Below are 250862 nucleotides of genomic sequence, written 5' to 3' on the forward strand. Positions count from 1 at the left end.
CTCTCGCCCTTCGCCTCTTTGTCTCTGTTCACCACAATCACACACATTTAATTGTGACACTAAGCCGTCTGAATACTTCATTTCATTCACATAATCCCCAAGTGTTGTTGAAACACACTCTTTCGCCCGCGTGCGTGTGTGTGTGTGTGTGTGTGTGTGAGACTGAGTGACATCATATCCATTGAGGGGCTGAGCCAGGCTAAATGAGTTCAGCCATTTTGGGTCTTTTTTCGGGAATCAGCTGGACTTTATTCTGGTTTCGTTTTGTTTATTTACTTTGTTTGAACTTCCTCTCCTTTTGGACTCCCTCCCTTCCTTCCTCACTTCTTTCCTCTCCCCCTTACTTTACATCTTGCTTGCTTTCTTCCTTCGTCCTCCCCGTCCTTTTGGCGTCTCTTCCTTAGTTTCTAATTCTATTACTCTTTTTCTGTTTTGTTTCTCCGCTCACAACCCTGTACCATTTCATCTTTTCTCTCTTCTGTCCTCCACTCATCCCTTATTTTCTTCCCTTTCTTCCCCCATTCTTCCCTCATTATGCTGTTCCTCTTTTTCTTCCATACTTCCATTGTCTTTTGGTCTTCCCTTACTTCTCTACCCTCCACTCCTTTCCTCATTCCTGTCTTCCTTTTAACTTTTTTTCCCCACTTCCCTAGAACTTCCATTTCCTTTTGGTCTCTCCTTCATTCTTTAGGCTCTTTCTTCCACCCTCCACTACCTCCTTTATTCATCTCTCCCGTCCTTTATTCCTTGTTCCATCTTCCTTCTGTTTTCTTTTTCTGTTTCCTTCCGACTTCCTGTCTTTGTGACTCACTCTGTTCTTCTTTTCCGGGCTTACTTCCTGTTTTCTTTTGGTCTCTCCTCACTTCAAGGTGCATTGATGCTTCCTTCTGTCCTCTACTGCTTCCTTCCCTTTTATCATTCTGCTCTATGCCTTGTTCCTTTATTTCGTGTCTTTTTACTCTTTCTGTCATTTCCACACTATTTCCTTACTTTCATTACTTCCTTTTCATCCTTCATTTATTCCATCCTGCCTAACTTCCTTCTTTCCTCATTTCCTTTTTTATCCCTCAGTGTTATTTCCTTATACCTTTTCACTCCATGCTTCCTTCCTTTCTTACTTTGTTCCTCTATTTCTTCCATCTGCTTCTGTTTCTTTGCTGCTGTCTTCTTCCCTACCTCCATCCTTCTTGTGTTTTCTTACTCCATTTCTCTTTTTCATCCTTACTTCCATTCTCATTTGGAGTAACTTTCCATTACTTTGTGTGCTCTTTCATCTTTCCTTCCTTCCATCCTCCAGTCCTCCCCACTTTCCTCTCTTCTTTCTTTTATTCCTTGTTCCCTCTTCTATAGTCTCTTTTTCACTTCCCCACTTCTTTTTTTCTCCACTCTGATCACCTTTTTCTTCCTAGCCTTGGTTTCCTTTTGGTTTCTCTTTACGTCCCTGTGCCCTTTCATCATTTCCACTCTTTCATTCATTTTCTTTCTTTCTCGTTCCCTTTATTCCTTCAGTTTCTTTTTGGTCTTTTTGCTTTTTCTTCCTAACTCACTCTATTGCTGTTTTCGTGATTGCTTATGTTCCCTTTGTATCTTTTCCTTCATCTTTCCATTCTATTCCTTCGTTCTCTTTCCGCAGCTGCCTCTTTTATCCTTCCTCAGCTCTGTTCTAAACCCCTCCTCTTCTCCTTTCTTATCTTCCCCTCCTTTCACAATCGTTCCTTCTCCTCTTCCCAGTTTTGATCCACATTTCCTCCTTTGTTCTTCTCTCTTACTCATCTAATTTCTTCCTCCATATCTTTGTCACCCTACACCTTTCCTTTTTCCATTTCCTCCCTCACGCTCTCTTTTATTCATATCTCCTCCTCTTCCTCATTCCTCCATTCCCTCCCTCTCTCGGTTGGACCGTTCATATCTGCTGTTTTTTTTTTTCATCTTCTCCTCTTTATCGCCACGCTCCATCAGCTTCTGTGAATGGATGCCTGAGAACAAGGAGATGAATGGACTTGCATTCATCCCTAGGTGTGTTTCATCACACTTGGACATGACTCCCCCTCCTCCCCCTGTGTCCCACCCACTCGTGCCACACACACACACACACACACACACACACACACACACACACACACATGCTCACACACTCTCCTTCAGCATATCTGATGCAGGACTTGGACCAGTGTCAACAGTGTGGAGGAGAAACGTAAATGGACCAGCGGCCTGCAGTGTCAGATCTGCAGAGATTGGTGTTGGGGTGGAGGAGGAAGGTGGAGAGGTAGAAGAAAGAAATTGAAGAGGAGGAAAGGGGAAAATGGATGGAAGAAAAGTGGAATTATGGAGCAATGGAAATGATAAAAGGAGTCAGATGGGGACAATGATGTAAGAAGGAAGGAAAGGAGGAGGGAAGAGAGATAAGATGGCAGAGGACTGGTAGAGGAGATGGTGGTGGAAAGGAGCCAGTGGTTGGTTACTGTGAGAGACAAGATGGTGCAGTGTCAAAGTTAATCGATGCATGCCGAGTTAACATATGCCATTTGGTGGACGCATTACAATGTCAGGGTGTGTGTGTGTGTGTGTGTGTTTGTGTTTCCAGCAGGCGTGGGCGCAAAAACAAAATGAAAAAGATGAGAAAACACACAAGAACAACCTTTTTATTTTACAATAATGGAGTAGACACAAGACTGACCTGAATCTTTACGACATAAATTTATGAGAGTGGATTAAAAAAGAGATTAATTAAATGTACTCTTTGGACCTCCATGTTATCACAAAGGAATGAATAATGGAATTAAAGCCGACGTGATTGATTTGATAAAGGCTGAACATGCCTGGATTAGATAAATGTGTTAAGAACTCTATGCCAATGTTTGTCATTGATCAGCATCAGCATTTCTCACCTAATGCCTCCCACGCATTGATTTGGTTATTTGCAAGTCAAAAGACATCTTGACATATGGGTTAAAATTTATAGACATCTATGGTTACATAATTGTTGTTTCAACAACATTTAAATGCAGTAAAGTTGCAAGCTGTAAAACCAAAACAATGAGCTAAAAGATGCTATAAAGCCACAAAGAGCTGATGGGAACTACAGGAAGATAGTTCTATGTGGCTTTATTACTATGAGCGACATCTTTCACATACATGTTGTTATTTGAGCCATTATTAATATAGAAATATTCATTATAGCAGCTTTAAGGTGTTAGAACTGACTCAGGTCAGTGAGAAACTGAGGTGTTCTGAGTTACCACTTACTAAAATAAAAAATATACTAGAAATCAGAATCACACAAATTTAATTTGTGTTTATTTTCCTCTTGAACACTAAAATGTGCATATACAAACATTTACTTGGCTTGTACTCCACAATTTTTCCATGTACTGCTTGAAAACTGCAGAAGTACCCCCTGGGGTAAGAGTACCCTCATTTTTGGGTATTTTCTCCTTTGTGGCTCATTTTAAGGTAAGAAAGAGAAAGCCAAGGATTAGGAGAAAGTGAAGTGGATGACATGCTGCAATATTTCTGGGCCAGATTTAAACCCCAGACATTACATTTACACGGTGCATTATGCGCCTCAACCAACAGACACAAACTGTTTTATTCACAAAAAATGGCGGGACAGTAATGATATTTCTGCATAATACTGAAAGCTATTTAGGGTGGTTGCTTGTCAGCAAACATAAATTCAGCTGCTGTTGTTCTTACTTTGTAACACAAGATATGATAACCGTAACAAAAAATATGTTCTCAGGGGAAAGGTGTCTGGTCTCAGGTCAATGCAGGGTGGAGCTGCTCTTTATCTTTGGTTTTTCTTACCATCTGGGTCAGGTGTCTCTAATCCATCGTTTGGGATTATCCAAGATGGCCCATCAGATAGTTGAAGAAAACGTGTCAGGGATCACGTAAAAAGGCAGCAGCAGCAGTAAGGAAGGCAACAGCTTGTGGAACATGAGAGAGGCAGCTTGAGAGGAGGAGGAGGAGGAGGAGGAGGAGGAGGAGGAGAAAGACGAGGGGGAAAAAACAAAAGGACATTCAGCAGAACATTCTGGAAGTGAACTGAACTAACCAGGGGCTCACCGGGCCGGCCTGTCGCTGTAAATCTACATCAGCGGATTAATGTGGCTGGAGTCCGTTGAGGAGGGAGGGAGGGATGGAGGAGGAGGGAGGTGAGGGATTTGTTCGGTGCACCTGTAACCCCACCTCTGATGTAGCACTCAGAGACAAGGGCACCAGGGAGCAACAGAGGGCGAGTGGTGAGAAAAAGAGAGGAAGAATACTGAGATAGAGGGGCAATCTGCACCTGTAGTGCCATCACCTGAGGATTATTTGTGGTCTCGCTTTTTTTCTCTCTTCCTCCTCTGTCTCCTTTTGGTCTATTTTCCCCCCTCCGTCTCCTTCTATATTTCCTTGCCCTTTACCTACTTTCTTCTCTCTTTCACTTCTCCCTTGGTTTCCATCCTTCTCTCCCTGCCTCCTTTCCTGTACAGCCATCCAGTCAGCTCAGCTCAGGCTCGGCTGCCTATTACCCTGCAGTCACTGTACATTTTTGACTTTGAAGGCTATTAGCCCGCAGCCAGCCTGAATACCCTTCTCTCCTAAAATCTGAGCTGAATATTGTTGGAGGAGCTTTGGAGAGGGAGGCAATTTTTGAGAAAATGCCTGTGTGACTCTTCCCACTGTCAGAGGCTCAGGGCTTGCTCTAGACTAGATCCTTGCCTCACGCTGCCTCTCAAGGTTGCAGTGACTACAGCGCAGTGAATGCAATGTAGTCAATTAGGCAGGGTTCGAATCCCTGCACAAGCCCGGTGGGGGAAAGTGAATGAGTAACACTTTCCCCTCGCTTAAAAACTACTGCCGAGGTGCAGGCACGCAAGAACTTAGCCTCCAGCTGCTCTGTGGCTAACGGAGGACAACTGTGGTTACACTGGGCCACAATGAGTGTACTTGAATTAATGTGAAGCGGGGTAGTTTTGGAAGTGCATGCAGCGGGATCTCTACATAACGATCCATGATGCAACACCTGACCATGTGATGCCAGATCTGCCCATATACAGATAGTGATTTTTCTGTGGAGAAAATGAATGGAGTGTATGTGTAAAAAGGCTTTTCAAAGTCAGACCTGTGTGTGCTCTTGCCTCTCTAATGGCACTTGGTGCATCGATTTCTGTATCTATTTTCAAGTCAAAGCAGTAATTTTGCCAATGGCAAGCTAAACACTTGTGTAATTTGTGTCACTGCCAGCAAGAGTCATCTCTTTCTCTCAACACAGACAAAGCAAAATAAGCCGCAGGCTTCCATAGCTTAATTCACAACATGATCAATAAAGCGATCTTGCGATTCACAAATGGTCATATGATATAAAAAAAGAAGAAACTGCTAACAATACACTAATTATATATCTATGTAACTGTACAACTTTCTGTTGGTAATATTACTGTTTTGACTGACAGAAATAGATGGACCCCGTGCTTTTAGAGTGATAGGGTGAAATCATAAAAAGGTTAAAAAGTCCATCCTGTGCTGAATGTAGATAGTTACAGACACAAATATGTAAAAAAAAAAAAAAAAATCCATTAATTTCACTCTTACAGAAATCGCTTTGGAGCCAGAACTCCATATTTGTGTCAAGCTAAAGTCAAATTTGATAATGACACAAGGGAATCATTTATTTTTTTCTGTGAGTGATGAGCTGAAAAATTATTAGATTTCCATGTTTTATTTTGCACATGTAATTTAATGCAGTTCAGGAATGAGCAGCAGCAGGAAAAACAATTCTGGTTAATTTACTGTCAGTGCTGCATTTGACATAATTTACCACAATATTCTCAATTGGATAACGTCTGGAGAAAAACATTAGTCAATCTTAATGGCTGTGTGTGTGAGAAATATAACCCTCCTTTGGTGTAACGCAAGGAAGCTGCCTTGGTCCCCTGCACTTCTCACTATATGCTTTGTGATACACTTTGAAACACTTTCGCTTGGCCCGTAAGACAACAGAGATGCACTACCCAAGGATTTGGGGTCTGTGGTTTGAACAAATCCAATACTACAAGCTTTTGTGTTTTCCTACACTCTTAAGATCACTGACCAAAACAGCTTTTTTTCATCTCAGAAAAATACATTAGCATGGTGGAGAAAAAGTAATTCATGCTTTTACCTCAAGCAGCTGAACTACTCTGGATCCTTTTATCCTTTTAGAAAATATTTTAAAATCTTTGTGATTGCATATAAATCTCGGATTTAGGACCAGCCAACATTGCAGACATCATGTTATCTTATGCGCCTTCACGTTCACTCAGATGCTCCACTGCAGGTCTTTGGTCTAAACCGCAGCCAAGGCTGAGATGCGGTTTTTCAGTGAGCAATGTCACATCTATTTCTCTTAGCGTTCTCACTAATGTCATAGCACAGCTAGTATTGGGAGAATGATTTATTGTTAATGTTACTGTGGTAATAAATCTAGGGGATTAATTACCACTAAACCTTTCAGCTGTATCAGCTACCAACAGGCCACAACATGAATTCCTTGAACAAGGAAAGGATGCAGGCCTCACCTGTAACCCTGGTTACAGGTCCACTCCAGCACGCTTCTTGCATTGCCAGTGGTGCACAGGACTTTAGCAAATTGACACACTGTCGCAATGTTTTTCTATCTCTGTAATTCTCTTTATTGTAATTTGCCCCCTATCTGCCCCTGCTATATTCTTTAAACGAATGGTGTTAATATAAAGAAAACTTGGACTACTAGAACAGCATGTAGTAGTAGTAGTAGTACTTGTAGTAAGTGACTTAGTTGTCTTTCATGCATACATCTCAAGAATTAAAGAAGGTTCAGTGTGAGTGGCCTTGGGTTTGAGTGCTTTTTTCTGCATCCATTCATCCAACCAATTCTCATGAAAGTGATATTTAAGGAGCGTGTTGGGTGAATTTATTCAAATATGACCACTTGGACTCAAAGATGAATTGTCGGTCAAAGGTCAAAGTAACTGTGACCTCAAAAACATGTTTTTGGCCATAATTCAAGAATTCAGATAATATTTTCTTAACCACACACGTCTAGGATAAAATGATAAAGTGATGACATGACATTTTTATATCACAAAGGTCAAGTTCTCTGCGACATAACAATCTGAATCTGTAGCTTCTTAGCAGCAATATCCATATTTGAACCATTGTAGTCCACCACTAGCTCATTCGTTTGGGAGATATTGATCTTCAGGTGATTGCCGTTGCACCGTGTGAAGATAGCACGTTTTTCACTGGAAATTATTCACTGGAAACATACATGTCAATATAGTATTGAAAAAATCCTTCAAAGTCGTCCCTACATATATTATATATGTCTATACAGACATGAATGTAAACTGCACCTTTACTGATTGGTGGAGGCATACAAACACAAGGCAGCAATTCTAGTTTAAGTAAGGATGTGTGCATGTTCAAGCTAAAGAATACATATAGAGTACATATGCAGGATATCGTGTAGATGTGTTGTAATACCAGAAGTCAGAAGCTTAATGATATACCATTTACAAGTTTTCATTGTGAGAGGGCATTACAACAGCGTCGTTATATATGCTGCGAGGAGTTGGATAGATACCCAGTTGGACTGATAGATTGATAATCCTGCCATAGTGCCACATGCAAATAATAACTCACATTAAAATCAGAAGTCCCTTTCACTGCCACACAGCCGGCTTGTGGCATTTGTGTCAGCAGAAGTGAAAAATTGCTTTGACATTTACAACACACAAAAAGCTTTTGTGCAACAGAGAACATCAACACACAGAAAAACAGCAGTACAACAGTATTGTACACACCACATATGCTCAAGTTCACAGTTGGCATACAGCAAGTCGATCATCAGCCTGCTGGAGAAACAGTGGTGGTGCAGCTGTGGGGAGATATTTCAATCACATCCTGTAGACATTGTTGGTTGTAACTGTAATTTAATTTCACCCGACCTCTTCCTCTGTTGCTTCACTGCCTTTTGCCCAAAGCAGTTTCTGCAGATGCCCCCTATCTGCCACCAGTCCAGCAGACTAATAGGATGATAAGCACCATTTGCTTGAGAAGATCTCTTTAGTTCTACCTAAATCCCTTCTAATTTGCTCATTTTGCCCACTTTAGTAACACCCTTTGTTCACTCTAGGCAGAGTTGAAAATGGTATTGCGTAATCAATCAGCTGTGTACAATTGATCATTACATTCAGGCAGAGACTTTCCTCTCGCTTAAACTCTTTCTGGCTGCATGGGGGAAAGGATAGTCAAGGTTAGGTTTTCTTTGCTTGCTGCTGACGTGACCTTTGCCCTGGTTTCTTGTAATATTAGTGAATTATGAGCTTAATATTCCAGCTGGCAGGTGTTTTGGATGAGAGTGTCGGCTAAATGCCTAAACCTTAAAGTGATGTTGCTGTCATTTTTGCTGCTTGTTCTGCTCGCGATAGAGGTATTAAAGTCGGCTGCTTCCTTTGTTTACACAGGGAAGATTTGCTGAACACGGAGGTTGTTTTGTTTTCCACTCAAGCCCTAAATCATACACAGTTGTCTGCGTGAAACATGTTGGTGTTTAGCGTGTTGCTTAAAAGCACCCTGGCAGCTGTTGCTGAGGAACAGGAAAGCTTCTTTAAATCGTGTATACCACGAATTAGAGCCCTTTCTGGACTGTTTTCTTAATCCATTTGCACATTATAATTTTGGGTCTTCTGTCCTGCATGTGAAAAGACATTATTTCACTCTGTAATAAGTAACAGTAACAACTGAGAAATGTCTCCAAATGCCAGACTTGCCTTGCTTTGCTTTAGTTAAAAACTGGCCTTAATCTTCCTCTTCGACTTTATTGGTTGACTGTCCATCCTTCTAGTGGGCACAAGCTAAATCTCAGGAACCCCAGTTTATTTTTTGACCAGCTGCTCCCACTCGCAGCAAAGTCAAAACTGCCTGCTCCCGCGGGACCCCCATGCAGTCCTCTATCGTACATTTGCCAGCTGATCAGCACCAGTGGAGCTTCCTCTGGATATGTAAAAGGAAACACACATCTGTAGCTTGTTACAAGTGTCAAAACACAGGCACTCATTGTTTTCAATGTAAGCCCCACACACAGGCGACATCTTGACATGTGTCACCTCACCAGGAAAGTAAGAATCATATCACACGTGCTTCCCAGCCACAACCTTGATACTGTACTGGGACTTCTTCTTCTGTTTGTAAGGCACAGCTGTTTGTTATAGGCGCTAAATGCTTAAGTGTGTCGAGTGTGGGTTAGAGTTAACTGGGTCCTGATCAGGTTTCCATCCAAATGTTGTACAAATTGAAATCCAATTTCCAGGAAAGTCAAAAGAAAATGTGAATGAATGTGCATTTGCATCCACTACCATATTGCAAAAAAAGATGGCACAACAAGACGACGTTACTAAAGGACATTACACTTGTTTTTTCAGGTCAGGTTTTGTAAGACACATCCATGACGTGTTCTGTGATGCTTTAGATGCCGTGGATGTTAATATTTATATTTGTGTGTCTTTGCCAAGCAGGAATTTAATGCACCATAACCACCTAACACACCATAGTGACTATGACAAATGATATAAATGTTATGTAGTCTGATCCAAGTATAACATAGACAATTTGGCCCAGAGCGAGGTTGATAATCCACTGTACCAGAGGCTTTAGCTGGGTTTTAATGTCCAATCAAAGACTCAACCCATTGATTATTGGCCCCTTAGATAGAGGGGAAGATCACCTTCGATAAAAACTGTTGGCTCTCTGTGGCATATAGCAGGCCTCACCATCTACACTGCGGCTGATGGGGGATTTAAGAGAAGCTTGGTGCACAGGTGACTGAATCAGGTGATGATCATGTTAGCTCAAAAGCTAGTGGGCAGGTGAGGAGAGCCAGGTCTTCAAAACTTGATTGATCAAACATGATAATGCATCAAGCATGAAAATTACTGTGGTGTTTTACCAGCAGACTGCAACAGCAATCATCCAGGTAATATATGCCACAGTACTGTATCCTCAAAAGGTGATGTTATTTTTATTCTAAGGGCAGGAAGACTACCAGAGGCATCCAAGCTGCCAAAAACGTTTGGAAGAAAATTCCTGTCTGCGATCCTCCTGAGTCTCCTATACGACTATGTATGACTACTATGTATAACTATGTAGCTTATATGGTCGAAAGTAGGGACATTTGTAAATATATAACTGTCCTTTTATTCCAAAAGTCGTAAAAAAAAAAAGCAAGAGAAGTTATATATAATAAAGCAGTGGAGGGCGAGAGTGGATGAACCCAGTTAAAGATTAACCGCCCGTACGGGACACTCTAAGAAGTGAAGCGAACACGCCTGCAACGAGGAAGGTGTCATTTCTTTGGTTAAAAAAAAATCCAAGAGTAGAGCAGAAATCCGAGAGCAGAAGTTCCGCGAGCGCACAGAAGCAGCCTGAGTGCGAGAAGAAGGGCGAAACGCAGAAAATGCGTGCATGCAACAATATATCTATGTGCACAAGCACGCAGTTTGAGCCCAAGCAGAGCAAATCTGAGTGCAAGAAAGGGGCTGTTTGAGTTCAAGGGGCAGAGTTTTGAGAGAAAACCTTAAAATCTAAACATGAAATCAATAGGTCATGGTTTCAAACTAAAAGACCACACTCTTGAATAAAGATAGGGAAAAACAAAAAGAGAAAACATACTGGGAACGCGGAAAAAGAAAACGAGGCATAAGAACAAGAAAGACAAAGATGGTGCATTCGTCACCATGACACAAAAATATTCTGCTACAGTAAATGTTAAAACACGTATCAAAGCTATTGTTTCCAACCTTCCATCCTCTCATAAGTCTTTCTCTGTAGTGTTTGCTTTCAAGGTTCCTCAGCCGACAGCTTCTATTTTCTAACCTCAGATAAAAATGACCTTGTGAGTTTGGGTGCATTCACGACGTGTCCTGCGTCCTGATTAACAAAGGATCCAGTATGATTATCTGCTGTGTGTGAGGTAAATAATTCACATTCTCAGACCGGTGGAGCAGCGTAGTGGCTGTAGGGCATCTCCCCAGTGAGAATATATTGCATGCAAGAAAATCTTTCGCAAGCTAGTGCTGTAAAATTATGCAACAATAATGTGCTGCTGTTATTGACCCCTGTAGAAATAATTTAAAATAAGTGTATAATTTAATAAAAAACTACACTGTACTGAACCTGTGGCATTTATACTTACTGTATGGTATCAAACCGCTTCAATGACTTTGAAATAAATAAATACTTTACATTAAATAATTGTAATGCTTTTACAACATTCACATTCATGCATTTAAGTTGTGCATTTAAGGTCTAATGCATTTTTGGATTGTTTATGAAGCCAAAAAAAAGACAAAAAGACAAAATTACTGTTTCAAAAGCACAATTAGTGATATAAAGATAGAGAAAAGAAAAAAGACTTATGGTGTATTTTTCTCACTTTATTTGACTACAGTTTGAACTAGGGTGGCAATGACTTAATCTGTATCCGATTCATTTTATCCACCAGAGAGTTCTAGTGTTTTATAAAACACCATTTGATTTACCAGTTTTGACTCGCAACTTTGAAATCCTTCTAGAGCAGTTATTCATTCTGTTGTCAGAAGTCATGGTCAGCTTCAGCAGAGCATCTCTGGAGCTGGACCTGTGAGACAAATTCTTTCCAAAATATTGCGAGTTGCTCTTTAGAATTACACACCCGGTGTGACAAATCAAATCCCTTTACTTCATGCAGCACGGAGAGGAGACATCAGCTTGGTTGTTCCCCACAGACCAGTCGTCTTGCTTCAGGACGTCTTCTTGCCAGACAAGTTTAAATCAAAATGTCCTCATGCCTAAATGATAAACTAATCCATCTGAGCATTCTCTAATCTGCCACCTAGAAGGAATGAGAACGATTTCTGCAATGGTTAGATTTACATTTTGACTTACATTTGAAGAACTAAGTGCTGGTAGATGATGGGATGCAAGCTGCAGTGTTCACCTTGGCCACCTTCTGTCCTCACAGAGTAACAGTGTTGCGCTGTTTCCGTCTTCCTGTCTGATTATTCACAGGACCAAAAGGAGCCAGAATGCGAATGAGAAAGAATGCACCTGAAGGACTGTCTTCATAGATAGATAGATAGATAGATAGATAGATACTTTATTTATCCCGAGGGGAATTTAAGATTTCTTAGTGCAACTAATGCCAATTATCGATTTTATCTTGGCAAATTTAATATTACTTAGTTTTAAGGGCAAATAATGTATAGGTGGTTTAAATCTCTCGAATTTAATCTTCACCTTTTCTTAATATTTTGTTGCTGACAGCTGATTTTGTCTCTGCATAAAGGTTGTGGATAAATGAAATTCTGAGGAGATTGTGTTCCCTTCACCACCAGTCATCAATCAGTTTAAACAAACATGGATGCCTAAAAGTCTTCCCTGCTGAAATGAAGATCAGAGAAAAGTCAACATACACCGGTGTATGCGCGTTAAAATTCAGTATCTGTGTTGCATGTGTGTCAGTATCATAGGCCTGTATTGTGTGTTTCCAGCAGTGGGTTTTACCAAATGCAGTTTTGAGCTCTATTTTTCGGAGACTTGTTTTTCAAAGCTGCACGTCAGCTTCTGTTATTGTCCCCCTCTTTTGCTCTTTATTCCCTCTCTTCTGACAGCAAGAGACACCGAATGACAACAACAGACTGCATGAAGGAGATCTCTGTCCCAAAATCACCCATGGCAAATCTTTCTCCATATTCTGCCTGTACCTGTCTTCTTGTCTTTTGACTTTGTGTCTTCCTCTTTCTACATGTCTTGAGTCTGCCTCCCTGTTTTTGTTTTTTTCACAGTCTGTCTTTCACCCTTTATTTATCCAAGGAAGGGTTTCGCTGAGCTTGCATGCTCTTTTTTTAAGTAACACCCTGTTTCACATTCACACAGTTGCATATTTCTGTGCGGTCTTTTGCATTTGGAGAGCACAGTTGGCCCGTGAGTCCTAGTTTTCTCTGTGGATTTTGTCATCCTGCAGAAGAAATCAAGTGGTTTCAGGTGATGTAATAAGACACCCTGTGGCAGCCGTAGTGAAAGTTATTGTACTGGAGGCAACAATGTCAAACAGCTAGCAGGGTTTTGACTGGATTATTTCACCACTGATCCAGCTTTTGTGTTTTTATTTCACTGTGGTAACCAGTTTTGCTTTCTGTACTTGTTTCGTAGGCTGCATAGCTCATCTGGTCGTCCCCTTTACCAACTATGTGCTGACAAGTTTGAGCTACCCAGGTTAACTTCTTGTCACTCTCTTTTTTGTAGCCTAAATGTATGCCATTACTGTAATTACATGTTTCGGCCACTATGTCAAATTGGCTTCAAAGTTTTGCACTCTTCCTGGGGTCAAATAGTTTAGCATTACCTAGCATGCAAACAAGTTTGAAAAAAGTAACAACACAGTAACATTCAGGGCCTATGTCCATATTTAAGTAGGGTATATGCTTGAGTATGCTATTAACAAGAGACCTAATTTCCTTCCTCTTCATCTTAGAGGAAAATATTGTACTTTTTATTATACGGCTCCACTTTTCAGATTAATTAGCAGTTTTTCTGGGATTCACATTTGAATAATATCACAACCTCATAACATATGATGCTGATGCTGATTCTAAACCCTTTAAGACAGTATAAGGCAATTGCTCCATCTGGACTGGCTTCAGTATTAAAACATAGCCTACGGGTTCAGACATGAATAATGTAACACTGTTTAATATTAACAATGAGTAGCCCTCATTTACTTTGAAAGCAAGCAGCAATTTATTCGTACAAACCTTTAGTTTGTAGTTAGTGTCACAGTGATCGTACTTTGGAGATATGCAAGGATTGAGAGTGTTTACTTTGAATAAAGATATGGATGAATGCATACTGGTATCACGGATCTCTTCTTTTAGGTTTCCTAGTGAATCAGGAGAGATCAGCTTGTGGATCCATAGTAGAATTAGATGAAATAAACCCATAAAAAGGTCAGTAACGTCACCTGCCAGCTTGGTCATCATTAGTGTTAATCTAACTGGCATCATGTACTGGCATGGAAAGTGGTGGGCAGCCTCACAAGCAACACACCACAGCTGCAGCTAATTGGCTCCAGTGTGTGTTTTTGGTAGTTTTTGCTTTATTGATCACATAAGTGAACCAGGAGTGAGATGAGTTTTGAATATTAAGTAGAGGGAAGCAATAAATGTTTAAAATGAGTGTGATCTCTTTAGCATGCCCCTGCATAAAGCTGCTTAGTACCCCTCTCACACTTCGAGTAGCTGTTGGATCCTCTTCCCGTAACACCTCCCCTCCTCTCTGTATTTTGGGGGGGTTTACTGTAACTCCTCAGTGTTTGGATCACCCTGACTTAAAAGAGTTTCACTTGGACTGAATTAACCATGAGCAACAGGTTGTAATTTCTGCCTAAATTAGGTCTATTTTCTCAGTGGGGTTTTTCCTTACTGTTACTTCTGACACTAATACTACCAATGTGATACTCTTGTTTTTAGTTTTAAAAATTTCCCCCTAGATCTGTTCATGCTTAAGTCAGGCTATAAACTCCTGTTATATTTTTCACAAGAATGTCTTACATAATATATTCTTATCATCCCTTCACTCCACCATTTTAATTATTTAATTTATTCCTTTGTAGTTTGTCTCTTTTTATCTTTTAACCCCCAACAATTAGACTGAAACCTGGCATTACATTCTTATTCCTTGGTGCCATAGAGATAACCTTGCATGGCAGCTGGATTAGCAAGATCACAAAATCACAAGATAGCGCGAGAATCCGTCTCGCCAGGCTTCAGTATATGCGTTTGTGGCCAAACTTTGTGGTACTGGACCAACCAGTGTCCCTTGAGGAAGTACTGGCAGCTACTGGGGTGGGCAAATAGAGGTTAGCCTCTGCTGCTAGCACCAGTTATATGAGAACTGGAGAGTATTTCTTTATTAAAGGAAGAACAAAGGGCTTTATCACTGAGCCACACTGTTGCACTGGGTGTAATCGTAAATATTTAATATATTTCCCATATTCCTGCCTGGAAGAATCATGAAATATGATTTCAGACACCCCTAAAGTGGACCATACCATTCCTTAACCTTCCTTAACCTTGAAGTTAGTGGAAGGTCTCCTCTGCCTGCCTCATTCCCATCATTGCAGTGGTTGGAGATGCTGGTTAATGTAGCAATCTAGCTATTTTAATTCACTTTACTTTCTTAACTTCATAGTTTCTGAATTAGATTGTGTGTGTGGTCCATGCCCCATGAGCTGCTGTAATGGTCTTATTCATCATCATCATCTACAGACTGCAGACATTATGTCAAACAAGCAAAATAGAGTAGATTGTTAGACTTCAGTTCACTGAACCCTGTACTGGGTTCCCTTTATGCTCTTGAGAAAAAGTTGACCCCCCGAATATCATTCTATAATTTGCACTCTGCCTGCAACCTGTGTCCCTGTCGTGATAAACCCATACCACCCGGTCCGCAATAATATTCTCATTATAAAATCTACAGTCCGAAAGGGTTGGGGGCTCGTATTTTAACATCTCACAAAATGCCTGTCCCTTTTCCTGCTTACTGGCAACATCCACCAGTCATTTACTCTCCGTAAAAGAGCCCAGTAAGTTCAAGCCACTTGTGCCCCTTGGTTCCAACAAACAAAGTTAAAATATTGCTTGTTTCATTAAAAAAAAAAAAAAAAAATAACTATGAAGGTGACTCAATGCTTCAGACCTGTCTGTTGCACGGAAATAATGGCTATAACTCAAAATGTCACCCCTCTATATCTCAATTCTCCACTGACTTCTCTGTATTCCTTATCTTGTCTCTGTGTCAGTTTGCAGTAAGATTTCTTCCTCACCTTTTCCTATCGTCGAAACTCCAACTTCCTGACTCCTGTTTAGTCCTCTGTCCGTTCTGCACCCCTTTCTACTTGCCTTGCAGGACATCATGTCTCTCTGTCTTCACCCTTTAAACTCCTTATTTCACCTCCAAATAAGCAAACGACTTCGCATCTGCTCCCCCCCCCCTTAAATTCTCCTCTCTAAGTTTTTTCTTAATTTCATCAGATCTTTTCCGTGGCCTCCTTCCTCCTGTCCTATATCTCCTCTTCCCTCAGAGACGCAGGATACATCTTACAACGTTCTCAAACATTCAAACCACTTGAGGGGTCCTTGACTTTATGCCTTGGGTTCTTTTTTTCATCTGTAGCATAAATAGAATCATTGCTCCTGAGATAATCAATACACCCCTGAAACCCATCTTCATGATGAAATCATCGGCCAAAAGACTCATGGAAAGTACTAAAGGAGGAGGCTCCCAGTGGACGGCAAAGCTAATCTCAGAAATTTGCACAGAAATGGAACAGGATTCAAACTTCGGTGTCTTGAGACTTGCTATATACAACAGTCTCCTACACAATATGGAAAACATGCAAAAGTTCTGAATGTCAAACAAGGGACGAGGACTTTTTAAGGCCGCTGGAGGTGAAAATTGTCCAGGATATCCTGCACACAGTCCCATCGGTTAGAACTGCAACACATTCATGTCCCCAAAGAAATACAGTTTCTAATTTTTTCCAGTATTGGACACATTCTTCATCTAGTGGACGTACTGTATGACCCCGGCAGCAGGTCCAACTGTGGATTGTGCATTTTAATATGACAAAAATACATGACTTTGAACAAGAAGGGAAAACCTTTTCTATGTATTGTCCTTCAGGAGATAGTTTCTACATATTAAAAGTTTCTTCGGACTTCCTGGACAAACAAACTTCCTGGATGAGTTAAACTTCATCAAGCAATCTACTAGTTTTGATCTGCCTCCTTCTAAAAGGCTGTCACATGTTGGACTGCATGCAAAAGGTTTAAGTTAAGCATCGCCGCTGAGTCTTAACCTCGAAAATAGTACTTTAACCACTTAGTCCACTGACTAGTCTTTTACAAAACTTTTAGCTGTATCACACTGTCTTTACCGTCAGTGGATGTATGTGATATGGTTAAAAGCTGTGTAAACTAGTATTTCCAAGGTCAAGAATGAATTTTGTTTACTTATAAGCAGAGAAGCCCTTAAAGCAGTTGGAAGAAACTAGAGCAGCTCTTGAGCTTGCATGTTTTGTAGTTTTGTCAAACTCTCGGGCGAATTTCCTTTTGACTTCAAAGTATTTTTGGCTTCGGGTTAAACCTAATTCTCAGATTTAATGAATGATAAATAAAAAGTGCAAACTACCTGCCAGGAAGGATGTTCATCCCACTTTCCGAGACGAGACGGGCACAATGAGCACAGCAGCAACTCATCCAAGTCAGCTTCAAACGTCGGCCGAGGTTGGCGGCGTTCAGCTGCAAGGTCACACTAAAAGACCACACTACTTGATTGCCAGAGACAGAGTAATTTGCTTGGCTCTTGTCCTTGCAGCCTGCCCAGACCTCTATGTTAACGTTGCCCAAGTGAAGTGAAAAATGACTTCTAGACGCTGATGTATGTAGCTGTATAACTGCAGAAAAATGATCATTCTCTTGCTCTGTAGTTTTTTTGCAGCAGTGGTGCTTGCAGGTATTTCCAGTATTTGTCCCATGTCTGCCCCTGTTTTGTTCCCAGTTGTGGTTCCAGTGCAGGTTGCAGTGCTAAAATTGTTTTTCCTTTTATGTTTTATCATAATGAAAGCATTAATTTCCAACATTAGGATTCAACCTCCTTTGGCTTTAGGGGGACATTAGGCCTAATTATACTGTTATACTGTTAATTTCACATAGTCTGCAGCAGTAGTGGAAAGGCTGTGGATATATTATGCTACATCTGTTCAACGAGTACAGAGGAAAGCTATTATTGTTTAAGAGATTTCTGTTTGGGTATGGCCAAGCTATACTATTGTTCAGCAAATGGTACGTTTGCTGACTCATGCTCGACTCAAGGACATAAGATTCAGATTTACATAAAGCAGTGTGTGCTGTGCTGTGGGCTTATAACCAAGGCAACATGCATGCAGGTTTTATCCATTTGTCTGAACTATGAATGAGCATGCGCCCTGCTTCTCCATGTTCATGTCTGCACAGCCCTCTCCTGTTGAGCTAAGAACAGCTCCACATGAGCAGCTGAGGGTGTACCGCATTGCTCAAGGGTACGTCAGTCCAGCAGTAGCTGACTGAAGAGGGTGCTACTCATGCCTTTCTCTGTTTCTCTGAGTCAAAGGCCCTGAAAACCTGTTTTTTGTCAATCAGCTTCCAACTATAGTGGTATAAGCAAGTACATGAGCATACTGTTATCTGCCATATGAGAGATTTCTGCTAACGTGTTAAAATACAGTTACACATTCAGTAGACATGGAGCCACATTAGCATTAATTCATTTGTAAATAATTCATGTTTCCGGCCACCCAACGAATGCCAAGGGTTAGGGTCCAAGTCCAACATTAACTCTTCTTTTAGCTCTGGTTTTGAATTCAACAACCCCTGAGGGAAATATATGTCTCTTTAGCTGCTAAATGCTCCGCTAGGTTCGCCAGGTAGTTGCTCATTTTGTGTTTGTGTGTTTTCTGGCGCGGGGCAGGTAGTGGGCAGTGGTTCTGCTGCTGCTGAAAATGGGGCAAGTGAGAGCAGTGAGAGTGAACCAAAGCCGTAAAATTGTGAGCTGTACAATCAAAGCAATGAGCTGGAAGAAACTAAGATAATAACCTCAATACGTCATTTGACCCATTTTTAACATTAATGCAGCTTTAACTGAAATCTTTGCTCATTTAGGCACAAATACAAAATGCTTATGAATGAAACTACGCTATAACAGCAGAGCACAGCGACTGTTTTAATAATATAGTAACATTCACCACTGATGCGTAGTGATCAAGCAATTTAACAGGTAGTGCACCAGCTTCCACCTTTCAAATTTTCATTTCACGGTAATGTTCATGCCAACAAGAGGCATAGTTTTAGCTGTATTTTGTCTATGGGCACAATAATACAAAACAGTTCTGATGAACCTGCAACATCCCCTCCCCTGTCTCTTCTTTTGCCTACAGTATGTGGTCTAATTTGCTTCAGACCTCTCCTTAGATCTGTTTTTGGGACTACTTTTGTGATCATTTTATGGCAGCAGGAATACTGTCATGTTCCTGTGGCTTTGACCTTTACCCACTCCTTTCGATGCTTGAAATGCTGGTGATGTAAGAATTGGACCTTGCACTGTAATACTCCGAACAAGAACGTGTAAGCCAAATACCTGACATGAAAAGTTAAAGCCCCGCAAGCCTTTGAGGACTAGCTCAGAAGAAATGGGAAGCAGGAAGGCATTGCCCCGAATGCTGTTGCTGTTTTGTCACCTTTGCATTAACAAAGCGCGCAGATAAGGTTTCAAATCCCATACCTTTGTTTTGTTACATTGCTAATTGCCTCGGCTCACGCACAAGTCCCCACCAGTGTTTGTGGTGTCTCTTCGTGAACGTCGGGCACAAATCATTCCAGATTCAGTGTGTTTTCCTAATTAGTGGAACGGTGCTGCAAATCAATGAATGGTTGTGTTGCAGGAAAGCAACTTCTCTTCAGGGGGCGATCAGGGGGGAATTAAACAACTGTTATTGAAAATGACTGGGCCAGTATTAGACAAAAGACAATTTGCACTTTGTTCCCCGTTGCTTACTCCACACTATTTGAGGTGTTTCAGAGTAAGGAGACCAATAACAATTGGATTGTTTGAGGTTTGTTTACCCGTTTCTTTGTTGCAGCTGATGAAGCTTCGGGCTTTTGTGCTTCCTTAACTTGCTCGGAAGGTGCAACATTGGTGGTACACTGACTCTACTATAGCTTTCATTAGCAATTTTGTTCTTTCTTTTTCTTTTTATTACGTTTATTATTATTTCGTTTTATCTTACTTTTATATGTCAGTCTGTGAATAGTATAAGAAATAGAAGTTGGTCGCCAAAAACAATCATCCCAAACAACTGAAATCATAATGAAAGTGTGTCATCTGGTTTTATAAGAATGGACAGTGCATGCAGTGGAGTTGTCTAAACTTCTTTAGAAAAATGACCAAATGAGAGCCAGTTTCAAACTGCAGCAGCGACCGGACAGAACAGTGCAGGGGAAGTTTAGGTCACAACACATCCAGGCTAGCAGCTGACTTCAAACAGCTTAGCTTTCACTGTGGATCCCCCCCATGGCTGCTCTGTAATATCAAAGCTGTTGACAGTTTTGGCTCTTGTTCAGACAAAGCTTTAAAGTTTAATGATACATGTTGCCTGCTTTGGTTTCAGAGCTTCTTTATAGCCTTCTTTTTGACATATCATTAGTTGTGCATTCATGTGCTGTTGTCTTTGCTGGATATGCAGCTCTCCTGCCTGAAACCGGCACCTGAATGCCTCTTAATAGGGATAACAAGGGCCAACTTGGCGGACAAGAACATTGTCCTGTAGTGTGACTTCTACATGTTGTTTGCTTCAGTCCAAGCTGCATAAGGAGAGTTGACTTTTATTTCTTTGTTCTAGCAGATCACAAGCAGACCAGGACCAGTTAACAGAAGTCACATTGACTCTCTTGTGGACACAGTTTGGTGACCTGTCGCCATGCCAGGTTGCAGAAAGCAGTCAGAGCAGATTTCTGCTTTAACTGACCACTTCTGGTGTTCATGTAAGTGAGGAAGGTGTAGAAATAACTCAATGTGAGCTTCAGTCCACACTGCTTTTTGACCTTTATTTTTTTTACTCAGCTTTCAAAAAAAAAGGTTTCCAAATGTTGTTATACTGGGGGTGTGCATCTCTCCCTTCTAATACAGTCTGTCAGGTATCTAGATACATGGGCTACAGTATGGAACAAACCAGTGTGATTTGATTCGATGCAGTCTAATAGTCCTTAACATTTGTTTAATGTAGACATTTAATCATCTTCCAAACTTTAGATTTTAGATTTGATGGTGCGCTGTAAATTACAAGAGAGGAAAACGCTGTTAGCAGCAACACTTCAAAATATAAATATCGGTTTGTTACTCAAACATTGGAGGTCCCACTATTGCACACAGAATCAATGAAAATATATGAACAGACAGTTCATGTAGACAGCATGAACTGAGGGCATTGTGAGTTCATCTTTTCAACTTGAAAAATGAAGACTTATCTGGAACTGTATAACTTCACTTGACAGGAGTTGTAGCACACACATTCAGAGGCACCCTCCACACTCACACACACACACATCAGTCAGAGCCAGGATGAACTACAGCTAACAGCTGTACTGTGTATTGGCTGTTTGTGGCTGAGTGCAAATACACTAGAGGTTAATATCCTGATAAACTGAGGCTAAAATCTAAATCTTTATGTAATCTTTATGTGGGACAGTTTATTATGTATACTGATTAGGGATTTAACGATACTCTCAACTCAATGATTCAATACATTTCATGATACTGGGTTGACGATACCATTTTCTCCTGATTTTTTTTAACAAAATGAGACTGAAGACAAATGAGATAAAAATCAATCAAAAGATTTGTTTTCTTTCTGAGGCAAATATTGGAATATTTCCTTTTGTGAAGTGAAACTGATGTCTTTGCTCCTTGATACCACAATTGATATCTCGATTCGTTTTTCATCTCACTGATTTGAACCCTCACAGATTTGTATCCTGATTTAACCGCTTGCGATGCATATTTAGATTCCTAACACTGATTATGTACAGTATTGATATTTGGCATCTATATGCTCCGACCTTGTCACCCCCTTCCAAGTAAACACCGTGCTTGGCTCAGCAGAGATTGAGGAGTGACAGTAATAACTTCTACTCTAGAAGTGGATGCTGGGGTGAAGTGGTGTGAAATGCATTAGCGACAGCACGCACAGCAGCAGTGTTTGCAGCAGTTACAGCTGAATTTCAAGGTGAGCAGTGCAGCAGCAGCCATAACAGAGCAATGACAGCTTAAATGCACTGCGGGGCTGCGTTAGATTGGATATATGTTGCAGCTAGTAGCAGCAACCACTCAACCTCTCCTAGATGAGGGGATTTTAGCGTTATATATTGGTGCTGTGTTGAGTTTTAATGAAGCTGTTTGCACCAAAATGATCCGCAGCACTTCAGAATCCACACGTGCTCAGTGTGTATGCCTGAGAGGAGCGACATACAAATAAAACCTGAGGTGTACACACGTGCACTGTATATCATTTCTGTTGTTATGGTTAATAACAGTGACACTAATCAACCAGGGCATAGTTGCCTCTATAATGACGAGTATCAGATCCACTTGTAATGCTGCTGCAATCTCCATTCAATAACCGCCCAGAGAAATTGAATCTTCACTGGGCTCAGCAGGAGCTCCACTATATTATCATACCAGCATCCAGCCCTTGTGTCAGCCCGTATATACGGCCGCCTATCTTTCTCAATATCAGTGCAATCAGCTGAGCCGCCTTGGCCGCTCTCAGTCAGCAGCGAGTGACGTGTCCAAGCCTCAGATTAACTCTGCAAACGCTCTGAAGTACCCCAAGCTGTTTTTCTGTGTTGTCTTATCCTTTCTTCATGTCCTTTGACAGGCTCGTAAATAATGCAGGAGGACTTTGCGACGATAACCGGCTTGGAGGCAAAGCACGCGCGCACACTTTTTCTGTTTTAAAAAAATATCTATCTCACTCCCTATATCGCTTTCTTATGCTCCAGGAGTTTGGCTCATTTCAGCTGTGTTTAAATTTACACTCTGACATTTACTTTCTTCCTCCTCCTCAGTCAGGTTGTCTTAATTACAGTTCACACCTTCCTCACTGCCCTGGTTATAGTTACCAAGATGTAAATGTAAAGGTGTACCAGACGTTACATCAATCACACCAGCAGGCACACGCACACACACACAAGCACACACACACACACAGACATGATGATGCTGTGGAGCTTCACAGTAGGACTCCATGTCCATGAATTAATGACAGATTTTTCTGAACTTTCTATTGGAGTTGATCCGGCTGTCCTCACCTAGAACGAATAACCTTGCTGCTTATTGATTTTTGCTAAGTCCTTTGCAAACACCTAGATAGGATCTCTTTGTAGTGACTGATATTATACAGAGGAAGTGGTCCATGAGAGGACCATCGGAAAGTTCCTCTGTAATAAAGGTTTGAAATCTGCTGTAAAGAAAGCTTGCAACCAGGGGTTGGAAATATAAATGTTTCAATGTCATGATATTCTCTGTTAAATTTGTAATGTTATTTTTAATTAAACAAAGTCTCTTTTATGTTAGTTTGTCATAATTTAAGTCAGAAATAAAAAGGAGGCTTTGGCCCGAAGTGCCGCTGAAAGCTAATAAATCCATGTGAAATCAAAAAACAAAGCCAGTGCTCAATGGCGCATGTAATTTATTTAAACTAGTTGTCAAATATTCAGGTGTGATTGCCACTGCGACCTCCCATCAGCAAGAGAAACTGACTTGTTTTTTTAATATAAATAGCAGGAAAAATATATTAAAGGAAACCCAAATGCACACGAGCCAGGTAATTTAGGGTCTTATAGTAAGCATCTAAAAGTATTAATCTTAATTTGTCATCTAAGTTTGTGTATACTTTGGTATTGGGTCCGCAAACCAATAAAAAATTCACGTCAGTTGTCCCACCAAACAAAACCTCTCTGCTCCTGCTCAGTCTGCCTTCATGAGTCTGATTTGGCAACTTTCTTTCTATTTAGCAACTTCTCAGACCATCTTAGGGACTTTATTTCTAAAAAGCGACTACTTTGTGGGGGTGTCTAAAACATGTTTTGCTGCTCCACAGCAGTATTTCTGTCCTGAGGGAGATACCAATCAAAACGTGATCTACCATGCCTACACAGTCTCGATAAATGGTCTAAATAGCCAAAGCAGTTTTTTTTAAACTAGGTGTTCTTATAGTAATAAACATTTATTTTCACTCACTCAAGGCTTGACATACTTCTGCAATAGTGGAAAACAAACGTTTGTGTGTAAAATATTCTTTAAAATCAGATCAAAGTGGACAATTATTATATAAAGATTATATTAAAATCTTATCCTGATGGTTTGTTATTGGTACTATCAAACGTCTGCTACAGTATTCACACATAGAGCAGAGAAAGTGTATTAATTTGGATAGATCAAGATTTCTCACAAAAGAAATACAGGGATCATTGTAAAACAAAAAAAGTTGTATAATCCCAGGGCTCTGGTTCAGCTGTCTCTCTTGTATCCTGCAGATACATGTGATAGTAGGCAGAGCATGTCTAAACAAGCTCTAATATAACAGGGTCACAGCGCAGTGGTATTATTCCATAGATGAAAAACTACGACATGAAACATGATAGTGGCTTCTGAACTTCCATGTTTCTGGCCAGAAAGACTGAAAGAGGTTTCTGATGTGAACCATCTTTTGACCCTGGAAAAATGAGACAAAAAAACACACCCATCTGGACACAAGGTAACAGAAAATGACTGTATCTGTAAGTTATATGGCACTCCTGACTATAATATTACCTTTAAATTGTCTACATGATGAGGATTTGGACCCAAACTCGCACCACCAGCATTAGAGGTGCATTTGTCAGCAGGTCCATCTGAACTAAGGGGGGGGCTCTCTTGAAACAGGCACTTTGAGAAGAAAATTTGGACAAGATGCCAAACATCTGTCAACCTGTTGCATGTTCTAATCAACTTGTTTGAAGTATTGACAGTCACTGAAGCTTGGGACAAACCTGAAGACTAGCTGGAACTTTCACTGACTGGACAAACCACACCATAGTTTTCCATCAATTTGTTTAGTCCTTAAATCTGGAAGGAAAATAGACTTTAGTAGGAGTTGTGGTAGATGACCCTGCAAATCATGCAAGAACTCCAATTGTCACGTGTTCTTCTACCCAAAAAAACATGGACGGCAACCAGCAGCTTGTACTGTTTATATGCTGTGACATTTGTGCTGATTTTGGGTGAGATCCTGGATGGAAAGGCATGAGCAACACTGATTGTATGGCCTACAGAGGGAATTGGTGATGGCTGGTGAAGATCTCCCTTGGGTGACACACCATTGGTCACCGATGTCAGTCGCAAATATCAAATGTTATGTTTAAAAAACAGTTTTCACAGCAGCGACTGGATGTGAAGATTTAAGATTAGGATCACAACATATCACACATTTTATCTGCCGACTGTCAACACCAACTGAACCATCCTGGCCAGACCCGATCCAACTTCAGTTGTCACACCTAAATCATACTCATAATACAGTCCTAATGTCTATCAGGTTGATTTGTTTTAAATCACCTCACTGTTTAGACTATTTCTTACACATATTTTAAGAAAATAAGAACTTTAGGACTCAAAGTACAGAATTAACTTGATAAAAATGGAGATTTTTGCAGTCTTGTTTTTCTTATTTTACCCTCTGACTTAATTATTAGAAGCGAACGAGTCGATGACGGATGGCGAAGTGTCGTAGCGGCCTGTAGATTAGCCGTATTTACCAGCAGAGCACAGCTGCAGAATATTTGGCTGCTCTCTGCTGTTCATTTTCCAGCCTGTCTGCTGAGGAGCACTGAGGCTGTATTGTACTTGTTTGTATGCAAATGTGACAAATTACTACATTTAGGTAGGTGTTACTTACAGTATTTGCCCGTGTGACCAAATTAAATTTCCCTCACCACAGGTGGACAGATGGGTCACATAGAGAATGAATATTATGTTGTTATGGGTAAAGCAGGTGTCACATACAGAACCAAACACAGAACACATTGTGAAAAAATGCCTTAATCCTCTTCCCACACACACACACAGGGAAACCCACACATAGCATAATCCCCTTTGGCACCTTTTGTCACCTTTACCATCTGGTTCAGCTGTGATGGCGAGCCAGCCGGCTGCCAACATGGCGGTTGGACAATCTTCAAGGATGTGGTTCATGGTTTTGTTGCAGCCTTCAGGGACTTATGAGGCTTTAACCCACAAGTCAGTGGAGGCTGTCAGGGCAGTTAATGCATCCAGCTCCACAGCTGCTCAAAAGGCACAAGTAAGGTATTTACTGCTAGGAATTACCATGTCCACAATTGCTGTTTTTATGGCAAAAAAAGTGAAGAGAATTTGAACTGTCAGCATATTTTGTTTTATACCTTTTAAAACACCACACTCCAGTTTTTTCACACTGGTGGCCCCAAATGGAGCGACAAGTAACTGCTCGATATCTGAATACTTAAAAACCCAGAAATGAGGGGACATAATGTCAGTAAATTAGTAGATCTGCTTTCTCTTTTTAGTGTTGGGTAAGAAATAGATTTGACAAAAATAGCTTTTCACTTTTGATAAAAACAGCACTAACATGACTTTGCTCACCACAGGGCGCACACTTTTCACTTCATTGAGTTCTAACTGGGATTTGTCACTTCCTGTGCACACCACTGCTTAAAACCAGAAACAGTTTGGGCAGATCTACGATGGGTTTTTGCACAGCTCTTGGATTACTTACTCATACATTACACAGTTAAATCTTTTGTTATACAACAATAGAAATGCTATGGTGAGGATTGTTATGTCTGTTTTTTGGAGGGATGAGGCAGCAGAAAGTGAGATTGAACTCCTCAGTGCAGTGCTGTGCATTGATGTGTCCTCCAGGAGTTCAACCTTGCGAGGCAGCTGGACTTGCAAGATCACAAAAACAAAAGATCACATGTTTGCGGGACCAATCAGCGCCCTTTGAGGAAGTACTGGTAGCTACAAGGGTGGGTGTTAGGTGTTACACAGCAAGAATGGTGGCTCCCATACAGGTTTGCGTAGAAGCTGCTAACATCAGTTATTCTTCATCGAAAGAAGAGCAAAGAACGGCACTGAAGGCTTTTTCGTAATGGAAAAGATGCCTTCGCTCTTCTCCCGGCTGACTTCGGTAAGAGTCTGACTACGTTAAATGTTCGTTGATCTGATTGGTTGAAGTTTGCTCGTGATAGACGGTGAAAGATGGCTCATCCAATTACCTGCCAAGTATTTTCTGCCTGAAAAAAGTGCCTGAGCTTTACCGAACGGCTTCCCAGATGGATCTGTGTAACAAACCATCTGGCACGGTCAGGTTAGTGTGAGTACACCGTGACATCACTGCTGGGTGTGGTTACAGGTGCCACAAACCACATTTATGACCACACTCACCATAATCGGTAATCTTGGGTGTGGTGAAACTAACATGAAACTTTCACTGCTTTCCATCCTGGTGTCAAGTTACTCTCTAAGCATCTACTTTGCTTCAGGGAAATCATTGAGGATTTTTGGTTTTGTATAATGAAACATAAATAGACACACAATCTCACATTATTCCAGGGACCTCCCAAATGCAACTACTTTGGTTTTCTGACTCCACTTTGGGGTTTGGTGGTTAAATGCCTGGCCTAAGGGCACCTTATCTGCATAGGCCAGATGAGAGGGCACATTCACAACGTTCAGTCCCCTTTGCTTATGTCTCAAAGCTTGCATGAATGGACAATGTTGCTTCTTTGCTTTCTTTGCCCAGATTCATCCGGGGATTCAACCCGAGAGCATTTCTGTCGCTCGTCCTCAAAGCCTGCAGATAACCACCAACTGCTCCTATTCAAACAATCAGCCTCAAGTCGTTCATCTGTGCCAGAGATTGGCAGCGTATGGCCTCTAATGGGCTTGTTCTCTGACACATGTGAACATAAGAGGGCTGGAGAGCGCTGAGCAGATGGCTTCCCTCCTCTGTTTGAACACTGCGCTTTAATCGAGGGCTGTAAATTGCTTATCGGAGCCACAGTTTGAACATTTGACTAAAGGCACTGATCGTAAATACGCCTCCCAGCCTCTCCTCCTCCAGCTCTTCCTAATTGTATACAACCATTTCTTTGGCGTTTAGCGATCCCGGTAGTCGATGGCGTCGATGATGTTCAGGTGATTTTTATTTTGAGTCTTGGAAAGGAAGAGGGGTGAGAACATCACTTTCTTTTGGCGGACACTCGCGTTTGACTCGACCTTCAGCAAAGCGTTACCACAGCTGTCTCATCACTCTTCCTCCCGCCGCTTCCCGGATCAACTGCCTGTTTCCTCAGACATGAAGAAGACTTGGGGGGGGGGTGTTATGGCAAGCCGGCTTCTTCTTTCTCTCCTCTACCGAGTGCCAGGTGGTTTATTGGCTGCCTGTTTTTTGACTGGCAGCCTTGCGGGCAAATCTGACAGCAGGACGATGAATAGTGTTGAATGATGAATCAGTCTGTTTCAAAAAGCTTCTTTTTTTCCCCCCTCAACCTGAAAGACGGACGAGCTGGTGGAAAAAACCTGCTGCACGTAGAGGACATGTGAGAGGAGAGAGGCAGCGACAGTGCCGACTGTATTACAAAAGCCAAAATAGCAAAGCTGTTGTTTTCCCCTCAGGATTATTTTTGTTTTTCCTCTTCATTCGTCTTCTCCATTACTCCCTGCACACCTCCTTACTTGCTTCCTTTTCCTCCTTCTTTCCTACACCTTTTTCTTTTTCCATATCGCCAGTGCCTCCTTTCCTTTTTTTATATTGTCTTTACTTTTTCTCACTCCATCACCTCTAAATATCCTCATCGTCATGCATTCTGCTTTCCTTTCCTCTTGTTGCTTCTCCTCCTTCTTTCCTTCCTTGCTTATTTCCTCACTCTTTCCTTCTATTCTCTTCTCTTTCTTCATACTTTCTTTCCTTCCCTTACTCTTCCCTGCTGTCCTGTCTTTCCCTCCTCCTCTCCTTTCCCAACTCCTCTCCTACAACATCCTTCTTTAACTTATTCTCCCCCCTATTCTTTACCTTCCATCGTTCACTCTCCCCCCTCCAGTCTTTTGTTTTCCTTGCCTTCCTTTCCTAATCTTGATCTCCTCTCTTTCCCTTCTTTCCTTCCAAAACTCTTCTCCTTGCTTTAATACATCCTTTAAAGCATGTAAACTCATTTATTTCCTTTTTCCTTCCCTCTCTCCTCCTCTCTATCATTTCTTACATCCTTGCTTCCCCTCCCACCCTTTCCTCTCCTCCCTCCTTCCTCCGCAGTGGATGACAGAGATTTACAAATTATTCCAGCCTCACGGTGTGTTTACAGCCCGGTCTGTATTGACCTGCCTCTTCCACTCAGCCCTCCTCGCTGCAGCACAAACATGCCCGGCTCTGCACACGTCGCTTCACTTCACCATCTTTAGTACGAGTTCAGCAACTATTTGCAATTCATACTTTTTGCCAGAACACACAAACACACTAACACGTCTATTTTTAAATGACAGAGGGGCAGACGACAGCGTTCTGAGGTGACGGTGTCGTGTTCGCCTCACACGTGGACGTTTTCGTTGTGATTCAACAAGTGTTTAATCTGCTCTGTGGAGAGAAGCGGTGTGATGGCTGTGAGGAGTGTTCCTGTGAATATTCCAGCAGGTCATGTCCTCTGTTTATTTATTTATTTGCTTCTAAATTTAAGGATTTTGAAGCCTATTAGTCCCAGTGGCAAGCCAGCATCCTGCTCACTGTTTAAGTGAGGGTTGCACACAAGTGATTGGTCTATCTCACCATCAATAAACACATCAATATCTCTGGTCCTCATGAACACAATGAACTTGATTGTAATCCCTCTCTGTTATAGCAATCCAAACACCATTTGAGTATCACATTTGCTTGTGTCCCTTCTCCCCAAAGTAATTAGGTGTGTTGCTCATTGGCCATTATGCTTTAGTGAACTATTTACTCTGTAGGTGTCGATGAAGGCAGATAGGTTAGTAACTTGGTTTGATTTGAGTAAACGTTAGTCTGGATTATTTATGAAGCTGTTGTGAATTTATAGTTGCTGTCAGTTTCACCACTCTCAGATTACACTTGTTAGTTGTGTTACTGTCCTGTAATGAGCTGTCACATTAACACCTTCACAATTTTAATCAAATTAATTTTGTAGCAAGTTTTTCAAGGCAAACCTGTGTATGTATAATTCATTAAAATCATGATGCTTGTAACTATTCATTCATTTTTAAACAGTCCTACTTATTCTGAAAAAGAATACATCAACATTTGAAGATAAAACCAGAGCTATACTCGTTAGCTATGCACAGCAGAAAAAGTCAGCGACTAGTCGGTGAACACAGTCAGAATCTGAACCTTGCTTACTTGCAAATTTCGTGTAGTATTTCATGACTATATTCACCTCTGAGAAATTTAAATGCAAAAACTCAACTCCACAAGTGCCTGCGAGGGGGGTAGCTAGCTAGCCAGCCGGCCAGTGGTGCTCATAGAACCTTGTTGCTCCACAGTCACACAGACCACTGCAACCAACACAGCAGACCACTTCAGCAGCAATGGCAGAAGAAAGCCGGGCCCACAGCTGTAATTTTATTCTGTCATTGCATAACATTTTTGTAAAGCGACATAACTTCGGCAAATCTCGTTCCTTTCAATCTTCAAATAAGGGTTGCCCAGCTTCCAGGCAGATGATAAAAACACAGCTTTATAACTGTATAAGCATGATGGGATGACCACCATATCTCTGGTTTGCCATTAGCAGTGCTATTGTTTACTTCTGCTTTCCAAAAAGTCGATTTAACATTTCAGTAGTAATTATTACACGGTTTTGAATGCAGCTCTGCTTTTATCACGTTCTCATATGATGAAGTTGTATAAATGAACAAACACAATAAAACCCTGCCCACAATAGTCACATATAAAGCAGCATAGTGCAGAAGCAGCAGCCTCAGTCCTCCATCAGTGTCTGTTTTGGTAGTGATCAGAGCCCAGCACACAATCACTCAAAGAAAATGGACTTCAAGCTTAAGAGTTTCAGGTCACACGCATGCAAAGCGCAAATGAAACGTGAAAGTCATTACACGGTCGGTGTGTGTGCTCATTAAAATAGAAGCACAGCAGTTTTGAAAAAGGGAGCTGAAGGTCCTGTGTAGACGGCGTGGAAGATTAGGCTGCTGGTTTCAAGTGCTAGTCAAAGCCGAGCCACATGCCACAGGACATCCCTCCATGCCTGGAGACCGTTAGCCTCTTCTCGACTGCCCAGTTCACCTGTGTCCATGACAGACTGACAACAACAGGGATGTGAGACAGAGATTATTAAAACACAGAGTGATGACTTCCAAAAAACTGGTAGTTCAAAGATGATGCAAGATCAGTTGTCACATAAATCTCTAAAACAAATCTTGTTCAGCTTGTTAAAACAAATATTTCTGAGGAATGTTTGATGATTTATTCAAGCTTGCATGCATGAAAAGCTAAATTTGGATCCAACTGGATAAACAGCCTTATTTTAATTACTTTGGGCTAAACGACATTGAGGAATACACAATATTTAGTCTGTAAAGCAACGTAAGTGGATGTCTGGTGCTTGGTGGGATACAGGGTAATACATTTAATTATTTGTTTTGTTATTTAATATATTTTTAAAAAACAGTTTCATATTGCAGCTTAAACGGCGGTGCAGTCACACTAATAAAAGATTGTAATTGTGAAATAATTAGGTGATAACTGTAGTTACTGTATAACGAATCCAGTAGAGTTCATTAACAGCCTGCCCTCCGGAGAAAGTGGACTGTCAAAGTAATTTAAGCCCCGGCTGCAAACACACACACACACACACACACACACACACAGTCACAGTGGGACCAATGCTCCCTGAGACCTATAATCTTGGCTCCCCTGAGGTTAAAGTTTAGCATCCTGAGCCGCATAAACATAGTCATTAAGAGAAAACAGACTGAGCCAAAGAGTGGCTGAAAGGCAGCACTCTCTTTCTTTCCCTCCCTCCCCCTCTCTCTCTGCCTCTGTCTTTTTATCCTAATGAAGCAGGGTATATTTACTCACCTTGACTTTCCTCTCATCCCCTCCCTGCCTCCGCCGCCTCACCCATCCACGGCATTGTCTTTTATACAATTAAGGTAATGACCATTGAAAATGGCACCTGTAAGGTCAATGACGAGACTTTTTTAATTACTTTGAAGACACTGCAGGAGACAGAAGTGCTCCGAGCGTACTCATTAATCTCATCTCACTCTGCTTGCGCACTTTGTTGGATTTGTATGCACGTCTTTGTTGTAACAAACCCAACTTTTTTCAGCTTGATTACGAGGCGGTTTAGCAGTTCGAGCAGTGGAGATTTGAAATGTGTCTGAGCAGAGGTCTGACTAAGTGAAAACGCTTGTGTGGGTGTGCACTCAGTATTAATTAGCAGCATGTGTTGGCTTTAAAAGAGCTCAGGCAATTGCTATTTTCATTTGAGAGTTTTAAGACAACACGAGGAACCCCCTGTGCAGAGATACAAAGAAGCCAGAAAAATAGGACACCTTTTTGGATTTTTGTTCTTGTACAAGAGAGATCTGACCAAAACACTGACAAATAGTTCATGAGTATGCACAAAAACAGTTTTAAAAAATCCCATAAAGCAGAAAGAGACAATACCAGAAAAATATGAAAGCAACATAACAACTCTTTTGACTCAAGATGAAGCTTCTTTTGAATGTAGAATGGCCAAATTTCAAGTCTGGCAGATTATTCAAAGACCAAAGTGCATGTATGAAATGACATATTTGCCAACAAAATAGAAACATATAATGGAAATGTATTTCCCAAAATGAGTTAACATAGTACTAGAATTTAAAGAATGAAGCTGTGTAGAGAGTGTGTGTGTCTTAAACAAATATCAGCTGATTAACATCGTCACCCACCTTAAAGAACAACACAACACCAGCAGAAAATCTTGTTTTGCACTGATGTATAAGTGGACTCCCAGGGTGTGTCGGCACACGCTGAGATCAATGATGTGGTTTACGGGTAGAATACACCTAACCACACCCAATAGTGTAGGTCCCAACGTAATTAAACACCCTGGAGTACACCTCTACATCAACACAGCATGGTGAGAAGTTAAACTGATGAGATATGTGTGTAAATGTGACAATATCTTATTTCCTTTCTATGCATTGCTTTGTATCATCTTCTTTTTTTTTTTTTTTTTTAGGTCATATACTTGCATATTTGTATTACACAGGAATGGAAATAAAGCACCAGTCACTGAATGGCAGCATACATTTGTATGTGTCTTTGTGTAGTGTTAGAAAATGATATGCATGTATGAGTCTCTCTTTTCTAGTAGATACACACTACACTGTGTTTGTTTAGGCTCGTCCTGTTTGGAGAGCTTAGTATGTGCACAACACTTATTTGTGTGTTTTCATGATTTGTATGTATGCATGTATGAGTGTGCATCCCCCTCCATTGCTTAGATCAATAGCTTCAATCAGCCAGGCAGCCTTGTTGTCTGCAAACCAGAGAAGAAAGAATTTCACCACCGACCCACACTGTGAGCCATAGATTCGGAGTTGGCCAATTACTTATCTCGATAGATACGTACATGCCACTCTCCGTGCGCACAGCAGTGGCTCCCCTCCACCAGTTCCTGTGCCAAAATTGCTTTCATGCAAATACGGTGAAAACACAGAAGAGGTGAATGAATCTATTTCAAAATAAATAGGAAAACCTGCGTTAGCTTTGGAGAAAAATCATCAGTGAAGGGAAAGCAGAATATGGAGGAAGCAGAAGTGTTTAAGTCACCGGGTGAGACATACCTGCAGGGATTTTCAGCCCATAAACTAATGATTGCCTGTCATCAAGATGAATTTGGGTGGCATTTACGCTTAAATGGCCTCTGCATTGCAGCCCAGTTGCTGGAGAGGATTAGAAATCCTTCAAACTCATGAATGAATTAAAGATATCGTTTGTTCACTCCTTGAGATTATACCAGATTTCCAACATGCTTTCCGTTGATTATGACTATTCAACTCCAGTCCTTCTCTCACTGTGTCCAGCGTCCATGTTTGTCAAGTTACATAGTGAGAATACAACAAAAGACATTTGGCTGTAAATCTGCAGCTGCTGGAAATGTATTTACACATGCAGGTGTTTCCTGCTACTACTAGTTTAGTTCAGTATTTAACTACAATACTAAACATCATGTTTTGTTATCCATCTGTCAGTGTAAAAGCACAATAGCATTTACCCATTTGCACCATTATTCAACATTCATACACGGAAAATGTAATCGTTGGCGAGGCTTTTTATACCTCCAGGAGCCGTACAGAAACCAGGATGCAATCGAAGCAACATACAACTCTCACTTCATCTTTACTGCAGATTACTTCTGGGTAATATGCAGCAATGAAAACTGCATGCAGTTCATAAAAGCTTTTCTAATCCAAACAAAAGCAGCAATAACACTTCAGCTATAGAAAATCGAAGAAAAACTTGCTGGTCTTGCTGACACTGTTTAACAGCTGATCAGTGCAGTGGAGAAAAAACATCAATGCACCAAAGATCGAGACCAAAAGAGAATTTTTAAAAAATCTAATAAAAAGCTAATCTTATGCTGGCACGAACATAAAACCTCAACCGCATCATTAAAACTCAGAGCTACAAAGTGAATAGATTTGTAAAACATGCAGTCAGTACAGGTGGTGAATGCTGCAGCTGTTGCTCACACCTACAACACAGTACCATAGGCACACTGTTAAATATTCACCAGATATTTAATAATGTTGGCAACTGTCTGCAACAGCAAATTAACTCATGTTTCATAATCAGTTTTATTTGCTACGACATGTTGTCCTTAGGCTACCTGTTTATTTGAAGACAGCAGGAATAAGTCGTTGGCCTCGGCTACTTACTGCATGAAAAACACTCTTATTAATAATAGTCACATACTACAATAACAGAACGGAAGTTTGGCCTAATTGTGTTTTATTTTTTAATTTGAAGAACACTGTCAGTAGCAGTAGAGGTAACACTGTGATAAAAACGGTTCATATTTAAACCGGAGAACTTCATGTGTAAAATTCATTGCTAATTTAGTTAAATCTCCATTTCTAAGCTGCACAAATCAATTCAGTTCTTCTTAGTATCTATTCTATTGTTCTGTGTCAGGCAGCAGGCAGCTATTAAGACGACAACAAATCAAAGTTGATGAAACTTCTCCTAACAGTCGTTCATGAGACATAATCTGTGAAAAAGATCTGGTTCCTCTGGCTCCTCGTAGTAATCCTAATGGCATTGGCAGGAATCCTCCGCACCTGAACGAAAACAACCGATGAGGGAAATAGAATATGCTTAAAGATTTGATGAAGATTGATTTTTAAAATATGACAAAAAGTTATTGTTATAAATATTACTTATACTTACGCTCTACATTATTTATATTTATATATTTATATTATGTTTTGTGTGTGTGTGTGTGTGTGTGTGTGTGTGTGTGTGCAAATTAGTATCAGTATATTAGTACAGTATACAGTAGCATATCAAAGAGTAGGCTATATAAAGAACATTTCTAGGAGACAAGGTTGTAACACCTGGGTTTGCATCCTGAGTCCTACATGCGATTTAGGTTCAGACATCAAACACACTTTGGTTAAGGTTAGCAAAAGATTGTGGTTTTGATTAAATGTTAATAAAAGTTTAATGTGTCATCATTTCACCTTCACCAAGGTCTGTGAATTCCTATACAGAAATATTAGGTCATGATTTAGTTGCCTACGAGTGGATTTATTCATTTACAAAGTTTCCTTATTATGTTGATAGAAAACAATATTGAGGCATAATTATATTTCTTGCTGTTCCAAATTAGTTGTGTATATAAAAAGCAAAAACAAATTTCTTGGGGACAGAGTTGGTTAGTTTGCCTGGGTCTAGACCTTTGAATCTGGCGACTCCATCAAACTGACTGGAGTGTAACGAGTTGACAGTTCTGCCCGATATCAGGCAGTTGGATATCAACAACACAATTGAAATGAATCCTGCATTTAAACTGTAGTTATGGTTATAGTTAAGTAATAACATGGCTATAACTGAGACTAATAACGTGCAGTTGAGCAGTCCGGTGAACCAACCAGCTAATAATGAGCTGTGGTCTTAGATGCTGAATGATGTCAAAATTAAGTCAATAGTCACTTTTGCTTTGATCTTTTCATCCATCTACATGACTTGGGAATTTTAATGTGACTGTTGCTGTTGTCGTTGCTTTTTAATATTTATTTGGAAGCTTGCGAGTATAGCCTTTACTTGCGATCCATTCAAACTTAGATAATAAGGCCCCTGTAAAATAAAAAATAGATGAAATTGAGCAAGAGTGTGAGCGCAAATGATGGAACAAAGAAACTATTTCAGGGAAAAAAAAAGTTGACCTCTTGGAATTAAACCACATAGGATCTTGTCTGAATGTTTAATTAAACAGCGTTGACTCCCTGAATATCTCATTAACATCCATCAGCTCTCTTCTGTCTGACAACATTTAAAATGGTTTCAGCATCAGTTTGAGTAATTGAAGATGTTGCAACAAAGTCAGGCTCGTTCCTGTCTTCATAGAGCTGTCAAACTGCTCTCCGTCTTCATGTTGCATTGTTTCCCCTCCGGACTGCTTTTGATGCGTTCAGTAACAGACCGGTCAGATGGGAAAAAGAGGCTCCGTGGGCAAATGAGTGCTACAGTTTCTAAACCGAGCCAGAGGAATGCAGGAGACAAATCACAGAAGCTCCATTTTCTCATGTTAAGAAGAAGTTTGTCACATTTTTAGTTAATTTGCATTTTCACTGTGATATATTTAAGTGGCTCCATGTGTAATCATTGTGGGCCTTTTTGTAAAAAAGGACTGTGATTTAGTACAACAGCGGCCATTGTAGTCCCATCATTCTCTTCTCTCTGCTCCGTGTACTTTCCATCTGTACTGCAGTGGCCACTGTGGCCTATTCCTTCTCTGATGCTGCAAAGTCAATTTAATAGTCATATTCTGACATAAAAATTGCATCTGAAGTGGCTGGTTGCCATGGCTTTTAAATTTTTTAACCTGCAGAGCACCTGCGTCTTTTATCCAGTAAAGCATGGGGTGGCAATACGCCTGTGTTATGTGCTATTTAGACAAACTTAAGATGAAATTACTTAATTACGTAATTTCCCTGCATATGAGATAATAAAATTGTTCTCTACTGGGAAAGAAAGACATAATAAGAGATGTGGCATTAGCGCCTGCTGTTACCAAGAAAGGTGTCTCAGACTGAGACAGCTGCAGAGCTGAGATGTTGAATTGTGATCTGTTTTTTATTTTTTGGAAGAAGATAAGGAAGGTTTCAGAGTAGCAGAGGTGATGCTGTAAAGAAGAGAAGTCTGTGTTAAAAGGCATGATGAGATCTGCTCGGAGCCAAAAGCACTTTGTGTCGACTGAACGAAAACTGCATATATCAGCAAAGCAACGCAGAGTCAGAGTGGACATTAATGAGGAGGTGATATGTATTTTAACTCTCCTGCACTGCTAAAAGCCTTTTTATGCCTTTTGGGCACTAAGCTCTTGGACTCAGTCAGCAGTTTGAACGTAAGCTTTGTGAAATAAAAGAAGGTTTGGGTTGGTTTAGATGAAAGACTGGTGGTTTAATATCTCTAGCTTTTGTGTAGAATAGTGCTGAATTATCCAGCTGTGCTTTTTTTACTCCTTCATTGGCACTTCTCTGTAATTTGTGACCGTTTTAGGAACATTTATGTTTTTTTTTGCAAGCATACTGTGGTTTTTTCATTCTCTTTGTAAATTAAAAACTTTTTTTGCCGTTTACCCACTGTACAGTAAGTGGCTAAGAAATAATTTCACCTCCATGGATGTGCAGATATACAGATGTACTCTGTATAATGTTAGCTAGGATTGTAAAACAACACTTTTAAATTGATTGGTCAAAGGGATCAACAAGCAGCGAACTAGAAAATTAGAATTAAGGGTCAATTCAACTTCTCTCCTAACTTGCAAGCCTTGTAAACAACTTTCTCAAAGAGGATTTGTGCACTGTCTGTGTGAGGCTGAGATTGGGCTGTCATTGTCAAGAGTAAATGCCAAAACCCAAATGAGTGCACTGCAGCAAATGTTTGACTTCAGCATGGCTGCTCCACTCAGAATTAAGGGTTCGGTATGCTTGAAAGGAACTAGTTTTTACAATGTGTTGTCCAACCACGTCTAGAGGCAAAATCATTAATACTTGTTCCAAATTGCCATGCTGGAATGTGGGACAAAAAGCCTGCCTCCTTCTGGTTGCATACCACTGATCTCGCTCCAAGAACTCTGTCTTTTTGTTATATTGTGCAGTCTTGATGCAATGAATCGTACACTTTGAGACACTTTCTGTCGCACTCAGTACACACAAAAAGCGACAGAAGAAGTTGTGTGAAGAATGAAAAAAGAGAGCTTGAGAGATAAGTCCAGACCCTGCCAAACCTGGCCAGATTACATTGTTTGGAAAGTTACAAAAAATGGTCCAATACAGCCTCCTCAGTTTTGACATCACTTCAAACTAACACTTAGTTTGAAGTATACTGAGGCCCTCAGACCTCCAACCTTGAAGATCCCTTCCAGACATGTATTGAGACTCAAGGACACAAAATGTCTCCTATTTCACAATAAAGTCCATTCTCAGTATATGTGTGCTGGTGGCTTTTCTACATTACACTTTTGCAAGTTTGTTGTTGTCTCAGCGAATCCAACCCCTTCTGGTTGCTCATGTCACCTGCACTGTGAGAGCTTTATCGGGGGATAGCATGCACCCTCATGAGTTACACCCTCCTGGTGAAAAGTCACAGGTGTCTCAAAGGTAGAATATTTCTGTGTGCAGCCTCCACAGGACAACATTAAAAATGACAAGGACTGAAATGTACAGGTAATTAGGCATTCCAAATTGGGAAACAACAATGAAAATCCTATGAATAAATAGAATAATAAAAAAAAATTAGCATGACAAGACTTAATGAGGGAACCTGATAGTGTCAACCTGTTGAGCAACATCACCAGCACATGAGATGACAACTGGAACTTAATCAGTTCAGTTTGCATAATGACTCAAGGGACCGATGTATCACAAATACAGTTTGTCGGCAGATCTGTTCATTTTAGTTGCTTGTGTTACAGATGCATTTCCAGCGATTGTTTATAAAAGCGCCTTCAATCCAATTTTGAAAAGATGGAAGATGTATGCATTTGAGACTAATCTGCATGATGATGTTTTTGCTGTCGGGTGAAATGTATTTACAGAGAAGTGGAAGACGTTCTCACCATATACAGTACCGTGTTAACATTGCTATCAAGCAGGAAAGCCTTGCAGGTTCCCACATTAATAGGAACCTGCATACGGAATATAATGAGAATAGATTCACCCAGTGATTCTTCACAGGAAGTTTCGACCCCCTGCCGGCGCTAAATGGTTTTGGGGGGTCCAAAGATTATTTAATGAATGTGAGAAATTACATTTCTAATATCTTTTTGTGAAAACCCCCGTTTGCTTCTCAAATAATGAGTATTTTCTGCCTCTAGGCCTACTCTGGTAATAAATCAAGTGGAGTTGCCTGAAAATGGGAAACAAATATTGGTGTTAGTGTCTTGTTCTGCGGTTTTGTCAGAGGGTTACATGCAGTCATCGGTTTGTTTTTAGCAGTTGGACTCCAAGCAGTTTCAGATCTGAGAAACCTGGTCAATATTCAAAATTGTATAGATTAAAACTACATTACAGAAATAAAAACATTTCTTTACTTCATAACTTTTGTCTGTGACATCAAATTCATCCTGTATAATTTATGTTTTTTAAAGTTATTTATGTGAAATCTTAATTATCTCCAGTATAGTAGCAAAGTATAGCCTCCAACTATTAAAAAAAGGGAATGAAATCTTTATTATTTATTATTAAAGTGTTGCAGTCTGATAAGTACAGCTCTAGGAGGTGATAATGATGTAACTTCAGCTGGAGAATAAAGGACAGAAGAAGCATGGGGTGTCATTTTTGAAGAAGTTTGGAACAGCAGCTGAATGTGAAAGTGACTTGAGGTGCAGAGATGCTCAAAGACGAGATGATTGGAGGCTGAATGTGATCAATATTCATGGCGATGGGGTCAAGAGGGCTTTACAAACAGTCATGCACAGCTTCCTGAAACTGTTCACTCTGTGATCCGTAGAGTAAGAAAAGAGAAACCTCTGACCTTTTCTCATGAACTCCAGTCGATGTTCACATACTGATTGATATTGAAGCGGGGGAAGTAAATCATGACAATTCAGTTTCCATCTCAGCTTACCGTCTGTACATTGTAATTAGCCTAAAAGGCACCGATCAGCAGTGTGCAGAGTTGCTCTGACAGCCTCATTAGCAGTTTCTTTAGGATACTTTGGCGTAGGAAGCAATCAAACACAGGATGCTTTGAGTGATTGAAGCGACAGAGCTGGTGTGTTAATTATCGCAGAATAAGGAAGAGATCTGTAACCAGTGCTTCACAGTGGTGCCAAGACATGTGTTGCTTGTGATATAAAGTAAGGAATGGACATTTTTTCTACTTTTACACAACCTAAGTGAAGGATTTTGTTTCCTTAATCAGTCCACCTGTTGTTATAAAATATGCAGTAGCTATTTCAATGAAACAGAAAACAAGTACTGCTCAGCACCTTTAAGTCAGTTAGTTAAATGACATTTGTGCTGCAGGCAACTGGTTGATTGAGTTTCCAATTCCCACATTGAGAGTCCTTATGAGTAAAACCCTAGTTTGGTTGTAACTTCCACCATGTTAACATGCTGATGTTTGAAAGGTATTTTGTTCACCATCTTCATCAGCTAATTAGCACCAAACACAAGCTGATGCTGAGACTGAAACCAAAGTTCTGGACAAATTCTAATGTTGACACCATGATGGTGCTAGATGAAAAGTCAGGCGGTCATCAAAGTAATACATCATGAGTGGGATGTGAATGTTTCCTGACAATCCATCCAATAATTGACAAGACATTTCACTCCAAACTACAAATGTAAGCCCCAAGGTGGAGCCAGAGGAAACATCAGGGGATCACCAAAGTCATTTAGGGTTCAGGAGGTAGACAGGGTCGTCCACTAATCATAAGGTTGTTGGTTCGATCCCCGGCTCCTGCGTGTCGAAGTGTCCTTGAACTAGATACTGAACCCTGAAATTGCTTCTGGTGCTGTGCATCGGTGTATGAATGGGTATGAAATTAGTTTCTGTTTGTGGTGGCCTCTGCCATTCGTGTATGAACGTGGCATGTAGTGTAAACCACTTTGAGTTGTCCAAAGACGAGAAGGGCGGCATATAAATACAGTCCATTTACATTTACATTGTCTGGAAACCATGTCTGTGCATAATTTCATGGCAATACATCCAACAGTTGCTGAAATATTTCAGCCTTGGCCAACCAGCAGACCATCAGTGCCATCCACTAGTGTGGGTGGATATATTAATCCCCAAAAAAAGAAAGATAAGGGACATGGTTTATTTATTTATTCTTTTTGTGAAGAGTCTTATTAGTTTGAATTATAGCCGTATCAGTTTCTGAATATATTACTGAACGGATTTGATATTAATGCAAAGTATTAAAGCATAGCTTCTCTCATTCGTTTCACATCTCTCTTTGGTATATTACAAATGCTTAAGCCATCATACTTTAGAGTCACATAAATCTAATGAATGCATTTTAATTGGATTTTTTTTAGGTCAATCTTAATTGCACACTTATTTGTAACAACATTGTTAAACTGTGCAACAATTATTTTCTTTCTTTCTTTCTTTCTTTCTTTCTTTCTTTCTTTGTTTATTTTAAAAAGCCATTGGTGTCTACATCCAAGTTGAAAATCCAGATAAATTGAGCAGTACCAAATTTATGCAGTACAAAGTATATTCTAGGGATTGGTTGAAGGAATCATTTTAAAAGTTTGACTCTGTCTTTGGTGTTTTTTTGTTAAATCTCAAATTTTGTTCAACATCTTTATTAACTTAACAATGAAACAGGCAATCACTAGAAGGATAAATATGCAGGCTTTTCAATAAAAAAAACTGCTGGTGGGCACAATTTTTTGGTTATAAAAATGAAAGCAAATGCTGTTTCCTCCTGTGCCCTTGAGCAAGGCACTAACCCCCCATATGCTGCAGTGTTCAGTGGCAGTTTATTGCTGAGATGGCATATTTGTTTTCTGTCGACATTGTTGGATAAATGAAGGTTTGAAAAAGTCTTTAATGGGTCAGAAATGTCATTATGTGTCTTATTGAAACCAGAGGAAGACTTCTTTAACTGCATGAAATTTCCATTTATGGTGGAGACGCGGGACCGTCAATGTCCGTGAAAAGCAGTTTACTGCGACAAAATTGAATTCCATCTGTCAGTGTGTGTGTGTAGGTGTGTGTGTATGTGTGAGTTAAAAACAGCGTGAGAGGCGGAGTGTGTAAGGCTGGATGTTTAAATCACTGTGTGACCTTCCATATGTGATATTATGTGCGATTGTACTTCTGGGGGAGGGGCCGGTTTGGAGTTTCCTTGGCACATTACAAAGAAGAAGAAGGAGGGACCGGAGGAGGCTGTTGGCGTTTGGTGGTCAAGGAACTAGATGATGGATTATGGCATGTTTTTCCTCTCAGCCAGCTCACAACAGTGATGGCTGTCCCTCTCTGCACTGTTACAGGCTATATGAGTGTATGTGAGTGTGTGTTAGTGTGTACTGACATTTCTTGAAGTATGTCTTGTCGTCAGTGTATGTTTCCTCATCACTCATTCATTATTGTAGTCTGAGGCTCTGTAAAGCTGCTGATCTGTAATATGATGATTGATTAAGATGATGCTGGTGAATGCTGGTGTTCTGGCTGTAAACGTCATAGAACGCGTCTCAAAATGTCGGCAAACCACAAAGCTAACTGTAATGGAAGTGGAGAGGAGTGATAGTTAACGGAAGGGAGTGTAACGCCAGACAGCGGGGCAGTGGCTGCTCCAACAGTCTCCTCTCCGGCGATGCCTCTCGGTAAAATCAGCTAAACCACTTTTGAACCAGACGGTGGTACATCCTCCTCCACTGCCGTCCACTGTGATTGACTCTTCAGCTGACAGCACTGTCAGCAGTAGCAGAGACGCTCCGTTGTGTGCTGGGATTTTATAACTGAACTATGAGCAGGACTGTGTGGAAATCTGATGCTTTCACATCACGCATGACAAAGAAAGGCATTAAAACGGCAGGTGGGCTAAAACATGAGACCACCACAGGAACTGCTCAAAAGGAACGAATAGTCCAATCCAATTGGAGTTGGCTACAGCTCTACATCAATGTAAGCTAGTGTAAGAATTTATTTGAATACTTTAGCAAATGATGACAACATTACCACACATAACCATGTCAAACAGTTTGTCAGAAAAACAAAATGGCCTCAGGCTTCCATCTTAATTTTGAGATGAGCAGGAAAGTTCACCATTGTACACGTAACAGTGCCTTACAAATAAATATCCAGGACCTATCCAGAGTTTATAATTGAAAGTCGTTGACAGGAGATGGAACATAAACCAAAAATGTACAATCAGATTATTATAGATTAACACCAACACAGAAAGACTTCTTTAAGTAGTCTAGTGTCCATTTATAAGTCTTGAGCTTAATTAATTATAGGGTAACAATTACACGTTTGGCCCTGTTAGTGGCAGTTGTTTGACATAAATCTGAGGTCCAATCACGTTTATAAAAAGAACAAATCTCCAATTTGTTTTTCTACTCAACTTGTTATATACAAGTAGTAAACAAATAACCAGAATCAGAAAGTCCAGACAATAAAGTCAATCTATTTGAGACTGATGGTTTCCAAAATGATTTTTTGTGTGGAACATCTCTTCTGGTTATATATGGACTGTGGAAGTCGACTCCGATCCTTGTCACAGTAGATTTTTTATGCCATGACACTGTACAAATGTCAAAATATAAGTAATGTTGATGTATATTTGTGGCAGTGTGCTCTGTACATCGAAACATTCCATTTCTCTAACAAGTAGTAGAGGACGTAGCCTAGTAACAGTTGAGACAAATAGCCTTGCAGGTATGAGTAGGCTTATTATTATTTAGTTTTATCCAAAAATAATAACCTTGCAGCCATTCACAAGTCAGTTCTTACAAGTCAGTATTCTCTGTAACCATGGTATCAAGAGAAGGCCTGTGACACTCTTTGCATTCCACATATGAGTCTTAAATGTACATGTTTGCATCTGTACATTCATGTTTTTGTAGACATGAACATGTGTGTGTATCTGTCTGTGTAATTTGTCTTTCACTCCCATCCGTGCCTGCCTGAGTGTATGCATTTCGTGTGTGTGTGTGTGTGTGTGTGTGTGTGTGTGTGTGTGTGTGTGTGTCAGCAGTCAGGCAGGCAGTGAGACAGGGCAGACAGCTCCTATTGCTCTTTTGGACGAAAGCAGAGCGTCTGCCAATGCGTCGACAGGCTCACTGGGAGAAATACTGGTTATAATCACAGCGTCTGGGTGCGTCAGTTCGGGCCTTGGTGTCATGTGTCTCTTGGTCTGTCTGTCTAACTGCCTGCAGTCAGGGCAGCAGGCATTAGACAGCAGTTTTGGTTGCTTAAGTATTTTATTTCTTGTTCTATTCTTCAACTATCTTTATCCTCTGGCCTTGGGGAGGAGATTGTGGCATCTGGGTTACTGTGAACACTAAAAGCTTAACACGTATTGTGCATTATGTGTGGCAGTCTGTGAATATGTTCTTGTGTTTGCATGTAAGAAATGTGCAGGAGTGTGTGTTCGTGTGTCTGCAGGGATTGTGTGTAGTGTAGCCCTCCTGACTGGTGCCTGTCTGGCAGTGATGTTGCTGCGAGCAGAGACAGAGATGGATAGCCATGCTGCAGTGGAGGGTCAAGGATACAGCTGGCTCAGCCCCAGCCCTATGTACCACCAGTACAAACACACCGACCCTGAAGGACAAGCATACACATTTAAAAAAAAAAAAAATCTGAGATGTAAATGGATGCTCAGATGAAAAAGTTTCTGTTTTGATAAGAGGTGATTATCTAAGAATTCAGTTCAATTTAGGACCATTTATGGACATGTGTTGTTATGGACATCATTGTAACAATTTAAGACTGTCCCTTCTAGAAAAGCGAGAGCATTAGTCATTTGTTTAAATGCTTAAAATGAATACAGTATGTTAGCATTTTCCTGTTAGATACCCTGTTGTGGACATGAAAATAATGACTGTTGTCTGTCAGAGAATTATCCGCTGAATCTGCTGCTCCCCTTGGCTTTACAGATCTTTCTGTAGTTTCAACTCATTGTTTCACTGTCCAGTCCACAAATGTGCTGTTTTGGTTCACTCTCAAAGCTCTCAAACCACAGCAGGCAGATGTTTTCAGTGAAAAAAGCTCTATAAACCCACTGTACATCAGCTGCCCAGCACCAAACAGCAGACAGACACAGTTAGAGACAGCTGGTGAACCTAGTGGAGCATTTAGCAGCTAAAGAGACAGATATTTCCTTCAGAAACTGGTGGAGACCAAAAACAGATATAAAAGAGAGTGAAAATTGGACTTATATTCATCAGGTGGCCAGAAACACAACTCCAAATATATGATAATGTTGCACCTTCACTTCTAGATAAGTAAATAAGCAACTGTTGGCTAACCAGTTTGCCATATCAACTTAAAAGGTGAAAAAATAACCAAGCATTCAGACAAAGCCCAAGTTCAGCATTAATACCAACAGTGCTTAGCTGGACATAAGTGAGCAAACCTGAGACGTGTATGGAGGGTCAAAGCTGAAGGAGGAAGAAAATTGTTCTGTAAAATCTAATTAATGTTTATGTTTACTGCGACAAGTAGATATATATATATATATATATATATAAAGACAGATTAATTTGGATCTTTACGCTAACATTGCAAGTACAACTTGTTCAGTGTCTCTGCATTTTTATCTCCATATCTTAGTTTGAGAAGGAGTAGTATGTCTCCAAAGATGAGTATGGAAGGACAGAGGAGGATGTTGAGTCAGTGTGAGATATCAGACCAGACAGCTGTTGGCTACCGATCAGATTTATCAGTGTTGAAATGCTCAGTTCCACTCAGCCATGTTTATTGATTTCTGTAAAGACAGCCAAGTTGTACATTTATAAAAAAAAAACAGATCAGCTCTTTTCTTATCTTCATTGCTGCCCAAGGGCTGAGGACATCCAACATGGCTGCCAGAGAGTTATTACCACACCTGAAAGCCCTTCTTTATCTAAAAGATAATACACAGCAGCAGTGATAGCTAATTATGTTGTCCATTGAAATAGAAGAACAGGACGGATTTAGAGTCATTAACGCTGTACTTGACTTTTTGCCAAATATGTCTTTTCGATCAGGTCACTAATGTGATGAGATAATTAGTCTAATTTCTGTAGTTTGCTCTAACAGTTTGCATTCAGCTGTCATGTTTAACAAGCTGTGATGTTGAACACCTTTTGGTTACAGAAAATTCCTAAATGTCTATCAGTAGCACCTATAGTGATCAATGTTTGAAACAACTCTGCTCTCAACTGGAACTCATATGATTTATGACCTGACTTTATATTGTGAGAACACGGCTTTGTGACTGACCAAAAAAAACAACAATAACAAAAAAACATTGCTTTGTTGTTTTTCTTAAAAACATAATTCTAGGAACAAGAAAGGTTACAAAAAAATGTATATAAAGAATTTAAAAAGTAACCTAAATGAGTTCTGAAAGTTTTAAACACATTGATTTGGAAAATAATCTATCAGAACATTTTCACTTCCGAAGTCGTAGATTGTTCAACTTGACTCCTCATGTGAACCTAAGAAAGTTCCATCCAGACATTGAGTTATCCATTTCATAAGATTGTGTAAAACACATTTTCAGCTGCATCTCTCAGTCTTCCCTAATATGGTATTTTACGTTGGCAAACTCCATCTACCAAAAAACCTACAAGCATGGATAGATGGCTTACGGGGCACCAAGCGCCAATCTCCATGGTTGAAAAATGAAAAAGTGCCAAAAGCTGCAGTTCCTCGAATGGCCACTTGGGACTGGCTCCAAAGCGAGTCAAACTCCATATGCCCCGATATTAAAATGCCCAAATTCATAGCCGAAATAAACATGTCTACAGCCAGGTACAAAAAGTGAGTTTGGTCTCTGTCGCTTAATTCCCCTTTCATGATATGGGTATGAGTGTGGGGGGTGGGGGGTTGAATTAAATTAAGGTTTAAATTTGAGCATAATTGAGCATGTGGCTGCTCTGAGTGACAGATCGGTGCCATCACAGGCGGGTGATTTCAGTAACCAGGCTTCATTTAGTCCACCTCAACTCAACCCAGGCTTCACTTCTCTGCCCATTTTTGGATTAGCTGGGATAAGAGTCAGGCACTTGCTCTTCAGGAACCAATGGATGACATCACGGAGACTGCGTCCATTTTTATATGTACAGTCTATGCCGGGCAGAGACCCTTGGGCCCACATGGGTCAGGGTGGCACCATGGCAGCTGGAGTCTCAATTTGAAGTCACTGTTATCAGCATTTCTTGTTGGAAAGTCAAAGGGTTCAGGCAAAAGTAGGGCTGTTTTGATGTTTTCTTTTCTTTATTCTTGACTTCTTAAGTTCTTTCGTAATGAGCATCTGGTATATGGAGATCTTTTACATGTCCGTACCCAGAGGCCCTTTGGGTCCTTGTCCGTCCATGACAGCAAGATGTGATCAAAAGCTTGTAAAAAAGCCAGGCAGAAAGTATCTGGATATTGTATCACATTGACCTCCTTTGCTTTGAGTGATTGGAATAACCAAATGACACCTACGAGGAGTGAAAAGGCCCACATATGAAAGGTGGAGCTTCGTATCACTGCAACAAAGGGGGATTCCCAAAATACTGCAGATGAAACAGTTACTGGTGTTGCAACTGGCAAATAATGAGCTGATTCGCAACGAACTGCAGGTGCTTTAAGGACAATGGATCAGCATTTAGGGAACAATTGAATATGTATGAGCTCTGATTAAAAAAAATATAATATGGAATTTACCCAAAGGAACAATACAATGTTTTTTTCTTTTAAAATCCATCTGAAGGATTCCAATCCTCATAGGTTTTGGGCTCTATTGGAAAGCCACATACTTAAAGAACAGACCAATAGGATCACTAAAGACATTAAACATACTAGTCAGATCTTTAGAGACAGAGCTATTGGATTTCTGGGCATTTCTCAGCCGATCCGGTCAGATTATCTCCCGGTGGGTTCAGTGAACTTTCTTCCTCCAGGTGCCTTGATCCCTTTGGCTGTAACAAAACTCAGTAAGTCTTGTGGATTTTTTCTAGTCAACTTCGCTCCAGGAACCAATCCAGCCATAAAAATAATGTGTCTCTCAGAGGATTTAATATTGAACTGTCACGCAAGATCAACTTCCCAAATAACAGCCGATCCCCTCTTCCCTTGCCAATAAACAAATGCAAAAAATGATGAATCTGTTATGGCCTGGAGGCTGGTTTCCAAGAGGTTTTTGGCTGCAAATGAGACTATCCAGGGAAGTGATTTGAATGAAAATAAGGAAAAATATTTTTTGATAACAAGAGCCAATGAGACAGTGAAGCTGTTTATGTAGTACACCAAGTATCAACAGATACTTTTGTTCTTCTTCATGTACTCTGTCGTCCTGTTCTCCACATGTTTGTGCTGTTTTATCAAACTGTCAATATGAATCAATTGCCAAAATGGAAATTGATTTTCCCACATCTCTTACAGGGTGTCCACATTTCTTTGAACCAGCACTCGCAAGGTAATAGGGGTCACGGGTGCAGGGAGTTATCGATTTATGTACGATCGCTGCAAACAGCAGACCCCTTCTCTCTGCCTGCCCTAGACATTTCCACACACGCACACTCTCTCTTGCACACATATTTTATTGTTTTGTCAATAGCATATAACCTCACTTATGGTTTCTCGCTGTCATAAATATCCACACACACACACACACATACATGCAGATACAGAAACAGCTGCCTCAGCGTATGGTATGGAAGGCCAGGCTGCTTGCTAAGCCATAATCCACTCTGCTGCTGAGGTGTGTGTTGGGTTTATAGCTGGGTAGTGGTTCTCATGGGAGTCTTGGACTGTTGCATTTGTGTGTTTGGTTTTGTGTATGAGAGTGTGTGTGAATCGTCTGGGAGACACTGGAGTAACTGTCAGAAGTGTGAACATGTGGGGTGGCTTGTTAAAGTGAAATTCACCTATGAGTCTGTTTGTGTACATGTTTGTGTGTGTGTGTGTGTGTGTGTGTGTGTGTGTGTGTGTTTAGTAATGTGAAGGGTTTCCTGCTTTCTGCTGGGGCATCTCGCAGGTGTTTGTGTGTTACACATGACTGTGCAGCAGTTTTGTTAACTTAGTTGTCGTAGCTGCCAAGCTGTTGAAGCTCATATGCAAACAACAGGCTGACACAGAGCAGATTAACTCAGGCCACACAACACTGATGAGCAAATCCGTGTAGCAATCAATATTTGGAGAGCAGCACGGCCTTGTGGTCACAGAGACGGTCCTGTAACCGGAACAGCATGAGTTTGATCCCCACAGCAGCTAGTGAAGCATGGAAAAACTTCTAAAGCATAAAACTTATTTTTATTATTGATAAATCTTCGCACATTCGCACATTTGACAAACTGAAACCCACAAATATTTAGAATTTTTCCATGATAAATGACTTAAAACATTATTCAACATTAATATAGGCAGAGATTATTTTCTGGCCATGAATAATCAATTGATGAATTGTATTAGCCCTACATAAAACTTATACCTGAGTCAAAGGTTGCTACAAAGTCACTGAAAGCTAAAATTCTTCAACACTTTGAACCTGATTGATGCAATCTGTGTCAAAGAATTAGTAGACATACTGCTGGAGTAAATGTGGCTTACCCCTGTAATGATATCAGTATATCCAATGGCCATTTCAACTAAATGTCCATAAATCTGCTTAGGAATCATATAAAACTGTAATGTGTTGAAGCATACAGCAAACCTACTGTTTCCAGCGGCAACATTATACTTTCTCTGGTGGGAAAACCTTATTCGTCTTATAAGAATACAAAAAACAAAGGGCAAACGAACAGATTAAAAAGCATGAACTCATCTGTCACTACTCACTACTACTGTAACACTGATACTGTTTTTGTGAAAGCCAGATCTTAAAAATATGCATCATCGCGACCTGCATGAGAATAAACTGCATGTCTAGGAAGCCCCAACCTATCCGCCAAGAAACAGCCGACTGAGCTATATACCTAAATAAGTAACACACACACACACACACACACACACTGTAATGTTATATGTTCTACCTGCTGTTTCCATTTAGCTGGCAGCAGTAAATAAACTGCTTTAGTTTGTTTAAATTCTGTTTGGAAATTCAATTGTGTGCCGGCTTACTTCTAAGCAAATAGTAATAGGAGTATATTAATAAATTCAGGAAGGGAAGCAGTAAAAAGACAGCAAAATCATTGTTTCCTTGACATTATATTTTTAATGCCAGCTAGGGCTAAAGTACTATTTTTCTATTTCAACGGATGACACTTCACTGAATGTGTGTGAGTGTGCAGTTTTACAGTGCAAATTAACTTTAGTTTATAATTCTACATAATTGGTTTAGACGATTTACCCTGAACCTGTTGAGACTCTCAGAGCAGCGCTGTGAATGAGCTGGACTGAGCGACAGTGTGTTTTCACATTCCAATAACTCAGCCTGATTGTTATAAAAGCATGGATTAGTCCTCTGGAGAGTAAAATGGCTTGAACTTTCAAACCTTTCCAAGGTAAAAGCAAGTAGCTGTATATCTAATGTGAGATTCTGCAATTGAAGGTCAGCAAAGTCAGGGCCAGAAGGGTGGCCGGGGCGGCAAAGTAATCTGACCAGTCACTATTTCGAATATTTAAAGTTGTTTATTTGGCATTCATTTATTAAACTGAATACATTTGGTAACTATTGATAATACAGTTTATTATAACCAAGAACCAGAGCTTTGAATGTAACACAGTTTTACTCATTTTCCAAACGTGCCCCAGTTTGTAAACCCACTCATGAAGGACAAATTTGAAACCCTCCCCCAGGTTGCACCAAATCAGAACTGGGAGCGTCCCAGTTCAGCCACAGTCATAAAATTCTGGTTAGAAGTTGAGTCTGATTTTTGGTGATTTTCTGGGACAGAAGGTTATATTTCCAGTTATTCCACCTGGTCTGGGATTTGAACCTGCAACCTTCCAAGTCACAGACCTGATTGCAATCACCAAAACCGACTGTAGCTTGAAATGTAATTAAAGCCTTTTCTGATAAAGTGTCAGATCACCAGCTGGTTTGCACACTGATGAGCTCTGGAGGGAACAGCTGATTATTGGCTACAGAATCTCAAGCTGCACATTTACAAGTGAACTGAACATACTGTGATCATTACTATTAACTGGGATTATTCATCTCAGTGAATTAGCCAACATTAATGTATTATACTAATACTGTATTAACATCTTGACTGTTTTCAACCAGAGCAGCTGTGAGTCAAGTGAAATTGCATTTAACATTTCTATGGGGCAGAATTTCGCAATTACCAATTATGCAAACTAAACTTACACTTTGCATTTTCACAAATCTATTGTGCAGCTCTGTGACAAATGGAATGTATAATGTTGGTATTCATCAAACCGAGAATGTATTCATAAACTCTGACCGCAGGCTGCCAGAGCCCGGAGCCAGACAGCTGGCAAGATATTGGCAAGATATCTCAGCTGTCACTAGCCGCCTGGCAGAGCAAAGGAGATGGTGAGCGTCATAACCTAAAGGGTAATTGTAATATCTGAAACTGTGGGTGCTGTGTGACTATTTATATCCTAATGACAATCCGTTTGCAGCCACTCAGAGTGGAAGGAGGAAGTTACGCCAATTTGGTTGATCCTGACGTCTGCAGAGGTAAATGTAAGCATTTTTAACCTATAAAGCAAGTATATGGATTTCATTTTTGGTTACAGTAACAACTAACTTTGCCCCAGGAATCCGATGTCAGAGCTGACTTATGAAAGGCTGCTTTGGAAATGGATCATGAAAAAATCAAAACTCTTACATCTCTTTAACTGAAAGGCTATTCTTAATAATTGTCCTTTGACTCCTTAATTGAGCCCTTCACTTTTTTATTGCTTGCTACACCGTTGTGCTTATGCCTGAGTCTGGCTCTCCAGTTTCAGTCCCTGAAATCCTGGGTGTCCACCCCATATTTTGATCCCTTAACCTGAAACCAGACATGCACATTCAGCTGATAAATTGCACAATTTGTATTATAATAAATTGTCGACAGCCACAAAATAAACAATGGGGCAAGCAAGCAGTGAGCAAAGCAGGATCAAAACTACAAATAACTGGCTTAACAGTTACAACTTCAAGTGAGAATATTGTGAAAAGAGATGCTGTAGGTTTTGAGTACAATGCTGCAGGGCATTCCTGTAGGCAACCATACATTCTCTTCACCAGGTGATGGTCAATGCTTGTTGAATCACAGACTTGCCTACAAATTAGTTTGCGGCTCGAGCAGCACTCATGGTCTGGCGTGGATATACAGTATAATATCTGCAGTATGTTCTGGGTCTTCCCTAGCGTCTACTCTTTTTAGAATGAGCCCAGAACGCCTTGACATATTGTAGAAGCGTCCAGACAGCATTGTGATCGACCTCCACTGGCTTTAGGTGCAGGGTTTTTCCTCAACATATCTTTAAGAGGATAGGGCCACCTTATCACGGCTGAGAGGTTTACATGCCTGTTTGACCCTGGAAGCTGGGTGGCCTTAAGCATTAGCTGCTCCCAGGATAAATTGTTCCTAGGAGAGGGGCTGACAAAGAGTGATTCAAAGACCCCTTGTGGATAGAGAGTCGTCTCGAGTTGAACTGGCAAATTCTAGCGAGCTGGTGAGGAGGGGCCTTGTGTGATGCTATTAGACAAAGGTGGACTCCTTGGCAGAGTGCTGGCAGTGCTTTGATGTAAACACATTTCAGATGAAGTGCAGCAGCATTATTCAAGGCAGGCAATTATAGCTGATGTAAGTTTTTATTCAACAACCAATAAAGATGTGAACATATACATGTCACACACTATTGCACATCATAAACTTGTACTTCAGCATTTCAGTATGACAAAGCCCTCGTGCACGAAGGCAGAAAAGGAAGAACTTGAAAGGCCTGCACTGAGCCCTGACCTCAACCACATCCAACAAATCTGCGATGAACTGGAACAATGACTGCAAGCCTAGACATTATCGACCAATATCAGTGGCTGGCTCAACTAATGCTGTTGTAGCTGAATTAAAGGAAATCCCTGCAGCCAGGTTTCCAGAAGAGTGGGGGCTGATAGAGCAGCATATTAATGCTCATGGTTTTGGAATGAGATTGTTCACGTATGAGTGTGATGTTTGGGTACTGTTCGGGTGTCTGTATATTGTACATATAATAGACTGCAGTATACCAGAGTTATGTTACAGGACAAGACTATTTTATGCTTGCTTCTCGTGCTTACTTACTTGTTGTTCTGCAGAGCCGCTTCCAGGCAAACAAGACACAAGTACCTCTAAATCCAGTTAAGGAGATTTGAGCCTGATTCAAATGTTATGATGGAGAATGAATGTTAAATATGTGGCTGCAGTCTTAGTGGTCATGGGTTAAGCAATGAATGAAGTTAATTATGTCCCTAACAAGTGCAATAATACAAATGTGGTGTGTGTTTGTGTGAATGTGTGTTTGCAGTACAACTCCTGACCTGCTCAGCAGCCCTGTGGGGCCAGCAGTCAGCTCCCTGATTACTGCAGCTCCTCGTTCCAGCCAAAACACAAGAAGCATTAGAGTCAGGAGCGCACATCATGCGCGCAGGATTCACTGCAGGCACAGATCTCAACTCTCAGCCTAATGCAGAAACTTCTCAGTCGCACACGCACACTTTTACAAACACCAGCCTAGGATGCACTTTCCCACAAACACACTCAGTTACAGTGTCTCATCATGCCAGCAAGTCAGGGGGAAACCTCACAGTAACCGCGCGATGGATAGCAGTTGACAGCCAGCAGGAGACGAGAAACTGTTGGCTGTTTTTATTTTAGGGTTTTTTTTATGGCGCACTACAGAGCGGCAGGGAAGGTAGAACGGTGGAGTGAATCAGCATGTGTGTGTAGGTTGGCAAATTGGAAATGAAGGTCATAGATCCACAGTTGATTTCAACCAGTGACATTGCTTTAAAGGACACATTAAATGCATTCCTGGGCCGTTGAAGTGTCTTGCGTTGGTACCCACTTTTCCTCAACTCTTCCTGTTACCTGAGATTGCTGTTTACTCCATTTAAATCCTTTTGAGTATCTTAAGAGAGTGTGGATCTGAAATGGTGGTTTCAGTTAGGCTTCTTCTTCATTTCTTCTTGGCCATTCCATGCTGGGAGCAACCTGTGATGCAAACCGTGTTTCTATCAGAAGTGGAAATTACAATTTCTCCCTCTAAATGTTTTGAATCAAACTTGGGGGAGTCATTTTGTTGATTGTAATTCATAGATTAGCAGGTATTGTAGATTGTTGAGCTGTTCCACTGGTGCTGCTTCTGACTGTCTCCAGTTCAGCTTTAGATTTGAAGTAAGTTTGCTGTTTTGAACTATTCTGCTTCATTGCAAAAGCAGGTCCACATGAGCACTATTTCTAAGGTTAAAAACCAAGTTAACACCATATTTCAGCCTTTCACTTTTTCAAAAAATGCTTTTTAAATCCAGAGAATCCTGCCTTCCAATTTATTTTCTCTGACTTCTGAATGACCGCCAGACAGTAGGCACTGCATGGATTTATACAGCCTTCGGCAGTCAGGACAAATTAAGGTGAACTCACCACATCATTGATAGTTGATTCCTGGTTTAATATGTCCTGATAGGATGGCGTGTTGTCCAGATGGGGGTGAATAGGACATGGGGCACAAGACAACGTCTTTATTTTCTTTGTTTTATGTCTAGTTGACAGGATTGCATTTTTTTCTGTTCTCTAAAAAAGGCAAAAACCTGACGTTACACTGGGACCAGAATCAGTTGATAGTAAAGTGAGCACATTTACCCAATTTTAGTGTTATAGATTTAGTATTAAGTTACTTTTTAATAGCTCAGCATCGCCTATGTGAGTTATTAAATCACTGTTTGTTTCTGGCTTTGTTTCTGGTTTTTCATAAGGCTTTTAACCAAGAAGTAACACTCTGTATATCACAGCTGAGCTGACAACAGGACTTTTAGTCACCAGCAAGTAGAACAAAAACCCACTGATTTGATCAGTGACGCTGATGACTCAGAACACTCGGTTCAGCAGTTGAGAGGATTTGGTATTAAAGATTTGCTTAATTGAACACATGCAGTTATAAATGCCATTGTGAAAGCTGTAATTGACTTTGATGAGAAGTTTGACATTTTCCCATAATGCAATATCTGCCTATAACTGTTACCTTGGCAGAACAATTCAACAAATATCAATAGACAACAGCCACTATGAGTAGATTACCACTGCATTACAGTGACTGATTGTTGTGCAGGAATAATTTAATTAAATCTTTCCTCTTACTTTGCTAAGTTAATCAAAAATACCTGCTATTCCAAATCTGCCAGGTATTATAGTCATGCCTCCCCAAAGATCACAATATTAAAACAGGATGAAGTGAGTTCTGACATTTGTTGTTTCTTGTGGGAGAAGTTCTGTCAGCTGGGACAACGAGACTCCCGAAAGATTGACAAAAACAAAATGAACAGACTTCATTGGAGCAGTCAATAGATAGAATAGATAAGACTTGATTACTATAATTTCAAAAATAATTCATCAATACAAAACATTTAATCTTTAACAGTCTGTGACAATCAATAAAATGGCGCTTTTTTTATGGGAATGGGGTCCATGTCATGTTTAATTCAGTGTTCTGTGTGATATCTCAGGTTCCCTGTGGAGAAGTAAAGCCTCCTCACTCAGCTTTGAAGGCAGCCACCAGAGAGCGACTTCATGTCATCTGTCAGGAGTCACCGAAGCCATATGGGTGGCTTGTGTTAGCCCAGTATCCTATTAAAACCCTTTATGTTTGGATTTTCAGCATTTTGGCAGGTACATCTATCATGCTTTCATCTGCCTCAGGGATGTTGCCGTATTGATTAGCTCTGACCTACTTCCTTTTTTTGAGCCAACAGGAAAACCCAGAAAACTTTAAAACAGCCACTGACATACTGGAGATGGATATCGATAAGATTAATGATGTTATAATAAAGCACAATAACTTTTCTGTCAATGAAGCATTTACTTACTCTAGAACCCTACGCCAACCTTCACTGACACAGACGCTGAATGTCACATTGGTGGCACAGATTTGGGTGAAAACACCCTTGCCTATTGTTTTCTGGGGTGCAAGTCCACACATGGGTGGTTGCTTGACGTGCGTCACCTTGTTGAGCAGTGATGAAGCCGACATAGACGATTGCCTAGGATGCTAGTAGGTGGGGGATGAATGGAGAAGGAGGAAAAAAACGCTTGACACTTCCCTTCCAGCCCTTGATCTCAGAGTAATAACTCAGTCAATACAAACACTCCTGGAATCACGATGGCTTACCGTTTACAGGGGGAAAAAATCTTATAACTTGGGCTTTTGTCTCCTAATCATCATATTTAGACATTTAGACACATTCTTTATGATTAAGCATAAGTCAGTTGTCTATGGTTGACTATTGCACCAAAATTATTATTGGTTGCTGATTTTAATGTGTTATTGCCCTTAGTGTTTTTTGTTATTTTGTTTTTTTCTTGGTTTCTGTAGCACTTTGAGATTCTTTTATGAAAAGTGCTTTACAAATAATTATTATTATTGTATTATTATTATTATTATTATTATTAAAACATCCAGGATTGCCACTGTTCAGCTTCAACACTTGTCAGCTCTCCAGAAAAAGCAGCAATTTGCAAATTTGGTCCGCAACCCGAGTACCATACCAATGTCTCCAAATGATGTGGTTAGCAACTGCTAAAGCCATCTAAATTTTTGTTTTTCTTAATTATTTTTGTAAATAATAATTAGAGCTCTGAAGATTTATATTTTTAATTCAATTTCAATTCAATTTCAATAATTGTATGATTATCCTTTATTTTATTATTGTTTACTATCTATACACTATATTGTTGTTGCAGAATTATCTTTGGGTATGAACCTGTATATAATAACCTGTATAGATAATTTCATTTGACCTTGGAAACTGTTTGACATAACTTCCAGTCGTATATAAATAAAAATGCATGACAGATTGTTGAAATAAGACTATAATAATGATGCAGATAAAAAACACCAGTTGGTTATGATTGCACCGGAGATAGTGACTGCATTATCAAATGGTTTCTCTAGTTAACTTTTAACATTATGTGAAGCATCAGTGCTGTTGCTATGGTTACCTACAGTTCAGTGATTTTGAATGTTTTTAAAAATGTCTGACATCTGGCGGCTGAAGAGAAACAAGTAGGCCTGTTCTCTGTGGCCATGGCATAAACCAAGATTACAAACATAGTCATGCCCCTTGTTTTTACGGGGGCTCTCAGAGATGTAGGGTCAACAGCATTACTGTGCAGTAAAAAAAAACCCACACAGTGAAATATTTACACCGCTGCACGAGATGTCTGCTGGCCCTCTGTGACTGCAGCGGGGATGGTGGGAACTGGTAGTCGAATATATTTTTGCAGAAATAGAAGTGAAAATAACTAAACATAGTAAAGGTCAGGTGCAACAGTTGAAGCCTGCATTGGCAATCCATTCATCATTGTGGTTCTGCCTAATTAACTCACTTTTGTAATGATGACCGATCGCACACAGTTGATGTCATGATGGGTATCTCATTTTGCTACAATTTGGTGTATAAGCATTTCCCATTGCAATACAGTGAGATCGTCCTTTGTGTATGTGCTCCAAACATAAAGGGAGGAGTGCTTGACTGTAAAATACTCATAAACATTAAGACGCAAATGATGTGAGAGGGAAAGAAAAGAGAGCAGGGGCATGGATATGCTGTCTTCCATAAGCTGATGTCTCCAAAGCTGTTTATATACTTATTTGCTGCCTAATGTACAATGAGACACACTATTCCTGCTGTATAGTCACAAGGCAACATGCTCACAATAAGAGATACTTCAACACTGTGGATGAAATGTTTTGTTTGAAAATTGCCTCTATTTAGTGAAATAGTCACTGTTTTTCCTGGGCAAGGAATGGCGTTTCCCCTCCTTTCACACGTACTCAAACACACATTCTCTCTTTTGCCATCACCTCCCATCATGGCCGACGGCTGTGTGAGCCCTTTAATATCTGCCTGAATAATGCAGTGGCGTTTCACAAACTAGGAGTCGTTCCTCAACTCATTCCAGGCCCTGCTACCTGGCACAGCCAGAGCAAAAGATATCAGGAATATATATATATTTTTTCCCCTTGCCTTAATATCTCTTTTCTCCCCTTTTCCTCTCTGCCCTCCATTTCCTGTATCTCACTCCTCTTCCCCTGCTGCTCCACTCATTATTCGGCACTCTTACTGTAGTTTATTACTACAATGTCTCTCTTTCTTTCTGGCTCTTGGGCTTACTCCTTCTCTACAAAAAGGCGTGAATAAAAATGTATTCATGTGCACATGCTCACCATCAGTCTGATTTCCTCCCTCAATCACCCTCTCCCTCTCAGGCGCAGGATATATTAACAATTTTTTGTTATATTTCCACCAAAGCTACAGACCATATTTCCTCATCTGTTGAGGTTAGCTCTCTTCATTCCCAAAATGAGCAGTTTTCATCATCTTAATCCCCCTGCCCCATCTGTTTCCTCACTCTTTAGACTCCTCACAGACTGAAAAAAAACAGGGATGGAGGGATGGGAAAATGAAATTAGAGAGAGAAAACAAGAGAAGGGAGGTTGAAGAGTCGGAAGGGAGAACGATGAGAGAGAGGGAGGGAGACAGAGCGAGCCTTACGTCAGAAAGCCTTCTAGTTCAAAGCAATGACATTGGTAAGTGATGTTTGGAAAACATCTGGAAAAAAAGTGACAGTTATGGATTGTGTGTGTGTTGGTGTGTGTGTGTGTGTGTGGAGAGAGAGAGAGAGTCTGCAAGCAGGGGGATGAGTGTTTCTCAGTTGTGAGTGAACTGTATATTTTGGACTGTACTGTGTCGGCTACAGAAACCCACACTTAAGAAAATTGCCCATGTTGTTAAACAGTTTTAAGGTATGCGTCTACCCATGCAATAAGATTATTTCAACTTCTTTATTGTCTACGTTTTAGATTCTAGTGCATCAATCTGTAATATTCTTGTTAAATACTGCATTGCAAAAATTCCCTTCTCCAAACAAACTACTAATAAATCTAGATATTGAAAGTCTTACACACCCATGTTACACCCCAACAGGTGATTTCAGTTATTTTGCATTAGAGCTCTTCTCAGTGCATCTCAATCACCTGGTTTTATGCACATTTTCAGACTGTACACCCAGGACTGCATTCCCTGAGAGCGATACCTCTGTTATAAAGTTTGCGGACGACACCACCATCACCGGCCAGATTTCAAACAAGGATGAGACCTCATATGGAAATCAACAATCTCGCAAAGTGGTGCACACAGAACAACCTACTGCTAAACGCATATCCAAGGAACTGATTGTTGATTTTCAGAAAATGGAGGAGCAGTGAACAGTTTTACGTTCCTTGAAATCAGCGTCACGGAGAACCTGCCATAAACATCTCACTTCTCCACCCTGTTTAAGAAATCTCAGGAACAAGAAACTTAAGAATGCAAATTTCCATGCCAGCTCTTGTCAATAGAATGATGAAGCATTAATGATCTAATGTTAGAGGTGCTTGACATTATTATTTGTCTTGGATGAAACCAAAATAAAATTTAAATCTTGCTAAAATAAGATACTACTTGGATTTTTTTTTTTACAGTGAGAGCGCTAAGAGATTTTGCAGTAAAGTGTGTGTATGTGTTTGTGTGTGTGTATGCCCAAGTGCTGTTTAGTAAGGAAAATGTGTGTTTTTCGGTGCCTTGGCATGCATTTGTGCAAGCCTGAGGGGAGAAGTAGGGAGGAGGGGGGGTTAATTAAAGAGAGTGAACGGAATGAGGGAGTGCGTAACGGAGGGTAGTGAAGGCGAGAGGAAGGAAAGATGGAGTGTGTGTGTGTGTGTCTGTGAGACATTTGGCGAGCACAGTGACTTGAGGATGATACATTGACTTGCGCTGTTTACATCTCCTTACGTTCCTGTGCACCCAGTGAGGGCCTCAGTTGGCTCACTTCCCATATTTCATTCACACACTGAGAGGGATGTACACACAAACACACAAACTGTCTTAAAACACAAGCACGTACCTAAATTCACAACATCCAAGTTACTTGTTAAGTGACAAGAGCATAGGTACTAAAATGATCTACTTGCAGATGGATGATTCCCTTCAGAGCCACACACTCAGCACACATAGTTTTGAGTTATGTTACCACTTCCATTACCCAGTGACAGATGACTGACCTTTAAGTGAAAAATGGTCAGTTTCACCATATGGCCTCTAGTTTAATAATAACAAAATTGTCAATGGTCCTTTTCTGTGGCAGACATTTTGACTTGCTACAGCAGGAAAAGCACAGGTGGAACTAATACAATTAAAGTGTTCCAGTAAGTCATGACGGTGAGTAAGCATGCACAAAATTAGGGCTGTTGCGCATCTGGAGCATCTTAATGCAATGTGGCCATGATTGATATCATTAATTACACTTGTGACATGTCAGAATGTCTACTTGTACCTTTTCATTCAGAATACCCATACTCGACTTCATACTAGCGGGTGTGTAACAGCAGCAGGCTAGGTAAGAGTGTAATGAGCTACCACTTTACTTAAAGGACCAGAATGTAGGAAGTGGTGAGGTTGCAAATTGCGATTCATTCTCTTCACCCTCCCTTATTGGTTTTTGGTTCGTCCATTCTGGTCTACTGGTCCATTTCTGCCAGTAGATCTTCCAAAATGCTCCTTTAAAGATCCAGTGTGTAAGACATAGTGACATCTAGTGGTAAGGTTGTAGATTGCAACCAACTGAATACCCCTCCCCTCACCCTTTCCTTCCAAGGGTGTAGAAACTACGGTGACCGTGAAACTCACAAAAAACTTCCTGAAAGGTCCTGAAAGGTAGAGCCAATGCTTGCTTTGGCCGTTGCAGTGCAACCATTAACAGTATCTATAATGGACAGAGGGTCTGTGAAATGAAGCCACCACACTGTGTCTTCAACATGCATTCTCTGTTAAGGCCAGCAGGAGGCAGCTCCACTGGCTGCAATAAAAACGGATACCATGCAGTCTTATGGAGAAATGACCCAACTTCTCACTTGATTTATTAGCTCAGTAAATGGTTCCCTAATGGGTTAATGGTCTAAATCGCTCTTCTTCCATACAGCATGATGTTCATTTAGCAAATTATGGTCCAATTTAGAGTAAATTAGACGATAAAGCAGAGTATGCTTTTGGGCGTGGCTACTTAGTGATTGACAAGTCATTCTCAGTGAGTCTGCCCACTGGAACTCATATCAAACTGTCAAACTAGGCAGTGCTGATCAAATACAAATACGAATCTGAAGATTCTGTTACTCGATTTGCCTATTTCTCACCTAAAATTGTTTCAGAAACATATTTTCTGACATATTTTACACTGTCTGCTGGGTCACAATCTAAAACTTCAACACGAGGGGGTGGTCGGAATGGTGAAAGAGCTACAGCAGTAAATTGTGTTGTCATGAAACAACACAGTAACAGTGAGAATTGTTAGGTCATACACGCTGTCTTGTACACCTGTATGAAAATGACTGAATGTCACTAGTCAGCTGCTAGTCGAGCAGCTGATGAATGAGACCTTGATAGTGAAAGAATGAAGCAGCTGATTTGTTAAAAGACACCCTTGATCCCTCTCTCACACGCACAACAGAGCGAACACACAGGGAAAAATCATTATTTGCAGAGTGTCTGTACAGCTAAGGGACCTTATGCCCCCCTGTGCTTGTTATAAAGCCAGGAGTCATTTGCCGCAAATGTACAGAACTGGACACACAGCAGGTTGCTGCCTGTAATGATGGTTGGCGGGGTGGATGCTGTGCACACAGCTGAGGGCTTTCTACATGTATCTGTGTGATGTGTGGGTGTAATTGCATGGTGTGTGTGTACTAGTGTGTGTCCAAGATCACACTCTGCTTCATGCACTATGTTCATTTATCCATGTCTTTGATATTGCGACCATCAGGCAGAAACGTCTTATGTCCAAACTGCTACTTTTGATGAAATGAAAAAAAAAATCTGTGTTTTTATAATATTGAACACAGTGTCGTTAAAGTTGGGATTATTGGTTTTAGTACTTTTCATTGGTTAAATATATGTAAAACATATGGGTGACAGAGATATGACGTTTCTGCCTGACAGTGTCAATATGCTATGTATGCATGCAGTGTATTTTTGTGGTATGGTATGTGCGTGTGTGTTTGTGTGCGTGTGTGCGTGAGAGAGAGTGCGGTAGCGTGTAGCCGCAGATTTATAGGCATGCCTCCATGCTCTCCAATGATGTGGGACTGAGCCATGAATCAGCTCAGCCTGTAATGAATTCTGATGGCCCACAGGAGAGGAAGAGGAGGAGAGGGAGGAAGATGGAGGAGGAGGAGGAGGAGGAGGAGGAGCAGGGACGGAGATGGAAGTGGAGGGGAGGCAGGAGCAGAGGAGAGGAGAGGAGAGGAGGAATAGGAAAGAAAAGAAAGAAGAGAGGTTTAAAAATCGAGGTTAGAAAGGGAAAGAGAGGAAAATGCGGGAAGGAAAAAATAGAAACAGAGAGATGAGAGGAGGAAGGAAGCACATTGTGGAGCGGTGGGTTCATTGATTGATCACGAAAAACACAATTTGGTCCTCACACTCTGGGTTCTATAAAGGGAAATACCATAAATTACACTCTCCCTTCCACGAATTGCACAAATTGACATTTTTGCTGATTATCCGAGAAACTGTCACCATGTAATGCCAATAACGCATTTAAGAGTGTGAATGAGAAGTCGTAACATGAATGAGAAGAAGTTCCCACCAGATTCCAATGAGCGTGCTCATTCAGAAAAACTCTCATTAAAAAAAGTGGGATGTTGCATGAAAGGGAAACAGAGAACATATTTTCTGTTTTCATTTATTACTGTACTATATCACAATGAATTGGCAGACGTGCTACAGAGTACTACAGTGTCATCTCTCACAGTGTTACGTCTTGTCAACGTTTGGCAGCAAATGACACCGATGTAATCTAAAGCATACAGGATTTCTAGTAAATGGGCTAAAATATTAAAGGTTACACCAGCATGTTAGAGTTATGAGAGCTGACTGTGCAAATACAATACAAATTCTTTTAAATGAACTGTTATTGTCCTGTATAGCGGTAGCATGCTACTGGCTGGCTGGTGTGTTGCCATCTAGCTCTGTGAGCAGTGACCATTGTATGTCATTATGTCACATGGTGAGCTTCTACCGCCTATTTTGCTAAAATGCTTTGTATGAACTAAGTTGTACCACTTTTCAATGGGACCAGACCTGTAACATACAGTGTATTTGCATTCTGTAATTGTGTCCATATATAGCTGTTTGTTGTCATTCTTACTGGCAGAGTCTGTCTTTCCTGCACAGAATTCAAATGCCCTAAATACAAGAGACTAACAGCAAATGATGCAGTTACTTTACTAAAACAATGTGTTATGTTCACAGACACACCAGTTGACTTTCTCGAGGTGTGTTTGCTGTCGTAGTCAATACACGTCATTTAAAATGGAACAGTGGGACTTGCATTATTAAAATATACATGGTGTTACTATGAGTAACCACAGGTGTCACTAAAGGCTGATTTATAGTTGTGCATGGGTTCTATGTACAGCATACGCCCTTATGAGCATTTATAGTTGTGCCTACGTTGGTTTTTTGTTCCTCGCCGCCTGCGAAACGAGAGGATGAGGGAATACTAGGGGACAGACAAAGAGCATGTCATGCAGCGAGGCAGCGTCCCATGTGTGCCTGTTGGTCTGTACGTGTGCGAGAAGACACTTGCAAATGTGCATGTGTATGTTTGAAGAGGGATTCTCAAACAGCATTATTAACTCATCTGGGCTTTGCATGAGTTGCTTTCCATTCTCAGACCATACACACACACACACACACACACACACACACACACACACTACAAGCGGATCAGTCACAGTTGTTGCGGTCTGCATCGCCACGGCGTGTGGTTACATTTCTGGGGACGTCGGGCTACGGCATATGGTACAAGGCTACACAATACCTGGTGCCTGAATTGGACCATAAAAGGTGCCAGTACCCTAAACACAACATAACCCTGACCCTAATTATTTTGCTGTTCTTAGTATTAAGCTAGCTGTGTTTCCACAGATGTTTAGGAGAACCTCACAACTGCTCTGTTTGTTAGAGCGGTTTTGGGGCATCAGAGTAGTTACTTTTAGTAGTTCACTTTATGATTTATTACTTATTTATACTCCTCAGGAAAAATACTGAGGTCCATAACCTTGGTGACCTTAGTGGTGGTTACGGACGTGCTCAACAGAGGTGGTGGTACTCAATAAGTAATGCCAGTACCTAGAACCAATGAGTACTGGCCCATTTTAGACACTGACCTTACCCATGGCATTGTTTCAACACAGAAGTATAAATCAGGCTTAAATCAACCATTTAAGGTTAAGGTTAGGGAAAATTTGTGAATTTTGTTAAATACTGAAAAGTCAAAAGTGAGGTTAGAAAAAAGACACAAGACATGTTTACTTTATTTGAATAAAACCAAGATCTTTCTCTAACTGTAACCAAAGTGCTTCTGTTGCCTAAAACTAACCACACGACAGACTTAGGATGTGAACCACAGTCCCCGGTGGCCTACGCTTTGTACAGCCACCATCAAACTTGACCTCCTTTCTCAGTACTAGCTTGTGGTTCACACATGTAGCTCTTCCTCAAACTGTACCAGGGAACTTAATCCAGGCAACACAGTCATTAACAAATCAAGTCACTATTGTAATATACGGAAGCTTTGTAATTTCTAGCAGGTAAGGTGGAGTTCACGATGAACAAAACATCCTCATGACAATCCCTCATAGCAACAGGTTTTCCAAAAAACAACCAAGAAATTTGAAATAAAAACTAATGAACAAGAGAACTTCACTTCATAGCATGGAATATCTTTTAAAAGCCCTCATAGATTAAGAAAAGCAGAACACAGTAAAGCTAATTCATGTAGTTGCAGCACTCAGTGAGAGGAGGACTGGCTTTACTGCCAGCATGAGAGCTGCAAGTTTCATAAAAAAAACATATTAAAAAAAGAAAAAGCTACAGTAAGAGGAAACTCCTGGGTGCCATAAGTAGATGTAATTAATACGCAGGGGAGCGGCCACGCTCGCTCTGCCCTCGGAGCAGGAGGCTCAAAGCTCCCGAGGACGTGTACTGTACTCGGCTTTGTGGGTAAGCTGACCTAAATTGATGTTGATTGATCATAGTGTAGACTCCCGACCGCTCCCTCCTCCCTCCATTCCCGTCTAGAGAAATATCTCTGCCACTGCATGTCTACATGTCTTCATCCCACTTCTTCTCTTTCCATCTATCTATCTGGTACCTATTTTTCTCTTTCTTTTTCTTCAACATCTACAAACCTTGTCTTTGTTGCTGAGAGACTGTTGATGTTGGCTATTACTTCATTTTATCCTCACAAATTACTCTACCCAATGCACACACTCACATTAAGACACACACACACACACACACACACACACACACACACACACACACACACACACACACACACTACATCACATGCAGAAAACCGAACAGAAAAGAAGTGACTGTACAAGCACACATGCACCTAAAGTTTTGTTTGTTCGCAGCTGTTATGTTGTTTATACAGTGGATTTGAAGCTTTTAAATGTATGTGGTTTGACAGTTTCTACAAAAGATTTGGTATTTGCTCTCACAGTTGCAGATGTTTCAGTTGCTCCAGGTCTGGTCTATCCCCCTGCATCTCAGGCAGCAGAATACTGATTGACGATCAATCATGCATTAGCAGCCTTCACACAAGCACAGAAAAAAATCCATCTCACCAGCACTGCAACGTGCTAAACTCACAATATGCTCCAGCATCAACCCCACAAGCAGCCGTTTTCAGCGTTTCTTGTTTGTATCCCTCTGGAGGGTGTTTGTGTAGGATGCATTTTGTTTTTCCGACAACAGCTTAATTTGCATGCAGGTTTTGACACATTCACCACCGCCACAGCTGTTCATTTCAGATTTTCCATGCTGGTTATCATTAAGGCCCATTAACAGTCCAAGAGCTCAAATTCTAAACCTCAGACCAATTTTGAACTCCACATTTACACTCAACAATCTCACCTCAACTTTAATGTAACTGCTGTTTAAAATTAGAACCAATTGGATTTTCCTTTTATCAAAGTCGATTTTTGGCTAGCTTTTCAGTAATGAAGTTTGGTCACACCAGGATTTGAAACCCACAAATTTTAGAGTTAATCAATTAATTCTAATGGAGTTGCAGAGAGCAACAGATCTGCTTTCTAAGGTGAAGTAAATACTTGCAAATTCCTGGTTCAGCTTGAGTAAGCTATGACAAGCAAATTTGCTTTGTTGAACATGAGCAAACCGCATTGACAGTGCCAAACCGTCCTAAACAGAAGAAGCTATCATAGCATATCAGCTGTGTTGCACCATCCACCTTTATATTAGTACTGTATAAACTGTTTCAGAGAAACACAATAAACTTAGAATAACAGGAAAGGATACATACTGGTTATTACTGGATATTATTAGAAGAGGAACCATACAGCATGTTCACTGTCTTCTTCTGTTTCTTTTGTAAAGCAATATGACTTTGCTCACAGATACACCAGTTGGCTTTCTCGAGGTGTGTTTGCTGTGCTGAGTGGTCAATACATGTGTCAGCTTGAACAGAACTTTGGGACTTGAGTACAAGTGCCTCTAAATCAACCATGACTGAAAGAAAGAGAACAGAGAAAATGTTTTTTTCTGACTGACTGATGATTTTCATTCAATAGTTTTATTTTGGAAAGTGCACAATGCACCAGTTCCTTCAAATCCTCAAATTCCTGTACAGCATGTCTGCCCGATAAAAAAAGATAAACCTCTAAAAACTACTTTTTAGAGAGTGGTGCACGTGTGTGTTGTTGGGTGTCCAAATTATCTTCATTTTCACCACTGACAACTTGTCAAATTAGAGCAACCCAAAAACTGCTATTTTCAGTTTGAAGACAGCTTCTGGGCTGTGGAACAGCGGAAAAAACAGGCTGCTAAGAGGGAGAAAATCTTTTCCAATAGTTCTGTTCTTCTCACTACACAAACAGACGCAAACTCACACATGTTAACTTTAATCGATACAGAGAAGATAATCTTGTCCTCTAAAAAGATAAGAGGACATAAGATGAGATGAGATTTTAATGATGCTGGTGGGAAAGTGGGTCACTGCAGCAAGATTTTGAAGAAAATAACAACTAAAACATTTTTGAAGATTGGAGAAAAAGATAGCAAGCAACCTTTATCATCGTTGATCAAACTGACGATATCTGCCAAAAATATTTTTTATTTATTTAAAAAAAAAAAAAGACCCTGTCTGTATGGAACATACCAGTTTTCTTCAATGTAGAAGACAACTTTACATTATTTTAAAAAATAAAATAAACATGTAAGTTAGCTACCTCTTCACTTGTCAACTGTGTGATCTAAAAGGCCTTTTAACACCAGGCACACATGCAAACATTTAAATAATATCTGGACAGTCTTGGTTGCAGCATTTACAATTTCCTCCAAATGGACATCCAACCATTGAAGGCTGACACTGTGCCAGTGCCTTGCCAGCTGTCTGGCTCTGCTGTTTGGCAGCCTGCAGCCCTCAGACTGCTTCACATTCTCTATGTATCCAAGGCTGATGAGTGTCAACAGCTTGAGCCTGCACAGACCGTACAGCCAAGGCCAACAACATGAGTAATGGGTGGTATTAAGGCTACATAGCATAACAGGTATGATTCACATGCAGGCTCTCTGTGAACCCTTCAGCCTTCATTACATTTTCATAGAGTGACTTTGATGCTGGTCACCTGGAAACACTGGTGCAAACTTTATACTTCTATCATTAATGCTTTTCTTATATTTAGTTACAGTGTCAAAGCATGAGCAAGAGCTATTGGGTACTACAACACAATCAAGGGAGTGTGTGTTTCAGCACAGTAACCTTTCTTGCAGCAACGTCCACCCATTAGGCCACCCAGATCTACATTAAAGCTTTAGACCACCAACATATCAGTCCAACAAGGAATTTGCAATTTTGTAGTGGCAACAGTTCATAGAAATCTAAGTAATTCTATTATTGTAACATCTTTCAATTTTCTTCTGCAATTTTTCCACAAAAAGACGGTCAAACTGCAGGAATGCTTTGCAGTAGTTTTTCGCATAAAATAAACCTACTCAGAAACTGTCAAATGAAAATCAAGCCCAGGGCCACAGGGGCACAGAGGCAGTATATATAATGCTGAAAGTGGAATGTCTTCCCCAAACTGTTTCCAAAAAGTTTCTTTCTTTCTTTCTTTAAAATAACATTGTATACTGAAGCATTCAGAGAGTCAACTGGAGCTTGAGAAGCCTTGTCCAAACCACTACACGGCATGGTAAGAAGCACAAAGGCTACCTTGAAAAATATAACAAGAAAAATATTTTCACCTACAGGGTGTTAATGTTCCACCAACATGGTGTGCTGTATGGGAGAAGAATCTTTGAAGTGTACATTTTGCGAAGCCTTAGTGCAATAGCCGGTCCTCTGACAATCTTACTTCTTTAAACAGTCTGCCTAACGTTCACAAAGCTGATGAAAATTCTACAAGCTTATGGTGAGTGGTGAAGAAATCCATCCATCCATATTCCTCAGTATCAGTAAACTGGCTGGTAAAGCAGTTATGGGAATTGTCTCTCGTTACAGTCTTCTGTGCTCCAACATGCAAGCAAAGGCTTCAAATGCACAATTCCATTCCATCAAGCTTGAGTGCGAAGCCTGCAACTGCGTAGCTTCTGTTATTCTCGGATAAGTTTGCAGTGATTATGTACTCGCAAATAATATCTATGATATACACGTTTGTTACACATGGAAGACCTCTGCTTACACAACATATGTTCCTGCATATGTGTTTGGCTTGAGCCATTTATGAGTTTATGAAATGTTAATCCAAAGGGTGGAAGCAAAGCCAATGTAATGCTGGAGTGGAGTATTTTATTTTTCATTCAGCACAGAATCAGACTACAGTAGAAGACCATGTAGAGTAGACACTTTTATTATGTTTTGTCCTCATATTATTCTGTGAAGAGACGTTTATCGGTGGAATGACCTTTAAAGAAATGTACAACTTTGACTGCTGTTGCCAGTGTGTTACTGAGGTCTGGATAAAGTTTCCTATTGTTGGCAGGTGCCTGGCACTGGAAGGGTAGACTAACTGGATCTGTCTAACACCTTTTGTGATCTTAATCATAGCAGTTCCATCAGTACACCATAATATCTTCACAGCAAAGATTGAAGTCCACAGCCATGAATACTCCTAAGCTGAGCTGCAGTTGAAGGTCATAGATTTTCACCTTCTCCATTTTGTACATGAACAATGAGGGCTGACTCACTCCTGCTTCTGTTATTTCATCCATTTGAGAACAACACATGGATCCTTTGAAGCTGTCATTTATATCCATGATCCCCTACAATTCTTCCTTTTTCCATCACTGACAGTATTGCACGAGTCAGGTTTTACTTTAGCGACAGAAACCCCAATTTCTCTCTCAGCAGTAATAGACCAGAGTGCTGTCTTGCTCCTACTGTGTTATCATGACTCTATTTCCCCCAATTTCTAACTTAAAGCTGAAAACAACAAAGACATTTCCCACCTTTTTTTGAAGGTTGATGAAGACTATTCTAGAAAACGGATGAAATCACTAACTGAGATGAGGTTATTTGGGGGAAAAGTGGCTACACCCAAAAAGAAAATTACGACACTAAAAGTATTGAACATAGCATATGAGATTATTGGTATTTGAACGTGTAAGAGGATCTGAGGGTGGATTTTTGTGCTAAAGCTTCAAGTGGAACTGCTCTCGTTTCCTATCACTCAGAAAACCTGTTTCATATTTTAGCAGTCCAATACTGCACTAATGTAAGTAGCAGTAGAATGTGCCTTAAAAGATGTCAACTAGTACTGTAGAGTGCTCACAGAAATGATTGTTGGGTGATGTTAGCCTATATGACATGGGTCACAAAGGGTTTGGATTTCAAGCTCCTTATATTTTAAATGTAATATGATATCTCAAAGTGTTGTTTGGGAAAGAACAATCCAAAGCTATGGAGACAATCATAGTGTTTTATTTTGACCGTGGCCACAAATATAAAGAAACGTCAGTGTTCTGTTTTTGGCATGGTTTTCAATAAGTGAAACACAAATTCGTCACAAATGAAATCAACTCAACTTAACTTTTCTATCGAGAATCTGTGAATAAAGTTGTGTTTTTGTACAGTAATCAGTGAGGCCTGGTCCCCACAGACAGCTCCAATTCAGTGCCCATATTCACTAGTTTCATTAAAACAATGAATAATGTTCCAAAATTGTGTTTTTGTAGCTTGCAGTTAGGCCAAGCTACCTTCTGCCACAAGTGGACACTGCATGGCTAACTGAGATAACGGGGAATCCTCTTGTGCATGCTCTTGTGGACAGCCGCCATTTTGTCTGCAGCCAGCCACCTTCGAAAAAAATTTGCGAAGGAACACAAAAGTTTCTCAGGAAAATGCTAAAGTAATTTTTTCACCAATTAATTTTTTCACCCTCTCCCTTGCTCCTTTAGAGGCTTTCATAACGGCTGTAGAGTCACTTTTGGTACATTAATGTTTGGCCATTATTCTATTGTTCTGGCGCACTATAATTCTGTTCTTGGTACACTGAGCAATTTCTGTTGAAGTCGAGTGGTGGCTGTCAACTGTGTAGAAGGTTTCTAAACTAGACGCCTTCGCACCGCGGAAATAATGAAGAAGAGATAAGAGATTCAGAGACAAAGAGCTTCTTTGGGACAGCTAATGAACAAGCTGTTCAGATAAAATATCTTATAATAAACTTGATAGTTATGTTATGTTATATACTGTCTTTGAATAATGTTGGTTGTTAGTATGGTCTTCCAGCCACTGAGTCTTTTCTAATACATAATATGACATGACATCAGTCAGTTTTTATATAAGCCTTGTGATAGCATACTATGTGTTGAAAATAAAGTTTCACTAAGCGGGTGGCCACATTGTGTCTATTAGTTCACTAAATAGTAGCTAACCAGACAAAAAGTGTAGCTATAGCAGAACAGTAAAGTTTGCTTGCATCAGCTGATTAGCATCAGTATGATGCTTTACAATCACTGTCTCCTTTCCCAGCTTCGTGGCTATGAGCCGACTGGCAACATTCAATCATATTCATGCAGGTGTACACTGTGGCCATTATAGCCTGACATGCTCATGTACTCATGCCAACAGCATTTGCTACATGTCTCCCTCCACCACCCCAACCTCCTCATTATGTGTCACCTTAAGATTCTGGTATTGTTCATTTAACTAAGGTTGAATTTGTCAAATCTAACTGTATAACTGTTAAGTTATCTGACTTGTGCTACATCATTTCAGTCATCATTTACTGCTGTAAAGGGCAGCAACATACTGAGACATTTTCAGCTTTAATATATATTGCATACTGTACGGATATATTGTCTGCCCCACCCATCTGTAAATTATTTTTTGATGTTAGGTTGGCTTAACTTCACTCAAGTCATCTTTGTTGCAGTCCTGATCAAGCCTCTGATCTATATTTTTCCTTTCATCATCATGATGGAAGTGTAGTGTAATTAGGGTTAGTCTTGTACCGAACCCCAGGCTGTAAGTGAGAAGGAAAGGGATTTGGTGACTTGGCACGGGACACTTTAATTGACTTGCTGCAGGACAGTGTCTGTATCCTACTCAGCTACTCACATATACACAGACATCCTCAGTAGAGCTGAACATAATGTACACAATGCTGTCAAACTACAGGAACACTTAATCTGAGTGTGAAAAAACTACTTTTTCCACTCCCCTAACATGTCGTGGTGCCCTCAGGCAAGATGCTTAACCCTGAACTGCAGTCAATAGGTGTTTAAGTGCTAAGCTGCTCTGAGATGTGTGTAACCCTTTAGGTTACAGCAGCTTCTGAAAACACAGATATGACCTGGTCAGGTTGCTCACTTAGGGCAGTGGTTCTCACCCTTTTTGGTTCAAGAACCACCAAATTGAAACACATCAGGCTGCAGACCCGAAATTTGATAAAATGTAATCATATCAGATTAGCAGATTAAAAGTAAATAGTGTGAAACATATAAACAGTATAGTCATTTTGATACAGTCTCTCAGTGGGACAACTTCTAATCAATTACATAATAGTAAAATTAACAATCTTCCACATTTTTCTGGAGACACCCTGGAATACACTCAAGGACCCCCCAGGGTCCCTGGACCCCTGACTCAGAGTAACATAACACCACCTGCAAGTCTTGTTTTTGCTAAACTCCAGTGCTTGAAGTTCTCCCTGTGCTGAAGGGATGTACTGCACTCAGGCTGTGGTACACTTTGATGTTACATGGTAATGATAATGGTGTTTTCATTATTGTGTCATGCATACAGATTTTCCTAGCCTATTTTCCCAGCTTACAAGAAATGAATAGAAACTAGATCCAGAAAGCAGTTCATACCTTTTAAATGTTACTACGACACAACATCTTCATGTCTACAACACAATTCAAGCATATGTAACACTTCCACATCCCATGCTCCCACCAAAGCATCTCTACATATGCAACAGTGCACAGATGTCAGAAGTCAACAGACTTAAATCTTGCCAGACAAGGTCATCATCTTTCCATCCTCATTTGAAGTTACCCTCCAGAGTTAAAGAGATAATAATTATTATATTCATTGTAAGTATTAATCTGTATTGATCACTTGGAAATAATACAATATACACCACAAACAATATGGTGTCATTCGGACATCCTCCTCTGAGAAAAGCATATATCATCAGCATATAGACTAATGTTATATTACACCCACTGATAATATAGTGGCAAAAAAAGATATGAATTTATTTAAAAAGTCACAGATTATTATTTTATTAGAGATAAAGGTCCAGTGTGTAAGCTTTAGGAGGATCTGTTGGCAGATATAGAATATATTATTCATAGGTATGTTTTCATTAGTGTATAATCCTGAAAATAAGAATCCTTGTGTTTTTGTTAACTTAGAATGAACCATTTTTATCTACAGACCAGCGGCAACCCATGGTGCCGTGTTGAACTGCCGTTTTTATACAGTAGCCCATATAGGACAATCCAAACACTGACTCTAGATGGGGCAGTTTGAATTTTTTTTTTTAAAGTGCGTGGTCACCATAGTTTTTCCTTCTCACTTAGAAGGGGAGGGTGAAGTGATAAAATTGCTGCAACTACATCTTTATAAGCAGTCATTAGTGGGAAATATAAAGTTGTAATTTCACAACAGGATTCCTGGGATCCAAAATACAGGGCCGAAGGGCAGCTCTGAAGAAGATTTCTTGCTAAAATGTCTTCAAAGTGATTTCATTTTATGTGCATCTTAAGCTCAGTCAGAACATTGGGACTTGGCAATTGTGTCAAATTATTCACAGATTCTTTCCATTACCAGGACTGATTATATACTGTAGCATGAAGCAGAGTGCCAGTGTTCAGATTCAGATACTCTGCTTGTCCTGTTTTGTCTCTGCTGCACACAAACACACTTTATACTTTCAATAAGCTCTCTTATGTCTTCTGTTCTTCCTCCTCTCATATACTGTATATGCAGGTCTCATTTTGTACCCTTTTGCTCTCCCTTACAAACACAGCCTGCATCTGTCCTTCCACTGCAGCTGAATCTACACTCCTCTCCAATCAAATCCTCTCCTTCCAACCATCCCTCACTTCATCTCCTATCGCTTCGTCACCTGCAGCACTTTCTCTGCTTCTTTATTCTGCTTGTACTCACCATTTATTCTCTGCGGTCCTGCTCTTGCCTGTTCCTCTGAGCCCATCCACACGCTGGCATGCTGTGACTTAGACCTCAGTCTGTGCTGGATTGTGGAAAAAAATAAATTTGTTAGAAATGAAAACCGCTCTTCCGAAGTTTATCTCTCGGAGGATATGGCCTGACCTGCATACTGCTCTTTTTTCCCTTCAGCTGGCTTTTTCAGCCAGAAACACTTAATGTGTCTACTATAGCACAGACAATTAATGAACAGTGTCTACTAATTTGTGAAGTATAGTTTTGTGCAGTTTATAATTAGGCTTTTTTGAGATCAATCCCAACTTGCCTGTAAAAGTAAATGAGAGAAGGCGGCTGCCGCCAATGGGGGGCCAGCAGCTGCAGTAAACCCTGACACAGTTTTTAGCAGCAGCACCGGTACATACAGAGAGTCACATAAACATAAATGCCATTGATAACACAAGAGAGCTATATCTTTAAAGTTTTAATTCACAAGATATTATAATCTGTGACACAGGGTTTTATGGTCTTGTACTAACATAAATATTAGCTTGTCCAACAGGCTAACCTCATCTGCACGTTAGCACTTGCCAAGGTCAAACATTTTAGCCTTTTATTGACTGACATGCTATAAGAAGCCATATTTAGGTCATTATTGTTATCGCTGCTTAAAGTCCTGAGAGCAAAAATGTTAAAATTGTAATGAAAGTGGGGTGATGGATCTCATTTCTAGGGACCTTACCGTCTTCCCATTGGCCACCAGATTCTCACATTTTGATAATTTAATACTAATCTTGTTGGTTTCTGAGATTTTACGGGGGTTTAATTCTGTTAACCAGGTACAGTAAGATTGCAGAGATAAAAGCTGATATGCTCCTCCTCAGACGTCAGACCCATGTTCTATTTACCCTATCAACAGTTATTTAAAGTACTAATCTGCAAGATCCTCATCCTCATTGATACACAGTAATCACTCTGGAGTTTTTGCACTGCACTCTGACAAATCCTTATCTGTTAATTTTTATTGTTGTCCACCAGGATTTAGTTGTTAGCAATGTAAACAGAATTGAATTTACAGAGTTACAGGATGTCTGAGCAGGAGCAATAAATACAAGGATGAGTAGGTGCAGTGTGTGTCATTTATTTACATTGTTAAGTGGAGAATTGTGCTTCATAACAGCCACATAACTCACTCATCCCACTCCATATAACACTTACACTCACATATATAACCGATAAAAAGAAGTGACTGTTTGAAACTTGTCTTATGGTTAGAGAAGAAACATGACACAGTTTTTAAATCACATTCTCCTCTGTCTCTCCTCTCCAGGGTCTCCTGTCCTCATCAGGTGAAGCACTGTGAGCCCCTCTCCTCCCTCCCTCCTCCCCTACAGAGGTCGCCCACTACTCCAAAATCCCTAAATCCCACCTGGCCTCACCTGCCACACCCCATCCGACAGCTGCCACTGGCCCTCCCTTTACCCCATGGTGGCCCCAAGGCCCGCCCTCTCACTGCTATTGGCTGTCCTGGCCTGCACGGGGCCCGCGCGCCCCTCGCCCCCCCTGCTGCTCCGGCCCCGGGAGAGAGAGAGGGACTCGGGTGGCGTCAACATCGCCGTGGTCCACTCGGGCTCCTCCCTGCTCCCGGAGACGGCGGTGGTGGGAGGCGCGGGGGTCGGCGAGCCGGGACCGGGGTCGGGGCTGGGAAACGGTCCGGGAGCAGGAGGAGGAGGAGGAGGAGGTGGAGGAGGAGGAGGAGGAGGAGGAAAGGGAGTAACGGATACAGCTCTGTTGGAGGGAGTGGCTGCGATGGCCTCGTTTTCCTCCTCCTCCTCGTCATCCCTGTCGCTGGCTGCGCTTGTGGGGGAGACGGTGATGACGCCATCGGGTCAGGCCAACGTCATCTACCTGGCTGTGAATGAGAGCAGCCCGGGCAGCCTGCTGCTGCAGCTGTGTGAGCTGCTGGCCACCACACCACTGCAGGTAGACATAATACAACATACACAACCCACATGGCACATACCTCCCCATGACCTGGTACACTCCTTTAAGTTCATTTATGTCTCTTACACTAATTGACACCTTCGGGTGTGTTTCCACAGACAGACCTGACTTAAGTTGAACAATGTCGGCATACAGTTTTTTTGTCCGATCTGTAAATCGTTGTCCATTTTCGCTGTGACAAACAGGGAAACCCTAATGATCTCACACAGTGGATCTGAATGTCATGTTTGCCTTTCATATTGAAGCAACACTACATGAGTTTGACTTGCATGCTAATGCTGCAGCAACTAGTGCACTGCATAAACAGCCCTTCCAGAAACAAACCAAATCTTCTTACATATTTAACATAAAATCTTTTTTTATTGAGCAAAAAAATCAGCTAAATCTATCTTTTGCTTGGCTAGAATTCTCAAAACTAGCCAAAAAACTAGCCACTGAAAGTCCGTACTGGGCCTTAAAACTCGAACAAATTTGCCGAACAAGGCAAGTTTTTCTTATTATAAGCAATGAAAACTTATTTAAGAAAGACTTTCTTTAAATAAGTATTTTGGTCACGTTATTAAGCTGAATTTAAGAATTTGTACCTTAATCTAAGTTTAATAATTAGCCAAAGAAATCTTACAATATGACACAAACAGCATAATAAAGAATTGTGATTTCGTCGGAAATGGAGGCAACAAAACATTCCTTGTTTTTAGCGTTTTTCTATTAAAACAATGAAAAACTAAACAGCTGCTTCATTTACAACAGAAGTTATGCATCTCAAAATAAGGAAAATAATCTTCCTTTGCTGGGATATTATGCAAACCATTGTTTTTAATTTGTTACTGGTTAACTCTAGCTGAGTATTAGCTGCAATATCTTATTAAGACAAAGTTAGATATATTTTCTTAAAATGTGATCACTTTTCGAATGCATTTTTAAACAAAAAAAATAAGACTAATTTCCCAAAAACAAGTCTTTTTTTACTTTCTTGAGATTTCACTTTTGCAGCGTGCACTGCCAAAACCTTTCAGGTAAAACGCAATTTAGAATTATTGTTCACCTCGTGTGAGTATACGTAGGCATAAATAGACATTGACAGAACACTAATCAGTGTGTGTTTCACCTTGCCACTTTGGTTTGAAGTGTGCTGACCCTTCAAAGATGAGAGACGTTTTCCAGCCAAGAAATGCATTTACTCTGTCAGACCGTTAACATGTTGTTGTTTCCAAGGCTGGCTTTTCTGTTCATTCATCTTCGTTTTAGAGAAATTACAAACTGTCCCTTCATTCATTCATGTTCATTGACATTGTGCAGTTTGTTCATCTTCTCACTCATGCACTCATTCATTCATAGTATAACACTTGTGGATGGGAGCAGATCTGAGCCCAGACTCTGAGAGCTGCTTGTGATCATACTGACAGAGGTAATAAAACACACTATTCTTGTTTCATTACTCATTCATATATTCATTCATTCAATCTTCTATGAAACATATACATTATTTATGTGTCAGTCTATCTCTGTGCCCAGCTGTCTATCTCTCTATTTGTTCATATCAGAACAGTGGAAAGGTCTTGTTAAACATCCTAGATCAAGTATGATATTAACTCTTTTAAGTAACACTTGCAATCTTATTTCCAGGTCCTGTCTGTAGCCTATTTGCATATCAAATGCTTCCCTGTGAGAATTGAGCTGTCAGCTACACTTAACTTCAATTTGCTCCACTGAATCGCTACAGGAAAACAAGCGTTAAGTCATCAAGCCAGCCTTAAATCACTATTGCTCCTCCTCGTATCATTACCAAAAGTAATGGCAATTGCCAGAACTTTATGCGTTTATACACAATTTATTACCCCTGCTGACAGTTCTTTCTTGAAAGGTAATCACAACAAAACCATGGTTACCAGAACAATCATACAAAATGCGGCTTGTTTGTAGAAGCACTTCAGCATGTTTCCAACAGCCACGCCTGTTAGTAAGCCCATGCAGGAGCTGAGGTGGCCCATAAGCCAGGGGCTTATCTGTTGTTTCTGTGGTGTAAAGCAGCTTAAGCTGTACAGCTACAACACACACTCTTCTCCTGACAGGATGTCAGTCCACTGCAGGGACTTAACTCTGATTTTATCTCTGTGAACGTTGATTGCCAATCAGAGCTGCACGACGGTCCAATTTTTAAAAGCTTCCAACAGTTGTTTAATTACTTCATTAAAACTCTAAAACTCTTTCGAAAAATTCAGTTCCTTCAGCAGCCGAGATATTTGTTAGCAGGGTGAGAAAATAAAGTCTACTGTATGGGCTGTTATCTCAAATACTGTGAACAGTGTGTGAATGTACACGTTGTTCTAATGTATTTTGCTCTCTTGTTCAGCCTTTAATTTATTCTCAGGGTGCATAAGAATAAAAGAAACGGCAGCTTTGATGAATAAAAGTATAATGAGAAGCTTATGAAATTGCATCTCAATGAGGCTGATGTAATGTCTTTTGTCTGTTGTGCTTTGTTTCATTGTGTAACCTGTTTTACTTCCAGGGTTTGGTGTTTGAGGAGGAGAGGCCGCCGCCGCCGAACCGTGCCCCTCTGGCCCCCATGCTGGAGTTCGTCTCTGCCCAGACGGGGGTTCCCGTGGTTGCTGTGGGGGGAGGGGCCAGCCTGGGACGAGAGCCACAGGTAAATTACTTAACGTTGCGTCATCAAGCCTTTTAATTTTCTTTGGACTAAAGCAAGGACTATCTGTGGCTTAGAGGATGAAACACAGACTGTAAGAAATAATGAGTCAAGTGTCTGAAGATTTAGCTCACTAACCTCCATTGACCTTTCTGAGGTGAAATTACTGGGATTTTTTTAATTAAGATTACGGATGAGGAATATTGTAGTATTAAAAAAAATGTGTACCTATCCTTAAGCTTAAAGGATCGTTTTAGTTATGGCTAATTTTACTAGCCATTAGGGGATATACTGTCATAAATTAGATGATTTATTATCCAAGTGGATAGAAACTCTTTCTTACGGGTCTGTTTCCTTATGAGAATTACGTTATTAACATGGCAATTGAATTTAAATTATAAATCATTAAATATTACTTTTTAAACAAGAAATCAAGGCTGGAATAATTCATTCATTCATTTATTTTTTGGCCACTTGGGGGCAGTGGAACAAACTGTAAACACATTAACATATAAGGACTTTATATAGTTGATATGACGACTTGTTAGCAAGCAGTAGCCTACATATATCATACACAGATCTAACAGATATGGAGCCACAGTACTTCTGTTGATTTGGCCACAGAAGTCCAATATTCACTCTTCTTGTAGCTCTGTTTCGGTCTCAATTAACCGCAGAGAGAAATGTCTTAAGGTGCTCCACTATGTGCACCTGCTACTCACTAACTTTGTCTGCTGTGGAACGGGGCAGGAAGCATACGGTGGTATTATTAAAGCTATTACTGACATGACATGAAATATGGTACTTACAGCTGAGGAAAACTGCAGTCAGGTGATAACTCTGTGAGTTTGTCACTGAGCGAACGCTTTCACATTACACACAGGCATTGATCCCCTGTCAATATAAATATATCAGTTAGAGCAGCTTTAAGACCAGAATGGGAGCTTTAGGTAAATGTGCCAGCAGTAGAAAACAAGCAAGTTATTCCGCACTGTTTTACTCACTTCTTTACACCACATTAGGTTCTCATCATAGCAAGAGCTGGTGCCGACTTGGAGCAAAGCTCCTTTTTCCATTACTCTTCACAAAAATGCACATTTCAGCTCCGGATATGACAAATACTTTAGGCCTGTGAGTAGTATTAATGTATAACAGTCGCTACCTGACACAGAAGACTATAACTCAAAGTTCTGGTACAGGAAAATGGAGCTGAGTGAAGAATCCATAATTTCTTTCAGACTCAAGTCCCTTGTAGGATCTACTTATTTTCGAAATGATAAACATTTCAGAAAACATGCTGCTCTGACCTCATCACTAAGCACTAATGAAGAAGAGGGAAATTCATTTTTTGTCAGAATTGCTCTAGTTCTGTCACTGCTGCTTAGCTCATCAGCATCAAATGTACTTCTCTTTAGCGAGCAGAGGATGTGCTGGACGTTTTCACTGGAGACTGTGTGAGTATTGCAGTAGAACAATGCAATCACACTACAGAGAAAAGGTGTATTAGCAATTGCAATCAATATATTTTTGCATTTCATCAACATTAATTTTCATGTGCTGAAAGACTTTCAGTGTCAAAATTCACACTTCAGTTAATCACGATGGCTGCTCTGTCACCTCGTTTTAAATGATGCTTGCCCATTGTTGCGGACTAATTAATGGTTATCAGCTCTCCAACTGGCTAATCTGTGTGTGACAAAAGGTAACGTTTTGCCGACAGGCATTAGTGATAAGTAGATCAAGCTAACAAAGCAATTTGGCATGACAGGTGTGATGTTTAATAAGTGGGCCAATTTGTTTTAAGTGGCTCATCTTGATGTTGTCATTGTGATTTCTACATTACTTTAACTTCAGCTATGGTAACAGCTGATGTGACACATTCAGCTTGGCACTGAGCTGTCATAGCATGTGAATGTTTGCTATTGGAAGCAGCTGCATTTATGGTGGGAGGTGAGTTTGCTTTGAAATAACACTACTTTTGCTCTTGTTAGACTCAGTAAATCCCCTTTGATTACATTTCAATCAGGAGACATTTTAAATGAACAAATATATTTGATTGAATAAAGATGAGAAATGTGAAAAGTCTTTGGAGATTAGACCTCATTGTGTATTTGAAGGTTTTGATGGAGCAGTGATTAGTAAACTCATCGATGGAGTCTAGACACTGGTGGTGGTGGTGATAAAGGGATGAAGAGAATGCTGAAGATCTGGATGTGATGAATGGATCCATCATCAGCAACCATTGACCTTCAGAGTCTATGCTGTAGTGATCGGGGTTGGCGCTGCGACATTGCTGAGTCAATAATAAGCAGGGCCCAGTTGTCAATCATGACTTGAAACCCAGTTTTTAGAGCCTCAAATAACTAATTTAAACCAAACTTATCAGAAAAATGAACACCAGCGTGTTAAGAACTACCTAAACTGTCTGAAACCATCTTTGATTTGTTTTGTATTTTGACATTTTAGTTTGGCCCATGTCCCATCTGTTAATATGGAGGCAGCGGGCTTTATGACCTACACTGCAGTCAGCCACCAGAGGGTAATCAGGATGTCTTGAGCTGTCATGTCGTCCATCTTTATAAATGTTGATGGTTGTAACAATTTCACACTGAATCAGAGCTGAAAGATTTAAAGTTTGACAGCAGCAGCATTATTAGCCCAATGAGATTGTAGCAAAGTCTGGTTGGTTTATTAGAAACACCCGTAGTCAGCTGATTAAGAAGAAGAGTGAGAGAGAGAATTGTGAAAGAATGAAGCATAAAGATACTCTTCCTGTTCTAGGTACAAAACTCAGATAACATAAGATGTCTGATCCACAGGTACTTTTTATTGAGTTAAAACCCAGAATGAGCTACTGCCCATTATCTACTTGCTAGCTTGACTAGAATTGCCTGGCTCAAAAGCTTCATTTGGTACAGTCAGATGGCTGAGGGGACTATTTTTGAATGGTCTTTTATGCTTTAAGGTTTTGGAAAGTCCTCTTTACAAATAGAGGTTACTTTGTATTAAGGGTTTGCAAAAAAAAAGTAATGTTTTTTTACACAGAGGACAAAAAGCTGTATTATGGTTCAATCAGACTGATGTTTGAAAGGATAGAAAGAGACAATTAACAGTTAAATAAGAATATATAAACCACCATTGGTCATTGGTAAAATAAATTGGAAGCTTAGCATCAAAAACTGCAAATTTAAATAGGAACAGGTTCCTGTTTCAGTGTCAAGTGCACAATAATGACTATAACAAGCTGTGATCCTTTAACAAAGCTATTCTTAACTTCAAAATAGAAAAAAAAGGTTGGCCTAGGGTTTGCAATATTGAACATACCAGCTGAACATACTCTGACAAACCACTGTTTAAAGCTTGTAAACCGAACCACTGAGTAAACTGCAGAGGGCCCCCTGTTAAAAATAAATAGATGAAAAGGTTCACAAAATTTGCATTGCAAGTGGTCATTTCTGCTCTTCCTGGGCAATACATTAAAAATCGAAGGGTATTAAAATGGTTACAATAGTATTCTTTATTATACGAAACTGAGGTATTAATAATTTAATTATTCTTCCTTTTGGGGCCAAAACTATTTAAACTATTGAAAATAATTATAACCAGAATTATAACCAGAATTATTATATAACAGGTGATTCCAAACTTTTGAATGGTAATGCACAGCATACAATTTTCCATTGAGTCTTGATGGCAGTTGTATTCTTTAAAGGCTGAGTGGTCCATATACAAACTTAGCTTAGTTCACTACTTAGTTTTAAAGACAGCTAGGTTAACTAGTAAATCATTTAGCGTGAGTAGATTTAGCTTATTTCTTATCTTTTCTTCTGTGTTTGAGTCAAATGTTTCTTAGCTGGAAATGCTATGGTTCTTTGACCCTGCCCACAGGGGGTTTCTGCATCTGAGAAATATTTTTATAACTCAACTCTAATCAGTTCTTAATGGCCTTTGGGACACTGAGTCATGCATGTGTTCTGATACACGCCAAGAATCAATCAAGCTTGTGCTTCTAAATCTGTGACTTGGGACACAACGTCAGTCATTCATTGTTTCTGGTGAGTGCTCACATGACAAGAGTGCAAGTAGAGTATTTTATTTTAGCTCCAGCTTCCAAGGGGACACAAAAATTTTGTTTTATGTTTGAGCCTACACCACACACCACCACCGCTCACTCCCAGCACGTTCCCTGTACACTTCACTCTGAGCTGGGTTAAGAAAAGCAGACAAGCTTACATCATAAAACAGGCTGATGCTGGTTTGATATTTGACCTAGTTCAGTGCTGCATAACCTGAGGTGAGCCCTGTCGACGTGGGAAGGCAGCGTGATACTCCCTGAAGTTTCCTCTTGATCATTAATTTAAACACATGCTCACTGCCTCTTTGTTTTATGTTCAAAAGGAGCTCAATGATTAACTGTTAACACTGCTGAAAACTTTGGACAATGTCAAAAAAAGTGCATAGTCATGATAAGTCCTTTGCATTATTTCAGTGTTTAAGCTGACATTCATTCCAACTCTCTTAACCTATGTGAAATATTCCAACCGTTCCTTTGTTGTAGTGTTAAGACAAATACAATAGAAGAAAAGCCAAAAGAAATGAATTCCTCTTTCAACCAGTGAGCGCCTCATCTATCCAGATTAAATGTGACTGGAGCAGCAGAGAGGAAGGCGATCATTGTTTCTTTCATTGACACTGAAAGCCTCATTCAGAAGCCAAGGACTTTTTTGACAGACAGACTTTGTGTGTTTCCCTCTGAAGTCAGTCCACCACCAGGAAAAGAAAAGAGCTGAACTGGATGAGAAGTAGCTTAAACTGTGTGGATACACTCACACTGGGAGACTTACAGTATAGATCAGACTGGCATCACCATCATCATCATCATCATCATCATCATCATCGCTTTCACATAACGAGAGAAACAGGAAAAGGCTGAAAAGCTGTTGTGCAGGTTGTAAAATCAATAAACATATTATCCAGGCTCCCAATACAATAAATATGAATTAGCTTCTGTCATTTAAATTATAATGAATTAGAAAGTTGAAACATTAATAACCAAGGCTTCCACACTGGGATTTGAGGAAAATAAGAAACATGAATATTCACAGTTAGTGTGGCAAATAGCTAAATGATGGTGACATTTACAATAGCCAGCTTGAATGAGGGGCTTCTGGAAACTTTGGAAACTTGCGATCCAAACGTATGTCAAATTGCATTACCATCTATTGTAAAAGGGGTGCAGCCATGTCAGACCAATGTCTATGCATGCACATTACACACATTTGTGACATAAGCAGTGTTTAATTTACAGTTATAACCAGTGAAGGAAAGTTGTTCAAGACAGAAAGCTTGTGATCAGCATGGTGTATGAAACAGATAAGAATATTTCATTTTCAGATAAGAATATTTGGTGTTTGTAGCAGCTCTGTTATTGTAGCTACAGAGTTGTGTAGTTGTGATGCCAAGTCGAGGGTATATTTTATATGTGGTGTGACATATCCTGTTTAAGTACACGGGTGAATGAGATAATTTATGTGTCCATAACTGTGAAACTGTTTATTTTTGATCCTATTATTATGGCCTTGACACAGATGAGTTAAGGTGAAAGCTGTGTGTTGGTTTCTTTATCACTCTATATTATTCCCCCAGGTTAAGGGCTCACAGATGCTCAGTGCCTGACTTTCACGGAGACTGGAGTTTGCATCCTGTCCCAGAATGAATGTTTGCTTCTTTTACTAACCTTCAAGGAAAACTGTGGTTTATTACAACTTCAGCATTTTTTATAGCTTCTGCTGTTGCTTATAGTGACTTTAAACTCACCAAAGCAAATGCTCAAATCTCAGAATGGCTAAAAAAAAGGTCCAGCAGAGCAAAAAGATTGAGCAGTCAGAACTGATAACAGTAATTTGTTTTCAGCTTTACTTGTCGTTTATCCTTCTCCATATTTTATTTGACTGTAACATACATTCTGGAGCAATACCAATGCCCCAATGTTCTCATGGGTTCATGTTGCCTCTCCTTGCTTTCAGGAAAGTGGCTCCATCTACCTCCAGTTCACCTGCGCCACTTCGCTCCAGCTCGAGGTCATCTTCGAGGTGCTTGAAGAGTACGACTGGACCTCCTTCTCTGTGGTGACCACTCGTCACCACGGCTACGAGGACTTCCTGGCCATGGTGGAGGGAATGACGGACGGTTCATTCATTGGCTGGGAAAAGAAGAGCGTGGTGATTCTTAACGTGACAGATGACCCTGGCGGGGCCCGAACCAAACGGATGCTCAAAGACAACGAAGCCCAGGTGAGCCAGGGAAACACGAACGTCAATGTTGATTGTTTTCTTGATTCATTGCTGTTTCCTGCTGGAGACTAATGTCAGAGGGTAAAAGTAATTTCTCTTATATCAAGTCTTACAATTTATTATATCAGTATTTCCACAACACCTGTCTCTCATCGTGATGAGCGATCTACCTTGAAAAGACTTCTTCTGTAGCCTGAGGCTCTGGTAACCGACATCTTTAAACGCTCCACAGTCCTTGAAGAGGCAGATGGTGAATGCAGCCAGTCTTCAGTTTAAAAAAGATTCCCTCCATTTTTACAGTGACTTCCTGCTTTCGCCTGCTTGCTTCACCTTGAAAGTCGCAACTTGTTCACTGATGGCTGTGCCCACAGAAAGAGGAAATGTTACTCTAAAAGTGCAAGGTCCTGAACATCTTTTAAAAATCCACTGTAGTTAGTCGGCAGGGTCACAGGGTCATGATACTCTGGTAGCATAATACCTACAAAAAGAAAAAAAAAAAACGTGTGAGAGACTGTAAGATTCAAACGATTATGTTCACCAAATAGATATATCATTTTTTTTTAAAATAGCCATAAGCAAGCAGGTTCATTGAATACATGCATTATTATATAACATTGAGAGTTGTTAAAAGAAAAGTAAAGAAACAAGTAAAATCACATAGAAGAAATAGAAAACAAAATACTGAAATGACAAAAATCTGCACATTTTTCATTCAGAAATCAAAGCTAAGGTGATTTTTACAAATACAATAAAAACCGCTAAGTGAGTATTTTGTCAGTGTTTTGGTGTTGCGGGATAAAAATTCAAAGAATAAAGATGATTTAATATCTAAACTGACCAGTCTTGACATAAGCAAGTACGTTTTTCAGCTCTTCAATGTGCTGTAGCTGACTGGCCTTTTATTATCCTGCAAGCTGACGTTAGCGGTGCACTTTTGTTTGGTAGCTCGCCAAGTTGCACCGTGTGTCTATGTTTGTAGATAGGAAGGGAAGCTAATGTGGGTTGAGGTATGAGGCCATTTTTGCATTGTGTTGTTTGGCTGTAAGTTATTGTTACCGTCAGCCACTAAAAGAAAAGTGACAGTTAATCCAGTTTAAAAAGAAGTCATTTGATTGGCTGCATGCAAATAAACAGCGACATCCTGATACACAGAAAGGGGAAACCACCAAAAACAATATACTTCCTTTTGAGTTTTCCTCTCTATGCTGTAGCAGGAAACAGCTCTAAAAATCCAATACCAGGTTAATCGACTTTGTCAGATCAATATATTTGCAGTGCTCTCTTTGCACTTACAGTTATGACATTATAAGTTACTTCTTCAGGCGTTTTTAACCAGAGGAAAGGTTTTGAGGAAAGCTCACCATTTAAAATTGGCCCCTCGCTTGCAGTTATGTAGGGGCGGTTGACTGAGGACACACTATTCATTTACACTGACATCCTGGGGGACCACTTGCACCCACACCCACACACACTATCGCACACACCTGGGAGCTTTGTAGTGTGACTGAAGTGTTAACTGTTGCAGCTCTGAGCTAAGCTGCTCCCCTGAAAGATTGAGCGTTCAGGACTTTCTCCACTTGTGTGAGGGTTTTAAGTGCAGACTTGCAAGCAAAGAAAAAGTCTTTGACAGTGTCACAAAGCTACAGACTTCATTTCCACAAATCTCACAGCATGACTTTGCTTAGCTTAGCTTAGTGTTTGTCAAACTAAAACAAAATATGTAACATAAAAATATGTAATGTGGGTGAGTTTAGAGCTTGTGTGCATGAGTCGTCTTCTTTAGGACATTTCTTCGGACGTCCTCCCACCTGTTATAATTACTAGTTTTTCCAAAATTCTTTGTGAATGACAATATGTTTTCTTTTCGTAATTTAAACAGCCTCTAGCAATATGAACTGATTTGACCTAAGTGTAGCATTTAGTATGCGAACAAAAGCAAAATCTACAATATAAAAAATGAAAATGCGAAAAAATGTGCTCCAGTCGTTTTCGGGTTAAGCTAGTGCACATTTCTTCAGTGAACAAGTCCCCCCCACCTGAAAAAACAACTGCCATTATAAAATATTGTACCGCTTTTTTTTTTACCAGAATATAGTTCAAAGTTTTCCAATGAAGTAATTAAAGACCAGTGAATCTTGTTCCTTCCGATCATCAGGTAGGTTGAGATAATCATTAAAAAGATAATTAAATTTCGACTACTGCCAACATCACGTCCCTTCCCTCTATGAATATCACACATCCTATAAACAGAAACATACAGTTTGAATAAATACCACAAAATCAGCTCAGCTTTTCTGAGTTGTCACCGTCAGTTTTCACAAAGTGACCAATCAGGTTTGAAGGTTACTGGTGTCATTGTTTAGATTGGAAGGAATGCAAGAAAAACAGAAATGACCACAAGCGAGATAGAAAGACAGCTCTTTTTGCGAGCACATTCTGGTTGGTTTTAGTGTGAAGAGTTTTATATTCCCCTGCGTCCCTGCAGTAGCATACTGCTGCTGCACAACCCCCTTCCCACTTAAAGACCCTGCATGGATACTCCTCACTTCTGTTTCAGCAGACAGTATTTTCAGTTTTTCACTGCCTTTAGATGAAGACGTATTCACCCCTAATAAATTATTTTTAGCAAAATATTCTAAAGCTCCGGGGTCTTGGTGAGCAGCCTAAAAAATGTAGCTTTAAAATTAGATAGACTTCAGAAATAATACTGTACAGTGACCCATTGAGAACAAACTTTTTTCTTTAACCTTTAACAACATAAAATGTTAGAAACTCTTTTTCTGCAAACAACATAGTCTAGAAAAAAGAGGCAGTAAAGGGAGAATGGGCATTATCTGAGCTGTACAAAACTGTGGTCTAACACATCTTATAGAGCAGAGGGAGTTTCTGGGTATCCACCCTCTCCCCAACTGTCATCTTTGTATGTGAGAATATCTCCTCCATCTCTCTGTTTCACACTGTACCCTTTTTATCCGTATTCATTCCTTGCTCTCATCATTTTACCATTGTCAGCGTAAATGACCTTTGTCAAAATGAAGTCCATGAAAGGGAGAAAGAGAAAAAAGAGGGGGAAAATGGACCAAAAGCAAAAGGGCCAGAGTGAACATGATGTAATGTAATGAAAGTGATATGAAACGTTGAATAGCGAGGGAGTGAATGAACTCTGCTGGGAGATGTGGAGATGTACGCAGTTACATGAGAAGATGAGTCTGTACAGGTGAAGGGTGTTTTAGGAGATAGGTTAATGCATTTCTTACTATACCAAAGTAATGGCATAAGTGATGGAAATGCTAGTCTGTCAGTCACTCCTCCGCTTCGGTCCAGACTTAAATAGCTCATTGACTGTAGACCCTGTTCACAGCAGACATTCTGCCTCGTCAAAGCGGGAAAAGCACAAGTGGAATTTATGACAGTAATGATAACTTCATTTAGGTGAGCCAGTCACAGGGCTCTGGGATATTTAAGTGGCACGCTGGTTGCTAACTGCTCACCTTCCGAGAGTGTAGGAGAAACTACGGTAGCTGCAAAAAACATGAAAGGCCATATCTAGAGCCACTTTTTCTCTCACTTTCTCACTTTCAACTCGTTGCTCAGTGGCCTTCCGCTTCAAAATATGACGCTGTAGGTGCCCCGCGCGTCCCGGAAAACCTGGATTTTTTTCCAATCATGGAAAGACCTGGAAATGTATTCAAATGTTCAGATATCCTGGAAATAATGCGTTCAGTTACACTTTCAAAATAATGCTTGCGTGGTTATTGTTGTGAAATGGTCGCAGTTGGGTTAGGATTTAGGCACAACTACTTGGTTACAATATAAGTTATGTCACGTAACCGATGTTGCTTAACGTAAGTTATGTAACGTACCTGATATAACTTAGTCTCCTCGGTTAAAACCCTGTTAACTGTACTTCCACCCTGCCACCTCCATACGCGTACTTTCTCACTCTTTATACTCTGACAGCGGGCATGCCCAGAAATGTAGGGATACCTACAGCGTCATATTTTGAAGTGGAGAGCCGCTGACCAAGCTGCAGTATTTGACGACTTTCAAACATTTCATTGTTTTCAAAAGTCCACCATATACTGGAATTTCAGGTGACTACTTTAAACTCCTTTGAAATGGAGGTGCTAAAACTCATTTGTCAGCTGAGAACTGCTGTGGCTGCTGATCTATTATTAAATGTCCCCCACTAAAATGTCCACTTCCACACCAACTGTAACAGGCAGTCATGCTCAGGACAAGTTTTTTGGACAGTCTGTCTTGTTTTTCACTGAAATGTTGCCCTCTGGGTATTGTGTTCCGAGGGGGTTCAGGGTCAGTGTCATCCATCTGAATTTGGTATTTTTAACAACAACTTATGAGCACATGTCCTTGAAAAAACTGCTTATTGTATCTGTATTCCTGCCTTAAGGACCAGTGTGCTTTGGAAGCAGCCTCAGTAAGTGTATGGATACGTCTCATTTGCCTTATTTCCTGTCTCCTTTCTCGATTCTTGGGTGGTCCAGAAATCAATCTCTGTGCTACCAGACCAAAGTACGTTCTATTACTTCTCTATCTACTTTGGAGGAGTGAAAAATCAATGGACCAGCATTGAGTGAGGAAAAATCAGACGATCCAATGCAAAAGTCTGTTATCATATCAACACAACCCCTTCTTGGTTGCTTGTGCTTTACTGCATCACCAGACGGTTTAACTTGAACGAATTTGCCTGTTTTTTGGTTTTTTGAAACAATTTTGATGTCAGCTATAGTTACAACATTCCCTTTTTTTCTTGAAACTTTTTTTTTCTGTAAAACATTTTGGCCATTAAATTAAAAACACATTAAGTAAAATTGAATCTAATTATAATGTCTTTATTATAATAATAATGAAGATAAATAACAATAAAGCACACTTACAATAAGTCTAAATACAAGTGTACTGTGCATCTGCAGACACTTGTCAGAATGTTTGTTCATTTTAAGGGACAACATGTACAGTCTAATATTTCACATTCTGAATTATCATGCAGGATACAATCAATAAGAATAACAGTGCTATTGTCTTTGCCTTGTCCTAATAAAAATAGGACAGGATATAACTTTTACTGTACAAATACACAACTAGCGTGACACCTGCCAAACTCCTGATTGTGACTGAAAAGCTTTAGAACAACTAAATAGACCTTTTTGTAAGAATATTTTGTCAAAATCAGTTTCCAAGGGAACAAAAGATGCAGTTAAACTGACAGGTGATCTTGCTCTGCCACCGTTACTGATGTTGCTTCAGATGGAGCTTGAGAGGAATGGCATCTCACACATCCCTGTTTCTTCCTTCCTTTCATCTTTTCCTTGTGTGTTTTTTTTCTTTGCATCTCTTGAGATGGTTTTAAGAGGGACACACTGATTTTATACCCAAAGTCTGTACAAGTATGAAAGAAAACCGCCACGCAAACATCTCAGATGTCACTTGCATCTCGGAGAAGAACTTTTCAGCCTTTAAATGGGAAGGACTAAACTTCAGTGAAAGACACTGAAGACAGATAAGATGCAGCCTGCTTTTTTGGGGTCCTGTTGAGCCCAATCGAAACCTAGAGTTGTTTTATATCCTAAACCAAGTTAATAGAAGCATTAGATTCTAGGTTGGGGTTGTGTTTGTTCTATGGGAGTGCAGGATCTGCTGGCAATAACCTCTATAGTGAATTGTCTGCCATTGTACTATAGATACTCCCTGTTTTTTCATTATTATATAGGGTTACTCGCACCTTGCCACTGTTCCATTTTAAAACGCTGCGAGCGGGGGTTGCATGCCAAATTCTGCATAATCCTCCAATGACACTGAGAAAAAACCAAAGGACACTGTCTCCTAAGTCTCCATCCTACTGTATCTACAGCAGCATTATGGTGCAGGTTTAGCAATGAATGGTATTTGTAAAATGGACAAGCCCTGCACTGTGAGCTAAAATTCCCTCCTCAAACACACACGCACACTCTTGATGTTGGAATCATTGATTAAAACTGGTTCAGCCTCATCTGCACTGTGATGTGAGTATAATTCAGACAGAGACAACTGTTTCCCACTGAGACTTTTCTTTACTGCTCTCCCTATCTCACCATCTCAGTTTCTCTCTCATCCTCTCTTTCTTCTGCCCCTGTTCTCCCTCTCTCCTCTCTCATCATACATTAACAGCCTGACAAGCGACGTCTGGATGCAAACTATCTGTATTTCATTTACAACTGAAATTAAAATTAGCCTTCCGTGCCCCCCAAAGAATTGCTTTGCCCCTTGCAAAACATAAATATGCCTGGCTGACCTGACTAATGCAAAATTATTAATCTTACGTTTCTTTTATGCATAATCTTGGAGGCGCTGGGGAGGCTGTAGTGCTGCATGGGCCATTTATTTTACTTCAAAGCTTGCCTCCTCCAATTAGCATACCGCAGGCATCAGCTGATGATTCGCATCTCGGTGCTGTAACTGGTAAGCAAGATAGCAGGCGTGGTGTTTTTCCTCTACTTGTCTGAATCACTGCAGTTTATCATTACAGGAGAACAAATACATGACAAATACAGGAACTACTTGTGTGATGCTATTTTGCTTTACTTTTTCATTCAGACTTTGATATTGAGGTGCAGTTTTAGTTAAAGCAACGGTAACAGATGTTTTGGCCACTTGGGGCAGCAGAACAAACCGTAAACCTTGATATAGTATTATTTTACAAAGTTGTTGTAGGGAATGTGTTAGCAAACTGTTGCCTGTTTACCAGCCTGCAGACACATTAGCATTCATTTAGAGTCGTGCTTCTGGCCACCTGGTGAATTTAACTCCAATATTCACTCTCCATATAGCTCTGGCTTGGATTCCACCGACTCCTGAGAAATATTCAGCTGTAACTGCTCACCAGATAGTTGCAAGCTTTGTCTGTCTCTCCTGTTTGGTAGTGGGCAGCAAGGCAGTGTACTGTGTGTGATTGCTTGCTGGTAAAAATGGAAATGTTCCATTGTGAAAACAAATTATCTACTTGTTGACGTATACGGTGTAAAATAATAAAAAGTGGCACAAATTAAAAGTGAATAAATAATTAAATCCTAGCTCTCTATTAGAAAATACAATTTTGTGTTTTTGAACATTCACCATTTTGGAAAGAAACTACTTTTATTTCCACCTGGATGTTGATGCGTTTAAGCTCTACCACGATATAAATGAAGACCCACAGGGATCTAAATTAAATGTTTTCTTCCAAAACGAGATGTCCAACATTTGAAAAATAAGATACCTGCACTAACCAAGTGATTGATGGCACCGCATTATAACAAATTACTCTTGTTTCTGAAGCATGGCAGACAGCAGGGAACTTAACTCCCACTTCCTAGGATGAGAGGAGGAGAACACTGACAGACTGGATCCTCTTTATTTCATACATATAGAGTGACAAACTTCAAGCTCAAGAGATGCAAACGCTAGTATGTAAAGAGGTCTAACCCTGACTGCTCACAGAATGTGGCTGACAGGGATTGAGCGTTAGCTTGGACCTCATGCCGACCCCGATTCCATCTGCTGTCGGCTGAGTGGGAGGGATCGGCGTCATCTCGCCGTCCTCTGTGACGCGACTAACAGCGGTGAATGTGCAGCATGTGACAGGATCCACACACCACACGCCTGCTGGTATCAGAGTGCGTTAGTAAAGTATTTCACGTTTTAGTTTTGACTAATTTCAGTTTTATAACCTCTGCAATTGTCTTACAAAACTGCGGTGCAAATTTTCCTCGAGTGCTTCCTCTGAGTAATCATCTGAAGTACCCTCAGCATCAACCACACACACTCGCGCGCACACGCACAGGGTCACACACTACAGCCTCTTTCCTTTTTCTCACCCTCTTCTAGCTTCATTTTTTTTACTCACTTTGTCTTTTTAATCTTGCCCCCCCATTCAATTCTCCCTCTTTAATAATGTATGAAGGGGAAATGCAAGCAGACCAAGAGGAACCATTTTTCAAGTGCAGCTCACTGGGTTAAAAAAATAAATAAAGAGAGGCATTAATGAATAAGTGCACCACGTGTTTTGATGTATAAATGAATATAATCCATAATTGTGAAGGAAACGTGAAAGAACATTATGGGACCAAGCAGCATGAACCAGGACAGATGAAAAATGGGATTGAAATTCCTTTTTGCCTCTTTTGTTCTCCACATCCATCCTTCCTTTGTTTTTCTGCAATTCTTTTTCATCCTTGCTCTATTTCTTCTTTGTGTTCTCTCCTCATCCTTCCTCCCTCTCTTCTTTCTTGTCTTTCTTGCTTTCTTATTCCTCCTTCTCCCCCCTTATTCTTGGCCTTATCTTTTCTGAAATAACTCCTCTCCTCTTTCTAATTTTGTCTTTTTCCTGCCTTCTTTCCTTTTCCTCTGCCCTTCCTCAATTCTAAATGTCCTCTCTTTCTTCCATCCGTCACTTTCTGTCCTTCATTTCCTATATCCTTCCTTTTCTAATTACCTTTCCCTCCAACCTCTCAATCATTTATTTATTTTCTCACTTATCCATCTATCTATTTCCCTTTTTCCTCCTTGTATCCTCTTCTCTCCCTCCTTCCTATTTTCCTCTTTCTTCCTTTTCTTCTAATTACTCCACCGCCTTCTATTCTTTTACTCTCTCCCTCTCCTCCTCCTCCAGGTCCGCCTGCTGTACTGCTCCCTGGAGGAGGCCGAGCTGGTTTTCCGGGCAGCCTGGGCGGCGGGTCAGGCCGGGCCCAGTCACATGTGGTTCGCCGTGGGACCTGCCCTGTCCGGCTTGGGCCTGGAGGGGCTGCCTAAGGCCTTATTCGCCATCCGGCCGCAGGGCTGGAGGGATGAGCCACGGAGGTACGATCTCAGCCTGGAGTAAATGCAGTTTGTACAGTTTTGCCACATACAAAAAGCTACAGGTGGTATCGTCCTTGGCAATAGAAAAGGCCCATACAGCAGCATCGATTTCCTTGATCTTGAACATGCCATGTTTGTTGACACGTCTGCCAGCCATGCCTACTACCTAATTTACATATTGATCACTGTCTGAGTAGAGGGTGTATGTGTAAAGGCTCATGGTCAGATGTCATAATCCAGATTCTGATTGCAAGTTAATACCAGGCACAGTGAGGTCAGTATTGTCCACCATACAAGAATAATGGACTGTTGTATTTGTGATAAAAAAGCTTTCAGCTGTACCCCGCTGCCTTCAGGAATCTATCTAAAGCTTGCAAACATCAGCTAACATTAGCCACAAGCGACACCAGACCCAGTAGCAACAAATCCCCCCCATTTTATTGACCAAGGGTGTGTTCTATTGGCTAGAAAGTCAACTTTTTAAGCATAAAAGAAAGATTATGGTTCAGTCTTGCTTTAAAAGTTATTATTTTTTTCACTTTTTACAACACCACCCACTCTCATTATCATAACATTTATGGCGATGTTCAATGGACATTTTTTTTTTCCCCCAGTGGTATTAAATCAACTTCCTGCAGTGTTTGTCTCTCAGAAACCTGCAGATAACCAGTCAGCGTACACTTTGTTTTTCTCAAATAAAAAATGAAATTGTAAGAAAATATAACTGAAGGACCACTTTGATTTGGAACTTGTAATGCTGCTCATTTGTAAAATTGTTCTTAAATGGCTCTTTGGCACAAGAGGGCTTTTGGATAATTCCCTGGTGCTCTGTAAAGTGTACCGTGTGCTGTGCCATAATTACGGTTGCTGAAAATCCATGCAGTTCCAATGCTGTAGTCTCTTGTCTCTCAGTTGAATTGTGAATTTACATGTATTAAGTGAGTTCTGCCATGCTGAGCCATGAAGCTGCTGAAAACCCAACCTCGTGGTTTTAAAAATACATGAGGATCAGTGAGAAAATATACATTCACTATTTCATCCCCGAAATACACACAGCTAGTGCACCTCTGTGTTTTTCCTACAGAGGTACACACAGTAAAATTTTACGACCGCCTGCTCTGTCCATGATGTATTCTCTGCTGCAGGGATGACCTGATTTCACCACAGGGATCATTAAATTTTCATCTAATCTAATCTAAATAGACTGACCAAGGGAATCTAGGTGAAAGGTAGACCTCCTTTATTGGTTTTAACTGTTAAATCCTCCTCAGTCATGACAGGAAACATAGAGGGAGGAAGGTTGGAGGGGGAGAAAGGATTTTTGCCCTTTATAAAGACTGTTCAATAAAGCGGGCCAAAGATGAACATTTAGTATGGGTTTTTTATTTTTTATTTTACAGAAATCCAAACCTGGTTAAGATTATTTTGGCTTTTGTACAATAAGGTTTTTCTACAAAGCACTAGTACAATTAATCAATATTCAAACAGCTTTTAATTTGACTAGATGTGCTGCATTTGGAGTAATGAAAGCTCAAGGATATGATGTTTTTACATCATCCCACATATCACCTTGGGTATTGCCACATCACTCTCTGTGCTTTATTAAATACTTCCTGTCTACCGGCCGTCTGGAATCCATTGAGATGCAGCATTCCGAATGCATCTGATTTCTATGTTCCTGAAATTAGTGTCCACGCTAGAAGGAAAGCCCAAGTGAGCGGCACACTTGTCACTACCAGGCAGAATGTCACGGTTCATTGTGAAACACAGATGGTGTGAGCCAAGACTGGGGCTAGATACTTAGAGGGATGTGACAAACGCAGATGGGTCCTCATGAAGACTTGACTGTCAGGTTTAACCTGCACTTCATTCATAAATTAAAAGGTCTAGCCTCACTCAGACCAGAACTAATGGTGGCGCTGCATACAGACACTCCTCCTCAGAGTGAAAATTTCCAATTTTATCACCAGCAGGAAGCAATTACAAAGTTTTTGCACACCAGAAAGTCTTGTGTGTCAGATTAAAAACCTCTAACTATGGAAGAATCCAAAAATCCTGCACACTGTCAGTCACTTGGACTCAATTTATAGTACTGATGTTTTGACGTTGGACCTTCATGATATCAGTGCTACCAGTACTGCATGTATAAATGAAGTCTCAAAATGGAGTTTAAGCTGGGCTTCCATTTTAACACCACGCCACTTGGGGACATTAATTTAGTACATGAAACTTTCAGTCATCTCGGGCTTACATAGACAGTCCCTCCAGGATTTTACAGGCTTTTTTGGGACTGTTGCGGCATAAAATGAAAAAATAAAGGCAACTGGTTCCAGTGAGAATAAAATCAGTAGTAGTTTGGTGATGTATGGCTCAATGTTTTGCGTAAAAGTTGCAAAGATTGGACAAAATTGCAAAGTTGGACAGAATTTGCAGGGATTGGTTGAATTTGCTTTAACTGTTGCTATTGCAACATCGCAACTTCCTGGAGGGACTGCTTACATTACATGTATACACCGATCAACCATAACATTATGACCACTTGGGCACCCTGGTGGTCATAATGTTATTCAGCCGCATACAATCAAACTGTGGTGCACTGTGTGTTCTGACTACTTTCTATCAGAACCAACATTAACTTTTTCAGCAGTTTGAGCTACAGTAGCTCGTCTGTTGGATCGAACCACATGGGCCAGCCTTCGCTCCCCATTTGCATTAATAAACCTTGGCCGCCCATGACCCTGTCTCTGGACCACTGCAGACTGGGAACACCCCACAAGAGCTGCAGTTTTGGAGATGCTCTGTCCCAGTCATCTAACCATCACAATTTGGCCCTTGTAAAAGTTGCTCAAATCCTCACGCTGCCCATTTTTCCTGCTCCCGCCACATCAACAAAATACTCACTTGCTGCCTAATATATCCCCCCATGACAGGAGCCATGATAACCAGATAATCAGTGTTATTCACTCTGCCAGTGCTCATAATGTTATGGCTGATTGGTGTGTACAATACATGTACCTATACATTTTGATGTGCAGGACAGGAGTATTTTTGCATTGTGACATTGCTGCATTTACTTTAGTAAGGGATCTGAAAACCTTTTCCGTCACTATCCCTTGCAGTGTTTTTTCACTGGTCTATTTGAAGTCAAATATTTACCAGTGACGGAAGGAAAATGTCTGGTAAAAATGAGGTGTTGTAATATTTCCCAACTTAATGAGTTGATGAGGATCGCCTGAATGCACCATTATGCAATTGACCAGCGCACAATGGATTATTGGATACTGAGGGGTGCAAATGATACACCAGCTGTGTCCTCCAAATTCCTACTATTAAATATTTGAAATGAATCTCTCACAGTTATCCTCGCCTCCCCTCAGTGGTGTATTATAGTATATGTGTTAGCTGCATCCTGCTCTTTGCTGCAGTGTTTACGACTGCTGCTGCTGCTGCTGATGGATCCTCCAGAGAGCCTTTCTAGACACTAAAAAATGGCGCCTCTGATGTGGATCAGTAGTTTTTGTGGAAATATTAAAGAAACGGCACTTTGATGTGAGCCGAGTCTTACCCCACTGCACCCCTTACAGCTCTTTCAAGTCACGTGAAATTAAATTAAACCTTGTTAACTGATTCAACTAATCACAACATGCAAGAGAACATTTTACCCTCTGGAAAAGCAGCATATTCTATGTATCACCTGACCAGAAAATGCATTGTACCAGCAGTATCACAACTTTCAAAGTAACAGTGGTAGCAACGTGGTACAACCATGAGCACCCTGCTTCCTTTCCTGAAGACACCCCAACTGTGAATTAATTCTCTGTGAAGACGACAGAACTTGTGGCCCCTCAAATTTATGTGCAGAGCACTTTTGAACTTTTGAACTCTCTTCAACAGTCCTTCCTCATTTCATGTCCTGCTTCGGTAGCTTGTTTGAAGTGGAAATGGACTGAATTATGGAAGCAAGACTCCATTGAAATGCTTTATGATTTGGGATCATTAGATAGGATTTCCTGCCTGGCTGGAGTAGACCTTATCGTCAGGACCATAGCAAGAACCGGTTGTTGGTCTTAAATGTTTATTTTGCATAATAAATCATATCGACATGTATAATCAGATGTGAGAAGTGTTTGGTGTTGTTTTTATGCATTGAGTTACAAATCAGAGATGACTTTACAGCCATATTAAAAAAAGCACTACCTTTTAAATAGTCTCGAGCTTCTGTGAAAGCTTCCTGCAGATCAAAGTCTGATCTATTATTAAACTGTCCTGAGACAGACAGCAAGAGAGTCGGCTAATATTTATTTATTGGACTGGAGGATACTTGACACATAAATACATTTAGAAACTGGATGTTCAGTGTTGTACTCAAGTGGTGCTTGCATTAGTTTTCTGGCACCATGCAGCTTCTAAATTCATGATTCACCATCAATGACTCATTTGTCAGCTGCTCAGGAACCAGCTGACTAGAAGTGTCCAATCACATTTGCACAGGTGTAAAGGTGGCCTTTATAACCTTGTATATGCCCACACATAGCCAATACCGCAAGTGGTGATACATTTGTTAGACAAGAATAACTCTTTGCATATACTTACCATTATATTGCAAACAAACAAGTTTGTATTTTCCATCGTTGAATACCAGAAGGTAAAAAGGTAAAAAAAATGTGAATAATCTCAATTTCAGCAATTTATTCTTTTACATGGCCTAGTAGCCTTCATCATAGCATGGAAACCCTGTATTCTGTCCCAAACTCTCTTCTTAAAGTACATCACAGGCTTTTTCATCATCCAACTAGAATTGCAGCCCTTACATGATCATATAATGAACGATATTACATTAAATGGACTTCAATCTCACCTAAATCACATCACAAAGTCTTTCTATCTTCAGGCAAAAATATGAAAAAAATATGCTGTTTGCCCATATACTCTAGAATGACACATATAGTACAAGTATTCTAGGATCTGCTCCAGACACTCAGCAAACAAATGTATTTCCTATATTTTGGAGCAAACGCCCAGAAGTAACCCATAATAAAACAACAATGCTAAAATTACATGTGCAAATAATATGCTAAAAATTAAAATTACATGTGCAAATTGAGCAGGGTTATTTGACAAGGAGTTTTTACTCTTATTGCACTTCAACCTTGGGACTCTGAATCTTCGACCTGAGGGAAGAGTTTTAAGCTCAAGGTGCGGGGGGGGTTATACGGTCCAGTATAGACCTGCTGATCAAAGATAGCCATCAGGGGGTTGTGTGGGACCTTCTCAGCCACCTTAACAAAGTGGTTGTAGAGGTTTTTAAGCCTTATGTTCAGGTTACAGTACCAAGCAAGAGTAAGATTCAATAAAAGATGTATAAAACAAGGTCATCATTTTCCTGTCCACATTAAAATTCAACTTGGCTGGCAAAAGCAAAGATGAGAGGAAAAAGTCCTAGTACTTATGAGTTTGAATTTTGCTCTTTAGTCTTGATTCATCACTTGTGCTCACACCCAACACCAGAACCTCATTTGTAGAAATTGGGCAATTCCACAGTGTCTCAGTCAGTGGAGATGTAATTACTTTTCATTTTGTTGAAGTCACACATAATTTAAACTGCCAAGATGGGAGTTCTTTAAATGTTTCCCAGTTCAGCGTTAAGGTATGGAGCAGAGGAGTCCATTCATTTCTCCCCATAAGTTCAATTCTGTTAAGTTTGAGCCTTCATTGTTACTGGGTATGCGCTTATTCAAGCAGTGACAACTGTCTTAAATCCAGACAGTCTCTGGTTCCTGTATTTCCCTGGACATCAGCAGTGTCAGAAAAGACCTTTGAAAATGTCCCAGTGTCTCTGTCTCACATTGTTCTCTCCCTAATCCTGCAGGCGCATTGCCAAAGGCGTCTCTGTGCTCACCCACGGGGCGATGGCTCTCCGGAGGGACCAGGGGGCCACCAGCCGGTCACAGTACGCTGGCAACTGCCAGAGCGACGGCAACCAGACCCACAGAGTGCCAGACAGAATCAGGTGAGAGGGAGAAAGAGGAGGGGGGCAGAGGGTGACTTTGAATTTCGATGTCATTCACACCAGCTTCTGACACACGGCAGAGTGAGCGAGCAAACAGCAGAACAGCGTGGAAAAGTAAATAGTGGCAGGCGGCTTTAATGAAGCTTCCAGATTCAGAGCAAATCCAGAGAGCTGAGTCATTCTGGCCTGAAACAGCTGGTTTGTTTGATGTTCTACAGGTAAAACAGCACATGGTGGCGAGCGATGGAATCCTGGAGTCCTGTGTTACTGCTCCTCTGCTGGCCACATATTTAAAGGATAGATTAATCATGATCCTGAGTGCAAACTGATGTTTTTCTTTCATCAGCTTTGCATATTGCACTGCTACTGTATCTTATAATGAAATACCATCACACTGAGAGCTTATTGATTCTGCAACTCAGCAACACTGTTTCAGGGTCACATTCAGCAGAACATAGACCGACATTATGGTGCATTCATGTCCTGTAGGAAAGGACTGGTGCTTGTTGCTACTATATGAATTAATAAGTGCAGTAGTCTGTTTCCTCACAATGAAAGTGAACTTCTGAAAGAACTTCTCTGCATTTTCAAGGCTGCTGCATGTCAATCACTTCTCTCTTGGTTTTTTAACACGGATGTGCTGGTTTCCATCACTGATGCAAAAGAGTAAATACACCTCAAAAAAGACGGCCCCTTTGAGGGAGGATGTGGCGCTCTGAGGTGTGTCCTTCAGAGGACTGAAGGCCGGGCTGAATCTGATCCTCAACCCCCAATTGGACTGTTTGGCCTCATCTAAAAGAAAACTGTGCTGTAGGACGCCCCTAGTCAACCTATAATTCGCCAAAACAGAACAGTAGAACCAGTGGCAAGTCCATCATATTAGAGCTAAGTAGGAATTGTGACATTGCACCCAAACGTGAAATAGACGACAATAAATCAAACTCTCCAGTTGTGTGCATGAATATATAAATATACTGCTTCTTAGCGACTTTATGTGCTGACAACTAAAAACATTTATTATTATTATGATGGGATACTGAAGGCCAGAAAGGATGTGCTTGTTGTGTCCAAAATCAGACAAAAGACAGCTTCATATTTTGTCTGGATTATTATGCATCTTAAAATGTACACTTTTAAGGAGGCAGGCACTAAATTGAGACAGAGCAGACATTTAACCACAACCTGAAACAAAATCTGCTCACTGCACTTTAGTTCACCTCCAGACATTTTTCATGTCACTGTTAGAAACCAGGTACAGTATCTCGTAAATACCCAAGTGCTACATTTACATTTTAGACAATTTGCCCTTCTTACCCAGAGGGACTTTAAATATGTGGAGAGAAAATGAGCAGAGGAGCTGGATAGCAGAAGTCCAACTTTTAACTGTTTGCTTGATTGACTGCTGCTGCTCTTTGGCACAATCCCCTCTGGGAACTGTTTGGAGAAGTCAGGTTTCTCTCTCTTTTCAGCTGTCAGGGTTACAGGAGCTGTCTGGTAACCTGCTGCTAGACTGGCCCTGGAGATTTGTGTTCAAATTTACTAATGCGGATGCACTGAATAATATGCACAAATGAATTGTCTGCAGGAGAGATACAGAATATATGCATGAAGGGCAGTTTGTCGTGTTCCCTTAACGTCCAGGAATAACATATGAGAAGACAGAAGCACAAGTGAATGAGAAACCCTAATATGGATAGATGATGTCAAAATGCCCTTGAGCAAGGCACTGAATCCCTCACTGCTTCATTTGAACTACGAAGAGAGGACTGCAGCTGTGCTGGCTCTCAAATATGAAGATGTGTGTTGCTGGAAGGAGAAAACAAACTCCCAGGACAAATAGGTGTGGAAACAATAGCAGGGCATTATCTGGGATTTTAATTTTAATTTTAAAGGGACACTGCTGAAGCTGAAATTGTTAACTTTCCATTGGTCCATGCAGCAGCAAGATTGTGATGATGAAGTATCTGGGCTCACATTTCCATTGTTTTGCCTCATTATTGTTGGAATGCATTGAAGATGTCATTGATTTACTAGTTCACATGAACTCAGTACTGACGATGTCAGGCTGCACAAGTGGCACCCAAAACAGACTCTGAAGAACATCTGCATAAAAGCACCATACATTTAAACACGGAAGTGTTCTATTTGAGCCACCAAACACAAACTTGTGAATTTTTGTATCCACTTGTATCTTCCCATTGACTTTATAAGCAATCACACTCTCCTTTAAAACTGGAATGGGTTCATGTTGAGTCTGAGCACACTTAGACAGACGTGACTCACTTTTTAAATTCTAATTGATTAATTAATTTGTCTTTAAGGATCACTGTCGCTCAGCTTGTGGGGCTTCTGGTTTAATCCATATCCTCTTCTGACCACGTGTAAGAGTAATACTTAAAGTGAGCTGACATAACCTTTCTTCAACAGCAGCCACTGTGGCAGCATGAGGCAATTAAAGAATAGTAAATGCTAGAACAAAGAGTAACAGTAGCACACATAGAGGAGCATTATAAAGTCAGTGAGCTTGTTTAGTAATGTTCATCTGATAGCATTACCTATGTATAGTTTGCTAACATTAGCCACCACAAGCTACTGGTCATACAATTCCAAGTAAGGCTTTAACTCCAAAATAAGTGAATTGAGCAAGGGTGCATTTCATTTTAAAATTTTCTTTTTTTTTTCAAAAGTTATGTAATCTTCTTTAATGTTATCCCAGAAAAATAAAGGTTTCCACCCATTTCCTCTAATTGTATAGGCAGTAAAAGACATTCTGGGAAATGTAGCAAAGTTCTTCCTGAAAGAGATGCAAATGAGGCAGTTTGAAGGAGAGCAGCCACAACATGAAGCTAAATTACAACAGTTAACACCAGAAAATAACAGATTGATGCAGATATGACAGATTGATGAGAAATCTTCCCTGCACAGACAACAAGTTCGACTGCAGATGGATGGTTACCGCAGGTTGCCTGCCTGCGCTCTTTAATGAAGTGAGGAGGTTTATTTTCAACTCGGCAAAACATTTAATGCCCTTCAGAATCTGGCTTTTGAATGCTCTCAATCAGCAGCAGGGTTGTCTGTCACGCTGACAGGCGCCGGGGCTCATGGGAGTCTCATCGAATGGCAGTGATAGTCTTCTCCATAGCAGCATGAATGACACCTGTAACACGTGAAGGGTTTTACTCTCGAGGGAGATGAACACCTTTCCAAAAATGGCTCCGCTCTGACTGAAGTGTTGCTGACATAGAAATAAAGCTCAATCTCTTGGTATTTTTAACAATTGTGTGGCCTTATTTTAGGAACACTGGGAGCGTCTGAAATTATAATAATACATGAATACTCCATTATAAATCTACCTGTAGAGTATTAAACTTATCATTTTAAAATTCATACCGGGACAAAATCCAGAAATGTTACTTCACTCTTAGTCACATATATGCTTCTATTTAGGTGGATCATAAATCAAATTTCCTCGAGTTTCCTTGTCTTGTGCTGGATACAGATCTGTGTAGGCCCTACCACAGTCCAACTGAAGCTGTTTGGTAACTGCCAAAAGCACCAGAGGAAGAATGAACAGTTCAGCACGCTAGCTGAAAAACATCTGGATGACCTGCATAGATGGAGTTAGAGCGAGACAAAAGATTTGCTCACTGTCACTCACTGGTGCTTGCACTGATCAGGGATTGACTGCAAGTGTTCAAGTAGCTGGAGCTGTAATGTGACAGTGTGAGATGCTAAATTCAGTGTCATTTCAGTGTCATTTTAGTTGCCATTATCACCAGAAAAACACCCTGTAAGTAGCTACTCATAGAGATTGTGTAGTTACACTTGAGAGGAGTAAGGATGTAGCTTGGAAAGATGGCTGCATTCACACCTTTTTAATATCAAGCTTTAGTGGCCCTTCAGGAAGTGGTTTGAGATGAATGTCATGCACCTCTAACACTTCTTGCTTCTCCACTTGGCTTTAGATCAGATATATGATCCGCCCAAAGGGCATGAAGTTGTAAAGTGTAAATATACACTATATACACTATATATATAATAAGTTGGTTTTTTTTATGACCAGTGACAACATTAATACAATTCTTGTTTTCTGTCTGTGCATGGCAACTACAAGATTGTTAAGAATAGTAATCATGATTATGGGGCAAATAAATATGGTTAAGGTACGGTTTGGTTTAAGCAACAAAACTCTTGGTGAAGGTGAGTTTTGCTACGTTAATAGTATGCCTCTGAAGGTTGGCCGTTGGATTTAAATCTGGATGTGTGGAATCGTCCAATGACGTCAGATACTAGTCTGGATCAACAGTAGAGAAGTGGACAATGCTGCAGGAATGGTTTGAGAAGTTTTCATTAATTTTTTTGGCACGTTTTGTGTTGTGACTCTGGAGTATAATTGGAATGCATTGTAACGGCTCTGAATCCAAGCTCACGGTAGCTGCTGTCCTCCAGGATGAAGAATGATACATACTTTTGAGCCTACAGGCATTTTTGATACTCTAAAGATAGACTTTGAGCTGTGTGTTCCTTCCTGTTGGGAAAGATTTTTGTTTCAAATTCTGATTTTAACCTTGTTTTGTTTCTGAGTTCACAAAAGCTTGTTATTATGGGAATAAAACTCCCCACATGATTGATGTTATTACCTGTTGTGAAGTGCCTGCTAAAATATGGCTCCCATTCAGCTCTCTTTGTTTCTGAAAAACAGAGGTTTGAATGCAAGGTAGTGTTTCAGTAGTAATCCATGACATCCTCTTTTAAACTGAAGTAAAATGGTGTTGATTAATGGAGCTGCATACTTGCCAACAGTGCTCCTCTATTTGAATGAATGGTGCTGAATGAGTGGGAAGCAGAGCGAATGCATGCTCAGCAAATCTCCCCTGAATAATTAATCATAAAAAGACAGTAAAACAAAGTTGATATTATTAATTATCTTATGGATTTATGGACTTCACGATGAGCTCTTCTCAACACAGCTTTTACACTGGTTGAGCAACCTCACACAGACATCATGTACCATCTTTCATAAACGAGAAACATTTGAAAACAACATCAACACACGTGGATGTCAGATGAGACAATAAAAATTTTAGAGCTGTTTTGCTTCATAACAATCTCCATCAGTAAGTCTTTCTGCACTTCCTGCGCTCTGACAGCTGAGACAGACATGTATCTTAAAAAAAACAAACAGAACGTACTGGCATAGCTGCATGGCTGAATTCACCCAAAAAACCCAAATCCACTAAACAACCAGCTGCTCACGTATACAGACTCTGGCAACACAAATATCAGGATGTACAGACAGAGGAAAAGGAGGGAACATGTGTGTGAGGACTCAGAAGACAGGAAATGTGTGAGATGGAGGTTTGGCAGGCAGAGCTGGAGGAGAGTTGAGAGGATGGAGAGAAAGAGTAAATGGAAGATGGAGATGACAGGAGACAGAGGCAGAGATAACGATGATGATGATGATGGTGATTTGGCTGTCTGCTTGGAAATCATTTTGCAGCTTCCAGCCATCAGATTACAAACAACAGCAGCAGAGCACAATGTGAGCCAATGCAATGAAATCAATTAACATGTGCAGCACAACAGAACACAGTGCAACTCACAACAGTGACGTTCAAATAAAACCCAACAAAGTGCAGTTCACTGTCTGCGAAACGTGGCACAAAACTAAATCAGCACACACAGGGCAATTACTGATGTGACAAATTCACAAAGAACCAGAAAAATGTATTCTTTTTCAAACAAATTTGACAGATGAGACCTCCGCTTATATTTGATAAAATGTTCTAGATGCATGCCTGTTAACTTTTTAGCTGTGAAATGAAGAGCACTAACAATATTAAAAGATCAGCTGAAGTGTTTTTCAGCTTGATTTCACTCAGTTACAGTGGGTTCCGGTGTGTGTCAAAATATTAGAAATCTCAAAGAACTCCTGCTGTAGAATGTGAATCACCTGTGTCTATACAGTATATTCTCAGTATGTTCATCTGTGGAAATATTGCTACATATTTCACATACACAGCTTTGGCTGATAGGAGGGTGATGATGCATCACAGATGTTGTGTTATACTGCCATATTTTGGTGAAACTGAGTCTTACTGAGCATTCAGATAAACCAAAAAAAAGAAGATTATCCCATCAAAGTGGTTTTTAAAGTTTATATTGAGAAGGGCAAAGTATTTGACACTAGAGATAATTTTAAACTAATTTCAGCTGCATTAATTTCTTTTTGGCCACTTGTTGGTAGAAGAAGTTCAGACATTTTATCAATACACGTATTAAGACTAATGCATTAGTAAATCAAAACAATGAGCTAAAAGAGGCTTAAAAAACATTCTAAAAACATTCTTGATGGGAGCATCACTTTGACCTCTCTCACACTTCATCGTCATCTGCCGTTTAAGGCCGTGTTTAGAAGGATGTTTAGAAAGACGCAGGCAATCCATTGATGCAGTGGGGATACCAAACATATTCAGGGTTGTCAACGTTGCGTCATCTAGCGCTGCAGTGCGGCAAATGCATACATTTGTAATGGGGAACACTCTATTTCTACTGTTTATAAAATAATTTACACCTTTCAGAGTTGTACAACCCTGTCTGAGTATTGTAAACCAATGTGCAGTGTTTTGGTGGGTGATGAGCCGTCACATAAATGGATATATCCACTGTATGGATAAACTTCCTGGATTCTATTTTATGTCTCACCTGAAAACAACATGCGCCCACCAATGTAGCCCCTTTGTGTCTGAATGTCTGATTAATAAAAACTTCAGTTCACTGAAAGTGGTAGATTACCTTTTCACACGAAAACCATAAAAATCCTATGCACTTTAGGATAATGTAACAAAATCCTTGTGGTGAAGAAAACTGTGCTGAACAAAACACTATAATTTGCTGGCTCCTTCTTTTAAACACACTGATCAGGTGAATCCAGGTAAAACAGTCACATCCTGATTAAAGCCACTTCATTCATCAGACATGCAGAGGAGAGAGGGGGATGGATTTAAGGGGATTTAATGCCTTCAGACAACTGAGACACGGAGTGCATTGTAACTGAATAAATAAAACGCACAAGTGAGGATGTCAGGAGACAGATCGGAGAGAAGGAAGACAGGAGGAGCAGACTAGGACAGCCAGGATGTAACGCAGTCTAATAACAGGAATTAGAAAAAATTAGAAAAAATCTTTTCTATTTGTATTTTAAAATTGCATACTCTAATTCTCTCCAGATTGAAGTATTAACTCAATAATAAAAACACAGCAATTCAGAATGTAGGACAGGAGATGCAGGGAAGAAAGAAGATGTTATTATTGAATGTTAATTATAATATTGCATATTATTTTTGCACTCAGATGATAAAGCGTAATGTAAAAGCCCAACGAGACAGAACAGAGGAGAGGGAAAGAAGGAGGTTGTGAGAAGAGAAGAGAAGAGGAAATGAGAATAAGGAGGTGAATAGGAGAGGAGGAAAAAATGGAAGCAGAGAAGGAAGAGGGGAGAAAGAGCAAGATGGAGAAAGAAGGAGAAGAAAAGGGAAATGGAAGAGCAGGAAGAAGATAAGGCAAAACGAGACAGTGGAGGAGGAGAGTCAGACTGAAGCTCAGCCAGTCACCTCAAACCCTCTGGGGGACCGACTGCTCATCTGGAGTGGAGGAGTGTCACACCGCCTGCTCTCTCTGTCTCACTTTTTTAATAACCACACCACGGTCATTTTCGACAGCCAAATTCATTCAGAACAACCAGAAAACCCTTTGTGCTTCTCCCTCTGAGCAATGTTAAACTTTAGAAAACGTGTAAAACACGACCTATATTGAGATTTTTACCTCTCAAATCCCTCTTTTCAGTAACATTTTGATGCCATCACCCAGCAGAAGAGCTTTGGCTTGAGTGTGTACAGTGATATGTAGCATAATCCTTTTCAGTTGGATCTACATTAAATATTCATGCAACACTTAAACCCACAGTGCTAACAACAATATTTATCCGGTGTAAACATGAAAAAAAAAAAACCATCTAAAAATGTAAGTGAGAAACATGTAATAGCTTGCTATGTTTGCCAATGTTTTAGTCCTTAACACTGACTCAGCTTACAGCAATTAGCTGATCATTTAGGGAGCTGGCGACCTGAGATTGCGTTAAAAGAAACTGTTAATTAGTTGAGTGTGATTGAAATTTCTATAAAGAATCTAATAAAGTTTATTTTATTTTATTGTACCAACGGTCAAATCCACACGTTTTATTCATTTTTATCTTCTGCCACTGTTTATGATTTTGCGTCATTTACTTCTTTATAAAGAAACTAAATGACACTGAAAGATGAGAAGAATGATCAGGACTCTACTATACGTCCGGTCACGGTACTTTTTATGCTCTGTCTCCTTCTCTTCTCTCTCTCTCTCTCTCTCTCTCTCTCTCTCACTCTCGCTTCTTTTTCACACCTTCCCTTGTTGCTCATCAACATGTCTGCTTGTCACCCTCCCATCTGTCGTGTTTCCTGGCTGGTATTAGCTTGTGTTCCCTCTCTCTCCCTGGCTCACACATACATTCACTGTGTTTTCTCTATTGAGTGAGACACCTTTCCTACCTCTTTCTGTCTTATTGTCTCCTTGCTTGTTGTGTTTTCAGTCTTGCTTTGTCTTCTGGTATCCACTTGAATCTGATATCTAATTTCTTTCGTTCTCTTTCAGTTTCAGTTTAGCTTGTTTCTCTGATGTAACATGTAGATCTGAAGGTAGGTAGTTTTATTCTCTTTTATTGCAAGATGACAGATAACAGATATAAATTAGCCCTTTTGGCATATGAAAATTATCTGCTCTTTGATAAGACAGTCATGTTCCTGGGTTCCATGGGTTTTCTCAAGTATGAAATTTTGGACCTGATCCCAACAGACCTGAAACTGAAATTAAAAGGGGACCCAACCTGAGATTCAGCTGAGGACAGTCATAACAGGTACAAAATAGACCCAAGGATAACTGAACCAGATCCAAAATGCTTTTGATCCGAAAAACCCCCCAAATGGAAAGAGAAACCAACACTGGCAGCAGAATGCACCACCAACTAATGAGAAACAAAGGTCCAAAAGTGTGGTAATACATTTCCTAACAATGAAGATCACACGTTCTGTCTCGTCTTAAAAAACTCATTTAGGTTGCTGCTGCTGCTCTGCTAACATGCTGCGTTCACCAAGCCACATGTTTATACATGATGTCAGTTATTAGGCACTGAGTGGACCTGTCCTCCAATAGACAATGAACTGTAGGGAAAACTGACCACAAAAGGAAGGTAAAAATCATTTTGTAGTTGAAGGCTTTTTTGGGGGGGATTTTTGCAGTTTTATTTGACAGCTTTTCTAAAAGATTGCGATGTATGTTTCAATGTCTTTAGGCATCTATTTAAAATGAAATTGCAAGAGAAAGTGAAAATTGCAAAAACAATAGCAATCCTTTTTTTTTATAATTCATTAAAAATCTAAGTCAACTTGTTCCAGTGAGATTAAAATAGTAGTAGTTTGGTGATGATTTGGCTCAATGTTTTGCTCGGGGGACTGCTATTACTGACTCGCAGAAAAATACAATGATTGGTCAAATTTGAAGAAAAGTGTTAGTGGTTTGAAAAAAGTTTAATTTAAATTGAAAAAAAGGTTACACAGAATTCACAGGGAATTGGTTGAATTTGTGTCGCATTTGCAATCGTAACATCGCAACCTCCTGGAGTGACTGATTTTGTGTGATAGGTCGTAGCAACAACAGTGTTTTTATACCTAGTAACACATTTAAATAATTAGTACTTTTTCTGTTTTTGTCAGAGACATGTAATTCTTTTTTTGTGTCCTATTTTACATATTGATTTCCCGTGATGCCATTTAGGAGTACATACAGTAGAGGTCTGAGCTTGTTGCATTCAGAAGATGAAGTCTGAGAAAGCTTAAACGGTATTGCTGTAACAGCAAGAGAGCAGAGTAACAAGGTCTCCAGTGTTTCAGCTCTTAACTCACTTCAGCATGTTTTCAGGCTGCAGAGCTCTCTGATCTCCTGAGGCTTCTGCTGCTTCTCTGTCTGTCTGTCTGTCTGTCTGTCGGTCGTTGCCTTCTCTGATTGCCTGTATGGTTGTTGAGTGTTGGTGCAAAATGTCCCAATTGTGAAGAACTGACACCGAAACCTGACGTTTACAGTTGACGTCTTGGATCAGGAGTATGTGCATCTGTCTCTCCCTCCATCTCTTCCTCCCCCTGTCCTCCTCTGTGCCGTCTCTCTCTGGCTGTCAGCACTGACCCGTCATGTCGTGCCTCCCGCGTTAAACATACATGAGCTGCGTCCCCCGGAGTTGAGTTAAAGTTACATGCCTTGTGTCCTCAACAATCAGGATAATTTATTGAGACGGTAAGAGCCAATGGGAGGCCGGGCTGAGAATGAGTATGGTAATGTGTGCTTTGGGGGTTTTAAAAAGGAGGGTCGACTTTATTGCCTAATTATACCAAGGCTTTGTTAATGGTTCTGCCCGGGGTAATGGCCACTCTAATGTTTTTTTTCCCCCTCATCCGCTCTGACCAATTATGTGACAAGTTTCCAAAATACATGCAGCATCCATTCTTCCTTTGTCCTGTATTTCTCTCAAATACAGTCACAAACACGTCTGTAAAGTTGTTAGCAACTACAGAAATTACCATTTTGTTTTAGGGTGTTTTTATTGCCATTATTTTAGTTTTAGGGCCTTTTTTGGAACTTTCAAGGGCATTTTTTTTTATTATTTAGGCCCTGATACACAGAAAAGAACACAGATTAACATGCATAATAAGAACACATGCCTACTAGGTACATATTTTGAAATAAAAGCACATGCTTGTTTCTGGCTTCATTTAGCAGAGTTGGCTCTTCTGTTCTTTCTCTGGAGAATATGAGCTTTTTGTGCACTGTTTTCCACCGTTCGATAGATCTAATCTCAGTCCCTTTACCTGTAATCATTCTCCCTTTCCATACTGGCCGTGAGGAGAGGTTTGACACCAATGTAAGACTTGGGGAACAGAATCCTTGTTCCATGCATAAATGTATTTCAAAGTTCAGCCAATTGCTAATACAAGGCTTCAGGAGTCTGAGTTGGTTTTCATAATGAAATTCACTCTTTTAGATTCCCTGGAAAGCATTTCCCTGCTGATCTTCAATGGAGGGTTAGCAAAAAAAGAGAGAAAAACTTCTTCTAGTCTGACTCTAGTCATTCTGGGAAGTGCTGTTACATACATATACATGTACATATTGGTATGTGAGTGGTGAACTAAGTCAGACCTTCTGCAAAAAAAAAATATGACAAGACATCCATTAATGACATACAGGTTGAAAACTGATGACTTGAGTTGGTACACAGAATGAGCAGACAGGAAGTAAAGAGAAGGAGACGATAGACAGAAACAAGGAATGAGATTAGATTTATCGAACAATGTGAAAATTTCCATTTAAAAAAACAGATTCTGTAGAGAAAGAGTGGGAGAGGCACCTTCGCAAAATGAAGCTAAGAGAAACTGTGTGCTTTCGTACCTTTGGCCATTACTTCTCAAAGCTATGATAAAATTGTACTCCCCAAAGTAAATGATAAGATCTGGAAACACAGTAACACTGCTACACAGTAGTCAGATGATCAGACGGGTTGTAAACAAGTCAGAACTGAACCACTTTGTGTGAAGGTAAACCTGGAAGTGACCAGTCCTGAAATGTTTGTAATGATCTCCCTTTGCACAGGAAAACTGTGTGTATCACCACTACACTACGGGATGAAAGCTGAACTAGGGAGTGGTACTGTACACTACATTTGTCTGCACTGGTCAACAAGTGATTTTGCTTCTCTGCTCTTTTCTAATCATTCGTCCCTGATCGTTATAATAACCTGATGAATCATGTGTTCATTGATAAGTGGGGTGTCTCTTCTTCTGCAACAATGAAGTTAAAAGGACCATCTGTGTCTGTGTGTTCTCAGTGTGACACATACAGCTTTATCAAGATTTAAGCTACAATTAAAATCCAACACAGCCTTTTTTTTCTGTTGTTGGAGCGAGTGGTGAGCGATTTTAGTGGAGTGGGGTTAAATCTGAGTTGAGCCTGGAGCAATATTGAGCGGAGCGGCCCTGAGCGGCTTTGTGTGGGGAGCAGAAATTCTCCCCTCTGCTCTGGTTCCCAGAAGTTTGCAGTTACTCTCGGGTGAGTATTAAGGCTTTATTGAAAGGAATCATGGCCAAAAGTACAAAATAAAAGCCTACGTGTATAAAACCAGAACTTCCAATTGATTTATTGATTTACTGATTGACTGAATCATTCATTCAATCATTCGTTAGCTCAGTCGGTTAACTGGTTATTCAGTCTGTCACTCAGTCTGTTATTCAATCATCCAACCAGTCATTCTCCATCAATTTCTCTCTCACGCTCCCTCCCTCCATCTCTGTCATTCAGATATAAAACGACCCCCCCCATCCTGCTTTCCCCCCTATTTCTTCATCCCTCTCATTTTTCATTCCCCCCCTTTCTTGCTTATTAAATCAATCCCCCCTCCCCTTTCCCTCTATCTAGAGCTCCTTCCATCCATCTACCTATCTGCTCTGCTCTCCTGCCTATCTTTGTCTCCCATCTCGGCTCCTCCACGGACCGCGGCCACAAAGGCATCTGATGCATCGTTTTGCATGTAAATTGGATAATTGGATTCTGACGCATAATGCACCGTGCAATGCAGGCAGGAAGAAAGGAAAGAGAGGAAGGAGGGAGGGTGGGATCAAGGGAATGAGAGGAGCAAGCAACTGAGGTGGAAGTATTGAAAGGGACAAGAAAAGTCAAAGATTTATGCATGTTCACACCTTCACAAAGGCATGTGAACGCATGAGTACATCCATACACAGATACAGGAACACACTCGGCCAGATACCTATACACTTAGAAACGAGCAGGGCAATAAGACATATACATCACAAACACAGACCACACTTACAATGCGCTAGAAGCTTAATCAATTGATCCTGCTCTGCCTTCAGTCTTCTCTGCTCTTAAGGTGACAGCGAGTATCACCAATGGAACTAGGGGATACTAAACAGTGACTACAAGCAGGACCACTTACTCTGTTCAAAATGTATGTGTCTATACGATCTGGTGCAGAATCCCTCGAGATTTCTCTTCCATTATGTGTCTCTTCTTTATTTTGGCTGTGAGTTTGGGCATTTACTATGGGGGCTTATGGAGACTGACTCGCCCTTGCAGCCAACCTTCAGTGGCCGTTTTACGAACTGCAGTTTTTGGCAATTCCTCATTGGCTTCATTTTACAACCCCGGAGGTTACCGCTTGAGTGCAACGCCATCTGGCAACGCACTTTGTTTGCAAATAAATACAAGCTCACATCCTTGGTAAATTACGTTATAATATGGGAGCTGTATGTCTTCCTTGTGTCTGCCACAACAGAGATAAAAAAAATACAACAGTAAACTGCAGTGGTGTCTAAAATCATCATCTTACTGGTACCTGTAGGAAGTTGTCCACACCAGCACAGCCGTATTGTTTTAATGCTGGACTGTTTTCCATCTGAACACCCAGCACAGGTTTACTTAAGCAAGTAAAGCAACGTTAAAGTTAGAGTTATGGATTACTCAGACCGTAGTTAAAGGTGGTTAGGCTGATTTGATGACTGCATTTGTATGATTCCAGGAGTTTAATAACTTTAGTAAATTCCTTACGTGGCTCAAGCCCTCTGCAAGCTGATGGATAAAACTCAAGTTTTATGCACAAAACAAAATCTGCATGAGCAAAGACTTAAAGACTTCATCTTACTTCTTTGATGTGATGCAATTCCTGTTGAAACATGATGTTTGGGTGGAGATGAGACAGTGAATGATCACTCTGAGCTGTGAACCCGGTATTGCTCCATGTGTGTATTTTATAGGATTAGATTGATTTATAAGATTTCTCAAGAATTTATGTTTTGAGCCTACATTGGGGGGACTAATAGGGAACTAATGAAAAAGTTTTCCCCCTGGATCCTCTCAGAGGTTAATCTGGCCCTGGCCTTACTTGTAATTGTAGATTTTTTTTTTTTACGAACTTTGAGCTTTGCTGTGCTTTACAGCTGTGTCTCCTGCATGCAATCTTTACCACAGTTTGCCTTTTTCACTCCACGACCCCACCCTGTGTGCAGCTGACTCTGACATGCCTGGGACAGGAGAAAAAGAGGACGCCATCTCCACCAGGAGTCACAAACAATCACATTACCTGATGCGTTATTCAATCAGCGAGGAATCGCAGCGCCCTCTTCGTTTCACCTGCTCGCTGCAGCTGAAGAGTGGAGAGCAGGTGCTCCTGATGTGCAGTCGACTCGCTGCATTTGCTGCATGCTAAATTACCATTTGTCAGTGACGGCGAGCGGATGTCCTCGGGCTCTGTGACTTCCGCTGCCATCGCTGGGAAGGCTGTCAACTCTGTGAAACACACACACACCCACTCTCACACACAAACACACTCCCCCGGCATCCTTGCTGTGACCTGTCCTATCAGTGCTAATGAAGGCAGTCACATCAGTGCGATGATGGGAGTGAAGTGCTAATATGGGTGTGTGTGTGTGTGTGTGCATGTGTGTCTAATACAAGAGCTGCCACTCCTGCTTATAAACATGCAAATGGAGCTGTAAAAGGAACATTAAATTCCTCCCGATGCTATTTGATGTTGAAATAGCTACTCTTCCCCACCACCCTCTCCTCCTTGTTCTTTCCTCCCCTCACCATCCTCCTCCCCTTCTTTAATTGTCTCTCTACTCCTGCTGCCTCTCCATCACTTCTTGTTTCCTCTGTCTGTCTCTCTCCTCTTCTGCATCTGTTTTCTCCCTTTTTTGACCTCAATTTCTTTTGTCCTTCCCTTTCCTCCTATCCCATCTTCCTCTCGTGATTTCCACCATCTCTCCGCACTTCCTGACTTTGCCTTCTCTCTTTTTCCAGTCCTCTTTCCTTGTTTTTTTCCTCAACCCCTTTGCTCTCCCTCCTCTTCTTCCTCACAGACATTCTGTTGTTCCTTCTCTCCATATTTCAGGCACTTGGTGGGGAATTATTATAGACGTTTTGACTGATTAACAGACATTTTTACAATCTTTTCATTTAGTTTTTATTTTTCTTGGTGATTGGATTTATTAAAAATTCTTAGTTATTACCCAGCCTGTATTTGACATTATTATAGGTTACATAGTCAAGACGTTAATCACATTATGGCCTTTAATGTGGTATGGTGGTACTAGCAGAAAGTACAGTATGTGCAAGGCTGGCAGTTAAAAGACTGAAAAGAAAGAATAATGAGCTGCTTGAACAAAGCGAAATACTCATCTTAACATTTTAGAATGTGTGTCTCCTCTGCCATCAAATTATTGTTCTATTTCTTTTGTGGCTTCTTAACAAATTCCATTTTGATGTGCATAAAAGGTGCCATATATATTATTGACTTGCCTATTCATCGTGTGTTTGTGTCCTCTAACTGCTGAAAGAAATGCGTAGCTCTTTAGCTGCTGAATGCTCGACTGTTTTCACCAGCTAGCTTTGTCACTCTGCTATTTGATGCTGGATTGGTAGCGTGCAGTGCCTTCTGCAGCTGAAAACGGCACAGATGTGAGCGGTGAGAGTGAACCAAAAATGTTGGGAGCTGTGAGACGAAAATAATAAAGTACAAGAAGCTCTGCTCTGTAGAGCTGAGGGGAACTGCTCATTTCCAATATGAGTGACCTGTTTCACAATATATGCTACACAGTAGTTTGATCTTGTCTTAATAAAAAAATATTGATTGTAGCTTCTCAGTTAATAATGATTCCTTCAGATGATAACAACAGGGACTGCCAGTGTGTGAATCCTATAGAGGCTCTCCAGATGATTCACCCTTTGGCTATCACAGTTGGTGATGCACTTGAACACTGTCGGTGGAATATCTATACACAAGATCACCAAAGCAAGACCAAACAGGAGATTACACACTGCTGTAGTCACCTGTTTCTGCCAGATAACCATGCAATGCAATGCCTTTAACATTTTACTACATCAGTAACAGTTATTACATCATGACTTACAAAGGTGTCTTATCTCTTCTTCTCACCTGCACCCCTCTATTACCATCTCTGTAACTCTTTTCACTTTCCTTTCTTGTTGTCATTTTGGTCATCTACATAATTTCCTTCCTTCTCTCTCCATGTCTTTCTATTTTGTAATGTCCCTGTTAGGACGGAGCTGTGCTCAAACCCTCTGCCTCTGCTGCCTTGTTGCGGTTCAGCCCCAGCCATGTACAGCGTTAATGAAAACACGTGTAATGCCAAGCTGCACACATCACCATGACAACCCTGCTGGGACGAGGGAGGGATGGCGAGAAAGAGGGAGATTGATAGACTCGAGATAGAGAAAAGAAAGAAGGCAAGAGAGAAATCAAGAGCTTCAAAGAGGAGGGAGTAAAGTGAAAAGGGAAGAGAGGTAGATTGACTAGTGGGGAAAAGAAAAAGGGAATTTGAGAAATAATGGGTGTAGAGACTGAGGGAAGGAGAGGAAGTGAGCAATAGAAAAGAGAATTTGAGGTTGAAATCAGAAATATAACAGAGCAGCACGCTGAATTGAATGTTTCCATTGATATGCTGCCCTTTTTTCATCCTGTTTGAAAAAGCCAAATACTTTTGCCTTTGCTCCACAGAGGAATGAAAGCCCCAGCCGGATGAATAATTTCTTATTTGTCAGCAAGATTTTTTTTTTTTATTTCTTTATCCCCCATCTCTTCCTCAGTCCAAAGCATGAAATAATTATTCTGCTGTGGACCAGAGACCAAGGGCATATTCCTTTCATTCCACATCTATTTCTCTTTTTTTTTTCTCCCTTTAATTTCTTGCGCGCCATGTCTTTCCCCCACCTCTTCCTCCTCTTTCATAAGACAGTGATGGCTCTAGCAAGTGAGCTGTAAATCTTTGATCGTATTGATTTCATTTCAGTGTCACACACCTTCACTGCGCAACTCTCGTGGGCACACAAGATACACTCATGCATAATTTGTGTGGAAGAAACATATTCTCTCCACAAACTCAACCTTTACACATCAGGTGTGCTGTGAAGGCTCGCGCAGGAGTTGGAAAACCTTGAAAGTTTATGCATTTTGAAAAATGAAGGCATTAGTGCTCAATGTTGAGAACATCATGTCCTGAGACAAAACCCTACGATGGATGGACGCTGTTAAGACTGGTTAAGACTTCTCTGATGATTTTGGTCAGTTGATGACTTACCCACAACTGTACCAATGATGAGAACTTAAATTGGACCACAAAAATTGTAAAAAAAAGGTTAATATTCCAGCAGCTGGGGCACCAAAAATACAGTAAAATAACAGAAAAGTAGTAATAAAGTAATTTTCTAAAATTAAAATGCAGTTTCTGGCTTAAATTTTACATAAAATCTTTTTAGGCTTTTTAATGTTTAATTTAAGATACTAATTTGAAAAGTTAAAGAACTGTAATGAAAGTCACCGTCTGTGAAATTACAGTAGTTATTGCTCTTTTCAGTGATAAAAACCATATGTATATAAATAAATATATAAATATATAAATACCAATGCTTATCCAATGATAGAAAACAACATTTTTGTTGAGAACCCTTCTATAATTATACAAGACATCTATCAATTAACAGTTTACATAATTAATTAGAAAATGTATTTTAATGTGAAGAAATAAAGGATTAAATAAGCAGTAATTTATTATTTTTAAATGGGAACAACCCTGTAAACTTGGTAATTTTACCTCTGGGGTCAGTAAGAAGTCCTTAAATATATTGTCTGCACCCATATATGCCCCCGTCCAATAGAAAACTAGAGTGCTTCTCTTTTAATTGATGGAGTTTTCTGAGCTACAAACAAGCGAGAGCAACAAAACACACCTTTGAGTTTCTTTATGGACACCCTGTCTCTCTCTCTACACCCATGTTGACCATTACTGCCTTCTGATATGGGCAAGGAGAAACTGGACAGATGGATGTTTGTTTCTGTTTTTGACTGGACACAGACTTCAACTGATTCCTTCAGGCTGTAAACACAGCCTGAAGGAATCATAATGTGTTATTTAGTAGCAAGGATGCTGTTAGGACAGGCTGTGTTGAGTGTGGAGACTGAGCAGCCAAATAACTCATATAATATTATATATTAATATAATATTAATAGATATGTTTTTGTTATGTAAGAATGAGCCGTTTGTATCTACAGAGGTAGCTGGTCCTCTTCTACGAAGTCCGCCATGTTGAACCGTCATGTTTCTACTGTAGCCCAGAAAGGACAATCCAACCACTGGCTCTAAATAAGACCTTTCATGTTTTTTGTGAGTTTTGTGGCCACCGTATTTCCTCCTACAAGCTTGGAAAGGAAGCGGTATTTGGTTGGTTGCTTCACCACTAGATGCCACTGAATCCTCCATACTGGTCTTTTAAGCCAGTGGTTCCCAACCTTTTCCCTAAGGGACTCCTTATCTATCGCTAAGTAAACTGTCCTGACTAAGTGACTTATTTTTATGTATGTTTCATAGTTTATTCAATGCATAACAATAACAGTACAGAACACAATAACTGCCAGAGTTTTGTGTAAAACAAGCAATTTTGAGCAGATTACTTCCCGAATATTGCATTTGAGCTGAGTTTTCCTGTTTGTGGAACTTTTTTATACAATTCTGTCTGTATCATTTTGACAAATTCAGGTTTTTTTTCTCCCTGATGCTTTGCCATTGTTATAATAGGCTATAGTTTATGTTCAGGTCTTCACGGTTCCCTTATCCTGTGAGATATAGGCCAACTGTGTCTTTTTTTAAAGTTTGCTCACACCCCTTAAAATCAAGAAGGCCTCGCGACCCCCTGTGAAGCTTTTCCTACCCCTATTTGGACCTGACCCTCAGGTTGGGAACTGCTGCTTTAAGCCATGGCAGTGTGACAGTGACCCTGAAAGCACAATTTCAGCTAAATGGATTTCAGTCATCATTGACATCACACCTGTGTTTTTCCTCCTGTGACATGTCAAAATATCTTCTGTGAAAAAGGCCTTTTACAAATACACAAATGACTATCTATCTATCTCACACTATGTAGTGTTTGTTCATCAAAACAAGAAGCTCCAATAAATTCAGTTGTTTTCTGTTGCAAAAAGACGCTTCTACGTTCCCCCGTTGTGTCAGGACCATTTTCTCCATCTTTGTAGTTCATCATTGTCAGAAAAACAACAAGAAAATACTGAATATATATGGAATTTCTGTGAAGGGTTGCAAACAAAGTTATCATCAGAATTTGAAGGTCCAATAAAATAAAAAAATCTCCAAGGCAGTATCCCTAAAATATGTCAAGACTCTAATACTCATCCTCTGTGGGCCCAAAAATGCAGAATCATGGACAACTTTTTAGGCTTGTACTTTTGGTTAACAACTTTCATTACATCAATACATACCTCCGATCTTCCCCTGCTGCTATTTTGAAAGCAGCAATTCAGGCTTCTAAAGACTGACCATCTTAAAATGTCTCACGATGGATCTTGGTCTTAAGGATATATAAATATTAAAGAGCCACATGTAGCCCAGTTAAATCACACTTAACAGATTCTGTGCTCCTTCACTGCAGAATCTATGAGTCACACAGGAGTCATAATAGCCTTTACATCTCTGTCAGGCTGCCCCCCTCCCTTTGGTGTTCATGGTTACAAGCCTTTCATTTGTGTTTTGTGATTCAGCCAAAGGCCTCTCTCTCTCTCATACGTTGTGTATGTGTGTGTGTGTGTGTGTGTGTGTGTGTGTGTGTGTGTGTGTGTGTGTGTGTGCAATAGCATGAGATACAAACATTATTCTCCACAGTGTAAGAGCAGAGACAGCTCTGCCGGTGCGTTCGGTTCCAGAGGACCGGCCTCAGACTCACAGCGGCTCTGTCATGGAAAGTGATGAACTATGAATCATCTCAGTCAATAGGAGCAGGCAAAAGTGAGAGAGGCTGCTGATGCTGATGAAAACCCCATTGAGGATTTGCTGCAGAGGGCTTTTATCTGTTTTTTTAATCATTCATTTTATCATCTATTTATTTAACTCTAATGGGTCAGCAGTCTTACAAATCAAGGGAAATGGGGAGAATTTAAAAATGGAAGCTCAATTGGCTGTATCCATTGCACTGGGGAAACAAAGACAGAGAGAGAGAAGAAGAAAGGGAGATAGAGTGAGAGAGTGCGTTGTATTTACACCCATTAGTGTCAGGGCAACACCAAATTAGCAAATTACACACAACCTAAAACAAAAGGGCCTCATTATATTGGGCAGAAACGACAAAATACAACACCATCCTGTTGTTATTAGGATACAAATAGATACAGAATATAACAGTGGTAGCTGGTGATTATTTACAGGGCTACAGGCACTGAGGACAATATTGTTCTCTAGCTTTGTGCACCAAGCTTTAACTCAAAGAAAGACCCCACAGTCAGTTAGACATCAGCGGCATCGCTACACAGCACCTATGTGTGGAAACGTGATTAATTCATCTTCACAACTGAATGCTGTGGTTGGTTATCTTTGTCAAGGCTCTTCACCATCCTGGCCTCACAGTGGTGGAATTAACTCCCATCTGCAGTCAAGATAGCAGGCTGAAAACTCGTTATTTGCTATCTAAACATGACATGCTAGCACTTACTTACATCTCATTTCCTTTATGACAACCCCTAAAGAGCACTTTCACTCTTAGTTGTTGGAGAAAATGAAGATTCTTAATGATATCTAGCTACTGTTTCCTATGAGTAAATGCATTTACGTGTATTACGTGTGTATGTAACTTAATATAATAAATTCCCTGGGCTGTAAATTCAGGGCTGTATTTGCTTGGTTGATTTGGTGACACCCAGCAAGTGCCGTTAAACACAACGGCAAACGCAGGAGCTTATTTGTCAGAAATATAACAACCATAGAAAAGCAGACTGGTGTATCTGTGTACAGAGCAGCCAACACTGATGTTTTAATAAAGAAGTCTGTCAGTAATAATTACAACTGTGATCTGATTTCACGCCGCGCACAGTGCGAGTAGTTATCCACGCCACAGTAGGGCACAGTGAAGTTGTTTACCTCGCTGTAGAGTTGGAGGTGACTACGCCACTGCTAATAAATATACAGAGGTATTGCATTGAATGGTGATTGAAGAAAACATGCCGACCATAAATAGTTCCAGAAATTGGGTTTTCATGAAAATCTTTAAATTACTGGTTATTCAATGTGATCACTTCCTGCTGCTTCTGTCCTTCATTAAAACTTTCCACGAGCTGAACACATGCTTTTATTTTGAAGCAGTTATAGGAAATATATGTTTTTTTGTAGCTTGGTATCTTTTGAAATGATGTCCATACTGGATGGATATGGATGAAATGTAACTATATTCCTTCTGTACCTCATGGTTTTTACCCACTGCCAATGTTCAGTGCCAGTGCAAGAAGTAGTGTGTCTCTTATGTAGCAAAGTGGAAATTAAGGGTTTGGCATTTCTGCGGTGTATTAGTCTTTATATTAACCAGAACCACAAGATTGTGCTAACCAACTGTAGTTGCCATACACAGAAATTAGCTGATTGCAGAAAGTGATCAATTTTAAATCAGTGGCATTGGACAGAAACAATTTATTGTTGTCATTGAAGGTAATCCAGGGTATGAATAACACAGTTATTTTTTGTTTTTTACATGTCTTTTAATGCAATTTCTACTCATTCATTGTGTGTGCCAGTTTATACACACATGTCGTAGAGAAAAACATGTCAGGTGACAGCAGCAGCAGGTTGGGGTAGATGAATGTTTCAAACAAGAACAGGACTTTTACACACAAAAGGCTGAATGGTCATAGCCACGGACAAACATATTTATTGGTATATAAAGATGAAGTCTGTTATTTAGGATTTGAACGACCCTTTTATTTATTGAACAGAAACAGATCTTGGTCTACAGTATATGGACATGAGGAATGGTCTTTGCTAAGAAAAGGTTTTTATGTTTTTTCTGTGCTAAAGGATTGTTGAGTCTTCATCTTGTGATTATTTATTCATTCTATTTTTTGAAAAAATATTCAATAATATAAATTTTAACTTTAATGTAACATAAGTATTCCTGCATATAAAATTGAGAGTGACAGGTAAGAGGATAGAAAGATGAAGAGAGATGGAGCATAAATGCTGACAAATCCCAGACTTTCATTAAATGAAGCATGAAATGGCTCTTGATCATTCAAACTAACTTGCCCATTGCTCTCTCTCTTTTCATCTTGATCTGTAACTCCCCATCTCTCTCTCTCTCTCTCTCTCTGTATCTCTCTCTCTCTTTTTACTTTTGAAGAAGTTGTCATGGTTACACAGAAAGCGTTCTCGTAACAGTCGGCAAAGAAGCTGAATGTTTCCACTGATGGAAAATCACACACACACACACAAACACCAGCAGGCGAGATCTTTGGAGCTTATTAGAGCAGGACTGTAAACCATTAGTACACACTTCATATCGAACAGGCACACACACACACACACACACACACACACACACACACACACACACACGTCTTTTCCAGTCTCTCTCTGCCTGAATGGATCTTTTTTTCTCTGTCTGTCTCCACTGTACCATCCAGCTTCAGATGAATCTATGCACCTACCGCTGCAGCATTTCCATCAGAGAATTTTGTGAATTATGATGCACTGAATCAGAACTGAAATGGAAAATATATTCAATCATTATGTCCTTACTAGTTGGTAGTAACTAAGGTAGATTCTTCATAGCTTTTCTGATTTGTAAAAACTTCAATTTGTGACGAAAGGTGACGGAAAGTAGTTTTTTTAATATATTAAAATGTTTTGTTTTCAGCCAGAGGTTCTCAAGGGGTTTAATGGATTCAAATTTATGATTCATAGATTTTAACTTAATAAATTAATGGATGAAGTCCATCTTGTAGAATTGTACCAACACTGGCCTATTAACTATCATTAGCCATGCAGGAAATTCATGGAGCCAGCTATATTTGTTTGTGTTCATCCACATTAATGAGACCTAATAAAATAATGGCCAGCCAACACTTTAGCCAGCATACAGGCTCAGTGTTTCTGGCTCTCATCATTAGTCACCAGAACTAGTAGAAATAAATAAATAAAAAATGCCCCAAAAATACATGATTGATCAATTTCACCACCATAAATGTGTGAATCTGTTCTTGTACAACAAAAGCAACAGGCTTTTTTTGTTTTTGTTGTGCAGCTTGCAATATCTGCTGTCACGACAGCTCCACTCACAGTTTCCAGGCTGAGACGGCTTTCAGTGTGATTGGTCAGAAAAACGAGAGTTGGCCAATGGCTGAGGAGTAAGGTAAAGGAACAGGCTTATCACCAAGTGAGAGATTCTGCTATGTGAGAAACACTGAGGCTGGGACCTGACTCACCGATCAGCTGGCCTGCACTATCATCCTAGCTGCCATCAGGTCATCAGGAAATCCTCAACTGGAGGAAATTAAAAAAGTGATTTAGTCATTGAGAAATATTGATGTATTTTCTTTAAATCAAATGATACATGTTCTCAAAGGATTCCCTCATAGTGACAGACCCAGTGACAATCATCACCAACTCATCTGAGCTTCTTAGCCTCTTTCAGTTAATAGTTTTGATTTTATCACACATTTATGGGTCAATCTCAGCAGTTTAAACGACCTTGTTTCCATCAGCAGCAGGCGGTTGTTCTCAGTAAACAAACTTTAATAATCCCAAAAGACATATTTTCCTCAGGAGTTGGTGGAGACCAAAGCAGAGCTAAAAGGATAGTTAATATTCCACTTACATTTATCTGCTGAATGTAAACAAACCAAGTGGGATGATAAGATGACAATATGTTGGGGTTTTGTATCTTGCAGATTACTTTTGGAGTTCTTTTCAACCTTTGGGGACAAAAATATGTAGTATTTTTGTTTTATCGCCTTGAACAGGGTCTGTTTTAAGGCTCAGTGTGTATCATTTAGGGGGGTCCACAGGAAAAATTTGAATATAATATCCATAAGTATGTTTTAATTAGTGTATAATCACCTGAAAAAAGGGACCATTGTGTTCACTGCAAAAACAGCCTTTCTAGAAACAAGCTAAATATTCTTAAATATAATCAATATCTCTTGTATTGAGCAAAACAATCTACCAGTGGGGTAGGCCAATTTTATTTGGCATTCTGAAAGCTTGACTGTACTGGGCCTTAAAACTAGAAAGAAACAACCAAAAAGCAATGAAAATTCAGTTATTTAAGACATATTTTCTTAAAATACGTATTTTGGTCACTTTATTGAGCTGTATTTGAGAATTTGTACCTTAATCTAAGATTAATAGTAAGCAAAAAATAAAATAAAATGAAGGCACCAGAAGCTTCTTATTTTTAGCATTTTTTATTGAAGCAATGAAAAACTAAACAGCTGCTTCATTTACAACACTGGGACAATACTGCTTTCTGTTAAATTGAGAAGTTGTGTTAGTGGTCTTATACTTATAATAAGGAAACACATCCTTTTTTTAGCTTAGAATGAGCAGTTTTTTTATATTCTTGCTTGTACAGCAGCTCGGTCAAGGTTAGACATCGTGGTCATGAGAAGTAAAAGAATTAGAGAGGGTGAAGACACAAAGGGTGGTTGTTACACCTTAAACTGGAAAATAAACGCTAAGAGGAAGTTGTTCATACTTCAGATGTGTTATTTCCAGCTTTGTCATCAAACTGAGTCAGTCAAACCAGTCCACAGACTTCATTATCCAGGATTTTTGTGACAAGATTTGCACCGGACCTCTGTGGGCTTGAACAGATGGAGGTCAGGGTAAACTTTATTCCTATGAATGAAAAGGTGGATTAACTCGGGTGAGCAGAGTTTCACCCTCAATTGTATCCCTGAATCGTTGCTTTCAAATCCTGGCCAGTCTGTCCATTCCTCTCTCGCTGGTTTAAATCCTCTCTATTGTGTTTTCTCCTCCTTTCTGTTCCTTTATCTCTTCTTCACCTATAATTCTCTTGATATCTATTTTTTCATCTCCTTTTCTCCTCTCTTCCCTTTTCCCAGTGTATAAAGTAATAAAACAGGCATTAATTCCACAGGGAACCCCCCCCCCATTTGTTTGATGCACGGCTGCCACGTGTCCCAGTAATGAATTCATTGATTAAATCAGGCTCTGTCTCAGCTCTGCAGGTATGATACAGACGGAGAGCAGCATCTCCCACTGAGGCACGCTCAACCTCCTGCTTCTCTCTTACTCTCACTCTTTTACCAAGTTTTTCTGTTCCTCTCTCACTCATTCCACCCTGCCTTCACAGGGTTCTACCTGTTGGTTTACAGGTATAATTTAAAGTATCTGTGATATTTCAACAGTTTTTCACAGTTTTGTTAATGACTTATGTAAGCAAAAAGTAGGTATTTGACCTTTATGCAACTTATAAAAACCTTCCGACGTGCTGTTGGAAGCATTCAGTGTCTAAAAGTTCTTCTTGGGAAACTTTTGCACACTGCAGCAAGTGATGTGTTTTACTAGCTAGACCTTGCTGGCTACATATTCAATTTGACCAATGACCAGTGATTCAGATAGGTCTGGTGTTCCGCTCATGATGGCTCAACCAATCTAGGCAGGATCTAAGAAAAGAGAATGATATTTTAGTTCTTATATCAAGCCTCGGCCAGAGAAAAAAAACCATCTACTTCAGAGAAAAACAGCAAACCAAAATGGAAATTCAGTCTGATTTTTTAGGCTAGCATTTTCTGTTTTCTGCAACTTGAATAAGACATCTTTTAGATGAGGGTTATAAACAGGAGAGCCTTTTGAAACCTCTTGAGCCGGATGGCAGAGACAACTATCCGGGTAATTTGGTTATAATACAAAAGCTTAATTTGTGAATTAGGGGATATTTATTCTGAAAACAGCCAGCACCATGCTGTCAAAAACAAATAATAGAAGATAGATAGGGGCATAGGCACCAACTGCTGAATATTACAGGTAAAAAATGATTGGGTGAACTGGGGTTTACAAATATTTATGCTGATAAATATTAAATATAACTTTCTTTCTTTTAAATCTCAACTAGGAATATTTCTACAATACAATGATATAAAAAATATTATATAAAAGCCTGTGTTCAAATAATGATTTCAAAGAAGTGGCCAGGGGCACAAATAAATAAAGGACACTGAGGTGGTTAGGGTTAAAATCAGTAACCTATACAACAGCTCACATGGTACATTCAGCATACTTTTGGGTTCATTACAGTCATATCATACTTGTACTGACTGGAATAAGTGCTTTGGAAATGTATATTATACTAATACTAACTTTATCAACATAACAGGTACGATATGTAGAAAGTTTCTCCGTCTCTTGTATAAACCTGTTCCACATACAGGTTATCTCTGCTAAAAGGCTGTGCACACTATTTACAGGCTTCTCTTTGACTCTGAGCATAAACATAATGCATAAAAAAGGTGAAAATAGACTGTAACATAACAGTAAGAAAGAGCTTATCATTCAGTGCCTTTGGGAACAATACTGTGGAGCGAATACGTTTGACTAGTGATTTGTTTAGGAGGAGAAGAACAGCTGAACAGTGTGCACAGACTTCCACATACAGAAAGTCAATAAATCCAAGGAACTCGCAGTACTCACACTCAAGTGGACAGATTGTTTGATTGACAAGTGGGTGGGGTAGCAGAAAAACCACATGACAGCTTTCCATGAAAAATGTCACCAACATAAAAACACAAATCACAACAACGCTTCAGAACTCTTCAAACACCAGACACTTTCTGTTCTCCTTACTGAACCTGGAGACTTCTCTGTTTATAATAACTACACCAATGATTGATATGATGACATTGGTTTGCTGTTTAGCACGTTAAACACTGTCTGACATGTGTTCCTTGGGTTTTTCCTTCATGTCGTGGATCAGCGGTTGGATTGTGCCTTTAGCGAACCTGTTTGATGCTTCCCCTCTCAGTGAAGCAGCTCGTGTTTCTGGGCCATGCAGCACACTCTGCCGCTCTCATTTTCTGTACCGCACACTCTCTCCCTGTCTGCATCCGTCTCCCCCTTTTGTATTTTCTCCCCTCTCGGTCTCCCTCGCTGTCTCTTCCTCTTATTCTTTCTCTGTCTCTGGCAGTCTCTCTCTCTCTTCCACCTTTCTCTTTTGCTCTTTTGCTCTCTCAACCTCCTCCCCCCCCCCCCCGCTGTTTCTTTTCCACTTCCTTGGTGCTGTCACCTCCGCGGTTCGCTGCTCCTCTGTACTGTACCTTCCAACCGGGAAAATCAAGGGAATTTGAGATGGTAAGGTGGTGGGAAAGAGGGGGCGAGGAGTGTAGGATAGAGGAGGTGAAAGGAAACAAGAGAGGATAGCAGCCCACACCTAACTGCAGATTGGCCCTGCCCGGCAGAAGGGATGGAGACTTCTGCCACTCTGAGCCTCAAGACTGATATTTTTTTCCCTCTTTGCTGAGGTAAAACCAGGTGAAAAAGAATCCTCAGTCCTCAGGGACCTCACAGATGTCAGGCAAAATCAGGTGCTCGTAGGTACAGCGGCAGGTTAGAGGTCTCCTCTTACAAAACCACTGTCAGGGAGGGCAAAAACACTTTCCAGTCACAAAATAGGTGGTATTGAATTGAGAGGCTCAGACGCGAGTACCTTTTTGTCAAAGTGCCTTCAGAGATCGCACGGTGTGTGACGGTACATCTGTAGCTGGCTCGTTGGATGTGTTCTGGCTGGATTTTTATTTAATCTGCTGCAGGGCAACATGATTAAATGCACAGTGATATTCTGATATTACTATGATATAATGGCCTTTGTGGTGTTTATCATTGCACTGCTTACCTCCAAACCACTAAGGAGGTTGCTGAAAAGCTGGGACTCACATTATCTTTACACGGTAGGGTAGAAATGTGTATCAATACAACCTGGAAGCGATTCAGGTTCAACTTTCCTGTTGATGCTCTATTTGCATGTGTTTTCCAGAGTGCAAGCTGCAATTTCAGCATCTATTCAGCCTCTGAATTTCTGCTGGATAATCTTGTTTGCTTGAAACGACAAGCAGCAGCAGCAGCAGCAGCAGCTATTCAAGTCTTTTTTGAATCTATTGCATATCAACAATGCTGTGGATTCTCTGTCTCACATATGCTCCAGGACACATTAGCATACTTTAAGGAAAGTCAGGTTTCTCTCAACCAATTAGTGAACTGACCATTTATTTTAAATTCAAAGTTCCCCTTTGGGAACTGAAGCCAAAGTGAATCGACTATGCAGTAAAGGCTGTGACTTTTCAGTAACCTATAGGAGCTGAATCTCATTTCACTGTCTCTCTAAGTCTCTCTGAAGAAAAGTTTCTGCTCAACGCCTGAAATGGAAATGTGCTGTTTTTTTATTAAATACTAAACATCATATTTAATTTACAATAGCAGGGATAAGCTCATATTCGTATTATTAGAAAGCCAAATATGATAGCTGGGATATGCATAAAAAATCCCTAATTTCTAGCTTCTGTAAGATGCTTTCTAATGCTGTTTTTCATTATTTTCACTGCCCAGTGCATTTGATACATAACTTAAAGTCAACATATGACAGGAGGGATATTTTGTACTTTGACCAAATAAATCCTATAGTGGACCACTGAGGATTATGGGCCCATATCATCATGATGAATATAGTAGAATGGTTTTATGTTGTGCAAATGTGGCTGTGTGGTCAATGTAAATTTAAAGGCTTCTTGAGATTGCCTCCTACAACAGATTTTGAGGGGACTGCATATGAAAACCTTTGGAACTTTCCAGAACATACAATTTAAAGCTGTAGTGGGGGACTTTTACATTAAATGAACGTCTGTTACATTGAAGCCCTTGCCAAACAAGTTTACATAATGCTGATTAAGCCCATTATGGGTTAATCAGGTTAATCTCTCTGTATTTCCCTGTATACAGAGTTTTGAAATCTAGAGTCTGTCTCAGAGTGATCAGTTAGCTTGCCAACCCCTGGCGACCAGCCAAAAAGTCCATATTTCATAGATCACCTGTTGTACAGAATCAGAATTAAGGGATTCATTAATTAGTTTACTGACAGAACACTAATCAAATCTAAGAATTTGCTGCTTTTCTCTGTTTTGTATTGATGTATATTGAATAATTTTGGCTTTTGCACTACTGGTTGTGCAAAACAAGCAATATTAAGATGTTACAATGAGCTGTGAAAAAAAATTGCAATGGACATTTTTCCCTACCTTCTGACATTTTACGAGTTCAAATTAATTAAACATCTTTTGAATTTGGAAGTTTATTTTTGACCTTTAGGAGCAGTTATAAAAGAAATAAAGTTCCACTTATATCCGAGCGTCTAACCAACATCTCAAGGTCTTTATCAATCAAATCTCTCACTGAATGAGGACCGTTAAGCTTACATTATTTTGAGTGCAGACAATGAAAATAGTTCTTAGTTGAATGACAATAAATTGACTCGAATAGACATTTTTTATATTAAACACCTCACTAGGTGATATGAAGTCTCACTGATGCATTATCACGACTGGTATGTTCTTGTTACCTTAGAATGAGCCTTTTATATCAACAGGACCCGTGGGTGCTCTTTTACAAACCACAGTGTTGCTACTGTAGCCCAGAATGGACAAATCAATCACTGGCTATCCTTTGTGCTTGGTTGAGTCAGGGTTGCAATTTGCACCACACCTCTAGATGCCACTAAATGCTATACGCTGGTTCTTTAAGTAAGACTTTGACTGCAGAACTTTCACTTGTATCACAGTATTTGTACACTGTTATATTTTTAATTCAGCAAAATGAGTACTTCATCCACCACTGAGCAATACACAGTTTTAAAGTGGCTTGTTGTATCTTTCTGATACAAAAACTTGATAGCTTATTAGGCTACTGATAGAAAATGTAAGATGTGCTTGTGGCTGCTTAGTCACTGTAGTTACTACTTATCTCTTTTTTTGAACTGGTTTCTGCGGTGTGTAATTCTGTAGTCCGATTGCAGTTGATTAAGTGTTATTTCAGATGTTGTTGAGGTTTTCTTTCAGCCTGTGTTTGTGAGTGTGGGATGGTTTCATTGGGATACTTTGATGTGCTTTTTTCCCCAGATGCTTTTAAGGTAGATATTTCATTAAAAGACATCAAAGGTAAAACTCTCCCTTTCTCTCTCGCACTATCTCTACTTCGCACCAACACACTTTGCTTTTGTCTTCCTTGGTATTAAAAGTATTCTCAAGTATTTGTCCTCCGGTGTTTACTCTCAGCTTTTCTCCCCCATATTTTTCTTCTCTGCAAACCTCCCACTCTCGTGTTACACAAGAATGCAGCCGAAGACAGGGGACACATTTTAGCGAATTCTGCTCTTTATCTCATCTATCCCTCCCTGCGTCACCTCCTCTTGGCTCTTTGTTTCTCCCACCTCGCGGTCCCTGCACCTCTGTGATTTCCTCTCATATCAACAGAAATGTGTTTTGTCTTTAGTGCAGAATGCCTGATGTTTGTTCCCCGCAGTGAAGGTCTCTGCTTTGATTACTTTACTTGATTTTCTTTCCTTTTTTATCCAGAGTTTTTCTCTTTCTCCTTTCTCATTTGATTTATTCTCTCATTTGATTCCACTTTTTTCAGATATTTTTATAAGGGCACAAAGTGCTTTATGTCTTCACTGGTGCACTTTTTTAGAAACACTATATTTTTTAGATTTCATTAAAGGTATTATGGTTGTGTGTTGAAAAATTATTCTTTCATCCAATGTTTTTGACAGTGTTGTTTTGCAAGTTTCCAAAAACGCTGTTGCATCTTGTTTCGAATACTTTGTGCTTTTTGTAGACCTTTAGCAGTAGCAGCAGTCTGTCCTGTGGGTGGCGCTGGTGAAAACACATGAGGCCATTAAAATCCAAAGAGCTTATTGCCTTGGGAACACGAGTGTGCTCAGCAAATATGAGGACAATCAGCTAATTGAATTAGGAGATACTACATTTTTCATTTATTAAGTGACAAACCAGGTTCATCCTCAGGGGTACGGTGGCTTTTGTAGGACATATCAGATTGTCGGGCTCAGCTCTACTGTACAGAAATCAGATTTGGCATAACTTTAGCCTCAACTATATTTTTTCAAGCTTAGATCAGCATTAGCTTCTCCTAAAGCACTATAATCTTCAGCTATACTCGCGTCAGCCTCCGCTGTCAGCTGTCAGCTTTGAATTCTGTGCCTGCATTAAATTCTCTCAAGAGTTTATTGAATTAATCTGTAGCCTAAACACAATGCTGAAAGCAGGAAGATAACTGTTGGTTGTTCAAAATGAACAACATTGCAGCAATGGATTATATCGCTTTTGTCCAAAGTGAGTTACAACAAGAGCATTCAACCAAATGTATACAGCTGAACTCTCCAATTTGTTCAGAGTTCACTGAACTACTGTTCAATAGGTATGGCATTGGGCCCATTGACAGCTTTTTCCATCGGTAGGAGAAACAGTCAACCAACCAGAGCTTCGTAGGCAGGATGGATAAAGGTGACATCATCTTCCCCCATACTGTAGCTTGCTACGTTGCTGCATCCATAGCAACAGAAAAACGGTGATAAGTGTGAATGAGATCGACACTGCTGGAAGTTGTTGTCAGTCCACTCAGCCTATTTCTTTGATTGTTATGAAATCTGCTCAGAGCAACTGCTATTGCAGCTCTGTGGTGACTGAAGGTGATTGGAATTGATGTGTCACTCACGGTTGGGGAATAACAAAACAAAACAAATCCCCCTCTTGACAAGAACTCCCCTAACATGAATGTGACGTTAAGGTGAGTGAATGAAGTAAAATCAGAATTCAGTCTGAACACCAGGCAGACACAGCAGCTCTAGTCACATACAACCACATTTTATGAGAACATGTAATATCAGTTTTTCACATGTATTTTTCTTTTTTTTAATGCTTGAGTTTATTATTCAATTTAATTTGACACACTGAGATTTTTGACACACCGGATTTCCATTTCCCCTTACATAGACTCCATCATGTAGGGCAGTGAAACCACATCTCTTATTTTACATCTCCTGTCTCCTTTAACAGGTACTTCACCAACATATCTATTGGTGGACGGGACTATTCCTTCAACAGTGACGGTTACCTGTCCAAACCACTGCTTGATGTCATCTCCTACACCAATGGCAGAGGCTGGGAGGAGGTCAGTACACTGCTGTGCAAGCTGGCACAAATTATCATAGTGCAGCGGCTAGACTGGCTAACCGCAATTTCACACCCCATCAAACATGCTAACTCATGACTGCTCAGTTTCACCTTTCTGCTGTCTCACTGTCTCTGTGTCTCCCCCTCTCGCTCTCTCAGATCTAATTAGATCTCCCCTAAGCCCCGTCCCCTCCTCCTTCTCTCTTCTTCACCCTCTACTCTTCCGTTTGGGTTTGTCAGACTTGTTAGCCAGCACTAACTCACAGTCCGATATCCTTTCCGGCAGGGGCCATGTGTAGCAGTTATACAGTAATAGCACCAAATCCAAGATCTGCCCTCCGAGGGCACTTTCAATTCCTCAAGACTCCCTTCGTCCTAAGAAAAAAAACGCACGTAAACCTTTTTGTTCTATCCTGCTGTGTTCCATTTGCTTGTGACCTTTCATGACTCAATATGTTTACCGGTGAGTGCAGACTCAAGGCCCCTCTCATCTTAAGGATGATAACCAAACAGGAAAAATCGACCTTTGAAAAAAAAAAAAAAAAACATTGCTCTGACCGTGCAGCATCAGTGAGCCCTTGGATTTAAAAGTGTTTGTCGTTCTTCACCTTCCTGTCAAAGCTGAGCTTCCTCCTAAAGGTGCAGCGCTATACAGTATTTCAGTGTGGCTCTATAAGAGAAGGATGAAGAAATGATTCAGATTAGAGTGCATTAAGAAGGAATTAAGGAATAAGTAAACTCAATTTATGTCAAATGTGTCTCTAAGCAGGATTCCTGTGGGCTCTACACCTGCATAACAGGCTGAATTGCAACATATGCAATACAACCAAAAGTATGTTGATGCCACTGTTTACTGTATGTTCGCTCCTGGGCTGTTTTTCGTAGTTTGGGACAGTTCCAGTTGAGAGAAATCATACCACTACGTCATGCAATGATATTCAAGACAATAGTTTTCTGTTTCTTGTTTAAACATGACAGTGCCCCAATGCACAAAGTCGGTTCATCAAGAAATGGTTCTCCCAATTTGTTGTGGAAGAGCTTGACTAGCCTGCACAGAGCCCAGGCTTCAACCTCATCCAACACGTTTGGAATGAACTGGAACGCTGACTGTGAGCCAAACCTTATCACCCAACATCAGTGCTGGACCTCTCTAATGCTCTTGAGTGGGAGCAAAACCCTGCAGCCAGTTTCCAAAATCTTACGAAAAAGCCTTCCTAGAGGGGTATAGATATAGATTGAAGCTAATGGTTGTCATATAAGATGATCACAAATTAATGTAATGTTCTGTTCCATTTTGGTTAAAAACTAAAAACTTTGTAAATACAACAACCTTTTCTAAAGGGCGTATTACATGATCTCGTAAGTTCAAGTGCCTTAAAACAGCAGGGAACTAGTAAGAAACCATGGAGATTGCCAAAGTAACATAACAACACTTGATGTCAAATTGGTCAGTTTTAGATTCTCATTTTACCATTGCTTTGTTTCACATGGTGACTCTTTGATCTGAATTGGCCTCTAAATCCCCATTTTTCAGTTGTCAACATTTATGATAAAACACATTAGCTTGTCAATGCCACGTCATATTTCTCCTCTGGCCTGCATCTGAAAATGCTGAATAGTCATATTTGAGGGGGGCAGAATTTTCTACATCATGCATGCTACGATCTGAAATTGACCCCAATCTTGTTTTGCAGAAGATAACAAGCCTCAGAGCAAGATCCAGATCAGGGGAAATATAAAAATTACTGACGATACTTAGTTTAAAACTTGACAAATATGCAGCACTCATGAAAAATAAAAGCACTGCCTCTTATCTTTTGATTGCTGAACAAGGGGCATTTATTTTTGGAGAGTGTGAGCTATTTTATTCATGTTTTTAAGTCTTCTGTACCTTACTCTATCTTTCTGGTTTCTGAGTTCAACACATCTAGCCTGTATTTCTTCTGGCAGTTGTAAACCTTAAGAAAGTTGCTGTAGCACAAGTGGCAGCAAACTGGAGAACTACATCTGTGGGAAACATAGAACCGTTTTCTGCCCTTTGCTGATGTATCTCACCATTACTATATTGAATTTTTACTGAATGAAGACTGAGATACTGACAGAGGAGATAGGTTACTGTCTTGTACTCCACAGGTTTGTAAAAGATAGAAGGTAGAAAAATCGGCTATACAGCAGGGAGAAAAACTGACAGATAAGGGTTCACTTTGCACTGCTGCTCTCAAAAGATGACTCCTGTGCTGCTCTTTTATATCTGATGTTCAGGTGAGTCAAGAAGGAAATTATCAGGATAGCCATGTCATGTATCCAACAGGAAATCCCCCTTTAGGATTTTACAGTATTTATGATCCCACTCTGGAACCAAACTGTGTATCTGATCTGGTTCATAGATTGCTGAAGGGACAGAGCACACGCAAAGCTGCTAAAATCAATATTTGTATATAAACAATAGATCAAATGAAATGTGTGTAACATTAAAAGGTGTGGCTTATAGTTACAAACCCACAGAGAATTATCACCCGACCTGGTGGATTGACTCTGGACATAATGATAGCTTCTGCAGCATGTGTGTGTTGCGGTATGTCCCTGGCGTGAGTCGCTCATGGCGTTGGTGCTTCACTAGAGAGGAGGACAGATAGACATAAATAGACAGTGAAAGGGGTCTGTTCATAGTCATATCTACATTATACCAGCAACACATAAACCTTTCACCAAAGCTTCAACGTCTATATCTGAATGAATCTGAACACAACCCCTCCTGTATCTGCTTCAGATTGAAATCTCTCTAGCATTTCTGTGCCCAGAATCCATTCATTTTTTGTCAACGCTTTTATTGTACTGTATTTATCAAAGGCAAACTCAGTTTAAAAAGATAGGGCTGGCAGCAGCAGCACAGCATCAGAAACGTTCTCTGTGGGGATACCATGCGTGCTAAGCGCAGCAGTTCAGCAAGGCAGCTGCAATGCGCTGCTCACGCAGTGTGTCCAAACCGTGAGTGTATTTCAGCTCATTGTTTTGGTTGTCTCTCACCGCTGCACAGTTTACTCTCACTGCTTTTATCAATGTTGTTTTCAGACACAGCAAGAAACAGATTTCAGCAAATAAGCTCTAAAAACCCACTGTACTTAACTTGTGCAGCACTGAACGACAGACAGTCACAGAAACGCAAGTAGAAACAAGGGCTAACATGTTTGCCATATCAACCGAACAGGTCAGTGTTCTGTTTAAAAGCCTTTGGATGCAAAAAGAAGAATTTTTCTTCCATCATTTCCAGGCCAGGATTTTTAGATTTAATGGAGGAAGTCCATAATCCAGAATCTCTCAAAGTGAATGTTGTATGAGAGCTTTGATCTGAGGGCTAAGGGCCAAGCAAAGGACAAACAGTGTCGATACATCTCCCTCAGAGACCAGTACTTGACCCTAACCACCCAGTGGTTCTCTCCAACCTCATTTGTCTGAACATCCCCTTTTCCCAGGCGTATATTTGCTGAATTAACCTCTCCTGAACTGAATCATGGAGTCTATTTGCCGAGCACAGAAACCTCAGGGCAGCTGAACAAGTGCTAGCTGTAGAGCTCCGTGAGAGATCTGGGACTGTATTTACCAGGAGGCTCAGAGTCAGAAAATTCACAGAGAGATTAATATTCTGTCTAGCTTTTAGGCAAATAACATGTTTTGTGAACTTTTGTAATGTCTTCCAATCTCCACCAGGATTTGGGAGTAGCCTTCCTAACCTGCTGGAGTACCCAGCAGATGGTAAACAAATTATATACAGACCAAATAGAATGATTAACTTTCAAAGTAACTTTGGGTGTCCGGAAAAATATTAATTTATTGGCAACCAGGAAAAACATGAATTACATGACAACAATAACTTTCCTTCACCAAATCAGACTCAGAAATCAAAAACAAGTTTATTATCAAGTAGCTTTTCACACACCATTAAACCTAGTGAATTATTTGTCCATCACTAAACCTTATTTAATAAGAAAAAGATTTTTGTATAATTTATTGGATTTATTTAGTGTCATGAATATCTTGCATAATAGCACCGTCCCTAGAATTTTAAAATAATCCCTACTAAAGTATCCACATGGACTAAGTAATGTTCCTGCTAAATGTTCCATGCATGGGCAGGCCATTAGCACCACCTCAGCATTGGCCAAATCACTAGCTGAGCCACATTCACATTTCATCTTCCTGAATAACTCAAGAAACAGCACTGGATCACATTTGTGCTAAACATTTTTGAAAAAGAGAATAAAATGTACATTTTGTTGAAACATTTTCCAACTTTATACCGTTAGTCTTAACCTTTTATATAAGTAGCTTTCAAGTGATGTTTTCATAATTTTATGCCATTTTGTTATTATGTGTATATGCGCTTCACTGCAGATCATATCGGAAATGATGGGATTCTTTTGTTGGTTATTTTTTGTTGTTTTGCTGCCAACTGAGCCTTCTTTCAAACAACCTTTTGAACATCTCATGTGTGACATCTGTGAGTTTTATGAAGTTAGGTGTTATGTGATGCAACGATACAGCAAGTCATCTTACGTTTGTTTGTTCTTTGAGCCGAAGCGTAAACAGGGAATTACACAGTGGATCAATGAGCGAATAAGACAAGAAAGCCAGAGTACCTTTTTAATCATCATGACAGCAGAACTACAATCCTAAACCACACAAAGCTGAATCCCATTTCAGTTCAGTTTAAAGGCGCATTAAGAGTTTTACAACCTCACAACACAGAACAATCACAATATATCTTCAGTAAGAGTATTTTGCATGGCAATGTTTACCTTTTCTTTATACATTTCTGTTTGATCATTGTTCTGAAGGTAACCCAGCTTGGCAGACTGAGCATGGCTGCAGATTTAATCAGCTTTGATTCAAAAAGATCCATATTTTAACAGTTTATTTGTAAAATATCCAACAAAATATCATCTAGACCAAGTAGGTGGCAATAAGAAGATTGATGATAGAGCATGATAATGGTTACAATGATCAATGATCACACACATAATCAGCAGAAATCAGAAATTATCTAAGACATATATTAAATTGAGCAGCTTATATTCTCATTATATCACATTATTAAAGCTGCTGTGTTGGCAGGATTTTTAAATTGGTGTTAAATGAGCAAAGTTAATCCCCATAATACACCATTTTGGAGTATGCTAATTTGTCAAAATCTCTACCATTGCTCCACATTTAAGAATAAATCAGCCAGAAGGTGTGACCTTGGGTTTTGAACTGTCTGTGTTTACCCACATCCAATATGAAAACTCGGGTTTTCATATTTATTAGGTATTAAAAATACAAAAGCTATTATTTGAGTCAGACCTTGGCTGAGTCTGGTTGACTTGAGTAATGGACATATAGATTGGCGTGAGACACAACAAACATTTTGAAGTCAATCGTATTAGCATATCTTATTAAATCAATTCAATCAAACCATCAATCAAAATGTATTTCTTCCAATTCAGTTGAGACCATTATTTAACATGCCTTTAGAGATATTCTATTTCTACAGCTGGAGTTCATAAGCTATTTTGCCAATTTTGTACTTCAATTGTTTACTACAATTTACTACAGCTGTTTTGGACTCACAGAATGGGCTAGCAGAGTGAAAATAGTCTCGGAAATCACCTAAAAGTAGTAGTGAATTCACTACTGGAAGGAGTCACATGGATGAACACACGCCCTTGACACTTCACTGTTCATTAAATGGCTGCCTGTCCCACAGTAATTATTATAGGTGAGGACTAGCTGTTTTCAAACTTTCTGTTGAATTTCATGGCTGCAAAACCCAATACTTTTCCCACTGACATTTCAGAGTTGGAGTTCAGAAAAACAACAAGGTCAAATATTAGTTGTTAGTGTGGGTACATAAAGAATCTTATCTTAACTTGTGAAACAGAACAGAAGCCAGAACAGTGCAAGTCTGACCAAAATAAAAAAAATGACACAACTGCAAAGTACAGAAGCAAACAGAAAGTCCAGACAGCAAAAGACAATAATAATAATGAGAATTTACAAAAGTAATAAAACTTTATATTCGATACTGAAGGTTACAAAGTGAAAGAAGGAAAATAATTAGCACAACGAATCAGCCAAATATGCAATATGATGGTGATGGTGCATGTGAATCAGTCTAAATCACAATGCCACAGCTCAATACTTTCCATATAATGAAATTAATTTAACTTTAAACCAACAACAATCAAATATAGATTTAGAGAAAGGGAGACAGAGACAGAAAAACAGGGATGCATAGCACCAATAATATAGCTATAATAATGGACATATAATTATAATGATCAGATTATTTAAATGTTTTCAATGTAAATTGGTGACATTCCCTTCTCAAAACATTATATACTGTGAAAATGTATACTTTGCAATTAACAAAAACAAATCTAACAACCCTAACAGTGCCAAACTTATTCACATTGAAGTATGTATCAACATTTGGTTTTGAATGAATGTGTTTTGCTGCATTCTAAGACCATTGTGATAGTGATTCAGCCTGCTCCTAGGATAAAATAGTTTTTAGAATTTCTATTCTCATCACTGAGTGCTTGCTCTTTGTATGAAAAGGTCCTCTGGTGCTCAGATAGTGAGTTTTACCTTTGCAGCAGAAGCAGAGATTTGTTTGTAATAAACAGAAAGGCTTAACAATGAGCCATCACAGCCACTGTGGCTGAACAGACAAAGAAATATACAGAAAATGAAAGCGCCTCTTTGAGTTATGGTTTCTGTAAAGCAGCTATTGGTTGGTTTGGGATAATTTATGTCAAATTATTGACAGGAGGAAGGTAGCAGATCAGATTATTGATCCCACAGAACATTTTGGGAGCAATGACTGCAAAAGTTCTTCAAGTCAATGCAAGAGTGTTAATTTAAAAAACAATATTGACAGGGGGAAGGTAGCACATCAGATTATTAATCCCACAGAGCATTTTGGGAGCAATGACTGCAAAAGTTATTCAAGCCAATGCATGGGTGTTAATTTAAAAAAAACAAAAAAACATATATATTGACAAAGTGCAACAAAAATTGCAGTTAAACGTAGGTACAGTATATACAATATACAACAATACGCACCGTGCAGTTTAGCACCATAAAATAAGTACAAACTAAATAAGTGATAATTCCTTATTTAGTTATTAATTCCTCAAAATAGTGCACCCCAAACTATCAAGTCCTCTGAGCAGTGCACCTCAAATTATTGATTTAATGGAAATGTCAAAGATAGACACAAAGAGACTATAATTAATCATGGGACTCCATTATTTCAAAATGACTCTGTGTATGTCCTGTTTATCTTTATTTAACTGCAACATTTTTGGCAAGGCAGCCAATACACATTTTTTTTGCTGTTTGTAATATGTGATTTTGCTTTGATTATTTTAAAAGTTGGATTAAATTTTACTGTTGTCATTGAGTCTCATAACATTTTCATAAATATCCCAAGGTCCATTCATGGTTATCACAAAATACCAACTCATGCTCCAGCCCTGCCTTCTGCTGGGCTGGAAATCCAGGGATTCAGCCCATGTCTAGGTTGTGCGTGTGTGCGTGCACATATAAATGTATTTTTTTGTGTTTAAAGAGCGGCAGAACGCATTTACTTCAGTTAATGCAAAACATGTAAGAGGGGTGAACTGGAGGACAAATGAGCATAGACAAGCAAATTATCATGTTCCATAATGAACTGTTGGTTCTGGCTATTATTTATGCAGCGGAAAGAGCAAAAGAAAAGAGCAGGAGCACAGTAAAAAATAGAGAGATAGAAAGTGCATAAAAGATACAGTGAGTGAGGTTGGTCCAAAGTGCCAGGTGCTTCATCGGTCTCTTGTTTGTATCTCAGGTCCTTGTGCTAATGTGTTAAAAACTAAAATGAATAATCATGAATAACAATGTGAGTGTGTGTCGGTGCACCTATTTGTATTTTTGTGCCTGGTTGTGTCTTTTAGTTTTTGTGTGAGATTATGCATTCTCATGACTTGTTTGTATGTGTCCCTGTGTGTGTATGCATTTCTGCTGGTAACCTGTAGGGTATTATGCTTGCACCTGTAGTTTTGTGTACTTGTGTGGTACTTGTATTCATCACATTGTGGGGACATCATTTTCCACAGTACATTATGGGGACTGACCTCCTATCTGGGGACAAGAAGCTGGGTCCAGTTGCACCAGCTGTCTGTAAGTTCAAACGTATCCTAGTGATAACTTAAGTGTTTACTACATAGAGATTTGCTTGGGCAGAAGCTAAGGTCTGACTAACCCAAGCTGGGTCGCCCCAAGCGAGTGTGTATGATGTTCACAAGAACCCGAAACACCTGATGACCCCAGAAAACATCACTGATTATCTGCCCTAGCTTAGCATCAGAAGATGGTTCACTCATTTAAATTGGATTTGACCAAAATAGGAAAATTACAAAATCTAATGCCAATAACATAAGACAATTGACCAATTAAGGTTGGTTAAGTTGTTCTCTCCCACTGAAATTAATATTGCCTGTTCTCAAATTCACGTATTTCTGCATGTATGCCTATATAGCCTAAATTAAACAAAGTAATGCATTCACTTGCAAAAGATTGTAAATTTAATGTAGCTCTTGGCCTTGTTACATTTGGATGATACTGCTACCAGTGCTACAGTGACTTCGTGTGTAGAATGATTTATTTTGCCAGCACAAATTTTTCACAATATTAACATTTTAACTAGCTACGACATTTCTGAATTTTGAGTGGTTCAAATTATTTCTGTATCACTTGTTTGTAACTAGTTAGGAAGAAACTATTAATAAATTCACACTCAAACTTAATAAGGAATTTTACTAATAGTTGGTGCAACCCAGTCCTGGTCCCTATAAGGCTGTTGACTTTAGCTTTAAGACTTGGTTTTAGAGATAAGGTTTGAATAAGGATCCAGTTCAGGGTAACGGTTAGGATTGTCTATGTATACTATGTCAATGAGAGTCTTCACAAGTATGTAAGTAAAAATGCATGCATGTTTGTAAAAACATGTCTATTCACAAAGCCACATTGTTGGGACACACTTCTTAAAGGCTCACATTTAATTTGCTTTAGGTCCAGGTTTTAGAGAGAAGATTAGAATTGGAACGGTTGGGCATAGGCATGTAGCAATGATGGTTAAGGGTTCGGTAAGCTCTTCACAAATCCCCGCAGCCACGTCACCATTAGCAAGATCAACAAGAGAAATGCTTGTATGCAAATAAGATCTTGATACCACAGCTAGAAAAGAACAAAATACCTGACAGACTTGCTGTGTTGTGGCAGAACAGCCATACAGGTAACACCCTCAATTGATGTGAACAGATTTGTTTACACATGTAGGTCACTCTGTCACTGTAAACTGTCTTACCTTTAGTCTCAGTCTCTATTCCAAAAGAAATTAAGCTCAGCTGTAGAGGAATGGTAAAATAAGTATACGACTAGAAGCTTGACCTAACAGAAGATACAGAGTGATAATATACCATAAAGTTAATAGATGGGCTGAGGTGCCTCATATGAAACAGCTTACAAGGATGTGATCAGAGTTTTCAGTTGTCCTCTGAGTATTAATGGTGTCCCTTGGGACTTGCTGTACAGAGGTGAGAATATAGAAATCCCACAACAAAAAAAAAACAAAAAACAGGGAGCTGACAGCATTAACTTCAGTTTAGTGAAGTTTAGTTTATCATCCTAGGTGAGGAATCAACAGAAGCAGTATAATGTACCAGATACACACTGGAGAAGCCGATTTTGGACATCTAATACAAAACACACAGAGAGAGAGAGAGGGGGGATGGTGCAACTAAAGTACCCAGCAATTCAAATAACTGGAACAAAAGGATGCCCTAAGTTCCCCAAAACTCTTTTGACAAAACAATTGGACCAGTGGTTTTGTATTCTTGGACACAAATCAGGGAGTGTCCCTTTAAAATTAGATTGTTACTTTGAAAGCTAGTTTGGATGTATTTGGATGCTGTTTCATACACACGTTTATTAGGTTGTATGTAATTAAGATGTGTTAACAGCAAGGTAGAAATACTTAGCTGTCATATCAGGTGATATACTAGACTATACACCAACTAGATGACATTATCCAGGCTGAAATACAAAACTAATCAGATGAAATGACTCAAATGCTCCTGACATGAATTAAAACTGCCAAATTGATCAGCAGTGTGTTCTAAGCCACTGTTGCCCAACAGATAAAAACCTGAGCATCTGTGTTTGTGTGTCTATGCCCATTCAGGTTGGTTGGTGGGAGAACGGCCACCTGCGTCTTCGTTACCATCCCTGGTCTCGTTACGGCTCCTTCCTGAAGCCTCTGGATGATGCCCAGCACCTCCGAGTGGTTACTTTGGAGGAGAGGCCATTTGTCATTGTGGAACCGGCCGATCCGGGTACCAGCTCATGTATCCGGGACTCTGTACCCTGTCGAATGCCTGTGAACACCAGGTAACACACAACAGCCTCCAGTATGAAACACAGTCAGCAAGTTTGGAGGAAACACATCATCACCATTTCTTTCACTTGTGCATTTGCTTTTAATTGTATCCAAACTCTGCAAAGTTCAGTTTTAAATGTGTGGCATGTACATTTATATTTATTTAATACTAATAAAATTATGACACATGCTTTCCAAATGTAAATGGTCAAAGGTTCTTCTTAGTACCAGAAAACATTTCTGCAGACTTGCACAGCATAGCTCTGTTGGTGCTGTAAAATAGAGGTTTCACAGCAACAGTTTTTAACCTTCGTGGCTTTTAATGGCAGCCAAACTGCCCATTATAGCCATTAAAGCAAAATGTCACCTGCACACTTTCTTCATCATCACAGTGGTGTACAGTCCATTTTCTGGTAGTTTAATGTGACTCATTGAGAGAGGATGATTGGATGTTTAAAACTATTCAGCATTATAAAGGCAAAATTGAGAAAAACAAAAACAATATTGCAATGAAAGTAAGTGAGAATGGAGTTGAAACATGGTTTTGTAACTCACCAAGGAAAGTGGCAGGTCAGGATGACCTGCAGTTTATTATGGCCATAAGCAGAGAGAAACAGAGTGTACAGTGTAGTGCAGAGTCACATTTCTCTTTCCGAAAATGGACTGAAACAATTTTATACACAACAGGAGTTGGTTTAGTATATAACAAGAGATCTCTTACCTTGATGTCTCCTAGTGGTTTCTGCTCTAAACCCTTATCAGCCTACAAAACCTAATTCAAAAGTAGCAAAGAAGTTTTAAAAAGTGGTTAAATAGAAACCATCCTGAAACCAGACGTTTCCAGGCTCTGATCCCTTGTGGAATTGAAATGTCGGGCCAAGCATCCATGAACAAGACAGTAAATCTTTACCATCTCCAGGTGCTGTGTACAGGGAGGGATAGGCTTAAAGAAAGACTTTCCTTCTGGGATCAATAGATTAAAACTTCACACAATAACCTAATTATCCCAGGGAGGAAATTAAGTTTCCTCACAGCAGTATAGATACATTAAAGTCATATGGTACCACCTAAATGAATGCTGTTAAGAACAGGGCATTGTTTTTCTCACAGCTTATCATTAAAACAATGAAACCTGAAATGATACAGCAAAGTAAGGTTAATTATCTTTTAATCAATCCATAGAATCATATATCATCAATAGATTTTTAATCATGGAGCAAGAGATCCCTGGTGCATCAGCGCATGTGGAGTGATTCAGTCTAGTTTGAGTCACACTGTACTTACATACATTGTATATATCCTCACTGATATAAACAACATGATACTGATTCAATGCAGAATTCTATATAACTGAAGATTAATTGTATTGCTTCATGTACATATATACAATATGCAGGACATCCTTTATGATTTTCTCCTGCTTCATGTACATGTTAACCAACTGGTCTGTTCAGACAGTGACCATCAGTTTGCGATCTGAACATCAATGGTTAAAAAGTAGAAAAGTATTTTTTCTTGTTGTTAAGTAAAATTTCATTTCAGTTCATCTGAGGCAAAAGTCAGGGGGAGAAAAAGAGAGCGGGATTGTGTGTGTGTGTGTGTGTGTGTGTGTGTGTGTGTGTGCTCTAGGCTCCTGGTCTATCCAAGATAAGCTTCCTTCCTTGGCACATGACCTGGCCAACAGGAAGATAACAAGTTCATCCTCCATCAATTTTATTGGCTGAAACAGAAGTTTGCTCTCGTGTTAATCAACCTATTTTGACAGTGTTTTTCCCCCCAAATGTATTTGTCTTCTTTAGATTTGTTGTTGTGTCTTGTTATTATTTCTTCTGATGTAGCTGTAGTGCAGTGGATAAACTGTGTAGTGCTTTTATTTTCTCCTGACCAAGGTCATGTCACTTGTGTTGCTGTACACCATGTGGGATAGTTCTGTGTAAGGAAATGGTCAAAGAACATGTCAATAATTTGAATTTATTTGCACATACATAAGAAGAATGTGACTAAAAAACAGTATTTTTTATTTTATTTTACATTTTGCTAAGAAAATAAGACACTTTATTTGCAGAAAAAATACTTTTACAACTGTATAAAAATGTTTAATAAGTATGGAGGTGTTAATTGTCCCACTCTCATAAGTTTGACGTTACTTTGTATTCGAGGAAACAATTTTCCAAATGCGCAAGTTGTGTTGCTTGGTAACAGAACCGAGAGGTTGTCATAGCTACCTGTCTCAGGGACCCTCAAATGGGCACTTGGTATGGACAGCTGATGGAGGACACTGCAGCCACTTGACTGATAGTGATCTAAATGTACTTGGATTCCCATATGTGAAACTTGCTCATGAGGGTCTTAGGGTGAAGTGTTCACTAGATGAAGCCTCAGAGGAAAGAGGCATTCAGAGGCCATCGCAGAATTTTTCTAATTTAGACAGATCCAAAAGCGAAAAATTTAGTTTTAATAATGCAACACTTTTCCTGCTGAGCTCTCTGACCTGTCAAGCAATGCCTCTCCAAACACAACAACCAAAACTGTCAGTATTGATCCACTCCCAGTCCCTCGCCAATTACATTTCTTGTCTTCCTCAGTCTCCCGTTCTTCCCCTCTTACGTTCTCCCTGTGTCTCCTAGGTACTCATCTGTTCCTTTTCTCACTCCCCTAGCAGCACACTCTCAGCCAAGCAGCCCATCCAGGTCAAAGTGTCCTTGATAAAACATCTTAAAAAGCATGTTCACTATCTCACCTATATGTCTTTTCCCACATCATCTCTACAGCTTGGTGGTGGATGGCGCGGGGCCCATGAAGCACTGCTGCAAAGGGTTCTGCATCGACGTCCTAAAGCGACTGGCAAAAATTGTGGGTTTCACCTATGACCTTTACCTGGTGACCAATGGGAGGCATGGAAAGAACATTGACGGGGAGTGGAACGGCATGGTCGGAGAGGTGAGGATCCATACATCCAACCATCCATTCCTCCCAGTTCCAGGTTGCTCTATTCTGAAAATGGCTGGCATGGTTCTGAGTAATTCATGCTACCAACTTAGCAATTTAGTCTTGTGCTATGTTGAATGATAGTCGCCACAAACGGTATCTCAACAGCCACAAACTTTTTAGCAATTTGGAGGCCGACTTTAACACATTTAAGCCTTTGAAGGTTTAATTGTGCAGATAATCAAAAGTAACCTCAGTGTAATTTAATAAAATCAGCACATAATATAATGTGTTACTAAAGCATTGCAGCATTGATTCCAAATTTTGATACACACAACCCCAAAAAGTTAAATGAAGCATGTTACAGGGAGTGTACTATTACTATTAGTACATGGCCAGAACTTTGTTTAAGGTGTCCACATTTTGAGCTACATATTGAAACAGTAATAATTGATGTATTCCCGTTTTCTTAGTCAACATTTCACAAAATGTGCACATTAATGATAATAATACATTTAATTTATAGAGCGCTTTTAAAGAAACTCAAAGACACTTCACATAAGTTAAAAAGGAAAAGAAAAAGGGTAATAAAAACAACACACTAAGAAATTATAGCTAACACTCAACAATGACTTAATCAATAAATATTAATTTATTAATGAAATAAAGAAATATTTGTTCGTTAAGTACCAGTTTTAAGTCCGTGTGTTAACTACGGCGCTGGAGCCACTCATGTGGTTAACCTAGCTTAGCATAAAGCCTGGAAGCAGAGTGAAAAAAGATGTCAACAGTCTTCTTATTTGCTTCTTGTGTCTTGTTTGTTCAACCTATACATAAATATATATGTAAAAATTATCATTTGTGATGAGCCTAGCTAGCTCATTGTCCATGCCTCTAGTTCTTGTGTTTAGGCAGGCTAACTTTGTCCTGCTTCCATCTCTATGCTACACACACACACCTAAGATTTCCATCAAACGTCTAATTTTTTGAAAAAAAAGGCAAAAAACATATTTCCCAAAATGATAAGCAATTTCTTTTAAGTTACAAAAGTGGTTAAACATACAAAAAATGGCCCATCATGAAACATTAAAAGGCAATACAGAACTTGCAGCAAACAAATAAGCACCACAGTCAAAGCAATATGGGTGAGAGATTAAACGCAAGTTTATGAAGCTGTGTTCAGTGTGACCTTTTTATATGTGTGTCTCAGTGAAATATTGTAGCTATGTTTTTAATTCTCTATTTTTCCTGTACAGTAGCATCATCGTTTTTCTCATTCTGTTGTTTTTTTTTGTTTTGTTATGTTGTGTTTACAAAAAGGGGTTTTGATTCGAGGGCTTCCGTGAAATTCTTTTTATCCTGCCTCAAATCCTTTTAAACGCGACCCAGCGAGAGAGGATTGGACCCAAATCGAAGAAGAAGAGAGAAAATATGGAGGGAGGATGTCAGAAAGATTAGTGCTGGAGAAACTGAGAGAGAGAGAGAGGACAACACAGACTGTGTGACTGTTTGTACATGGCTGTGTGTGTGTGTGTGTGTGTGTGTGTGTGTGTTGGCAGATACTCTGCTGTTTCCATGATGCCAATCCTCTTCTGGTGGCTGGATTAATGAAGTTAGTTTAACATGGGGTTAGACAGGGGATGCAAATTATCACACTGTGTGTGTGTGTGGTCTTGTACTTCTATCTTTGTGAGGACCAGTTTCAGTTTTAGACCTTTAGAGTGACATTTCTGAAACATTAGGTTATCATCATGCTCACTTCTTCAAAAGTTTAAAATTCCCCATGAATGGCATTGCAAGATCAAACAAGTTTGACATGGTCATTTGTTGAGGTCTCCACAGTTCTCCTTAGTTACTGTAACCCCAGCATATAGTTGGATTTTGGCGTACAAACTAGCTAAAGCATAGCAACCCAGTCTCGCTCCCAAGTCGTCAAATACTGCAGCTTGGTCAGTGTTCCCCTACTTCAAAGTATGACACCGTAGGTACCCCTCTAACGTCATTCCTGGACACCCCCGCCATTAAAATCAGGTGACATAGTATGAAGAGTAAGAAAGTCTGCACATTGTTTGCGTTACATAAGTTACATTTCATGTACTTCTGTTACTTACCTGATGTAACTTCAGCATAGCGTACGCTGTATTAGCAAACTCTAAGCATGTATCCTCTGAATGCTAGAAGTATAAAACCAGCTTGAGGGTTAGTGTTTCACAGGGTCACACACAGTATGGGATATGTGTGTGGGAGTGTGTGAGCATGCACATGTGTGTTAAAATCAACCGAACACTGACATATCACTATTTGGTCACAGTCCGGATGTCGTTGTGGGTGCAGGTGGTCTCTCTGTCTGTCCTCAGCTGACTCCTGCGCAGCATCTGTCAGTAACTCATTAAGTTGGCGGCAGACAAACGTGTGTGCACAGGGACAGCTGATTCTGTATGAGAACCGTCTCACATCTCACATCTCACATCCTCCTGTCCTTGGTTGTTTCCTGTTACCTAACATTTTTATTGCGAATACACAAAAGGACCCTTGATCGGAGTCCTCTTTTTCTCTTAACTTCTATTGTGTTATTTTCTATCAACTAAACTCCTCTCTCATCCTGACAAAGTAACATTTCACCAAGGCTCATGGGCTCATCTTGTGTCCTTGTCCCTCCAATGAAAGCCTACACTTGGACAATCATTTCTGCTATTTCTCAGAATGCCATTGAGTCTTTCGCTCTTTGTCCTTCCTTACATAAATGCCTCTCAATAAGACAGTAATTTCTGACGTCCTTAACATTTTCTCATCCTAAGCTATTCCGGTATAATATTTTTTGTTCGCACTATAAACTCTTGAGTGGTAAAGCACTTCCTGAACAGGAGTGTCACAGGTGTTGCTTTCAGACTGTATTCAAGTATTTCAAATGACCTAGTTGATTTAAATGGAATAATTACCACAGACTGATTGATTTTGACAGGCAGAAAAGCAGCTAATCACACGGTATCAAAAGTGTAAAACTTGTGCGTCATCACAGTCTTCGAACGACTTTGTACTTTAAAGTGTCTCTCAAGGCTTCAAAGACAAACTATTGATTTTACAAAGTAAACGTTAAAAGTTTCTTCCTGCACTATCCAGAGAAGGTTGGCTGTAGACACGTTGTTTCAGCAGCACATTTTCTTTCACAAACACTCTCCTTCCTCCTGCCTTTCAGCCAGCCATTAATTCCCATTAATTTCATGATTGTATTATGCTGTAGTATTATAATGAATTGTGATATGAATAATGATACAATATGCAAAGAACTGAAACTTGCTTGATATAGGTAATCCATCACAGCGAACATATATTTAATTATATGATATAATTACGTTATGATGTCATTTAATGGAAATGCACTAGAATTGTATGAATTGATTAGAAAAACTCTCCAGCTTGATGCAAAGTCCTGAGATCTAAAACATCAGCTTCCAAAAAGCAAACTTTAAATGTAAGACAAAACCAAATTGGTCTTTATTTGTTTTTACATGCTTGCTCATAGTTTTCTGGGTTACAGTTTCCAACAACATTGCCTGTAATTGCAACAATTTTCAGCAACAAACTATCGAAACAGATTTCAGAGATTTCCACCGGCATGGGAATGTGCCAAACAAGAGTGTTTTCGAATAAATCATCAATCAAGCTTTATTAACTTCACGCTAAGCTAAAATACTTCGCCAAAAATGGTGACTAAATATTCACAATTATGAAGATCTTATTTGGTTAGGGTTAGTCAGACTGAATCAACATTTTATTTAATTCATTGAACTTTTTTTGTTGGAAGGGGCAATATTTTTGTTTTTGTCCTACCAGTCAGTAATCGGTGACATAGCCGTCATTTTCAGATGACACTAAGTTGTGGTAGCGGTTCATAGGTCAGTTATTTACAAAGATTGACTTTGACTTTGAGAGCAGCACTGGCAGGAAATCCAACACAGAAACAGCATAGAGAATCAAGTCAAGTTTGAACATAAAATGCCACGTGGAGACTCCGGCACCATGCCAGAGGTTAATCAGTCAGAGGCAGGAAAGAGGAGATTTAAAGTGGCGAAACACTCCTTTTTAAGGACAAAATACAAGTAAACAACGCCAGACAGGCAACACGCTCTGAAGACGCTTTGCTTCTGAAAGACTCGCGGTGGGATTTGAAGACAGACAGATCAGAGCCAAACCAAGTCGCAGACGCAATGTTATAAAGCCGTGCCCGGTGGAAAAAAAAAAAACAGTCTAGTTGGTTGTACTCAGGAAGAATTCCTTGTTGAGCAGAGAGATGTTTTATGTTTCTGTCAACATTAACAATTTATTGGGAACAAATAATTAACAAATAATTGGGAAGATCTGAATTTCTGTAATTTTTCCGACTTTTTATTTATAATTTCTGCTGTCTGAGAACGTTTACATTTTGTCTCTCTATGTCCACTTATCACTACAGCCATATCACAGACATCTGAACTAGCTTGAGTGGCTCTACTAGTTTCATTTTGGCTCTCCAGCAGAGCAGCAAAGCTGAACAAAGACAAAAGTGGCAGCAGCAGAATCCCAAATTGCATCAACAGAAAAAGATAGGGATAAAGACATCATCACACTGCCACTACTCTTTGATTGACAGATGATAACTGGGAAGTGCAGTCCATCAACACAACAATGACTCAATGAGAGCTGAACACTTAAGATGTCAACAGAGAAAGAGGACTTAAAGGACTGGGACTTTAAGAGCCTTCTGAAAGGCGTCTCAGTGGTGTCTGGTGAGGGACCGCGGAGCCTTTTGTCTTCACAGACTTTTGGGGGCAGGCCAGGACTCAGACTAATGAACTTTTGGTCAGTAGCCAGTTTCTCTAACCTCTGCGGTCCCTCAGCTGCAGTCAAGTAACCTCTGTTTCATGCCAGGTAAAACACGGCAGAGCTGTGAATCCCCTCACTTCCTCACCTTCTGACCACCTGAGCCTCATTTACAGCTGTCAGAAGACCTCTGAGGAGGAACACAGCCCAGTTTCACACCGCATGCCAAGAGAAAAGAAAATGGAAACACACTAGAATTTACATCCAGTTCATTGACAAAGCGTATGAAGTATTTTTTTTCATCAACATCACTGAGGAAGAGTGCTTTGGATTTCTCTTTTCAAATACTCTTTTTTTTCCTCATAGAAGGCTTTGCACTTCTGTGTACAGCGCAGTCTTAAGGTGGTGCTTTGTAGGATAGCGTAGAGTGCACAAATCTTATATTGTTCAATAAAAACAGTAATACAGAGTTGGTGCAGGACTGATGAGATCTAGTTTAAATATTGCCATATTTGGTAAAAATATCCTTTTAGTCTTTTAATTTATTGTCACACAAAATCATTCTAATGTCAGGCATCCTGTTTTCTAGGTGGTATCCAACAGGGCTGACATGGCCATCGGTTCTCTCACCATTAACGAAGAGAGGTCGGAGGTCGTAGAGTTTTCCGTTCCATTCGTGGAGACTGGCATCAGCGTCATGGTTTCTCGCAGCAACGGCACAGTATCGCCTTCAGCTTTTCTTGGTGAGTTGTCTTGAGTTACATTCAAACCGTTCCATTTTATGAAGAAGACTACGTGTTTATCTGCAGGGGCTCGAAAGTTAATGTACACTGAGCGACAAAGAAAATCGGTTTAATTAGCCTTAAAAACATATCACGGATGAGGTCTATAGATGTGTGTCAAACATTAATTCTAAAACCTTACAGAATTAAGTATTTCTCTCTACAAATATTAAGAACATAAAGTCAAGTCAATGTAAGTCATTTTATTTGTATAACAACCTGATCACTGACAGACAGGAACTCAGCAGAGGCTCAACGAAAAGCCGAAACCATAAATGGACATTTTGCACGCAGCTTATGAGTTTGTGAATCTGAATATCCTGGATTATATGTGTGTGTATGAGTGTTTATTCTTCAGGCACCACTATAAAACAGGGATGATGAACTCCATTATCTAAAAATAAAAGTTTATTTACATTCCCCAAACATGGGATTCACCAACTGCCAAAGCACACGGCCCTCCAAGACAAGGTGATCCTCCCCAAAAAGTCTTTAAAATACGTGAAAAGTGAGAAAACTTTAAAAATCCTCCTCCATAGTCAGCGATGGATGAAAGAGGAGATGTTCTGTGTAATATAAGTCCAATAGAATATTTCCAGTATAAAACATAAAGAACATATTCTTGATTTAGATCAAGGTGTATTTACTTCAGATGTAAACACCCTCTGGTCTGTCCCAGCTAGTTGATTTACATGTTATGCTCTCTCTGTCCTACTTACTGTGTTTGTGTTTTTGAATCAAACCAAAAGGGAATTTCACAGTTTTATTTCCGTCACTGTTGTGATCTTATTTTCTCACTCTGGTTTTGGTGTATAGATTCAAGATTAAAAAAACTTTATTGTTTGTGTCACATAATGATAGAAATTGTCTTAGGTTAGGGGCTCACAAACAACATCAAAACATACTCAGACTCACATATAATTGCATTAAAACACAAGCATTTCCATAAATATAGAAATAAGAGCAGGTGTGCAAAGCTGCATTAAAAAGTAGCAGCTGTCTATTTGGCCTTGTTTTAAATGCAGTGGGAATAAAAGAGTCTTTGTTAAGTTTTTGTCGTCAAAACTTGCTTCAACCAAATCAACCCAAAGCTGGAGCAGTTTTACAGCAAAAGTGCACATTCTGAAACAGAACATAAATGTCTGCAGAGTCAACTAGAACCTAAAGTAATGCCGTAGCTGTCTATCACTAAGAGGTAATTTTGAAGAATACAGAGCATCAAAGTATTGACCTGCTGTTTTTTTTTTTTACAGCCAGTATGGAATATCTTTCTAAATCCAGTTTATTGAACAAGTACTTACAAGAACCAAATGTTTCAAAGTAGAAAACAACACAGCAGACTTGAACTCAGAGGGAAAAAAAACAAAGAAAATCCTATACAACCTGTACATCAATATCTGCAAAAACAACTCATCATTTCAAAACATAAAAAAGTTGCAGCATCCTTATGTAGCACATACGGTTTTTTGTCTGAATTTGAATCACTTACAAATTCTATTGAACCAAAAGCCCTAAAGGTTAAAAACCTTAATGATGTGATACAGTGCAGACAGAACAGATTTGATTGTAAAGGAATTATCCTCTTTAAGGATCTTTAAGGATATTGAGGCGTTGTTTGATCAGCCAAAGATTATCCTGCACTCAGGGTGCGAACTACAGGGAAGCCAGAGCGAGCTCAGCTCCTCTTAATAACATATGAGCTCCCCTGAAAAGACGATTTGTGAAATTTTGGGGGGTCACTAAAATATTGACAATAAGCATGCATTCCCGTCTTTCTGTATCTTTATCATAATCGATAATGCATCAAATTAGACTAATATTGATGCATGAGGGTGATCTACTCAACTAAAGATACATCATCATTGAAGCCTGGAATATAATAAACTTCACTCACTGTAAAAAACAAACTTTATCATTAGTCCCACTCAGTGACATCCACAAACGCTGCCAACAAAGACTCTCTGCCATCCGCAAACTCAATGCACTTTCTGTTGCCCCCCAACTTCTGTTATTATTCTATAAAAGTATAGTCCAACCTGTCATCCTCTACTGTTAAACCTGCTTCTACAACATGTTCACTGCCTCAAATAGGAACATACTGACACGCATTACACACCATGCCTCCAAAATCATTGGCCCAGCCACCCCCTCAACTCATTATTCATACTGCTACCATCTCGATGCAGATACAGGACCATGGCCTGTAAACGTCCTCGCTATACCTACCTGTACCTTCTGCCATAGCATCTCTAAACAAGGCATCCCGGTAACCGCCGTGAGTGAGTGCTACGCACAGGACAGGGAGGGGTAAATGTGCTAAATGTGCTGCATTAAGTGTTTATTCTTGTTGTTATGTCGTGGTGTCCATATGTATCTCGTATCTATGTATGTATGTCTGAAAGCTATGTACAGACTGTGGTGACAAATTTCCTGTGAAGGACAATAAAGTATCTATCTATCTATCTATCTATCTATCTATCTATCTATCTATCTATCTATCTATCTATCTATCTATCTTATTCTCTTTCTAGTCAACACTGTTGAGAATTGAGCCATCTGGTTTCAATAAACTTTATTGGAATTGTCACTGAACAATACCTGTGGTTGTTTTGGACCGCTTCCAGGTGTGAATGTGTGTAGCTGAGCCAGAACAGGACGTTCCTAAAAGAAACAGCATTGCTCTCAGCAAAGTTTCCCTGGTTAATTGAGTATTTAAAAACACTCAATGAAAGAGTTCATCCCTCACTTAAAATGCAGCTTGTCTGGTGGCTCTTTTGCATTCCAGTTTTTACTCTGCGAGTGCATAGGGGGAAAAAAACTCTCTTCCTTTCCATTTGTATTGACTGACTGGGGTACCTGAAGACCTCAGAAGTACAGTTTTTGTCTCACAGCAGACACAGATGCTTTGTCTATTTTAGTCTTACACGATTTGCAGTTGAACTGTAGAAGCTAACAGCAACTGCTAGCTCACAGTGTGTAGATAGCATTGTCCAAAAACCACATATCCGCATGTGAAAAAAGCAAGCTCATCATTGTGATTTCTTCTCTTTAATCTGAAGACGTATGCCTGAAGGTGTGGAGTAGTGTACAACAACAGCCCTGATAACTCACATAACCCTGTACAGTGTGTTGGAAAGGATCCTCAATTATGTAACAGACCTTTTCTGACATGCTTTAGTCTCCCACTTGAAAAGGTTCACACTCATGGCTTTGCATCTCAAAGTAAAGCTGCCAACTCGGACTTTAGATTTAATATTCTCAGGATCCAGATGAGCTCCCACAGTGTAGTAGTTCTTTTAAATAAAGTATATGTCTCAAACGAAGCTGGCCTCTCTTAAGATAACCACCTCTTAATATACAAATCTCCTTTGACTAATTCCAGACATTTCCAAGCATGGAAAGAAATGGAAACATGAGAGAAGCAGAGAGCTGCAGGCAAAGAGAAATTAAAACAATGAAAGCCAGAGTTGGATAAAGAATGTGTGTATGAGAGCAAGACAGGGTTACGAGAGAGAGAGAGAGAGAGAGAGAGAGAGAGAGAGAGAGAGAGAGAGAGAGAGTGAGTCTTGTCATGAACCAATATAAAACAAACACAAAAGACTGAGGGAGAGGTTGAGTGGCTTTGATAGAGAGAGCGATAGAGCTGCTTCAGATATTTTCAGACGTTTTCAGATGTTTTAATCTGAGCAGCGGCTGGTTGACACGCTGCTCTGTATTTTGTGTGTGTGTGTGTGTGTGTGTGTGTGTGTGTGTGTGTGTCTGTTTCTGTGTTCATGTATTGTGCCGGCCAGATGAGACGATAACCCATAGCAAAATGACTTGATAGCACAGAGCAGAGCGCCTTTCCATCTGGGGTGTAATCCTGTGTGAATACAGTGCACATTCTGATAGACTACATACTGACTGCTTCTTTGAACTTGATTGTCACTTTAAGGTTCGGATTTGTGGATCAAAGATATACAAACATCTCTAAATCTTTCAAATCTGCAGAATTGGTTTGAAATTTGAGCACTTTTGAATCACAAATAGTAGTTTTTATGATACAATCATGATTTCCTTAGTTATTAATGTTTTCCTTGTAGTTTTGAATATTTAGTTTTGTAACTCAGAGAGCAAAAGAGGTATGAAGTTAAATATTATTTTAGTATCAGTCTTGTGAAACACAGCCATTGAAAGAAAAATACACAATTCTTACCCAAATATAATATTAATATGCCAAAGCTCGTATATGCTACCTAATATACTTACATTTTATAATATATTTATTATTTTTTCTGTGCAAAGTGTAAACCCAGGTCTTACCTAACCGGTTGCTGCAGTAGCTTCATATTTAATGGACACGACAGTGGAATCGATCTTCTCATTTAATTTTCAGCAAGAAGGCAAACAAGCATATTTCCCAGAATGTCAAACTATTACTTTACATTTGTATGTATTGCGTGGATGCAATATCCTTTTATATTAAGGACTATTTTCTTACCAGAACAACCACTTAAAACCTGTAAGCTTCTCCTGCAATAAAAGCTGATTTATAAAATCTAGTTCTTTAAGGCACATGATTAGAAGTCCTCTTCGGCAGTCGACTTATGTTCGTCCCTCACAGACCTGATCTTTTCCTTATACTCCTTAAGGGGTCTATTTCATACTCACACAGCTGCAGTAGTACATCTATCCATCTGTCAGAGGAGATTTAGGAGACAATCTGAAACACGTCATGGTTGGACGGAGGTGCAGGGCTCCCAAGGCCGTTTTATCTTAGCAGCGCCGGGCCACGGGGGCCGACAGTGACTCCAGCTTTGCATGGTTGTGTGTGTGTAGGTGGGTCCATGTGTGATTGTGAGAGAGTGGATGGATTGTTGGGAAGTAGAAAGAGAGTAAAAGGTAAGCAAGGCCAGAGAGCGGTAAGAGGCGACAGAAACATGTGAAGAAAGGTCAAAGGTGAAAGAAACAATCTAGTGAGGAAGAAGTGAGGGGGCAGGACAATAGTTTCTGATGGAGGTGCCTCCAAAGAAACTCCCAGCAGTTGCCGCTATACTGCTATATAGATGCATCCAAGTTGTTGAATAAGACAACAGTAGAACATTAGTTATTAGTTCAATTGTTATTTTGTCTCTCTGGCAAATGGAAAATGCAATAGATTTTATAATAGTTCTCATTTTCAAAGGTTCCTTTTGATTTAGTTTTTAGTCTTTTTTTGTTGTGAAAAATTAAAAAAGCTGCATGAATGCATGAATATTTATTGTCATAGTTATTGAGCAATTTGTTTCCATGCATCGTTTCTCTTATTCAAGGCCAGTTGGCTGGTTAAAAGTTGTAGATAATTACAACAGTTGTCTGCAGTGATCAGCTTTTACTCTTTTGTGGATCAGAGTAAAAGCTAAAAGCAGAATCAAAAAAGGAACTGGCTGTATCCAGGTTGTCCCCCCCTGTGCTTTAAAGATCATCTGAATAAAGCGGAACCTTTCTCCCCATGTATTTTAGAGTTTAAGTGGTTATGGGCAGCATCAGCAGGTTTTCTAAGGTTTATTTCACATGTGGCATGCTGTTGAGTCTTCAGGGTTTGAGTCTGTATTTGAAAGGAAGGAAAATATATATTTTGTTATGTGTTTTTATGGATACAGACAGAATAGAGAGGCATACCACATTCCACTTATTTTAAATGTATTTTCATATGTGATTTTTTTGTACAGACTTTTAATCTTTTTTAATAACATAAATATATAGTCCATAACGAGGTAGAACCCTCTGGTACCCAGCCTTCTGATTTTAAGTCACATAAACTCACCTTTCAAACTCTTGGAAGCGCTCAGTTTTGGGAGCATTGAAACATTTTCTGTTTAAGTATTTAGTCTTTTTGGGCTCCTTGTCTTTTAACCTGACATTCTGTGACACTGTATTTTCTGCCATCGGACAGCTCGATGACTGTCTGCTCTTGTTCTGCAGGCATGACGCTTGTTAACAAAAAAGGAATATCTCTAGAGTCAAACATGTTAGTCAACCGATACTTGTGCAGGGTGAGCTGGGCTGTGTGGAAATCTTCTGAGGTTGACATACCGTAGCAGAGCCACATACACAGAAATGTATAAAGTGATGCGTTTCAGAGTAAAAGCAAGTTTTCAATGCTTGCATGTAGAGAAAAGTTATGCCCTTATGATGAACTGCTTATTCCTAAACCTGAGACTGAATGTTATCAGCATAAGTAAAAAGTACTATTTCTTTATCTCTCGTCCACTGCTTCTAGTCTGTCAGTCTCACATCATTTCACTTTTATTACAAATTTAAGTTGAATTCATTCTTCGCTCATTCTTGGCACAAAGAAACAGTTCTGAAATACTGAAAGTTACATTTTCTGAATAACTTTCGTAGCCCTTGAATTGTGAAGGAATTAAACTGTACCTTCCATTCAACATTAGAAAGAAAAAGGACATTCAATAACATTCTGATAATTGCATCCATGTCCAGCCTTGTATGTTTACTTTCCTGCGTGACCTTCAGTGTGCTCAAGAGTCGCTCTCTGTGTGTGCTGCGATGTGAAAAGCACTAATTGTGTGTGCTGTAAGGTACGAAGAGACAGAAAGTGTTATATTGACACATTATTCCTTTACCATTTTTTAAATTAGCTGCAATAATTCTAGCTCAACCAATCCTCTAACACCTCGATACACTCACTGAATGAGAAATAGACAGAGAGGCCCAGACAGACCACGGAGCTGGAGAGCGAGGCAGGACACAAAGTCTAAGCCTGGATGATAACAAACACTTAAACTGTCAAGGGACCCAGTAAAGAGGGACGTGAAAATTGAACAAGTGAGGAGAAGTGAAAGGAGAGAGTGTGTTTGTGTGTGTTGGGAAGAATGGTCAGCTGCAGTAGCAGGGCTGTCACTCATATCGACAATTCAAAGATAAAAGCCTTTGCATAGAAAAGAGAGCAGCAAACCTCTCAGGCCAAACCACCAACTCATGCTTCAACAAGAGCTTCTTCTGAGTTTTTGTGAACCCAGATGGTCAATTTAAAAAAAAATATTTTTTTATCCAACAGTCAATAAGTTTGTGAATGTTAAGTTCAGCACTGGAGCTTTTTTTTTCATAGCAGACAATAGGCGGGTTTCCATTCACCTGTTTTTGTGAGCATTTTCAATTTGTTCATAAAAAAGCGGAAACACCAGAAATTCAAAAATATCTCAAAATATGGCAAAAAGGTTTTTTTTAGCTTGGCTGAAATGGAGAAGATTGTGTAGTGATAAAAGCAAAATGTAACAAAGTGCAACAGAAACAGACTTATCGAATTAATCATGACGTACATGAAGCATGTGTCTTAAACGTTCCACTGAAGCGAGTCAAAAAATAGTGGGAGGAATACTGAAACTATACTGTACACTGACGTAAAAGTACAGTTACTCCCATAAAAAACCAACTCAAGTAAAAGTGAAAATTAAAATTTGAGAAATTTGCTCAAGTAAAGGTAAAAAAGTACGTAGTTATCAAATTACTTAAAGTAAGTTACTTTTCATTTTAAACATTTTTAAGGTGTGATTACGCCTGCAGTCCTGAAAGTAACATTCATGTTTAAGTTGGCAAAGCGTTAACATTTCTAAAGTACACCAGTTTAAAAGTCGAAAAAGACCACAACAAGATAAGTTAATGTAATTATCGTAACATCAAAGATTAACATTACACAGGCAACATGTACATAGCTAACGGTAGCTATAGCTAACTACATATTCACCTCCAGTATGTGTAACTAACTGCAGTGTGTTTGTGGAGGTAAGAAGAGGAGTTTTTAAAAGCATGGATCTCCAACTGTTGTCTTTTTTAGATTTTGGCATAAAAAGTGTCCAGATGTGCGATTGTTGCTGGAAGCTGCCTCTCGGTCATCATCGCACCATGTTTAAAAGACAGGTGGTGCTTATTCTTCTAGGAGGCTGGCAACCTGACATTTGCAGTGGAGATGCTTTTGATGCTACTGGTTTGATGGCACCCGATTGCAGAATTAGTGCCACTAGCTGTTTATCTCGACAAACCGACTCCCAATAATGGAAACATGCATTAATTAGAACTTTCTCCCGCAGATTTTCTCAAAATTCGGTTCAAATTTGGATCACATTTGGGTGGAAACAGCTATTTTCAGTTGTCATAGTAAGAAAAGCACAGGTGTTACTTGTCTTTGTTCAATTCAGGTGTCCCAGTAAGCCAGGACAGTGTGACAGTGAGACAGCATGCACAATACCAGGACCCTGAAACTGAAAAGCAGCTACACTGAATCCAGCAATCATTAATTTTATTATTCACACACGTGCTTTTGATTTTGTGATATGTCAAAATGTTTTCTGTAAAAAAGTCCTGTTGGTTGAGTCAGAATAAAGCGTCTGGTCCTAAACCCCTCTTTTCAGCGCTCAGAATTAATTTTTTCTCCTGTTACTGATTTTTGTTCATTTTTTATGGCAAAATAATAGCTGTCACTGACAATGTTCTAGTTGTCCTTGCACCACAAGCACATCCATTATGGCATAATTCCAAATCCATCCTTGGTTTCCTTGTGGGTTTATCTTTAATTGAGTCCTATTTTCATTTCATGACATCTGCTTGAATCAAAGTCAATTCTCCTGTAATATTGTAGACACTCAAAAAATCAAATCGAGTAAAAACGAAAAATATCGAGAGCACTAATTTTAAGACTTAATATGCCAGACTACATTTATAACACTTAATAAACTCATGCTTTTTGTCTAATTTATTGTATTTTGTATCGTTATATTATTACTTTTCCTCGTCATTCCCTCATGCCATCATCCAGAGGCATGCTGGTTCTTGTAATGCTGTGACTGCAAAAACCCATTTGCTCCTAATAAACTCACCTGTTACTATAAGGATCAAACAAACATCAGATTATTCTGCAGGACGTCTGATCTTTCAGGAACTGGTGTGATTCAACATGAATCTAGTCAGAACCACAAAGGGAGCAGACAGTAAGACTCAGCTTACACTGCCCTGTATCACTTTCAACTCTGTTCTCACTGGCTGTTAGGCCTGTTCAAATGTCAGGTCACAGTAACAGTTCGCCTGTTCATATCCTGCATGCTTTATATCTAAGTCTCCATCGCCGCATTCAGACAGAGGAACCCTCCAATTTGGATGGGCAAGTCAAGGATAAAATGTCTTTAACCACGGTGGGTTAGAGTGGGACTAGTGAAAATGTACGTACGTAACCTTTGCTGACCAAATTGCCGATAGTCAGAAGATAAACAAACACAGATCTTTCAAACTGATTGGAAACCACATTAATGAGTGAAATTACAATACATTACATCTATTACATTAAGACAAAATCTCCAGTATGCATTGGACCAGTCTACCTCACCACTGTGCCCCACATCAGGTTCCAGATAGATTAGAACTGAATCATCCATTGGAGGGTGGTATTTTCAATGCAAATGACTAAAAACAATCATCATCAAACAATTTACATTGTGGTTTGATGCTGATTTTTCTTAATTAGTATGACATTGGGGTATTTTTAGCATACAGCAGAGTTGGCTTTTATGTGCATAGCCTACTGCATGCTACATGCTACATGTTGACCAGATCAATACATATTGCTGGTACAGTAGGCGATTTCCGAATACAGCCTCAGTCTCTCAAAAAGCATGGTTATCAAGTTTTGATTAAGCGACAGGAACTTTTAATGCTTTTCCCTCTGACCAGTGTATTTTAGTGCAGCATCCAGGGTGTTCCTAGTTCTGAAAACAGTCATAGTCACATTGTTGAAGGGCATTTTTATCTGTGTAAACTGCTTAATATAAGTATGACTCTATCAGTTTTCACCACATTTTGTGCTTCACATGGCAGTCCAACTGCCCTACAACACATACCAAAGATCTTCTACACTGATAAGACGTTTCACTCTCTCTTCCATTGTACTGTCATGCTTTCTCAGATACAAGCAAACTTCCTTTTCTTCAAACAGCAGTGGTGACATTTAACAAGGAAAGAGTCTTTCTCTTTGTACATGCTGAGGGCTATGCCAGAGAAAACAGTTGCACTTTTATGGCAATATTTCTAAAGACAGCGTGGTTGACAACCTCCCCAAGTCAAGTAGCCAGTTTTCATCAATGCCTCATGAACCGCTATGACCAAAGAGGAGAACTAGATTCCATTTTCCTATGCACTAGTCTTCCAGGTGCACATTATGTTACATAATATATGCACATAATATTTGCATAATGAACAGTGCATGCTATGGTAGCATTATGACAGAAATAAGAGGGAGACTATAGATGGAAATGTCCTGGTTGTCATATACGGAAACTGAATATTAATGGATCCATGTAAATTCTTAAAAGGAGAATATCTCACTGTAATTACAGACCATAATCACAATATTATGTTAATGTAAATGTAGTTAATGGCACATCATACATAGGGTGTCCTTGTCCTGTGCTGCTCTGGTTCTCTCTGGTGAACTAAACCTGCACAGGTTTACAGCTGATGACTCTTTAAAGGGACTGAACATGAGCCGACTTCCTTTAGTAACTGCTACTCTCAATGCTCTAAGTACTAAGGTCACCGCTTTGAATCTCTGGTCCTGCTGGGAACATGTTGGCAAGCAAAATGAATAAGTAATGCTATCACCTTACATAGCAACTGCTGCTTAAATGCCCTTGAGGAAGGGCAAATAAACCTCATTAACCCCAGACTTAACCCCATCTGCTCCAGTGGATCTGCCCACTGGCACCAGTACCAGACCTGACAGCTTCCAGGTGTGAATTTTAAAGAGGGCATCATTGACAAAGAGCATATGTCTTCACTTGACTTTCCCTGATTAAATATGGTATAAAAATAGATCTTCTGTTGTCCAACATGGATATATAGCTGCTGGAACCCTGAGACTCACTGAGAGAGTACATGGATGCAAAATAAAATAATAAAGCTCCTCAGATCTTAACTCAAGGCTGACAACACTTTGAAAACAACCTGCTGTCGCTTTACACTCCTCACCCGGCAGACTAAGAGACAATAAATCAAACGCAACCTTCAGTGTTTGCAGTTTATTTACACACTTCCTCTGCTTATGCAATTTCAATTAAAATAAGAAAGAAATAATACAATTCAGTAATCAATGCTATGTCCAGTGCTTAGGGGCACTGTTAAAAAACTTAAATTAAATTAATGTTCAATGAAAATAATTATGTAAATTAGTAAAAAAGTGGCCTTGAAAAAGAGGAATCATGCAAACTGCTGATTGTATTAGTGGTGTTTTCACTGCTTACTTTCTCTTAGCACGTCATCAAGGAAGGAACTATTAGTGAACTAAGCAATCTTTTGTGAGAAAAAAAACTTCAGACAAAAGAATGCAATCAAATTTTGTCCATCACTTTTAAATCACCTCCCTGAGGCGACACTGAACAAATGAGACAAAGAAGCTCAGCATTACACTCAAATCTCAATGTTTTACAAAAACACAACCTGTCACATTTAAATATCTTATAAAGGTCATAAAAATTACAAGACATTAATTTCAAGTCTAATAATATAGTTCTGATGTCTAGACTCTATAATGATGAAGAGAAAAGAGCACAAGCCACAAAAATTATAACTTCCCTCATACATTGAACCACTTGTTCATTTTTCTTTTGTCAAACAAATTCTCTGCTTTACACTAAAGCAAGCTATCAATTTATGGAGTATCTGTGGAGTCTAATACAATTCAGTACAAGAGCTTTGTGAGACGGACAGTGTTTATGTCACGCTCAGGCTGTGTGTGACACATGTTGATTCAACTCGGTATTCATTGCTCAGGCTGTAGTGTGTTTTATTGGACTGCACTTGCCTGAAGTGTTTCTAAAATACTGCCCCTCTCATAAAAACATGCTTGAACATACATAAAAAAGACCTCTCACTATAAAGCAAGTCAAGTTGAATTAAATCTTGTCAGACACTGCAGTATTCTACTGGATGGCATTAGATCATACAGTACAATAAACTAGTAATTTACAGTTAAGTGCCTTCAAGTGTGGTCATTTTATTATAATTTCATAATGCCACTGATGCTGTACTTTTCAACTGAATTGTATTTGTATTGCACCAAATCATAACAGAAGTTATCTCAGGACACTCAGATATAGAGCAGGTGTAGCAGACTCCTTATAAAATAAAATTGTGAAAAAGGCTGGTGCCCAATTTTTTTCTATTCATAATTTTTGTCTTCTTTCTTGTTCCTAGCATGCCATTGAAATACAGAGAGCACAAAATCATCAACCACTTTTGAAAATGGAACAGCAGAATGGCAATTTCTGTTGCCAGTCTCCTCAAACAGGTCACATCAGAAAACCATTATTGTCCATCACAAGACATTCCAGGAACACTTGACTATCAGACATATTGTGACCTTGACTTCTTACATGCCCAAAATATGACCTCAAAAGTTTAAATGTACTATTAGTCAAATACTGTAAAAGAAATGTCCAACATCTCTTCCACTTTTTTCTTTGTGTGTCTATTGACATCCGTCTAGTGTCTCGTCACCAGTCCAGTGATTCATCACTAACTCATGAATTATGTTGCATGTCTTAGTGAATCCTGAAATGTCAGGTTTTTTTTATAAAGTATTTTATTGGCATTATTATTAAAGTAAGTAATTCATATTCATCATACAATTTTTATTTTCTTCATCCTCCTTCCTCTACCCAGCATTATCTTTGAAATTGTTTATGTTTCTACCAAAATCCGATAAAACAATGTATCATAAAACCAGAATAAAATCAAATCATGTGTGAACAACATGATAGGTTTCTGCACCTGTGATATCCACCACTGCGACAAAACCTGGATGGAAATAAAACTTACAGCCTCACGGCGCACAGTTTGACAGCTCAGCCTTAAAAGCATATTAACCCTGTCTGGCAGTAAGTTTAATGGATAAACCCTGAGCTTCTCCACCTGCGCCCTCACTGTACTTCTTCTCTCTGCAGGGGAGCATCAGCTAAAAGCCTCGTATGTAAACAGAGCTCGTTGCTCTTTGGTATGTCAGCGTACAGACGAGTTCGATTTAATGTCTCTTCCTGGATGTAACGCTGAGAGACAAAGGTGTTGATGAGTCGACCCAGCAGCTCAGCTCGTCTCTCCGCTGCTGTTTGATTAGCGTTACAGCTGCCACTGCTGCTGTTGTCAGCGTCGACAGAAAATCCCCCACTAATTTGGCAAATCTCAGAAGTGTCTGCTCGTTTCCTCAGCCGGCAGTTAGACTTGCACCCATCTCTTTAGAAGGACGAGATGTGGAGAGGCAATCTCCTGTCTTCACCCAGAGTACCTCTACTAGAATGCTCATTTGCTTAGTCATGCAGTTAAGGAATGACATAAGAAAAAAACGAAAATCAGTTACAAGTTACTACAAAAAGTTTTTTTATATCAGTTTCCATGTTTTTCATATACTTGTATTTAAAACATATTTCTTATTCTTTTGTGTGAAGTTGGCAATAATAAATATGCAACCTCCTGTTACACTTTCAAAATAAAGCTTTCTGAGGTCGCAGTTTGGTTAGGTTTAGGCACCAAAAACCACTTGGTTAGCTTTAGGAAAAGATCTTAAGTTACTTTAAGTAAAATATTTTAACTTACATACATTATGTAGCTTTAAATAAATCAACGTTTACTTTTGGTTTCACACAGAACTTGAGGACTCCCTACGTGCACTTTGTCGCTCTCCATATTGCACTTTCATCCACGTGTGTACTTGTCACGTCGAGGTGAGACAAATGTGACAATGACACGGTATCCTCTAGTGGATCGGCGGGTTTATTACACGTTTTGGTGTGAGACAGGGCTTCAACACAAGATACCATATATTTTTCAGGTGTCAAAAAACAAAAGTGAATAGCTCTCAAAATGTTGATCACTTAAATTTTGCCTTATGTAACTCTATTTCCATATTTCTGAATTCCAAATAACACAAAATACATTAGTGTCCTCCCTCATGACCCCTCCTGGTTTGAGACATCTTACCCCTGTGTCACTCAGCATCTTGTATTCATGAATCTTCTCTGACATGAACGCAGTGTGACCAACAGCTGCCCCCGTAGACAGACTCCAGCCCGTCTATCCTCATCTCTCTGGTGTGCTCTTTTCACTGTCTGCCTTTGTTTATCCTCACATTAATGCATGAAATTTAACTTTTTGGCTCATCTGCCAAAGGTCTTATAAACTAAACAAACTGAAATGATTTTTTCTCCCCAACCAAAGTGACAGCCATCTACTTTGCATAATGATTCAGTGTGTGAAATAAAAGCGCAGTCATTAAAGCACAGAAAAGGTGGAGGCGAAGAACCGCAACACAAATACACCCAGTACTTTATTTTATATCAACTCTCTTCTGGGGTGTATTACTGAGCCTGTATCTTTTCCACCTTCTAGAGAAGATGAGAGAGAGAAGTTACTCATGTTAAAGTCCGCCAGTAAGAAAGCAGTTCATGGGTAGCAACAGTAGAAACTGTAGCAAGTCTTGTTGCTATGGAAACCTGCAGTTAATTGTTTCTTGGAAGCCGGTTTAGTGATTTAACTGTTAAACTGACCTGTGGTTAGTCATTTTAAAGGCCACGAAAACACATTTTCTCAATCAGCTTCTTATTATGAGCGATGGGCTCCTACATGAACACACACTCCCGCCATGATTAGAGCAGTTTTAGTTATTTCACATGAGAGGTTTCTTTCTGCGGTGTGTTGTCACTACTTTGTAGTGAGTGGGGCTCAGTTGAAATTGTTTTCTTATGAGGCCTGGTCAATCAAATCTGATTAAACCCCACCCACACAGTCCTTATGATGCTGATTAGCTGATTTTTGAGTGCTGGACTTTCAATTAATAACTAATGTTTTTATCCAAACTTTGACTTTGATTGATATTTACTGAGTCATAGATATTAAGTGTTACAGAGAAATACTTTACACACACCAATGATTAGTTTCTTTATGGTTGCCTATTTACAGACAGTACGGATCATTATGAAAATAACATTAGCCACAAAGGAATCAATTCTGGCCCAAATATGGGTGATACAACTACATAATTATGCATTTTGAATGTAAGTATTCCTTATTGCTTACTGCTTCCACTCGTAAAACTTGTACAACTATGTCATATCTTCACCATCCTAGGGGAAAAAAATCAGCTCACAGAACAATACTGAATGATCAGAGGGGATTTGATGAAGTGCACATGCGCTGCACTACACCACTGGCAAAAAGAGAAGAGCAGTTTAAGTGTTTTTTCTCTTTTTTGTGGCTTCACACTGTGTGTTACCACGTGGAAGAACATTTGTAAAGGTGCTCTCAGACAGTGAGTGGTTGCTCTACTGCAGAGTCCTACCAACTGGTTACACCAGTGTTCTCCATTTTGAATCCCCCTCCCTCTTCTTGCTGTCGACCTGTGCAGCATGCATGCCATTATGTTTACATGTAGGAGGCTGTGGCGGTATCAACTCCCTGTGCACCATAAAGGCGTATCCACATTATCGCAGAAAAACAGCTTTTGCCTGCACCTCCTCTGTTATTGTGTATGTGGTGTGTTGCACAGAGCAAACAGGCTTCACATTGAGACAGGACAAAAATATCTATTTATTTGATTGATTTGATTGAAGAGCAGAGTGCAAACTGTGCCAACAATTATTGATTCAAAACATTCAAATATTCTTATCTCAAGAAGTGATTAGCGGGTGCAGTGGGTGATAACGGTTTTTATTCATAACTTTTTTGTTTCAGGACACAGTTTCTTTGTCTACAGTCCAGTCGTGACAGACAGTTTTCCATTTGATAAAGTGGTAATTAGCAGATGACAGGCAAACTTCTGAAACTTTATCTGATATTTGCATGTGTGTTTGTGTGTGTTGCAGAGCCCTACAGCCCAGCGGTGTGGGTGATGATGTTTGTGATGTGCCTGTCGGTGGTGGCTGTCACCGTCTTCATCTTTGAGTTCTTCAGCCCCGTGGGATACAACCGCAGCCTGCAGAGCGCCAAGAGTAAGAGACGGAGTCACTCCAGCGTCGGCACGCCAATCAACCCGCCGCCACTGCTCATTTCATGACATTATTACCAACTTGTCACTTCGTCAGTTATGTAAGCGAGGGGGGGCTGATTCGAGGAGGGTGTTTGCTCAAATTATGCTAAGCATCCCACTTTTTTGTCAACAGATGAGTCAAAACAATCACTCCACACCCACGATCGAGCTTATTTATTTTTGATTAAAACAAACACTGGCTGCGCGGTGGTGGTTTGACATTTTTACAGTACTTGTCAGTTCATCATTTATTCCAACTGCTGTACTGGCTGCTACATTCATTTTAAATAATCATTTGGAAATGTTATTCATTACTTTCTAATAAATTGACACAAATGGAATTATACTGAATTGGAGAGACGGGTAGGTCTTTGTTCATCATTGGTTGTCAGTTCTAGCTTCTTCTTTGCTAAAACGCGTCTGCTTGTGCCTTTTTTCTCACAGTTTTTAATCTTAGCCTCCATTTCCATTTTCTTCTTAACCTACATAACAGTAGGTGGTCAAAACGTCCACTTACCAGCTTCTAGTGACTGGAGAAGCTCACACACCCCTCCAGTCCTCTTCTTCAAGTTGGGTGTGCCAGCAGAGATCTTGACCCTCCTATTGTGATGGGAAATATACATATATAATGCTAAAATAAAACAGAATATGTTAACATGTCCCAACATATTACGATCTAAGATGACCAAACAAAGCTCAAGGAGGTCATTCACATCTGATATCAAAGACCATTATTGAAGCATGATAGGAGATTACTACACCCCCCTCCATATATGACTTCTTCAGCTCTGTTAGTCATCCTATTTAATACCTTTAATGAGCAGTTCATGATTATGTCCATGTTTTGAGATATCCACCTCACTCCCAACTCATCAAATACTATACCCGTTGGTCAGTGGCCCTCTGCTTCAAAATAGAACAATGTAGGCACTCTCTAGCACAATTTCTGAACACAGGGCTCCTCTCAAGGTTCTGCAGTCAAGTTATCAAAAATAAATTTGCAACTTAAGACTTTCTTTTTCTTTATACTACATCTCCAGACTTTAAAGATGGGCACATCCAGAAGTCCCTCTAGAGGGACAGCTAAAGCGTGCTTTGACCAAACAGCAGTATTTGAAGAGTAGGAGGACGAAGGGAGACCGAGTTGCAGATTTCTGTCTCATTTGGTTCCCTTTTGTGATGTTTAAAGCATCAGAATGACACTGTTGTCATGATGATACTTTCTACTGAGGACATAGACATAGCAAATGTAACTAGAATATGAGTGTATGACTACTACATACCACCATAATTACAGTAAGTGGGAAATGTGTTCCCCCTTCCTTTCATCTCTCTTTTAGCTTTCAAAGTTTTACGCTTCATTTTGCTGTTAAGCAAAATTAAGTCTGTCTATTGGCTTTGATATATTCTTCTCTGCCTTCTTTTCCTTCCGTCTTTTCATTGATACATCCAGTTTAACTGCAGAAAAGTTGACAAGTCAGTAGATTCTTCAAACTCTCATCTTCTCTCCCCCTATCACCCACCATCCCATCTAGAACTTCAGAGTGTGATGAATCTCTTTACAGTAAGAACTCTATCACCACCTTTCATTTCAAACAACCAACTAAATTCCTCTATCTGCTCTATTTTGTCTCTTATCCTTCTCTCTCCTCTGAGGCTTCACAGTCTATATCCAACATAAGGGAGCCTACTGCCAGGTTTCATTTGTAATACCTCCATAAAATCTTTCCTCTACCCTGTTTTTAACTCACATCTTTTTGACAGTTCTAATATCAACGTAGAGCAATTTGTAACCGGCAATCACTGCTACTCAAGATCATAACAGATATGTAAGTAAAAAAAGTATCTGGACGCGCTGTCCACATGCTTTTGTGTACTGTCAAAGCGGTGGAAAGCTTAAAAACCAAAAGAGTGGAGGCTGTTATAGCAGCAGATGAATGCCCATTGTGTTAGAATGACATGTTCCCCAATCACATACTGTTATAACTTGGGTGTCCTTATACTTTTGACCATTTAATATATTTTATGTCCGTAACAGTTTATTTGGATAGTCTGCCCACAGATAGTATTTGAAACTTTTCCAATGCTTCGTCTGTATATGTTTACCAGCTTATCTATACTGTATATGTGGCAATTAATACCTTAAACATGTGTGTAAACCTAACTAAAGATTAACCACAGTGGTACAATATCAGAAAACGGTTTTATTTGTTAATACGTTGTTACGATCTGTAAGTGGACTATCGAAATAAAGTCTTGTGTCTTATCATTAAATATGGGCCTGCAATATATTCTCATTATCTAACTTTAGATTTGATGCTACTGACCCTCCTACTTGGTCTAATATCACTGAGCACACGTGTGTCGAAGTGTTCTTAATCTCCTAAAAACTTTCTTCCTTTTACACTTTGTTCTTCTCCCTCTCTTTCTCTCTCTTTCAGAGTCAGGAGGATCTAAGTTCACTATAGGGAAGTCGGTCTGGCTGTTGTGGGCGCTGGTCTTCAACAACTCTGTGCCTGTGGAGAACCCCAGAGGAACCACCAGCAAGATCATGGTGATCACTCCACCTGACTCACTGACTCACTGCTTAGTTGATTGGCTGGCTGATTGCTTGATTGTTTCATGTAGTTGGTAGTTAGATGACCACTCAACACCTAGAAGCCATTCATTTGATTATTTGCAGGTGAATTTTTAGCCGTCTGGTAATTTTAGATGTTATATAACCTTTGTTTCAACAGCATTTAAATCACTATGTATGTTTCTCCATGCCTGCCTCACTTTAAAATGTTGTTATATGCAACCTAGATGTTTTCAATGTTTCAATCAATTAAGCTCAGTTTTGACGGCTAGGTTCTTTTGACCAGAAACTCACAACATCCATGCTTATTGGACAACATTTGTAGTTTTTTTTAGATTAATACATTAGGTATTTAACTATTTGAGGCATTGATTGATTACTTTATTGATTGAAAAGTTTTACAATACAATATATACAATATATAACTCCATCTACAACTTCATTTTGAGTATAATTTCTTGAGTTTTTTTTATCCCCACACTGGCACATCCCTAATTTGCATTATCATGAAAAAAATGAAAGTTGTGAGCTTTATGAGCCGGTGCAATCAGTTTGAGAGTGTTCATTCACTTGTTTCACCACGGCGGCCTTTTTAATACCTGCTGTTACTCTCTGCCTTCACAACATGAAAAGAAAAATCAGTCGAAGGCTTGCCCCCACTACCGCAGAGTAAAGAGCCACAGGAGGTTAAAAACTCGAGGTGTCTTTTTTCTTCTGACTGCCTGCCCGAGTGCTTTTCACAATAACCCCAATCATCTCAAGAGCTCATTAGCTGCTCGATAGGCTTTACAAAAAAGGGTCAGAGGGAAGATTTTTTTGTTCTTTTCTTCACAAATGTTGTAGTTTTTAGTTTAACTGTAGGTTTGTTGTATATCACCTTGCAGGTAGAGTGAGATTAATGGTCCTGTAGCCCATCTGGATTTTTAAAATTATACCGAAGAGACAACTGTGTCTTTAAGAAAAGTAATATGATCCATTTTCATAACACATACCAACTAAAATATCATATAAGACAACCAAAAATAATCATAAGCAACAAAAAACAAAACAAAACAAGATAAATGTAATCTTTAATGAAGCCTTATTGTCTGAATGACTACTTTCTTAAGCCTATTCAGGGTCATCAGTGCCTATCCCAGCATGCACTGGATGGATTATTGACAACCATGTATTATTGATATTATACATTCAAGTTTTAATAGGCTTTATATCGACCCAAGGGTCATGAAACTCACCAGGGAGCCATTGGAAGTAATGAGTCCGTCCTTCAACCCTTCCTGTTAGGACGAATCCTCCTGTTGAAGCGTCGTTGAGCAAAATACTTAATCCTCATCCGCTAAGATTACTTCTTTTTAAAATTATGCCTCAGTTGCCAGGGCTATGAGTGTACATTTTTCATCTTATTCATTAAGGAAATTATGCAAATTAACTTTTGGCATAAACACAGAGAGTACTGTGGAAGCAAATAGCCCCGTTCATTACCGACTGCAAGTGCAAATTTAGTGCTAAGACTAATCCACATCTCTCACTTGGTTCCTGGCTGAATGTCAACAGTGCAGCATCTTGCAGCAATAAAAGAAGCACTTCTGTACAGCTAAATGTCTTCACAGCAAGTCCTTAAACCACCTTTCAAAGGAGCTTTTATATGTGCTACAGTGATTTGGGTCGACTGGTGTTATCCAGTAGTGGAAGTTGTGCTTAGATCTCTTACTTAAAAGGTCCTGTGTTTAACATTTTACAGAATCTATCGGCTGAAATTAAATATATGGTATCTTTTCATTAGTGTATCATGTAAAAGTAAGAATTATTGTTCCATTACATGTAAAGGTCCTGCTAGGTAAAGGTGTAAATGCACTTTAAAGGTAAAAAAGAAAATATTCTCTATTTTTATTATCATCAATAAATTCACTAAAAATACCGAAACCAACAATAAATATATCCAACAAGGAAGTCTGACAAAAACACATAAATTAGCCACACTGCTGCACTGGGTGACATGTTCCTTCAGTACCATGAACACACACACCATACCGCTACCAGAAATAGTCACTAGTGCACCAAATGTATATTGATCCACAGCTAAAAATAGTCCTCAACAATAAAAAGTATTTACCCCTGTTTGGGTTTGATACAGTACTAAGCAGTACCTCAAATATGTACTTAAATACAGTGCTTGAAGAAATGTGCTGTATTTTCCATTATTCATATACTGTATATGACGTAATTACTGGAAGGGTGCACAAGAAGATTCCTTCACAGTGCTCTACAATGTGTTACTTTATTATTATTATAAATTTAAGTCCAAGCAGGGACAGACAAATGCCGAGGTTGCGGTGACATTTTTTTGGAGCTGAAGTGTCATGCTGACAAATACAACTCTACCCTCTAGGCAAGACAGAGCGTCAGCTGTGGGTTTAACAATGAAATGCCAAGAAGTGAAAACAGTGTCACTGAAATCTTAAAATACTTCCACACCTGTCAGAATCAGCCCTGATTGATCTTACTCCACCGCACTCCCCCTGCAGGTGCTGGTGTGGGCCTTCTTCGCTGTCATCTTCCTGGCCTCCTACACTGCCAACCTGGCTGCCTTCATGATCCAGGAGGAGTACATCGACACAGTGTCAGGACTGTCAGATAAGAAGGTACGGTCTGGGTGGGATGGATGGATGGTGTGACTGATGGATGTATGAATGAACAGGTGGATGCAGTGATAGAAGAATAGATGGGCCAGATATCTAGCTGAGCAAGGACTCAGAATGACTCTGACAGGCTTTCAAACGTTTTTAACAGTAAATGGAAACAGATGAGAGAGAGAACAAAGAGTAGCATCCTCCTCCAAATGTTGTTTTGTTTCTTGTCTTTCTCCAGAAGAGGTGGGCAACTTCAGAATACCTTGAGTTAACAGAAAAAAAGTAAAATATTTTATATACTCCCTCGAAATGTTCCCGTTCCCTGTTGCCTCCTTTTATTTCTCAGTGCAGTTTCAGCAGAACCCACAAAACTGTATCCTGCTGCTCTGACACTTTAAAAGCTCATCTGTTTTATCAGTCTCCCCCCTCAGCTCCTCAGAAAACTGTAGCAGGAAGGCTGTTCTTTGAAAGTGAATACTTTGTAGCACTTCATCCTGCGGCAGGGATCAGCTCCTCTCCCTCCACTTCATCTAGCTCTCTTAAACTTCCTTCTTTCCTTCTATCGCTTTAATCTCCGCCCACCTCTTTCTCCCGTACAGTTCCAGCACCCGACGGAGCAGTACCCACCGCTGCGTTTCGGCACAGTGCCAAATGGGAGCACGGAGGAGAACATCCGCTCAAACTATCCCAACATGCACCAGTACATGATCCGCAACAACCAGAAAGGTGTGGAGGAGGCCATTGACAACCTCAAGACTGGGTAAGGAACGGAAAAGAGAGGGACATAGGGAACAAGAAAGTAAGGAAGTGACTGTATGAAAGAAAAGTAAAAGGACTTGAAAAAAGGAAGCTTAAATGATAAACCAGACAAGGACAGAATCCATTATGAGTTTTCTGTTTTCGTATCCCCTGATTCTGTAAGAAACATGCTTTACAGTGAGATGTTTTATACTTTAGCTCATTCTGTTTCCTTTTAGAAAATGAAATCCTCTGTTTTGTTAAGTCCATAAGGTTCAATATCATTCAATTCATAAATCTAAAACGCCTCCCTTCTTAAGAGATGATAATCAAATTACCCCCTCTTGGAGTGGCTCGCACTTTTGCAATGGCAATAAATTTAAGGGAAGTGACCAACCCTTGTTTTTTTTCCCTCTCTGAGTTCTTGAAACCCATTGCTCGCTCTTAATAAAGTCACAAAAGAGTCATTTCAGTGTGCACCTCAGATATTCCTGCAACCTGCAGCACCTGCCTGCTACTAGATGTGCATGGGGAGTATGGTTCACATTGTATATCTCTACTTTATGATTGTCTGATACTGAACTAGGAGGAGGACATTACATATCCATGGTCCACACACCCTGGTGTTTTCACTTAATACACCGGATTACCTCCCTGATGGCGCAGTGAGACAAAATTATTTCTAAACATAAACTGCTGGAGCTAGCATGGCTACGATGCTCACTACAGCATTTTACTGTTAGTAACCTCTGCCACTGTTCTAACCCTAACCCTCGGACAATCGGCATCTCTTCTTTTTGCTGCTTCTATTATTTCAATGTGCAGTTAATAAGAATATAAAAAAAGGGGATGTGTGGACTGTGGCACAAAATCGGGTTAATCAAAGGGAAATGACAATAAATGTAGAATGAAATATAATGTGGTACCCAAAATTTACACCAAGCAGTGTGTAAGCACTACTGAAGCATCCATCCATTCACTACATCAAGTCCAAACTCTATTTACGCTGTCACTTCAGACAAACGGTCTTCCCCAGGCCGACTAACATCAGAAATTCAATGGAGAAAAAACGTTTTTGTCTAGCTCTGCAGTATATGTGAAAATGGAGGCACTCTGGGATTATTATACATATACAGATTGGTGATCAATTAAAGGATAAACTGCAAGAAAAAAATGGAGAAAGAAACCAAATGGAGATCCTTCCCTGGGGGACATTTTGCTGCCGTAGACTGGGTTGCCATAGAGAGAGATGGTCACTGCGAATCAATACAAAGTTACTCTGAGTGATCGCCTTTATCCTGTCTAGAAACATTTCTATCTTGATGGGAGTGATCTCTGCTAGGATGATAATACCCCCCCTCCGAGATCCACAGACATGGAAAATCAATGACAAGGAGTATTGAAGTTGCTCTGGAGGTTGGTGGTGGAACAATGCCTTACAAAGACACTTTTTGTAACCCATCTGCAGTTCTCAACATAAAGGCAGTAGGAGACGTGTGTTTTAAATGGCTGCCTATGGAGATTACACCTCACTAGGCATGTGGATTGATACATTTGTAGAAATGGAAGCATATGACATATAACAGACGTCTAAAACGCTCCAAAAACACTTAAAAGAATAAAGAAGAACATACTTCTACTGTCATCCACTTTAAAAAAATCTCTGCCAGCTTTCTGCCACATTCCTGCTGTAATTCACAAGTCGAAGCTGCACATGTTTTGACAGCAGCTCAAAGGGATACCACCCTTCGTCCTCTGCTTTTTATTTATTTTTAACTCCAGGCAACATTGTCATCCACGACTAGTTTCAATTACAGGACCCTCTTGTCTTTCGCAACCTGTTACCGTATTGATCTGCCTCGCCTCCGGAGCCTCGACTAACTGCTGTAACCTGTGCAGCTCCATTAGGATCATGGCTACTAAACGAGGCGAAAAAACAGGAGGCAAAACAAAGTACTTTTAAATCACATGCTAGCAGCAACCGCAGTGCAGGGGGAAAATCCCGCCATCTCAGCACCGGCTGCCACTCAGGCGCCGCTTGTCTTGGGTAAGGGGGTGTTTATTATTCGCCTATGGGGCCACAAAGTGCACAAAGCACTTGCCATAAAATATACATTTGCTCATCGTGTTTGAAGTTGGAGGGGGGGTGAGGAGGAGGGGGAGTGATGTTAGTTGTTGCAGACGAAGGGTTCAAATGTTTAATGGGACAATCAAACGCACACACACTTTGGCATCCCGACAAGCAGCAGCCGCAGTCTTCAGCAGATTTGACGTACCGTGTTATTAAAACTCTCATGATGCATTCCTTTTTTATCATCCTTACTCATCATCCTTGTTCTTCTTAGATCAGTTTCTACCTCTTTCTATCTCATTTCAGCCCCGAACTCTCCTCGCCGTCTCTCTCATTATCGCTGTCCGTGGACATCTTTCTCTCTACCTCTCATCCCAGCGTTATTTACAGAGGAAACATTAGTTTACGCCGTCAAAGCAAAGCACTGTGGAGATTCCTCTTTGATTCTGCTGTCGAGGCAACAAACATCACCTCTCCATCTTTGTCTTGTCTTTCCTCCTCCTCTCCAAACTCCCTCTCTCTCTCTCCTAATCCTTTTTCTGTCTTCTCTCTGGCCTTCCTCCTCCCTCATTAACTCCTTGCTCTTGGCTCATCAACTCCTTTTGCTTCTGCTTCGCACTTCCTCCCCCTCCTCCCTCCCTCCCTCCCTCCCCCTAATCATTATCTCTACCCCCCCTCCCTTCTCTCCTTTTCCTGTCACCCACCTCCTCCCCTCCTGCACCATCTAACCTCCTCTTCACCTCTTTTCAATCTTCCATCCTTCAGCACAGTCGTCTTCTCCTCCTCCCCTCATTCCGGGAAGACTTTGGTTGTACAGTGCTGCTTCCCAAGTGTGAATATAAATGAATGTGAAGTGGAAGAGCAGGTGTAGTTAGAAATCCATCATCAGATCATCAGATATTCATCATCAGTGTGAGCCGAGCTGTTACATTCAATCCATTATTTTATGATGAAGTGTTTCAGCTTACTTTTGGTGTACACACAATTTTCCTCCACCTGCCTTTTCTGTTTTTCCTTCACTGAGTCATTTCAATGGATGCAACTAGTATGGTTTTTTAAATATATACTTCAATCTATTCATTTTTAAATTAGGTAGTTAATGGTCAGATTGCTTGTTTTTTGCACTGATATAAAACAATGAAAAGCTGCAAACTCAGTTACTTAAGTTGTACTTAACATTTTTTTTAGAATCCACTAATTGTTACAGCTCAAATTATTTCCTTCTTTTCCCAAAGAGTGTCAGTCAGCTACATTAGCAATAATTCCAAATGCTTAATGTCACATTTTAGAGATGTTAAATTTGAGCAGCTAAGTGATAAATCCTTTAATGTCAGCACCCTAGTTGTAGTTATGAGTTGGAAGATTTGGTGAATTTCTAACGGCAAATTGACTGAAAGATTTAAAGAACAAACATGTGTCAAAAGAGCTGCACATGGCTGATAATTCAATATTATCATATACAGGATTTTAGCAAATTTGTATTGTTACGATATTAACACTCCGGGTATTGTTTTACAAATGAGCGGTGTCCAAATCAATGATTTTAAGTTACAGTTTTGAGTCTACAGAGTCTTGCATGCTTTAATGCATAATTGGAATGCTATTCACTGCAAACACATTAAGCTTGATGAATCTATATGAGATTTTTCACATTATTCTACCTTATAGATATCAGTATTATATAATGCAAAATCTCCACCGTATATAATGCATAACAAGCCTTAACATATCATATTCAATATCTGGTTATATCAGGTTTTCCTGTTCCAATCTGCTGGACATTCAGTGTTTGTTGTCTATTAACGGATTTTATATTCTTTGTGTAGAAGTAACAACATTAAGTGAGAAAGGTGGAGTGCTCTTAGAAGTCTATGAGAGTGAGAATATTTCTTTCTATAGTATGGGAAAGTGCTAGGCTCATGTTCTGAAATTGTTACAAAAATACAGAGAAATGTCCACAGTTACAAGACTATAATCCATTATTTGGGTGGAGTAAACATAATAGCTAGCATACTCCAGATATTTTACAAATATCATCCTGTCCAAGAGCAGTAAAGTGACATCTGTGTCTGCCCTCAGTCCCTTCTCTTTCAGTACTCTCCACCAAGTAAACACTATACTGATTGTTTTCTGTGTTCGTCCTCACCGTCAGTTCCTTTTTCTAAAATGTAATCCTTCCTACGAACGCAGAGTTTCTAGGTTCTAAAACCTTTCTTGAATGCTTCTTAGGTTTTTCTGCCATAGGCTCCAATATACTCCTAGTTGCTGATAGCCTGCTCTATCACTACAGTTATTCTCCCCAGCGATCATTTCTGGTGGACATAAAACGCATCACTACCAGTGTGCAAGCGCAAGAATGTCACTACAGACACCAGATTTAAAAACTAAAGTATACTGTGAAATACAGAGAGATTTACCTGCTGGTGATAGGCTTCATCAGCATTGAGTAAACTCGTTTGACAACGGCTTGAATGGGACATTCATTGATATGTAAAAGTCCTGCACTCGCGCTCACTGTTGGGCATTGTCTAAGCGCTGGTTTATCCATCATCTCTGTCACTTATTACACTAGTTGCACTTCTTCTGCTGTCATTCACCTCCAGGTCAGTAATTTCAATTTCTTTCTTATAATTTAACTTCCTTCCCTCCCTGCAGGAAACTGGATGCCTTCATTTATGACGCAGCGGTGCTGAACTATATGGCCAGAAAGGACGAGGGCTGCAAGGTAAGAAATAGATCTCTGCCATTCCACAGCTCTACACAGTGACACACTCATACATGGCGGCAGCTATTGTTGAAGGTCCTGTACCCTGCAGCTACTGAGTGCTAAAACAACTTCAGTGTGCTCAGCCTAATCATGTGCGAAGACGAATTGCAACAAAAGCACAACAAGCATGCCAAATGAGTACTTCTACATCTGCAATAAACAAATCAAACACATCACATGCATTTATATTTGTCCCTCACGGCCTGGAGCTGGTTAATATTGTCATTTTTGGACAGCACTGTTGATTTATTTATAAGTTTTCATTTGATATGGCTCCCACAGCGAGATGAAAATCCTACCCAGTGATCATTTGTAATAAGGTCTGTGGGAGGCCTGAGCTCCCAGCAGCCTCATACAACAGCCATCACTGCAGTAATTATTACAACTGATGTGGATCTATATTAATTCCTCCACTGAAACAATATCCCACACTCCAGCACTGGGATTTTAAGGGATGTCGATATTAGAGCTGAGCCAACTGCTTTGCATGTGTGCAACAGTAGACAGAAAATATTACAGCAGAAATCAGTACTAATTTTCATTTGCTCATTGCCATCTGTCTCTTTGAATCTGTCTAGGGATTCATGTGCTTGTGTGTGTACGTGTGTATGTGTGGGTCTTTACGTGTTTTTGTTTTATTCCACAAGGTGATGACCATCGGCTCTGGTAAGGTGTTTGCCACTACAGGCTATGGCATCGCCCTGCACAAGAACTCCCGCTGGAAACGGCCACTGGACCTGGCTCTGCTGCAGCTGGTTGGAGATGGTAAGACAGAAGGGTAGAGGGTGGGGCACTCAGGAGCATATGGCTGACAGATGAAGCATTTGAGTCACAAGAAATGACCTCAAAAGAGCAGAAAGTCATAAACATTTCCCACTGTTTGTTACTTGGAACGGTTGGCTAGCCATTAGGCCAATGCATATAAAATAACATGATTAAAGGAAGAGGAAGGTTTTATTCATGAGTCTTGTAACATTTCTGAATTGCATGCTAGAAGAACTCCAATCTGCCCATCAGTCACTGCATGCTTTGCTCATTTCACTCATTTCATTATTAAAACCAAGCTGGAGGTAAAGAGGCCATGTTCACACAGGCAAGTTAAAGGCAGAATAAGGAGGATTTTTTCAGTTGCTGTTTGTGAACGCACCAAAGTTGGCCCCTCCTCCACTACTCAACAACCGAACAAGCGGGAGTGACAGAGAGTAGCGGTGGTCGAGTGAGCTTTAGAGTGAATGAAACCAGAAACAACCCGAACACAGCAAAATAATAAGAAAATACAGGCGGAAAACTGACACAGACACTTCTAGTGGGTTAAGTGATGATTTAGAGGGATTATGTTGTTTATCCCCCAAAATATAGCTTTCCAAACAGAGTACATTTGAAAATGTTGGATTTTTGCAATGTGGACAGGGATAAAAGTTTTTTTTGAATGCAAATCACAAATAATTGTCAAATAATAATTTGCTGCTGGATAAAGTTCCTTTCACATATCCAAAGAGTTTTAAGTAATGTGTATTGTTCTAGGATGTCAGGAAAACAAGTATAGCAACACTGGTAAGGATAGGAAACATTTGATAAAAATCATTTTATCATCAATATTATTGTGGACGAGGTCAACAGTAGATTTTATTAGTCAGCAGTGTGATACAGATGGTGGTTAGATAAAAGAGGACTAAGTCAGGCAGAAGTCAAAGATGAGAAAGAGAGATGGAGCGAAAGGCACGAGGGAAGGGAACTTTTGAGGGGTGAGGATTGGAGAGGGTGTGATGGGACGGGTGAGGGTCAGTGGAGAAATGAAAGGGGAGGAAGGTTTGAAGAGGGAAGAGAGAGGAAGATCAATATAGAAGGTTAGAGGGAGGCAGAGCAGAAAGGAAGAGGAATGGAGGTGTGATCTATACACACACTTGTTTTCTTTCTCTCTGTTCACACACTGTAGCACATCACACGTTCTCTGTCACATCTCTTTGATTACGCACACACACACACACACACACACACACACACACACACACACACACACATATTTATTTCACTTATTTGTTGTTTATGTATGTTGTTGTTTTTGTAACAGTCACCTTCTGTTTGAGATGTCACATTTTTCCTCTTTTTTTCTAAAGCTGGGAGATATAAAAGTTCCTGTGAGGTTTCACCTTCATGCCTCATCTTTCTTCCCATCTTCTGACTTATTTTTCACTCAGATTTCACATTTCTCTTTACAATTCAAATTGCCTGTCAAGATCATTTGAGGTATTTTGGTTTCCTGTTGAGCTGAATGATGACATTTTATAGCAGATTTGGGTTTAGAAAGTGTGTTGTTGCTGCAGTGACAGGTTCTTTTTATATCAGCGCAGTTCTGTAAAAGCAAATGTTAATAATATAACATAACACCACAAAAGATCGATAATAATTGGTCTCACAGAGATTTCTTTCATTGGAGGCGGATACAAAAGTCTGTTTTTCATGTGTGTTTAAATAAAATTCAGCCTTTGAGCAGTGATGATTCTGTTGCCCTGATGGGAAAAGAAAGTATCAAGACAAACATTCCTAAAAATGCTGGAAGAAAAGGCTTTCTCTTCAGCTGGTCCTGAACAGCAGCTGGCACTATGACAGAAACAGTCACACACATGCCTACACTGCATGTCACCTCTGGGAAAGTTCATTCATACAGTAGGTACATAGTTTACCTTCAGAACCTTTTATGTGTTTATAGATGCAGAAAATCTGGGCTGTTCCAAAAGGTCTTATGGTGGGGGAAATTTTCAAAAATAATATAGGACTAAACATGAGGTAATTTATGTATTTATCGCCCAGTTATTCTTAATGAAAAGAGCTACTTTACAGCTTAAACATGCCCTCATTAAAAAATAATGCAAACCCAGACTTTCCTTTTGAAAGTCTGTAAAACAGTTTAGAAGAGGTAATGGTTTCATATTATGTATTTTTAGGCTAATTATTTTACCCCAAAAAATGATTGCCTTAGAACATACACAGTACCTAAGAAATGCAGAAACCACAGTCACAGGACGCTCAGAGAAACTGAATTAGATTATCTACAAGTTTCTGTTCGAGAACTATTCATTTTTTATATTGAAATCAATATTGATTTACAGTTGAATGGTCTAGAGTTTTCTTCCTTCTTTACATCATGAATTAATTTAGCTGCTACCTTATAACATTTTTATTCCGTAATATTTATTTATATAGTAAAACCGATGTCAGAAAGTCAGATACAGATATAACTAAAATTTGATAAAATATAGCAGCATGGGTTGGTAACTTGTTGCATTCAGTGTGAAGTTACTCTTTTACTAAGAAAAGGAGTAAGTGTAGAAGAGAGAAAGACAAGGAATAGTTAGAAAAGAGGTATGACAGAGACAGATGTGAGTAAAGGAGGAGTAGTGGAGGCGCTCATCGCTCCTTCTGGTACCTTTTTAATAGCACAATTAACTGGCTGGCATTGTTAACCAGTCTGTTTATGCCTGTTTGTGTCAATCATGGTCTCTCAGCGCTTCACAGTCCTGCTTCTGATGCGTGTGAGTGTCTGGAAGAGGGGGCAGAAAGGAGACAGATGGAAAGATAGAGAAAATGAGAGAGGAAAGTCTCGAATCCTTTTAATAGTCTGTAACAGTACGTGTATGTGTTTACTAAATACATGAACTGAGAGAAGGTACATCAAAATTTGGATCTGCAGACATATATACGCAGACATATTTGAACATCCAAACTTAAAAAATATGTCAAAATAAGATACAAATATTAAATTATTCAAAAATATGTTCAAATTACTGGTTTCTAGGTGAAAAATGATGCTACAAAGACAAAATCAATGTTATTTTATTAAAAGCATTTGAGTTCTTATCTTCCAGCTGTAGCCTACTTATAAAGAAAATATAATGTTCTGATTTCTTTTTGATTGAAATGTTTTGGCATTATTTGCTCTCCTCCATTCATGTCAGAAGTGCTTTGAATAAAACAGGAGGAAGCAATGTGAATAACTTTTATATACTGACCTTGAAAGGTTCCAGTAATTTGGCTTGCAGTAGTTAGAAGGACTGTCAATATTAAAATAAGAGCCCTTCTTTTATGTTTCGATAATGACAGGAGCTTTTTAGCTTCTGCTGGCGTCAGTGCTCAGTAATGGTAAAATCAGTGATAAATCTGCATTCAAAGAAAAAAAAAAACCCTTCACACTGAATGAGTACCAACTTCAATACATCAGAAATTTTGAAGATGAAGCAGTAATGCAAATAAGCTATGAATGACAAAAAGCAAAATTACTTCACAAAAGCTAGATGAAGACATTCTCTATGACTATGTTTAGGTGCACAGTAGTATTATGATATGTTTATGCCCGTACAGATTTTATCCTGGTTTCAGAAATAGGTCTGCATCCTGTTTTTGAAAAGCACACTCACACTCTGATAGAAATGTTTCTGATCATCTTGCAACCTAAATCTCTATATAGATACAGCAGCACAATTATGTGACATTAAAGCAGCTACAAGGAACTTTAATTTTGTGTTGATTCTGGAGGCCCCTGGGGACGCTGTAGTGTTTCCACCGTTGTTTATTTCAAGGGGAATCCCACCAAATCCGACCCAGTGGCAGGCATTAAGATTAAACAGCCAACATTTTCACTGATGGTCTTGTTTGTTTATGTAGGTCATATACAGGCAAAATATTAAACTGAGATGATCATGTTTTACTTACTTTTTAATGTTTATTTAAGTTACACAATGATATAGATTAGGTTCATTGTATCTACCTATGAATTGAAGTGTAATTCTGACCTTGGTAAGGCAGAATTACAAAAGCAGCAAACTTCAGACAGCCATAAAGCAAAGTTGATTTATTCTGAGCAGTGTCAATTAGTGCAGAAAGTACAGAGAAGTGGACAAAAACATCAAAACACACCTGTGCAGATAGCACACAGTATATAGAAACTTTTTCTAATGTCGTCATTTATTCAGGTGTGTGAATAAATTCAATGTTCTGTATAATCATCCAAATTGGATTAAGAAGTTATTTGTCTGAACAACACTGAAGGACCTGCTGTAAATTGCATTTCACGTTTTTGCTTAATACTATTTAGGCTAATTGTGCTCTCTATATTGTTCACCCAGTAACTCCACATCGAGCCATAGCAACTTTGTAACCAACCCCAAAGACATCACATGAATTCATTTTTCACGGCACATGCACTGTGGCCCTAAACAGGTCCCGTAATTGTTCCTCATAATACATCTCTTTGTTAGAGCACCGTCCTTTCTTTTTTTAGCTCGACTGGTCAGTCACCAAATTGGCTCCTCTGGGGAGCAATTTAGTCCGTTCGCAATTAGTAAGCTCCAGAGTCGACATGGAAAATGCCTCAGTGCCAGAAGTGACAGCGGCTCCCAGGGGCAGAGAACACTAGAGGCTGACGGCACGTAGATTCTGAAAATGTTCAGACTGAAAGCTGAGTTTTTTTTACACCTTAAATGAGACATCTGGCAATTTGATAGGGTGACACCACACTTACCAAACTGTTGATATTGAAAAAATGTAAAACTAATAGTTTTTTAAGGAGGGTCTTCTATAATGTAGAAATGCTTTTAATTTTAAAATATATTTAAACCCTAACTCAGCCTACAGAATAAACTTTTTTAGTTTTTTCAGTTGTAAGTACACTGTATTGCTTTTAATAAAAAAAAATGTTGAAATGCATTACATCGAACATTTTAAGTAACACAAACTCAATTTTATAAGTTAAAAAAGATTATTGATGAAGCACTTTTGCTAACAATATTTAGTGACACTAACTTAGTTTTGTAATTTTCAGAAATTTCTTATCAAGTACTTTTTACAAGGACATTCTTCACAGTACAAATACAATTGACACAATTAAGTCAGTGCCACTTAAAGCTACTTGATCAGGAATGTTTTTTTTTTAACAAAATTTAGTTAGTTTACTTTTGTGATTTCATCAGTTCCAACTATTTTTTGAGTTAAATCAACTTATCTGGTTTTACTGTGTACATTTTAGTCATCTTCGTCCTATCTGATCTTCCGGTTTTAATATGTTCTTGCATCTCAATGCTTCCTCTTTGTCTATATTTGTCTTGATAAATTTAGGATAATGTTCATTTCAAATGTAGTTATTACATTAGTACAACTCATATTATCCTCACCATTCTGCAGCCTTGAGTTTGTATTTTCAATAGAAATCTTCTCATTCACTACTTCCAATTGCCTGTACTTTGTTGTTTTTAAATCAGTGTTAAACTACTGCCAGTGAAACTCCATACTTCCACATCATAGACCTTCCAGCAGCTCAAAAGGCAGAACATCAGCCTCCCTGATAGTCTTTCACTGTGGGATATATCTGCAGGAAGTGTTGGTTTCACTTAACAGGATAGAAAGAACGGCAAAGTAGAAGCGGAATTTATTAGTGAAGGAAAACAGTGTTTGTGTTTAAAAGTAGCAGAGTGGCGATGACATGGCTCTGTTCCTGTACAGATGGAGTTAGAGCTATGGATAAAATCCTGAGTTTAGCATGTGATCCATTACAGTACAGGTAGTTTCCCTACCCTTAATGGTTTTTACTTGGCTTTCATAAGTGTCTGTTCTTTATTTACCCATAGGCTTCATTAGAAAATCAGCTTTTTTCATTCAAGATGTTATTGTATTGTGTGATAAACCATAGTGTGTTCCTTTAGTTAACAGGTGTAATAGTCATTAGTGCCTGTTGAACTCTGTTATTGGAGCTGACCCCCCATTTGCTGAAACATAAAGAAGAGACCCAGTTGGAAAGCAGATGCAGTACTTCTGATAAAGGAAGCCTTTTGAAGGTGAGGCAGCTGTGTGTCAAGTCCCACTTGGCTCCAGCAGACTTCCAAGAAATAAACCGTCTTCAAAGTGTTACTGCAAAGGACCGGGATGCAGGAATACGTACAGATACAACTGCTGATGTTGCACCTGGGCTCCCCACAGCACTGCGTATCCAAAGTTCGCCTCCACTCCACTACTCCTTTGTGTCACTCACATTGATTCATGCTGACTGAGCAAAGCCAACAAAACACCACACACACAAAAGAATGATAAAAAAAAAAAGAGAATGCGAACAGCTTTTGGCACTGAGGGTGGAACATACTGTAGCAGCATAGTGCACCCTCGGGAAATTGATTGTTCTTTTTCTTCACATCCTTTTTTTTTTTTTTTGATGGCTTTGAGTCTTTAGAGACCCAGATGTTGATTTTAATTTTATAGACTCAGAATATAGCTGCAGATATTTCTCTGAACCTGCAATTTAGTTCAGTTGAGTTCCACAGTCAAACAAAATCCACAGATCATTTGGGATCAGCGTCTACAAATAAACAAATGCTAGAAATGGCAGAAGTTTCCCTTTAAAAGTCTGGCACTTGGCATTCTTCTTCTTCTTTTACTGAAGAATCCTATAAACCTCGGTTCATTGTGTCACACAACATAAAGCTTTAAATTATTAACTCACACTGGCTCATTCGACATAAATGTTGCTTTGAGCAGAAATTATTTCAATAAGTCTTCAATGTTTAGTCAAAATGGTGGACTACAGTCCCCTAACAATGTTTTTTTGTTGAAAGATGAGAGGATAGAAGACAAAATGGGTTGGTTGTTAAAGTTGAAATTGTTCTGGCAGTTGGACAAAATATTCTGGCTCTGGCTTGTTGGAAGTTTGATAACCCTCATAACTCCAAGTGCCTTGCCAAAGCACCCTTGAAAAGATCAATATTTTTAGGGATCCATCTCCTTAGAGATTAATTAGACTTCACCACCTCCATACACATAGACACCACCTCTCACATCTCTCCCACTCGGAAAACATGCGCTGTATCTCAGGCTGGTTGTCCAATCATTATTTGTGCCTTTACAGTTCGACTGACAAAAACCACTTTCAGTTTTCACAAAACAATTTATTTTAGAGATGGAGAAAGTATGCAATGACACGGCGGCAGGAACAACTACAGCTCATACAATTTACTTCTGTCACTCACAAAAAGCTGCCACAATAACTTTAAATTATTTGCCGTGTTTTCTGTCTTGAACAATATTTCTCTACCCCCAAAGTTCACTTTGCTACATCTACAGTTATTCATATACTGAATATTGTGAGTGTCACTGAGAATAAAATATAATCCAACCAAAATATGACAGATATAGACTATATGAAATGTGAAATTGAACAACTCCAAACCAAATAAGTTTCTTTGTTTAACAAGCTGCCTTCCATTTCCATTAAACAGAAAAAAATATTTTACAGCGAAATAAAAGCCAACCAATCATTACTAATATTTATAGATTGTGTATCTTGCTTGATAGAAACTATTTGGAATTTATTTTTATAATTGAAATGGAGACTACATCCTACTTGTAAGCGAGGCTCCATTTGAGAAAAATCATGTTTTCTTGCATTTTTGCTGATGATGTTGTTCTTTTAGCTTAATCAGACTGTGTCCTCATGTATTGGGGTGGTTTCTGGCCAAGTGTAGCTTGAATAAAGTGGTAAAGTAAGAAAGAAAATGCTCAAGTCTTCTAAGTAGGTAGTTTTACATTGCATTTAAAAAATAATTCATACGACTGGTCATTAAAAGGCTCGTTAGTGTTTTCTGATCTAAAACCTCTGTGGTTTAGTTGAGTAACTAAAACTTTGACTCCATAATAAGGGGTTTTTGCAGTTTTTGGACTACATTTGCTTTTGTTGTAAAGGGACTGGTAATATTAATCTTCTCAATAAATTACCAATGCTGATTTATGTTTTTCTTGTGAGGACTGTTCAGGTTGTGGACTGAAGCATCAAAAATATGTTTCTATGGGCTGTCTGGGTGCACCGTTAAGAGCAACACTCGCTGATGGCACCCACTGTTTTCTTTTTAGGCCCATACACCAGGGGCATGTTGACATGATTGATGTGCATCAACTCGTCAGGATACACCACTGTCCCTATTCCCAATTCTGGCCCATGTCAGCTCTTCAGAAAAGCAGAAATTGTTATCATAGTCACTTGTCAGATCGGACTACTGTACCTTGACTTCTTCTTCTGTCTGTGTAACTTGTTGTGTGTGCAACGGGCATCAGATAACACATTGACACCCTGTGATACGGCTAATATGTGTTAAACTTAAGTGACAGGCAGGGGGTAAACTGGGCCAGAACGATCGATTAATAAGTAAATAAATCTCATGGGCAGTTTCATACATAATCATGTCAAGCGAGTTTATTTTTCGTGTCATTCCTTCTAGCTGATGAACAAATAGGCCGCACACTCAACACACATCCATTTTCTGTTGTCATCCCTTCCCTTTAGTGGGTTCATGCATGCAGATGTCGATCTCTCAGAAGGGAAGCAGCCACTGATGTTCATTTCTTTTGTCAGGCCTCCTTTGGGCCAGTGGGATCCAGAAAAAATATGTCAAGAAATGGGTGCTTAAAAGAAGGTCAGCTGTCCACAAAGGAAACAGGTCCACTGGAACTCACAAATCAAAGTACAAATCAATTAGGGAATTATTTTGAGCATGGGTAATTTTATCCCTGCTGCACCACTACATCAGATGTTGAGGTTCCCCCACCTTCCAAATCCCACAAGAGACAAGATCAGAAGCTCAGGCAGTGTACAAAAACTGCTCTTTTTCATTGAAAGGAGACAGTTGAGGTGCTTCCATCTGGTTGTCTGCATGCATCCTTGTAGAGGTATTCCAGGTGATGCCATATGTTAAAACTGGTCTATAATACCCTTTCCCTGAATGCTTTTGCTGCACAGATTGGATAAATTAGACGTTATTTATAATGCCACTGAGAGGATTGATGATTAGGGCGCTTAAATCTTCACTGCTGACCAATGTAAAGCTATTAAAGGGAGACAGGCACATTCTCAAGGTACAATGAAAGAAATATTTAAGTGTTCCCAAATCACCACTAAACTGTCAAAAAATCAACGGAATAAAAATATTAATTTAATTTTAAGCTCTGGCTTTTTCCCCTCTGTATTTGCACGTCTGTTCCTTTCATTTGTGCAGACAATTCCCTTTCTTTATTCCGTGGCATTTTCCTCCTTGGAGCAGGTGAGAGAGGATACAGCTGAAATTCCGCCTGTCTGTCAGCCCTTTGTGGGGAAGATTTCTCCCAAAGAGCAGCTTTATGTGCCGCTGACTGCCATGATTAACGTATTTACAGGGAGATAAAGGGAGAGAGGCAGAGAGCTGGACAGAGAGAGAGAAATCAGCTGAACCCTCATTGGAACTCGATGAATTAGATTATGGGAGTGAGCCGCACACAGAATGAACATGCGTATTAGCTTCTATTGTCAGGATCTGTGCGGGGAGCGGGGTGAGGTCGATGGAGTTGAGCCCGGTATAATTCAGCTGTCAAGGAACGTTTGAATTCCAACACATGACTGTTGGGGAAGTGAAATGTGGCACATACTGATTCATGTTAGAGTGAGATTTGTGTTTTGTTTGAGCGGATTTGACGTTTCAGTCAACATGGCCGAGTCGTGGTGGTCTAATCCGTGTGGTGGGGCTTTACTGAGGGGTTTCCAGACAGCGTTAATTAACCCGGAGGTCGATTAATATTGTAACTGTGCGCATTGGGAATTGGAACTTCCTTTGACTGGGACGTCTTCAGAGTGTGTGCATAACAGTGTGTGTATATGACAGTGTGTGTGTGCTAGTTTTGAAAATCCTCTGCGACCGGGTCAGTGCACATCTGTCTACATAAGTCTCTCTTTACATTTGAGCCTGCTGTCCCTACCCACTGACTCATTCTTTTTGATTAATGCCTTAATGGCCAGCAATGAGAGTCCCATTACACTGGAGCTCAGAGTGTCTATCAGATATGTGTGTGCATGATTCTGATGACAGTTTGAGCAGAAAGTGTAATATTTGTGTGTCCCCCCCACCACCTTTCATCTCCCATGCTCTATCGCGACGCTCTGTCCTCGGTGTGCCCGCCTCAGATGCCAGGCCATTTCACAGCCTGCTTCAAAGGGCTTCCTCTCACTTCCAGTCACTGCCAGTAATTCCCAGTTGCTCTTTTCAATCTCATGACTTTTTCTGCAAATGGCCTCTAATTCTTTCTCATACGACCTCTTCTCCTCTCCCATTTCTTAGCCTCCCCCCTGTGTTCTAATTCTTTGTTTTCTATTCACACTCTATATTTCCATGCTTGTAATTTGTAGTATCTGTAACATAGCGAGACACATGCACCTTTCCTTGGATTTATCACATGTAATTTCTAGTAACTGATAGGCTGCATCTTCATTTTACTGCCATGGGCACAGAATTTCCCTTCTTTCTTATCTTATCTTTATGTTATCTTTCCTTGCTTTGCTCTCTCCCATCAATCTAATTTTCTCTTCCATTTTAACATCATATAAACAAGGTTGTACTCCCTCCTCTCATTTCTCTCCCCCGTGCTGCATTTCATCATATGTATCTTTTTTGCTGGAACACAATAGACTCCATCCTCCTCCTTGTTCTCTCTTCACCTCTTCAGCTTTCCTTCTGTTGGTTCTTCTCTCTCCCTCAGGAGATCAAACACCTTGCTCTCATTACAAAAGGGCGGTAATCCCCTTTTGAAAATTTTTCTCTTTTATTTCCTCCTCCAGTGCTGTACTGTTTCAGCTCCTTCTCCATTATTGTCTTTTCTGTACCTAATTCCTCATTTCTTCTTTCTTGTTCACTCTTCCGCCCCATCATCTTGCTCTCTCTTTCCTGTGAGCCTTATAAACCTCCTCTCCCACCTTTTTTACTTATCTCGTTATTTAATTTTCTTTCAGCTTCTCCTCTTTTTTGACCTCCTTGTTCTCCCTCCATCTTTTCTCTTGCAGATGAGATTGATATGTTGGAGCGTCTCTGGCTGTCGGGTATCTGCCACAATGATAAGATCGAGGTATGATGTCTTATACCTTTTCTCCGCTTTTCTCCATCAACCTGGCACACAGTCTGCCGCTGCACTGTTTATAGTTTGTAGTCCAGCCTTAATGCTGATCAGATTGTCAGATTGTTGTCCAGCCAACCTGGTGTCAAGAGCTATCCATGGTGCTGATCCCACTGTGACCAAGACCAGACACGGACTGCCTTAGGAATGTTTAGACATTTTTCTGATATTCCCTCTGACAGATAACCAGGTATCTCCAAAACCAAGCTAACTCAAGTTATCATCATAATTATCTTACCAATCACCATTTATAATCTAAAAAAAAAAACATTTCAGAGACCACATAAGAGAATTGAAGCGAGAAACCTCTTTAACATTAAAGCATCAGTACTTTTGGTGTTCAGTTTTCACTTCATAGTTGCCTTAGTTTTGTGTTTTTTTTTGATAAGAGTGAATTTTACCCTGCTTGTCTGACAGCTTATTATTTACTTCAACTTCACTGATAAATGTGACACCAATATTGACAATGTGGGAAAGGATAATTTTTCCAATCATAAAGCTACTTGATGGAAAACTAAGTGGAAAAACTGTATATTAAGTGGTTAAAGTCGTTACAAAATCCAGAGTATATGATCCTCTGCACTTGGTTGCGATGGTTACATGTAATCAAAAGTTTGAGGTTTGAGAATTGTTTTCTTCTTTATGACTACGCATCCATACTCCTGCTTGCTGTCAGTTAACTTTGCTTTGCTCAGATTTCCACAACACAAGTAGCTGCTGCCTATCAGATGTCACCCTGCATTTTGTGGTGGTATTGTGCAGTTGCTTTAGATGACAATAGCACACCTAACAAAACTGCACTACAGGTCAATTTCAGGTGTGTATGTGCGATTATTTGGTGTTATACAAGTTCAAATGATATTGCTGTCAATTGGACAAACAAACCAAACTTAAACGTAAACACCTCAGAATAGATGTCTGCACACATGTCCCCACAGGAACCAAGACCTTTGATATAAAGCAATAATAGTTATTGATTCAACAGTGAATGCTGCGTGGCTGCAGATGAGAGCTATTAATGTTGATACTGAATAAATTAAATTGCCTGAAAAGCTCTTAGTTTGATGCGAACCAGACATTTTGTGGTGACTGACATGTTTTGGTCTTTGCATCAGTGTTCTGAGCGCAGGGGCTTTAAAATCTCACAGATGGGTGCTCTGACATCCAGTGACAGCAAAGGATTCTCTATTGTACTGCTGGTTGTAATTAACTTTTTATCTGCTGTCTGGGAGACAAATTGGTGCTCGTTAGTAATAAATACAGTCTCCTGTCTCATCTCTGCCCCTCCCTTCTCATATGCTTTCCTTTTACCGGCCTTTTACTTTCCTGCCTTCTTTTCCTCGTCTCTTCTCTCTGCTCTCACCTCCTTTAATCTTTACCATTACTCTCCTTCCCTTCTGCCTTCCCCCATCTATCCACTCTCCCTTCCAGGTGATGAGCAGTAAGCTGGACATAGACAACATGGCCGGAGTCTTCTACATGTTGCTAGTGGCCATGGGACTCAGCCTCTTGGTATTTGCCTGGGAGCATCTAGTGTACTGGAAACTACGGCACTGTGTGAAGCGATCTGGTGGCATGGACTTCCTCTTGGCTCTCAGTAGGGTGAGTGAAGACATAATATTGAAAAATAAAATAGGCAAAACTTGTACTTTTAGATTGATAATCTAAACAACCACAAGAGGTTTCATGCATGTAGATGCAAAACAATGTGGTTAACAAAAGATGAAAGAAAGTGTGGTAAAAGCAAAACTTGAAACAAGACATGCAAATGAGGTTCCTGGTCTTCCCCCAATAATTTGGTCTTTCTGTTTAATTCTCTTTTCTGATGTGCAATCAGGAAGGCTGTGAACCTAATACATGTAGAACTGTATTTTATCCGCATAACAACAGAAACTGATTACAAATGTCTGAACTTTTGCAAATTGCAGCATTTGTAATTAGAAAAGAATGGGAACAAGCAATGAGCCTTGAGGCACACCAAAATAAATACTGGCTTTTCAGAACAGCTCTGTCCTGATTTTTGATTAATAAAACTGTTATTAACAGTTTTGAATGAAGCAATGAGATGACAAGGTAAAAGAGTATGTTCTGATAAACCATGAATCTCACATGCTTAGGTTTGTGAAGCCATTTCTTGTTGCAGTGGATCCCACACAGTAAAATTTAAAATGAGAACATTACTAGTACATTAGTATTAGTACAATACTGGGAGAAATGGATGTTCCTGAATAACCATTCCTGAAAATGCACATCACACCACCTTCTTAAATAGTGTGCAGTTCTTTAACCTCAAGACAGAACAACAAAATATACAAATATGGGCCTAATCTAGCTACACGAGATATAAAAACAATTCAAAAGCCAGGTGGTAAGAGAACATAGAGACGTGACATCTGAAGCATAAGAGTTTTCATTTCAACCTAACACTGCAGCACCTGATCTCACTGATTTACACACCCTCAACCGGAGAGAGAGATAAGAACCAATCAGAGAAAATAACCTGCAGATTTATAATATAGTTCTTGAGGAGCACTGGTAAACAATTTATGCAGGAGCAGATGTTATGATAGACTGAAAGGTGTACTCTTACAATCTCCTGTTCCTTGTATGGATTAGATTGAAAACGAAAATAAAGATATTTTAGTGATTGCAGCCATCAGGTCCACTTCATTCAGGAAATGGATCTATAGATGAGAAGAGGTTAATTAGTTTTCAGATACTATCAAGATATGGATTGTACAAAAGTAGGTGACACTTAATATTGGTACTTGTTTTTGGCAAGGAGGCCAAAAAGAGGAACATCAATGGAATTTATCCTTGGTATCAAGCCAAGAGAGAGGGCCATGGTCCAGGGCAGAGGGATCACTTAGCTGTCACACAGCTATTTTCTTTTAGAGCCAATGCAGTTTCTGTAAGTTCAGCTCTAGGTCCTGGAAATATCTAGTACAGGTCCTGAGACTTGCAGGGTTTGAGGCTAAAAAGAGGCAGGGTTTAGAGACGAGGGGAGAAGAGGTAGGTAATATGGGGAGAGAGGGGATGAAATGACCAGAAGAAGGGAAAGGAGGAGGCATCAAGAAAGGGAAGGGAAAGAGGTGAATGCTGTAATTGGGGAGGGAAAGTAAGGAGAAGTGGGATGGTGAAGGGGAGGGAAACTTTAAGATAAGAAGAGCGCTGGTTAAGGCTGTGACGACTGTGGGTTTGGGTGGCAGAGGTAGTGGAGTACAGCATTGTGTGTTGGAGAGAGGCCAGAAGGAGATGCAGGATGGAAACAAACGTCAGGGACAAATAGGAGGAGGGAGGACAGAGGCGAGGAGGAGAGGAGAGGAGAGGAGAGTTGACTATTGAAGTGTAAAACGAGCTTCATAGAGAGCTTGGGAGATATTCTTGTTTGTCAGAAGACCCTGTGATGGAATGCTTGGCGTGTAAGTACCCCTGGTTGTAAGGGTGTCAACACCATGTTGGAATGACGACAACAGATTGTGATTTATTGCCTCCTCCTGTCTGACAAAGCAGAGAAAATGGCTAATTTATGCACAGCGGAAGAGTGTTCTAATTGCACTATAAAAAGGAAGGAGAAGACATAACACTACAGCTCTTACTTCTGACGTTATTCTTCCAACATATGAGGAGACTACTCTAATTTTATCTGCTGAAAACAGACTTATTACTTTTGCAAATGAAAAATCACCGTTTCAGACTATGAATTATATAGAACCTCAGCTAAGAATCGCAAAGCTCATTCTAGTGTTTCTAATGATCTTGATAATTAATTATACAAACATGAATTTCAGTACAAGCTAATACAGTTATAAGATAAAACACATGAATGTGTATACAAACCTAGAGCTAGCACAAAATACAAATTAATACAGAAAGGATATTAGACAAAGGAGAAAGAGAAAGGAGAGTTTATTTATGAGATACACATTACATTCACAGTGTTCATCTATCAAAAAGTGGAAAAAAGGATGAATTTCAAATTAACAGCATGCTTGCAAGTCAATTAGATGGAATTTAAGATATTTATTGATCACAAAAGCACATTAAAATAATTGTAGTAAAGATTAAATTCTGCTGTAGCAAGTATGGATGTGTAAGGCCTCTGTGATGGTTCTTAAAATCCTCCTGATGCCTGAGCCCAACACAGACCAATTAATATAGGACAGTCTGGCCAGAGTTAAACACAAACCAAGTCCAAGCCTATATTGTAATATGAAAAGACACACTGATTTGCCTCTTTCTGTTTCTCTGCCTTCCCGACTCTCTTAACTCTCAAAGCTACACACAAATTCTTTGTTTTGTGCAAGTTCACGCTTCACAAGAGCTAGCCCAAAGTTCAGTTCACACAGACTAAAATGAACTAGTTCACATTCATTTCTTCCGTGAGGCTACAGATCTCCTACATTGTATTTTAGTAAAAGTCTTTCTACTTGTTGGGAAATGAAGGTAAAATGCCCCGAGTTTGACTTGGGTGAAGGAACTCTGTGGTGGTTGGCTCGTGCTCTAATAAGCCAGCTTTCTACTTTCCATCGTTCACTACCTTTCTTCATAATATGAACTCCTTCTGTTATTTTAGCATGTAAAAATGTAGTCAAACCCCTGCCTGAATGTGTTAAGTCTGTCAGGTTCAGTCAGGTTTTGTTCTGGTTGAAGACCTTTAGATCTGGTGTATGTACTGATATAAGCCATTTATTGAACCCACTCTACTGTTTTATTGATAATCTGTATTGACTATGTGGGAGAAAATCCACCGTATCCCCTGCAGTTTCTGATATCTATTCTCTGACGGGCTTCCTTGTGGATCCTTTGGAGTGCAATTACGCCTCTCTTCATACATTCAGAGTGTACCATCATTTTTTTCTTGCATGAGCAAACTCTATTCTTATCTGTAGCATTCCTCACTCTAAGAATAAAAACATCAATTCCATGCAAAGGGCACTCCCAAGACCAGTTAACTTCTATCTCCCAAGGTATATGCTGTACTTGCTTTAAAGCCTCTGCAGCTGGCCTCTGTGGCTTGCTTTAACCCAATCAGTGACTCACCCAAGTTTCAATTTCACAGTATGCTGCGCCTTGTGCTCTGGGGACTGTGATAGCACTTCTGCCACTGGGACTGCTGATTCATGTGTCCGGAAGGGCCATTATTACAGTCTCTCCATCAGATCTGTGTCCCGGTGGGGAGCAGAGATTTACAGGAGGCCCCACACATTTAGTCATTAAGATGTGACAGATATCGATGGATATTATGAATCATTTTCACGTGTAAAGAATAATAGAGTCTTTGTGATTTACATGGCTCTCCTCAGTACTGCTAATTGAGTCCCATCTATCTACAGCGAGTACATATACAAAGGTACGGGGAGAAAGAGCAACCATGCACAGTAGAGATAGCTTTGCTCATCTGACATGATTTTATATTTGACTGTTCCTGCTTGGGGTTTACAATTTAAAAAGAAAATGTCACAAGGATCTAGTCATTTACTCATATTTTATTTCATGTTTTATTCATATCAAATGTTGTTGAATGTTGCTGCTGAAATGTAATAAGCCACACTGCAGCACGTTTGGAGCAGTTCATTAAAACCAAGTGAGAACAATCTTATCTAAACTCAAGTGGCAACAAACAATGGCACCAGGACATGTGAAAATGAGAGTGTCCTGATATGTCGTTGTCAGGTCCAACTACAGGAAACAAAATGCGCAATTTTATGTAAATGAGAAGATAAATCTTGACATCAGATAAACAGTTGTTTAGCTCACCACAAAAATCTCCCTGTCAAGTCTGAATTTCTTCTTTTTTTTTCAGCAAAAAAGTTTGCTGGAGTAAGTAGTAACAATTGCAAATAAACGTGTTTCAAGAACTGTATTTTTTAGGATCAGGTTTCATTTTCCTTGATTCCTGTGCATTGACTTCTCTTGGTATTTCAAGATACAGACAATCATTTCTAGAAGATTCTTCAAATAAGTAGATTTATATTTGAAATGTGATGAAATATTCTTACTGCATTGGCAGATTACTTGTCACTTAGTTTAAGAAAATAAGCGATTCTCCACATGAACACCAGAGAAGGGTGCAGTCCGTACTCAAAAGTGTTAGTAACTGAAAAGAGAAAATTCTATTTAAGTTAATTTCATTCATCATTATTTCATTCTTAATTTGTGTCTTTTAAATTGTGTTCTCAATCTGTCACCAGCTGTTTTACTTGCACAATGAAAAAATAGGTTCTGTTGCTTTTGCTCTCCCCCATTGTATTGACTCCTCTCCAGAAGCTGTTTACTCTTTGCACATACATCCCTCTACAATTATGTTTCACAGTGCTTTTGGAGAAAAAACAGCCCTGCTCCAGCTGAGTGATGCTTTGTATGCTAAAGGCTTTGTTTGGTTTGATAGTTTGAAAATTGACACTCGAGAAGCTTGGTAAACTCAGTCCAAAGTTTCTCCAAAACTCTCATCAATATTTAATGGTCCGTGCTCCCTGTTGTCTGCCTTTAAAGGGGATGTGGTGACACAGAGAACCTGAGGCAGAGGGAAACCTCCTATGGTGATTTCTTAGCATTCTGAGAAAGAATAAAGAGAGATTTCCTGTTATGCTATGCGCTGAATAAAAATAAAGGAAAGTAGGTGGATAGAGGATAAATGGAGATACAGAAATTGTAGCCCAGACAAATATAAAACAAATTTGCTTTATCAAAGACTCTAGTAAAGCAACAGAATACATACAAACAGCGGAAACGTCAGATAGGTCAGACCACCTTTAACTATATCTTTTAACATTACAGTTAATCATAAAATAGAAAATAACAAATTTGCAGATTTTATCTCTACAATTCAGTGTCAGTTGTCAACCCAGCAGTGACTGATGCTATACAGTAATCCAACAGCATAATCATCAGTTTATCAGTTGATCTTTAACATGGACCGAAATCCAAATTTTAAAAACACCATTTCCTACTCAAATATGTATGTAGTTTACTGTTCATGTTATTTTTACTTACAAGAACAGCTCATTTGTAATTTTGTAATTTCTCTTCATTAATCAACCAAAATCATTTTCTAACTTGTTACCTTCACCAAAAAAACTTGTTTTTACTGTGGTGACCAGTATCTTTTTGCAGGAATTGTAAGAAAATCAGTCAAAGTGAGTGTTTAAATTGATCTGAAACTTTCAAAATATCTCAATATTTTTTGATGAAACTGGTAAAGGCTGGAACAAGGAGCCTTCTGTACCGCATTTTAGTTTTATGATGTAAGTGCCGGATCAAAACTGCTCCTTTTCAAAATTTGGTATGTCAGGCTCTCTTTCTGTGTCTCTCTGTCTCTTACACATACACACAGTTCCCTCTTATCATACTTGGCAGCCTGCTGGTCTAATTACAATCTTTCTTTTATCTCTCCACCCAGGGGATGTACAGTTGCTGCCAGTTTGAGGATGAGACAGCACCAGGAGGGAGCAATTTACCCCAGTACCACACCATGACAACCATGTCTACGGCACCCCAACAACACCTTGTTACAGCCACAATCAATAACACGACTGCCATTGCCATGGTGCAGCAGCAACAGCAACAGAAGCACCACCAACAACAGCAACAGGGGCAGACCTACACCACCATGCTACCCGGATCGCCACCAACTACAGGACACTCAGCAATGGCTCTGGGACCCTCAAACAGCCCCTTATTAGAAGGCCCCATGCCCTGCTCCACCTTTTTGCCTCGTCATGACCGCAGACTTGCCGTGGTCGATCGTTGGAACAGGCCAAAGCCAGAGAAAGTCATGAGCGGAGGCAGTGGTGGAGGAGTGGGTGTTGGAGGGATAGCAGGAGGGATCAGTGAACTCCAGGCTCAGCAGCAATATCAGCAGAATCTTGGACAGCACTGGACCCTGCAAGGAGGTGTCCCAGTTGGAGCAGGGGGAGGAGGTGACACAGGGCTAGATGAATATAAGCGTTACTATGGTCCTATAGATCCAGAGGGGCTAGGAGCTAACTCAGAACAACAGGCAGGGGGCCCCCAGCAGACTCCCAAAGCTAATTCTCGAGGCCCAAAAGCCTTAGGCATGCCACGTTTGCCTCCTAAAGGCCCCCAACAAGGCCCAGGGCACTTAATCTCCAAGCCACCTCCACTGATCCCCTCTTCCCCACGGAGGCCTCCTTTCTGGCGACGAGGAAGCCTTGTTCAGGCAAGGAGAAAAGGCTCAGGAGGTCCCCTGTATGAGAATATACTCCCTCTGGGGAGGAGAGGAGGTGGGAGGTATGGAGCAAGCGATGGAGGTGGAAGGAGAGGGCGACGTCCTCCTCCACCTCCTCTGCCTGTCCCCCTTTCCTCCCCAACACACACCCCTACTACTCCCTCCTCACCATGCCGTTTCTACTCCTCCTGCTCCAGTGCCTCGTCCTCTTCCTCTTCCTCTACATCATCGTCATCCTCTTCTTCATCCTCTGTCTCTCTCTCTAGGTCAAATTCCCCCTCTTCTTGCTCAAGTGACAGCTCCTATAACTCCTCGCTTAGTTTCCGGTATCGAGCAGGTGACCGGGATTTTATGGTGGATGATGACTATGACTCAGATCTGCTTACAGAGGAGTCAAGCCTCCTCCTTGGGTCACGGAGGAAGATTCGTTCCCGTCGTATGTCATCACGCTCACTGCCGTGCAGCCCACCACCTCCTCCAATCCCACCCCGAAAGCCACGTCCTCAGAGGGATTATGGCAGAGAAAGAACAGGCAGCCAGCTGGCCCAATTACAGGAGTGGTGGGCATCGTGGGGTGACAGAGAGCGAAGGAGAAGTGGAACAACAAGCCGGGGAGATGGAGGTGTGGGTAGAGAGGAGAAGAGGCACAACAAAGAGAGGGAGCGTGAGAGGAAGAGGAGGAAGAAGGGCAGAAAGAAGAAGAAGAGGGAAGAGAGAGAGAGAGAAAGGGAGCGAAAGCGCCGCAAAACAAAGAAAAAGAGGAAGAAAGACGACAAGGTAAGGAAGAGAGAGCGGAAGAGGTCCGAGCAGGAGGGAGGAGATACTGAAAAAAGAGAAGAACCCAAGTCAGGGACACCAGACTACCCGTCGTACCCACCCCTGAGACGAGAGTCTTTTCGGAAAAAGAGTGAAAGCTCAATCAGAAGCTATGGATGGAACATCCCAGGTGAAGAGGAGAGGAAGGAAAGAGAAGAGAAAGAGAGGGATGATGGGGAAGGCGGCAGAGGGAAAGAAAGACACCCCAGGCGAAGGAACAGCAAGCATTATCAAAGCTCTAGCAGTAAGCCTTCTTCATCTGTCAAGTTCTGGGGAGGGGGAAACCCATCCTCCGACACCATTCCATCTGCCTTTCTACCCTTGTTGCCTGTCGCCTCTAAAAGGAGGAAGAGTAAAAGTTCAGACAGGGATGCTGTAGGTATGGAGGGAGAGAAGAGGCCATTGCTGGGACGGAATGGAAGAGGTGAGATGCACTCCAAGGAGGGGTTGTCCTTCCATGAGTGGGAGTCCGAGGTAGAGCGTGAAGAAGAAGATTCTGAGCTTGAGCGGAGGAAAGCAGAGCATGGAAAGAGGCGTGGAGGAGGAAGGACAATGTCTGATGAGGAGCGGGAACGTGATAAGGTGGTCGGGATATATTCTGATGATGATGGTTCTTCAGGAGAGTTTGGGAAGTTTGAGAGGTACTGGGAGGATCATGAAGGCAGGGCAGTTGGAGGGATCGGAGGGGGAGGCTGGTTTTTCAGCACCTACCCCTCCAGGGATAAAGCCGGCAGCATCAACAGTAGAGATGATCTGTTCCTGGAGCGAGGAGAGAGATGGGGGACAGCAGAAAGTGGATGGGGATCTAGTGGAGGTGGTGGTGGTGGAGGAAGAGGAGAAGGAGGAGATAGAGGGTGGGGATCAGGATCACACTGGCCCCCGCCTCCTCTCACACCACCACCTCCTCGACGATACTGGTCAGTGGACAAACTCCACATACAGGATGAGAAGAAGAGTAAACGCAAGTCAAAGGACAAGGGAAGAGGGCACGCGGCTTGTTCCACCTGTCAGTCCCCACGACACCATCCACACTCCCACTCCACCAAATGGGCCCGCATAACATCGCGAAGCCAGGAAGAGCTGTACGAACACTGCCAGAGTTTTGGTGGTCCCCTCAAGCCCAAACATGACTCCTCATCTTCCTCCAAACCTGATCGCTCACAAAACCCATCCAAATCTGGCAGCCAGTCAAACCTCAGTATCCAGCAGCGGACACAGAGAACAGATAGGGATCGAGATCGAGGACGGCAATCATCCCCACCTCCGACCCTCATACCTAATTTGCCACCCTCGCTTCCCGCCCTTCCAGCTCCTCCGTCCTCATCTCATCCTATCCACGTTCCTCCCCCTACCTCTTCCTCTTCTGTATCCTCTCCCTCTGTGGTCTCATCCACCCCAGGGGCACCCCAGCCCTCCTCCATGGCTTCGGCAAGTGCTAAACTACAGTACCAGAGATTGCGCTCTGTACCTCAGCCCCAGAGGTTCCCTCAGTCTCCTCACTTACCCCTCAAAGCCAAGAGCCTTTGCTCGCGAAGGGGCTCAGCCCATTTCTCCAGTGTGGAGAGTGAGGTCTGAAGTTCAAAAAGGTATCAAAAGTCATAAGCGAGCCCTGCAAGGCTGACGCTAAGCAGGTGATCTGGATCTGAATCTGCCTGGCAGCATACATGGCTGCGCAGCCAAGTCAGTACAGTATACGCACTGAGCCCTTTCCTAAAGTTCTGCACAAACAAACCAGAAAGCCAAACAAACCCAATGAGGTTGGTCAAAGGAAAACAGGAGCAATCTTGTGCTTACTGTTGTTTCCTTTCATTCCTCTCAGTATGTGAAAGACTACAACCACAGCAACAACTTGCATTCTGAACTGGGTTAACCAATACACTTAAGCAAATCAGACATTAAAAGTGGTACAGCTGAAGGAGACTCCTTTGCTTTAGACAGTAAAGGGCTTTGGATGTTGAAGCAGAGCAGTAGTTTGTATTCAGATGATTCTTAATGCTTACTGAGGGCTCAGGAACTTTGTAGTACTGTATGCCTGCTGCTCTCGGAAGCCTTTAACACAGAACAGTGTTCTTATTCTTTTCCCTTAAACAAATTGCTTACCCCTACTTTCCTTTTTCCTTAACAAACTGTTTACACCCCCGCAGAACTGTGACGCCCTCTCGAGGCACGTTTGTTGTGTATGATCAATACCTTCTTGATTAGAGGGAGAGGAGGGTGATAACCACCTTGTCTTCTCTGTGTTATCCATGCATCCTCTCTGGTTCTCTTCTCTTTTGTTCTCTCCTATTTATCTCCTGTTTTCTCTCTTCTCACCCGCTCTACCACCTTATTTTCTCTTTTCTTTCTTTGCTTTACCTCCTTTCCCTCCTTATTCACATGTCTATCTTCTCCTCATCTCCCTTGTCATCTCCTCTCCTGTCCTCCCCTCTTGGCTCCTCTCCTTGATGTGATTATTCTGTGTGTCTGTGCTTTTCTGTGTTTGTATTCTTGACAACAGGGTAAGTCAACTGTGACTGATATTCTACTGGCTTAATGAAAAGCTGAGTGCCAAACTTAAGTAGAGCTCGACATCAATCTGTACAACGTTAGCTGCTGTGTTTCCTTTTATCTTGCAGAGTATTCCATCATCTCCCAAATACGCGCACATGCAAATACACACTCACAGACACATAAAGGGCACATTAACACCTGCATACAGTCAATTCATCTGTTCTCTTTCTTGAGCAATACATTGTTCAATCTCTCTTCATGTTACAATTTTATACTTTGAAACCTTTACTTTACTTCTGTGTTGTAGTTGTTGTTATTGATGGTGTTCTATATATCAAAACATGTATTAAGTCTAATACAATGTAAACACTGTGCCATACTACTCAAGCTGCACATGAAACATTCTCTCAACTACCTAACTACGACGATGGAGGCAGTGTCTATTCTCTCCCTGTTTTTGACTGAATGTAAAGTCAGCCACCAACAAGTGTGCTGCAACAACAATTAAGACACTTGGAGATGGAAATTGTAGCATTTCTGATGGTTAGAATGTGTGACTAAGTTTAGAGACGTGAAGAGAGTTGACTTCAGGTCGTTGTTGATGTAGCTTGACGTAAGCAACAGTACGCTAGTCTTTGCATAAGGATTAGACCTGCAATGAGTTGAACATTTTTTTTGGTTTGTTTGTTTCTTCTTGCAAGTGGTCCAATTGGTGCCGAGACGAGAATGCAGCAAACATTTGCAAAACAAAACGAATCGACCCAGGTTTGCGTGCCGTCAAGCAGGAGATATGCGTCTAACATGCTAGGTGGAGCTACATGTTTGTTAGACAAGGTGAAAGATTGTTGCAGGGAAATAAATACGTATAGCCTTATGCTAATTGCTCCTGCCATATGTTTGTGTTAAGTATGAGTATGAAGGTATGTATTTTGATCAACATGGCTGGGGTTAGCCCCATGCTACCAAGACAGTATGATCGGACGGAGAGGATCTTGACGTGATGTGTTATATCTAGTGCGAGTGCCGTTTTGATGTCAAAGAGACTGTGCCTATGTTGGATGCTAGCTAGCGGATGAGACAGTTTTGAGGAAGTGCTGGATCCGGGGCGAGGGTGTATGAAAGACACAGTAGCACCTCCTGTGCAATCCTGTTTTTTAAAAAGGTATTTCTCACCTTGTAAATGTGTAACCAAGAGCTATAGCTTTTTAATCCATGACTAAGCTGACACCAGCACTTACACTCAGATGTCAAGCAATTAGCTAGAGTAGCTAGTTATATCCATCGACATTAGCATTTAGAGTCAGGACACTGGACATCAGTAGAGTTTTAGAGAAGAGGCGAGAGCCGTTGGCACAACACCGTTTGTGTTTTTCAGTCGGTAATAATGCCTGAGCCATCTTTCCCATAACAGTCTGGTGAGCGCTTGTTGTTTGCCTGGAACTGCATCTGAGCCATAATTTACTTCAGCTGAAGAAAACAAAAAGAGAACTTACGTTTTTAACATTAACTTGTTGTGTAGAATTTGTTTGCCTTTCTTTAAGAAAAAAATCTATCTATATATATATATATATATATCATATATATATATTTGTGGCGGTGGGTAGCGTTAGAGAAAATTGTTGTTTAGCATCTTGATATTTGGGGATATTGTTTTTCATTCTGAGTCCATTATAATAATAATATAAATATTATGTGTTAAAGCACTTATTCCCTCATGTTCACTGACAGCAGGAAAATTACTTTGTTCAAATTATGGATTCACTTTCTTTAGAAAAGATTGACTATATTAAGCCAAGTTGGAGGCAGTTCAGTGCTGTGCTTATCAGCAATAACAGCTCATACAACTTTCAATTCAAACCAGGAAAAGCGTGGAGCAAGAGTGACATGTTTCTGTGCATTCACACCGCAAGCAACTCAAGTCTTGCCCAAATACAATCTATACGACCTATTTTACTTTTGCCATTGAAAACTTGGCTGCGGTTACATCATTTGGGCTCATTTGTCTTGCTTTGAGTCAAACCTGTTGCTGAAACACTACCGCATCCGTGAGCTATCATAAACAGGTAGATTAGTGCAGCACAGCAGCTGCTAGCGGTGTGAACACAAAGCTTGGTTGTTTCATGAGAGAAATGAGCCACCGATCTTTTCTTCTCTCCCTTCGCCTCTTTTTCCTCATGTCTATCCATTGTGTTGGTGCGTGTCTGCTATTGTAAAGCTGGTCTGTTTTTAAAAAAGAAGAGTATTTGTGGATATATTTATTTCATCTAAAAAAAATAGCATATCTAAATATATATGATAGTATATTTCAAGGCGCTAAGATCTATGTTATATAAGTTTGTCTACTAAATTTTCGGTATTATCTCAATGAATATGTCTTTTTTGTCTGTTTGTCCGTCTCTCCTTGTCTCGAACCTCCTGCCCAGCTCCCTAACCCCCAGCGAAAACAGAGACCAGTATGTAACTGTGTTTTTGCTCACTTAAGACCAACCATCCGCCTCCATTAGCTATCTATTGTAGCTAACGCTAAGATTTCAACAAAGTGACAACATGGAGGGGTGTGCGAGTGTCTTATGACCACGTCACTGTAGCAGTGGCGGCGTGTGTTTGTCTACCCAGAGGGGCCTTTATTTTTGGTTTGGGCTACAGATTAACGACTAATTAAACCTTTTACGGATACAGCAGCAACTCTCACTTGTGTAGGGGTCACATTCTCGACCCTGTTTCAGGTTCACATCGGACCCTGGAGTTTATACCGCAGTGTAGAGTAAGGTGACCTCTTTGAAACACAATGTAGCGAGCAGCACAGGCTTTTTTTGCATCTTTTAGTAGCTGTATTACTATACAAAAACATGCACAGCTACCCCTGCCAACCAACTTATACGGTATATATAAGGACTTTGATATACGTACATAGTGTGTTGTATCTGCCAAGCTGCTGTGCTGTAAAACAAAAGAGAAAAGAATATAATTATACACAACAAACACACTGTTTCTTTCTTAATTTTACAAAACTGGTAAAGCTAACATGTCAGGGGCAGGGCTAAATCTGCTTGCTAGTGTGGTTTCCACCAAGGCCAAAAATGGGCTTTCTTTTGATAATCATCTTTTCAAACAAAAAAAAAGTTAGTATCAACACTTTTTGCCAGCATGAAGGGATTCCTAAATGGACAACAATGATCCTGCGCACACCGTTGAGTAGAACATGGAAACAACACTGCCTGAGAAAGGAGATCCACCCTCCTGGCCTACTTGCACTTTTTACGTGCTCATGATACGTTAATGTAATTCAGTATGGTCGAAGATCAATTTTCAACACTGCGTTAAGAAATATATGAAGCATTTATTGGCCCTGAGCCCTGGCAAGCCCAATTTTAGCCTCCAGTGGAAACACATTCACAGTTTCTGCCTGTACACCTCTGAACAATGTCTCAAGGCCTTGTATTAATACTGCTGTATTGACTGACTGTACGATCTGTTGGCCAGTTGTGCTACACTTTATTGTCAGCACCTCACAAACACACACGGAGACCTACACACACTGACAGATGCACATGATTATACACACACACACACACACACACACAGACACACAGATAAGGGGGTGAGATGCTGCGCCAACTCTGCTTCAGCTACATCTACCACCAGTGAGGACAATGACAATACTGTGCTGTACTGCAAGCAGGACAGAAATAAAAAGAGGATTTTAATAAAGAACTGAAACAAATGCCTGAGTTTTATTTTAATGGTTGGGTGAGTAAAGAAATATTAACACTGTTAGTTTGATTGTTACTTAGATATATGAGGATCACGGCTTACTTTCTTAACCAAGGTTATGTAAAAGAAACAGACATTTTTAAAGCGTAAATAGGCAATTTAGGCAAAATATTACTGTTTCAGTGTTTAATCACTTGAAAGACAAAGAGAGCAGTTAGCAGGAAAGCAGATCTCTCCTTATTAAAAGGGAAATAATATTACAATTTACATGTATGTTCCTCTGCATTGTGGAGATGAGTTGCCAGGGGGAATAAGTTACATTATATTTGATCAAATGAAGGGATAGCCTACTCATATAATATCTAAATTAGATGGAAAAAATAAGAAAAAAAACACCCACCCCTGTAAAGAAATCTTATTTACTGTAAGTGCCTGGTCATAGAAGAAAGCAGGAATTATTCTTAACAGAATTAATTTAAGCAAATGTATCATATTAACATATTAACACTGTCCTACAACTGAATGCAAAAAGTGCTCAGCCCCTTTTGTGAAAGTTTGTGGAGCAGTTTAAACTGTAACAGAACAAGGTACCTCAATTTTGGACTCTCAGTATAAGGTCAGCACTGTCAGGACTGTTTGCAATTGGTCAACAGTACGTCTTTGCGTGGTAAAGTTCACCAAAGTATACGAAAGGTCTGCATAAATTCACTTTGACCCCCAGAGCAAATCCATTGATTGCGGTGATTACATTGACTCTGGTACAAAAGTCTACCCAAATGTTATTATTGAGAACCGAGGCGTGTAGAGGATACTGTGTCAGTGTCACGTTTTGTAAGGTGTACTGGTGTGTGTGTATTACATGCTTTGGAGTGATACAAGGTTGGAATCAGAGCTGTAGCAAATTCACAATAGTTTTTGCTGTTGTGAACGAAATATGGTGCAATTGTTGCTGAATTCATCCGATTCATAATGGAGATTATCAATTTTTTCTATCATGTAATATTTAGCTTTAGCAGCGCATGGAACTGATTTTCAAGCCATGTGATTAGTTTCTTACAGAAATATATTTTGGTTAACTTTTCATGTACATAGGCTTGTACCTTTTGACTTTTTATCAAATAAACAAATACTGTATAACTCAAATATATAAAATATATTTGTGTTGGAACATACCTTTTATTTTTTGCACTGATGATTCAACTGGGAGAATTTAATGCTGTTAGAAAGCCTTAAAAGTGCTCTAACTGTGAGTCAGGTACCATACAGGAAACTTTTTGAATTGTATAGCCACACAAAGTAGAGAAACATCATTAAAAAAATGTTTGGAATTACTTGGGCAAAATAGTAAATTGATGAAAAAATGTCTCATTAGTGTTCTGTTCTAGCCCCAATCTGTGTTAGAAGTTGAAGAATGTATTTTCCAGTATAGCCAATAAAACTCAATATTACAAACAATATAAATAGACAACAATGATAAGGCAAATGCAACTATTGCTGTGTCCCTAAACCTATGTAGTGCTGAGTAAATGAATGCCGATAAGGCTGAAAATCAAGAAGAAAAAGAGAGGGAAGATAAGGCCCTGGCTGTAAATAAGACAGAATAAATAGAAAAAGAGCACACAAGCCAGAAAAGAGAAAGTAAGATAAAGTAAAGAAGAGAGAGAAAGTGACAGAGAGAGGGGGTGGAGAGCAAAAGGGAAGAGTCGGTTAAAGACAGCAACACTGATAGAATAAGGAGTGGAATGAGACAGAGAGAAGAAAGAAAGGTGGGTGGAAGGAAAGAAAGAGAGGAGACTGCACTCAGTTCTTGTGCTGTCTGCAGGGCAAGATAGAGCCGGTTGTCATTTCTGCCGACAATAGGCCACCACTGAGCGCTGCCTGTATTAGGAACACTGCAGATATGGATAAATCTCATACACACACACACTTTTCTTTCTTTCCCTTTTTTCTCTCCCTTGCTCTCCTTCACTCAAACATATTACGGTCATATAATCAGCCACACACTCTTTCTCCCTCTTACACAGCAGGAATTACCTTCTAATACTCCCTCTGCCTGCCGGTTTACAGTCCTATAATTAGACATCAGGTTCAGGAGTTCAAACGTGTTGACTTTAAATGAGCTTTTACCACAAAGCATACTCTATAAAAGGCAACTCAGTGGATTTCTGCTACCGTATGTGCGCTCTTTGATTAATGTCTCCTTTAATGTCTTACTGGGGTGCATACCTGCGTACATGTGTGTTTCAAAGCAGCAGCACTCACTACATTTTCATGTGAGGGGTAGTAAAATGTCAGGGTTACAGTTCATCAGGATGGAGCTTTTTCCCCGAAGCACTCAGTGTCACGTTTACGAGACAGCCCGAGCGGGTGATAAACTGCTTAATGGACGTTGTGTGACAGTCATTTTCACTGCACATACAGTAAATGCCACCATGTAATAATGCTTTCACTGCCAATCTTACCAGATGTTTGATGACAAAGAATACACACCATGAAAAGAATTTACATACTGTATACGTATCCATTTCTTCGTCATTTAAGCTCATTATTTAAGGGAGATCTACGGTGGCCCTGAGGGTTAAAATGCAACATAAAAAAATTGAAAAGGAGACTTGGCCTCTGTACTCCAAGCAAGGTGAAAAGCACAAGTCAAGTGACGGATGAATTTTTAGTTTTAAATATTTTGGGGGGCTTTTATTGCCTCTTCTTAATCAGCAAAGAGGCGTAGGTTGGAGTCGAACCCATGGCTCAGCTTTATCAGCTCTACCAGGTGAGCTATCTGGGCGCCCAGTGATGGATCTATTATAACCACTCTGATTCAATGTAAAATAATATGACATTAAAACTCCCAATGGGGTTGAATTATTTCTCATCAGGTAATGTACTCATCATTATACAATACAAGGCTGTATCATGAAATTAAAGTCTGTAGTTCCTTCATGCTATACACAGAGAAAAAGAGGATCAAAGTCATAGTAATAATAAAAGGTAAATAAAATAGAAAAAACAATACATAAATGATTTATGATTACCAGATCAGATAAGAGGGCCTGACTAAATGATAAGAAATGATAAATAAAAACATTTGAAAACCAAACACTATTGAAAAATCTAACAAATACACTTAATTAAGTTAATTGAACAAATAATTAATTTAAAACCTACATAATTCAAAAGTGACAAAATGCCATAAAACCTTGATTGCTTTGCATTGAAGATCATGTATTTCTATGTAACCTCAGTCCACATTGCACATACATACAAACAATTACTGAAGATTCCTCAGACATAAACTTATTGGGTTTTTGTTTGTTTGCTCCTAATATGTAAACAAACAAATAATAAAAAATATATGAAAAGGGCGGTTATTATGGTCTGTGCTAGTCCCCTATTAAAATAAAGGGAAATCTTAATGCTACAGCATATAATCATTTTTAAGACAATAGCCCCTGTGCACAAAGCCACTAAGAATTTTTGGTGCGGAAAAACTTGACTGGCCTGCACAGAGCCCTGACATTAATCTCCTCCAACACCTTTAGGGTTGAACTGGAACGGCAATTACAAGCCAGACCTTATCACCCAACATCAGTGGCCGACCTCACTAACGCTCTTGTGGCTGAATCCCTCCAGCTATGTTCAATATCTGGAGGCAAGACTGAAGGCAGAAGACCGCAGGCTGTTATAGCAGCGGATTAATGCATGTGTTTTTGGCACTATAGTAGACACCAAGTTTTACAACAGTTTACTTCTATGCTGTCTGTTATCCTGCACGCACAGCAATATACCCGAACACGTGTGATATTCCTCTGTTGACCTTGCTCACTGGCTATGTGCACCATATGCACTCACACTCATAAAGAGGACGTTTTCCCCATCAGCCATCAGTGCCTGGAGGATTGGTTATCACAGAGTAAGTTAAAGTGAAGAATGATCAGAGAGACACTCGTGCAGAAGAAGCATGCAGAAAAATGGTTTCACACACACACACACACACACACAGACACAAACTGACTTGATGTATGAAATACCTCTCAGGGCTTCATACATTAGCATGTGTCTAAAAAGCCCTCGGCCATATTGATTTACTGCTGTGTGCTGTGAGTTCAGGTTCAGTTCTCTGAGGACATGCATGCGCACACACATGCACATCTGACATGGACATGCAACACTAGCCCCATCAAGTATAGTAGAGTTAGACTATAAATATAATTGAGATTGTAATTGAGATGGATGATATTCCAGGTTACATTTGTAAAGGTTTATATCAATAAAGGCTTAATAATTAATGAACTTAAATACATTGTGCCCTCTTATGCACAGTCCGTAGTACAACTGTCATGGTTTGGACGTGAATGGTCCTATATAGAGCCAGTGTTTGGTCTGTCCCTTCTGGGCTACTGTAGAAACATGATGGACTCCTAAGGTAACAAAAACACAATTTTTATTTTCAGTTTTATTTACACTTTAATGCAAACACACCTATGAATATTATATTATTTTTTTTCCAGTAGTGCCTCCACACTGGACACTTAAAAGATGCCAGATATGGAGCAGTATTGTTCCTCAAAATAAAGACTGCATTTCCCATAATCCCTACTATAAATACAGATAAATACAAAACAGACATAGCTGCGTATGTTTTTTATGTGCACAGTGATAAAAAATCAATCATATTCCAGCCACAAAACACAAACATATGTAAAATTGTGAGCATGAAAGTTCATTTTTGGCCATAAAGAAAGTCTTCGCTTTATTAAGGGATTCCATACTTTGGTCACATGATGACAGCTGAGCTGATGAAGACTGAGATGCAAATGATCCAAAATGTTTTCTTTATGGGAACAAATGGCAACAATTAGACAAAGGGGAAAGACATAAGCATCTAAAACATTACATAAGGACTGATAATGATTTTCAAATTGTCTGAAAATCTTACTGACATTGTGGTCTATTCAGAAATATAATCAAGCTAATAGTTATTGTTGTATTAATGCTTAGACTAGTATATTTTTCAGTGCTGTACATGCAATATGGTGGCCACTAGAAGCTTAAAGTGTTTGTGATGATGGTTTTATGTGTTCTCTTTAATCATACCAACACCATAATTATTGTCTTAATGTTTAATTGATGTTAAAACACTGCATGTACCCTGCATCCCCAAAGGGCTTAATAAACTCCTAGCTTCTCTTAATAGGTGCAATTACAGTAACAGCACACACTTTGATTATCTGTTTTATGGAAAAGGCATATGTTACATTATACTGCCACTGTGTTGCCAGCTGTTTTGAGAAGTAGTCATCTAATGAAATGTGCATCTGCATTCATAATCTATATGTTTTTTGCACGTCCTTTTAATCCCTGGTGATGGTTATCTAAATGTCTGCACACACTTAATGCCACATTTACTATACTAGCAATGCTTTACACATACACACACTTAAAGACCTTTAAAAATCCATCTTCATCCTACCTCCCTTTCATCTGCATCTCCCACAATGCCCCCAAAGGGCTTAATAAACTGCTATGTTTTCTCAGTAGGCGCAATCACAATAACAGCACATACTTTGATTATCTGTTTGATGGAAACAGTGTTTGTTACATTATACTGCCCCTGTGTTGCCAGCTGTTTCAAGATGTAGTCATCTCATTAAACGTTCTTATAAGCATTCACAATTGACAAGGTTTCTTTCTTTGCATGTTGTCACAATTCTCTAAACATGTCAATGCTTTTACTTCCACTGTGTACACTTATATACTGTCGGTTTTAGTGTGTTGCAGCAAAGGACAGCTAAATACCCAGATTTTTTTTTACCCTCTTTATCTTCATTAAACCCGTGCTGGCAGCCAAATGTTGTCCCATCCTAACTCAGTTCTGGAAAAGATCCCCAAATTTACAAATATATCAAATAAGTGAAGATGAATTTGAGGAGAATGTGTGTAAAATGATGCACAAGACATGTCTAATATTTCTGTGTTAAAGCATGGAGGCCTGGGTTTTAAAATTTAACTCTTCGCATCTGTAGTTTCATTGAAGAGCTGGAACAAGCTGACTTCCAATATACACTCACTGGCGACTTTATTATGGACATTTTTCCAAGCTAATGCAATCTAATACAGCCAAAACTTCAACCTCATGAAGCATATACATTGTCTGATTTGTTGATGCTGCCAGAAAGGTGTTACTTCATGTTTATTATTGAGGTCATAGTGTGTGAAGTGCATTAGTTTGAAAAGTGGCTTTCCATCAGCCTCAGTTCATTCATGTCTGCATTGAATCCACACGCAGCAGGCAACTATTTCTTTTAGTGATAAAACCCACAAACACTACCTGCTTAGCACAAAACAGCAGACAGACAAAGTTAGTGTCTATCTAGTGAACATATGGTGGAGCATTTAGCAGCTAAAGAGCCAGATATTTCCCTCAGGAGTTTGCAGAGACAAAAAAAAAAAAGCAAAAAGAGAATGAATATTGGACTCACCAGGAAATCATCAATTTAACTCCAAATTAATTATAAAGGTGCTCCATATCTGCTGGATGTGTAAATATGCAATTGTTTTTCTCACCCTATCAGTTTAAAAGGTGGCGATAGGTCCCTGTTTTGTTCACAGCTTCATGTTGGCTGTTTACCAAACAACAAAGTCCTCTTATGAATCTGACATCTCAGAAAATCCTCCTGGTGATAGAAAGTGAAGAGAAAGATTGGAAGAAAATGCTAATGAACTTTTGAATATGAGCCAGAGTAACAAACCAAAAAGGTACATTTGTGTTTTCTTTGCAAATGTTTGTTGTTTTGTTTTTACCATTTTCACTTTTCACTGTTATTTTGTTCCATATATAGAAAAGTATTATACTCTATACAGTATGACGTCTACGATGGGTTCATTGGACATGTTCACATTCATGTCTTTTGCTCTTTGCTTCCACCTTAGTAACACACACAGAGAAATGTGTGAATGTTACAGTGTACACTCACGCCCTGCAGTTTGTGACTGGTTGCAACTGCTAACTTAGTCTTTCTTAAGACCAGTCTTTCAAATGGACTTCACGTTAGTTGTACCAACCAAACTAAACCATGATCCTAACTACTGCCGACTATAGCTAGCAGCGTGTGTTGCTAGGATACATTGTTAGCAATCTCCCACAGTCTTGTAGCTAAATGTGCATAATTTGCAACGTTGGCAACGTTATGGAAATGGAAAGGAAAGTCCAACGTAACAACAATCAGAAGCAGCAGTTAAGTTGGAGAGAAATGATGGAGCTCAGATACAATAGATGGACGGATGTTTGTCTGTTTCAACTGATTTCTAAAACTAGTAACCACAATGTCCCTGAACTCCCTTATAAAATCGTGTTATTTTGTGAGTTGTTGAGTTAGGAGAAACTATGTGAATGACATTTTCTTAATTATTTGGGCCTTCTTGTAAAAAAATGTTCTTTGTGTAAAAAAACATTGTTTGTCCTTGCATTTTGGCTACTCTATTTGTCAATAAATGATATGCCTCATCAACAGCACATAGAAGCTGCAAGGACAGATCAGTTCAGTGCTCATCGTCGCACAGTTATTTCTTACTAAATATCAACCTTTTCCAACCTGTATTGCTTTCATTTTACACACTGTTCTGTTGAATAACCCAATAATGGCACAGAATAGAGAGTATGAGTAGAGGCTGCATTTGTATTAATCCGCCTAGATTTTGACTTTAAGCCTGCTCATGAGGCCTACGATTTACACCCGGTCTTAGCGAGCAGGAAGCATAAGAGTAGATGATGCAACTGGCGTTAATATTAATTCTGACTTAAAACACCAAGTTACGACCGACTTAGCTTAAGACCAGGTGTATGCCCTGTTGCAACCGGCCCCAGAACTTCACACACATGTGACAAATATTCATGTTCTGGGCTAGTACTGTGCACACACACACATACACACACACACAACCACCCTTTTCCTCATCTGAATGTAGTTAACTTCAGTGGCATGTGTCGCATGAGGGGGCTTCGTCTGTTCTGATGCAACAGTCTGACAGCCTTGGAACTGTGTGTATGTGTGTGTGCGAATATATTCATGTCCTCTTTGTGTATGTGACTGTTAGTCTCTTTGTGTTCAGGTGAGTGTATGTATTTAAGTGTGTGTGTGTTTATGTGAATCTCCTCTCGCTGTGTTTGTGTGTGCACGCCCTTGACGGCCCCACACACACACACACACACACACTCCCGGCTGCGTGCCTGGAATACAAGGCAGGGCATGATGGGAGGAGAAGAAAAGAGATCGCTCTCGTATCCCGGGGCAACGCAGGTAACAGGAGGATAAGCGGCGATGACTCGGAGGACGCCTCTCTGCTGCGTTCCATAAGCCTCGGGACACGCTGGAAAACTTCCACAGCCCTGACAGGTTTTTGAAAACACATTGCATTACACACATAATGAAGACATTTATTTGTCTGTCAGATTTACATAAAATCAGAGGAGAAAAGAGCTTGCTACCACAGTGTCCAACCACACACCAGTGTCTGATTTCACTGATTAGTTTGTCCTGTCTGGTTGACAGTGCGTTAATCAGTGAAATCACCTGGTGTCCTGATTGGTTGGAGTTTAAGCCTGCAGATTTTTGGCTCTTTATGGCACATGATTGCCCCATCATAAACAATCTGGTAATGACACTGTTTCCTACATTTATAGTACACGATCAACCTAAAATCCTTCCTCCTGTGAAAGCTACCCAGTAAGCATTTCTTTTTTTTTTGATTTGCAGTTAAAAAGACATTGAAACATCAAAGTTAAACTTGCCAAAATGTGGCAGAAAGATGGTAGTCATTTAAACAGCATTGACTATATTTCAATTTTGAAACAGGTGCTGGTAGGCAGATTTTTAAGCTTTGGACAGAAAAAGGGTAGCTGTTTTCCTCTGGTTCAAGGGTTTTTTTTGCTATGCTAAGGCAATTGGCTTCCAGCTTTGGCTCCATAGTTAATGCACAGACATGATTCTCATCCAATGATTACCAAATAATTTTTCATTTTCCAAAATGGTGAACTATTCCTTTAAACTAAACATCTATCGCCATTTGTTTCTGGTATACTTGCTTATTACCGACGCATATGTGTAGACATCAGCTGCAGCATCATTGTTTGTACTTTGTTAATATCTGGAGGATTAAAAGTATCATCATCAACCATCATCCCTGGTGAAGAAAGCAAGTATATCAGTATTTGTAGTTTCCTTTAAGAGAAGGGGGGTTATGGTCAGCAATGAGAAAAAACCGTGGAGTTGTGTTTGATTTGCCTATAGCAGGGGCACATCCGGCCTGACAAATATTCGCATTCGGCCTACAGAATGTTAGTTACTGCTAATACAAACAGAACATTTACAACTACTGCAGCTTCACATTAAAAGCATTAAAATGGCAAAATACAAGTTTTTATTATTATTTCTTTTTATTATTATTTCTTTTATTACGTAGTAATCATCGCAGGAAATACAATGTGTTTGTCAGTGAGACTGATGCTTGCTGACCTCTATTGTTTATCAAAAATGCATCGACAAAACAAGACAAAGGTAATTTTTGACATTTTTGACAGCAGATGAACTCCACAGTGAGCTGTTATAAGAAGAGCTGCAGGCGACAGGTTGCACCTCCAACTTCTCAGCGAGATAATGCTAACCAACTACCTTCACTTTTATTGTTCAAAGACTCTGCCGTGTGCAGCATAAAATCAGATCACAGTGGCTCACAGAATGATTGAAAAAGGCCAATTAACGCCTGACTTCTTTATTAAAATGACAGTAGTTTATTTTTCTGCCCCCAGAATTCTGTGATCTGTCTTGTTAACTGTGATCTGTCGTGCACATAATAGCGTCAAAACCAGTTAAATTTGATGATTATTTTCTGCCAATCAGAACTGCTTTATGAAATACCTTTGTGGAGAAGTATCGAGTTATCATTATGGATTTGTTGTGATGTTTTTAAGGAGTCTCTTCACACTGGTAAAGGCAAAACAATAAAATAACATAAATTATGAATTAATTTGTTTTGTTTTTTAATCAAAAGTATGGCCCCCACAGTGTCTGTTCAGCTGAAGACTCCTTGCCTATTTGGTTTGTCGTTTACAGACTTTTTTTCTGTATTTTAACTCCTAAATTGACTCTGTATGTCAGGATGTATGTATGCATGTCGGGTTTCACCTTTAAGTCAATCATTAACATTCAGCCTTTAAGCCTGTCACACCAGACAACCTCTTAATACAACAGTCAGACTTTCACCTTTAATAGTCAGAATGAAAATCTGCAGGAAATCATCCTCAAAATATTACAGTGTGTCCCCAGAGATGGTCTTCCCTTTTATCCTCCTTTTCCATTTCTGCTTTGATGCAGAAGACAGTTGATACTATCTCAGATGAAAAATGTATTTGAATTGTTCTTTTCTGTCTTTCATCCTCATCTCTGAGATTCGAATTTTACCTTCTTGTGGAAGCTCATCAGTTCAATTTTCAAGGGAACAGAAAAAGTAATTATTGACCCTAAGTGAACCTGATCAGACCGTTTTCTTTGTGTCCAGAAATGTACTAAGAAACTTATTGAAGACAGAACACATCACTTTATCACATTACAGCTCAATTTAAGCTCCTCAACACTACCTGTGCATTAACTTTAGGCCCCAATTACTGTCTCATATCTGGATTGTACCAAAATTGTCCAACTTTTAAACACTGACATGCACAAGTCTATATATGTACAGGTCCATCTAATAAACTAAAATTGAATGAAGTACAAAGCAAGAAGTTTTAATCCTCATCTAATGTTCACTTGTGTTTTATGAAAACATTTGTTTTTTGTGATATCAGTTGATTTATTGCAGCATCTATTATATTCTCCATTTTTTTCTGTGCAAACGTACAAAATGGATTCATGTTTGCTTTATTGTTATTCCATCACTGCCAAGCCCAAGTTATTCAGTCTCATTTATCAAGCAAGTTTTCGTAATTTTCATCTCAAAAATAGTAGAGAAAGTGCTCTTTAATATTAGAATAACATAATTTAGAATGGAGATTTGTTCGTTAGTTGTCTCTTTGCTAGAGGTTTATAGTATTTTCACAATGCTCTAGCCTAAGGTGTTTATATTAATATAAGATTTGGTTTGAAGAATTTTAAGAAATTGTGAAAGCATTACAATTCTCAGCCTAAAACAGTTTGCTGTTTTGCATTTGAGAGGTTGCTCATGCAAGAATAATTAACTTCTCATTGCTTTCCAAACTTCATTTTAAATTTATGCTACTGTAGTAACCCATTTTCCCTTCAGGTATGAATAGACGTTTTTTATTTTTTACAGAGATCAATTTGTTGTTATTTTTTAATGTATTTAGAAATACGTTATTTTGGTTTAATTCGAACTGCACAAATGAGGCTCCCCAATTCCACCCAAAGGCTACTGTAGTGCAGAACACTGATCCTGGTCTGCAAGCAATTGTGAGAAAGGCTGCAGCCCTGGGTAGCATCAGGGAAATGGTATACAGTATATAGTATTTTTGTTTTGGTGCACAAATGGTCAACATCTAATTTAATGCATGCTAATGAAGAGTAGTCCATGTGTGCTTCTTCTGCACCCAATTTTGGTTGGGTCCTCTGCCTCCAAGAAAATTTCTGGTAAAAAGTCTTGACAGCAAGTCTTGAGGTGGTAGTAAATTTCACTTACAGCTAATGAAGCCATGAAACTCCTGACAAGTTTTGATGTGAATTGTTTTTTAAAGCATATATGACAGCAGTAAGACATCATGCAATGGCCAGAAAAACAACTGCACCTGTAGACCTGCGTGAAAATCAACCGAGGGAAAAAACTAGTTTTAAGTCTAATCTATTGGGGCCATTCCATTAACAATTGCTGAGGAAAAAAAGTTTAGGTTTGTCATTCCATCCATCAATGAATGTTGTGTGTTGTCTACATAGATACCTGCTGTAATCAGTGTATTCTGTTTCTGCCCTGATGGAGTCAAAGACCTTTCTTTCATATTCCTGACTGAATAAAACCTTTGAATACAAGTTGTCTGTCATATAACTTGCCTGCCAATGCCTGCACAGTAACAATGCTTTAAAAAGTACAATAATACAGACTTTTAAATGTCACCCTTAAAGTCAGTTTAAAATATTCCATGTCTCATTTTGGTACCGAACTCCCTCGACTGTCCCAAGGTTGACGTATGCGGACTGAGGTGGTACTATGACCACATTTTATCCTCAGTGGATACAAGCAGGATCAAATTGACAAATGAGACCCACTGGTTGTGTCTAAAAGCTCCAAAATCCCTGTTCTGTCCCTCAACTGCGTCCTACTTTCTGTGAAATTGATGTGAGGTTGTTTGCTGTCTTGACAGTTGAGGAGAAGAGATGGGGAAATGTTTCCTAGGAACTGTTTGGGTGTTTGGATATTTGACCTTGCTTGCTGTCGCATACTAAAAAGTCAATATCAATGACAAAACTTCTGAGTACTGAGAGCAGTATTAAAAAAGCTAAAGATGAGCTGTGGGAAGAAAAAGCCTGAAGGAGACGTTTTGGGAAAGTTAATTCCAAATAAAAAATTCCAGAAATAATTCCACCATAATAACAGTCAACTGGTGGTACTAAAAGTACTTTTTCCAGCACAGATTAATAAACATTGTCTCTATAAATAGATTTAATATCAATATTCTGCAATGAACTTCTTGAACAAGACGTTTGACCTCATTTGAATGAGAGAAGTCATCACAATAATAAAAAAAAACCCAAAAAGTAACGAGTTCAGTGTTTCAGATCCACACTGCAGACAAATCAACTTTTAAAGACAGATAAATTGAAGTAAAACTTTCTGCTGAGGCACAATGTGGAAATAAAGTTATTGGAGGTCCAACTCATTGCAAGCCAAGGGTGAGAGGTATAACAACCCCAACTCAAGTGAAACTAAAACTCATAATGCAGAGAAAAATATTCCCTTCATGCATTTCACCTCAATAGCAGTTAATAAAAACAGTAGATTTGCTGGTTCCCTGTTGCCTCCCTTCTCCTGTAATTGTTGCAATTCTGCCCGATTCTCCCTTTAGTTTGTACCTTAAATGCATTCAAAGTGATATTAAGTGATAAATTCCAATCTGAGGAAGCCAGTTCTTATGATTGAGTCGTTAAAGTTTCATTAAAAACATAACTCACCAGTAACTCCGCCGCTTCACCCAGATATCATTTCTTGTCATTACCAGACTGTGAAACCTCTATAGTTCCACAGATGCTCATGTACCTGAATATTAAATCATGAAGTGTAGAATTGAAATATTAAATTGGTAGGTAAGTTTGTTATAAGATCACTGAAGAAGTCTCACTTACAAGGGGTCAGAGACATTTTCACCTTCCAGTTGCCCAGTTCTATTGACTATTAAAGTTTCAGTTATATAAGCATTTCTTGAGGCAAGAGCTGCAGTGGTGACAAAATAAACTTGTTCGTTGAGTTTGTGTGAATCTCAATTGGTAGCGGGGATACAATGAGCCAAGAAGCTCTCCCATGAACTCAGAGAAAAAGACAAAAGGGAAGAAAGAAATGACTCCAGCATTTTTACTGATGCTGTAAAATGTATCTGCAAAAGTTTGTTATTTTAGGGTGGGGGCACATGTTACACTTGTTGAGCTGATCATAAATAATTTGGGCATGATGACTGATCAGATGCACCAAATGTGTTTCTTTAGGATTCTAAACGCTTGACTTCTGATCCAGTTGCTAGTATTTAATTTGTTCAGGATTATTTTAGACATGTCCGGGAGAGATAACAATAAAAGCAAACCTGGCAAAAAAAAAAACTGTGAGCAAATGGAAAACTAGCCCTGCGGGTGAGAGATTAGCTGTACCAATGAAGTTTACTCCCCACCAGCTGCCTCTGCACAGTTTAAAGTCCTTGTTGCCATTATTTTCCTTCCTTCCTAAGTTTCTTCCCCTTTTAGCATAGAAAATCAGCTGTTCTGTTTCTGTTTTACAGAAAAATGTATGAATTCATGTTCTCAGAGGTTTACTGCTCTTCCCTATAAGCTACTGCAATGATAGCCTACTCATTGCTCAGTGTGTTGCCAATCTGTGCTCATTACTAGCTGCAAAGACGAGCATGGTGGCAGAAAGAGACATCATGTGTCTTCAGGTATATCCCCATTTTTAGATAAGGATGCACCAGTCCGATTTGCTATCACCTCCATTACTGACATTATTAGGTGCTGGTCCACATTAACTTCACGTTATTAGAAAATTCAGTTATCTGTCACATTTATTCAGTCACGGAGGGCCACTAAGTCAGTTATCAGTGCCACAGAAACCCACTGTCCTCATGTTACCTTGTAGAAATATTATGCTGATGAGCTGAGGGATGTAGATATTAAATTTGGTTAAAGGCGAGCACTATATCAAATTAGTGCTCAGTATCAGCAGAGAGTCGAGAGAGGACCCCAGCTGAGCGTGAACAAGAATGTTTCAGTTCATGGTCGGCACCTAACAGGTACGTCATCAGGGTGCAACAGAATCTGGATTTTGAGATAAAAAGTTTAATCGGTGCACCCTTACTTTAGCTGACCACCTAAGTTAGAATTATCTATCGCAGCTGGTAAATATCCAGATAATAAGCTTGTAGATCATTGATGCCAGATTAAAATATAAACACTTTGTGCTCATGCTTTTGCTTTGTTATTTAAATGCAAAAAAATGTACCAATTAGCTTACTTTGTTAATGAATTCTCTTAAATAGTGTTGCAGTCTGCACACTGGTGTTTAAGTAGCAATCTACCTCAAGACCAGTTCTGTCGAGCTCAGAAAGGACATAAACTATTCTGTTTTTTAGTGATCCCAATAGTGTCTGGTTTTTGTTCCCCTGAATCACACACAAAAAGGTGATCTGAGAATATATATTTTTTTTATTTGGTATCATTCTGGTCTCGAAGGAGAAAAAATGGATCACAAAATCAAACTTTCCCCTGAATGACAGAAACACCAAACCTTTATCTGTGTAGCTCTTTAGTTCTGCTTCTAAGAAACAATGTTTGTAAAACTAACACTCCAAACTGCTCACTGTTTTTGCCCAAATTTTTCTCAACACATACTGTACACTGGATGTGACAATGGCTATATTTATCTGAGTAACCCATTGTAAAACACGATTGTCAGTTTAGTCACATACTCTCTGAGACTGTGGCTCTACCTGCCAACGACGACGTGCAACTAGATGACAACTACTGTGCTGCACTTTTTTTCTGTGAGAGTATGAATGCTGTTTTGAGATTGTATTCCTGGCAAAGCTATATTTATGTATTCTTTGGATACGGTTTGGTGCCGTAGCGAAGAATGAAACACAAAGAAAACATGCTGTTCTTTGTTTCTATCGCTGGTAGACAAAGTGGAGAGGAAATCAGGCCATGGCAGACAGAGAGACTCAGTGAGATAGATCGACAGAGAGCGACGGGAGAAAAGGGAATAACAGAAATAAAGAGACCAAGATAGACCTGGAAAGTCAGAGGGATGTGAGAAAGATAATTTTGATTGTGAGAAATGACTGATAGACAGATAGGCTGAGGCAAATTGAGTGGGGAGACAGGTAGAGAGAAAGAGGAAAAGAGGAGAGCAGAAAGAAAAAGGAAAGAGCTGATAGAATGAGACATGTATTTTTTCCTTATCACCTTTTAAAGGCCTTTTTCCACTATTGCTTTTATTTGTCCTTATCTTTGCCCTTCCTTTCATCTTCTCCCGTATGTCTTTGTCTATTTGTCTTGCAGTATTTCATTTCTTTTCTCTTTACTATTAATGAGATGTCAACTTTGACTTTGAAAGTAGCCACTGGTTTTGTCCTTTTTAATAACGAAAGAGATAGAAACTTCACAACCTGCGTCTTGTATTTTCACTTTTCATTCCGATTAGTTTAAAAAAATATTTTACTCATCAAATGTAATTATTATTATCTGGAGATTCGGTCACAGAGTCAACCCTCTGTTTCTCCATATTATCTAAACCAGTGGTTCCACTTAAAGAGGTTGCAAGAGAAATCTCTCAGGGAGGTTCGTGACGTGAATATAAGAATATGAAAGCAGAAAAAATCACACAAGCTAGACAAAATTATATTTATTTCTTTAGATGTTTTGCTAAGCTTTATTATGTAACTGGATAATTGTATTTATTTTCATAAATCATAATGCACAGACATATTCAACAGTGACATTGTATCACAAGTAGACACAAATCTGTTACACACACATCATCATATGTGATGATCCAGGCATTGCATAATGCACATACATGTACTTGCACCCACATGCAGCCATTCATTATGATGGCATGTCATGAATCTTCCATTCAGAAAACAGCAGATCACATAGTCTAATCAGCTTGTAAATGCACTGAATTGAAGTTTTGCAATTGTAAATACAATATTAAACTGAACTCTAAAAAATGCAATTATTTTGTTTTCATAGTGTGCTACCATTAAGAAAAGCCTTTTTTAAAAAGTTTATTTAAATTTGTTTACAGTACAAGGTACATTCTTAGCTCTAACAGGCTGACATTTAATAGGCTAACGCTATCTAAGACGAATGGTGTCCAGTTTGAGGCAGCCACAGGCGCTGATCCAGTTAGCAGGTCTCAGGGTTGAAGACTTTCAAGCTAGACATTGAACCGCGGACATAACGTGACGGGTACAAGCGTGAATTCCTTGCTGATTTGAAAGGTTCTTTTTCAGATCTAAGAAATGTATCAGGCACAGGCAAAATGTTACAAATGTCTCACAGTCTGAACTAGAAACCAGGTCCCTTAACAAGGAAGAAACAATGTACCATAACAAAAACGAGTGCTTGGGGCAGTTGAAGTGATGGAAATCTAAGTTTGAGTTAAAGAACAGGAAACAGTAAGCAAACTTGATGACTAGCAGTAGCATCCCCAGAATTGTTTTGTTATTTTAAATAGAAAATAGCCTCAATATACATTTATTTAATATTATATACATTGGTTAAATTTGAAATCAATGGTGCTCCTGCTAGCAGATTACAAAAAAATCACAGTAAACCTTTAAAAATATGTTATATAGTAGTATCTCATTTTTCTTATTAGTAAGTTGTCTTTGTGATCTCTTTAACTTGTCAACACTGAAGTGAATGTGATTGACCAAATCAGGAACCCTTCATCTGAACTGACTGAATCAATCAATATTTGGGTAAATATATTTTTTTATAAAGCTCACAGCTTTCTAAACTCTTCTTTTATGATTTCTGGTTGCAAGCAACCGGTCAGCTTGGCCCAATGTCACATGAACATGTACAATTGAGTAAGCCAGATGAAATAAATATGTAATAATCAGAAGTAAAGTGCTACGAATAACAGTTTTTAGCAAAAAAGGTAAAATTCGGAAAATTAACTAAACTTACTGCAACAAAAGAAGATGAGACTCTGAAGAGTCAGGGAGTGCTGTAGGTCTTGGGGAGAAAATGAATGTGGCACAGAAATCTAGATGAAATGAAAGACGGAATGAGAGGGGTGAGTAAAAAGGTTAAGATTCAGAGAGAGAGAGAGAGAGATGGGTTAGATGCTCTCTTTCAGCCTCATTGGATTTTCATGTTTTTTTTTTCTCTTAGTCTCTATGGTAACTCTCTCAATAGGACCTGATCTGAACATTAAACAGCACCACAGACAAACATCTAAGTCCATCTAAGACATTTCTAAAGCAAGATTTAGGACTTCAAATAGAGGCATCTGAATTTCCAAAACATAGAACAGTGCAATACTTAAAAACAGGCAGTTCAGATTGCCTGTATCAAGACATATATTCAATATCAACAGTTCATCATGAAAAAAGGCAACTCCAAAGGGAAGATAATGCTGCCTTATTTTTGCTGGATGTGTACGTTAGCAGTTGTTTGCTACCACATTACCGACTTGATAAGATGATGGTGCATCAGGGCTGTAATTTCTGTGAGTTTTTCTGCCCCCTTGTGGTCAGACATTTCTTAATGAAACTTTAACACTGTAATAATCACAATTTTTATATTGACAGCATAAAAAAGCTACATGTAATGTGAAAGGTGCCACCCCTGTTGTGACGAACCCGAAGACAATTATCACCCAACTTCACAGCTTATTTCAGCTTCACTGAATGTTTAAGTGTCTCAGCTCATTGTTTTTGCAACTTTAGTGTTATGGTTCAGTTCCAGCTATCGTATCAGCCCCGTTTCCAGCAGCAGCAGGCAGGTGTTTTCAGTGAAAAAGCTGTTAAATGGCAGATAAACTAGCAATCAGCTGATAATTTAGCATCTAAGGAACCAGATATTTTTCTCAGAAGTTTGTGGAAACCAAAATAGAGCTAAAAGGTAGAGCAAACATAGACTTACATCAGGTGGTCAGAGTCACAACTCCAAATGAATGCTGTTGCTCTGTGTCTGCTGGATGTGTAAGTAGGCACCGTATGCTAACATGTTTGCAATATCTACTTTATAAGGTGAGGATATCTTGGTGTTGCATGTACAGCTTGCTTCACTGCCCCAAAGTGAAGAAAAGCAATCTTCAAAGAGTTTGTTATGTAATTGGATATGGTTATTTTACACTTGGCTGTGAGGAATATCTCGTTTTGCATCACTTTTATTTCTATTTATTTATTTAGTTTCATTGGCCTAAATGACTCCTGTCGCAAAATAATTCATGGGGAGTGTGGTGTGGTGGAACTTTTAACATCTTTCCTACCAAATATGAATATTTTATGATGGAAAATATGAAAGGTGACATCCAAGCAAGATTTTCCGTGACAACTACCTGATTCTTTCAATGAAAACATATTAAGAAATGTATTCCAATTCAGCCCTGCAATTTAATTTTAATTTTCTGGCCATTATCAGTATTTCTCCCTGCTGAAAATGATAGCTATGAAAGCATCTTGCTAAAAAAGAGGAAAAAGAGCTTGTTCTGGCTCACAATCTTTGATGTCTCACCTATATGGCTCCTCTGAGGACTGAACAACCAGCAATAAAAGCAAGACTTGACTTGCCAAGTGCAAGTGACAGTAGAGCAGAGACATATCACTTATACGGCACCAGAACACAATACATAGTGACACATGGTGAGGAGATGACAGGACCTCACGTTGGGGCAGCTGGCTGATGATAAGCAGAGGAGATCATAAATCAAACACTGAGCAGGAGAGGTATGGTCAAATAGCTGTTGTCATTCTGTAAATGGTGAGTTTCTCATGGTGCCTGGAGGGGCCTAGATATCCAGAGCTGAGAAAAGATGTTAAATGAAAAGTGACATCTCAAACACACTGTTGCACTTTATGTTAAATACATTCCAGGAGTTATTATGTTATTATGTTGTGTGTGGCTGGAGAAACATTTCCCATGATGGATTTCGTCTTCTAGGGATGTTGAATATCTTTCTGAAAGCCTTGTGTATAGAAACATCTGACAAACATCCCAAAAATATAGGTTGATGTTACAGATCTCTGAGAGCTACTGTATATCTGTCAATGACTGTAATACAAATGAGAGGAGTGATTAATATTGTACAACACAGATTGTACCACTATGTAATTGCTTTAGAGTGCAATTTCCCTTTAACCCTGTCATGACACTAGTTCTAGAAAAGGACACCTTTTGATTGTTGTTACATTCCTCCAGAGACACAGGAATAGTTATACCCAGACATAGTTTATGGTGTGTTGCCTGCTGTATGTTGACATCCTGCAGTAATTTTAGTTCCAGCCTGATGAGCATCTGGTACTTAATGCACTTGAACACCTGATTACACGAGTCATATAATTTCAAAAGGGAAATGACCTCCTGTCCCTGAAATACAACGTCCGTCCAGTAAATGATTTTATCACCTGCATGACAGTTTGTAATTTTTAATGTGCGTGACCCAAACCAAATGGCTGACCTCTTCTGATAATACTAATGATGGCTGGAGAGTGATTTAGTCTGTGCAGCCTCTACCTGAGTCCACACACACTGTAACACTGTGAGGCTGGTTTGTATTTCATAAATCAGCTGATTTCAGTGTTACAGTGCTGCTTTCTGGTTGCTCTCAGAGAGCTGCAATGATAATTGAATTAATTGAGTTGAGTTATAATCTGCACACTTTTGAGACAGTGACTAATAATTGGTGACCTCCTCTGCACTAAGAAACATAAAGTCTTTCATCCAATATTAACTGTTTGATTAGCACGGAAATCTCGAGCGAGAGCGGCGTAACTACTTTTTCTGGTTAAACAAACAGGTTCTTACTCTTAACAAAAAGGTCTATCTCGATAGGGATCCTTTCCATAGTGTTGTCAGCATAATAATAACCTGAGGCCATGGCAAAAACAAGCACTTTTAGTGGAAGTACACTGACGGTGAGCAATTGCTCAGAGGGATAACACTGCAGCCCGTTTTGCGGCTGCTGGCTGCAGCACTCTCGCTCAATACTGGACCAAATTCAAAAGTTGTTGTCCCCATTAGTCACTTAGACACAAAAACATGGTCAAACAAGGTTGAGTTTGAAAAAATGCAGAAGGTTCCCTCTAAAGCCACTTCTTAAAACTCAATTTATATGCTTGCTTTCATGCAATAGCCTTTTCTTATTGTTTGTGACCTTCCTTGTACGAATCATGATTTGCTTTTATACCTCTTGCAATCTTATTGCTTTTGCTGTCATTTTTTTAATCATTTGGTGTTAGTATGTCATTATAATAGCACAGATGGTGACCAGATGTTCTCTTTATGTCACTGTACATGCAAACTATAAGAAGTTCATTATAAGCATTCAGGTGGTGAGCAAGTTTCTTATACGTTTAATACTTGATATAAAAAATAACATAAGGGAGTTCTCCTTGAAGTCATCTGTTTCTCAGCAACTGCAGGTGTTACATTTGTCAAATAGTAGCTTGCTGCAATGAAAGTTGTTGACTTTGTCAGTTTCTCTGTGTTCTCGCAGTGTTCCCTTCCTCAGAAACATCTATCTTCACTCTGTGTCAGGGATTCTGTAAAGGTGATAATTCCTTTAATTTGGGAACTTGTTAAGATCATGAAACAAGCGAGCACTCTTAGAGTAAATTAATCCAGCACTCTACTCAACTTAACACCTCTTCTCCTTTTTTCCCTCCTTTTTTTCTGTCACTTGGCATTCAGTGTGAGAGTACAATAATTCAAGACTCACCTCTGAAGAGGGACTAATTGCAAAAGTTTGGGCTGTCCAACACAAACTTGGAGAGCTTTCAACTTGTTTTATTATTGAAAATATGCAAATACCATTTGTGTCTGTACGCTAGTGGGCAAATAAGCAGCAATGGCTGGTGTTTGCATTGGCTGACCGACTCTCCCCACCTGAAAATTAGTGTTTGTATGATTGATGGACTGACTGGTGGACTGACTACATAAACACATACATCCAAATCGCTACAGTATGGCCTCTAAGTAAATGGACTTTTTTTCAATTTGCATTCAGACACACTTGAAGTGTTTTGTAATTGGCTTTGGTGTAAAGTTATGGAGCCTGCATGAAGAACAGACAAGTAACTATATTTTGAACATTAATTTTTTGCATTAACTATCAAAGAAAAAAATGATTATGTGAGTACCATTCTGTCCGTCTGATTCTCAGTCTGTTACGTCCTGAAGAAATACATATTACATTTTCATTTTGCTAACATCAGTTATACATTTTTTTATGCTTTCATTTATCAAGACCAATTGAGACAATTGAGAAAAAAATATTCTGAAGGCCGGAAAACCAATATTGAAAGTCAAATTGTTGTCAGAGGAACAAATCTTTACTGAGTGCACTTCAAAATTATTATTATTTTCCATAAACACCTCAAACACGTCTAATGAGTGCAAGTGTGCTTTTACTGAGCTTATTTTACGTATGTTTTTATTGTGACATGTTTGTTATGCAGCACTTTTTAGTTCATTTTCTGTCCTGACATTTTTTAGATCCTGTCACTCCCAGTCTCTAGTTGTCCTCTGCATGGATGGTAGCCTCATCCAGATACCCAGTAAAGGGCTTCCATATGTCAAAGGATTTGCTTGAATCTGTAAGTGAAAATCTAATCTTTTAAGAAAGTTAAGAAAGTTTGATGTTGTTCAGGATCTCCTTGAGCCAACTATTCTGTGAGGAGGGAAGAGCATGCTTCCACCTGAATAAAATGAGGCGGCCAGCTAATAGAGTTGTAAAGGCCAGAACACATCATTTTATTAATGGAAAATTCAGGGTCGCAAGTGGTGGAACTCCAAATAGAGCAGTGAGGGGTTCAGGGTTAAAGTTCATGCCAAAAACTGCATGGCAGACGGCAGAAATCTGGTTAGGTTTGGACTGTTTGCACCTATTGCAAATATCACTGCTACCTGGGTACATGTTTGCAAGCTGGGCATTTGCATAATGTACTCTGAAAAGAAGTACATTGCAATAAGCTGTGGGTAGCATACACAGAAGAAGAGTGGACTAGATCAAGAATATGGTCCCATTGGTTGTCAGGGACTGGCACACCTGGCACACTGGTTCCTCCTCACAGCAGCCATTATGACATGAAATAGTAGGGTAAGGGTCTATTCCATTCAGGTCAAACTGAATCTTTTCCTTTTACCCCTTATTGCTCCCTCACAGGCAGTCCGCTGCTCTTGTTTGCTTGTTTTTAGTTTTTATCTGTGCGTCTGTTCCCTCTCTGGATTCATTTACTTTCTCTGATTGCCTGCGTGCCTTAAATCTAGACCAAGTAAACTTAATTTAAGCCTGCTCTGTCCCTGAGCAGCAAATGCTCAGATATACCAGGTTTCAGACTCTCACAACCCAGCGCATATTGATTTTTCTATTTTGAAGACGTTTGAGGAAATGCACTTCCTACATACCGACTGACTAAAAAGAAAACATGTGTTTAAGATTTCAGATGGTGTTCTCCAAGTGTCTTTTACATGCTCAACAAATTAATCCAATCACAACAGACATCCAACAGGAATAAACTATAAATAAATGTCACGGCAGCAGTTCTGTTTTTACGTGAACAATAAACCATACTATGCAGTTTGAAAGCCAGAGCTCTCAGCACCCACTGAGTCATTTGTATTGATCAATAAACCTATCAAGCTGCTGCAGATATAATATTATGGTCATTGTGAGCTATGGTGCAATAAAGACCTTACTTTTTCCCCTTTTAACTGGACATACCAGATAATAATCCCCCCACTGACCAGAGGAGGGCAGCCTGGTTGGAGTTCATGCTCCCCATCAGCTCCTCGTTGGCCTCCGGGTGACAGCACACAGCTGCAGGCAGAGACGCAAAATGAAAAAGAGCATAGAGAGTGACAGACTCATCATTTCAGACACACACACACACACACACACACACACACACACACACACACACACACACACTGTATATAATCAAAATACATTATGAGACATCCACTTACATACCTATAATTGATGCATTTATGATACACTTCTGCATGCACACTCACATGAATAATAGCCTTTCATGCGTCATACTGATCTTCATCATGCACAGCTATCCCTTAGGTATGATTGAAAACCCTATATGTATACTGAGCTACAAGCTGATTTAACATTGATTGAAGTATCACACAGCTGATGGGGTGCCACAGTCTGAGATGTACCGCAAATGTACCATGAATGATCCATTTCTAATTACAGTGAGGCGAAGTGAAAGGAACATGTCATGATGGAGAGGCAGGAGCCAACAAGGGAGAAACAAAAAGAAGCAGCAGGTGAAGTATATTTTCTGACCACATGTTCCAGGGCTTGCACTTCAGGGTTTCCTCCACTAGAGGGTGCCAGATGCAGTGATTTTCCCAGTGAGAGAAGGAGGGAGGGGAATCCTTTCTGACTACCTGCCTGAGTGACTTACTCACTTCTTCAGCTTGACCTAATAAATCACATTACCGGGGCCAGCAGTGTAATTACTGGCCAGCTGTCGCGCCTCTTTTTTAACTCTGGGCCGGACTGTGTGCACTGGACTGGACTGGACTGCAGGAGAGTCAGAAGAGTGGAATGGACAGAAATCCAATGGAGCGGACTGAACTGGTCTCAGGTGTGTTACAGCAGAGAGAGAGTGAGATGAGGAGTGCCACCATCCAGAGAACCGCTACCAGAGCTCCACAACAGAGATGACAGCTCTGCTGTGCTGTCAGAGGCTGTTAGCTTTCATTTGTGTGTGTGTGTGTGTGTGTGTGTGTGTGTGTGTGTGTGTGTGTGTGTGTGTGTGAGTCAGGCAAGAACATAAACCTGCAATATCAGATTTCACCTGCCATTAAAAACCAGCCTTTACATGATTATGATTTATTATTATTCTTTATTTAATCAGGCAGTCTCACTGGTATTAAGAGAGAGCTGAGAACAGTAGGAATACACATTCACACAATGGACAATGAATTAATAGAAACAACTCCTGTACATAGTAAAGCTTTAAAATCTCCAATGGGAATGCAACACTCAAGTGTAAGGGTAGTTTGCAGTTAAATTCATTTAAAAGGTGCATAGTACCTGAAACCAGAAGGACATCTAAGGTTTTAACAGTAGAGATTTCTAAACAAATAACATGAGATGGCTATTTCTTCTTAACTGTAAGGAAGTCAATCCAACCCTCTGATGAAGAAAACTGTGATGGAAACCAAAGCGTAATGATACACATTACTTAAATAGTACTTCACTTTACTGACTATCTGTGCTGTTATACTACTGAATGTAGTACTAAATGTGTGCAACGTTTGCTGTTTCAGCCACTGCCAGATACAAGCTAACAAGCTATAAATACATAGAGAAATAGCATACAGTAAGGTACTGAAAGTACTTACCAGCACTAAAGGTTTTTCCACAGCATACAGAGGCCTATAACTGTAAGGCTTTGACAGCTTGGTTGAGACTCATTGATTTATTTATTTAGTCCCTGCTGCATTCTTTTAATTTGGTAGTTGTAATGACTCAGCTGAGTCATATACCAACAGAGAGAAAGACACTCAGATGGGTATAATAGCCACAGCGAGGTTAAAGGAAAATTACTAGTCATTAAAACTCGGTTTATATTTTCAGCCGTGTGGGTTGTCATGTTACTGTTAGCCTTTATTTTCTCTTCCAAATACATTTGATTGAACTTAGTTTAACCTCTATGTTTGTCTTTTCTTATATTTGTTGCCCCTATTTTTAGCAAGTATCATTCTGAGATCTCAGCAATTACATTGGTGAGTACATTGTAATCTGAACCGATAAAAATGAAACCCAAGTTGTGATAAATCATAGTTATTGTTGTCTGAAAATGGCTTTCTGATACTGATTTATTGAATCAACTGACTGATCTACCATCATGTACTCCTGCCAAGTGTCAATAAGAAAAACAGGTTAAGGTAAATGTCCATGCTTCCTGGACTGAATTCTCAGTCAAAGAGTCTTCTTATACTTATCTCTACTATACAAGAGACAGCAAGAGATGAACCTAGAACCTGCACAGTTCAAAGAACAGACCACACAGTTACCTTGTAGAACCTGTGAGTCACTGCATTAATGTGAGAGCATCACAACGTTCTGAGCCTCGTACTTAAGGGAAATTTCAACACGCAAAAGTCTGGAAAAGCATCTTGCAGAAAACAAAGCTTGGCATGTTTCAGATGCCTGAAAAGGCTTAATGTAATGACATAGACTAACAGCCCTGTTTCTACCTGTTGTTTGGCTGAGTATTCATAAAGCAAAGACCGATGGCAGCCCAGTGAGTGCTGCATTTGTCCAATCCCACAGAAAGGCTGATGCAGATGTCCCCATCATGTGTTGCCTGAAATGAGGTCTGTCGCAAACAGATGCCCACTGAGCCTTTCCAGACCCAGATGAAGGAAGTGTGTCTGTCGTTGTGGGGCCTTCATTATGAGGAGCTATACTGTCATTTCGATCCATAACTGATGTTTAAAATTTGCAGCAGTTCAGACAGAAAAGTCAAACTGAGATCAGGACTTTAAGGACCTTGAAGAGAGAAGGACAATAAACTTCCTTTAATCGGATCTCATGGTGTGGTAATAAAGTCAGAGCTGGCTGCCTAATATTGGCATCTGCAGGAGGGCAAGAGAGGGAGACAGTGTGTGTGTGTGTGTGTGTGTGTGTGTGTGTGTGTGTGTGTGTGTGTGTGTGTGTGTGTGTGTGTGTGTGTGTGTGTGTGTGTGCATTTCCATGGTTGTCTGTTGTCTGGTGTGCATGTTTGTATAAACTTTTGCATGGATGGAGACATTTGTACGTGTGTGTGTGTGTGTGTGTGTGTGTGTGTGTGTGTGTGTGTGTGTGTGTGTGTGTGTGTGCTTGTGTAGGTGAAGCTTTGGCTGATGACAGTCTGCAGGAGATCCAGCACCCCCTCTGAGCCAGACTCCATCAGAGAGGGAAGAGGAGACGAGCAGCAATGAGGAAGATGGAGGGGGGTGAAAATGTGATTCTCTGAATGTGTGTGTGTGCGTGTGTGCATGTGTGTGTGTAAGAGAGAAAGAGTGAATGATACAGAGAAGTAGCCAAAAAAAGAATAAACGGTTCTGTCAGTCATGATTCTATAAAAATATGTACGTATAATAGCAATACAATGTGTGGCTTGTCTCTGTGTGAGTCTGTCAGTGTGTGTGTGTGTTTGGGCAGACTCTCATAAGAAGTTAAAAGTTAAATACATGTGCCTTCCACAACAACACATATAAGCATTTTCTGATCATACACCAATATAACTAAGGTTTAATTAGGTGTAAGCACAAAAATGACTTGGTTAAAATAACTATTTAAGGTTAAGGTTAAAAGAAACCAATGTTGACCCATGTCAGTATCAGGCCAAAGCACGGTCCATCGGGGCAACATGTTCTAAATCCATGGTCAAGTTAGCGGTAATAAATATGCAATGTTAGGTTTAGGAAAAGATCCTAAATTGCGTTTTGTACCTGACAAGTTAAGTACATTACCGAAGTTAACTTACATAGGTAACTTAAAATAATTCAATTCAATTCAATTCAATTCAATTTTATTTGTACAGCACCAATTCATATCTCAGGACACTTTTCGAATAAAGCAGGTCTAGAACAAACTCCTTATAACATTATTTACAGAGACCCAACAGTACCACCATGAGCAAGCACTTGGCAACAAGGGTAAGGAAAAACTGCCTGTTAAAAGGCAGAAACCTAGGACAGATCCTTCGGCTCTAGGTGGGTGGTCGTCTGTCTCGACCAGTTGGGGTGAGAGAGAGAGAGACAGACAGAGACCGAGAGAGACAAACAGACAGACAGGTGCACAGCAACAACAGTATTGGCAATGGCAATCTAGCAGGACCATGGCAGGAGCCTCCACCAGGATCGATAAGAACCTGCGAGACGAGAAAGCACAAGAACTCCGGGGAAGAAGTGAAGTTAGTAAAATGCATTAATGGGACATGAATGAGTGCAGAAAAAGAGAGGAAGAGAGGAGCTCAGTGCACCATGGGAAATCCCCCGATAGTCTAGGCCTATAGCAGCATAACTAAGGGATGGTTCAGGACTCACCTGATCCAGCCCTAACTATAAGCTTTATCAAAGAGGAACATCTTAAGCCTACTCTTGAATGTGGAGAGGGTGTCTGCCTCCCGAACCACAACTGGAAGCTGGTTCCACAGGAGAGGAGCTTGGTAACTGAAGGCTCTGGCTCCTGTTCTACTTTTAGAGACTATAGGAACCATAAGTAGCCCAGCATTCAGAGAAATATAGAAAAATAACTAGTCTTACTTTTTCAGTTTTGGCCTTCATCTAAAAAAATATGAATTGTTTCCAAATCCATAAACTGAGTTCAGAGTGACATTGCTACAACAAAGTCCAACAGGAGAAGAAGGCAGATGATCAGGCAGTTGAGAAACAACAAGATTACAACCAAAAGTGAGTGCATAGAAAGTAAAAGTGGCATTTGACTTTGACACGGGAGACTACTATTCATTACTTATTTCGACTGATGCTGTCATTTTTCTTCGACAGTCTTAAACAAAGAGGATGGAAACAAGAAAAAAATTATGAAAACTGAAGATGAAGATGGGAAACAAACTTTAAAAGATCTGTTTGTCCTTTGAAAGAAATGCAATCCAATTTAATTGAGCACAGTCAGAAATAATGCCATAGTAGGAATGATAAATCGCACAATGGGTCAAGATAAACAGAGTCTTCATAGTTGTGTTTGTATTTTATAAACTGTCATGTAAAAATATTGACTTTTGGAAGAAGAAATCCCTTGAAATTCTTCACACAAAAGATGCCAAACATTTTATTTGCAGATAATTAAAAAATGCTAGGAAGTTAAGGCAGCATTTAATCAATACCACTCAAAGTCTGCTATAAAGTTTTATTGTTCAAAAATGGACGAGTATAGAGCTGAGATCTTCTTGTGGGAAAGTGGTGAAAAAAAAAAACACTCAAAATACAAAAAAAATGCCAATTTGAAGCTACAGCTACAAAAACAGCAGCATTGTGTGTGACAGACACGACTCATCATCAGCTGGCTGTCGAAAGATGCACCGTGTAGCAGCTTTAACTAATAAATAGATGTTCCTGTGAAAATTAATAATCTCAAAGGGCAGGCCTGCCTTTTAGGTGTGTGACACTGCAATACATCACTGCAGCAATTCAAACATGTTAATTAATGGACGAGTTAACAAGCTCGGAGTTTCATAACAAGGTCGTTAAGCGGCCTTCCCGGGACAGTGAAAACGAACACGCTGAATATTTCCCCGTCCCATCTCAGGGGTTGCTGTTTTAGTGTGTGTGAGTGTTAACGGGTGTTAAGGTCATTAGGGTGATAAGAGGCCACCTTGTACACACTGCATCATACATGATCACCCCCACCTGGAACAGCAGATGGTGGGCGCTCGTAGCGACACCTGACAGAAGGTAAAGTGCCGTGGGCTCTGACCACCAGGGGACACAGTCTGAACCTGCAGAATACTCATTTCACATTTCATTTGTCAACTGCATAAGTTTAAAATTTCACTAAGGTGGACAGATTGATGGGGTATTTCTTTAATTGACTCATTCAATCATTCAGCAACTTTTTTGTCAGAACTATGAAACAGAAGTTCCACTTGTGAACATCCTGAGAGGAATTAATTAAAACATGATGCAGTAATAATGTTGGGTATGACACTTAGGGTCTATAAATCTATCCTGTGTGGACTTATATTATTATCTTACTTTGCAAATCATCATGACAGTCACTCTTCACCTAAATCAATAAAGATAATTATGTGAGCAGTTGAGAAAACACTCACACCACAAGGGACATTTAGCTGTCCTGAAGGTTTCACTTGTATCACATGATGTTCATCAGCAAATGGAGTTTGCCAGTTGTTATGGAATTGCAATTTTGTTTTATGAGTGTTTTATGAATTATCATGCTGACTTAATAGATCAATTTTTTAAGTTCAAGTTCACTCTTGACCTTGGAAACAGCAGTTGAGAAAACAAGAAGACTAGAAGACTAGCTGACTTCCTGGCATTAGATAATGGGCATTCAAATAAATATGTCTTAAATATGGACAGCTGTACACGTGCATTACGTAACTTATGATTCAAGACTAGAGAGTCGACCACTTTGTTAACACAGCCAAACATCAAGCAAGGGCACCAACGCAAGACATAACAAGCCAGCTAATACTTACTAGTCCAACAGTAAGAAGGCCAGGTCCGCATCTGTTTTAAGGTGTTACACAATTCTCCCGACCTGGACACCAACAATATACAGAGCGAGACCAGAGTGGCAATGACAGAGCCACCATTCTCCCTGTTACAAGTCAGTGTAGCATCAAAAGGATTTTAGGATGTGTTTTAAGTTAGAATACTTACATAATGTTGCTTTAAAGAAGACAAAAACATAACTGTTTCTAGGATCTAAAGATATAAGTTGATGCCCTCTATTCATAAAAGGTTAACTATAATCTAATGGCCAAACCTTAGTTATTGGTAAATAGTTAATCACCTATAATAATGTGTTGCACTTTATTGATCCTTTTGCTTGCCTTTGTTGTAATCACACCAGTGATTAATGATGGGTTTCTACTATAGGTGGCAGATGTGCTGTGTCTTGCTATGAGACAGAATACCTACTGTACACGATGAGCACATCAATAGGAAAATGGTTTGCTGCCAGCTAGTGGTGACACACTGCCACTACACCTTGATTTTTATTTTCTCCTAATACTTGTACGTTAAATAATATGAGAATTTTGAATGATAGTGATTGCAAAACATACACACACACACCACACACACACACACACACTCACACTCACACACACACACACGTGAATATTCAGCTGTTTTTAAAAAAAAAATTAAGTACATACAGGGAGATAAGAAAACAATCTTTCCAGTTTAAAAGCATGCAAACAAATATGTATAAATTACTTTAAACATTTACATAAGTACATGTTCACATAAGGGACATGAGTAAGTTCATAGTTCACATAAGTTCAAGTTCAGATCATCAAAACACACACACACACACACACACTCGAGGTCCAGCCTCTGGTCCTGCAGTCTGTCACAGATGTGCCTGAGCTGAGGGGCCGAAGGCTAAAAAACATTCAGCCGCTCAGACATTCAGTCTCTCATCTGGCTGAGCAGAAGGCCCTAAATGGGTCAGAGGCATCATAGACCTGACCACACACTCTCCCTCTCACAAACATGCAGAGAACCATCCGTATTTTAGCATTCATAGGTCGCATTTCATTCTTTTATTTTTTCAGTGTAACCCCAGAAAACACAATTTGTCATTTAAAAGGTTAGAATTTAAAGTCTGTCTTATTAGTTCTGACATAATTGATGACATCATTTTCTTATTATGTAATTTAAGGTAGTATGAGCCATGATGTGATTTAGTACGAGTGTTTGAATTAGCAAGTTTAGGTTTATTAATGTGTCTGAATGAGCATAGGAATATATTATGTTGATCTGTCCTTCTGTGTTTGTTCATATACTTTAATAAACAAGTGTGTGTATATGTGTGTGTGCTTGTGTGTGTGTATGTGCGTGAGTAAGGGGTAAATATAGTCAGTGTGGAGGGAAGGAGTCAGTTCAGAGCTCCAGGTCCCTTCAGGCCTTGGCAGCGTCTGCAGACTGAACGTGGCTCCTGGCGTTTCTCTCACAGGAAGCAGCGAGGAAGAGGAAGCTGCTGTTTATCAGACTTCTCTTTTCATGGAAATCAAAACACATCCACTAATGTAAATAAAAGCATCCTTTTACTCTCTTTTTTTATATGATATGAGGAATACACTTCGTTATGGACGATTTCATTTTGAAATTAAAAGGTTTTATGACATTTTTCAGCATTATTTTTACTATGACTGCCATATTCATCAACTCACCCATGAGTTGAGTCATTTTCAGTTGATAGAGCAGCTGATTTAGCAGTGGCAATATTAATTTGGCATTTATTATGTCCATATTAAATGCAACAACTCAAGTCCACTTAACATTTAATCATATTTTTTTTAGAATGTATTATTAATTAAATATAGTTGATGTCACTAGATTTATTTAATTTCGTGTGTGAGGTGAGCAACCATGTATTTGACCGCTGTGCAGTGATTAGCAGTACACAGTCTTCATTATTCACCTTCACCTCCTGGAGAGCCTAATGTCACTCAACATATTGCATACTGATGTTACCATATGGAACATGATCTCAGAGGAAAGCCATTTACATTTGTTTGGATGCATATAAATTACAAGGTTACACGGTTAATATATTTGTCATTTTACAAAGCTGTTGTTCCCTTTATGCTACTTATAAAAATAAAATATATATACATACAAAAGATATGTACAATAAATGGTGATTATTATTATTATTGTTGTTGTTTTTATTTATATTTTGGTTATTTCTGCCTGCTTTTTTTCATTTATTTTATTTAGTTTTTAGTGTAGCTCTTATTAAATACTGTCATACCTGTACAATCAATTGTACTGTATTTTATTGTCATTTTATCATTGTATTATTACATTTGTACTCCATTCTGTCTTATTATCGTCTTGACAGTTACCTGTGAGGCACTTTGAACTGCACATGAAAGGTGCTACAAATAAAGTTTGATTGATTGATAAGTGATCAAAATAAAAACGACAATTTGGAATGATGAAGTCTCACTGCAGAAGCTGTTCTGGATACTTCTGTATCACTTGCCAGACAGTAGCAGGTTGAACAAGCTGTGGTTGGAGTGGATACTGTCTTTTAGTATCCTTTGACCTCTGCACAGGCACCTCAGCTCACCGATGCTGCTAACAGAATACCAATGATCCCCTGGGCAGTTTTCCTCCTCCTGTCCTGGGCTGTGCACATCCCATGCCGGTTTTTGATATTTCCAGTCGGGATGCTTTCTCTCACTCCTACAAAGAAGTTAGTCATGGTGATTTAAATATTGGTGTTCAATCAATCAGTCAATCAATACATCACTATTGATGATTTGAAGTCAACAGTGTTCAGGTGAGTTTCAAAAACTGTCCTGCTGGGAAAGTTGTTGGGTAATAAAACAGAACCAATGATCAGATCCTCAGAGTAATGAAACCCTGAGCAAACAACAAAAGTAAGAATTTCATATAGCTTTAAAAATACCTGTTTCATGAATGAAGTACAAACTTTAGCTGATAGAGTTCATGTGTTGGTTACTAAACATTGATTTCTGAAAACATTACCCAGGATCACCCGGCTATTATTGGCACTATTACTACTAATTCTCAAGAGTCATCTAAAACACTTGGGGACAGGGGCAGTGTCACTTCTTATGTAACTACGACCACGTCAGTGCGGCCCGTATTTGCCTCCAGTTTGATCGCTGCCATATTTCACTTCAAGTGTTTGCGAGCTCTTGGACAGAGGCAGCCTGAGGCGGGCGCTGCTGACTCTGACAACATTTCCTCACACAAACACGCGTTCCCAAAGTTCAGTTCAGTTTGCATATTGCAGCTTTGGTGTATCCTTACATGCTACATGCTTTGACTGTTCATTTCTGACTTAATTTGCAATGTTTGACCATTTTTCTCCTATTAATCATTGTCCTCGCTGCTTTACCAGCGAGGCGCCAAAGTTATATGATAAGAGGCACTAGTGGGAATAAATTAAGAGGATCCTCACTGTTGTTTCTGCAGAGACCTTCCCTGCTGTGATAGAGTACATGGAAGTTGGAAGGATTAAGAGAAAGAGAAAAGCCTGAGCCAAGACATTATGCCTCTTTGAAATCCTCCGCACCCTCTGCAGACGACTAATTTCCCTCTCTACTTAAATCCACTCTCCCCCTGTATCTTCCTCCATCTCCCTATCTTTCTTTCTCCCACGGCGGGTACCTCTCTTTGCCTTCTTGTCTCCTTGCATCTCTCTGCGCTGCTTTTAATGTCAATGCTAAATCATGTTGACATCATGTATATGATGTTTGTGTTCCTGTGACTAAGCTGATCTTGCCGGCTGATTTCCTTCATTTAAACAGTACAGAAAATGTTCTGCTCAGTGAATAGACAGTGATTTGTCCTGTGAAATTTGTGCAGAAACATACTGACAGCTAAGACATCTTTACATACCAGCACATTTAATGCAATTATCACTTCAAAAATAATGGCTTTTTGCTCTGTGTAAAGGCATAATACCGTGTATCTATTTGATACAAATTACTATGATTGAAAATAAGATTTTCACATCCTAAAGACTTCTTAGACATATAGAGGAAAATGAAAAATGACTAAAGGCTGTTCTGCCAATGTGAGAAACTGATTGTCGGAGGGTTTAGCCTCCACCTCATCTCTGCCTTCATTTTCCCTCTCTTGGCAGCCATTCTGCTGTCTGTTCTTATTGTTCTCTATGTCCTTCGCCACCTCCCCTTCCTCTCTCCTCTCGTTCACCTCTCCTTCATCCTCCCTCCTCTCCCGTCCTCTCCTTCGCTCTACAGCAACAATCATAATTGGTGCAAAGACGTACAATACAGTATTGACAGCTCACACAGCAGGAACAATAATGCACATGCTGACACACATTTTTCAAGGACAGCCCGGCCTCACTCACAGTGACAGTACGCAGGTGAATATATTTGACATTCAACAAAGGGGCATAAACAAGGCTCTTACTTCACCAACGTGGAGAAAGTCAAGTCATTGATTTTCTTTAATCTCTATTGAGCACCAGTAGAGGTTGGTGGGGTTAAATAGAGCAGTCGTTGCAAAAAGGGATTTTGTGACAACCACACATGTTTAAGGGACACTAGCTTAGTTTAGTAAATTACAAAAATGTTTCTGTTTAAGTACTTTTAACTGGGTATTTTGTTTTCACAGTACAAACAAAGTCAGCGTCACTTAAAATTATGAATAAAAGCTGCTTAACTTGAGTTAGTGTTCCTTAAAATTTATGATGCAGTCAGTTTTCACATTTTTTTGTTAAATTAACTTAATCAGGTTTTTCAGTGAATATAGGCTACAACTACAAAAAGTTATGAATTCATTTTTAAATTACTATATCAGTACATTTTTAATTTTATGACCTGTCCGCTTTGCATGGTGGTGTTGCTGCTTTGGTACAAATTATCAAAGAGCAATAACACATGTTACAGGGGCTATATTACCTGTATATGAATACAGGTGTGCCTTGAGATTTTGGCTTGCCCTTTTGCATGAAGACATTGAAAACCACTAATTTAGAGAACCTACAGGCCAAGTCCAGTTTCCTTACATATCCATGATCTCCAATCTTCAGACTCCATCTATCTTTTCAACTGTAATTTCTGTCCAAAATGCATTTACACCATTAGGCCCTCTCTTTGTTGGAATCACATCATCACTGGAGTGAACCACATGACATAATGTGTAGCAAAGTTCCTTTGTAGGGCAGGACTTGCTTTAAATGTCAATGCGATTTTGAATTTTGTTTCCTTACTTTTGCTGTCTTACTTCTTCTGAAGCAGAACGTGGAAGTTCTGTCCAATTAAAGTTACACATGGAAGGCTCTCGTTTCTCATTTGCATTCTTATTATGAGCCTCACATCTAGGGGCTAAACCAACTAGCATGTTTTAGCTAACAACTGTCCCACTGACAGAGCTTTCTGGGTGGAACTTGTGAGGTTTAGAATTTAAAATATGTCCTGCTCTTGGGCCTAATTAGAGCATACTCATAGGGTGTAACTAGAAAGTCTTGAACCGAATGGTTTGAGGAGAATCCACATTGTCTTGGTTAAAGGCGAAAATGGCAATAATAAACATGTTTTATTCCACATACTGTATGTGTCTATAATTGATCCACCAGAAAGAATAATCATCATAATCAATTTGATATTTACAGGGATAATGTTGTCTAATGTTGTATAATATTGCATGTTAACATACCTTGCTGCACATATTGCAGCACAGCCCTCTCCTGTACCGCTACTCCTCTTATCACCTATCCTCTCCCTATACTCCTCCACGTTTCCTGTCTTTCGTTTTTTTCCTGACTGTCCTTTGAAGATGCTGACCTTCCTGTTTGAGACTGTCGAAGCAGCAAAATCACTCTTTTCTACTTCAGTCAATCTGCCTCTGTGATCCCTCCCTCCCTTGATCCTCTCCCTCTATCCTGTAGCTTAGCCCAGTTCACTTTATTTGCCAGTTCATAAAGTACAGCGCAGGAGCATAATGCATTTCCAAAAATGGGATGATGTGAAGCCTTTTTTCAATGTCAGTATTTCATTAGTTTTATTCTTCAACATGGAGTTTCATACCAATGTGTGTCAGTGGTAAGGCTTTAGTATGCTTCAAACAAACTAGGTTGTGCAACAAACACATGTTGAAAAGCAAAAATGTTCCTGATCAAATGGCCACAATGAAAGGTGGAACAAAAGACTGCTGTCAAACAAGGGGGCAATGCCTCGTACAAACAGGGATAACAGCACTGTCCTCAAAGGCATTCATGGTGTTGGACTGCAGTTCTTTGAAAAATGAAAAAAAGAGCAGTTGAGAGAAAAGTTGAAATCCTGCCTGTGCACACCCGGCCAATCACTGTGTAAAATACTGTCAGATTTTTTAGTTCAGGGAATTGCAAAAGTTTTCGGACATCCTTTATTCCATTAGCTGTAAAGCAGTTTAAGCAAAAAAGCTAAAGTTTTTCTCAACTCCCCTTTATCTTCTGTTGTAAAGAGACTGTTGCTTCGCCACTTAAAGGTTTTCACTTTGTCTTACTGAAGATAAGTGCTTGAACTGGGAGTAAATAGAAGACTGGCACATTAGAAATCTATCTTGCTGAGTACCATTACTTTTTAGTACTAGCATTTCGTATTATGAATTAGTCATGTGGTAACCCACATTAATAATTTGTACCCCCGAATACTGCATGGGCATGCTAGCAGGCCAGGTCTGAGTACTGGTGGTTTTCAATTGGCTGTTCTATGAACTCAGTGACTGTTAATGACCTTGACTGTCAATCATAGCTTAGCAACCGTAACTAAACACGCAGGTGTACGTGGTGGTGTAGTAATCGTAATATACTGAGGGTGCATTTTGTTGTGCTATAAATTTAAGACCCAGTGTTCCAAAAATTACAGCAATTTAAATAGGTAAATCGGCCTCTGTCATTGTAAACTCCATGCAGTATGTGCAGTTCTAGGATGGAAAGCTTTAGAAACAGTAACTAAAGGGGCATGGCTTATAGTGAACGGTCAATTCCAATTCAAGCACTGCTGAAGAGGATAAAATATTGGGATGAGTTTTCCTTATCAAAAAGAAGCTTTGAAAAGTTTTAACTGTGTTTCCTCTGGGAGAAGAGCACCCTCTCGACTAACAGAAACAGTAGTAGCATATGCACTTGAAAAACATGTTGTTTTTTTTATATTCCCTACATTTTTCTTTCAGTCCCTCTCTGTCTGTCAGTCATGTCTAATAAACATATTTAATTTGTCTGTTAGTATTCGACTCATGCTTTCATCTCAGTGTTTTGTTGAACATGTTTCCTCTCCCTTCCCGCGGCTCTTTTCTCCACTCCGACTGCTCCCCGTCAGCCTGCTCTTGTCCTTGCATCACCCCCATTTTCTTCCATTCATTTGTTCATCTTTTCCTAATTCAGTTTCCTCCCTCCCTCCCTCCTTCCTTCCCATTTCTTTTCTCCCTGTCTACTTCCATCCTTTCTCTTCTTTAGCTTCCTCTCTTTTCTATACCTACTCTTAATACTTCACCCCCCCCCACACACACACACTCCATAATCACATCAACACCTCATTCGCTCACTGTCAGACCTCTCCTTCTGATTTTATAATCTCTCCCTCGCTGCTCCCTTCCCGCCATCCTTCACCTCTTCCACCCTGTGTTATTTTCCTGGTGGAATTTCTCTGAAATCACTGTTGTCACAGCAACCAGATAATGACTCCGAAAGTATTCAAAACAAGCTTTCACAGAAGCAGTGGTGGTAGTTTCCAACCAGGTTTACTACTATTTTACAATGCATCATTCTTCTTACACATATTGTGCATGCAGCATCAGACACAAGTGCTGTATTCCGTATTTGTGATTAAAGATCTAGTGTGTTACATTTAGGAGGATCTATTGGAAGAAATTGAGTATAATACTAATTGGTATGTTTTCAATAGTGTATAATCACCTGAAAATAAGAAATGTGTTTTTGTTAATGAGCCAATTTTATCAACAGCTTGGAATGATGGGCTGTATTCAATAGGTTCAAATGTGCAACTTCACCACTAGATGCCACTTAATCCTACACACTGGTCCTTCAAAGCAAAAATAAATAAACAATGTTTTGGACATTTCTTGTTTAATCCCCCTAGTTTTAAACCTGAATCAATAGATTTTGGCCACTTGAAGTGAAGAAAAGAGATGTGAAAACTTGAAAATAACAAATATCTGACATGTCTTTCATCACCTTATAAAGTTGTTACGGTTTCCAGATTCAGCAGACACAGAGAACCATGATTCACGAGTCATTACATTCATCAGGTGGACATAATCCATCAACTCCTGAGTAAAATATCTAGCCTTTTGAGCTGCTAAATGTTATACTCATTTACCAGCTGGTTGCTAACTTACAGGTAGCATACAGTGGTTTCATTCAAGCTTTTTAGCTGAAAGCAGCTAAGATGGGGTTGATAAGTGTGCTAAGATTCAACTCTACAGTAAATGTGCCATAAAACACAAACAGTTTGCATAACGAGGGTAAAAAGCTCTTCAGAGTGGCAGAGTTGTATGATGATATATTTGGTTTGTTACAAGCAACATCTCTTACATTAAACATAAAAACTGATTATGGGAGCTTTAAAGTTCTATTGCAGCCATTTTGCATTGACATTCAAGAAGTGGCAGAGAGATGCATTTCTACACCAACACAATGAACCAGAATGCAAACGCAAGACAGGGAGGGTTTTGTGTGAAAACCTCTCAGTATTGCTCTCTGTATCATCCTATTAAACCCATGGCTGAATGCTACATCCAACCATTTATTGTTTGTACTTTTTCTAAACTCACTCTGGGAAACGTATGACATCTAACATAAGTAAAACTATTCAAGGCTGGGTGGTTTAACACAAGGATCTAATGCATTTTGTTCCACTTGAATACAGTCAGATTACCCAGGCTGCATGTTAATGCCACGTGCAGGCAGTCAAACCCTTGCGCACACAAACATGAAAGTGCAACACAAATACTGTATATGTTGAAAGCAGAATGTACACGGCCAGATTACACACATGCATGAACACATGCAAGTATAAACGCAAACACACTTCTAGTCATTTGACATTTACACAGCTTATAAAAGAGCAAAATTATGCTCTGTCAAATCTTTGTTTTGGATGTTTATGTGCCTGTAGCTTAGTGTGCCATTTGTATCTATGAACTGAGGCCCCAAATGGCAGTACAAATGGCCCATGAAGTGTCAGCGATGCCACATTTATGAGTAGATAAATTATTAATGTTAATAATTCTTATTAATTCGAACTGGAGTATGCCTATTTGTTTGTTTTCCTCTCTGTGCTTTTGTGCTGATTCCATGCTCCACTGGAACCTTTCCTGCATGGATATTCTCAAGCTCTTTATCACATTTGTACTTTAAAAAGTATATTACAAGACGGCTATGGTGATAAAATAAAATGTAATGTCTAAATGAATGAATGAACGACCAACAAGCCAACAACAAATTAAATAGACCAACCATTAATTGATTGTTGAACTCTTTAATGCTTTTCATATGGCAAAAAAAAGCTTGACACCTGAACCAGTAAATCAGCTCACATTTTATATTTTCCAAACAGAAATATAGCATTTTGAAATAAAAACCCCTTCAAGTAAACATATAGTGCTGTACCACACCAATAAACTGCAGATGAAAGAGCTAACTGTCCCTCATTACCACACCACCAGCGTCTGCAGTTCATTGATGTAGAAATCCCTCATTTCCATGCAGTAGCTCACATGTGTAGATCAATGTACAGCTGGCTATATATAGCACTGCTCATGTATTGGATTTCCCTGGCAGTGAGCTAAAAATAGAGCGAGGGGCGAGGAAAGAGGGGGCGAGAGGGACCCCATAGGAATAAGACAAACACTGAAGGATAAAGGGGGAGGAGGAAGATCTATATGGACTCTGCTTGCTGCACATGCTATGCAGCTTTTATTTTACCTTATTTCTTCCTGCCGATTTTTGCTGTTGATACATATCTGTTTTATTTTGTGAAGTGAAATAACTGGTGAATATCAGCCTGTTTTTATAATCTAACCATCACAGTTTTTTCTTGCCTCTCTGACATTGATGTTTTTATGTGTAAACAACAAAATTCTTAATGACAGTGGTGTGTGACAGGGCTGTTAAACACTGGACGGAGTTATATTTGTGGATCAGTGCCCACTTATCCCTTTAGCACCTTGGTGCTGAGGGAGTTTTACTTCAGTTACTCCACCGTGGAGCTCTTAAAGGATGCCTCAGGCACAAGTAGTAGGTTTCTGTGTCCACTGGGAGTTTTTTTTACAAGCTGTGCTAAGCAGAAGCTTGTGTGCAGTGCTGATCGAGCTGCTGCTGCTGCTGAAAGAAGGCTCCTTGTCTACCAGTCGAGGCTGCCAGCTTCATGTTAAACATCTGAACATCAGGTTGACTGGGATTCAGGAGAGGCAGCAGTCAATGTTACCCGGAAATAGGTGTTGAGATTAAAGCTGTTGCTTATTTGTTGCATTATTGAATAATATACAGATTATGTTTCTTGACTACAATTCATTTAGACTATTCAAATGATTGGTTTTGTCCAAACCCCAAAAATATTTGACAGACAATAGTATTAATCAGAGAGCTGACTGACAGAGAACAACTAACCTGACTGCGCCAGGTGGTTTGTTCCTTCTGGGAAGTTGTTGTTGGAAAATGGTTCCTTTAAAAAATTCTTGGCAGGTGATTGGGTGCACCATCTGTGTGTCACCATCTATCACACGCGAACTTCAACCAGTCAGATCAACAAACAATAAATAACGTAGTCAAGCGCTTACCAAAACCAGTCGGGAGAAGAGCGAACATATGTTGTTTCCATCAAGAAAAGCCTTCAGTGTCGTTCTGTGGTCTTCCTTCAATGGAGAAAGTTCTGATATAACCGATGCTAGCAACATCAACGCAAACCTCTATTTTTGTTTTTGAGCACTTCTCCCAAATGGTGTCACACACACCTAGCATTAAATCACGCCTGTAGGTCATACTGTAGCTACCAGTAGTTCCTCATAGGACACAGATTGGTCTGGTACCACTTTACTGATCACAAACACATAGACTGAATTCTTGCGCGAGCTCATGATTCTGTGATCTTGCAAGTCCAGCTGCCTATATATAACAAGAAACATGCCAAATTATTTTTGATACCAAGTAATAACAAAAGGAGGAGTAAGTAACCTATTACACTTATAACTGACACCTACAAATGAACTACATGACATAAAGTTCAAATCAAGCCGGTACATTCAAGCAGGCCAGAGGGCCATGGCACTGTGATTTAGACCCAGACTCTATTTTGAGCTGGATTTATCTGTTTAAATATAGTCACTGAAAGGCTATTTTTAACTGAGACATCATAGACTTTTGTTAACCTGCAAATCACAAAATCCATGTTGGTGGGTAAGGTTTTCTACTAATCGAAAAGAACAATTATATATAAGTTATACTTTTTTAAACACTTTTTTCAGATACCATACACACGTAGGCCATTCAATGTTTTATTCCATGGGTCACTTTCTTGCCAGAAACCAGTTCTTCAGATGATGACATATTAGTTACCTAGCTCATTTATCATTTCTGATTTTATTAGGATTGCATCAATTAACATATTGATTGCAAATTGCCATTTTAGGATTCCCTCTGAGCCAAGACAGTGTCCTTCTCTGAACTCTACCCTTTGTGTACTGTAATTATTGATTAACACTCTGTCTTTTAAAATAGACTTCTGCCTTTCTGAAGGGATATTAGTATTGATTCAGTTGCTCTCAATAGAACCATTTTCTTTAACTGTGCAATAGCAAGCTTGAGGAGTCTTTAACTCATTGTTGAAACAGAAAAGAACTCTAAAGGGGCAATCAGTGACAAAGAGTCAGTGCTATTTTAGCATTGTTTTCAATCCGACACAACAAACAATAGAACCTGTTGTAGTGTTTTGCATTGTGAAACCTTTTTTTATATATAGCAATTTTTTTATTTTAACAAGTTTCTTAACTCATTGTACAATAAATGTCGTCTTTCTTTATGCAGATACTTAAGACACTGCAAACGCTACCCTCCTGCATCTGTTCTGTTGTGATAGCACTAGTCATTCACAATAGCAACTCAAACTGTATAGTAACTGGAAAAGAATGTTCTTGATTCACCCTTCATAGTGTATATTTGTTTTGTAACTTTGTCATAAAAAGCAAAGTGCCAGAGAGGTAACTCTCCTCCAACAGCTGAGCACTCACCTCTAGAAACTGAAATGGAGACTTTTAAAACAGAACACCACTTAACAGCACCACTGTCAATGATATCTGTATATGCAAGTCCCCAACTTTCAAACTGTTACCTCTCGCTTCCATTTCTGGCTTCCAGTTTGCAAAATTGCTTGCAAACAGCTGGGTGCTGGGAACTATATTTATCTACCTGACAAAGTGTGAAATTTTCTGTAGAGATACATTGTATTTGGGGCAGTTGTGAAACACTAAGACTGCAGCAAAGTCTGATGGCTGCATCAGTAGTTATTTTTTCCCTGATCTGTGCAGCAGCAGAAGGCAATTTGACTCAGGACCAGTTGGCCTGACTCGGGAATAACCAGCTAAATAGGCCATGTGCTCCCTCGCTATTACTATGTTTGTGATTATGAGTCACACATTACTCCATAAATGGCAGGAGGTTCCTTAACCCCATGCTTTTCTGGGTCTCATTAGAAGTGTTTTCACGGTGAAGTAGAGTTTTACTTTATATTCAACTGTGTTTGAGCTTTCAATCATGTAAGAAAAATTAAAACAATTTTTATATATAATTCATTGAGTTTTACATTACTTTGAATTGTTTCTCTTGTGCTCCTACTCGAGGCAGGTTAAAATGGCAGGACAATATTTTCCAAGTTTCAAAAAAACGTTTCCTGACTGACACAGCTGCATTTTTCAGGTCAAGTAATTTTTTATTTTTAAAGTATTTTGAAATGTATGTGCTGTACAAAGGGCATTTTGTAATGTAGAAAAAGATAACTGAAACACGTCAACAAATGTAAACAATTAATCAGTCAAATTATCATTTGTCTAGACTCAAATAAATAAACAAATGTAACACACTCTCTAATTTCCTATAGGAGAAGTGATTGTAATATTTTTAGTTAAAAGAAATGTTATCTATAAAAAGTTAATTTGTCAAATTGCAAAAATTACATATTGATTTCTTAATGTGAGAACACAATCCCAAGAATCTTTACACTGTATTGCTGATGGGAATCTAGGGGGCTAAACTTACTCTCATTCAGTTGGAGAACGTTTTTTAGACATTTGGGGCATCACCCAGTTTCAATGGCAGGTAAAGCAGAGTGTCATCAGTATAGAAGTGTTGAGGAATATTGTGTTTTCCAAAAAGAGATTAAAGATAATTAAATAAGAACTAAAATGGAACCTAGTGGTACACCCCAGTAGAAACATTACCATATAGTCATAGAAGTCATATCCACACAAGTCTAAAGATAAAATCAAATCATTGATCAAAGTAAATGAAACACTTTTGCAGTAACTAAAAACATCCCGTGTAGCCTTAGCTGTGCAGATGATGAAGCCATCCTCCCTCCAGTTCACACTTTTTCAGCCCTGGATAAGACATTTAGAGTTTTCCCCTGGGAACGGGACTTATGGAAGCAGATTGCTCGTCCTGTGGCGCTGAGGGATAAGAGCCCACCTGCAGTGGGGACGACCCATTTCGAGGCTGAACTGATAGTTTTTTTTTCTGAAGGCACACTATTAAAATGTGTGTGAGAATATAGGCCAGTGGCTGCGAAGCGTCAACATGTTCTGAGGGATGTGATTACCATTGACTTTGTACCCTATAGAGACCACATGGCACATGTCAGCTCACATCAGGCTCTCGTTGCACTTGAAAGGATGACGACCCAGGCATGCATAATTTTTAAGATGATATAGATCTTTCTTCATGGTATTTGTTACTGCATTAGTGACTGCTTTCAACTGGGTCTCATTGCAGGAGTCTTCCAACTGCATCCATGCCGTTTTGCGTCCATTCTTTTTATATTCATTGTGAATGTGTGAAAGTTCAGGTGGTTGATACACATGTAGCACATTTGACTTTAATGTAAGTTCAAAACTTGTAACTATGTTAATATTACCCATTTTAGTCATTGTAACCATAATCTTTCCTAAGCTTAACCAAGTGTTTTAGTTGCCTGTCCTTACACGCCTTAACCATAATATGTTTTCCATAACCACAATATTTATCCAACCCTAACAATAACATTCATTGCACAAATATTGTAAAAAATTGAGAATTTAAAAAATGCTGGCATTGGACGTTTTGTTGCTGAACATATTGTAGAGGTTTGCAAAACTGTCTACTACTTATGTGGTTGTCTGGCAGTAGGATTGATATAACTAACAACTTTTGTTTTCACTGTAGTGCAGCAACAATGAAATCTGATATAAGTTAATTATTTCAGCTACTTATCTAATTTACTAATGCTAAACTTGAGCTATTGGTGTCTGGTTCGTATCATATCCTTTGAAGAACAAAAATATTCATGTGCTCTTTTGTGTGTTAACTTCAAGCTCAAAATGTAACTGAATATTTATTTAACATCCTATAATTGAATTGGTATGATGGTGCTGCAGAAGAATATGATTATTATCATGTTCTGTGCAGTTTTAGCCCAGGATGTTGCTTAAATTGGTAACAACAAACAAACCAGCAAATATATTTGTCTAATTACAAATAGTAGGCCCTCTTGTGTGTGTGTGTGCGTGTGTGAAGATGGCAGGTGGGATGAATTCCCTTGTTACCTACACATGTACCCATGCATTTACACACACACACACACACACACACACACACACACACACACACACACACAGTGAGTCACAGGGCAACACAGCCTACTGTATCAGTCTGTGGGTCGCCAGGGGCTGATGGGGCCACTCAACCATGAAAGAGGGTATGGAGGCATAACAGACAAGCACACAAACACACACACATACACAATATCACATGCAAACACACAGGGAGACACATGCACGCCATTTTTTTCTTGTACAAGTAAATATATGACATCCTGTTCTTTCTCTCTCTCATTAGTGGTTTTGAGATTGTATCATAATGTCAGTGGCTGTGCTTGAATGCTTAAAGTTACTGCATTTTTCCTTGGGCACAAAAGCATAGTGATCATTTTAATGGCCATGTAGGTACCTCAAAGCACTTGGTTAAAGATAACAAAAGGTCTTGATCTGGTTAAATACTAGTCAACACTGACTTGAAACACAAGACTGGATGTGTTCACTTCCCCAGTAATTAACCAACAGCACTATCTTTTCCTAACCTTAACCACGTGGTTTGATTTGCCTAATCCTAACAACATACGAGACGCAGCAGGATGCACATCGCGGATCCATGGTCTCTGGTGTAACAATGTTCCACCCAGACCTGCTCCCCATGACTTTTGTGCAGAGGGCACATTTACTGCATTGAAAGAAAATGTTGGCAGTGAGTTTTAACCAGGCAGCAATAATTTGGCAAAGCATCTTAGTGGTATATAAACAAATGCTGCTGTTGGCCAGTCAGGGTCAAAGAATGATTTGAAATGAATACTATTGAGACTTGAAATCAAACTGCTCTCTTAATAATTTATAAACCCATGCTGTCTGGTTGTACAGAAGCTGACTGGTTTTAACTTGTAACTAAGCAGACTACATTAACCCTCTGTGGGGGGCCCTGGTCAAAAATGTGGCCCATAGTGAGCTTGAACTTGAAGCTTTCAGGTCCCCTGAGAGTCTGGGGCACCTAGGACAATGACCTTCTTTGTCTGGTTGCCTTTTAAAGTTTAGTTGGTGCCTATTAATAATCCAGTTAGTCCTATAATCATTAATTATTCTTTCTTAAATGTTTTCAACTGATGATGTAATAACTTTCAGCAATGGAAATTAGTTTAATCTTATTATTACGCAACATTGCATTATTGGTCATTATTATTAATGCATTGTCATCACTTAAAACATGCAATAACACTGATTACATAATAGTCCTGAGTTTCTAATCTTACATTTTGACATTTCCATATAAACCAATAATATTAGGATATTTTTCTGTAAGTTCATTTAATTCTGTTAATCAATTTCTGTAGAATAGATTGATCTTTTCTTATAAGTTAAGCTGAATTGCAGTCGCATTTTTAGACGTTTTGGTGATTAATTAGTTGCACAATGCTAATTACTAATGTATGTTTCAATCAGTTATGATGTCAGTGTGCTGCAAAGCTATGACTAACTGAATTATCAAAACCAGTCAGCACCCTCTGA

General features: G+C 39.6%; 1 protein-coding gene across 1 annotated transcript; it reads left to right on the top strand.

Annotated features, from left to right (window-relative positions):
- The first annotated feature begins 75715 nt into the window (after positions 1-75715).
- grin2da (glutamate receptor, ionotropic, N-methyl D-aspartate 2D, a) lies at positions 75716-204895 on the top strand. Its single transcript, XM_051391068.1, has 18 exons — positions 75716-75930; positions 78464-78601; positions 84625-84891; positions 93539-93726; positions 99596-99736; positions 131814-131928; positions 142195-142400; positions 145161-145329; positions 150707-150860; positions 166778-166903; positions 169383-169495; positions 172045-172161; positions 172749-172909; positions 177614-177683; positions 178373-178490; positions 189565-189626; positions 191106-191276; positions 197077-204895. Exons 1-18 carry the CDS (start codon positions 75757-75759, stop codon positions 200254-200256), a joined length of 5670 nt encoding a protein of 1889 aa, XP_051247028.1. The 5' UTR covers positions 75716-75756; the 3' UTR covers positions 200257-204895.
- The last annotated feature ends 45967 nt before the right edge of the window (positions 204896-250862 follow it).

The sequence above is a fragment of the Dicentrarchus labrax genome, unplaced genomic scaffold (genome assembly GCF_905237075.1).
Source record: "Dicentrarchus labrax unplaced genomic scaffold, dlabrax2021, whole genome shotgun sequence".
Taxonomy (NCBI): domain Eukaryota; kingdom Metazoa; phylum Chordata; class Actinopteri; family Moronidae; genus Dicentrarchus; species Dicentrarchus labrax.

Excerpts from the sequence above, each read along its gene's own strand:
- grin2da (XM_051391068.1), top strand. The coding sequence starts at position 75,757 with ATGGCCTCGTTTTCCTCCTCCTCCTCGTCATCCCTGTCGCTGGCTGCG. Across the intron at positions 142,401-145,160 it reads CGAATGCCTGTGAACACCAG|CTTGGTGGTGGATGGCGCGG; the intron begins GTAACACACAAC and ends TCATCTCTACAG. Across the intron at positions 166,904-169,382 it reads CAGCCTGCAGAGCGCCAAGA|AGTCAGGAGGATCTAAGTTC; the intron begins GTAAGAGACGGA and ends TCTCTCTTTCAG.